This window comes from Microcaecilia unicolor, chromosome 6, assembly GCF_901765095.1.
Source record: "Microcaecilia unicolor chromosome 6, aMicUni1.1, whole genome shotgun sequence".
NCBI classification, from domain to species: domain Eukaryota; kingdom Metazoa; phylum Chordata; class Amphibia; order Gymnophiona; family Siphonopidae; genus Microcaecilia; species Microcaecilia unicolor.
In genome coordinates this window covers 309,973,203-310,246,144 of record NC_044036.1, presented here as the reverse complement: position 1 = coordinate 310,246,144, position 272,942 = coordinate 309,973,203, and the positions used below count along the sequence as shown (strand labels likewise).

At 45.0% G+C, this 272,942-nt stretch overlaps 2 protein-coding genes and 2 long non-coding RNA genes across 4 annotated transcripts; all 4 read right to left on the bottom strand.

The window, feature by feature from the left end:
- Positions 1-15,103: 15,103 nt before the first annotated feature.
- LOC115472171 lies at positions 15,104-24,216 on the bottom strand. Its single transcript, XR_003942473.1, has 3 exons — positions 24,107-24,216; positions 20,256-20,291; positions 15,104-16,892 (listed from the first exon to the last, which is right to left on the bottom strand). It is a non-coding gene; the product is annotated as an uncharacterized LOC115472171 (long non-coding RNA).
- An 18,081-nt stretch (positions 24,217-42,297) lies between these two features.
- Positions 42,298-115,378, bottom strand: LOC115472554. The gene is made up of 5 exons (XM_030206851.1): positions 114,967-115,378; positions 70,745-70,819; positions 57,361-57,687; positions 44,278-44,568; positions 42,298-42,341 (listed from the first exon to the last, which is right to left on the bottom strand). Exons 1-5 carry the CDS (start codon positions 115,376-115,378, stop codon positions 42,298-42,300), a joined length of 1,149 nt encoding a protein of 382 aa, XP_030062711.1.
- A 10,237-nt stretch (positions 115,379-125,615) lies between these two features.
- Positions 125,616-259,524, bottom strand: LOC115472553. The gene is made up of 6 exons (XM_030206850.1): positions 259,458-259,524; positions 249,463-249,789; positions 235,921-236,216; positions 131,989-132,280; positions 129,468-129,581; positions 125,616-125,644 (listed from the first exon to the last, which is right to left on the bottom strand). Exons 1-6 carry the CDS (start codon positions 259,522-259,524, stop codon positions 125,616-125,618), a joined length of 1,125 nt encoding a protein of 374 aa, XP_030062710.1.
- LOC115473299 lies at positions 209,947-230,734 on the bottom strand. The gene is made up of 3 exons (XR_003942636.1): positions 230,599-230,734; positions 216,865-216,900; positions 209,947-210,191 (listed from the first exon to the last, which is right to left on the bottom strand). It is a non-coding gene; the product is annotated as an uncharacterized LOC115473299 (long non-coding RNA).
- Positions 259,525-272,942: the final 13,418 nt, after the last annotated feature.

The window sequence follows — 272,942 nt, the reverse complement described above, 5'->3', positions numbered from 1 at the left end:
GGCAATGACAAACTCGAACTGGATAGGAGAATTGGCAAAGTAGAAAATAGTTTTTCCTTATTGGATTCTCAACTTAAGACTTTGAATGCTACTGGTGCATCCTCTATTAAGGATAGCCTGGTGCTTCATAGACAGAATTTATGGAAAATATATTTTGGTCTAAGAATCGAAGGGCCTGTTTTACAAAACCATGCTAGCGATTCCCACGTGGCAAATGAGAGGAAGTCCATAGGAATTGAATGGGCTTCCTCTCATTTACCGCACAGGAATCGCTAGCACAGCTTTGTAAAACAGGCCCTAAGATTGTTAAACTCTCCTATTACTCATCATTTCTCTGGAGATATTGTTTAGGCAGTAGTTTTCTGAGATACTTTCAAATCTCTCTATTTCTTGAGATTGGTATCTCAAAGTTATGCTACCTCTCCAGGAACTCCTTGAGAACTGATGGAGCAAAAGGAGGCCGGATGTTGTTGAAAGAATGGAGACTATTGTTCTTTCTGCTTTTTTGGAAACTTCTCAAGATTATTTCCCTAATAGGGTGACCCTTCTGGCTGTGGTCTAGCTAGGAATGAATGAGCCAAAGGTGGAAAAATTGAGGTGGGCCCCTTATAACACTATTGTTCCCTAAATAGTGTGTCTGGAGGGGTTTCAGGTTTAGATTACAGGTTTATTAAAGGCTTGCTATCCCACACATGAAAAAAATATCTATGTAACATAGTAACGTGAGTAACATAGTAGATGACGGCAGAGAAAGACCTGTACGGTCCATCCAGTCTGCCCAACAAGATAATCTCATATGTGCTACTTTATGTGTATACCTGACCTTGATTTGTATCTGCCATTTTCAGGGCACAAACCGTAGAAGTCTGCCCAGCACTAGCCCCGCCTCCCACCACCAGTGCTGCCACCACCCACTCTCTGCTAAGTTTCTGAGGATCCATTCCTTCTGAACAGGATTCCTTTATGGTTATTCCATGCATTTTTGAATTCCATTACCATTTTCATCTCTACCACCTCCCGCGGGAGGGCATTCCAAGTATCCACCACTCTCTCCGTGAAAAAAATACTTCTTGACATTTTTCTTGAGTCTGCCCCCCTTCAATCTCATTTCGTGTCCTCTAGTTCTACCACCTTCCCATCTCCAGAAAAGGTTCGTTTACGGATTAATACCTTTCAAATATTTGAACATCTGTATCAAATCACCCCTGTTTCTCCTTTCCTCCAGGGTATACATGTTCAGGTCAGCAAGTCTGTCCTCACACGTCTTGTAATGCAAATCGCATGCCATTTTTGTAGCTTTTCTTTGCACAGCTTCAATTCTTTTTACATCCTTAGCAAGATACGGCCTCCAAAACTGAACACAATACTCCAGGTGGGGCCTCACCAATGACTTATACAGGGGCATCAACACCTCCTTTCTTCTGCTGGTCACACCTCTCTCTATACAGCCTAGCAATCTTCTGGCTACGGCCACTGCCTTGTCACACTGTTTCGTTGCCTTCAGATCCTCAGATACTATCACCCCAAGATCCCTCTCCCTGTCTGTACATATCAGACTCTCACCGCCTAACACATACGTCTCCCTTGGATTTCTACTCCCTAAGTGCATCACTTTGCATTTCTTCGCATTGAATTTTAATTGCCAAACCTTAGACCATTCTTCTAGCTTCTGCAGATCCTTTTTCATGTTTTCCACTCCCTCCGGGGTGTCCACTCTGTTACAAATCTTGGTATCATCTGCAAAAAGGCAAACTTTACCTTCTAACCCTTCGGCAATGTCACTCACAAATATATTGAACAGAATCGGCCCCAGCACCAATCCCTGAGGCACTCCACTACTCACTTTCCCCTCATCCAAGCAAATTCCATTAACCACCACCCTCTGGCATCTGTCCATCAGCCAGTTCCTAATCCAGTTCACCATGTCGGGTCCTATCTTCAGCCTGTCAAGTTTATTGTGACTTACAATATTAAAATATATAAGAAATAGGGAAAACAAAGTTTAAGAGAAAGAAGGAATAGCATGGGAGAGGGCAAAAAATGAACTCCATTATTAGACACAAAGATAGGTAAAAGCCGGTCAGAGAAGAGGGGGTAAGTGTAAACTGGTTGAGAGGCTCAATCTCAGGACAGTGCCTAGGATAGTATGAAGGCATCCTCAAATAGGTTTTAAGATCTGCTTTGAATTTAATCAGGGAGCTCTGTGACCTAAGGAAAAGGGGTAAAACATTCCATAGGGAGGGACTTGTAACAGAAAAGACTGACTCACAGGTAGCTTCATATCTGATATGCTGGAATGATGATAGGTGTTGTTGGCATGTGTGAAGAGTGCATGTAGGAGCATATGGGGTTAGTAACCGCCTTGGGTGAATCTCTCCATAAAGGTGGTTAATAAATCCCAATAAATAAATAATGTGATCTTGCCAGAAAGGGAGGACATCCAGGGTTTTAAACTTTGAAGACCAAGAGAAGAATTTTATAAGTGATCCTTTGTGTAATGGTAACTAATGTGCATTTTTGAGAAGTGGTGTAATGCGATCAAATTTCCAAGAGCCTGTGATTAATTTTATGGAAGTGTTTTGTATCATTTGTAGGTGCCGCAGATCTTTTAGTCTCAAACCTTTGCACAGCGATTTATAGTATTCAAGTTGAGTAATTACCAGGGAATGAACCAATATGTTAAGGGCTGATGGGTGTAGGAGTGAATTAATGGAGCAAATTAAACGCGGTTTACAGAAACAGTGTTGTTGGAAGTGTCAAGAAAAATTCCCAATTGCTTTAAAGAAGAGACTAAGGGGAAGGAGAGTATGCATATTTCATTTAATAAATTAAGAAAATATTTTTTTCTACCTTTGTTGTCCATCTTTCTTGTGTGTCCCTAACCATCCTCTCCAGTGTTTCCCCTCTGTGTCCCTGTCCCTATCCATCCCCCATGTTCAGCATCTCTCCTCTGTGTCCCTATCCCTCCCCTGGTGTCCAATATTGCCTCTCTGTATCCCTATTCCTATGCTTCCTCCACAGCCAGCATCTCTTCTGTGTTCCTGATTCTCTCCTCTCTTTCCTCTTCTTCCTGCACCCCCCACTCTCCGTGGTGTGGCATCTCTCTCTACCTCCCTCCATTGGTTCAGCGTCTGTACCCCTCTCCCCCCCTCTCTCTCTCTTCCCTTCCCCCCTACTCCAGAATATGCCCCCTCTCTTCTCCATCTTCTTTGGTTCGGGTCGCTCTCTCTTACATCTGTTCTTCACCCCCAACAGTCCAACATCTGCTCCCTCTTTTCTCTATCTCCCTAGGTCCGGATCTCTCTCTCTCTCTCTCTCTCTTCCATCTGTTCTCTCCCCCTCCCTATTCCAGGATCTATTCTGCCCCCTCTCTTCCCTGGCCCCTTTGGTCCAGGTCACTCTCTTACTCTTCTATCTGTCCTCCCCCTAAGGTCTATCACTACTCTCCCTCTCTTCCCATTCCTCTATACTCTCTTTCTTTCTCTCCCCTTCTGCTCTCCCAGAATCTCTCTCATCTCCCCTCCCCTTCTCTCTGGCTTTTCCCTGGTGCAGTGGCAGAGGCAGCCACTGTCTCCAGCCGATGGGGCCTTTCCTCTGCCATGTCCTGCCTCTCTGATGCACCTTCCTGTGGGTGGGATGCGCAGAGGAGAATCTCCGCTAGTTATAAACAGCCAGTTTTCAGGGCTGCCTCTGCCATTACCGACCACCCGCTACAGCACTGGGGAAAAGCCAGAGGGGGCAATGGAGGAGGAGGGAAGAAGGAGAGGGAAAGAGGAAGGTAGGGATGCTGAACCGGAGGACAATAGCAGCTTCAGGCGGCCCCTACCATTGGGCGGCCCTGGGCATTTGCTGGGTTTGCTCAGTGGTAGCTTGGTCCCTGCCTTCCGGTTACATTTATTTCTGAAAAAGAAAAAAAAAAGATGTAATGAAGCTTATTTTCAATATAAATTGCGTCTTTGTCGGTAAAGACTTCAGCTTTTCTGAGATGTAGCCCAGTCAACTCAGTTCAAGGGAAAGGCCTTTTTGGCACTGAACACCTTTGATTTCAATGGGAGCTACAATCTTTCTACAATTCTCTTGTAAATGTTTGATTACTTGTTCTGGGAATTGCTTTGTTTTCTTTGAACCCACTCAGAAGGAGGCATTTGTTGCTAAGAAAGGGAAAGCAGACTACTTTTATCACTCTCGTTAGTTGGTAATACTTTGATAACAGTGTAGTTTGGCTAGTTGGGGTGGATTTAAGTAATGAACTGTAGATTAAGGGTTCAAAGAAAGATTAGGATAATTATATCTTTTTCTTCTTTTCCCTTACTGTATTTTTACTATTATTTCTGCTGTTATCTTCTCCTCCCCAGAAATGTGGGTTAGGTTTTTGTTGAATTTCCTTGATCATTAGGTTGTTCTCTTTTTATGGGAATAGCTATGTAAGTCTTGCTTCCTTTTCTTTCTGTATTCATGTAAGAATTTAAAAATAAAGAAAATAAAAATTCACACGTTAGACACAATCATGTTTTGAACAATCACTGGCTCCGCGTCAGGGCAGTACCTTAAAGAGAGTCAATGGTCTAATATTCAGTTGGCAGCGATCACTGTTTTGCTGAACTCTGCTGGCATTAAACCTGGAAATTCAATGCCAGGCCATGTCCAGGCACCGGCATTGAATTTTGGGGTTTGTGGAGCCAGCTAACACATAGCCCATTAAATGTAATATTCAGCACTTAACTGGCTATGAGTTACCGCATAAAGGGATCCTTTTACCAAACTGCGGTAAAAATAGCCCTGCGGTAGCGGCAGAGGTCGTTTTTCCCATCAGCCAGGGCCCCTTTACTACAGTGGATAAAAAGTCCCCCCCCCCCCCCCCTTAAAAAATGGCCTTGCGATAAGATTAGTAAAATCAGCAGATAAAAGAGCCAAACATGTTTATTGAGATTGGCTTATTCAGTATCTGACTAATAAGCAGGAACAGACACGTTGACAGACTCTTAAAAAAATGATGGCCTATTCTTTCTCAGTGGTATCTGGTTAAAATAGCTCTGACAAAATGGTCCCCAACAAAATAGCCCCAACAAAAAAGCTCCCGACATAATAGCCCCTGACATAACAGCCACTGTCAAAACGGCCTGCCCACAATATAGCCCTTGACAAATTAGTCCCCCGACAAAAGGGCTTGATCAGGCTGCCCAGAATATGGCACTGCATTTTTTTCCTAATAATCTTACCTTGCCAAATATAATGACATAGGAGCCGACTCTGTGGGTGCTGTGGGTGCTTGAGCACCCCCAATATTGAGAAAATTCCTTGTATATATCCAGGGAGGGGTTATTTCCATTGGGCTTAGCACCCCCAATAATTTTAAAAAGTTGGCTCCTATGATGACAATATTGTTTTTTTTTAATTAGCATGTTGATGGAAGAATAGTTTCCTTAAACAGCAGATCAGATCATGAATACCAGTTGGTAGCTATAGAATTTTGTTTGTTTATATATGCTTTATGCAATGCAATGCTGGTAGGAGCCTTAAACAGTGAAGATTTCACTTGGAGTTTACCATCTTTTTTGGTGATGTGTTATTTTTTTAGGGGGTTATTTTGTTAAAGGGGCTATTCTGTCAAGTGTTATTTTGTGGGAGCAGCCATTTTGTCAAGGGCTATTTTGTTAGGGGCTGATTTGTCAAAGGCTATTTTGTTACAAGGTTGTTTTGTCGGGACTATTATGTCGGGATGCCTTTCTCGGCATTCAGTACTATTGTTGCATACCAATATGTTCATAACATTGGAGAAATGCTAGAACCTTGCATCATGCTGTCTTTGGAACCTGCTACATATGAGCATAAGAAATGTGATCACTGTTCATGGTGTGAATTAACTATCGAGAGTCTCTCCTGGAAAGTTCCTAATGTGAGATACACTTACGCAAAACAAGACACTACTTCTAATTCATCTTTTGTGGTCCTTGTTATTGTATGTCCCTGTTCTAAATTAAAATGTTACACATACTAGATGCAATTAAGATTTAAATTAACACAGAGGTCATATTACAACTGGAGTGGATGCAGCTCCATTGGTTGTAAGACTGTGAGTGGTCATTCAATAGAGCACATTCATTGGAGAATTATTGACCGTATTCCTTCCTCAGTTTGGAGAGGTTAAAGAGACAATCATGAGCAATAATGGATCTGTAAATTATATACACCAGATCCACAAGGATTTAATGAGGAAATGGAATGACGCCAACTTCTCTGATTGGATCAAGCTTGATGTTTCAACACCTTCAAGTTGTGTGATTGAACTGTTTAGTTAGGGCCGTGCCAACACGATAAGCGAGGTAAGCACGGTAGGAGGGCGCTGTCCTCTGGGGGGCACCCGGCCCCACCATGCTTACCTCGCCCTCCCGCTCCCATGTCCCAACTGCCCGCCCTCTTCTCCCCCCCCAACAAGATCCCTTTTAAATTTATCTTCGTCCGGCAGCGAAAGCGCAGCGTCAGTGAAGGAGGCGGCGCTCCCGACGTCTCTACTAGTCTTCCCTTCGCTCAGTGTTCCGTCTTCTTCTGATGTCAAGGAAATGATGTCAGAAGAAGGCGGGACACTGAGCGAAGGGAAGACTAGTAGAGACGTTGGGAGCGCCATCTCCTTCACTGATGTTGCGCCTTCACTGCCTGATGGAGGTAAATTTAAAAGGGATCTTGGGGGGGGGGGAGAAGAGGGCGGGCAGTTGGGACATGGGAGCGGGAGGGCAGGGGAGAGAGGAGCGTGGATTGGAGGGCAGCGATCATTTTCACGGGGGGAGGGGGTGCGCGCGCCAACTGTTCGTCTGCGGGGGGCGCTGGGGGTGCCAACTGATCTTCTGCAGGGGGGCGCCACAGACCCTTGGCACGGCCCTGTTTAGTTGAGAATTTGTAGGCTTCCTAAGGTCTTTGTGTGTACAGGCTTTTCAACTCACTGTTCAACTTGGTGGCTACAATAAAATCTTTTCTCCTTCTGTTACAGAACACCTAGCACCCACCTGGGGTTAACCCTGTGTCCACCTGGAGGGTCTATCTCCACCACTGCTCTACACTAGCACCCTCCTCCCACTGCTTGCCTCTTGGTGAGCCTCTCACTCTCAAGTTATTGCCCGGTGATTTCTAGGACACTGGGTCCACACTCCCAGGGGTCCTACTGTTCCTAGAAAGCACTCACAGATCCAAAGCACAAACCACCAGGATTGTTAGTCAGTTCAAGACATCAGAGCTAATAAACTAATAGGTTTATTATCACAGAAATAGAACAATGGACAATATAAAACAGGTGGAAAAACAACAAGCAATAACAAGTAACTGAATAAGGATCAATATTAAAACTATATAAACACTTTGTCGCTACCTGGGAGGCATTTGGTGTTTCAGGAAAATAGCTACTCACAGTTCTTGAACAGGGCCTCAGGGCAGAGATTTTACCCTCTGCACTCCTTATCTGAGACTGGGGAAAATCCAGTACCTCCTGCCTAGATTTGAATTCCAGGGCCAATCAGAACCCAGAGCACCAACTTTGAAAGTATCAGACCAATGGCACTACAGGTTGCCTTTCCATAGGGCTCAACTGAAAAGAAACCAGCTTTCTCTGCAACAGCTTTAAAACAGAAAACAAATACCACCTGCTAGCCAAACAAGAGAAATACACTACATGAAAACATTAATGCAATTCACAAGTTTGAAAACCCCCTGTTTCATCACATCTTATAAATCACTATACTGGGGAAATGATTTTTGAAGCCTGAGCTGTGGTTTTTTTTCCCATGTTGGTATCATCATCAGTTAAATAAGAAATTGATTGATGGAACATGAAGCCCATTGGCTCTTGAAACATCTGCTGATTTCAATAGGTTTCTACTAGCATTTGAGAAAGTTCAGACAATTAGCTCATATTTGTGGCCATTATGAATTGAAAAGCAAGATTAGAAGTTAGAATAAAAATAAGAAAGGCAATAAAGAAAATGTAGGGCAGCCAAGAACAGCCCCAGGAGACGCCCCAAGGAGCAGACAAGGAGCAAGACCTGCTCCTTGGTTGCGCTCCTTCGATGCCTTACAGCACTTGCCTGATGCGGTATCACTGAGTTATAGTCTTTTATGTTGTACGACTATATGAATGCATTCTTTCCTATTGTTATTGTAGTTCCTTTTCTTTATATTAATGGATTTTATCCTTTTATGTAAACCGCCTTGGCCTTTTGATAGTAAAGGCAGTATATCAAATTTTAAGTAAATATAAACATATTTGGGGGATGAAGAGTGCTAATGGATTTCCACACTTAATAATTTCAGAGTATTCTGTGTTGATGAACGTTGATACATTTATAATAATTTTTTGCACAGAAGAAGTTTTGCATTATGTGACAATCAATATTGCTTATGAACAATGGGGTCAATACTAAAAATGATTAACTGGGCAGGAGAGGTTCAACCTGCCCATGTGGAGATCTGCAAAAAGGTACTGTAGAAGGTATATAAATCTTTTGAAACTAAAATACATTGCCCCACAGAGGATCAATAAAATTGGTCTCTTTAAAGAGCTGCATAGTATACATCTTATTGCAATAAAGAGGGTAGACAGGGAGAGAGAGCTTTCTCCTTCCAAGTCTTCCTGAAATATGACAATCCAGTGCTTACATTTATACCCTTAAATGCATATTATTCTGTTAATACTTTTAACTTTTTTTTTTCTTCATCAATACTCTGTAATCCCTGTTACTATGTAAGCCACATCGAACCTGCTTTGAATGGGAAAGCGCGGGGTACAAATGTAATAATAAATTTCCAGAGAAATTAAGTGCCACTGAATATCTCCTTTAACTGGCTAAGTTGAAACAGACTATACTCCAGGGAAGGAGTTGGGACAATATTTAGCATTTAACCACATTACGTAACCAGACAAATCAAACTGTATAAAACACAATCCTACCTTTGTCCAGTTTCACTTATCCAGTTAACGACTGAATACTGACCTTAATTGGATAAGCGCTGGCTAGCCATACATGCCCAGATATCCAGGGCTGGTGCCCAGACATGGTCCAACATTGAATATTGGGTCATGAAGCCAGCAGTGGGTAAAAATTTGCTCACGACCAACAGCTGAATATTTTCCCCAATGATTTTTTACTTGCCATATACAGTATTTTTTCATGAAGCCAATCATATCTTGATTATAATCATATAATCTAAAGCCTTTAGCTGACTGAGGTGCTGGTTGTTAAAAGAGAAAGATGTTTAAAAAGTGTCATAAAGCACCATTTGGATAGATTTCTTCTCAAAACGTCCAAATGTTTATCTATGCAATTTGTCTCCAATGCATTCAAATCACAAGGGAGTATGTAAGGGGTGTTTAAAAGGTGGGATTAGGGCGTACCTAACGCTTGGACATTTTTTCAGACACAATGGAACAAAACAAAAATGTCCAGAATGAAAATCTTAACAGTTTAGGCTAGACCTGTATTGAGAAGGAATAAGACACAAAAAGGTTCCATAAATGACCACTGGAGGGAATCAGGGATGATCCCCCAATACTTCCCCAGTGGCCAATGACCCCCTCCCATCCCCCCAAATTGTGAAGAAAAATATTACTTACCAGCCTCAGATGTTAGAGCCAGGTCTATTAGAGCAGCATGCAGGTCTCTGGAGTAGTGTAGTGGTCAATGCAATGTACTGTTAAGAAGAGTACCCAGGCCCTATCTCACCCTACCTATCACACTTGTGGTGGAAACTGAGAGCCATCCCAAACTTACCCAAACCCTACTGTATCCACATATAGGTGCCTCCTTCACCTATAAGGGCTGTTGTAGTGGTGTACAGTTGGGGGCAGTGGGTTTTAGGGGGCTCAGCAGATGAGCTAAGGGAGCAACAGCGAGAGTGTACCTGGGATCATTTATCACAGCAGTGCTCCCTAGGGTGCCCCATGGCTCTCTTGGGATGTCTGAGGGACATGCTGGCCCCGCCTACACCCCAATGGCTTGATTCTGTACATTTTGCATTTCTACGGTTGTTTGCACTTGTACATTTTGTACTTCTACAAACAAAACGTACAAAGCAAAAGGACAGACTTTTTCTTTTTTCAAAGATAGGCTTATTTCTTAGTTAGATTTGGGACGCTGAGCGCAGAATGCCCAAGTTCTGACTTAAGACTCCATATCAAAAATGTCCTTCTGATGGTCCTAATATATATTTCTTTATTTTTATTCCTCAGTTTTGAATTGTGTGTGGCGTTTGTGAGTTTACCGATGGTTTAGATGTGTTACCACCTGTTATTAGGCAATCTATCTATACCCTATTCTATCAGTGAAGACATGTTTCCTTATTTGAACCCCTTCCTTCCAATTTCATGTTATTATTCCTCTTCCTTAAGCTTTATCTTTTCTAAATAATGCCAACTTATTGTACTCTAAAGAAGTCTTCTGGTATGCATCTCTGTTTATCACATTTCCTCATTCCCTGCATTCTTTTAGAGGATATATTTTGAGTTCCTTATTTGAGTTGCAAGCCCTGTTCCATTTTAACAGTCAAGTATGGTATGCAGCCACAAGAGTTTCATTCTGTTTGGGGTTTTCTTCCCTCCCCCCCTCATTTCATGTCATTTTCACATTTTAGAATGCACTAAAATCATTTAACTGCTAGGATGATTGTAACAGAATCCGATTTGCTCAACTGAAGATATATACAGATTGTACTTTTAAAGAACAAATCAATACTTATGCTAACTGGTATGAAGATAGCACTTCCTGCAAATTAAAAGAGATTTCTTGCAAGGGCATAGGACAGTGGTTCCCAAGCCTGGTCCTGAGGCACCCCTACCAGTCAAGTTTTCAGGTTATCCACAATGAATATTCATGAAAGAGATTTGCATGCACTGCTTCCACTGCATGCTAATCTCTAATGAATATTCATTGTGGATATCTTGAAAACCTGACTGGCAGGAGTGCTTTCATGTCCCCTACCTCAACGCAAGCGGCGTCCTCGGGCTGCGCAGGGTCCCGTCGACAAACACACTTGACTGGCACAGCCCTGAGCCATGTGTGTGTGGTTCTTTTCTGGCTGCATGCTCCTTGATTGCTTTGCTCTGCTCTCTCTCTCTGCCTGGCTTCCAGAGACTCCTTAATTGCTTTGCTTCCACGCACCTAAGTCTGCTCTCTCTCTGCCTGGCTTCCCTTGCTTCTCTCCTATTGGTCTTCTGATTCCTCCTCCCCTGCTCTTGTCCTATGGCTGTGCTCCTTCTCCCTGCTGGTCTCTGCTGATGACAGATGCTAGCACTTTATCAGCTGAGCTCTTCCTGGACTCCATGCTTCGACTTCTACTTTGGTAGGTGTTTCTTGCTCAGTAGTTTCCTTCTTCTCTACTTTGTCCCTCGTTGCTGACTTTGCCTGTACCTGGATTACTCTCGTGCCTGCTGCCTGCCTATTGACTTTACCTGTACCTGGATTACTCTCTTGACCTGCTGTCTGCCTATTGACTTTACCTGTGCCTGGATTACTCTCTTGCCTACTGCCTGCCTATTGACTTTACCTGTGCCTGGATTACTCTCTTGCCTGCTATCTGCCTTCTGACTTTGCCTGTACCTGGTTCACTCTCTTGACCTGCTGCCTGCCTATTGACTTTACCTGTGCCTGGATCACTCTCTTGCCTGCCTACTGACTTTGCCTGTACCTGGATTACTCTCTTGACCTGCTGCCTGCCTGGCCGATATGTTCACCACCCCGCTTCCAGGTCCGTCTTGTAAGTCCTGCAGGCCGCCCGCACCTAGGGGCTCAACCTCTGGGGGTCAGCGCAGGTGAAACCCGGGGTTGTCCGGCAGCCAAGCAGAACGTGGTCCGAGTACCAGGCTCAGCAGCGCTCTACTTGGTAAAAGAACTCACAAGTCTGACAGGTGCCTCCAGGACCAGGTTTGGGAATCACTGGCATAGGAGCAATGGAACACCTTTTTAGTTGGTGAGACCACACAGACCAATCTCTGACCCTGTCTCCAAGCTCTCTAATTGCTGATGTTGGGCAAAATAATGGTTGGGCCTTGGCCCCAGTAGCCCACCCTAATCTGCTGCTTATGCAAGAGGGTAAACCGGATGGAACATTGTTACGCCTTAAGAAGGATATCAGTTCTTTCATTGTTGCCTTTAAGGCTTGATGACTTTAACCTCTCAAGAGAAAGAGAAATGCCATTTTGGGTCAGACCAACAGTCCATTGAGCCCAATATCTTGTGGCCAATCCAGTTCATGTAGAAGGACTTGGAAGGCCTCTTCCCTGTTGCCATAGGCGTAGTTTGACTGTTTCATTTGGGGGGGGCAAAAAATGGGCGGAGCATATTAGCATATCGTTTGCATATATACATATGCAAATGAATATGCTAATATGGAGGAAGGAAATCAAATTTACAGGCAAAATATCACAGATGCACATTTCAAAAAGCTGACACATTTCAATTAATAAATTATGAATAAAATAAACTTTTATTTACCTTTGTTGTCTGATCATGTAGTTTTTCTATTCGCTTTGATCCCAGTGTCTTCTGTTTTATGCAGTGTCTTCTTTCCAGTAGGCTTCCCTCTGCTCCCCACCCTCCCAGTCCCATCCATCTCTTGCTCCTTCCCTCTGCTCCCCACCCCTCCCAGTCCCATCCATCTTCTGTTCCTTCCCTCTGCTCACCATCCCTCCGTCCCATCCATCTTCTGCTCCTTCCCTCTGCTGTGCCTGACCTCTCCCAATCCCATCCATCTCCTGGTCCATCCCTCTGCTCCCCACCCCTCGCAGTCCCATCCATCTCTTGCTCCTTCCCTCTGCTCCCCACCCCTCCCAGTCCCAACCATCTCTTGCTCCTTCCCGCTGCTCCCCACCCCTCCCAGTCCCATCCATCTCCTGCTCCTTCCCTCTGCTCACCTCCTTTCCCAGTCCAATCCAATTCCTGGTCCTTCCCTCTGCTCCCCACCCCACCCCTCCCAGTCCCATCCATCTCTTGCTCCTTCCCTCTGCTCCCCACCCCTCCCAGTCCCATCCATCTTCTGTTCCTTCCCTCTGCTCACCATCCCTCCGTCCCATCCATCTCTTGCTCCTTCCCTCTGCTGTGCCTGACCTCTCCAAATCCCATCCATCTCCTGGTCCATCCCTCTGCTCCCCACCCCTCGCAGTCCCATCCATCTTCTGTTCCTTCCCTCTGCTCACCTCCTTTCCCAGTCCAATCCAATTCCTGGTCCTTCCCTCTGCTCCCCACCCACCCCTCCCAGTCCCATCCATCTCTTGCTCCTTCCCTCTGCTTCCCACCCCTCCCAGTCCCATCCATCTCCTGCTCCTTCCCTCTGCTCACCTCCTTTCCCAGTCCAATCCAATTCCTGGTCCTTCCCTCTGCTCCCCACCCACCCCTCCCAGTCCCATCCATCTCTTGCTCCTTCCCTCTGCTCCCCACCCCTCCCAGTCCCATCCATCTCCTGCTCCTTCCCTCTGCTCCCCACCCCTCCCAGTCCCATCTCTTGCTCCTTCCCGCTGCTCCCCCCCCCTCCCAGTCCCATCCATCTCCTGCTCCTTCCCTCTGCTCACCTCCTTTCCCAGTCCAATCCAATTCCTGGTCCTTCCCTCTGCTCCCCACCCACCCCTCCCAGTCCCATCCATCTCTTGCTCCTTCCCTCTGCTTCCCACCCCTCCCAGTCCCATCCATCTCCTGCTCCTTCCCACTGCTTCCCACCCTCCCAGTCCCATCCATCTCCTGCTCCTTCACTCTGCTTCCCACCCTCCCAGTCCCATCCAATTCCTGGTCCTTCCCTCTGCTCCCCACCCACCCCTCCCAGTCCCATCCATCTCTTGCTCCTTCCCTCTGCTTCCCACCCCTCCCAGTCCCATCCATCTCCTGCTCCTTCCCACTGCTTCCCACCCTCCCAGTCCCATCCATCTCCTGCTCCTTCACTCTGCTTCCCACCCTCCCAGTCCCATCCATCTCTTACTCCTTCCCTCTGCTCTCCACCCTTCCAGTCCCATTCATCTTCCCTCTGCTGCCCCCCCCCCCCCGCGAGGTCCAGGATCGTGACTCCGTTTACCCCCTCTCTTCCTCCCTCCCTCCGGTGCAGGCAGCAGTCTTCTTCAACCTTTCTGTGCTTCTGGCAGCGGTAGCGACGTATACACGCTGCCTTCGGTCTGCCCCGGAAGCCTTCTCTTCAAGTTCCTGTTCCCACCTATGCGGGAACAGGAACTTGAAGAGAAGGCTTCGGGGCAGAGCTGAAGGCAGCGTGTACATCGCTACCGCTGCCAGGAACAAGAAAGGCTTAGAGAAGATTGGTGCTGCCTGCGCCGGAGCGTAGGAAGAGAGGGGGTAGATAGACACGCTCGTCTCCGTCTGCTTCGCTGCTTCCCTGCCCTGTCTGCGTCCCGCCTTCCTCTGATGTCATTTCCTTTTGGGCGGGACGCAGACAGAGAGGGCAGGGAAGCAGCGAAGCGGACGGAGACGAGCGCGTGCCTCAGGTGCCTGCTTTTTTTTTTTCATTCTAGCGCCAGTCCACGTCCTCGTCGTTTGGGGGGGCATTGCCCCCCTCGCCCCCCCAGTCTACGCCTATGCCTGTTGCTCATTCAAAGACATTGGAATTTGTGATCCCCATATCTGCCTGCCTAATAAGTGTTAATGGACCTTCTCTGAAAGCGATAATGCTCTTAAAGCCTACTAATAATGCATCGACTGAGGCTCCAAGAAAGTATAGTGATCAACATGGTCCATTCTTTGAGGAGTACAACAACAGGAGAGTAGTGTAATCAACAGGACTCTTTCAAAAAGCCAAGGAGATGGAATGTAGAAAAATATTCTTTTATTGTAAATAAGATGAGACTTGACACCACACCATGTTTTGCCAACAATGCCTGCCTCAGGAGTCTGTATATGTGACCCCACCTTCAAGGATGTAAGTATATCCTACTGTACTCAGGTGTTTACCTCAGACATACTTCATCAAAACAGAGGTGAAGGTTCAAATATTTTCACTAGCCTCGCCTTCTTATTCATAAAATAGGAGGAGAATGAATCTAAAATGAGTAACTCAGTCAAGCAAATGTTTTACCTTCAAAATCGAATAAATTTATTTGAAACTATTAATTTGACATAAAGATCTACTATGTTTGACAATTGCTTTTCGTTCTTTCTTAGGTTACCAAACCATAACCATTCTGAACATAACAGAAACCTATCAGATGAGTACTAATTTTGAGAACAGCAAGAATCTTTCTCTAAACTTATGTTTACCCCCAATAATTTATTTTGAAATTCCTCTAGTTTGTAGGAATTGATCCTTTGTGTTTTTTAAAATTTCTTTTTCAGGTTCTTCATTAAATGAGCAGGTGAGTAGTAACTATATGTATTTGTCTTAGTCCCTCTAGTAAGTCTCTGGCGCATCTGTTCTCTTTGTACTTATATAGATGCATCAAATTAACTTCGCTGTTTCTTCCAGCTTTCTTGTAATTTTTCGGGTCTTCACCTTTCTTTTATCGTTGGGTACCTTATATGTGATGATGACAGGAACCAGGATCCAGGTCCGCAGTACCTATTATCCTAAACTTTAAAAAACCAACAAAAAAACCCTAAACCCTGTCTATCTCACTTCTTCAAGAAATTTTGTTAGAGGATTCTTGAATCACTTCCCTATCTAGCTTTCCCAGTAAAAAAAAAATATATAATTGATTATCCCTATTCTATTCCTTCCACCAATAATTTTCAAACAGGCTTTAAATGTCTCAGCTATAGGTTGTTTTTTTTTTTAACAGACCTACTGAAATAGTTAAACAGATTCAGAGATTTAAAATCTTCCAAATCAGAACAGCACCCAACTTAGTTTTAAAAATCTATGTAATTAAAGTTTTTTTTGTTTTGTTTTTTAGTAATTCATTTTGAGGTTCAGCGGGTTTTTCCTTTTAAATGTTTCTCACAGAACCCCTTTTTAACGTGACAAAATTAAATGGGCATCTCAGATGACACATGTGTCATGAATACTCAGTGTGACAATTTATTAAATGAACAAGCCTCACCAGCTTATCAAACAATGATTTTGATTGATAAAGTAACCTATTTTATAATTAAAACAGCAGCATTATCATACAGCCTTCAGCCACAACTCTGTAAGCCTCAAAAACGCGGTAAGCTTTTAAAATTAATGAATTAATTTAGGTCACATTCTTAACACACAAACAGTTCTTAAAATTCACTTAAACTGTTTTTAAGCGGATTTTCTTCTCACAACTGATCATATAACCACTGCGGGGCTAGCCGGCGTCTCTAGACTCAAATCGGCACATGTGCCTGGAGATCCCGTCGATTTTTGTACATCCGGGGTCTCCTGGTCCGATCTCGGGGCTTCCGCCGGCATAGGAGGAGGATTTCTCGTTTCGGAACTGAGTGATGTCTCAGTTTCCAGCCGGGAGAATGGCAGACCTCTCCCCAAACTCTCCAGCAATGAAGAATTTCCCGATAAAACACCCGGTGCGAAGAAGCGGTCCAGTGTACCAACCATAGGCATTTTGCTATTCAGGAAATGGCATACTTCAATGGAGTAGGCAGGTAGGTATGGAGCAGCTTCTTTTACTTCTTACTCGGTCCCCATCTTGCCTGTCCGAAATTTATTTCTACATATTATACAAGTGGGATACAAAGATGTGAATTCACAGTCACTTTTCACCACCTTCTTTCCTGAAAAGTTTGTTCAAAATTATATACAGGACATCTGTCAAGCATGGGAGCCACTGGGTGGCTGTATATACAAAATTAGTTTGTTTCTGCTTGCACAAATTGGTGTTTTGCAACCGATGTCAAGACTGTCCATCTCAATACCAAATGGAGTTTCACTTCTCATTTTATCTTTGTATCAGCTGGGAAAGTCATAGTTTTCTTTGCTGGATGTTTCCAATTCTTCATCTGCAGGAAACAGAAGACAAAAGCATGAGAGATCACACAAAGACATTTTAAAACCCCTTTAATCTAACCAAAGAAGCAGAGCACTTATCCTGTTAGCAGGAGCTGGTAACTGTATAAGTGCTGACAAGAGGGATATTCAGTGGCATGGAGCTTGGCAGAACGGTGGTTATCTAGTTAGCAGCCAGACAGATAAAGTTAGAACTGCAAAAAGTCTGTCCTAACTTTAGCAGGTTTGCTATGCAATAGAAGTCTGAATATGCTGATAACTGAATAGCACTTCTAGATCAGAGTGGAAACTGGAGAGCAATATTCAAAGAGATCGCTCCTGCCCAGTTAAAAACCCGCTGAGCTGGCTGGCCACTGATATTCGACTCTGACTGGCTAGTGCCCAGATGATCAAAAGCCCCGCTCTGTTCCAAACAATGCTCTAAAAATAGTGCTGGAACAGTGATCAGAGATAATAACATGCAAATTTATGCGCACTATTATTTCTGATCATAGGGTAAAGTGCAGGAGGATTATGCCTGAATCCTCCTGCACTTGTTTGACAGATCTGGGCTGTCAAAAGCCCACACATCAAACACAGGGGCTGGAGGTCTGTGGGACCACCAGACCCCAAACAGCATGGCCCTGGTGGCCTAGTACTCCTACCCCAAGCCAGCAACACAGGGGCAGGAGGTCCCCCTGACCCAAGTTCAGAGGGGGCTGGAAATCTCCAGCTCCCTAACCCCCCATGGCATCCCCCCAAGTAAAGCCCTGGTGGCCCAGTAGGCCACGAATCAAGCCCCCCCAACTTGGTGATCTAGTGGCCCTCTTCCCTGCCCCCTACTTTTGTTGAGGAGGGAGGTAGACTCCCTCTTCTTCCAGGAGCGCTGCTATTTCGAGGTGGCGCTGCTGGAAGAGGAGGGGTTCTACCTCCCTCCTCCAATAAAGGTAGGGGGCACGGAAGAGGGCCACTAGACCACCAGGTCGGGAGGGGGGCTTGATTCGCAGCCCACTATGGCTTTATTTGGGGGGATGCTAGGGGGGGTTGGAGACCCACTGGATCTCCAGCCCCCTTGAACTTGTGTTGGGGGGGGGTGTGGGGACTGGCAGCCCCCGTGTTGCTGTGTGTGTGGGGGAGTTGGGGTTCCTACTCCTGTGGGGGGGGGCTGCACTTGGGGGAATGGGGGGGGGCCTGCTAGCATGCAAATGCATGCTGGACAGGGCTCACCATTCCTTCCCAATGGTCTGTAAATCCTAACACCAGTTCTGAGCTGGCGTAGGATTAGCTCGCTGATCACTGGGGAGGAATATGTTTAGCATGAATTTGCATGTTTCTTGTGCTAAGAGCTCTGTTTTGCATGCATTTGCATGCTAGTTGCATTCAGAGCCCACGAGCGCATTGTTCCAAGTGCTTGAGGGCTCTGATCATGGGGCCATAGCAAACGCAGGCGCTAGTATGGTGCAAATAGCTCTAGCACCTGAGTTTGCTTCTGATCATCGGCGTATAGGTTAGGGGTGGTCCGGGTGCAGAGTTTGGGCTGAGCCACTACTTAGCAGCGATATTCAGTCCATTAACCTGTCAAGGATGTGGGCAAAGTTAAGACAGCAAAAGGGCTGCATAACTTTATCCACCAGATTAACTGGGCACCAGTTTGGCTATCAGCTGGTAGGCAGTTAACTTCCAGGTTGCCTCACTAAATTTGATATTGAATGCCAGAGGCTGGACATGCCTGGGCATTGAATATCCAAAGTTAATTTGGCCCACAAGCTGTTTAGCACGATGGACTAAATATTGACCCCTGAATACTCAGTGTTGGCTGGTATCCGGGTACCAGAACTGAATATCGAGTCTCATTTTAACTGCGAGGACTGGTGCTTTGCTTAACTTTTTCAGGACCCCATGGAAAAGTCTACATGTTTCAGTTCTTTAGATAAGGGAAGGCTGAGAATCTAGTGTTATTTTCCATACAATCAACTAAATAGTACGAAGGTGCAGAAATTCAAAACTCCAAAAAGGCTTATAAGTACAGTTTGGGGAGTTTAGCACCAGTAATGTTCCTTGGTCGGCTGCCACCCGGGGCGGATTGCTGCTGCACACAACCCCCCTCCCCCATGGGTGCAGTGTCCCCCCCCCCCCCCCCCAACACTTGGTGCATTCTTCTTACCTGCTGGGGTGCTGGAAGCAGCTGTGTGGCTGTCGGCTCTGCTGGTTCCCTGCTTCCTCTGCCCCGGAACAGAAAGTTACAGCATAGGGAGCAGGGAACTGGAGGAGTCGACAGCCACGCAGACCACCCATCCCTCGGTACGCTGCTGTTTAGCACTGTAGGTCAGTGAAAAGCTCAGTGTTGAACAGGAGGGTAACTCCAGATTTCCACACAATTTCCAATGACAGGTGGGCTCACGAGAAAAAGAGAGAAGAAGAGAGAGAGAAAGAGAGAGAGAAAAAGTGAGAGAGAGAGAGAAAAAAGAGAGAGAAAAAAAAAGAGGAGAGAGAGAGAGAGAGAGATGTTTGTTGTTGGGCAGGTCAGTGGTGGCCAGAGAAAGAAGATGGTCTATTTCTGGACAGGAGATGGTGTGATTTGGTGGGATGGGGACAATACTCCACCCCCCCCCCCCCCGGTGGCCTTCCAAATTTGCCTGTGGCTGGCAGCTACAGTGCTAAAAACATGCTATCTCCACTGGCCTGTGACCGGTCCTCTTTCATATCCTCTGAAAACAGGAAGTGGTGTAAGAACAGGCAGGACATGGCACAGGGAAGGTCCCAGGCCAGGCAGAGAGAGAATTCTTTTAGTACTGCAGCTGCCAGCCAAAGGCAAGTTTGAAGGGCTGTTAGTGGGGGAAGATGGGGTGGAGGGAGAGATGTCAGACTACGGGGAGAAAGGAAAGGAGAGAGACAGAGATAGAAAGAAGCCAGGCTTCGAGAGTGGGGAGTCAATAGTAAGAGTAATATTTTGATGTGGCCAGGGTCTAGGGGCCCAAACCAATTTTGATTACTATGGATTTCTGTATATTCTGCAAAGGTAATAGTAGTTGCGGGTTGGGATGAATGGAGAACTGAAAAAAAAAGTTATGTGGGTTCCTGCTGATATTTAGGGCCCGCAAAACTGTCTTATGTAGGCCCTGTCTGAATATCGGCCAGATAAGCTGCCTAAGCTCTGGTGGCACTGAGGGACAATTTAACCCTGGATATTATTCAGTATTGGTGTCCGCTTATCTTCCGACACTGGATATCTGGGGCTAAATTAGCCAGCGAAGGTCAGCGTTTAAAAAAACAAATCGCTGACCGTTGCTGGCTGAATATCAGCTGAAATAACTTTAATGAACTGATAGCCACCACTGATTCTTGGTCCCAAAAGTCTTACTGTCAAAATATCTTACCAGGCTCTTATTGAATGGTCTCCAAAAGCGTCTCTCCTAGATAAAACAAGGTTTTGAAAAGTCTGTTAGAAAACAGGAACATAAATTTTATTCTGATGGTGACAAACTCAGCAGAGCCCAAGAAGAAATCTCCTACCCCAGTCAACAAACTCTAATGACCAACACCCCTCCTGATATTCAGCGCTATTTAACCAGTCAAAAATGGTTGCTGACCGGTTAAATAGTTTTAATTAATTGGGATTTATTAACCACTTTTATGAAGAGATTCACCCAAGGCGGTGTGCAGTTATTTGCAGCTAACTGGGAATATTCAGCAGGAGATACCCAGTATGTTTACATATTTACACTCAGCACACACAGGTTTCCCATGAAAAGTTACACGGATACATTTGAATTTTCAAAAGTTTTCAAAAGTATGTGGGGAAGTGCAAATCTCCTTCAATTGTAAAACACAGTAATAGTAAATGATGGCAGATAAAGATCTGCACAGTCCATCCAGTCTGCCCAGTAAGTCAGCCAGAGCTGCATCTGCCACTCTGCACAGGTTATAATCTTTCATGAATCAGTGTTCCCTCTACGCTGTGATTGTGTGCTCACACACACAGCACAGAGAGTGCACATGCCTAGCAATTGTGCACATAACATTTTTGCTGGCTTTCTTTATTGTTAATATAGGCCAGCCTGTGCACCGCAGCGAACTCTCAGTGGCGCCGCAGCAAATCTTGACCTCCCTCCCGCCGCCCACAATCCAGCATCGCTCCCTACTTTCCCTTCCCGCAGGTCCAGAATCTGCCACTTTCTGATTCTTCACCCGCCGCCGCTACGGTGCTTGCAGCTTACATTTTCGGGCTGTCCGCAAAGCAATGCGAGGACTTCCCTCTACCGCGTCCGGCCCTCACAATAGGAAGTTGCATCAGAGATTGCATCAGAGAGGGCCAGATGCGGCAGAGTGGGAAGATTTGGAGTGCCTGCCTGTGTGAATCGCGGATGGCCCGAAAATGTAAGCCGCAAGCATTGCAGCGGCGGCGGGGGAAGGAGAAGCAAGCGGTAGTGATCCTGGACCTGCAGGAAGGAAGGTAGCGAGCGATGTTGGATTTGTGGAAGGCAGAGGTGTCCTGGATTTATAGGAGGAGAGGGGCTGCAGGGAATGGTGTGCTAGACTTTCTGAGAAGTGGGGGCTGCAGGGAAAAGGGAGACCTATGTGGCCAGGGAGGGTGCAGAGACCCAAGTGGCCAGGGGTGTGGGAGGTGTGGAGGAGGGTGCCGCAAAAAATTGCTCAAACACTAAGGATGCTGTGAACCCAAAAAGGTTGGGAACCCCTGACATAGGCTATACCAGACACACTGAGTCGAGGCTGAAAAATGAAACACAAAGGGTCCGATATTCAGACTGCAGGAGTTAGCCTGGCTAACTCCCGCGGTTGGCGATGATGCTGGATATTCAATGCCAGGCCATTTCTAGTGACCGGCATTGAATATCCGGTTTATTTTTGGCTGGTTTGAATGTAACCAGCCAAGATGATATTCAGCGCTAGCCAATTAAGTTCAAACCAGCCAAAGATATACCGGCTATTCACGTGGTCAAATTTGACCGTTGAACTGGTGCTGAAAGTCCGCTGACCATGGATATTCAGCAGGAGATAGCCGGCTATCTCCCTCTAAATATCACCAGATATCTGGCTAAGTATCATTTAACCGGTCCAGTGCCATTCCTGACCAGTTAAGTGGTTTTGAATATCAGGGGGAAAATGTTTTTCATGCGCACATGGGCCGGCAAAAATTAGAGTGAACATTGTTCATGACTAAACACCAACTGGCAATTTGCCATCATGCCAGGATAAAATCTTGGAACAGTATATGTGAAACCCAAAAATATTGCTAACACTATTTAACTTGCAGATTTCAACATTGCCAGTGAAAGCGCCTCTACTTGCTGCATGTAAAAATATGCAAGAGGCCAATCAGAGGAGTCCTTATTTTATCATCCTCACTTTAGTATTCCCTTATCTCTTGTTTGTCCTGTTTGTCTGGCCTAATTAGACTGTAAGCTCTGTCGAGCAGGGACTGTCTCTTCATGTTCAAGTGTACAGCGCTGCGTACGTCTAGTAGCGCTATTGAAATGATAAGTAGTAGTATTAGGAGTAGGAGTAGCCTAGCGATTACAGCAGCTGGGTGGGGAAGCCACAATTCAAACCCTACCTCTCCTACACCAAAAGGCTATAGCAGACCACCTTAAGCATTTTGCTGTATTTTATCTGTTTGTGTGCACTAGGCTGAGTGTTACTGATTTTCTTAGAAATATTTTTGGAGGGAGTGTCTCAAGGTTGGAGAGTAGGAATACAGAAGGAGTGGGAAATAGACCAGGCTAACCAGAAACAAATGAGGAGACGTCAGTTGATGGTAGATAGTTCACCTTACTCAGAATCCACAGATTTATTTTTTAAAAGATCTTTTTAAAGACCATATTTCTCCATCTTCTTGTACCAACATTTGTTGACCATTTGATGTTTTTACGTATTTTATATAAAGACTCCTGAAGCAAGCCAGCAGCCGAAACATGGTACTGTGTCGAGTCTTCATCAATAAACTGTCTACCATCGATTGAAGTCTCCTCGTTTGTTTCTAGTTAAACTGGTCTATTTCCCACTCCTTTTGTATTCCTGTTATTTTGTCATGGGATCTCAGTGTTCCTCCGCCTCGGTGGATCTGCACTGAACGGTTGGAGATTCCTGCATTATCCGGCTAGTGTGTTACAATTCTCGCATGCTGACCAGAAAACGCAGAGTTAATGGGAATACTTAGCGCTTCCTAATTAGGAGGTGGTAAGTGCTCCCCCATTAATTCTTTGCAGGTACCTTGTGCTAATGGGAACACGACCTGCAATTTTAAAAAAAGCTCTACAAAATGCCGCATTCAATCAGTCCTGCGTTAATCTGTGTTAAGCCCAGATTTTACCTCAGCTTAGTAAAAGGACCCCTTAAATAATAAGCCCTCTTGAGTAGGGAAATGCCTACGGTACCTGAAGTGTAAATCACAATGGGCCCGATATTCAGACCGTGGTCGGTGCTGAAGCAGCATATTCAATGCCAGGCTGTTTCTGGTGATTGGCACTGAATATCCAAGGTGTATTTTGGCCAGTTTAAATTTAACCGACCAAGCCGATATTCAACACTGGCTGGTTAAATTTGAACCGGTCAAAGATATACCTGCTATTTTTGTGGCTAAATTTAGCCACCAAGTTTAGCCAGCAATGCACTAAATAATCGGCCGATAGCCAGTTATATCACACAATATAATCAGATATCTGCTAGGCGCTAACCAGTAATATTGAGCGGAAGTGAGCTGGCTATCTTTGCATATTCGGCTTTTATCCATTATTTTCAATTTTGAAAGTTTTGAAAACTTTTCTTTCTAGTAAATTTTATAATATTAGTAAGTAAATTTATTATTTTTTTGTATTCTAGTTCAATGATAAGCCAATTGTTTTCAGGGAGAGAGTTCTTTTGTTACCCGCTTTGACTCCACCCTTCTTATAGGCGGGATACAAATGCCGGAATAGAACAGAATAGAATAGATGTTGACTCCGAAATAAAATGGAACATTATCCCAAACAAATAGAACTATGTTGAAAATGACATGGGACAATTTTTCAGCTGCCCATTCCTAGTTTTAGGTGTCACTGCCATAGCAATTCTGACTCGTCTTCCTACAAGGGTAGTGAGTGCTACTTTTGCACCGTTCCCAGACTTGAATAACCTGTGGAGGTGGGAATTGAACCCTTCTCCTGCCACTGCTAATCACCAATTTGTAGGCCATCAGAGTCCCCTATTTATACAAAATTTACTCTCCTACCTTGTTTGAAATGACGTTTTCTAGGATGAAAATAAATCACTAAAGCTACACAGGCCATCAGAACGAGAGGTATTATTATAATCCCATATGTTTTCCTGGACTCTTCATTACTACCTGTAACGGAGAAAAAAAACCCAGAAAGAATTCAAAATGGTAGTTTGCTGTATTTTCATTTTCCAAATGTATTTTTTTTTATCCCTGCCAACACATTCCTTATCTTTACTAAAAGCAACATAGACAGGGCGTACAAATTGGAACTGACATGACCAGGTCAGGATGTGTCACATTCTACTAGTATTTTAGAACAGGATCTGTTGGTGTAGAGTCGGTTGTAAAATAAATCCAGGAATGGATGTGTATGTGGAGGTTATCTGTGGCGGAAACATCCATTTCACAATACCAACAGGATTAACATGGCAATATAAAGGTTTATATGCCGGCACATAAATGTGTATGTCCGTCATTTAAGAACTATATGCAAAATAAAACAAATCCCAGATGAACTACATTGAGAACAGTCTGCGTCATAAGAACATAAGCATCATCGCCTTGGTCTTTCCCAGTCCAGAAGCTATTCCTCTTGTCATGTATTGTGTTACCACGCCATACTCTGTACTGTTATTTGAATATTTTTACTGCTGTAATTGTCTATTGCTTATGTTTGATTTATCCCTACTGTACACCACCTTGAGTGAATTCCTTTAAAAAGGTGGTAAATAAGTCCTGATAAATAAATGAATAAATGAATAAGCGCTGCCATACTGGGAAAAACCGAAGGTTCATCAAGCCCAGTATCCCGTTTCCAACAGTGGCCAATTCAGTTTAAAAGAACCTGGCAAGATCCCAGAATAGTAAAACTGATTTTATGCTGCTTATGCTAGAAATAAGAAGTGGATTTTCCCAAGTTCATCTTAATAATGGCTTATGGACTTTTTTTTTTAGGAAACTATACAAACCTTTTTTAAATCCTGTTAAGCTAACTGCTTTTATCACATTATCTGACAACAAATTCCAGAGTTTAATTACACGTTGAATGAAGAAATATTTTATTCTGATTTGTTTTACAAATTACTACTTAGTAGCTTCATTGCGTGCTCCCTAGTCCTAGTATTTTTGGAAACAGTAAACAAGTGATTCACATCTACTTGTTCCACTGCACTCATTATTTTATAGTCCTCTATCATATCTCCCCTCAGCTGTCTTTTCTCCAAGCTGAACAGCCCTAGCCACTTCAGCCTTTCCTCATAGGGAAGTCATCCCATCCCCTTTATCATTTTCGTCGCCCTTCTCTACTTTTTTTTTTTAATGCTGCTATGTCTTTTTTGAGATGTGATGACTAGAATTATATTTGAAGTGCGGTCACACCATGGAACGATAGAAAGGCATTCTCATTTTTGTTTTCCATTACTTTTCTAATAATTCCTAACATTTTATTTACTTTCTTAGATGCCACTAAGCAGAGAGTTTCAACGCATGGGTGACGATACTGCTGTGAGTATTGTGTTGCTGAGCATTTTGCATATTTTACTTGGGACTGCAAATCCTTTAGCATTCCAACCTTTGGTATTGTACCGCTGAAACAGCCCATGAGTGGGCGAAACATGGACCACGTCGGGTGATTGTTTTAATAAAGAGAATTTGTTTTTGGAGCAGTTCATCTGGGATCCGTTTTCTTTTGCATCACTTCTGATGCAGATCTTGGTTGTTTGCTATTTAAGAAATATATACAGCTTTGTTCTCCCATGCTATCACATAATATACACCTGATGACATAAGCCGGTATCACTTTCAAGAGGGACAAAAATTACTGGGGGATTAATTCCTCCAGTGACGCGTTGCACAAAACAGATGTCTCCAGGAGCAGTTTTAAATCCCAACATTGATCTCAGCATTCCTCTTCTGAAATGGGGAATGCACCTGTATTTTTTTTGCCCCACCCAAAATATGCCTAGATCCTCTATAACAAAACTCACCCTCAACGTTGTGAGGACACTGACGTCACTGTCAGGTCCTCCAGACACTTCCTTCCGGTTCGAAGCCTTTGTGGTGGTGAAGCCACCGAAAACAGTGTTGGGGCCCCGCCCTCGCGTCAAACGTGATGACGTCGAGGGTGGAGCAATGGCGTCAGTGGCTTCACAACCCACGACAAAGCAGATTGAAGGTGGCGTGCCGAGGTCCGCAACAATGCCGGTCAGTGCCTTCAGAATGCCGAAGGGGTGAGTAGGGAGGGGGGGAGGTTTGGAAGGAAACCGTGCTAGCGCCCGTTTCATTTGCACAAGAAACGGGCATGTTTTACTAGTATAATTATATTTACATAAATTCAATGGGTTGTGCAGTTCAAAAATGTTTCATTTTTTAAAGTCGTTACTTTAAGTTTAGTTTTCTTTGCCCAGTTATATTCCTTTGTGGTGTTTCCAAAGCATCCAAACACAGCCTGGAAAATCTGGGAAATCAGCAAGCTGTTTGATGAGTTTCCCTAACTGTGCAGAACATGAAAATGACAGAGAGCAAAAGAGTTTTACCTTGATGCTTTTCGTTGGTGCTGATACAGGAGCTCATCTCCTCGGTGTTCCCCATCAGCCTGTACTCAACGGTACAGCAGTACTTTTCCATGATGGAGAACGGTTTCAGGTGCAGAACGCTGGTAAGCATGAAGCGGCCATTTTCCATTTTGTTACTTATCATCTCTGCACTCTTTGTCCAGTTTCTCTGATGGCCGTCAAACCAGTGAATCTGTCCTTCAACGCTTCCTCCTTGTGCCTCACAAAAAACCGCACTTTGATTCTGAGTCATGCTGATGTTACTGTATGGGACTGAAAGACATAAGTACATAAGTATTGCCATACTGGGACAGACCAAAGGTCCATCAAGCCCAGCACCCTGTTTCCAACAGTGGCCAATCCAGGTCACAAATACCTGGCAAGATCCCCAAAAAGTACAAAACATATTATGTTGCTTATTCCAGAAATAAGAAGTGGATTCTCCCCAAGTCCATTTTAATAATGGTCTATGGATTTTTCCTTTAGGAAGCCCTCCAAACCTTTTTTTAAACCCCGCTAAGCTAACCACTTTTACCACATTCTCTGGCAATGAATTCCAGAGTTTAATTACACGTTGAGTGAAGAACAATTTTCTCTGATTCATTTAAAATTTACTACTTTGTAGCTTCATCGAATGCCCCCTAGTCCTAGTATTTTTGGAAAGAGTAAACAGACGCTTCACATCTATCCTCTTCACTCCACTCATTATTTTACAGTCCTCTATCATATCTCCCCTCAGCTGTCTTTTCTCCAAGCTGAACAGCCCTAGCCGCTTTAGCTTTTCCTCAAGGAAAGACGTACCATCCCTATCATCATTTTTGCCCCTTTAGCCCCTGCACACACTTTGAGGGGCATAATCGAATGGCGCCGGCCAAATAGATGGTCGGCCATCTATTTGGCCGGTGCCGCAAAGAGCAATCCTGAACCGTATTATCGAAAAAGATGGCTGGCCATCTTTCGTTTCGATAATAAGGTTGGGGCCGGCCAAATGTCAGAGATGGCCAGCAACGGTTTTCACCGATAATGGAAACTAATCCGGCGATCTCAAACCTGGCCGAATCCAAGGCATTTGGTCGTGGGAGGAGCCAGCATTTGTAGTGCATTGGTCCCCCTGACATGCCAGGACACCAACCAGGCACCCTAGGGGGCATTGCAGTGGACTTCATAAAATGCTCCCAGGAACATAGCTCCCTTACCTTTGGCGCTGAGCCCCCCAAATCCCCCCCAAAGCCCACTCCCCACAACTGTACACCACTACCATAGCCCTTAGGGATGAAGGGGGGCACCTACATGTGGGTACAGTGGGTTTTGGAGTTTTTTGGAGGGTTAACATTTACCACCACATGTGTAACAGGTGGGGGGGATGGGCCTGGGTCCACCTGCCTGAAGTGCACTGCACCCACTAAATACTGCTCCAGGGACCTGCATACTGCTGTCAGGGAGCTGGATATGACATTTCAAGCTGGCATAGAGGCTGGCAAAAATATTTTTTTTTGGGTGGGAGGGGTTAGTGACCACTAGGGGAGTAAGGGGAGGTCATCCCCGATTCCCTCCGGTGGTCATTTGGTCAGTTGGGGCACCTTTTTGAAGCTTGGTCCTGAAAAAAAAGGGACCAAGTGAAGCTGGCAAAATGCTCGTCAGGGCCAGCTTTCTTTTTTCCATTATCAGGCGAAGCCGGCCATCTCGTGAGCACGCCCTAGTCCCGCCCCTTCCCCCCTTCGCTACCCTACCGACATGCCCCCTTGAAGTTTGGCTGGCTCCGCGACAGAAAGCAGTTGGCGCCAGCCGAAAATGGCTTTTGATTATACCGATTTGGCCGGGTTCAGGAGATCACCGGCCATCTCCCGATTTGTGTCGACAGATGGCCGGCGATCTCCTTCGAAAATAAGGTGGTTTCATTCCATCAATCTAATTAAGGCATTCCTTTGAAACCTAACTACCCAAAAGTCGTATGAATTCTGGGACTCATCCAGTTTTAGTCCAGACTGAGACTGATTTAAAGCCCCTTTTACCAAACTGCGGCAAAATGGTGCCTGTGCTGATGTTAGTGCGTGTTTTTGACTTGCACTGAGGACCCCTTTTACCAAAGCGGGTAAAAGGCAAGTCTTTTGTTATTTAAAGAAATGGCTGTGCGGCAAGTGAACTCTTTGCCACGTGGCCATTTTGGGGAGAACCCTTACTGGGGTGGCAGTAAGGGCTCCCACGCTAACCCGGTGCTAGATTACCATCGGGTACACACCGACACTACAAAAATAAAGATATTTTTGTAACACCAGATATGACGGCGCACTGCGGGTGGGAAGTACCGCCAGGTTGCTGCGGTAGCCTGGTGGTACTTTCTTTTTAGGAAGCATTAAGCCCGCGTTGGGCTTACTGCTGCTTTGTAAAAGGAGCTCCTAATTTCTTTTTCGAAATGCTAATGTTGTATTATTCAGTTTTAGGTGAGTGAAGAGGGCAGATGGAGTTGGCCTTCAGAATCCAAACAATATGGATTCTGTTCATGTTTTTTTTTTTTTTACATAAAAACAAAAAGCTGTGAACGGAATGGTTAAGTTCTACCCCCAGGTCATAACTTCTGTACTGTACTTGTCACTGTAATAGTACCCCTATACTGTATTTTTTCACATCGGAGTCTGTAACCACCTCTCCAGAACTATGTAAGCCACTTTGAGCCTACTAATAAGTGGGAAAAGGTGGGATTCAAATGTAACAAACAAAATCATTGTATTAAATAAAGAAACACTTTTCAAGTTCTACTTTTGCTTTTAATTTTTCGCCTTTGCTTCTGTAGTAGTATGTGGAGCAGTGGCGGTGGGTTGGGAGTGGCTGGGCGGCGGTGGGGGGGGGGGCGGCATCAGGGAGGCGGACCAAAATGTGCCACCCCCCACCCCCCACTTTGGGTTCTGACCCCCTCCCACCTCGAGGTCTGGCTACGCCCCTGCTTAGTGCAGTTTAGAAAAGGGTCTGAAATTTAGGAGCATAAATCTTTTGAATATCAGGTCTATGGCTTTTATCTGTCATGAATTTCTCTATTTCTATGTTAAATGATAAAAGAGGAATAATTATGAACAAAGACTTATGGCACCACTTCTCTTGGTTATAATAATGTGAGGCTCTCTCATCTCACCTTCCCCACCAAGCCATTCTCACACATCATTTGTTATAAAAGTCTGGTATGAAAATATCCTGATGTAACGAACCAAACAATGTTGTCTCTTTACCAAATGGGCCAGCTCCAAGTTGTGGTGTGAAAACCCACATTTTTGAAGGCTTTTATGGGAGGAATGAAGGATATTATAATTGTTTTTAGTTAGTTGGAGGAATGTATTGATTATCATCATTTTTATTGCTGGTCATGATTTTGTGTTTTATTAATTATGTATGATTTTCTTACTTAAATATAGTAAATAAATAAAAATACATATATTTAATTTGAAGTCTTTCAAAAGTAGAGATGCACTGGCTAATTGCGAAACTTAGACAAACCTAGAAGCAGCAGCTGAGAAAAGTATTTCATTTCCGCTTTTCTTGGAGAGGTGTCTCACCACAAAAACCACCACCACTGCTTAAGGAAAAGCACAATCAGACTATAACAAGCATACTGGATATAATTTACAAAACCCCTTTATGTAGATAAACACAGCCCATTCAGTCAGTGCCTGCCCTACCATAAGTAATGCCACATTGGGAAAAGACCAAGGGTCCATCGAGCCCAGAATCCTGTCCACGACAGCGGCCAATCCAGGCCAAGGGCACCTGGCGAGCTTCCCAAACATACAAACATTCCATACATGTCATTCCTGGAATTGTGGATTTTTCCCAAGTCCATTTAGTAGCGGTTTATGGACTTGTCCTTTAGGAATCCGTCTAACCCCTTTTTAAACTCTGCCAAGCTAACCGCCTTCACCACGTTCTCCGGCAAATGAATTCCAGAGTTTAATTACGCGTTGGGTGAAGAAATATTTTCTCCGATTTGTTTTAAATTTACTACACTGCATGCCCCCTAGTCCTATAATTTTTGGAAAGCGTGAACAGACGCTTCACATCCACCTGTTCCACTCCACTCATTATTTTATATACCTCTATCATGTCTCCCCTCAGCCATCTCTTCTCCAAGCTGAAAAGCCCTAGCCTCCTTAGTCTTTCTTCATAGGGAAGTCGTCCCACCCCCGCTATCATTTTAGTCGCCCTTCGCTGCACCTTTTCCAATTCCACTATATCTTTCTTGAGATGTGGCGACCAGAATTGGACACAATACTCAAGGTGCGGTCGCACCATGGAGCGATATAACGGCATTATAGCATCCTCATGCCTGTTTTCCATACCTTTCCTAATAATACCCAACATTCTATTCGCTTTCCGAGCCGCAGCAGCACACTGAGCAGAAGGTTTCAATGTATTATCGACGACGACGACACCCAGATCCCTTTCTTGGTCCGTAACTCCTAATGTGGAACCTTGCCTGACGTAGCTATAATTCGGGTTCTTTTTTCTCACATGCATCACCTTGCACTTGCTCACATTAAACGTCATCTGCCATTTAGCCGCCCAGTCTCCCAGTCTCGTAGAGTCCTTCTGTAATTTTTCACAATCCTGTCGCGAGTTAACGACTTTGAATAACTTTGTGTCATCAGCAAATTTAATTACCTCGCTAGTTACTCCCATCTCTAAATCATTTATAAATGTATATTAAAAAGCAGCGGTCCTAGCACAGACCCCTGAGGAACCCCACTAACTACCCTTCTCCATTGTGAATACTGCCCATTTATCCCCACTCTCTGTTTCCTATCCTTCAACCAGTTTTTAATCCACAATAGGACATTTCCTCCTATCCCCTGACCCTCCAATTTCCTCTGTAGCCTTTCATGAGGTACCTTGTCAAACGCCTTTTGAAAATCCAGATACACAATATCAACCGGCTCCCCTTTGTCCACATGTTTGTTTACTCCTTCAAAGAATTGAAGTAAATTGGTCAGGCAAGATTTTCCCACACAAAAGCCGTGCTGACTTGGTCAAAGTAATCCATGCCTCGGATGTGCTCTGTAATTTTGTTTTTAATAATAGCCTCTACCATTTTCCCCAGCACCGACGTCAGACTCACCAGTCTATAATTTCCCGGATCTCCCCTGTAACCTTTTTTTAAAATGGGTGTTACATTGCCCCACCCTCCAATCTTCCAGTACCACGCTCGATTTTAAGGATAAATTGCATATCACTAGCAGTAGTTCCGCAAGCTCATTTTTCAGTTCTATCAGTACTCTAGGATGAATACCATCCGGTCCAGGAGATTTGCTACTCTTCAGTTTGCTGAACTGCCCCATTACGTCCTCCAGGTTTACCGTGAAGTCAGTAAGTTTCTCCGACTCGTCCGCTTGAAATATCATTTCCGACACCGGTATCCCACCCAAATCTTCCTCGGTGAAGACCGAAGCAAAGAATTCATTCAATCTCTCCGCTACGTCTTTGTCTTCCTTGATTGCCTCTTTTACCCCTCGGTCATCCAGCGGCCCAACCGATTCTTTTGCCGGCTTCCTGCTTTTAATATACCGAAAAAATATTTTACTATGGTTTTTTGCCTCTAATGCTATCTTTTTTTCGTAAGCCCTCTTGGCCTTCTTTATCTGCGCCTTGCATTTGCTTTGACACTCCTTATGCTGCTTCTTGTTATTTTCAGACGGTTCCTTCTTCCAAATTTTGAAGGCATTTCTTTTAGCCCTAATAGCTTCCTTCACCTCACTTTCAACCAGGCCGGTTGTCTTTTGGAGTTCCGTCTTTCTTTTCTAATTAGTGGAATGTTTGGCCTGGGCCTCCAGGATGGTATTTTTGAACAGTGTCCATGCCTGTTGTACAGTTTTTACCCTCTCAGTTGTCCCCCTAAGTTTTTTTTCCACCGTTCTTCTCATTTTTATCATAGTCTCCTTTTTTAAAGTTAAACGCTAAAGTATTTGACTTCCAAGGTTGATATCAAAACTGATCATATTATGATCACTGTTGTCAACCGGCCTCAGTACCATAATGTCCCTCACCAGATCATGCGCTCCACTAAGGACCAAGTCTAGAATTTTTCCTTCTCTCGTCGGCTCCTGCATCAGCTGTTCCATAAAGCTGTCCTTCATTTCATCACTAGGTGGACCACCTAATCACCTAGGGTGGCACAATGGAGGGGGGGGGGAGCAGTCCTGCACATTGGTCCCAAGAGTGAGCACTCAGCAGGACCTACGTACAGGCCTGTGCTGAAGTACTGCTGTGTCCTGCCTCCCCTTCCCCACCGAGGCACACTTCCTGTCGAAGGGGGGGGGGGGGGGGAGAGACACTGCAGCACATCAGCATGGGTCTGTGCCCTGTAGGACTTCAGCTTGGGGCTCACCTGTAAGGAGGTTGGGGGTTGTGGCTGGTTCTGTAGCAAAGTGGGAAGAAAGGGATGCTGGATCAAGGTGGGTCCAACCTTCCCAACATGACTCCACCTACAACATAGTCCAATCTCCACCACCACCAAGAGTCAATTCCCTCCAGAACATGGTTTGGAAAAGGCTCCCTCTGGACCCACCTCCCACATCCCTACAAAACTCCATCCCTCATGGGCCTACCTTAACATAATTGATGGTCTAGTGGTCGTCCAGACAGGAACAAACCCACTCATTCCTACCTCTGGTAGATCCAGATTAAAAATAGCTGCCATGACCTCTAGTTTTGAGTAGGCCCAGAGGGCCTGCTGAGATGTGGAAAGGGGCCTGTGTGTGTGTGTGTGTGGGGGGGGGGGGGGTGGACTTATTTGAGGGTGGAGTCAGGAGGGAAATCAAGCATGTTAGGGGGTTCAGAGCTCCAAAAGGAGATTACAAAATGTGATACTTGCCAGTGAGCCTTCTCTGGAGTAACTCCCAAACTCAAAAACGTATTCCCTGAAAGACTTTGCTTAACACAAGACTATCTCTACTACAGGAATCAGGTGAAAGCTTGGCTCTTCAATCAGGTCTTTAATGGAAGAACTAACTAACTTGCTAGTCTCGCACACACAAGGAGTGGCATCGGATGGACATACTGTAGCAGCTGAGAATATTTAAGCACCTCTCTGATTTCTTATGCAACTTTCTTTAAATTAGTCCCATTCCCCCGGACTCTATATAGTGTGCTTAGATTTAGGTGCTAAAATCGTCACGGATTCTATAACACCGCGCATAACTAAATCGGCTTAACAAGCTAATGTGTGTTGATAACAGCACTTAAGCAATAACGTGCAGTAACTGGCATCCATTAGAATTTAGACACACAACTCACTAAGCGTATTCTGTAATGATGTGCAAACTTCTTCTGTGCGGAGGCAAAAAGGGGCATGGTTATGGGCATTTTATGGGCGTTCCAAAATTTAGGCACCTAGTTATAGAATATGGCCCATTGCACCTTAATCTACAAGCTGAGATTTATACCTGTTTTTCATTGGCGCAAATGAATGTGCGTAGATATTGGCGCTGAAATATCAACTAAATATATTCTATAATTGGTGCCTAAACCTAGGTGCCGATTATAGAATACGCTTAGTCAGTGCTGAATTTTTAGGAGCCATATACAGTGGGGGAAATAAGTATTTGATCCCTTGCTGATTTTGTAAGTTTGCCCACTGACAAAGACATGAGCAGCCCATAATTGAAGGGTAGGTTATTGGTAACAGTGAGAGATAGCACATCACAAATTAAATCCGGAAAATCACATTGTGGAAAGTATATGAATTTATTTGCATTCTGCAGAGGGAAATAAGTATTTAATCCCTCTGGCAAACAAGACCTAATACTTGGTGGCAAAACCCTTGTTGGCAAGCACAGCGGTCAGACGTCTTCTGTAGTTGATGATGAGGTTTGCACACATGTCAGGAGGAATTTTGGTCCACTCCTCTTTGCAGATCATCTCTAAATCATTAAGAGTTCTGGGCTGTCGCTTGGCAACTCGCAGCTTCAGCTCCCTCCATAAGTTTTCAATGGGATTAAGGTCTGGTGACTGGCTAGGCCACTCCATGACCCTAATGTGCTTCTTCCTGAGCCACTCCTTTGTTGCCTTGGCTGTATGTTTTGGGTCATTGTCGTGCTGGAAGACCCAGCCACGACCCATTTTTAAGGCCCTGGCGGAGGGAAGGAGGTTGTCACTCAGAATTGTACGGTACATGGCCCCATCCATTCTCCCATTGATGCGGTGAAGTAGTCCTGTGCCCTTAGCAGAGAAACACCCCCAAAACATAACATTTCCACCTCCATGCTTGACAGTGGGGACGGTGTTCTTTGGGTCATAGGCAGCATTTCTCTTCCTCCAAACACGGCGAGTTGAGTTCATGCCAAAGAGCTCAATTTTTGTCTCATCTGACCACAGCACCTTCTCCCAATCACTCTCGGCATCATCCAGGTGTACACTGGCAAACTTCAGACGGGCCGTCACATGTGCCTTCCGGAGCAGGGGGACCTTGCGGGCACTGCAGGATTGCAATCCGTTATGTCGTAATGTGTTACCAATGGTTTTCGTGGTGACAGTGGTCCCAGCTGCCTTGAGATCATTGACAAGTTCCCCCCTTGTAGTTGTAGGCTGATTTCTAACCTTCCTCATGATCAAGGATACCCCACGAGGTGAGATTTTGCGTGGAGCCCCAGATCTTTGTCGATTGACAGTCATTTTGTACTTCTTCCATTTTCTTACTATGGCACCAACAGTTGTCTCCTTCTCGCCCAGCGTCTTACTGATGGTTTTGTAGCCCATTCCAGCCTTGTGCAGGTGTATGATCTTGTCCCTGACATCCTTAGACAGCTCCTTGCTCTTGGCCATTTTGTAGAGGTTAGAGTCTGACTGATTCACTGAGTCTGTGGACAGGTGTCTTTCATACAGGTGACCATTGCCGACAGCTGTCTGTCATGCAGGTAACGAGTTGATTTGGAGCATCTACCTGGTCTGTAGGGGCCAGATCTCTTACTGGTTGGTGGGGGATCAAATACTTATTTCCCTCTGCAGAATGCAATAAATTCATATACTTTCCACAATGTGATTTTCCGGATTTAATTTGTGATGTGCTATCTCTCACTGTTACCAATAACCTACCCTTCAATTATGGGCTGCTTACAAAATCAGCAAGGGATCAAATACTTATTTCCCCCACTGTATAGAATCTCCTCCTTTATTTTTAACTTCTCTTACATATCTATATGTTCCATCTTTGCTTATTCCCTATGCTGTCTATTAAAATGTTTTATTACGTATTATGTTGACACTGTAAGTAGTATACTATCCGCCTCATAATCGAAAGTGAAAGACGCCCATATTTCGATCCAAATTGGGAGATGGGCGTCCTTTTCCCGTGGGCGCCCAAATCGGTATAATCGAAACCCGATTTTTGGCGTCCTCAACTGCAATCCGTCATGGAGATGAGCAAAGATCACGGGGGCATGTCGGAGGCATGGCGAAGGTGGGACTGCAGCGTGGTTATCAGCCGAGGAGAGATGGGTGTCTTTAGCTGATAATTGAAACAAGAAGGGCGTTTTTGATGAGAATTTGGTCTGCATTATTTGGACCCTTTTTTTCCAGGCCCAAGTCCCAAAAAGGTGCCCCAACTGACCAGATGACCACCGGAGGGAATCGGGGATGACCTCCCCGGACTCCCCCAGTGGTCACTATCCCCCTCCCACCAAAGAAAACCCACTTAAAAAAACTTTTTTTCCCAGCCTGTATGCCAGCCTCAAATGCCGTACCCACCTCCATGACAGCAGAATGTGTTCTATCCTCTGGTGAGTGTGACACCTTTTCTGTTATGGGCACTGCAGAGTCATCTCAGCAATGCATTGTGGTGGGTGTAGGGTATTGGGCTCCGTGATTCCACTAGCTTGTGTTAAATGCTCACGATGTTGGTAGTTGGTAGGCTCTACTCCCATGGTGATTTTTCCTCTGCTTACAGGGTCAGAGTGTGCCCTGTTTTGTTTCCGGTAGTCCATGAGGTAGTGGCCATTTGTGTAAGACACTTTTAGATCCCTTTCATGTGTTAGCCACGTTACAGCACTTAGTTCTTACCTTGACTGTTGATGAAAGAGGGCATTGTACACCATTCTGCCAGCTCGGACCTACTGCTAATCTCAGTACCAGGGAGACTCGTTGCCAGTGGGGCACAACCTCTGATCTGCAGTTAACTGTGAGTAAACGTGCTTATTCAAATAAAGGACGTTTTCAGCGAGATTAGTCTTCAGGTGTGAACTGCTGTGCCAAGGTTATACAGCAGCAACAAGTCTTGTCCCTAGAGCACTTTTAGTGGGTACTGCAGTGCACTTCAGGCAGGCAGACCCAGGCCCATCCCCCCCACCTGTAATACTTGTGGTGGTAAATGGGAGAAACTCACTGTACCCACATGTAGTTGCCCCCTTCACCCCTAAGAGCTATGGTAGTGTTGTACATTTGTCCCTCCCACGACCAAATGGCTTGGATTAGGACGTTTCTGAGCTGAGCGTTTTTAGTTTCCATTATCGCTAAAAAAAAATAACGCCCATCTCAGAAAGGACCAAATCCATGGCATTTGGTCCATCCAAACCGTATTTTCGAAACGAAAGATGGATGCCCATCTTTTTCGAAAATACGTTTCGTACCGCCCCATCACGGGGACGTTCTCGAAGATGGACGTCCTTAAAGATGGACACCCCATTTGATTATGCCCCTCTATGCCATACTTTGTGTTGTTATTTTAATATTTTTACTGCTGTAATTGTCTGTTGCTTATGTTTGACTTATTCTTGTTGTACACTGCCTTGAGTAAATTCCTTCAAAAAGGCAGTAAATAAATCCTAATAAATACATAATGAATAAATAATAGCATGCATTAATAAGCATTTAAACATCTGTATGAAAAGAAATGTGAAGCAAACAAACAAACAAAAAAAATTTAGACTGGAAAATAAGCCCAATTTTACCACAAAAATGTAAAAGTCCCAAGTCATCATCAGTTTTCCATAGGAACAGAACGACAGAGTAGTCTTTGTACAGAGGAATGGAAGGGAAAGAGTTAACTTTTTCAAATAGAAAATAACTCAAACACTATGCTGTAAAAAAATATTTGCTAGCAAACTACACTCTTAAACCATGCTTCCTCCCTGAGCCTATAGCGCTCGTTTTCCCTGTGAGAACCAAAGTCTGCCTATCTCTGATAAGAACTGATGAGACATACTGAGTGCCCAACAGAGATATGTTGATAATACCTAGACTGTACCACCAAAGATCAACGTGACAGTTGAGACCACCACCAGCTTCTGTGTTTTAAAGATAAGCTGTCCTGGCTTTGAGACCCTGTGAAACTTGTTTCTCATGTCTGGCTTTGATACAGTCATTTGTGATTTTAGGCCTACTCAGGGTCTGAAGCACAAAAATTTAGCGAATCGCAAACAGCGAGCCATGCACAAAGGGGATCGCATGCAAATTCTCCTTTGTGCATCGCTCGCTGTTTATGAATCTGAGTTGTCAAACACATTTTTGACAGCCCTGATGCACCGACCCCACGCTTTTAAATGTTTCCCTGGTGGTCCAGTGGACCCTGACTACCCCCTCACCCCTTAAACATTTTCCCTGGTGGTCTAGTGAATCGGACCCTTTCCTCCCCCCGCATGTGAACACCCCCATTCCCCGCCTGCACCCTTCCTTGTACCTTTAGAAGGCTAAAACCAGTCTAAAGCAAATGTTAATAGCATAGTAAGCTTTGTGCATCTGGCCCTCAGTCGCTCAGACCCCTAGGGTCTGTTTGATAACTCTTACCTGCTTTCTATAGGGAAATATTTGGTGCTTTCATGATCATTAACGCTATCTGAATATTTTCCCAGACAACTTTAACTATGGGGTCTCCTAGACTTCTAATATAATAATTTGCTCCGTTAACGTTCGAAAGTGTCTACCTGGGATCATAACCACCTGCTGACGTCATTAGCCAGCACTAGAAGCCTGCTTGTCTGACGTCAGGAGGTGGTTACGATCCCAGTGAGAGACGCGGGGAGTGCGTGACCGGCAAAAAGAACAGCGGACAGTTGAAGAACAGCGGGAACGGGCAGAAACATCCCTATGTGCACGTCGCCCTCTCTCCCAAATCGTCAACCCCCCTCTGCTACCCTCCCCTCCCCCCTCTTACCGGGGTCCCAGCGGCAGCAGTGAAGGGTGAGCAGCAGGCTCGGTGAGTCGGCTGCCTTCCCTTCTCTTCACTCTCAGCTCTGACTCTGGTCTCGCCCTTGCAGAAACAGGAAATGAGGGCAGGATCAGAGACAGAGCTGAGAGCGAAGAGAAGAAAAGGCAGCTGACTCGCCGAGCCTGCTGCTCGCCCTTCACTGCTGCCGCCAGGACCCCGGTAAGAGGGGGAGAGGTGAGGGTAGCAGGGGGGGTTGGCGATTTTGGAGGGGGGGTGACGTGCATGCAGGGGGATGGGCGGGGCCAGTGTCGGGGAGGGCCGCGGTGGAGGCATCGCAAGGACGTGTCTGTGAGACTGAGAGAGGGGGGTGCCGATTTTGGAGGGGGACGGGGGTCTGGAACTCGGGGGAGGGGGGACTGGAACTTGGAGGACAGACAGAGGGAAGGAGAGAGAGGGAGGGAGAGAGGGAGGGGGGCCTGGAACTCAGAGGAGAGGGGAGGAGGGCCTGGAACTCAGAGGAGAGGAGGGGGGAATGCACCACCTGTAAAAAAAAAAAAAAAAAAAAAAAAAACAGCACCCCCAATCAGGCCCTTACAGAACACCTGGAAACTTATGGACAAAGTGGTGAATTGCAGGGGAGTGGGAGAGGGGAGGGAGGACGGCCTGGAAATCGGAAGGGAAGAAAGGGGGCCGTGGAACTTGGAGGGGACAGAGGGAGAGAGCGAGGGAGGGGGGGGAATAACCTTGGTAGCGCCCGTTTCATTTCATACAGAAACGGGCCATTTTTACTAGTAACCAATAAAGACCTATCACTGAATATACCTCATTAACCCAATAGTGCCCAGTGTTGGGCACTAATGGGTTAAAGACATATTTAGATTTGTAAACTACGTGGGCAAACTTAGCTGAATAGGTTTAACCAGATAGCAGTGATATTCAGTGGTATCCAGCTAAACTAAAACCATGACCCAGAATACTTCAAAAGCGCAGTAAATTTTGCAGTTGCTGTGGCTTAACATGGGATTTTTCCATGCAGTAACTACAAATTTTACGCGGCCCCTCTCCCCATTATTGTTGTAGAGACCGTTTGAAGCAGGACTAATGAAGTTATTTCTATCTGTATCGTTTTACTGTTTGTTTAGTCATTGTCATGTTTGTTGATTTCATTTTATGAATTTGAGTTGCAATCCACCTAGAATTTTCAGATAAGTGCAAAATATAAAATGTTAAAAATAAATAAAATGAGCGTGTGGTACCTGCCAAGAGTTAGGGGGTCTTTAACTAAAGATTAGCTTGAGTTATCTGCAGAAGGTCCCATTTTATTCCTATGGGCCCTGCTGCAGACAACTCGAGCTAAGCTTTAGTAGAAGCAAATTAATTTAATATCAAACTGATAATGGCCATGGGAAGGGCATGGACGGGTCAGGGGCGTGGCTAGCAGTTATGAACACATGATACAGAATACTAGCATTTACACACTTAACTGCTTACAGCCTTTGACATGGCATAAGTAATGATGTCTAAAGTCAGGAGCATATATACGGACTTACATTGGTATTCTACAGCGGCAGGAGTATGCGTAATTGCCGTTATAGAATCCACGCTTAGCATGCTGTGTCCCGATACCTAACTGAAGGTGCCCTTAGTGCTTAGCATTTTAGTACAAGGCTTCCTTAGTCATGAGCAGAAATAGAGATTTGCAAAAACAGAGATTTGCCTGCATAACTCGCACAGTTGCCCACAACATCTGTGCATCGGCCTTTTGTGTCTTTTCATTCTTAAATTTAGTCTCTAACCTTACCTTCAACTCTCAGTTCAATTCTTGATCATTCATGACCCCCAGCTGCTTCAAGAAATACAATGTAGGTGCCTGCGTCGGAAATGTTCACACTGCGGATATTAAGGGCAGCGCTGGACTTCCCAATCTCTAGGGTAATTCTCTTATCAGCACTGACAGTTTTGCTTTTATATGTATCGATGATTTTTTCATTATCATTCAGAAAGTGATTCACAACCACATTCAAAATATCATCAGAAGCATAGCAGATCAGCTGAACCGAGTCACCGACTTTTACATTTACAAGGGATGAGCAGTTAAAATTTGTTGAACCTATGTGAGAAGAAGGAAAAAGCAGAGAAAGGGACAAAATCTTCTTATTAATACCCTACAGATCAGACAGTACCCCAGAACCCCATGTGCGTCACTAACAAGTCTTCTTCATCTTTAACACTCAGAGGCTCCATCACTTACCTCTACCAGAACTTCTCAATACCTATTTGAGGCCCAGCTGCTCACATTCACAATTTTAAACAGAGTTGCCAAGCTACCCAGTTCCTGCTGGGAGATATTTTTTGGCTAATCCTGGTTCTCATTTTAAATCTCAATGCATGGTTGTGCTTGTGGTTTCTTATGGAAACCAATTAGATTAATGCTACAGGTACCAGAATGAAGTTGTCAGAAATCTAGATCTGGCCTACAACAGCCCTCATGGAGCTGAGGGGCCCTTTTACTAAGCCGCGTAGGTGCCTCCGCATGCCCAACATGCGTCAATTTGGAGTTACCGCCCAGCTACCGTGTGGTAATTTCATTTTTGATGTGCATCCGCTATGCATGCCAGAAAATATATTTTATTTTCTGGCGCGGTGAAAATCAGGCGGTAACTCCGACTTGATGCGCTTAGGTGATTACCACATGGTTAACGTGAGAGACCTTGCCAGTAAGTCAATGGCTGGCAGTAAGGTCTCGGACCCAAAATGGACACGCGCAAATTTTTATTCTGCCGCACATCCATTTTCGGCAAAAATTTTAAAAAAGGCCTTTTTTTTTTTACAGGAACGCTGAATAATGGATCTGTGCATGCCTGAACCACGCGCCTACACTAGCGCAGCCCATTTTTCAGCGCACCATAGTAAAAGCACATAAGCACCGCCACGCTGGGAAAAGACCAAAGGTCCATCAAGCCCAGCACTCAGTCTCCGACAGCGGCCAATCCAGGCCCCAAGTACCTGGCAAAAAACCCAAAATTTAATAACGATCAATGGACTTTTCCTTCAGAAATCTGTGCAGACCCCCTTTAAACTCAGCAAGGCCATCACTACCTTCTCCGGCAATGAGTTCCAGAGTCTAACTACTCGCTGAGTAAAGAAAAACTTTCTCCGATTTGTTTTAAACCTACCACATTCTAATTTCATCTTGTGTCCCCTGGTTCTATTATTGTTAGAAAGCGTAAACAAACGCTTCACATCTGTCCGCTCTATCCCGCTCATTGTTTTGTAAACCTCTATCATATCACCTCTCAGCCGCCTTCTCTCCAGGCTAAAGAGTCCTAGCCGTCTTAACCCCTCCTCATAGGGTAGTCGTCCCACCCCTTTTATCATTTTCGTCGCCCTTCTCTGCACATTCTCCCATTCCTTTATATCTTTTTTGAGATGAGGCGACCAGTACTGAACACAATTCTCCAGGTAATTTGACAGTTCTGTTTAAAAAAGAAACAGTTTTCCACTTGCTCAAAAAATTCACAGCTATGGGTGGCTCAAAGGAATTTCATATCTGAAACCACATAGTTTCTGTAATATTCTGCTCAAATACATAGAAATGAGGTCAACAAAAAAAACCAGCTGTAGGCGATACCTTCCTATAAGGCTTCCTTGTGACCTACTTATGAATTTCTTAAAACTTGGTTGTTTTCCTAGTTGTTGGATGAGTTTACAGGTTAAGACATAACTCAGTTCCAATCATATTTCAGAAAAGAATCTGCCGACACAGAGCCTTTTCTATACTGCCTGCAGGAAAGCATAGGTACACACTGGCACATGCAGGGATGAAACCGCATGGAAGTGTAGTGCCCCAGTTTACAAATCTGCACATGCAAACGTCACCAATTAAGTAGAAAAGCTCCGATATAACTAGGTTTCGTTTGGGAGAAGAACAGAAACTAGGAGAATGATTCTCTGAATCCCTCATGTAAAGCCCTGGCTGAAACAAGCACTTCTGTAAAACCCGTATGCGCCTTTGAACTAGTGTATACATTCAATGTGGACATTTTTACCCATATGAGTGTATTCCTGTGTTAGGGGGAATGCATGCATAGATTTTAATCTCATCCAAGCCACGCCCCACACTATGCGCAAACCATGTTCCTCTGTGAATCTGGGTTTTAAAAAAGGGTTCAGACAAGTTCCTGGAGGAAATGTCCATAGTCTGCTATTGAGACAGACATGGGGAAGCCACTGCTTGTCCCTGGGATCAGTCGTATGAATCTTGCTACTATTTGGGATTCTGTCAGGTACTTGTGACCTGGATTGGCCACTGTTGGAAGCAGGATACTGGGTTGGACCATTGGTCTGACCCAATATGGCTATTCTTATGTTCTATTCTTATGGGGCAGATCTCCACCTGCAAATAGTGACTTTCTGTACTTAGGGGTCCTTTTGCCAAACTGCAGGTACAAAGGACTCTGCCGTAGTGGCAGGAGCCATTTTTCCTATGCACCAGGGCCCTTTCCTGCAGTGGGTAAAGAAAAACCCTTTAAAAAATGGCCATGCGGTAAGATTACTCTTACCGCATGGCCATGCAGTGGGGAGCACTTCTCCCACCCATTGAGGTGGCGGTAAGGGCTCCCACGGTAACCAGGCAGTGATTACCACCGGGTTAATGCTGGAAAACAAACGTAGCAGATTGTTGAAAACCAAAATATCTTTTATTAATGAAAATCAATCAGAATGTATATGAAAATTAGCCCGACACAGGCATTACATAAAAAAATATATATATAAGATGATAAAAATACAAAAATTACTGGGGGATTAATTCCTCCAGTGACGCGTTGCACAAAACAGATGTCTCCAGTAGCAGTTTTAAATCCCAACATTGATCTCAGCATTCCTCTTCTGAAATGGGGAATGCACCTGTATTTTTTTTGCCCCACCCAAAATATGCCTAGATCCTCTATAACAAAACTCACCCTCAACGTTGTGAGGACACTGACGTCACTGTCAGGTCCTCCGGGCACTTCCTTCCGGTTCGAAGCCTTTGTGGTGGTGAAGCCACCGAAAACAGTGTTGGGGCCCCGCCCTCGTGTCAAACGTGATGACGTCGAGGGCGGAGCAATGGCGTCAGTGGCTTCACAACCCACGACAAAGCAGATTGAAGGTGGCGTGCCGAGGTCCGCAACAATGCCGGTCAGTGCCTTCAGAATGCCGAAGGGGTGAGTAGGGAGGGGGGGAGGTTTGGAAGGAAACCGTGCTAGCGCCCGTTTCATTTGCGCAAGAAACGGGCATGTTTTACTAGTATAATTATATTTACATAAATTCAATGGGTTGTGCAGTTCAAAAATGTTTCATTTTTTAAAGTCGTTACTTTAAGTTTAGTTTTCTTTGCCCAGTTATATTCCTCTGTGGTGTTTCCAAAGCATCCAAACACAGCCTGGAAAATCTGGGAAATCAGCAAGCTGTTTGATGAGTTTCCCTAACTGTGCAGAACATGAAAATGACAGAGAGCAAAAGAGTTTTACCTTGATGCTTTTCGTTGGTGCTGATACAGGAGCTCATCTCCTCGGTGTTCCCCATCAGCCTGTACTCAACGGTACAGCAGTACTTTTCCATGATGGAGAACGGTTTCAGGTGCAGAACGCTGGTAAGCATGAAGCGGCCATTTTCCATTTTGTTACTTATCATCTCTGCACTCTTTGTCCAGTTTCTCTGATGGCCGTCAAACCAGTGAATCTGTCCTTCAACGCTTCCTCCTTGTGCCTCACAAAAAACCGCACTTTGATTCTGAGTCATGCTGATGTTACTGTATGGGACTGAAAGACATAAGTACATAAGTATTGCCATACTGGGACAGACCAAAGGTCCATCAAGCCCAGCACCCTGTTTCCAACAGTGGCCAATCCAGGTCACAAATACCTGGCAAGATCCCCAAAAAGTACAAAACATATTATGTTGCTTATTCCAGAAATAAGAAGTGGATTCTCCCCAAGTCCATTTTAATAATGGTCTATGGATTTTTCCTTTAGGAAGCCCTCCAAACCTTTTTTTAAACCCCGCTAAGCTAACCACTTTTACCAAATTCTCTGGCAATGAATTCCAGAGTTTAATTACACGTTGAGTGAAGAACAATTTTCTCTGATTCATTTAAAATTTACTACTTTGTAGCTTCATCGAATGCCCCCTAGTCCTAGTATTTTTGGAAAGAGTAAACAGACGCTTCACATCTATCCTCTTCACTCCACTCATTATTTTACAGTCCTCTATCATATCTCCCCTCAGCCGTCTTTTCTCCAAGCTGAACAGCCCTAGCCGCTTTAGCTTTTCCTCAAAGGGAAGACGTACCATCCCTACCGTGTTTCCCCGAAAATAAGACCTACTCCGAAAATAAGGCCTACCGGAGTTTTGCTACAAATTTGTATTATAAGGCCTCCCCCGAAAGTAAGACCTACCTGAAGCAGTGACGCCGAGAGCCGGACAAAGGATGCCGCCGCCGCCGCCGCTGCAGCTGCCGCCGCCACCCCCGAGGTCGCCGCCCCCCCTCCACCCGCCCTCCATCGCTCCCGGAACTACCAGTACCTGAAACGCCTCCTTTCACCTTCCTTCGCAAGTTCGGAGCAAGCAGCAGCAGGGCAGGCCACTCCTTCCTTCCGTGTTCCGGAGAGGTCTGCCCTGCTGCTGCTTGCTCCGAACTTACGAAGGAAGGTGAAAGGAGGCATTTCAGGTTGGGAGCGACGGAGGGCGGGTGGAGGGGGGGCCCGCGACCTCGGTTGGGGAGCGACCTTGGGTGGGGGTGGCGACCCCGATGTTTCCCCGAAAAAAAATAAGACCTCCCCTGAAAATAAGACCTAGCGGGTCTTGGGGAGGGAAAATTAATATAAGACAGTGTCTTATATTCGGGGAAACACGGTATCATCATTTTTGCCCCTTTAGCCCCTGCACACACTTTGAGGGGCATAACCGAATGGCGCCTGCCAAATAGATGGTCGGCCATCTATTTGGCCAGCGCCGCAAAGAGCAGTCCCGAACCGTATTATCGAAAAAGATGGCCGGCCATCTTTCGTTTCGATAATAAGGTTGGGGCCGGCCAAATGTCAGAGATGGCCAGCAACGGTTTTCACCGATAATGGAAACTAATGCCGGCGATCTCAAACCTGGCCGAATCCAAGGCATTTGGTCGTGGGAGGAGCCAGCATTTGTAGTGCATTGGTCCCCCTGACATGCCAGGACACCAACCAGGCACCCTAGGGGGCATTGCAGTGGACTTCATAAAATGCTCCCAGGAACATAGCTCCCTTACCTTTGGCGCTGAGCCCCCCAAATCCCCCCCAAAGCCCACTCCCCACATCTGTACACCACTACCATAGCTCTTAGGGATGAAGGGGGGCACCTACATGTGGGTACAGTGGGTTTTGGGGTGTTTTGGAGGGTAAACATTTACCACCACATGTGTAACAGGTGGGGGGATGGGCCTGGGTCCACCTGCCTGAAGTGCACTGCACCCACTAAATACTGCTCCAGGGACCTGCATACTGCTGTCAGGGAGCTGGATATGACATTTCAAGCTGGCATAGAGGCTGGCAAAAATATTTTTTTTTGGGTGGGAGGGGTTAGTGACCACTGGGGGAGTAAGGGGAGGTCATCCCCGATTCCCTCCGCTGGTCATTTGGTCAGTTGGGGCACCTTTTTGAAGCTTGGTCCTGAAAAAAAATGGAGCAAGTGAAGCCGGCGAAATGCTTGTCAGGGCCAGCTTTCTTTTTTCCATTTTCGGGCGAAGCCGGCCATCTCGTGAGCACGCCCTAGTCTCACCCTGTCCCGCCTTCGCTACCCTACCGACATGCCCCCTTGAAGTTTGGCTGGCTCCAAGACGGAAAGCAGTTGGCGCCGGCCAAAATTGGCTTTTGATTATACCAATTTGGCCGGGTTCAGGAGATCGCCGGCCATCTCCCGATTTGTGTCGGAAGATGGCCGGCGATCTACTTCGAAAATAAGCTGGTTTCATTCCATCAATCTAATTAAGGCATTCCTTTGAAACCTAACTACCCAAAAGTCGTATGAATTCTGGGACTCATCCAGTTTTAGTCCAGACTGAGACTGATTTAAAGCCCCTTTTACCAAGCTGCGGCAAAACGGTGCCTGTGCTGGTGTTAGTGCGTGTTTTTGACTTGCACCGAGGACCCCTTTTACCAAAGCGGGTAAAAGGCAAGTCTTTGGTTATTTAAAGAAATGGCTGTGCGGCAAATGAACTCTTTGCCACGCGGTCATTTTGGGGAGAACCCTTACTGGGGTGGCAGTAAGGGCTCCCATGCTAACCCGGTGCTAGATTACCATCGGGTACACACCGGCGCAACAAAAATAAAGATATTTTTGTAACACCAGATATGACGGCGCACTGGGGGTGGGAAGTACCACCAGGCTGCTGCGGTAGCCTGGCAGTACTTGCTTTGTAGCAAGCGGTAAGCCCGCGTTGGGCTTACTGCTGCTTTGTAAAAGGAGCTCCTAATTTCTTTTTCGAAATGCTAATGTTGTATTATTCAGTTTTAGGTGAGTGAAGAGGGCAGATGGAGTTGCCCTTCAGAATCCAAACAATATGGATTCTGTTCGTGTTTTTTTTTTTTTACATAAAAACAAAAAGCTGTGAACGGAATGGTTAAGTTCTACCCCTAGGTCATAACTTCTGTACTGTACTTGTCACTGTAATAGTACCCTTATACTGTATTTTTTCACATCGGAGTCTGTAACCACCTCTCCGGAACTACGTAAGCCACTTTGAGCCTACTAATAAGTGGGAAAAGGTGGGATACAAATGTAACAAACAAAATCATTGTATTAAATAAAGGGACACTTTTCAAGTTCTACTTTTGCTTTACATTTTTCGCCTTTGCTTCTGTAGTAGTTGGTCACAGGTATGTGCAGCAGTGGCGGTGGGTGGGGAGTGGCGGCGGCATCAGGGAGGCGGACCAAAATGTGCCACCCCCCCCCCCCCCCCCCCCACACACACACACACTTTGGGCTCTGACCCCCTCCCACCTCGAGGTCTGGCTACGCCCCTGCTTAGTGCAGTTTAGAAAAGGGTCTGAAATTTAGGAGCATAAATCTTTTGAATATCAGGTCTATGGCTTTTATCTGTCATGAATTTCTCTATTTCTATGTTAAATGATAAAAGAGGAATAATTATGAACAAAGACTTATGACATCACTTCTCTTGGTTAAAATAATGTGAGGCTCTCTCATCTCACCTTCCCCACCAAGCCATTCTCACACATCATTTGTTATAAAAGTCTGGTATGAAAATATCCTGATGTAACGAACCAAACAATGTTGTCTCTTTACCAAATGGGCCAGCTCCAAGTTGCGGCGTGAAAACCCACATTTTTGAAGGCTTTTATGGGAGGAATGAAGGATATTATAATGATTGTTTGTTAGTTGGAGGAATGTATTGATTATCATCATTTTTATTGCTGGTCATGATTTTGTGTTTTATTAATTATGTATGTTTTTCTTACTTAAATATAGTAAATAAATAAAAATACATATATTTAATTTGAAGTCTTTCAAAAGTAGAGATGCACTGGCTAATTGCGAAGCTTAGACAAACCTAGAAGCAGCAGCTGAGAAAAGTATTTCATTTCCGCTTTTCTTGGAGAGGTGTCTCACCACAAAAACCACCACCACTGCTTAAGGAAAAGCACAATCAGACTATAACAAGCATACTGGGTATAATTTACAAAACCCCTTTACGTAGATAAACACAGCCCATTCAGTCAGCGCCTGCCCTACCATAAGTAATGCCACACTGGGAAAAGACCAAGGGTCCATCGAGCCCAGCATCCTGTCCACGACAGCGGCCAATCCAGGCCAAGGGCACCTGGCAAGCCTCCCAAACGTACTAACATTCCATACATGTCATTCCTGGAATTGTGGATTTTTCCCAAGTCCATTTAGTAGCGGTTTATGGACTTGTCCTTTAGGAATCCGTCTAACCCCTTTTTAAACTCTGCCAAGCTAACCGCCTTCACCACGTTCTCCGGCAACGAATTCCAGAGTTTAATTACGCGTTGGGTGAAGAAATATTTTCTCCGATTTGTTTTAAATTTACTACACTGCATGCCCCCTAGTCCTATAATTTTTGGAAAGCGTGAACAGACGCTTCACATCCACCTGTTCCACTCCACTCATTATTTTATATACCTCTATCATGTCTCCCCTCAGTCATCTCTTCTCCAAGCTGAAAAGCCCTAGCCTCCTTAGTCTTTCTTCATAGGGAAGTCGTCCCACCCCCGCTATCATTTTAGTCGCCCTTCGCTGCACCTTTTCCAATTCCATTATATCTTTCTTGAGATGTGGCGACCAGAATTGGACACAATACTCAAGGTGCGGTCGCACCATGGAGCGATATAACGGCATTATAGCATCCTCATGCCTGTTTTCCATACCTTTCCTAATAATACACAACATTCTATTCGCTTTCTGAGCCGCAGCAGCACACTGAGCAGAAGGTTTCAGTGTATTATCGACGACGACACCCAGATCCCTTTCTTGGTCCGTAACTCCTAATGTGGAACCTTGCATGACGTAGCTATAATTCGGGTTCTTTTTTCTCACATGCATCACCTTGCACTTGCTCACATTAAATGTCATCTGCCATTTAGCCGCCCAGTCTCCCAGTCTCGTAGGGTCCTTCTGTAATTTTTCACAATCCTGTCGCGAGTTAACGACTTTGAATAACTTTGTGTCATCAGCAAATTTAATTACCTCGCTAGTTACTCCCATCTCTAAATCATTTATAAATATATTAAAAAGCAGCGGTCCTAGCACAGACCCCTGAGGAACCCCACTAACTACCCTTCTCCATTGTGAATACTGCCCATTTAACCCCACTCTCTGTTTCCTATCCTTCAACCAGTTTTTAATCCACAATAGGACATTTCCTCCTATCCCCTGACCCTCCAATTTCCTCTGTAGCCTTTCATGAGGTACCTTGTCAAACGCCTTTTGAAAATCCAGATACACAATATCAACCGGCTCCCCTTTGTCCACATGTTTGTTTACTCCTTCAAAGAATTGAAGTAAATTGGTCAGGCAAGATTTCCCCACACAAAAGCCATGCTGACTTGGTCAAAGTAATCCATGTCCTCGGATGTGCTCTGTAATTTTGTTTTTAATAATAGCCTCTACCATTTTCCCCAGCACCGACGTCAGACTCACCGGTCTATAATTTCCCGGATCTCCCCTGGAACCTTTTTTAAAAATGGGTGTTACATTGCCCACCCTCCAATCTTCCAGTACCATGCTCGATTTTAAGGATAAATTGCATATCACTAGCAGTAGTTCCGCAAGCTCATTTTTCAGTTCTATCAGTACTCTAGGATGAATACCATCCGGTCCAGGAGATTTGCTACTCTTCAGTTTGCTGAACTGCCCCATTACGTCCTCCAGGTTTACCGTGAAGTCAGTAAGTTTCTCCGACTCTTCCGCTTGAAATATCATTTCCGACACCGGTATCCCACCCAAATCTTCCTCGGTGAAGACCGAAGCAAAGAATTCATTCAATCTCTCCGCTACGTCTTTGTCTTCCTTGATCGCCTCTTTTACCCCTCGGTCATCCAGCGGCCCAACCGATTCTTTTGCCGGCTTCCTGCTTTTAATATACCGAAAAAATTTTTTACTATGTTTTTTTGCCTCTAATGCTATCTTTTTTTCGTAAGCCCTCTTGGCTTTCTTTATCTGCGCCTTGCATTTGCTTTGACACTCCTTATGCTGCTTCTTGTTATTTTCAGACGGTTCCTTCTTCCAAATTTTGAAGGCATTTCTTTTAGCCCTAATAGCTTCCTTCACCTCACTTTCAACCAGGCCGGTTGTCTTTTGGAGTTCCGTCTTTCTTTTCTAATTAGTGGAATGTTTGGCCTGGGCCTCCAGGATGGTATTTTTGAACAGTGTCCATGCCTGTTGTACAGTTTTTACCCTCTCAGTTGTCCCCCTAAGTTTTTTTTCCACCGTTCTTCTCATTTTTATCATAGTCTCCTTTTTTAAAGTTAAACGCTAAAGTATTTGACTTCCAAGGTTGATATCAAAACTGATCATATTATGATCACTGTTGTCAACCGGCCTCAGTACCATAATGTCCCTCACCAGATCATGCGCTCCACTAAGGACCAAGTCTAGAATTTTTCCTTCTCTCGTCGGCTCCTGCACCAGCTGTTCCATAAAGCTGTCCTTTATTTCATCACTAGGTGGACCACCTAATCACCTAAGGTGGCACAATGGAGGGGGGGGGGGAGCAGTCCTGCACATTGGTCCCAAGAGTGAGCACTCAGCAGGACATACGTACAGGCCTGTGCTGAAGTACTGCTGTGTCCTGCCTCCCCTCCCCACCGAGGCACACTTCCTGTCGAAGGGGGGGGGGGGGAGACACTGCAGCACTTCAGCATGGGTCTGTGCCCTGTAGGACTTCAGCTTGGGGCTCACCTGTAAGGAGGTTGGGGGTTGTGGCTGGTTCTGTAGCAAAGTGGGAAGAAAGGGATGCTGGATCAAGGTGGGTCCAACCTTCCCAACATGACTCCACCTATAACATAGTCCAATCTCCACCACCACCAAGAGTCGATTCCCTCCAGAACATGGTTTGGAAAAGGCTCCCTCTGGGCCCACCTCCCACATCCCTACAAAACTCCATCCCTCATGGGCCTACCTTAACATAATTGATGGTCTAGTGGTCGTCCAGACAGGAACAAATCCACTCATTCCTAACTCTGGTAGATCCAGATTAAAAATAGCTGCCATGACCTCTAGTTTTGAGTAGGCCCAGAGGGCCTGCTGAGATGTGGAAAGGGGCCTGTGTGTGTGTGTGGGGGGGGGGGGGGGGGGGGGGAGGGGGTGGACTTGTTTGAGGGTGGAGTCAGGAGGGAAATCAAGCATGTTAGGGGGTTCAGAGCTCCAAAAGGAGATTACAAAATGTGATACTTGCCAGTGAGCCTTCTCTGGAGTAACTCCCAAACTCAAAAACGTATTCCCTGAAAGACTTTGCTTAACACAAGACTATCTCTACTACAGGAAGCAGGTGAAAGCTTGGCTGTTCAATCAAGTCTTTAATGGAAGAACTAATTAACTTGCTAGTCTCACACACACAAGGAGTGGCAACGGATGGACATACTGTAGCAGGACATCTAGCTGAGAATATTTAAGCACCTCTCTGATTTCATATGCAACTTTCTTTAAATTAGTCCCATTCCCTCGGACTCTATATAGTGTGCTTAGATTTAGGTGCTAAAATCGTCACGGATTCTATAACACCGCGCATAACTAAATTGGCTTAACAAGCTAATGAGTGTTGATAACAGCACTTAACAAGCAATAATGTGCAGTAACTGGCATCCATTAGAATTTAGACACACAACTCACTAAGCGTATTCTGTAACGATGTGCAAACTTCTTCTGTGTGGAGGCAAAAAGGGGCATGGTTATGGGCATTTTATAGGCGTTCCAAAATTTAGGCACCTAGTTATAGAATATGGCCCATCACACCTTAATCTACAAGCTGAGATTTACACCTGTTTTTCGTTGGCGCAAATGAATGTGCGTAGATATTGATGCTGAAATATCAACTAAACATATTCTATAATTGGTGCCTAAACCTAGGTGCCGATTATAGAATACGCTTAGTCAGTGCTGAATTTTTAGGAGCCATATATAGAATCTCCTCCTTTATTTTTAACTTCTCTTACATATCTATATGTTCCATCTTTGCTTATTCCCTATGCTGTCTATTAAAATGTTTTATTACGTATTATGTTGACACTGTAAGTAGTATACTATCCGCCTCATAATCGAAAGTGAAAGACGCCCATATTTCGACCCAAATCGGGAGATGGGCGTCCTTTTCCCGTGGGCGCCCAAATCGGTATAATCGAAACCCGATTTTTGGCGTCCTCAACTGCAGTCCGTCACGAAGATGAACAAAGATCACGGGGGCATGTCGGAGGTGTGGCGAAGGTGGGACTGGGGCGTGGTTATCGGCCGAGGAGAGATGGGCGTCTTTAGCTGATAATCGAAACAAGAAGGGCGGTTTTGATGAGAATTTGGTCTGCATTATTTGGACCCTTTTTTTCCAGGTCCAAGTCCCAAAAACGTGCCCCAACTGACCAGATGACCACCGAAGGGAATCGGCGATGACCTCCCCTGACTCCCCCAGTGGTCACTAACCCCCTCCTACCAAAGAAAACCCACTTAAAAAACTTTTTTTCCCAGCCTGTTTGCCAGCCTCAAATGCCGTACCCTCCTCCATGACAGCAGAATGTGTTCTATCCTCTGGTGAGTGTGACACCTTTTCTGTTATGGGCACTGCAGAATCACATCAGCAAAGCATTGTGGTGGGTGTAGGGTATTGGGCTCCATGATTCCACTAGCTTGTGTTAAATGCTCACGATGTTGGTAGTTGGTAGGCTCTACTTCCATGGTGCTTTTCCCTCTGCTTACAGGGTCAGAGCGTGCCCTGTTTTGTTTCCGGTAGTCCATGAGGTAGTGGCCATTTGTGTAAGACACTTTTAGATCCCTTTCATGTGTTAGCCACGTTACAGCACTTAGTTCTTACCTTGACTGTTGATGAAAGAGGGCATTGTACACCATTCTGCCAGCTCGGACCTACTGCTAATCTCAGTACCAGGGAGACTCGTTGCCAGTGGGGCACAACCTCTGATCTGCAGTTAACTGTGAGTAAACGTGCTTATTCAAATAAAGGACGTTTTCAGCGAGATTAGTCTTCAGGTGTGAACTGCTGTGTCAAGGTTATACAGCAGCAACAAGTCCTGTCCCTGGAGCACTTTTAGTGGGTAATGCAGTGCACTTCAGGCAGGTAGACCCGGGCCCATCCCCCCCACCTGTAATACTTGTGGTGGTAAATGGGAGAAACCCATTGTACCCAAATGTAGTTGCCACCTTCTCCCCTAAGAGCTATGGTAGTGTTGTACATTTGTCCCTCCCACGACGTTTCTGAGATGGGCGTTTTTAGTTTCCATTATCGCTAAAAAAAAATAATGCCCATCTCAGAAAGGACCAAATCCATGGCATTTGGTCCGTCCAAACTGTATTTTCGAAACGAAAGATGGATGCCCATCTTTTTCAATAATACGGTTCGTACCGCCCCATCGCGGGGACATTCTCGAAGATGGACGCCCCTTTCGATTATGCCCCTCTATGCCATACTTTGTGTTGTTATTTGAATATTTTTACTGCTGTAATTGTCTATTGCTTATGTTTGACTTATTCTTGTTGTACACTGCCTTGAGTAAATTCCTTCAAAAAGGCAGTAAATAAATCCTAATAAATAAATAATAGCATGCATTAATAAGCATTTAAACATCTGTATGAAAAGAAATGTGAAGCAAACAAACAAAAAAAATTACAGACTGGAAAATAAGCCCTAACAAATTAGGAGGATAGGCCCAATTTTACCACAAAAATGTTAAAGCCCCAAGTCATCATCAGTTTTCCATAGGAACAGAACGACAGAGTAGTCTTTGTACAGAGGAATGGAAGGGAAAGAGTTAACTTTTTCAAATAGAAAATAACTCAAACACTATGCTTTAAAAAAATATTTGCTAGCAAACTACTCTCTTAAACCATGCTTCCTCCCTGAGCCTATAGCGCTCGTTTTCCCTGTGAGAACCAAAATCTGCCTATCTCTGATAAGAACTGATGAGACATACTGGGTGCCCAACAGAGATGTATTGATAACACCTAGACTGTACCACCAAAGATCAACGTGACAGTTGAGACCACCACCAGCTTCTGTGTTTTAAAGATAAGCTGTCCTGGCTTTGAGACCCTGTGAAACTTGTTTCTCATGTCTGGCTCTGATACAGTCATTTGTGATTTTAGACCTACACGGGGTCTGAAGTACAAAAATTTAGCAAATCGCAAACAGCGAGCCATGCACAAAGGGGATCGCATGCAAATTCCCCTTTGTGCATCGCTCGCTGTTTGCGAATCCGAGTTGTCAAACACATTTTTGACAGCCTTGATGCACCGACCCCACGCTTTTACATTTTTCCCTGGTGGTTCAGTGAACCCTCATCTCCCACGAATCTCTTTTTCATTTTTTAAAATTTCTCTGGTGGTCCAGTGGACCCTGACTACCCCCTCCCCCCTTAAAAATTTTCCCTGGTGGTCTAGTGAATCGGACCCCTTCTCCCCCCGCATGTGAACACCCCCATTCCCCGCTTGCACCCTTCCTTGTACCTTTAGAAGGCTAAAACCAGGCTAAAGCAAATGTTAATAGCATAGTAAGCTTTGTGCATCTGGCCCTCAGTCGCTCAGACCCCTAGGGTCTGTTTGATAACTCTTACCTGCTTTCTATAGGGAAATATTTGGTGCTTCCATGATCATTAACGTTATCTGAATATTTTCCCAGACAACTTTAACTATGGGGCTCATTTTCAAAGCACTTAGACTTACAAAGTTCCATGGGTTACTATGAAACTTTGTAAGTCTAAGTGCTTTGAAAATATGCCTCCACAGGTCTCCTAGACTTCTAATATAATAATTTGCTCCGTTAACGTTCGCAAGTGTCTACCTGGGATCATAACCACCTGCTGACGTCACTGGCCAGCACTAGAACCCTGCTTGCTGACGTCAGGAGGTGGTTACGATCCCAGTGAGAGACGCGGGTAGTGCGTGACCGGCAAAAAGAACAGCGGACAGTTGAAGAACAGCGGGAGGGGGAAGAAACGTCCCTATGTGCACATCGCCCTCCCTCCAAAATTGCCAACCCCCCTCTGCTACCCTCCTCTCCCCTCCTCTTACCAGGGTCCCAGCGGCAGCAGTGAAGGGCGAGCAGCAGGCTCAGCGAGTCGGCTGCCTTCCCTTCTCTTCGCTCTCAGCTCTGACTCTGGTCCCGCCCTTGCGGAAACAGGAAATGAGGGCGGGATCACAGACAGAGCTGAGAGCGAAGAGAAGAGAAGGCAGCTGACTCGCCGAGCCTGCTGCTCGCCCTTCACTGCTGCCACCAGGACCCCAGTAAGAGGGGGGGGAGGTGAGGGTAGCAGAGGGGGGTTGGCGATTTGGAGGCGGGGTGATGTGCACGTAGGGGGATGGGCGGGGCCAGTGTCGGGGAGGACCACGGGTGGAGGCATCGCAAGGACGAGTCTGTGAGACTGAGAGAGGGGGTGCCGATTTTGGAGGGGGGCGGGGGGTCTGGAACTCGGGGGAGGGGGGCCTGGAACTCAGAGGACGGACAGAGGGAAGGAGAGAGAGGGAGGGAGAGAGGGAGAGGGCCTGGAACTCAGAGAAGAGGGGAGGGGGGCCTGGAACTCAGAGGAGAGGAGGGGGGGAATGCACCACCTGTAAAAAAAAAACAACAAAAAACCCCCCCAAAACAGCACCCCCAATCAGGCCCTTACAGAACACCTGGAAACTTATGGACAAAGTGGTGAGTTGCAGGGGAGTGGGAGAGGGGAGTGAGGACGACCTAGAAATCGGAAGGGAAGAAAGGGGGCCGTGGAACTTGGAGGGGACAGAGGGAGAGAGCGAGGGAGGGGGGAATAACCTTGCTAGCGCCCGTTTCATTTCATACAGAAACGGGCCATTTTTACTAGTAACCAATAAAGGCCTATCACTGAATATACCTCATTAACCCATTAGTGCCCAATATTCCCATATTTGTTGGCCACTAATGGGTTAAAGACATAGTTAGATCTATAAACTACATGGGCAAACTTAGCTGAATAGGTTTAACCAGATAGCAGTGATATTCGGTGGTATCCAGCTAAACTAAAACCATGCCCCAGAATACTTCAAAAGTGCAGAAAATTGTGCAGTTGCTGTGGCTTAACATGGGATTTTTTCATGCAGTAACTACAAATTTTACGCGGCCCCTCTCCCCATTATTGTTGTAGAGACCATTTGAAGCAGGACTAGTGTATTTATTTGTATCTGTATCGTTTTACTGTTTGTTTAGTCATTGTCATGTTTGTTGATTTCATTTATGAATTTGAGTTGCAATCCACTCAGAATTTTCAGACAAGTGCAAAATATAAAATGTTAAAAATAAATAAAATGAGCGTGTGGTACCTGCCAATAGTTAGGGGGTCTTTAACTAAAGATTAGCTTGAGTTATCTGCAGAAGGTCCCATTTTATTCCTATGGGCCCTGCTGCAGACAACTCGAGCTAAGCTTTAGTAGAAGCAAATTAATTTAATAGCAAACTGATAATGGCCATGGGAAGGGCATGGACGGGTCAGGGGCGTGGCTAGCAGTTATGAACGCATGATACAGAATATTAGCATTTACGCATTTAACTGCTTACAGCCTTTCACATGGCATAAGTAATGATGTCTAAAGTTAGGAGCATATATACGGACTTACATTGGTATTCTACAGCGGCAGGAGCATGCGTAATTGCCGTTATAGAATCCACGCTTAGCACGCTATGTCCCGAGACCTAACTGAAGGTGCCCTTAGTGCTTAGCATTTTAGTACAAGGCTTCCTTAGTCATGAGCAGAAATAGAGATTTGCAAAAACAGAGATTTGCCTGCATAACTCGCACAGTTGCCCACAACATCTGTGCATCGGCCTTTTGTGTCTTTTCATTCTTAAATTTAGTCTCTAAGCTTACCTTCAACTCTCAGTTCAATTCCTAGTTGTTTAAAACTCCCATCTGCGTGAAGAAATACAATGTAGGTGCCTGCGTCGGAAATGTTCACATTGCGGATATTAAGGGCAGCGCTGGACATGTATGGCGGTGAGGCCTTCCCAATCTCTAGGGTAATTCTCTTATCAGCACTGACAGTTTTGCTTTCATATGTATCGATGATTTTTTCATTACCATTCAGAGGGTCATACACAATCACATTCCAAATATCATCAGAAGCATAGCAGATCAGCTGAACCGAGTCACCGACTTTTACATTTACAAGGGATGGGCAGTTAAAATCTTTTGAACCTATGTGAGAAGAAGGAAAAAGCAGAGAAAGGGACAAAATCTTCTTATTAATAACCTACAGATCAGACAGTACCCCAGAACCCCATGTGCGTCACTAACAAGTCTTCTTCATCTTTAACACTCAGAGGCTCCATCACTTACCTCTACCAGAGCTTCTCAATACCTATTTGTGGCCCAGCTGCTCACATTCACAATTTTAAACAGAGTTGCCAAGCTACCCAGTTCCTGCTGGGAGATATTTTTTGGCTAATCCTGGTTCTCATCTTAAATCTCAATGCATGGTTGTGCTTGTGGTTTCTTATGATAACCAATTAGATTAATGCTACAGGTAGCAGAATGGAGTTGTCAGAAATTTAGATCTGGCCTAAAACAGCCCTCCTGGAGCTGTCCACCGAGCCCAGCATCCTGTCCCCAAAAGCGGCCAATCCAGGTCAAGGACGCCTAGCAGCTTCCCAAACGTACAAACATTCTATACATGTTATTCCTGAAGTTGTGGATTTTTCCAAGTCCATTTAGTAGCGGTCTATGGACTTGTCCTTTAGAAAACTGTCCAACCCCTTTTTAATCTCTGCCAAGCTAACCGCCTTCACCACGTTCTCCAGCAACAAATTCCAGAGTTTAATTGCGCGTTGGGTGAAGAAAATGTTTCTCTTATTTGTTTTAAATGTACTACACTGTAGTTTCATCACATGCCCCATAGTCCTAGTATTTTTGGAAAGCGTAAACAGACGCTTCACATCCACCTGTTCCACTCCACTCATTATTTTACATACCTCTATCATGTCTCCCCTCAGCCATCTCTTCTCCAAGCTGAAAAGCTCTAGCCTCTTTAGTCTTTCTTCATAGAGAAGTCATCCCATCCCCGCTACCATTTTCGTCGCCCTCGCTGCACCTTTTCCAATTCCACTTTATCTTTCTTGAGATGCGGTGACCAGAATTGGACACAATACTCAAGGTGTGATCGCACCATGGATCGATACAACGGCATTATAACATCCTCACACCTGTTTTCTATACCTTTCCTAATAATACCCAACATTCTATTCCATAGGCACCCGGTATAAGAGGCTTGGGGAGGCTAAGTCTCCCCAGCTGAGGTTCGCTCACTTGCAAAATCTTTTACCTGAAGTTGTGATTTTCCTCTCTCCCCTGCCCAAGTGAAGGCAGCACAGTAATGCTCACTGAGGCAGGCATGCTCTGCTGAAGTTGTTTAAAAGAATACAACCAGTGCTATATATGTCTTTGGTATGGGAAGAACTTTTTATTCAGGGTGAGCTTGAAGTGAACAACATTCAAATTAAAGAGAACAGGTTTGGAGAGAAGTGTGCAAGTGAGACTGGGGAGAAATAAAAAATAAATGGTGTAATTGTTAAAATCTTTAAATGGTTCAAAGTTTTTGTTTTTTTTTCTGAGCATGTACACCGAGAGGAGGGCATGACTGCAATGATGTGTGCATAATTATCAGGTAACCTGGGATAGCTACAGCTAAAAGCCATTTCATTGGCTAATGGTTCCAACAGTATGTTCAAAGAGAAAGTTTAGCTAACGTGGAGGGGCATAATCGAACGCAAACGCCTATGTGTAAGAACGTCCATCTCTGAGAACGGGATCGTGAAGGGGCGGGCTGAACCGTATTTTCGAAAAAGATGGACATCTATCTTTCTTTTTCGAAAATATGGTTTCTGCCAGGCAAAAGCCTTGAATTTGGTCATTTTTTGAGCTGGGCGGTTTCGTTTTTTAGTGATAATCAAAACCGAGGCGCCCCAGCTCAAAACCGACCAAATTCAAGGCTTTGGGTCGTGGGAGGGGCCAGGATTCGTAGTGCACTGGTCCCCCTCACATGCCAGGACACCAACCGGGCACCCTAAGGGGCACTTTTAAAAAATAGAAACAAACATTAAAATACCTCCCAGATGCATAGCTCCCTTCCCTTGGGTGCTGAGACCCTCAAATCCCCCCCAAATCCACTCCCCACAACTCTACATCATTACTATAGCACTTATGGGTGAAAGGGGCACCTACATGTGGGTACAGTAGGTTTTGGGGGGGGGATTAGAGGGCTCCCATTTACCACCACAAGTGTAACAGGTAGGGGGGGATGGGCCTGGGTCCACCTGCCTGAAGTCCACTGCACCCACTGACCTGCATACTGCTGTGATGGAGCTGGGGATGACATTTGAGGCTGCCATACAGCCTGGAAAAAAAGTGTTTAAAGTTCGTTTTTTTGGTGGGAGGGGGTTAGTGACCATTAGGGGAGTAAGGGGAGGTCATCCCCGATAACCTCCGGTGGTCATCTGGTCATTTAGGGCACTTTTTGGGGACCTGTTCGTGAAAAAAAAGGGTCCACCAAAAGTGCCCTAAATTCTCGCTAAAAACGCCTTTATTTTTTTGATTATCGGCCGAGGGCGTTCATCTCTGCTCAGCCGATAACCACGCCCCAGTTTCGCCTTCACCACGTCGCCGACAGCCCCCATCAACTTTATTTGTTCGCGCGACGGAGTGCAGTTGAAGATGCCCAAAATCGGCTTTCGATTATACCGATTTGGGCACCCGCGAGAGAAAGACGTCCATCTCCCGATTTAGGTCGGAATATAGGCGTTTTTCTCTTTCGATTATAAGCAGAATAGTGTTGACAGAGCTGGTAAGTGAAAATCGGATTGCTTTTTTTTGTGTTTGTTTTTATATAAAACATTCTCGGATAGGAAGAGTTTGTGATATGTGAAAATACATTTTGTATTAATAAAATTGCTAAACTTTAGAGTCAGAGACGTATCAATGAGGGATACATACAGTGCTTTTTTTGTGCCGGTACAGCGTACTGGCACCTTTTTCCTGAGGTCCGGCTCACTTGCCCGCTCCCTTCCGTTCCTGCTCCTGTGCTCCAAAATCTTTTACCTGAAGTCGCAATTCTCCTCTCTTCTGCCCTCCCCTTCATGTCCAGCAATTCTCTCTCCCCTCCATGTCCAGCATGTCGCCTCCCTCCCCCGCCCTCCCCTCTCCAAGTCGCGACAAATTGGAAGTGAAGGCAGCACAGCAGTGCTCACTGAGGCAGGCAAGCACGCAGGCAGGTTCATCTCCTCTTGCATCGTTTCCCTCTCAGTGCGTCCTCTGCAGTGCCCAGGTTAAAATAATAATAATATTATTATTTAAAAGCTTTATATTTAATGTGGACAGGTTTCTGGGTGGGGGTGAGGGGATGCCATACTAGGGAGTTATGGGTAAGGGGGCTAATGCTAGGCTGCATGCAGGGAGGGCTGGGGCAGATGCCTACCAATCAGATGGATGGTGGGGAAGGGAAGGACTGATGCTGGGCTATGGGAATGGATAGTGGGGGTAGAGTAGAGAAGGGAAGGGCTGGATGGTGGGATAGGGAAGGGAAAGGCCAATGCCAGGCTACAAGGATGGATAGGGGGGTAAGGAAGGGAAGGACTGATGCCAGGCTACAAGACAATTTCTGATTTTTGGTCCTTAATTCTATAATTGATGAGGGTTGGTCTGTGTTTTGCATGTGAACCAGCAGGTGAGAGATTTTGCTGGCATGTAGTTTGTGTGGGGGATCTAGGAGTCTGACTTGTCTGGCCTTTCCAATGAGATGCGTATTGCTGTTGTGTGTATTCACTGCTGCCTTTTTAAAGGTACTGTTATTGGCATTTGTATTCAGAATTGGTTAAGGTTTGAAACATAGACTCAAGAAGCTTCTTTGCAGGATTTTCTGTTACTTCACAAAGTACCTGGAGGTGAAGGGATTTTGTGTTGTTATTATTGAGGTGCTACCCGAATTTAAATACATTTTTCCTATGGAAAGCTATAAGAGGAAACATTCCAGTTATGTCCTCTATATGTGACAAATTCCATAGTAGGTAGAAAATGAATAAGTTTAAATGTTTGATTAATACAGCTTAATAAGGCATATATATTTATTATAATGTAAAGTTGAAGGATATGTACCAAACCGTGGTCATTTTATTTTGTCAGCATCAGAAGGGAGATAGAGTAGAGCTAGAGGAAGTGAAAAAGACTTCAAAGTTTACTTAATCAGGCATTTGTTATAAAGCAAAGTTTGAAGGATCTATGCTATTGCTGTAATTATATTGCAGGATCCTGTTATGTGTATTGAGATGTTTGCCATTATTGCAGACTTATGTCTGGTCATGTTTAAGATATGGGATAATGTAACTGTATTACAAATATCTGTTTTTCTATTAAGTATATATGTGGTTTATATTGATGCAGGGCAGCTGTTGGGCAGACTACTTAGAAATCCATCATTAAGTGCTACACATACCTATATACATAGTGCCCACCCATATTAGCTCCAGGCCCACCCAAAATGTCAGGTCTGGCTACGCCACTGTCTGAGAGTAGACCAGTCGACTGACTCCAGTCCTCTCTCTTCTTTGCAGTGCTGCTGGCTCACCTTCACCTGAGCGCCATGCCCATGCCCAGTTCCGCCCGCCCGGGGCTACTCGGTCTCTCACCAGCGCACTGCGTCCCTCCTCCTCCTCTATTTGCCTCCACACTGCTGATCCGCCTTAAACCGGCTTCGGGCTACCCTACGTCACCGATCGTCATCATGATGTTCTTCTTCACCTCAGGCTTAGCCAGTCAGAGTCAGCCTTCCCTACGAGAGCTCCCGTCCCATCATGATGCAACTTCCTGTTCCGCATAGGTGGGAATGTGCGGGAGGGGCCGTCACTGAGTAAGGAAGGCTCAAGGCTGGATAAGAGTGGCTGTCTGAGGAGTTCCCACTTCCTTCCCAGACCCAGACCATAATAATTTGAGGAAATTTTGGCACGCAACGCACGTTGGATTTCAGGAGAGGTAGGTGCTGACTCTGAAGGGTTTAAGTCAAAATAAAAAATTAATATTTTGTTTCATGCAGATCTCTTTTGTTTAAACATAACTAAATGGGCTATAAGCCCCTAATGCTTTTGGTTTTCCTATATTTTGTTTGTGATGACTTATACTGTGCCAAAATTGAAATTTGAAAGCTCTTATCCAGTGGTGTGCTGGTAAATTTTTAACAACAGGCTCTCTCCATGGTCCACCTCGGCACCCCCCCCCCCCCCCGTCCACCACTGCGCCCCCCCCCGTCCACCTCGGCGCCCCCCATCCACCTCTGCGCCCCCCCCATCCACCTGTGCGCCCCCCAAAATTGCAGAGCTGGCTATAGCCAGTGGGGGGGGGGGGGGGGCAATGCATTACTCTGTCCAGGAAAAAAAAATTAAATGATCCTAGGTTCCAATCTAATTCATGTTTAATGTGGGATAAAATGCCATAAATAAGTAAATAAATATAAACTTTTTAATGTTGAGCACCTGATTCTCAAAGGGAACATATTCCAAACACTATAATGAAAATAAATGATTTTTTCTACCTTTGTTGTCTGGTGACTGTTTTTCTGATCATGCTGGCCCAGTATCCGATTCTGCTGCTATCTGTCCTCTTAACTCCGTTTCCAGGGTTTCCTTTCCATTTATTTCTTTCCTTTCCTCCTTTCTTCTTCATTTCTGGTCCTCAGCTTCTGCCTATTTTCTTCATCCATGTGCAGTTTTTCTCCTCTCTTCCTTTTCCCTTATCTTATCTCCTTCCTCACTCTTCCCTCCCCTCCATCCATGTCCAGCATTTATTCTCTCTCTCCTCCTCTCCCCCTGCCCTCCATCCACCCATGGCCAGCAGTGACCCTCCTCTCCCTTGCCCTGCATGCACCCATGGCCAGCGACCCTTCTCTCCCCTGCCCTCCATCCACCCATGGCCAGCAGTGACCTTCCTCTCCCCTGCCCTGCATGCACCCATGGCCAGCGACCCTTCTCTCCCCTGCCCTCCATCCACCCATGGCCAGCGACCCTTCTCTCCCCTGCCCTCCATCCACCCATGGCCAGCAGTGACCTTCCTCTCCCCTGCCCTGCATGCACCCATGGCCAGCGACCCTTCTCTCCCCTGCCCTCCATCCACCCATGGCCAGCGACCCTTCTCTCCCCTGCCCTCCATCCACCCATGGCCAGCAGTGACCCTCCTCTCCCCTGCCCTGCATGCACCCATGGCCAGCGACCCTTCTCTCCCCTGCCCTCCATCCACCCATGGCCAGCAGTGACCCTCCTCTCCCCTGCCCTGCATGCACCCATGGCCAGCGACCCTTCTCTCCCCTGCCCTGCATGCACCCATGGCCAGCGACCCTCCTCTCCCCTGCCCTGCATGCACCCATGGCCAGCAGCTCCCTTCTTTCCCCTGCCACCCCCTCCCGACTCGTTCTGCAAATTCTCCTGCTTCCTCCCTCCCTCCCGATCCGGTCCCTCACCGACCCTACCTTGGCCATCAAATTCTTCAGGGCAGGCAGTGTTGCCTGCCCGCTGCCATCGCTGACTTTCCTCCGCCGCCTGATCGCGTTTCAAAATGGCCGCCGAGACTTACAGAAGTCTCGCGAGGCCGCCTCTGGAAGTCTCGGTGGCCATTTTTAAAGCACAAACAGGCGGCGGAGGAAAGTTAGCGATAGCTGCAGGCAGGCAACACTGCCTGCCCCGAAGAATTCGATATTCAAGGTAGGATCGATGAGGGACCGGATCCGGAGGGCGGAGGGAGGGAGAGCCGGCTCGCCCTTTCCAACAACCGGCTCGCAAGTCTGGCCAAAATTTAACAACCGGATCTTGCGAGCCGGAGCGAGCCGGCTCCAGCACACCACTGCTCTTATCTCTATCTGGTCATTAATAAAAGAAGCTCATTGTGAACACTATCCACCCTAAAAGGGTGTTTTGTGGCTCTACATGAGAATTGTGATATTATGATCCCTTGTTTCATATTGTTGACGGTCTGCATTTTCCGTATGGGTGGTATATTGGGGTATTGGGTTCTGCCCAGTGTAATATTTATGGTACAGAAAAGTTCTGAGTATGTTTTTGAACAAAGTTGTGCATTGTGTTTTGCAGTTGAGCGATTGTGCTTAGAATATGCTTTGAGCAACCACTTTATTCTTTGACATATGATACATATCTAATATCTAAATTTAATAAAAGGTATTAATTGTGACTTTTATTTTTACTTATTTTTTTTTCTGTGTGTTGTCAGACAATTATGGATGTAAGCTCCGCCCCTGACCACACCCCTAGCCCCACCCCCTTTAGCCTCCCCAAACAGTTCGGCCACTGACCGCCTATATTCTATTCGCTTTCCTAGCCACAGCAGCACACTGAGCAGAAGGATTCAGTGTATTATCAAGTAGCTTGTGACCTACTTATGAATTTCTTAAAACTTGGTTGTTTTCCTAGTTGTTGGATGAGTTTACAGGTTAAGACTTAGCTCAGTTCCAATCATATTTCAGAAAAGAATCTGCCAACACAGAGCCTTTTCTATACTGCCTACAGGAGAGCATAGGTACACGCTGGCACATGCAGGGATGAAAGCACACGGAAGTGTAGTGCCCCAGTTTACAAATCTGCACGTGCAAACGTCACCAATTAAGTAGAAAAGCTCCGATATAACTAGGTTTCGTTTGGGAGGAGAACAGAAACTAGGAGAATGATTCTCTGAATCCCTCATGTAAAGCCCTGGCTGAAACAAGCACTTCTGTAAAACCCGTATGCACCTTTGAACTAGTGTATACATTCAATGTGGACATTTTTACCCATATGAGTGTATTCCTGTGTTAGGGGGAATGCATGCATAGATTTTAATCTCATCCAAGCCACGCCCCACACTATGCGCAAACCATGTTCCTTTGTGAATCTGGGTTTAAAAAAAGTTTGGACAAGTTCCTGGAGGCGACCAATTCAAGCATCAGTACCCACAACCTTTGGGATAGAAATGCTACTCCCTATATCCTCCCTTCCCAAACTACTTCTGATCGTGCCACAAGTTGAATTCTATGGCAACGTTACAGTCTTTAATTCACAATTCTGCAAAACCCCGATATGCAAAAAAAGCAGCACAGCAACAGCAACTTTAGATGTTCATTCCCCATTTCAGAAAAAAAGATGGACATTGGAATTTAGATCTGCCAGCCAGAATGTCCAGGTTTTAGAAAAGTTGTCCTATTCAGCAGCACTCCACTGGAGGGATTAGGGGAGGTTACCTCCATCATCCCCAAAGGTTTGTACCTCTCCCAAAAGTGAAACTCGAAAGGCATATGGAGCTCAGTGACAGCTTTGGGGAGAAATAGATGACTCCGTTTCTAAAATGGCAGGACATAACGATTTACAACAGCATATAAAAGGTCTAAGATGCCATTTCATAAAATAGACCTTTATGTGCATGATGCCACAGTAACATTTATATACATAGTAACATAGTAACATAGTAACATAGTAACATAGTAGAAGACGGCAGAAAAAGACCTGCACGGTCCATCCAGTCTGCCCAACAAGATAGACTCATGTGTGCTACTTTTTGTGTATACCCTACTTTGATTTGTACCTGTCCTCTTCAGGGCACAGACCATATAAGTCTGCCCAGCACTATCCCTGCCTCCCAACCACCAGCCCCGCCTCCCACCACTGGCTCTGGCACAGACCGTATAAATCTGCTCAGTCACTATCCCTGCCTCTCAACCACCGGCTCTGGCACAGACCGTATGTAAGTCTGCTCAGTCACTATCCCTGCCTCTCAACCACCGGCTCTGGCACAGACTGTATAAGTCTGCCCAGCACTATCCCCACCTCCCAACCACCAGCCCTGCCTCCCACCACCGGCTCTGGCACAGACCGTATAAGTCTGCCCAGCACTATCCCTGCTTCCCAACCACTGGCTCTGGCACAGGCCGTATAAGTCTGCCCAGCACTATCCCCGCCTCCCAACCACCAGCCCCGCCTCCCACCACCAGCTCTGGCACAGACCGTATAAGTCTGCCGAGCACTATCCCCGCCTTCCAACCACCAGTCCCACCTCCCACCACCGGCTCTGGCACAGACCGTATAAGTCTGCCCACCACTATCCCCGCTTCCCAACCACCAGTCCCGCCTCTCACCACCGGCTCTGGCACAGACCGTATAAGTCTGCCCACCACTATCCCGCCTCCCAACCACCATCCCCTCCTCCCACCACCGGCTCTGCCACCCAATCTCGGCTAAGCTCCTGAGGATCCATTCCTTCTGAACAGGATATTGTCTTATCTGCAGTCATGTTCTTTGTTTTCAAATAAGATTATACAAAAAAAAAATCAAAAACAGGTTTTGTAATACAGAGGAGGGGTACATCCTAGTTCATTGCAGTAGGAGACTTGAGTAAAGAGGAAAAAAATCATTCTGGAAAGAGAAAAAGAAGTGAAGGATGAAGGTTCTTCACAAAGCACTGGCCACCTTGCAAAGCATCAAACTTTTAAAGGGCATGGATTCTCCCCTTCCTTTTCCACTTTGTTTGCAGGACACACTTTATATTTTGAATAAGGATGTACACAGGGCAAAGATTTGGGGTTTGTTTGAGTGGATTTTTCCATGATTTTGGACCTTCTTTTCAGTTAGTTGTACACATTAAGAAATTAAGCTGCAGTAATTGACTTAATGTTAAAATCAATGTAAAACACACTAACATTTAAAGTATGCTAACCAAACAATGTAGATCACTAGTTTGGAATTCTGAAGGTAAATGTACTGAAGGAAAAAAAAATGGCAGCAAAAAAATGATTTTGCAGAACAATGCACAGGAAAATGAAAAACACCTTAAAATATGAGTGCAACCACCGAAGTTCCCACTAACTCTGAGAAAAAGCTTCAGTGTGTCTGCAGCAAACAAAGACCATCCAACTAATGTGCCATGTTCATTAAGGCAGCATACTTTCTATATTTATATGTATTTAGGCTGAACAGATCTTCCTTCCTTGTGTCCACAATACTTAAAAACTTTTTTTTAAAAAGAGGAAAAGCTAATGTGTTGTGAAACAAAAAACAGGGATACGTTTTTGGCATCAGCCAGCTGTGATTGTTCTGTCAGAATCTGGAATATTGCAGAGCAGGTAAAACCTTCAGATTTAATAGTGCCACCTTTGGGGGCTTGGGTTAATTTCTCACCCGTTCATGTGAAAAATTTGCATCCCTTGATAGGCATCTTGTTATAATTAAACCAGGGCATACTTAGGCATGGATCACATTATTTGCAGTCTCCCTCTCTTTCTCTGTAGAGGGCGTTAGCAGAATTACAGAGTACTAAACATTGTGCAGAAAGGTTGGGGATTAGTTGGGTTAAGAGTTGTTTGTTAAAATTTTGAAGCATAAAAAATAGGACAATAAGCAATATGTTCTGTCTGTCTGTCCTATTTAGATTGTGAGCTCTTTGAGCAGGGACTGTCTTTTCATGTATGGTGTCCAGCGCTGCGTATGCCTTGTAGCGTTATAGAAGTGATAAGTAGTAGTAGTAGTAATGTAGAAGCCTGCCCTTGCAGATCAGCAATGTGGCCGCGCAGGCTTCTGTTTCTGTGAGTCTGACGTCCTGCACGTCAGACTCACAGAAACAGAAGCCTGTGTGGCTGCGTTGCTGATCTGCAAGGGCAGGCTTCTAAATGGAATGTTGCTAGTGGAGGAGTAGCCTAGTGGTTAGTGCAGTGGAACATGGAATGTTGCTACTATTTGAGATTCTGGAATGTTGCTATTACTTGAGATTCTACATGGAATGTTGCTACTATTTGAGATTCTACATGGAATGTTGCTATTACACTAGCAACATTCCATTTTTAGATTGTGAGCTCTTTGAGCAGGGACTGTCTTTTCATGTATGGTGTCCAGCGCTGCATATGCCTTGTAGCGTTATAGAAGTGATAAGTAGTAGTAGTAGTAATGTAGAAGCCTGCCCTTGCAGATCAGCAATGTGGCTGCGCAGGCTTCTGTTTCTGTGAGTCTGACGTCCTGCACGTCAGACTCACAGAAACAGAAGCCTGTGTGGCTGTGTTGCTGATCTGCAAGGGCAGGCTTCTAGATGGAATGTTGCTAGTGGAGGAGTAGCCTAGTGGTTAGTGCAGTGGAACATGGAATGTTGCTACTATTTGAGATTCTGGAATGTTGCTATTACTTGAGATTCTACATGGAATGTTGCTACTATTGGAGATTCTGTTGCTACTATTTGAGATTCTACATGGAATGTTGCTATTACACTAGCAACATTCCATTTATAGATTGTGAGCTCTTTGAGCAGGGACTGTCTTTTCATGTATGGTGTCCAGCGCTGCTTATGCCTTGAAGCGCTTTAGAAGTGATAAGTAGTAGTAGTAAACACAAAAACCACTAGAGCCCCATACATTATGGTACGTTCCAGTAGCATGGAAAACAATAAAATAGTGCCCATGTGCTCTTTTAATCTCACACCCTGCTTACAACGTGCACAAGTAAAATGACAAAAAAGTTCCGAAACCGACTGTGAAACATATATTGCTAAGGTTTTGAGCCCCATCTTTTTTTCTGTTGGTCATAAGCTTACCTCTAGGGCAAAGGACAAAGCTGATGCACTTTTGCTCACATTCTATTTCTAAGTTATGAATAAGACACTTGTTTTACAGTCCAAAGCAAGAGGTGGCATTTCAAGTCAAAGTTTTGGAGCAGGTACTTCGTAAGCCAGACTGGCAGGGGTACTGGGTAGAGAATGACAAGGAAATGGTGACCAGCAGTAACTGCGGGGATGGGCACAGGGACAGATCCCATGGGGACAGGAAGGGGACAAACTTTTTCCCCATGTCACTTTCTACTTTGAAACCTGTTATTGAACTGGACTGTTATTTATGTTTGATTGATGCAAAAATATTTATCTTGTTTTGGAAAAACAAGCAAACATGTTGGCCACAGCTAGCAAAATTATTCCTGAGTCGCCCCGCTCATATTTTAGACATCCATTTTTCTAACATGGATGCTCTTTCTACATATAACTGGCACATGACTGTTTCACTGTTTATTTGAGAACAGGATCTACAGTCGGCAGATCTTGTTCTAAAATTCTAGGGGAACTTCAGACGTCCCGACTTGAATGTCTATATTCTGATTTGCAATAAACACTAAATCAAAATATTAGTTCTTTAAAGAATTGTGACCAAAGACCTCTCTTTTTATTACTTGATATGTCTTTTCATAAAAAGGAGGAAAAATCCTCAAGAAACCAAATAGGCTTTCAAAAGCTCACGGCTTAAAAGCCAAAAATGCTCTTTTGCTTCATCATAGGCAAAAAAAAAAAAAAACCCTCCTAAAACTGACATCTATGTGCTATTATTCTTAGGTAATTATGGCAAATTATTTAACAATGTAAAAAGCTTTACTTAACTTGCAATCAAATCTGTTTCTCTCACAAGGAACCGACGTTGGGGGTCCCGGGGTCCAAATTGATATCACTCTATTTGAGCATAGCTTAGACTCCCTCCCTGGCTACGCTCAAATACAGACACCCTCCCTCCCCCAGGCCTACCTTTGCTCTCTGGTGGTCCAGTGGGTTCAATGGGGACGGGAGTAAAGCCCCCCCCAGCCCCTTGCGGCTGCTGGTACCGCAAGAGGTTGCTGCAGCTATTTGGTCCTGGCAGCAACAAGGGACAGGAGAGAGGGGGCTTTGCTCCTGCCCCCAACAACCCCACTAGACCACTAGGAAGCAAAGGTAGACCCATGGGACCTACCTAGACTGCAGGGAGTGGGGTCTGTCTTGGAGGGGATTAGAGAGAAGGTTGGGGGAAACAGGGAGGCTTTGTCAGGGGGTTTGGAGGGGTATTGAGAAGCTTTTCTTTTTTTAAGTTACAAAAGGTTACACGTGGGTCCCAGCTAAATATTGGCCAAGCCTGTGAAATTAGCCCCCCCTCGATATTCAGTGTCTGTGTCCGGACATGGCTTGGCACTGAATATCAGGGGCTAATCTAGCTGGTGACGATTAGTGTTTAAGAAAACAATGACTGCTGCTGGCTGAATAAAAGCCCATTTGTTTTTAACATGCACCTCATATCAGTACTGTACTGCATGATAAAACTAAAGACAAAATAAAATGAGAAAACAATTTGAAACAAAAGAAAATGGACACTCCCAAAGCAAATCTAATGAAGTGATAAAGTATGCATAGCCCCTCCCCCTCTATATATGGAGGGAACAGGACAGAAAAGAAAAACAGAACTCACGTTGAGAAACTGAGGATGTAATGAACATGAGCAGGAAGCAGTGAACGACACAGCACAGTGAAGCCATGGGATGTACTCAGACCTGTCAACAACAAGACAATAACAGTTCAAGTTAAACTTTTTAAGCAAGAAAGGTTTATCAGGCGGTGGAGAAAAAAGACAGTGGCGGAATTAAAAAAAAGCGTGGGATAAACACAGAGGATCTGTAATTAGAAATTTAATACTTAAAAAAAAAAAAAACGTAAGGGTTGCATATGTATTTGCATGTCAAGTGGCGCTTAGATGGCAGCTCTGGCTGTATCAGCTAAGGCCGATGCTTGGCTGGTTTGTACGGTCTGAGTCCCACATATGGCGATCTGCTTTAGGATGGGCTAGAGAGAACTTCGACAGAAACTCCAGTAGTTGGAACATAAGGACAGAGCCAGACTTCTATGGTCTATGTCCCAGAAACACCAAAGAAAGAACATGATCAAATATATAATATCACGTTCATTGTTGATTTAATCTAGAATTGATAATGAGTGTGACTGTGGACAACTCAAGTCTTTATCTGCCGTCATTTATTATGTTACTATATAACCAATAAATCTAGATTGATATACCACCCTATTTGTCAGACAAGTCAGAGTGGTTTATATAATAACTAGTAAAAAAAGGCCCGTTTCTGACAAATGAAAGGGGCGCTAGCAAGGTTTTCTTCGGAGTGTGTATGTTTGAGACAGTGTGTGTGAGATTGACTGTGTGAGAGTGAGTGAATGTTCGAGAGTGAGCGTGTGTGACAGAGAGAGTGTGACTGGGTGCGAGTATGTCTGTGAGAGAGAGAGTGTATGTATGTGAATCAGAGTGTGTGCCAGGGGCCCCTCCCTCCTCCCTCCCAGTTCCCGGGTCCCCCTTCCCTCCCTCCCTCTCAGTTCCAGGGTCATCCCCCCTCCCAGTCCCATGGTCCCTCCGAGTTCCAGGGTCCCCGCACCCTCCCTCCCTCTGAGTTTCAGAGTCCCCACCCTCCCAGTTCCAGGGCCACCTTCCCTCCCTCCATCCCAGTTCCAGGGTCCCCCTCCCAGTTTCAGGGTCCTGTTCCCTCCCTTCAAGATGCTTGGGAGTGGGGGGGGGGGGGGTTGCTATTCGCTGTCAACCTAACGACACACTGTGTTTCCCGTCCACCAGCTAAGTCCTGGCCTGACCCACAGCCACCAGGAGCTCCGTCATACTCTCACTCGCACACATTGACAGGCAACGGCGGGGCTGACGCAGCCATGGGCACTCACCAGGATAAAGTTTTTAGAGTAGAAAAATATGCACAAAATGCAGAGTTTAAAATTGCTGTTTCTACCAGCTATAATAATTTTTAAAATGTTTTAGTGATATTCAATTGTGATGTCATGATATTGATATGTACAGATGGTTGGGTTTCAAATAAATTAAAAAGCTGTTCAGGAAGAAACAAAAAACAAAAACCTTTTTTCCTCCACCTTTTAAGGCACTGTCTATCCAGTTGAAACAGCTGTAGAGTTGTTTGTGATGGAGCAACAATTTTAAAATGACAATGTGGAGAAGCAGCTCCTAGGTCTGTTAGGTTTTGAGTGTATGGCAATGAAGGCAGCGTGGGTGAGTGGAAACAGAGATTAACCAATGGGCTTCTTTACTTACAGTGGAGTTGATTGGCTCATTTTCACTCTTGTCTATTGATCCTCGTGCAGCATCTGAAAGGTTTGCTTGCTTTGTTTTTCGTGAACAGGGATGACGTCTGCGCTGGAGTGGGACCGCTGCTCTCTGCGTCCCTCCCCCTTCCTGAGTCGCTGCTGGACCCGTCCCGCCTCCGCCCACAGTCACCCTCACGCACCCTCCTCCCCGATGGACACTCGCAACAGCCACTCTCTCGCCGTCCCGCCGCCCTCCCTCTTCGTCCTCTCCGAGATTTGTAACGTGGACTTGGAGAAGAGAGGGAGGGCAGCGGGATGGCGAGTGAGCAGCTGGTGCGAGTGTCCACTGGAGAGGAGGGTGGGTGAGGGTGACTGTGGGTGGAGGGACGGGGTATAGCGGCGACTCGGGAGGGGGGAGGGAGAGAGCAGCGAGTCCAGTGGCGACTATGAAGGAGCGGGGGGAGAGGTTGTGGTCCATTCATGACTCTGTGTCCAGGTGAGGGAGGGAAGGTGGACGGGGGGGTCCAGCCAGGCAGCTGGCGCGGCGTCTCGGGGAGGAGGGCGGGGAGGGGTGCAGCCAGCGGCGAGTTTTTCTTTGCTTTTACCCGCCCTCGACATCATAACATTTTGACGCAAGGGCGGGGCAGAGACAGATGGACAGATGATGTCAGCTGAGGCTTCGGAGAAAATTACGGACACCAGGCAGCCAGTTTTAGAACGTTGGAGGTGAGAATTATTATATAGGATAACAACAGAATAAAGATATTGAATATAAATAATAGAAAGCCCTACGTTTTACCTGGGGTAATAAACCATTGGGAATCAATGTCCTTTTTGTATTTCTGGGATAGCACCTGCTATTTAAACATTACACTATACACACACATAAATGGATGTGAAGTCACTCAACTCATCACCCAAAAATAAATAAGAAACAATGACCCACTAGTGTAACAAAAAATATGTGGAAGTACAGAACGTTACACCGTGAGGAGGAAAAAAGCCTCAAAGAGCTCCAGACCTAATAGTGATCTGAGGGCTAGATGCACTAAAAAATCGTTAGAGCCCTCTCCTCAAGTCACTTCACTGGCTCCCTATCCGTTTCTGCATACAGTTCAAACTCCTCTTAAAAAGAGGAACCTTAAAAAGAGATAATAGAACCTCTGTCCACGTGGGTGTTGTCTACAGACCTCCGACACAATTGGAAGAATTAGATAAAGACCTGATCGCAGATATTCAAAAGTTGCGAAACAAGAGAGAGGTGCTGTTGCTGGGAGATTTCAATCTGCCGGATGTAGATTGGAAGGTTCCATCTGCAGAATCGGAAAGAAGTAAAGATAATCATGGATGCTTTCCAAAGTGCTCTGCTCAGACAAATGGTGACTGAACCCACGAGGGAGGGAGCAACGCTGGATCTGGTGCTCACAAATGGGGATAGCGTGTCAAATGTCCGAATGGGTGTCAACCTTGGCAGCAGTGACCATCAAACGGTTTGGTTTGATATGACAGCTGAAGTGGAGGGCAGCCACTCAAAACTCAAAGTCCTGGACTTCAAGCATGCTGACTTTAGTAAAAAGGGGGAATAACTAAGAAAGGAGCTGATGGGCTGGGAGGACGTACGAGAAGTGGAAGGACAGTGGTCCAGGCTGAAAGAAGCTATAAATAGGGCCACAAACCTTTATGTAAAGAAAGTAAATAAAAGCAAGAGAAAAAGGAAAACGATATGGTTCTCCAAGCAAGTGGCTGAGAAAATAAAGGCTAAAGAGTTGGCGTTCCAGAAATACAGAAAAACTCATGAAGAAGAACATGGGGAGGAATACCAGATGAAACTGAAAGAAGCCAAGAGAGAGATACGTCTGGCGAAAGCGCGTGCGGAAGAACAAATGGCTAGAAAGGTAAGAAGGGGTGACAAAAATTTCTTCAGGTATATTAGTGAAAGGAGAATGACTAAAAAGGGAATTGTGAGACTAAAAGGTACTGCGAACCGCTATGTGGATAATGATGAAGAAAAAGCAAATTTGCTAAATAGATACTTTTGTTCTGTTTTCACAGAAGAAAATCCTGGAGAAGGACTGCAATGGAGTGGATATAGCACCGTTCATGGAAGAGAGTGTGTATGAACAACTTGAAAATCTAAAGGTGGACAAAGCCATGAGACCGGACGGGATCCACCCCAGGATATTGAGGGAGCTCAGAGAGGTTCTGGTGGGTCCTCTTAAAGATTTGTTTAATAAATCCTTGCAGACAGGAGAGGTTCCGAAGGATTGGAGAACGGCGGATGTGGTCCCTCTTCACAAAAGTGGTGATAGGGAAGAAGCTGGAAACTACAGGCCGGTAAGCCTCACTTCGGTTATTGGAAAAGTAATGGAAGTGATGCTGAAGGAAAGGATAGTGAATTTCCTAGAAACCAATAAGTTGCAAGATCCGAGACAACATGGTTTTACCAAAGGGAAATCGTGCCAAATGAATCTCATTGAGGTATTTGATTGGGTGACCGGAGAACTGAATCAGGGACGAGCTATAGACGTAATCTACTTAGATTTCAGCAAAGCTTTTGACACGGTTCCCCACAGGAGGCTCTTAAATAAACTGGACAGGCTAAAGATAGGACCCGAAGTGGTGAACTGGATTAGGAACTGGTTGACGGACAGACGCCAGAGGGTGGTGGTTGAATTTGCTCGGATGAGGGAAAGGTGAGTAGTGGAGTGCCTCAGGGATCGGTGCTGGAGCCGATTCTGTTCAATATATTTGTGAGTGACATTGCCGAAGGGTTAGAAGGTAAAGTTTGCCTATTTGCGGATGATACTAAGATCTGTAACAGAGTGGACACCCGGGAGGGAGTGGAAAACATGAAAGGAAGCTAGAAGAAATGCAAAGTGATGCACTTAGGGAGTAGAAATCCATGGGAGACGTATGTGTTAGGCGGTGAGAGTCTGATATGTACAGACGAGGAGAGGGATCTTGGGGTGATAGTATCTGAGGATCTGAAGGCAACGAAACAGTGTGACAAGGCGGTGGCCGTAACTAGAAGGTTGTTAGGCTGTATAGAGAGAGGTGTGACCAGCAGAAGAAAGGGGGTTTTGATGCCCCTGTATAAATCGTTGGTGAGGCCTCACCTGGAGTATTGTGTTCAGTTTTGGAGGCTGTATCTTGTTAAGGATGTAAAAAGAATTGAAGCGATGCAAAGAAAAGCTACGAGAATGGTATAGGATTTGCGTTACAAGATGTATGAGCAGAGACTTGCTGACCTGAACATGTATACCCTGGAGGAAAGGAGAAACAGGGGTGATATGATACAGACGTTCAAATATTTGAAAGGTATTAATCCGCAAACGAACCTTTTCCGGAGATGGGAAGGCGGTAGAACTAGAGGACATGAAATGAGATTGAATGGGGGCAGACTCAAGAAAAATGTCAGGAAGTATTTTTTCACGGAGAGAGTGGTGGATGCTTGGAATGCCTTCCCGCGGGAGGTGGTGGAGATGAAAATGGTAACGGAATTCAAACATGCGTGGGATAAACATAAAGGATTCCTGTTCAGAAGGAATGGATCCTCAGGAGCTTAGCCGAGATTGGATGGCAGAGCCGGTGGTGGGAGCCGGGGCTGATGGTTGGGAGGCGGGGATAGTGCTGTGCAGACTTATACGGTCTGTGCCCCGAAAAAGACAGATACAAATCAAGGTAAGGTATACACAAAAGTAGCACATATGAGTTATCTTGTTGGGCAGACTGGATGGACCGTGCAGGTCTTTTTCTGCCGTCATCTACTATGTTACTATATGTTATTGACTTACAAGTACATTCACTCTGCAGCTCCTCAGTACCTCTCCACTCTTATCTCTCCCTACACTCCTCCCCGGAATTCCACTCACTGGGTAAATCTCTCTTATCTGCACTCTTCTACTCCACCCCTAACTCCAGACTCCGTTCCTTTTATCTTGCTGCACCATATGCCTGGAATAGACTTCCTGAGCCAATAGTCAAGCTCTATCTCTGGCCGTCTTCAAATCTAAGCTAAAAGCCCACCTTTTTGATGCTGCTTTTAACTCCTAAGCCTTATTTTATCATCCTCACTTTAATATTCCCTTATCTCTTGTTTGTCCTGTTTGTCTGGCCTTATTAGATTGTAAGCTCTGTTGAGCAGGGACTGTCTCTTCATTTTCAAGTGTACAGCACTGTGTACGTCTAGTAGCGCTATAGAAATGATAAGTAGTAGTAGTAGTATCCCTCTGGTCACCTTTAACCCAGACAGGCAGCAGGTGTCCTCTCTGCATTAGACAGATAAGACTCAGGAGGATCATTCTGGTCACAAACACACAGACCTCAAAAACCACTCTGCTACTAAGTCACATCCCAACCAGAACCCTTAAGGCAGAAAATGTTTACCAGGGGACTGTGAGTGTTGATTTATTTAGTAAAATCTGCAAGAGCAGTGAGGGCTACCAGGCTGCCCCTATGGGCTCAAACGTCAAATCTTTTAAGTATCTAGCAACACGACCAAATAACTTCTCTGCAAATCTAAAAAACAAAACAGTATTTGTTGAAAGCATTTTCTTCCTACTACACCCAAATGTCACCTTGAGTTACTTATTAAAAAAATCACAAACAGAAGCAAGAACAAAATCTTACTAAAGCTAGCCACAGTTGTATTGACTTGAGTCCGTCCGACAAAAAGATACCTCCTACAACTCGTTTGCTCATCTAATCTCTCTACGGCACAGCCAGTGTACTTCGGACTGGTAAAAGGGAGAAGGACCTGCAGAAACTGAAGCGTGTGCCTTCCAGAAAAGAACATCGCTGCCCACAGTACTTAGAACTGACATGAACACAACACGTTTTGCAAGTTGGAGTGACAAGAATTCGCAAGAGAAATGGCATGATTTAACATTTCATTTAGCACCTAGACAGTAGAATAGTTCTTTAAAACCACTGCAGAGGCATAGAGGGCATCTCACTTTCCCTGTTAAACCGCGTCCAGAACTTCGACATTCTAAAAGAACCCAAAACCGGGGCAGCAGGTGAATTACAGAGTCACAGGGAGCAGAGGCAGAAGCAGTAACATTGCTTCCGAATCAGAAATTCTCTAACACACTCACCTTAAAGGCATCACATTCGGGAACACACTGAGGGTGATGTCGTGTCTCTAGTAACAGTAGAAATTGCTGCCTGCACTTCGGTCTGGATTTCTTTCTACTTTCACTTTCAATCTTTCCCTTCTAGATGATATATCTTTTTATGTAATAGAAAATGCATGCCTGTAAGGCGTTGTTAAGAATATTTAATAGCAACTCATTACACGGAAGCATTCAAAACATAAAGTAAGGAAGCATGTTTAGCCCTCTCTGGCCAACTGTCCTCAGTCACTTTGGGCTAAATTCAGGCTACAATGCTCCAAAAAAATCAGTGCAAATCACGTTCTATAAAGAGCACCTAAGGATAGGTTCCCTTTATAGAAAAGTGTGTAGTAGTAGCACCGAATCCAGCTCAACTTTGGGCACCAAGTTTTACCCCAGCTGAAACTTGGTGTAAATCTGAGCAGGCAAATTGAGTGGATCTCCCTAATTCTATAATGCTGCACACAAATTTAATGCAGGGATTTCAACCCAGTCCTCTGGACACATCTAGCCAGTCAGGTTTTCATGATATCCACAATGAATATGCATCTCTTCTTACAAAGTAACTACAATATATAAATATTAATTCTTTTTTATTAGTATAAAAAAATTTAACCATTAAATGTTTAAATGTTTCACAATAATGCTACAATGCATTTTACCTACTTTCCCCAACAACTACTTGAAGAAATGCAGAAATATCCCATACAGATAATACTGCTTAGAATACAACAACACAGTTCTTAAATAATTTGTTGTTTACTGTTTTTCCCTCTGTGGTTCCTTGCTGTTGTTAAAGAACAGTCTTCAGAAGGTCAAGTGCTTCTTATAAAAATAGCCATATATTTAAGTTTAATGTTTCTGTTGTTGAAATACCAGTATCCTTGCCCCAGCAAACTAAATGCTTGTCTTAGAGCCACTTTTCTTCTAACATCATTGTGGGATCAAGCCTTGTTTTTGTTGGATTATTTGTAGTAAATAATTAGCAGATTTTAGTACACACAGCTTCAGCTTTAGAAATGTTAATTTCTTTCTTCATCTCTCTCTCATTCACCCCTGAATAATTCACTGCTGAGTCACTTTAAAGTTGAAGTAACAAAACATCTGTTTACTCACAGTTTGTAGTTTGATTATAATCAGACAGGCTTATATATACATATTATTATACATTTGTCTTATCAGCTCCTTCCATGTGCTTAGATGGTAATGGATGCTCACACCACCATAGATCCTCTCAGGTTAGGAGAGAACATGAGCTCCATGTGCTCCATGTGCTGCATCTGACCCCCACAGGAAGTTGCATAGCAGTGTGACCTCTCTAAGTAATTCACATCAGAGGTCACAGAGTAATCACAGAGAAATAATAGGTGACAGGCAATGCATGCAAAATACAATTACATTCCAACAAACCCCTTCTCATGCATAACTGTCATGCAATTATTTATTCATACAAAGTCCAAGCTTTATACGCAGATTCACAAAATGTTCTCTGGGTAACGGTTTGGTCATGATGTCAGCTGTCATCTCACTGGTGTGACAATAGTGTAGACTGATGACCCCTTCTTTCACCAACTCTCGCACGTTGTGGTATTTCGTTGCGATGTGCTTGGTGCGTGACTGAACCTTGTCATTCTGTGACAGTCGGATGCAGCTCTGATTATCTTCCATTATCTGGATTGGTCTCTTTTCAGCTATTCCGTAATCCAGCAAAAGTTTTTCAATCCACATCAGTTCTCTGCACGCTTCCGATACGGCCACGTATTCAGCTTCTGTAGAAGACAAACTCACAATACTTTGTTTATGACTGGCCCATGAAATTTGTACATTTCCATACATAAACACATATCCACTTGTGGATTTATAATCAGAATGATCCCCTGCCCAAAATGAATCACAAATCCCTTCTTATCTAATGTAGATACACTAAGCATATTGCAAACTGCTTGGGGAATATACAAGACATCACTTACAGGAATTTCTTTAACTTCATTAGACACTTTGCATTTTAAGAATCCAATACCTTTTGCTTGGATCTTAGCAGTCCCTGCGTTTGCAGTTTTAAGAATACCTTCCTCTGGACACATTTCCTGAAAGAAATTCTTACAATTGGTTAAATGGCATGTGCTCCCCGAATCCAAAATCCAAGTACTTTCATTTGAATTATTATTTACCATAGTCAAAGATTTTTCTGCCATTAGAAAACCCTTGTGTTTATCTTTGTCCTTCATACATTTCCTGGTTTGAAAATTCTTTAGTTCCATTGGCTTAGGTGAGCTAGAGGGAGTGTTTTGTGTTTCCTTACACCATTTAGATACATGTCCCTCCTTTCCACATGAGTAGCAAATCAGCTTGCCCTTGGGTGGAGTTTTCCCATAGCTCCGCCTTCCTCTGTTCTTTGCCAAGAAATTTGTTTCATTTCTCTCTGACTTGCTTTGAGAACACATCTCCTCAGAATCATTTATTATGCATTCCTGCCTTAGTTTTGATGTTGCCTGTTCAAAAGATTGCCCTTCAATGGCCTCATTTACAGACCTAAAAACATCAAACTTCTTTGATAGTGAGGTAAAAAGAAATGCTCTTTTCAATGCATCACACATGGGAATTCCAGAAAGTTCTAACTTTTGAAATGAAGACATAAGATGCATAATGTGATCATTACATTTACTTTTATCCCTTAATTTGGTTTCATTCAACTCTGCCAGCCAAATTGGTTGCTGCTTTGCATATGTAGTTGCATACATAGTTCTCAGCTTACATAAAATGTCCTTTGGTGTATCTTTTCCCTCCACTAATATGGCTTGTTTCTCTGAGAGAGCTTCCAAAAGCATGCACTTCACATAATAGTTTGCATTGTCCCATTCAGCCATATTTTCAGCTGTTCTGTCTTGGTCTAAGCATATATTCAATCTTTTTGCTCGAAGGAGACATATGAATCTTAGTTCCCATTGCTGATAATTAAACTCAGTTAATTTAGGCACCTTGAGAGAATAGAAAAATGGTGAATTTCTTCCCTCAGCCATTTTCTTAGCCTTCTGTCTGCTGTGTGGGGGGAGAGAGAGACAGACTGAATCTTTCCTTTAAAACTTAAGAGAAAAATGTGGCCTTTTTTTCTGCCTGGTAATATTTCTCTTCTTTTTCAATTCCTGAGCCCTGGGCCCATAACCCTTTTGTTGGATTATTTGTAGTAAATAATTAGCAGATTTTAGTACACACAGCTTCAGCTTTAGAAATGTTAATTTCTTTCTTCATCTCTCTCTCATTCACCCCTGAATAATTCACTGCTGAGTCACTTTAAAGTTGAAGTAACAAAACATCTGTTTACTCACAGTTTGTAGTTTGATTATAATCAGACAGGCTTATATATACATATTATTATACATTTGTCTTATCAGCTCCTTCCATGTGCTTAGATGGTAATGGATGCTCACACCACCATAGATCCTCTCAGGTTAGGAGAGAACATGAGCTCCATGTGCTCCATGTGCTGCATGTGCTGCATCTGACCCCCACAGGAAGTTGCATAGCAGTGTGACCTCTCTAAGTAATTCACATCAGAGGTCACAGAGTAATCACAGAGAAATAATAGGTGACAGGCAATGCATGCAAAATACAATTACATTCCAACAGTTTTGCATATACTAGGGGTCAAAATATAGGAGACAGATTAATAGGAAAACACATTAATGTCCATCAGGTAGTGAGTGGTACTAAATGCAACAGCTGTGCAAACTGCTAGAATGATTTAGAAACCAGGTGGGTTTTTCTTAAAAGCAAATACAGATTGCACTTCTGATATTTATTTATTTAACACATTTATACCCCACATTTTCCCACTAGTTGTATTCTCAATGTGGCTTAAACAAAACCGTAGGGCAGGTTACAATTCAGAAAATGCAATTAGACAATGTAATGGAGGATAATAATCGTATAGGTATCGTAAAAACAACAAAGATAATACGAGGAAAAAAAGATAGTAAGGTCCATGAATTTTGCAATAACAAAGAAGAAGTAAGTTAGGTTGGGTCTGGAGGGTAAGCCTTCTTGAACAGGGTGGTCTTCAGTAGTTTTCTGAAATTTAGATGGTTCTGATATGGTAATTTATGGCACTTTATGCCCCTGTGGACTATGGTACATAGGGCAAACGGTGAAAAAAAATCAAACATAGACTGGCACAACACCTTAGTAATATCTGACTATCAAAGGTTGACACCCCTCTGGTGGAAGTCTGCTCTCGCTCCCCCCGTGCCATCAACCTAGCTCATCCTGGCTTCGCTTCTGGTTAAACATACATTTGCTGGTGGCAGGGGCATAGCTACGTGGGGCCATGGGGGCCTGGGCCCCTGTAGATTTGGTCCTGGACCCCCCTGCCAACGACCCTCTCAACCCCTGCCTCCTGCCGCCAACCCTCCCCCAGTCGCAGTCGCTGTGGGTTACCTTTGCTGGCGGGGGACCCCAACCCCCAGCAGCCGAGGTCCTCTTGCTTCCCATGGATCAAGGCTTCGTTCTGTTTCATTGAGTCTGACGTCCTGCACGTACAACGTGCAGGACATCAGAAACAGAACGAAGCCTTGCGCGGGAAGCAAGAGGACCTTGGCTGCCAGGGATTGGGGTCCCTCGCCAGCAAAGGTAGGCGATGACGGCGGGGGCGGGGGGGTCAAGAGGGTCATCGGCAGGGGGGCAAAGTTGGTGATGGCGGCAGGGGGGGTTGGTAATGGCGGGGGAGGGGTCAGAAATGGCAAGGGGTCAGCGGCGCCAGGTGGGTCTAAAATGTGCCCCTCACTTGGGCTCCGGACCCACCTCCTACCGAAGTCTGGCTACGCCCCTGGCTGCTGGGAGGATACCAGTGCCCCACCAGGCAAAGAAATGCAGTGCCTGAGCCACTCCCTATCTCTTTGTGCTGCTTCTGTAATGCGGAAGTCGGAGGTGTGCCTCCAGCCACCAACTCCAGGACTCTGAGCACGCTCAGTCCTCGTGTGAATGGAGCATGAGCAAGAAGTCCCGACACCTGCATTATAGAAGCAGCTCAAGGAGGCAAGGAGCGGCATGGGCACTTCATTTCATTAGCTGGCGGGGCTTCAGCATCCCCACCAGCCATTTAAGGGGGTGCTGCAGGTTTGGAGGGGGCCTAAGCCCAAAGTGGGGGGACAGACCCCCAAGACACCCCCCCTGTGGCTATGCCACTGCCCCAAACTATGAACAGGGCAAAACAATAGGCATGGATGTATTTGTGGCAGCAGAGGACAGTCTACATAGCCATCTGGAGGACATTGGCTCAAATCCCACTGTAGCCCTTTGTAATTTTCTTTTTTCTTTTTTAAAATTGTAAATCTTCAGGGACAGGAAAATACCTACTGTCACTTCTCACAATCCTTCCAGTGGAAAATCACTCAACTGGAGCACCTTTATGTAACCTGGTGGATGTGGCAAGCGCCAGGTCTTTTAGGACATGGATCTCCCTTCTCTTTCTGAAATTGGAGTTTGTGGTACATATTTTAGCCGCATCCTAATCCCACCCAAAACATGCCCTGAACATGCCCCCTTGCCCTATGGATGTACTGCAAACTTAGACATCTATTTTATGGCTTTATAAAATCGGAGTTTGGATGCCCATGGAATATGGACGTCTAAACACTGATTTTCAGATGTTCAAAACAAGAATAGTGCTTCTAAAATAGCCACCTAGAGAAGAGAATCGATGACCCCAGAGTGAGTTAGAGAACATATTTTATAAGGCAATAGACACATCTGTTGCCATTATAAAATATAAGTAACCAGGGCTGGACTTAAGATTTTGGTGCCCACAGGCAAACATTTTAGGCACCCATGCCAAATATGGATAGTCTTACCAAATGCAGAATAAATTACCCCATATAAGAAACAAAAATGTGAAAGAAAATTTAAAAATGTGAAGAGAAAAAATTGAACTGGAAACACTAAGAACCTGGATTCTGCTTGCAGAACAACATCAGAGAAACAGAAACAGAAATGCATTTAAGTACATAAGAATTGCTTTTCTGGGACAGACTGAAGGACCATTAAGCCCAGTTCCTGTTTCTAACAACAGTGGCCAATCCATGTCACAAGTACCTGGCAGAATGCCACAAGAGTAAATATTATTATTATTATTATTATTATTATTATTACTAGTAAAAAAGGCCTGTTTCGTAAACAAATGAAACGGGCGCTAGCAAGGCTATAGAGCAGTGGCGTAGCCACAGGTGGGCCTGGGTGGGCCAGGGCCCACCCACTTAGGGTTCAGGCCCACCCAACAGTAGCATGCATTTAGTGGTAGCTGGTGGAGATCCCAAGCTCTATCAGCTGAAGACTTCCCTTTGATGGTAGCCAAGGTGGAAAGAAGTGTTTTCTCGCCAGCTGAGATATTTTTGTGGTGGTGGTGGTGGTGGTAGTGGTGAAGAACACTTGGTGCCCACCCACTTCTTGTCTAGGCCCACCCAGAATCTGTTGTCTGGCTACGCCCCTGCTATAGAGAGAGTGAGAGTGTGTATATGTATATGTGTGTGTATGTGTGTGTGTGTGTGTGTGACACAGAGAAAGTGTGTGTGTGTGTGTATGTGTCTCTGTGTGAAAGAGAGTGTGCACAGGTAGGGTGAAAATGAAGAGACAGCATTATAATTGTACATAGCACAGCACAAACATTTGAGGCAGTTCTTGCCTTATCTCCCCTGCAGCCCCCTCCATACCCAACGATTCGTTCCTTGTCTTCCATCCCCTCTGTGTCCCTTGTGTATGTGTGTGTGTGTGTGTGAGAGAGAGAGAGAGAGAGGTGCTAGCAGTCCCTGTGATAGTGGCAGGTCAGTTGCTCCTTATAGCCAGTTAAGAGTAAGAGCGTGTGTGTATGTGCTGTTTTTTTTCCTTCCCTCTTATGCCCTCTGTGTCCGTTGTTTGTGTGGAGAGCAGAGATCTATATGGTCCTTTTAGCATTGCTGTTGCCGTCGCGTAGCAACTGTTGCTGCTGGTTTTCATTGTTCCGCGATGTGTCTTATGTCACGTTCCTTCGCTTAGTAACAGGTTCGCGATGCGATTGGTTGAGTGTCATTGCTCCGTCCTCGACGTCATGACGTTTTACGTGGGGGGCAGGGCCAACACTCGGGTGAATTCCTGGTTTCACTACCATGCATTTAGAATGTTGGGACTTGTGGAGGCTTCAGAATGTTGGAGGTGTGTTTTATATATAGAGATTATTATTATTATTGCATTTGTACCCCACATTATCCCACCTTTTTGCAGACTCAATGTGGCTTACAGAGTGTTGTTATGATGCAGTCATTACATTATCTTAAATACATTCAATAATCAGTTGAAGGTGTATGGTTTAGGTGTAATTAGGTATATTAGGTGTAATTAGGTATATTCAATAGTGCTTAACTCAGGAACAAGCAGTGGATTTCCTCCAAGTCCTCCTTATTTATTGATTTATTGGGATTTATTAACCGCCTTTATGAAGAGATTCACCCAAGGCAGTGTACAGCAGGTACGTTTAACATAAAACTTACAATTTTGATAACAGCATAACAATAGCAAAATGTCCAAGTTGTGATAGGGCTAAGCACAGTGATTCCAGTCAAGGGCAGGCGGGTCCTGAACTACCTTACCCAGAGTTTCCCAGGAGGATTAAAGAGAAGGATAGGCAGGCAATTCCGGTAGGGATTCTGGAGAATAACTGGAAGGGATGCAGCTCGGGAAAAGGGATGCCATTGAAGTCAGTCACCAGCAGGGGGCCACTGAAAGATGAAGCAGTAATCAGTACAAGATACCTTCCTGCTTAGGGGGGGAGGGGAGCTTGAGTCCCTGAAAATGGTGGGCAGTGAAGAGAGAGGGGGAGAGTGGAAGGAGGGAGCAAAGCCCATGGACTGTATAGAGGAAGGGAGAGAGCTCCCTAGTGAATGGCCCTGCTCAGAGGATCTGGCCCATATGGACTGGGAGGCAAACACCTAAAAGGTAACCTTTTCAGCACTGGATGGCAGAGTGTGGGTGGTCACAGAGGTTAATACTGTGAAGAGGGTTGTGCTCTGCTAGTCCTGCAGTGGGCAGGACCATTACAGTGTTTTGGTGAAAGAGTGAGAGACTTTACTTTGAACTTTTGCATTAGTGGTTGATGGAATAAGTGAACTGAACACTTTGGCCTATATTTTTTTCTTTTTCTGGAGGGTGTGGATTACACTTCAGCTGACTGGTGGAACTGTGCTGAGCTGAAATGATGAACTGAGTGGGGTTTTTTCCCCCTTTCTTTACAATTGAACTAAGCTTGCCAGTTGCCCAGGGGGAGCTGGTAACCCAGGAGGTTGGAGTTTTCTTTTTCCTTTTTGTGGATTTTGCTTTAAAACCAAGTTGGATTACAGTGGGGTGTTGAACTGGATCTGGAAGTGAGAGCTGTGATGCTTAACCTGATCTGGAGGGAAGTCCGGGACTGCCAGAAACCATTCCCTGACCTGTGAGCTGAAGGAAGAACTTCACAAAGTATAAGCATAAATACAATAAATGAGGTAAACTTGAAAACAGCACATTGAAACCTAATGATAGGATTATCATGAAACAGGATCAAAAACACACACATTTAACAGAACTGAAATTCAAATAACAGAGATATAATATGATGTCAGCATAATACTAATGAAACATCTAATAAGCACACGTTAGAACATTCTAATGACACAGATATGCTACTACTACTACTACTTATCATTTCTATAGCGCTACTAGACGTACGCAGAGCTGTCCACTTGAACATGAAGAGACAGTCCCTGCTCGACAGAGCTTACAATCTAATTAATGCTTTTCTACAATACAGCTTGTCAAACAATGGAGTAATGTGGTCCAGCAGGACACATCCGAACACACCAGAAAGACGGTGGTAGTCACATTCAGTCTATTTCATAGCACATACTGACCCGACATAGCACCGTGTCTCAGCCAGAGCGCCCGCCCCAGGAGTCCCCACACAAGTTATAAACCCAAGCGTGACAAAAAAAAAGCCGCACAAAGATGCCAAAAAGACTATAAAATCTGAAACACAAACAGTGCAGTGCAGTGCCGTTAATAATGGGTTATGGATTTCTCTTCCAGGAACTTGTCCAAATTCTCATTTAAAGCCTGCTAAGCTAGCAGCTTTCATAACATCCTCTGGCAATCAATTCCAGAGCTTAATTATACTTAGAATGATGAACTACTTCCAGTGTGCAAAATACAAAAATATTAGCGATTCCCAAAGCTAACATGTTGTAATCACTTAACAAATGCTAAATACATTTTTTCTGCATTTAAGGTCAGATTCTATATAAGACGCCTAAAACATCCATGCGGTAAACATTTCTGCTGAAGCGTATTTTATATACCGTGCCTAGATTTAGGTGCGGTAAATAGAACATGCTTAGTGGATATCCCAGTGCCTAAAACTACACACTTCCATTTACACCAATGAAAATGTGTAAATCCCTGTGTGTACATTTACGTGCACTAGGCCACATTCTATAACTACGCATGTAAATTTTGGAACACCCATGAAACACCCATTTCCCCACCCATAACTATGCCCCTTTTGAACTGCACAAGCACAGTTTATTACAGAAAATGTTTAGGGGTCCTTTTACTAAGGTGCGCTGAAAAATGGCCTGTGGTAGTTTAGGCGCGTGTTTTGGGCGCACACGGAATCATTTTTCAGCACACCTGTAAAAACCGCCTTTTTTAAAATTTTTGCTGAAAATGGACGTGCGGCAAAATCAAATTGCTGCGCACCATTTTGGGTCTGAGACGTTACTGCCAGCCATTGACCTAGCAGTAAAAACTCACACGGTAACCAGGCGGTAATGACCTACGTGCGCCAAAAATGAAATTACCACAAGAGCCACATGGTAGTCGGATGGTAACTGCATTTTGGCACATGTTGGGCGCGCGTAGACGCTTATGCGGCTTCGTAAAAGGGCCCCTCAGTGAGCTGTGCACATAAATTCTAATTATTACCAATTAGAGCTCATTATTGCTTGTTAAGTGCTGTTAACAATACTGATTAGCTTGTTAAGCCAATTAAGTTATGCACACTATAATAGAAAATGCCTGGATTTCTGCGCAGATCTCTAGGTGCGCTATATAGAATCCAGGGATTATTGTCTGGACAGTTCAGCCTCTGTAGCCCATGTCTTCAACATTGTGCAAGAGCTAAGCTGTTAATGTATGAGCTATAGTTTGCACCTCCACATTTAAAAAAATATATATTTTTATTGACAAGAGGAGAACACATTTCACATCATGGTAAATACAACTCAGACATGGAAATTGCCAATAAACATAATAATACCATAAAATACTACCACGGCTGAGGGGTGATATGATAGAAGTCTACAAGATAATGAGCGGAGTAGAATGGACAGATGTGAAGCATTTGTTTACACTTTCAAACAACAACAAAACCAAGGGACACAAGATAAAGCTAGAATATGGTAAAATTATGTATAATCATACCTGATAATTTTCTTTCCATTAATCATAGCTGATCAATCCATAGACTGGTGGGTTGTGTCCATCTACCAGCAGGTGGAGATAGAGAGCAAACTTTTGCCTCCCTATATGTGGTCATGTGCTGCCGGAAACTCCTCAGTATGTCGATATCAAAGCTCCATCCGCAGGACTCAGCACTTAAGAGAATTACACCCACGAAGGGACACTCTGCCCAGCTCACCACCGCCGAAACGGGGGAGGGGAATTAACCCAGCTCATCCCCACACAAGTGGGGGAGGGGAATCCGTCCAGCTCATCCCCGCGGAGCGGGGGAGGGACACCACACCCGCCGATGCGGGGGGATCTGGCTTATCCTGCAACCGCAACCGCGGGAGGAGCTGACTGACCCTAACACCGCCGAAGCGGGAGGGGTACAAAACTGCCCTACAGCCGCACGAAGCGGGAGGGAGTGCCGGCAGAATTTTAAGTCTCAATCCAGCCCCGTAAAACGGAGGGGAGAGGAATGCAGCAGCTCACTGTAACACAAACTCGTCTTAACTCTTGAAGAATCCAAGTGAAAAAACTTGAACACGAAGTCTTTCTGAAGTAACTGAAGACTAAACTTGAACCTGAAATGCAACCAGAATAAAAACAATACAGATATCTGGGAGGGGCTATGGATTGATCAGCTATGATTAATGGAAAGAAAATTATCAGGTATGATTATACATAATTTTACCTTCCATATCATCAAGCTGATCAATCCATAGACTGGTGGGATGTACCGAAGCAGTACTCACCCAGGGCGGGACATAGAATCCCTGACCGCAACACTGAAGCTCCAAACCGGGCCTCCGCCCGAGCAGCCACAGTCAAGCGGTAATGCCTGGCAAAGGTATGGGCCGAAGCCCAAGTTGCCTCCTTGCAAATCTCTTCCAAGGAGACGGACCCTAAGCCGCTGCAATGGCTTCCTTGACCCATCTTGCCACTTGTAGGCTTAGCAGCCTGCAGACCCTTACGAGGACCTGTATACAGGACAAACAGATGATCCGATTGCCGGAAATCATTGGTCACTTCCAAGTATCTGATGATGACTCGTCTCACATCCAGACATTTAAGAGCAGAGTACTCCTCTGGGTAGTCCTCCCTACGAAAGGAAGGGAGACCTAGCTGCTGATTCACATGGAAGCGAGAAACAATCTTGGGCAGGAAGGAAGGCACTGTGCGAATAGTCACTCCTGCCTCAGTGAACTGTAGAAAAGGCTCTCGACACGAGAGCGCCTGGAGCTCGGGAACTCTTCTGGCTGAAGTGATAGCCACCAAAAAGACTGCTTCCAACGTCAGGTCTTTCAGAGATGCCCTTGACAAGGGTTCAAACGGCGGCTTCTGCAATGCTCTTAGCACCAGGTTGAGATTCCACGCAGGCACCACTGAGCGCAGAGGAGGGCGCAGGTGATTAACCCCCTTGAGAAAGCGCACCACATCTGGCTGCGAAGCCAGGGAAGCACCCTTCAGGCGGCCCCTGAAGCAAGCCAGAGCCGCTACCTGGACCTTAAGGGAACTGAGCGACAGGCCTTTGTCCAGACCTTCTTGCAGGAACGCCAACACTGAAGAAATTGGAGCAGTGAAAGGAGAAAGAGAGCCTGCTTCACACCACGCTGCAAAGATACGCCAAACCCTGGCGTAAGCAGTAGAAGTAGAGCGTTTCCTCGCTCTCAGCATAGTGGCGATGACCTTGTCTGAGAAGCCCTTCTTCCTCAGACGCTGCCGCTCAATAGCCAGGCCGTAAGACCAAAGGGGGAGGGATCCTCCATCACCACGGGACCCTGATGTAACAGGCCCTGCTCCACTGGCAGCCGCAGAGGATCGTCGACTGAGAGCCTGATCAAGTCCGCATACCAGGGACGCCTGGGCCAATCCGGACCCACCAGGATTATCCTGCCGGGATGCTTTGCCACCCGGTCTAGTACCCTGCCCAACATGGGCCAGGGCGGGAACACATAGAGAAGCTCTTGTGGTGGCCATTGTTGGAGAAGAGCATCTACTCCCAGGGATCGAGGGTCCCGTCCTCTGCTGAAGAAGCGCGGCACTTGGCAATTGGCCGATGACGCCATCAGATCTAGGCTCGGCTGGCCCCAGCGCTTCGTGATGTCCAAGAACGCCTGAGCAGATAGCTGCCACTCTCCGGGCTCCAAGGTATGGCGACTGAGAAAGTCCGCCTTGACATTCATGACTCCGGCAATGTGGGCCGCTGACAGCTGTTCCAGGTTCGCTTCCGCCCACTGGCATAGACTCATAGCTTCCTTGGCTAGAGGGGCGCTCTTGGTACCTCCCTGGCGGTTGACATAGGCCACAGCCGTGGCATTGTCCGACAGGACCCGTACAGGCTTCAACACCAGTACCGGGATGAACTCCAAAAGCGCCAACCGAATGGCTCTGAGTTCCAGGAGGTTGATAGACCACTTTGCCTCTGCAGGAGACCAGAGCCCCTGCGCTGTCCTTCCCAAGCAGTGGGCTCCCCAGCCCGATAACGAGGCGTCCGTCGTGACGACAATCCACTCTGGGGACACCAGAGGCATTCCTGCAGACAACTTGTCTGTCTGCATCCACCAGCTCAGCGCCTTGCGCACTGCTGGATCCAAGGGAAGACGCACCGCATAATCCTCCGACATCGGAGTCCAGCGCTGCAGCAGAGAGTGTTGTAGTGGTCTCATATGAGCCCTGGCCCAGGGCACTACTTCCATCGTGGCCGTCATAGAGCCCAACAGCTGCACATAGTCCCAAGCCCGAAGAGGAGAGGCTACTAGGAACTGGTCCACCTGAGCCTGAAGCTTGACAATCCGATTGTCTGGCAGGAACACTCTGCCCACTTGGGTGTCGAATCGAACTCCCAGATACTCCAGGGACTGAGTCGGGCGCAGCTGGCTCTTCTCCCAGTTGATGATCCATCCCAGGGAGCTCAAAAGAGCAACTACCCGGTCCACAGCTTTGCCGCACTCTGCATAAGAGGGGGCTCGGATCAACCAGTCGTCCAGATAAGGATGGACTTGTACTCCTTCCTTTCGCAGGAAGGCCGCTATGACCACCATTACCTTGGAAAAGGTCCGCGGAGCAGTAGCCAACCCGAACGGGAGGGCTCTGAACTGGAAGTGTCGGCCCAGGATTGCAAAACGCAGAAAGCGTTGATGAGGAGGCCAGATGGGAATATGCAGGTACGCTTCCTTGATGTCCAAGGATGCCAGGTACTCCCCTGCCTTCACTGCCGCTATAACAGAGCGGAGAGTCTCCATGCGAAAGTGCCGCACTTTCAAGGCCCGATTGACCCCTTTGAGGTCGAGGATAGGCCGGACAGAACCTCCTTTCTTTGGTACCACAAAGTAAATGGAGTAACGCCCCTTGCCAAGCTGACTTTCTGGCACCGGAACGACCGCACCCAGGCGGATCAGATTGTCCAAAGTCTGCTGCACTGCCACAGCTTTGACCGGAGACTTGCAGGGAGAGAGTACAAACCCGTCTCTTAAGGGTCGGCAGAACTCTAGCTTGTAGCCGTCTCTGATGACCTCCAGCACCCAAGCGTCTGAAGTTATTGTGGTCCACTCGCCCAGAAACGAGGACAGCCGTCCTCCAATCTGCGCTGGGGCGTGGACCAATACCCCGTCATTGGGTACGAGACCCTGGGGGAGGACCGGAGGGAGCACCTCCGGGACGGCGGTCTCTGCGAAAGGAATGCTGCTTGGGGGAGAAATTCCTCTTAAAGGAAGAGGGGGCAGAAGCACCCGACCTGCCCGGGCGGTACCGACGGGCTTCCTGAAACCGTCCTCTGGAGGTACCGGGACGAGCACTAGCCCGAGGCCTGACCTCCGGTAACTTCTTGCCCTTAGACGTGCCGAGATCAGTCACGATTTTGTCCAGCTCGACCCCAAAGAGCAGCTTGCCTTTAAAAGGCAATCTAGCCAGGCGGGATTTTGAGGCGTGGTCAGCAGACCAATGTTTCAGCCAAAGCCACCGCCGCGCAGAGACAGTCTGAGCCATGCCTTTAGCTGAGGCTCTCAAGACATCATACAGCAAGTCTGCCAAATAGGCTAAGCCCGATTCCAGGGCCGGCCAATCATCCCTCAAGGAATGATCCGAGGGGGAAGCCCGCTGCACCATGGTCAGGCACGCCCTGGCCACATAGGAGCCGCAAACTGAGGCCTGCAAACTTAAAGCAGCCGCCTCAAAGGACGACCTTAAGGCCGCCTCCAATCTCCTGTCTTGGGCGTCCTTTAGGGCCGTGCCACCTTCCACCGGCAATGCCGTTTTCTTAGTCACCGCAGTGATTAAAGAATCCACGGTAGGCCACAGATAGGCCTCACGTTCGCTCACAGCCAAAGGATAGAGGCGGGACATAGCCCTAGCCACTTTAAGGCTCGCTTCTGGGACATCCCATTGAGCCGAAATTAAGGTGTGCATGGCATCATGCACGTGGAAGGTTCTAGGCGGGCGCTTCGTCCCCAGCATAATGGCAGAGCCAACAGGGGCTGAGGGAAAGACGTCCTCCGGAGAGGATATCTTCAAAGTGTCCATGGCCTGTAACAACAGGTTGGGCAAATCCTCCGGGCGAAAAAGCCGCGCTGCAGAGGGGTCATCCGCTCCATCCGAGCGGGGATCCGCCTCCTCCAAGGAATCCGCAAAGGACCGTTGGGAGACCTCAGACACGCTGCCCTCATCTACATCGGAGGAGACAAATTCCTCCAAGGCCTGGGAATCAACCCGAGGGCGTTTACCTCTGGGAACCTCAACCTCTTACCAGAGGAGGGAGCGGGGGCAGCGTTGTGCATGAGGAAGGCCCGATGCAGCAGCAAAACAAACTCGGGGGAGAAACCCCCCAGACTGTGCACTTCCGCAGCCTGGGCAACAGCCCTAGGCGCGCTCTCAACCGGCGCTCGCAACAGCGGGGGAGAGACATGCTGCGCATCCAAAATGGCGTCCGGCGCGAAACTCCGCGAAGGAGCCGCGCGGGAAGAACGGCTCTTAACTTTAGCCGCTTCTGTGCCGTCGCCCAAATTAAGGGCGTTCATGGCATTAATGTCTCCAATCTCAAGGGTGGCCCAAGAAGAAGCCGTCCGAGCCGCGTGGCCGGCCAAGATGGCGGAGGCGAGGAGCGGGGGATGGGCGTTTATGGCGGGAAAAACCGCCACGCCGGAGGAAGGACCGGGACATGCATCGGTCGCGAAACTATCACCCACCAAGGGCGAATCCGGCTTGAAGACCCCCGCATCCCCTCTAGAAGCGCTCGAGCGACCCGGGGAGCGACCCTTTGCGCCCTCGCCCTCCGACGCCATGTGCCACGAGGAGAAGAATCGGGGAACCCCCGCCCGCTATAAAAAGGTAAAATTACCTGCTGTCCGCTCCGAGTCGTAACGACCTGGTGTCTCAGTGAGTAGCTGCAATAGACGCTTAAATAAACGTCGAAATAAACGCCTTTAAGGCCGTTCAAAATTTTTTTTTTTTTTCAACGGAGCCAGCGGGAGGGGGGAGAAAAGGAGGGACCTGGCACCACCAGGTTTGCACTTGCTCAAAAGAGCCCTCAACCCCAGGCACTCAACAAAACCTAAAAATTAGGCTTGGAGGCCTAGCCAGAGCTGCTGCTGTGTGTGACCACCACCTGCTGAGATAGAGAACATACTGAGGAGTTTCCGGCAGCACATGACCACATATAGGGAGGCAAAAGTTTGCTCTCTATCTCCACCTGCTGGTAGATGGACACAACCCACCAGTCTATGGATTGATCAGCTTGATGATATGGAAGGCAGATTTAAAACAAAAAGGAGAAAGTTTTTCTTTACTCAGTGTGTAGTTAGACTTTGGAACTCGTTGCCGGAGAATGTAGTGACAGCAGCTGGCCTTACGGAATTTAAAGGGGGTTTGCACAGATTCCTGAGGGAAAAGTCCATTGAACATTATTAATTTTGGGGGGGGGGGGGGGGGTTGCCGGGTTCTTGAAGCCTGGATTGGCAGATCTCCGAGCTGTGGGGGGTGGTAGTGCAGAGGTTGGGGAAGAGAGGGAGGAAGGAGGAGTGCACCGATGATTGCGGAAGGGGGATAACATCAGTGAGAGTGGGGAAAAGATAGTTTCCACTGTTCTTCATGCCACTTGTACCTTCCCTTTGGCTCCCAAAATGAAAGTAAAAATACGTCTATTCATTAATATTAATCTTTTGACTAGCAGCTTTTATAAAACTGATAAAAATTCCAGTTGCACTAGTTTGTCAAGTTGACAGCTATATGAATGACCAGTTTAATTACCTCAGCAATAGGACAAAGGTGTTTGTTGTCACAGGGCACAAGATTCCAAATATATTCAATCACAATTTGCATAAGGTTAGGCTGTGTACTTGCAACAATGTTTGGTTATAATGCAATACTCAGCAAAACAAATATAATTCAGCCAATAAAGAAAATCCTTTCTTTCTGTGCTGTTCCTGGGTAGAATAGGTTTTTCCAAGTTAGAGGGATTACAGCGGGTCTCAACTGCACCACCTCCTTCCTTGAGCTGCCATGGTGCAGTTGAGACCCGGCGTTCTAGTATTCCCCTTGACAAAGCCGGATAGCGAAACAGGCACCTGTCGGGGTGTTAAGATTCGAAAACACACTGGAAGGGTTCAGATAAGTGACCACCACAAGCCTGCCATAATTAGCATTGTCATGTTAGTGGAAGAAAGATTGAACATGCTACGCTGAGAACAGCAGCATAAAAAGCTTAGAACAGCAGTAAATAACCTTAAAAAATAAAAAACTGAAAAAAAAGTTTAAAAGATAAAAAAAAGTAGTTTTCAACAGAGGTTGATAGCACACGAAGGAAGGAAGGAAGGAAGGTAGGTAGGAAGGAAGGAAGGAAGGGGGTTTTGTCGATGATTAAAAATTGTCACAGAAAGGGCCTCACCTGTTGGTGAGTGGGATGATACAAGAGTGCCTAGTGACTATGTATGAGACTTTCCCGTTAAAAAAAGCACAAGAGCTGTTTACTCCAGACCGTCCTATCTACCACAGAGTTTTGTGTATGAGCAGTTGTAAGTAGAATAGGGTCACACAAGTTTCACAGTTACAATTGAATCAGGCAGGGCAGGCTCACTCACATGGAGGGGGGGGGGGGACTGGGAGGGACTAGGGTGAATTAGAAAACTGCAGATAGAGGTTTTAAACGCAGAACAATGTTCAGACATTACCTATCGTTCTACTTTGTGGACATTTAGAATCCTGATGACTTTTGAAAAATGTCAGACAGTTCATAATCCTAACCTCCTGAGTCCCATCTCAAAGGGTTCTTCCCTCCTGTAAACATGTGGACAAAGTATGTGCAAAGTTGGCCTACGGTAAGCGTAGCCAGCTGAGAACTAGGGGAGCTTAATTCAGATTTCACTGTCACTCATTGCCACCTTCAGCAAGTCACTTAACCTTCCATTGCCTCAAGGTACAAACTTAAGGGCTGATGATCAAATTCCCCGTGCTGTTCTGAGCAGCGCTGAAAAATTAGCACCGGAACAGCGCAAGGAATTAAAGCCCTGATGATCAAAACTAATAGCATGCAAATTTATGCACGCTATTAGTTTTGATCATGGGGGGACATCTATGGGAGGATTGTGCCATTTTGTGTGTAGGGGGAGGCCTGTGAGCATTCCTCCCCAATGCCCAGGCAAACCCTAACGCCAGCTCCAAGCTGGCGTATGGTTTGCCATGGGAGCAGCACCCTTATTTGGCACGCTGCCCACTGAACATTGGAGAGGAATAGGTAATGCCCTGTTTAGCATGCATTTGCATGCTCATTTGTGCTCAGAGCCAGCGAGCTTGTTACACACGCTCACTGGCTTTGATCATCGGGCAGGAACAGCAGCAGGTGCTAGTATGGTGCTATTCGCCTCTAGCACTCACGTTTGCCTTTGATCATCTGCCTATTAGATTGTGAGCCCACTAGCGACAGATTTGTATTAATGTGCATACATAGAAAAGACATGCATATCTATATAATTAACCCAGAACATCTGTGCAAATGTGTAAGCATGAGTGCATAGCTGTGGAGGAGTAGCCTAATGGTTAGTGCAGTGGCCTAAGAATCAGGGAAGCAAAATTGGATTCTGACTGCAACTCCTTGTGACATTGGATGAGTCAGTGGTCCTTTTACTAATCTGCGGTAAAAAGGCAGCCTATACTTAGCATCAGCTCGTGGTTTTGACGTGCGCTGAGGCCCCCTTTTACCATAGCAGGTAAAAGGCTGTCTTTTTTTTTCAGGAAAAGAAATGGCCTTGCGGTAAGTGAACTACTTGCCGGGTGCCCTTTTGGGGGAGGGGGCAGCACTTACTGCCACCCATTGAGGTGATGGTAAGGGCTCCCACGCTAACCCGGCCATAACCAGGCAGTGATTACCACTGAAAATATTTTTGTAGCGCTGGAAATGGCATGCGCTGGGGAGGGGATTGATCGCTGGGTTCCTGTGGTAGCCCAGCGGTAGTTCCGGGTTGTCTTTGGAACCTGCTACATGTGAGCATAAGAAATGTGATCACTGTTCATGGTGTGAATTAACTACCGACAGTCTCTCCTGGAAAGTTCCTAATGTGAGATACACTTACGCAAAACAAGACACTACTTCTAATTCACCTTTTGTGGTCTTTGTTATTGTATGTCCCTGTTCTAAATTATTGTTACAGAACACTTAGCACCCACCTGGGGTTAACCCTGTGGCCATCTGGAGGGTCTGCCCACACCATTGCTCTACACTAGCACCCTCCTTCAACTGACTGGGTCCTGGTTGCCTCTGGGTGAGTCTCTCACTCTCAAGTTATTGCCCGGTGATTTCTAGGACACTGGGTCCACACTCCCAGGGGTCCCACTGTTCCTAGAAAGCACTCACAGACCCAAAACACAAACCACCAGGATTGTTAGTCAGTTCAAGACATCAGAGCTAATAAACTAATAGGTTTATTATCACAGAAATAGAACAATGGACAATATAAAACAGGTGGAAAAACAACAAGCAATAACAGGTAACTGAATAAGGATCAATATTAAAAGTATCTAAACACTTTGTCACTACCTGGGAGGCATCTGGTGTTTCAGGAAAATAGCTGCTCACAGTTCTTGAACAGGGCCTCAGGGCAGAGAGTTTACCCTCCACACTCCTTATCTGAGATTAGGGAAAAGTACATATGAGAATGGAGTGGATAGAGCACCGTTCGCAGAAGAGAGTGTGTATGAACAACTTAAAAATCTAAAGGTGGACAAAGCTTTAGGACCGGACGGGATCCACCCAAGGATATTGAGGGAGCTCAGAGAGGTTCTGGCGGGTCCTCTTAAAGATTTGTTTAATAAATCCTTAGAGACGGGAGAGGTTACGTGGGAGTGGAAAACAGCGGATGTGGTTCCTCTTTACAAAAGTGGTGATAGGGAAGAAGCTGGAAAAGTAATGGAAGCGATGCTGAAGGAAAGGATAGTAAATTTCCTGGAAGACAATAAGTTGCAAGATCCCAGACAACATGGTTTTACCAAAGGGAAATCATGCCAAACAAATCTCATTGAATTCTTTGACCGGGTGACCGGAGAATTGAATCGTGGACATGCTATGGACGTAATCTACTTAGATTTCAGCAAAGCTTTTGACACGGTTCTCCACAGGAGGCTCTTAAATAAACTTGATGTGCTGAAAATAGGACCCGATGTGGTAAACTGGATTAGGAACTGGTTGATGGACAGACGCCAGAGGGTGGTGGTAAATGGAATTCGCTCGGAGGAGGGAAAGGTGAGTAGTGGAGTGTCTCAGGGATTGGTGCTGGGGCCGATTCTGTTCAATATATTTGTGAGTGACATTGCCAAAAGGTTAGAAGGTAAAGTTTGCCTTTTTGCGGATGATACTAAAATTTGTAACAGAGTGGACACCCGGGAGGAGTGGAAAACATGAAAAAGGACCTACGGAAGCTATTATTATTATTTATTGCATTTGTATCCCACATTTTCCCACCTCTTTGCAGGCTCAATGTGGCTTACATTATATCATGAATAGTGGAAATACATAAGAAAATAGACAATTAGTATTGCATAAGTATCTTGGGTTACATGATAATGATAAAGCATGACAGTGGAAAACAAGCAATTATCGTAAGGCAATTCTGGATATATGTGTAGGAGTTCACATTTGTTGGTCTTTGTGGTATATCTTGTCAAAGAGATGGGTCTTTAGTAGTTTGCGGAAGTTAGTTGGTTCGTAGATTGTTTTTAAGTTGTGCGGCAGTGCATTCCAGAATTGTGTGCTCAAGTAGGAAAAGGTTGACGCATGCGTTAGTTTGTATTTTAGACCTTTGCAGTTGGGGAAGTGAAGATTAAGGAATGTGCGGGATGATTTTTTGGCGTTCCTGGGTGGTAGGTCTATCAGGTCTGACATGTAGGCTGGGGCATCTCCGTGAATGATTTTGGCATATTTTCAAAGCACTTAGCCTTCCAAAGTTCCATAGAAACCTATGGAACTTTGGAAGGCTAAGTGCTTTGAAAATATGCCTCTTTGTGAACTAGGGTACATATTTTGAACATGATACGTTCTTTAAGTGGTAGCCAGTGTAGCTTTTCTCGTAGGGGTTTAACACTTTCATATTTTGTTTTACCGAATATAAGTCTAGCTGCTGTGTTCTGGGCCGTCTGAAGTTTCTTGATTATTTGCTCTTTGCAGCCAGCATAGAGTGCGTTGCAATAGTCTAGATGACTGAGTACCATTCAATGCGAAGAAATGCAAAGTGATTTTATTTATTTATTGCACTTGTATCCCACATTTTCCCACCTATTTGCAGGCTCAATGTGGCTTACAAAGACCTGTTATGGCATCGTCATTCCAGGGTGAAAGATACAATTGGTGTTACAAAAAGATTAAGGATGACAAAAAAGAACTAAGCAAACAGTTATAGAGAGAAGACTTTCAGAATAAGGGTGGAGTGTTGAAGTGTTATAGTTAGGCTATGGATTCTCGTGGTAGGCCTTGTTGAAGAGATAGGTTTTCAGAGATTTGCGAAAGTTAGTTATTTCATTAATTATTTTCAAGTCAGTTGGTAGTACATTCCACAGCTGTGTGCTCATGTAGGAGAAGCTGGTCGCATGTGCTAGTCTGTATTTTAATCCTTTACAGCTGGGGAAGTGTAGATTAGGAAATGTGCGGGCAGATCTTTTAGCATTTCTGGGAGGCAGGTCTATGAGGTCTAGCATGTAGGCCGGGGCATCTCTGTGAATGATTTTATGAACAATCGTGCAGATCTTGAACGCGGTGCGTTCTTTAAGTGGGAGCCAGTGTAGTTTCTCTCTAAGGGGTTTTGCACTTTCATACTTTGTTTTTCCAAATATCAGTCTGGCTGCAGTATTCTGGGCTGTTTGAAGTTTCTTGACAATCTGTTACCTGCAGCCAGCGTAGAGTGCGTTGCAATAGTCTAGGTGACTTAATACCATTGACTGTACCAGGTTGCGAAAAATGGATCTTGGGAAGAAAGGTTTTACTCTTTTGAGTTTCCACATGGAATGGAACATCTTCTTAGTTGTATTCTTCACGTGGTTTTCAAGTGTGAGATTTCAATCAATGGTAACTCCAAGAATTTTCAGAGTGTTTGAGACGGGAAGTGAAAAGTTTGGTATGGTTATGGTAGTGAACTTACTTGTATTATGTTGTGAGGTGAGTATAAGACATTGTATTTTTTCTGCGTTAAGTTTTAGCTGAAATGCATCCGCCCAGGAGTGCATGATTTGGAAGCTTTGGTTGACATCGTTGGTGATTTCCTTTAGATCATGTTTGAACGGGATGTAGATCGTGACATCATCTGCATATATGTATGGATTGAGGTTTTGATTGGCTAGTAGCTTGGCTATGGGTATCATCATTAGGTTGAAGAGGGTTGGTGAGAGGGGGGATCCTTGGGGGACTCCATATTCAGGTGTCCATGGTGCTGATATGGCCGCATTAGCTGTTATTTGGTATGATCTTGTGGTCAGGCATCCTCTAAACCAGTTAAGGACGTTATCTCCAACTCCAAAGTACTCTAGGATATGTAGTAATATTCCATGGTTGACCATGTCGAAGGCACTAGACATGTCGAATTGTAGGAGAAGTATGTTGCTGCCAGTTGCAATAGTTTGTTTAAATTTATTCATTAAAGTCACTAGTACTGTTTCAGTGCTGTAGTTTGAACAAAATCCTGACTGAGACTCGTGAAGAATTGAATGTTTATTTAGGTAGTTAGTGAGCTGTTTCATCACTACGCCCTCCGTAATTTTGGTTATCAATGGGATAGATGCTACTGGGCGATAGTTGGTTATGCCATTTGTACTTTTCTTTGCGTCTTTGCACTTAGGGTGTAGAAATCCACGGGAGACGTATGTGTTAAGCGGGGAGAGTCTGATATGTATGGACGGGGAGAGGGATCTTGGGGTGATAGTAACTGAGGATCTGAAGGCGACGAAACAGTGTGACAAGGCAGTGGCCGTAGCTAGAAGGTTGCTATGATGTATAGAGAGAGGTGTGACCAGCAGAAGAAAAGAGGTTTTGATGCCCCTGTATAAGTCGTTGGTGAGGCCCCACCTGGAGTATTGTGTTTAGTTTTGGAGGCCGTACCTTGCTAAGGATGTAAAAAGAATTGAAGCGGTGCAAAGAAAAGCTATGAAAATGATATGGGATTTGCGTTACAAGACATGTGAGGAGAGACTTGCACACCTGAACATGTATATCCTGGAGGAGAGGAGAAACAGGGGTGATATGATACAGACGTTCAAATATTTGAAAGGTATAAATCCGCAAATGAACCTTTTCCGGAGATGGGAAGGCGGTGAAAAGGAGAGGACATGAAATGAGATTGAAGGGGGGCAGACTCAAGAAAAATGTCAGGAAGTATTTTTTCATGGAGAGAGTGGTGGATACTTGGAATGCCCTCCCGCGGGAGGTGGTAGAGATGAAAATGGTAACGGAATTCAAAAATGCGTGGGATAAACATAAAGGAATCCTGTTCGGAAGGAATGGATCCTCAGAAGCTTAGCCGAGATTGGGTGGCAGAGCCGGTGGGGGGAGGCAGGGCTGGTGATTCGGAGGTGGGCCTTGTTTCTGGGCAGACTTCTACGGTCTGTGCCCTGAAAATGGCAGAAACAAATCAAGGTCAGGTATACACAAAAGTAGCACATATGAGTTTAAATTGTTGGGCAGACTAGATGGACGGTGCAGGTCTTTTTCTGCCGTCATCTACTATGTTACTATGTAGGGAAAATCCAGTACCTCCTGCCTGGATTTGAACTCCAGGGCCAATCAGAACCCAGAGCACCAACTTTGAAAGTATCAGACCAATGGCACTACAGGTTGCCTTTCCATAGGGCTCAACTGAAAAGAAACCAGCTTTCTCTGCAACAGCTTTAAAACAGAAAACAAATACCACCTGCTAGCCAAACAAGAGAAATACACTACATGAAAACATTAATGCAATTCACAAGTTTGAAAAACCCCTGTTTCATCACATCTTATAAATCACTACACTGGGGAAATGATTTTTGAAGCCTGAGCTGTTGTTTTTTTCCAATGTTGGTATCATCATCAGTTAAATAAGAAATACAGTGGGGGAAATAAGTATTTGATCCCTTGCTGATTTTGTAAGTTTGCCCACTGACAAAGACATGAGCAGCCCATAATTGAAGGGTAGGTTATTGGTAACAGTGAGAGATAGCACATCACAAATTAAATCCGGAAAATCACATTGTGGAAAGTATATGAATTTATTTGCATTCTGCAGAGGGAAATAAGTATTTGATCCCTCTGGCAAACAAGACCTAATACTTGGTGGCAAAACCCTTGTTGGCAAGCACAGCGGTCAGACGTCTTCTGTAGTTGATGATGAGGTTTGCACACATGTCAGGAGGAATTTTGGTCCACTCCTCTTTGCAGATCATCTCTAAATCATTAAGAGTTCTGGGCTGTCGCTTGGCAACTCGCAGCTTCAGCTCCCTCCATAAGTTTTCAATGGGATTAAGGTCTGGTGACTGGCTAGGCCACTCCATGACCCTAATGTGCTTCTTCCTGAGCCACTCCTTTGTTGCCTTGGCTGTATGTTTTGGGTCATTGTCGTGCTGGAAGACCCAGCCACGACCCATTTTTAAGGCCCTGGCGGAGGGAAGGAGGTTGTCACTCAGAATTGTACGGTACATGGCCCCATCCATTCTCCCATTGATGCGGTGAAGTAGTCCTGTGCCCTTAGCAGAGAAACACCCCCAAAACATAACATTTCCACCTCCATGCTTGACAGTGGGGACGGTGTTCTTTGGGTCATAGGCAGCATTTCTCTTCCTCCAAACACGGCGAGTTGAGTTCATGCCAAAGAGCTCAATTTTTGTCTCATCTGACCACAGCACCTTCTCCCAATCACTCTCGGCATCATCCAGGTGTTCACTGGCAAACTTCAGACGGGCCGTCACATGTGCCTTCCGGAGCAGGGGGACCTTGCGGGCACTGCAGGATTGCAATCCGTTATGTCGTAATGTGTTACCAATGGTTTTCGTGGTGACAGTGGTCCCAGCTGCCTTGAGATCATTGACAAGTTCCCCCCTTGTAGTTGTAGGCTGATTTCTAACCTTCCTCATGATCAAGGATACCCCACGAGGTGAGATTTTGCGTGGAGCCCCAGATCTTTGTCGATTGACAGTCATTTTGTACTTCTTCCATTTTCTTACTATGGCACCAACAGTTGTCTCCTTCTCGCCCAGCGTCTTACTGATGGTTTTGTAGCCCATTCCAGCCTTGTGCAGGTGTATGATCTTGTCCCTGACATCCTTAGACAGCTCCTTGCTCTTGGCCATTTTGTAGAGGTTAGAGTCTGACTGATTCACTGAGTCTGTGGACAGGTGTCTTTCATACAGTTGACCATTGCCGACAGCTGTCTGTCATGCAGGTAACGAGTTGATTTGGAGCATCTACCTGGTCTGTAGGGGCCAGATCTCTTACTGGTTGGTGGGGGATCAAATACTTATTTCCCTCTGCAGAATGCAAATAAATTCATATACTTTCCACAATGTGATTTTCCGGATTTAATTTGTGATGTGCTATCTCTCACTGTTACCAATAACCTACCCTTCAATTATGGGCTGCTCATGTCTTTGTCAGTGGGCAAACTTACAAAATCAGCAAGGGATCAAATACTTATTTCCCCCACTGTAGATTGATGGAACATGAAGCCCATTGGCTTTTGAAACATCTGCTGATTTCAATAGGCTTCTAGTAGCATTTGAGAAAGTTCCAACAATTAGCTCATATTTGGGGCCATTATGAATTGAAAAGCAAGATTAGAAGTTAGAATAAAAATAAGAAAGGCAATAATGTAGGGCAGCCAAGAACAGTCCCAGGAGACGCCCCAAGGAGCAGACAAGGAGCAAGACCTGCTCCTTGGTTGCGCTCCTTGGGTGCCTTACAGCACTTGCCTGATGCGGTATCACTGAGTTATAGCCTTTTATGTTGTACGACTATATGAATGCATTCTTTCCTATTGTTATTGTAGTTCCTTTTCTTTATATTAATGGATTTTATCCTTTTATGTAAACCACCTTGGCCTTTTGATAGTAAAGGCGGTATATCAAATTTTAAGTAAATATAAACATACTAGTAAAAAAGCCCCGTTTCTGATGCAAATGAAACGGGGGCTAGCAAGGTTTTCTTCTGTGTGCATGTGGGAGTGTGTGTGTCCCTGCCCTCTGCCCTCTGCCCTCTCTCCCTTCCCCTGTGCTGTCTGTTCTCTCTGTCCCTTCCCCCCTCGGAGTCGAGTCCTTCAGTGTTATGTTTCCTGCTGCGCTGTGTTTATGTTACAGAGATAGTGAGGGCTTCTGCCCTCTCTCCCCTCCCCCCTCTGAGTCCTTCACTGTTACAGAGAGGGCGATTTGATTTCGTGCTTTGCTGTGTTTTCCTTCACTGTTTGTGTTACAGAGAGAGCGAGGGCGGGGCAGACACTCATGGGGAAACCGGATATCTCTCCCCCTTCACACTTCCGGCTGGGGGCTTCATTTAGAACGTTGGTGGTGCCTTTTATATAGAGAGAGATTTGGGGGATGAAGAGCGCTAATGAATTTCCACACTTAATAATTTCAGAGTATTCTGTGTTGATGAACATTGATACATTTATAATAATTTTTTGCACAGAAGAAGTTTTGCATTATGTGACAATCAATATTGCTTATGAACAATGGGGTCAATACTAAAAATGATTAACTGGGCAGGAGATGTTCAAACTGCCCATGTGGAGATATCCAGGGAAATTAAGTGCTACTGAATATCTCCTTTAACTGGCTATGCTGAAACAGACTATACTCCAGGGAAGGAGTTGGGGCAATATTTAGCATTTAACCACATTAGGTAACCAGACAAATCAAACTGTATAAAACACAATCCTACCTTTGTCCAGTTTCACTTATCCAGTTAAGGACTGAATACTGACCTTAATTGGATAAGTGCTGGCTAGCCATACATGCCCAGATATCCAGTGCTGGTGCCCACATATGGCCCAACGTTGAATATCTGGGCATGAAGCCAGCAATGGGTAAAAAATTGCTCACGGCCAATAGCTGAATATTTTCCCCAATGATTTTTTACTTGTCATTTATTTTTTCATGAAGTCCAATCATATCTTGATTATAATCATATAATCTAAAGCCTTTAGCTGACTGAGGGGCTCATTGTTAAAAGAGAAAGATGTTTTAAAAGTGTCATGAAGCACCATTTGGATGGATTTCTTCTCAAAACATCCAAACATTTATCTATGCAATTTGTCTCCAATGCATTGAAATCACAAAGGGGAGTGTCAGTACCTAATACTTGGATGTTTTTTCCAGACATAATGGAAGAAAACAAAAATGAAAATCTTAACAGTTTGGGCTAGACCTGTTTTGAGAAGGAAGAAGACACAAAAAGGTTCCATAAATGGCCAAATGACCCAGATGACCCCCAAATACTTCCCCAGTGGCCAATGAACCCCTCCCATCCCCCAAAATTGTGAAGAAAAATATTGCTTACCAGCCTCAGATGTTAGAGCCAGGTCTATTAGAGCAGCATGCAGGTCTCTGGAGTAGTGTAGTGGTCAATGCAATGTACTGTTAAGAAGAGTACCCAGGCCCTATCTCACCCTACCTATCACACTTGTGGTGGAAACTGAGAGCCATCCCAAACTTACCCAAACCCTACTGTATCACATATAGGTGCCTCCTTCACCTATAAGGGCTGTTGTAGTGGTGTACAGTTGGGGGCAGTGGGTTTTAGGGGGCTCAGCAGATGAGCTAAGGGAGCAACAGCGAGAGTGTACCTGGGATCATTTATCACAGCAGTGCTCCCTAGGGTGCCCCATGGCTCTCCTGGGATGTCTGAGGGACATGCTGGCCCCACCTACACCCCAATGGCTTGATTCTGTACATTTTGCACTTCTACGGTTGTTTGCACTTGTACATTTTGCACTTCTACAAACAAACACGTACAAAGCAAAAGGACAGACTTTTTCTTTTTTCAAAGATGGGCTTATTTCTTAGTTAGATTTGGGATGCTGAGAGGCTTATTTTCAAAGCACTTAGTGTAATGGACCCCCTGAATTTCAGCGAAGATGGGTGTGCTCAGAATATCTGTTGTTAGTAGTCATGACCGACATCTAAACTCACCCCGCTGAAACTTGAGGGACTTACAGGTCACTAACCTCGCCTTTCACTCCCGTGAAATGAAAGGGGAAAAAAAACTAAAATTGGATTTATCCTGGTTAGGGAAATAACCAAACTTACTGATGAAATTAATAAAGTTTGAATTTATTTGTCTATAAGAATATATATTAAAACAAAGGTTATCAAATAACATTGACAATTAAACTTTCGTCCTTTGGAATAATTCCCTTCACTTTTTAAACGTTTCCACAAATAAATATCCTTTTAACATTTTGTCATTCTTTCTGTTTCAGAACTCTCTTCCAATATCAACACAATGAAAGAAATTCAGATAAGTACATATGTTCAATTATCCCTTACTTTTTAAAATAACCCTTTAAATAACCACAGGAGTCCAAATGCTTAATGTTTTTCACCCAATGACTTCAAAATAACCAGTTTTTCCCCCTCTATTCTCTTTCTCTCATTTCTATGTGTGTGTGGCTATTATTATAAAGAATTTGATTCTTTGTGTTTTTCTCTTACAGGTTCGTCCAGAGTTTTCACTCCCGGGAGACTTTTCAGGTAAGTTTGTATTTTTTTTTCTTGCACTATTTAACCCAGTTCACTTAGCTGTCAGGTATTGCCGCAGTTCACAGAAGTCTTTCTTGCGTCGGGGCCCTTGTCGTCTTCTGATCACCAGCCGGTCCCATCTGGTCGAAGGTTCCACCTAAACCTCACACTTAAGCAACTCAAAGTGGGCAAAACCCTGTCTTTCCTACTTTCTGGAACATCCTTTTCACTGGTGGGGCATATTAACAAATACTGTGGCCAGTTACAATCTAACAAAATAAAATTAACTATAACAATCCCTACCACTTCCAAGCCTAGCTAATTTGTTTTTTTTATTTCCCTATACTGTGCAAGAGTGACTGACAGCCACTATGTATCACACTCAACATTCCATGCATATCCCCTTTACATCTCAAACAGACACCTAAATCATCCAAACCCTTCCTATTTTAATTCCTTGTTTCCACCTATCCCATTCACCCTGCTATCAATTAGCTTTCATTCAATCACTACAGCTCTTGTCTCATTACAATTCATCCAAAAATTTCTCAAAATTGTTCAAATAAGAGAAAATTAATTTCAAACTGTACCCCAATCACACCTTCACTCCCACTTTCACCACAACACTATTATTACCACCCAAACTCTCTCCAACACTTTTCTTTTCATCAAATTTCCCCTCTGACTTTCCCACTCACAGCAGCACCGCCTCACACTTTCACTGTCAGACGCTCTCCTCTACAAACAAACACCCTTGTCTTACAGCTGCTTTAGTACCTTCAATCACCAAAATTCCTTTAAAATCTTTCTTTCCCCTCTCTTTCATCAAAATCACCCTTTACCTGCTCACACACAGCACACCAGCTACTCTCACCTTGGCAATCAAAAACACTCTGCCACATCCCAGCACTTCCTCTCTCTCTGGCTGTCCAACTCACTCTCTTCACCATTCACTCCACATTTACACAAAATTCCCAAATCTCACTTTCTCAATCTCACTTTTACTATCACTCTCACCTCAATACTTTCACTGCCAGCCAAACTCACTTCCTAAAACTTTTAATTTCCTTCAATTCCACACTGCCTGTCCCACATCAAACAGCACATCCACTCTCTTCAGTTGCCAGAACCTCTCTGCAACTGCCAGCCAGCCCCGTCTCCCAGGTAACCCCTCCTTAGCTTCCCATTCCAAAACCCTTCTCAAAATTCTAAGCTACATTGCTGACTGGCGGAATGTTCACCAGCACATTTATCACATTTCCTCTTTCCCTGCATTCTTTTAGAGGATATATTTTGAGTTCCTTATTTGAGTTGCAAGCCCTGTTCCATTTTAACAGTCAAGTATGGTATGCAGCCACAAGAGTTTCATTCTGTTTGGGTTTTTCTTCCCCCCCCCCCCCCCCCCCCCTCATTTCATGTCATTTTCACATTTTAGAATGCACTAAAATCATTTAACTGCTAGGATGATTGTAACAGAATCCGATTTGCTCAACTAAAGTCCTTTGATTTCCTTGTGAATGTGATATAAACAGATTGTACTTTTAAAGAACAAATCAATACTTCTGCTAACTGGTATGAAGATAGCACTTCCTGCAAATTAAAAGAGATTTCTTGCAAGGGCATAGGACAGTGGTTCCCAAGCCTGGTCCTGAGGCACCCCTGCCAGTCAAGTTTTCAGGATATCCACAATGAATATTCATGAAAGAGATTTGCATGCACTGCTTTCACTGCATGCTAATCTCTAATGAATATTCATTGTGGATATCTTGAAAACCTGACTGGCAGGGGTGCTTTCATGTCCCCTACCTCAACGCAAGCGGTGTCCTTGGGCTGCGCAGGGCCCCGTCGACACACACACTTGACTGGCACAGCCCTGAGCCATGTGTGTGTGGTTCTTTTCTGGCTGCATGCTCCTTTATTGCTTTGCTTCCATGCACCTGGCTCTGCTCTCTCTCTGCCTGGTTTCCAGACTCCTTGATTGCTTTGCTTCCACGCACCTGAGTCTGCTCTCTCTCTGCCTGGCTTCCCTTGCTTCTCTCCTATTGGTCTTCTGATTCCTCCTTCCCCTGCTCTTGTCCTATGGCTGTGCTCCTTCTCCCTGCTGGTCCCTGCTGATGTCAGACGCCAGCACTTTATCAGCTGAGCTCTTCCTGAACTCCATGCTTCAGCTTCTACTTTGGTAGGTGTTACTTGCTCAGTAGTTTGCTTCTTCTCTACTTTGTCCCTCGTTGCTGACTTTACCTGTACCTGGATTACTCTCTTGACCTGCTGCCTGCCTATTGACTTTACCTGTGCCTGGATTACTCTTTTACCTGCTGCCTGCCTACTGACTTTACCTGTGCCTGGATTACTCTCTTGCCTGCTGCCTGCCTACTGACTTTGCCTGTACCTGGATTACTCTTTTGACCTGCTGCCCGCCTGGCCGATACGTTCACCACCCCGCTTCCAGCTCCGTCTCGTAAGTCCTGCAGGCCACCCGCACCTAGGGGCTCAACCTCTGGGGGTCAGCACAGGTGAAACCCGAGGTTGTCCAGCAGCCAAGCAGAACGTGGTCTGAGTACTGGGCTCAGCAGCACTCTACTTGGTACAATAACTCACAAGTCTGACAGGTGCCTCCAGGACCAGGTTTGGGAATCACTGGCATAGGAGCAATGGAACAACTTTTTAGTTGATGAGACCACACAGACCAATCTCTGACCCTGTCTCCAAGCTCTCTAATTGCTGATGTTGGGCAAAATAATGGTTGGGCCTTGGCCCCAGTAGCCCACCCCATTCTGCTGCTTATGCAAGAGGGTAAACCGGATGGAACATTGATACGCCTTAAGAAGGATATCAGTTCCTTCATTGTTGCCTTTAAGGCATGATGACTTTAACCTCTCAAGAGAAAGAGAAATGCCATTTTGGGTCAGACCAACAGTCCATTGAGCCCAATATCTTGTGGCCAATCCAGTTCATGTGGAAGGACTTGGAAGACCTCTTCCCTGTTGCTCTTTCAAAGACATTGGAATTTGTGATCCCCATATCTGCCTGCCTAATAAGTGTTAATGGACTTTCTCTGAAAGCGATAATGCTCTCATCTACAGAAAAGTAGTTATGCTCAAGTAATCTACATTTATCTAGATCCTTTTGCTGTTATAATGTAAGAACCAATTAATGTACAGGAGGTGAGCCTTTTTCAAATGAAGGAAAACTCTGGAATGAGAGGGCATAGGATGGAGTTAAGAGGAAATAGGCTTAGGAGCAATCTTTCACGCAAAGGGTGGTGGATGCATGGAATGGCCTCCCGGTGGAGGTCGTGGAGACGAGGACTGTGTTGGATTTTAAGAAAGCGTGGGACAGGCACATGGGATCTCTTAGAAAAAGGAGGAGTTAGGGGTTACTGAGGATGGGTAGACTGGCTGGGCCATTTGGCCCTTATCTGCCATCATGTTTCTATGTTTCTAACTAGTGAGGGTACGCATTCATCCACCAGTAGACAGCACTGTACAGGATCCCTCGGTATAAATACAAAGACTCATTTACAGACTATATTATTTATTTAAAATATATAAAACTCACCCATACACAGTTTTAGGTAAAGTACAAAACAACAATTGGTATATAAAACAATTACAGAATTAACTAATCATAAAAACAATTATAATATATTACATGAATTCCACGTCATAGGCAATAATACAACATATACATCTTGTGCCCCCCCCCCCCCCACCAAGGTCAAACATCCCAAATCATATACATTATATACAGTAAAACTAATTACAAAAAAAATATTGTCCAAAAACAGCTTCTTCACCTGTTTTCTAAAATTCTAGCAATCGTACTTCAGTGATTAATTTAATCCATTCCAATGGCCCAGCCAAAGAAAAGCTCTCTACAAGCAATTGCAAGATCTCGATGCCCTCAGAGCATAAAGCCTACTAATAATGCATCGACTGAGGCTCCAAGAAAGTATAGTGATCAACATGGTCCATTCTTTGAGGAGTACAACAACAGGGGAGTAGTGTAATCAACAGGACTCTTTCAAAAAGCCAAGGAGATGGAATGTAGAAAAATATTCTTTTATTGTAAATAAGATGAGACTTGACACCACACCGTGTTTTGCCAACAATGCCTGCCTCAGGAGTCTGTATATGTGACCCCACCTTCAAGGATGTAAGAATATCCTACTGTACCCAGGTGTTTACCTCAGACATACTTCATCAAAATGGAGGTGAAGGTTCAAATATTTTCACTAGCCTCGCCTTCCTATTCCTAAAGTAGGAGGGGATGAATCTAAAATGAGTAACTCAGTCAAGCAAATGTTTTACCTTCAAAATCGAATAAATTTATTTGAAACTATTAATTTGACATAAAAGATCTACTATGTTTGACAATTATTTTTCGTTCTTTCTTAGGTTACCAAACCACAACCGTTCTGAACATAACAGAAACCTATCAGATGAACTAATTTTGAGAACAGCAAGAATCTTTCTCTAAACTTATGTTTACCCCCAATAATTTATTTTGAAATTCCTCTAGTTTGTAGGAATTGATCCTTTGTGTTTTTTAAAATTTCTTTTTCAGGTTCTTCATTAAATGAGCAGGTGAGTAGTAACTATATGTATTTGTCTTAGTCCCTCTAGTAAGTCTCTGGTGCATCTGTTCTCTTTGTACTTATATAGATGCATCAAATTAACTTCGCTGTTTCTTCCAGCTTTCTTGTAATTTTTCGGGTCTTCACCTTTCTTTTATCGTTGGGTACCTTATATGTGATGATGACAGGAACCAGGATCCAGGTCCGGAGTACCTTTTATCCTAAACTTTAAAAAAAAAACAACAACAAAACCCTAAACCCTAACTCACTTCTTCAAGAAATTTTAGAGGATTCTTGAATCACTTCCCTATCTAGCTTTCCCAGTAAAAAAAAAATATAATTGATTATCCCTATTCTATTCCTCCCACTAATAATTTTCAAACAGGCTTTAAATGTCTCAGCTATAGGTTTTTTTTTTTAACAGACCTACTGAAATAAACAGATTCAGAGATTTAAAATCTGCCAAATCAGAACAGCTCCCAACTTAGTTTTAAAAATCAATGTAATTAAAGTTTTTTTTTTTTTTTTTTTAGTAATTCATTTTGAGGTTATGCGGAATTTTCCTCTTAAATGTTTCTCACAGAACTCCTTTTTATCATGACAAAATTAAATGGGCATCTCAGATGACACATGTGTCATGAATACTCAGTGTGACAATTTATTAAATGAACAAGCCTCACCAGCTTATCAAACTATTAATGATTTTGTTTGATAAATTAACCTATTTTATAATTAAAACAGCAGCATTATCATACAGCCTTCAGCCACAACTCTGTAAGCCTTAAAAATGCGGGAGGCTTTTAAAATTAATCAATTAATTTAAGTCACATTCTTAACACACAAACAGTTCTTAAAATTCACTTAAACTGTTTTTAAACGGATTTTCTTCTCACAACTGATCAGACACCCTCAACACAGGTCTGTTCAGCATCAAACCTACCTCCCAACTGCCTAAACACACAGTTTAGAATTTTTTTCAACACCCCCAGAGCTTGAGCTTTAGCCACGCACCCCTTGCATAACATAACCTTATAACACAAAGAAACATTTTTGAGTCAAAATAAACATTTTGTAAGTATACACATTTAAACAGCTTTAAAAATTAATATAAATGTTTGTACCTTTAAATCCCTAAAGCCCTGAAAATCTCTCTCTTTACAGAAGCCTGCTGCCCAGCTCTGCCACGAGCCGGCATCCGGCTCAAGCCTTCCCCTCTGCACCCAGCTCTCCTCTTCGATGCGTCCTGGGTGCGTGCAGACCTCTAGTTCCCAGCCCCGACATGAATTTCAAAAATAAAAACATTGGGAGAGTGCACCAGAGCACTTCTCCCAATCTCTTCAGTCCCACGCTGATCCTCCTCTGTCCTCGGGTCTGGCTTTATTCCTAAAAAAAAACCTCGGTTCCCTTAAGTACAGGGAATCCCTGGCCCCTGCATCAAAACGTGCGCCTGACATCATCGCGCCAACATCAGATGCAGACGAAGATCCAATCAGGCTCTCTGGGATTTCCCATCCGCCCCCACACTACAGCTCTCTCCTCCAGGGCCGAATACGGAACGCTGACCACTTCAGGCGTCGGCCTCTTCCAGCCCGCTCCGGGGTTTACGCTTCCCCTCTCTTACATCGGCCTCCCAAATGCCGCCTCTTTCCTTCCCCACAGCGGACCGCCCAAAATTGCCGACCCTGCCAAAAGAATCGCGCAGCCAACGCCGCATTACCACCCATACGACAGCCTGCCGACTTCCCGGAGCGCCCCAGGTAAATTATATTTAACCCCTTTACAGGGTTACATTTATAATGGTAGCTTGAAGGTGAAATCTAAAGATTATGCGAGGAAGAATATACCAAATCAAGTCTTTAAAAATACTAATGATTGGTGGACATAAATGATGCGGTGCATAAACCTCTGAATCGAAGGATGGTTAGTAGATGCCTTGGTAGTTGATCCTTGTTCCATTCTTTGAGGAACCAGATTCTTATTTACCAAAGTAAATACAACTTATCTGTTCAGCAAAAGTCTCCTATTTACTGTTGAAATTTATTTATTTATTTTATTTATTGAGTTTTCATTTTACTTCAAGTGTAATTCTTGAAACAGAAAAGATGATTATAAGTCATTAGTAATTAAACAGGAAAACAATTATTACATAATTATCCAAATACATAATCTATTATTCAGCTTTAGTCCACAATTTGGAGGCATTACACAATGCTAAGAAAAATATAAGACAATCCAGCTCATTTTCAAAAGTGATCGCCGGCCATCTTCCGACATAAATCGGGAGATGGCCGGCGATCTCGCAAAAGCGGCGAATTCTGTATAATCAAAAGCCGCTATTTTGACATCATCGCTGCCTTCCTGTCGCAGAGCTGCCAAACAGTCAAGGGGGCCTGTCGGTGGCGTAGTGAAGGCGGGACATGGGTGTGGCTATCAGATGGCCGGCTTTAGCATATAATGGAAAAAACAAAAGCAGCTTTAAAAAGCATTTTGCCAGATTTACGTGGTCCTTTTATTTTCATGACCACGACTCAAAAAGGTGCCCCAACTGACCAGATGACCACCGGAGGGAATCGGGGATGACCTCCCCGTACTCCCCCAGTGGTCACCAACCCCTTCCCACCCATAAAAAACAACTGTATAACATTTTTTTACCAGCCTCTATGCCAGCCTCAAATGTCATACCCAGGTCCCTGGAGCAGTTTTTAATGGGTGCAGTGAACTTCACACAGGTAGACCCAGGTCCACCCCCCCCCCCTCCCCCAACCTGTTACACTTGTGGTGCTAAGTGTTGAGCCCTCCAAGCCCCTCCCCCCCACAAACCCACTGTACCCACATATAGGTGCCCCCCTTCACCCATAAGGGCTATTGTAGTGGTGTAGAGTTGTGGGGAGTGGGGTTTGGGGGTATTTGGGGGGCTCAGCACCCAAGGGAAGGGAACTAAGCACCTGGGAGCAATTTGGCTATGTTGTTAAACTTTGTAGAAGTGCCCCCAAGGGTGCCCGGTTGCTGTCCAGGCATGTCAGGTGGACCAGTGCACTACAAATGCTAGCTCCTCCCATGACCAGGTGCCTTGGATGTAGCTGGGGTTCAGATGGCCGCTTTTGGTTTCCATTATCACAGAAAACCAAAAGCAGCCATCTCTAAACCCGACTATATCCAAGGTATTTGGCCGGGCTAAACCGTATTATTGAAAAAGAGATGGCTGGCCATCTTTTTCGATAATACGGTTCCGGACAGTTCTTGCGCCGGTGCCACAATAGATCGCCGGCGACGTTCGATTATGCCCCTCACTATCTACTTAATAGAAAAAGGCGACTGAGAAGAAAGCCCATTGATGCTAATACATTATTACGGAGTTGATGAAATCACAGTCCTTGGTTATGGCAGAGGTAATTGAGCTAGCTTAGCTTCCAGAAAAAAGTTTAGCTGTTTTGAATCGAAAAATACATATTTGATAGAATTTAACTTTAAGACACATTTACAGGGAAATTTTAACCAAAATAAAGCGCCCAATTGAAGAGCTTTCGGGTGCAGCTTGAGAAACTCTTGTCTTTTCTTTTGTGTAGTCTTAGAGACATCTGGATACATTCTTATTTTACAATCCAGGAAATTTTGTTCTCTATGAAGGAAATATTGTTTCAGTATCCAGACTCTGTCAGGTTGTAATGTAAAAGTTACTTTAAGAGTTGCAGTTGTCAATCTCACTTTATCATCTTCAAGGGTTTGTGTTAGGTTCATTTTTAAAGTTTCAACTGGCTCATCTACTCGTTCTCCATGTTCTAATGGTTTCTTTACAAAAGGCTGTATATAATATATTTTTGATATTGGAGGATACAATTGTTCACGAATTTTCAAAACCTCCGTTAAATATTTTTTAAAAGTGAGAAGAGGTGAAATTGAAGGTTGCTTTGGAAAATTTGTTAACCTTAGGGTATTTGAACGTTGATAGTTTTCCAAGATTTCAATTCTATTTTGTAGTTAAAGGCTTTCTTTAATCATATTAACTTGGATTTGTTCAAAATGTTGTATTAAATTAGAGTTTTTTTTCAATATCTTTACCCATAGTTATTACTTTATTGTCCAATATTGGTATTTTTTCAGACATAGAATGAAACTGTTGATTTAAAGACATAAACTTTTGTGAAAATGAGGCTTCCAGGCCCAACAATGCTTCCCATATATTGTCTAAAGTTATTATCTCAGGTTTTTTGGGCAAAAAAGACTTACTTTGTAAACCTGTCTCGGAGGTAGAAGCCATTGTTAGCTGTCTCTCCAGTGTCACAAGATTTTCTCCAGGGACCTTTTCTCCTCCTTCACCCGCCATAACCACTGCGGGGCTAGCCGGCATCTCTAGACTTGAATCGGCACACGTGCCTGGAGATCCCGTTGATTTTTGTACATCTGGGGTCTCCTGGTCCGATGTCGGGGCTTCTGATTGCATAGGAGGAGGATTTCTAGTTTCGGGATTGAGTGATGTCTCAGCTTCCAGCCGGGAGAATGGCAGACCTCTCCCCAAACTCTCCGGCAATGAAGAATTTCCCGATAAAACACCCAGTGCGAAGAAGCGGTCCAGTTTACCAACCATAGGCAGAACAGGTGTCATGGGGCTGGCACGTTGTCTGCCTCTCCTTTTAGGCATTTTGCTATTCAGGAAATGGCGTATTTCAATGGAGTAGGCAGGTAGGTATGGAGCAGCTTCTTTTACTTCTTACTCGGTCGCCATCTTGCCTGCCCGAAATTTATTTCTACATATTAAACAAGTGGGATACAAAGATGTGAATTCACAGTCAATTCTTTCACTTTTCACCATCTTCTTTCCTGAAAAGTTTGTTCAAAATTAGATACAGGACATCTGTCAAGCATGGGAGCCACTTGGTGGCTGTATATACAAAATTAGTTTGTTTCTGCTTGCACAAATTGTTTTGCAACCGATGTCCATCTCAATACCAAATGGAGTTTCATTTCTCATTTTATCTTTGTATCAGCTAGGAAAGTCATAGTTTTCTTTGCTGGATGTTTCCAATTCTTCATCTGCTAGAAACAGAAGACAAAAGCATGAGAGAGATCACACAAAGACATTTTAAAAGCCCTTTAATCTAACCAAGCAAGCAAAAGAAGCAGAGCACTTATCCAGTTAGCAGGAGCTGGTAACTGTATAAGTGCTGACAAGAGGGATATTCAGTGGCATGGAGCTTGGCAGAACGGTGGTTATCCAGTTAACAGCCATATTCAGACTGACAGATAAAGTTAGAACTGCAAAATGTCTGTCCTAACTTTATCAGGTTTGCTATGCAATAGAGGTCTGAATATGCTGCTAACTGAATAGCATTTCTAGATCAGAGTGGAAACTGGAGGGCAATATTCAAAGGGATCTCTCCTGCCCAGTTAAACCCCGCTGAGCTGGCTGGCCACTGATATTCGACTCTGACTGGCTAGTGCCCAAATGATCAAAAGCCTCGTGCTGTTCTAAACAGTGCTCTAAAAATAGCGCTGGAACAGTGCGGGGCTTTACCGCCCCTATGATCAGAGATAATAACATGCAAATTTATGTGTGCTATTATCTCTGATCATAGGGTAAAGTGCAGGAGGATTATGCCTGAATCCTCCTGCACTTGCTTGACAGATCTGGGCTGTCAAAAGCCCACACATCAAACACAGGGGCTGGAGGTCCATGGGACCATCAGACCCCAAACAGCATGGCCCTGGTGGCCTAGTACCCCCACCCGGAGCCAGAAACATGGAGGCTGGAGGTCCCCCTGACCCCCTGACACAAGTTCAGTGGGGGTTGGAAATCTGGTGGGTCTCCAGCTCCCTAACCCCCCATGGCATCCCCCCAAGTAAAGCCCTGGTGGCCCAGTAGGCTGCGAATCAAGCCCCCCCCCAACTTAGTGATCTAGTGGCCCTCTTCCCTGCCCCCATACCTTTGTTGGAGGAGGGAGGTGGCGTTGCTGGAAGAGGAGGGGGTCTACCTTCCTCCTCCAACAAAGGTAGGGGGCAGGGAAGAGGGCCACTAGACCACCAGGTTGGGGGGGGGGGCTTGATTCGCAGCCCACTATGGCTTTACTTGGGGTGATGCTAGGGGGGGGTTGGAGACCTACAGGATCTCCAGCCCCCTTGAACTTGTGTTCGGGGGGGAGTTGTGGGGGGAGTTGTGTTGCTTTGTGTGTGTGGGGGGGGGGGGGGGTTGGGGTTCCTGCTCCTGTGGGGGGGGGGGGGGGCTGCTAGCATGCATGCTGGACAGGGCTCACCATTCGTTCCCAATGGTCTGTAAACCCTAACACCAGCTCCAAGCTGGCGTAGGATTGGCTCGCTGATCACTGGGGAGGAATATGTTTAGAATGAATTTGCATGTTTCTTGTGCTAAGAGCTCTGTTTTGCATGCATTTGCATGCTAGTTGCGTTCAGAGCGCATTTGTTCCACGTGCTTGCGGGCTCTGATCATGGGACCATAGCAAACGCAGGCGCTAGTATGGCGCAAATAGCTCTAGCACCTGAGTTTGCTTCTGATCATCGGCGTATAGGTTAGGGGTGGTCCGGGTGCAGAGTTTGGGCCGAGCCACTACTTAGCCAGTTAGCAGCGATATTCAGTCCATTAACCTGTCAAGGATGTGGACAAAGTTAAAACAGCAAAAGGGCTGCATAACTTTATCCACCAGATTAACTGGGCACCAGTTTGGCTATCAGCTGGTAGGCAGTTAACTTCCAGGTTGCCTCACTAAATTTGATATTGAATGCCAGAGGCTGGACATGCCTGGGCATTGACTATCCACAGTTAACTTGGCCCACAAGCTGTTTAACACAATGGACTAAATATTGACCCCTGAATACTCAGTGTTGGCTGGTATCTGGGTACCAGAACTGAATATCGAGTTTCATTTTAACTGCAACGACTGGTGCTTTGCTTAACTTTTTCAGGACTCCATGGAAAAGTCTACATGTTTCAGTTCTTTAGATAAGGGAAGGCTGAGAATCTAGCATTAATTTCCATACAATCAACTAAATAGTACGAAGGTGCAGAAATTCAAAACTCCAAAAAGGTTTATAAGTACAGTTTGGGGAGTTTAGCACCAGTAATGTTCCTTGGTCGGCTGCCACCCGGGGCGGATTGCTGCTGCACACAACCCCCCTCCCCCATGGGTGCAGTGTCCCCCCCACAACACTTGGTGCATTCTTCTTACCTGCTGGGGTGCTGGAAGCAGCTGTGTGGCTGTGGGCTCTGCTGGTTCCCTGCTTCCTCTGCCCCAGAACAGAAAGTTACAGCATAGGGAGCAGGGAACTGGCAGAGTCGACAGCCACGTAGCTGCTCCCTGCACCCCTCCTGCAGCATGCACCCGGGGCGGACCACCCCTCCCTCGGTACGCCGCTGTTTAGCACTGTAGGTCAGTGAAAAGCTCAGTGTTGAACAGGAGGATAACACCAGATTGCCACACAATTTCCAATGACAGGTGGGCTCACGAGAAAAAGAGAGAAGAAGAGAGAGAGAGAAAGATAGAAAAAAAGAGAGAGAGAAAGAGGAGAGAGAGAGAGAGAGAGAGAGATGTTTGTTGTTGGGCAGGTCAGTGGTGGCCAGAGAAAGAAGATGGTCTATTTCTGGACTGGAGATGGTCTGATTTTGTGGGATGGGGACAATACTCCACCCCCCCCCCCCCCCCCCAATGGCCTTCCAAATTTGCCTCAGGCTGGCAGCTACAGTGCTAAAAACACGCTATCTCCACTGGCCTGTGACCGTTCCTCTTTCATATCCTCTGAAAACAGGAAGTGGTGTAAGAACAGGCAGGACATGGCACAGGGAAGGTCCCAGGCCAGGCAGAAAGGAAAGGAGAGAGACAGAGATAGAAAGAAGCCAGGCTTCGAGAGTGGGGAGTCACTAGTAAGAGTAATATTTTGATGTGGCCAGGGTCTAGGGGCCCACCCCATTCTGATTACTATGGATTTCTGTATATTCTGCAAAGGTAATAGTAGTTGGGGGGTGGGAAGGACGGAGAACTGAAAAAAAAAAAGTTATGTGGGTTCCTGCTCATATTTAGGGCCCGCAAAACTGTCTTATGTAGGCCCTGTCTGAATATCGGCCAGATAAGCTGCCTAAGCTCTGGTGGCACTGAGGGACAATTTAACCCTGGATATTATTCAGTATTGGTGTCCGCTTATCTTCCGACACTGGATATCTGGGGCTAAATTAGCCAGCGAAGGTCAGCGTTTAAAAAACAAATCGCTGACCGTTGCTGGCTGAATATCAGCTGGAATAACTTTATGTTTCAACGGTTTTTATTGATGACAAGTCAAAAAGTACAAATCCACCTTAACATGGCGGCATCAATGCAATTTTACAGAACTCAACGAAGTAACATTTCAATAATACAGTATTGCGTACAGTCATCAAATTTTTATATAGCTTTTATCCCCTCCCCCCTTTTACTGTGCTCTATGTTTAACTTTTAATATTTCAACAATTGTTATTGATGAGATTACATGGTAGACAGTTCTGTATCCATCAGTATAAATCTAATAACAAATAATCCCGTCATCTATTAATGAACTTAAAACTTCTATCATCTAGGCCCCCTCCAAACTTCCCCCCCTTCCTTCCCTTCTTAAGTGTTCATGAACGTGGTCCTGTACAATTACAAGACAATTGCATAGCCAATAAACTTTTATATTAATCTCCAATAATTATGTCTCTTGTTTTACTCTGTGTATTATTGATTTGTTTATGTATAAACGGGTTTTATTGATGGACATACTCCAGTTCAAGCATGAAATGTTTACATTTTATATCCTTTCCAATATTTCTATATTAACATCATAACTTACAACATGCCTATCCCATCCCTTTTTTAAAACATTTACTGCCTCCCCCCCCCCCCCCCCCCCCCCCCTTCCCAGAAAATGAGAAGCAACAACCTCTGAATTTGAGCTTTATGATTCCTACTAACATTCTCATCAAACCTTGCCTAGTCTTTAATTGCTTACACGTGGGCTTCTGGTTTCATTATATCGCCCCCAGCCTGTTAAGTACAGCACTTCTGGCTTTGTGGGATATATTTTGTAAATAATGATTCCAAACATTAAGAAATTTCTTTCTTCTCCTCAAGTTGTCATATGCTTCCCTTGCCTCCCACAGCATTAGCTCATGTAGCTTATTCCTCCATAACCATACAGATGGTGGTTCTACCTGCATCCAATGTCTCAATATACATTTTTTGCCCACTGCAAATGCTTTACATAAAAATACCTCTAAATTTTTATCCGATACCCCATATGCGTTAGTTTTATTCAAAAGTACTCCTCTCCAAGAGGGGTGTAACCTTTGTCCCAATAGTTGTTCTAGGTACTCCTGTATCGCTCTCCAGAATATTTTTATTTTAGCACACCACCAAAATGCATGCAAGAATGTATTCTTCTCTCTGTGGCACTTAAGGCATTGAGATTCAGAGCTCCATCCCGCCCTTACAGCCTGAGATTGTGTTATATAGCCTCGGTGAATAACCCTGAATTGACTCTCTTGTAGTTCTGCCCCCCCCACCTGTCCAGGTATGCTTCCAATTAGTTTTGCAAAATTTATTCCCTTCAGCTCATATCCCAAGTCTTTGCTCCATTTGTCTTTGAGCTTCTCATATGTTCTGGTGGGTCCAAGTGGAACCAAGGCTTTATGCAGGCTCGATATTGATACCTGTCCGTGTGCGTCCCCTTCCAGGAATTCCCGCACCTTCTGACCCAGTTTTGTGCCCAGGGCTACCTGATCTAAACTGTGCCAGTAATGATGCAATTGTCTATATGTATAATAATCCCTCTGGGCCAGTACCTGCCTCTGCTGCAGGTCCTGAAAACTATGCAGATTCCCCTCTTCATTCATTAAGTGTTCTAATAGAGTGATTCCCATTTCCGACCATCTAGCCATTACCCCTTTCTCCAATCCGGGGGGGAAGTCCCTATTTCCCTGTATTGGAAGTTGGTCACTAACATTAGGGTCTTGTCCCCAGTTATGCATAATAGACTGCCAAGCGCGTCGCAATGGTTGCAACAATATACTGCTTCTGCATGTAGTTGGCAAACTCTTTGTTTTTGCCTGCAGAAGAAAATTCAAGTGCCATGGGTCAAAGAATGCACGCTCCCAGTTAGTTGGCGTGTGTTGATGTGTGTTAAATATCCAATCCCTGATGTGTCTTAAAAGACATGCCTGATTGTAACGTCTAATACAGGGGAAGCCCAATCCACCCTGAGCCCATCCATCGTATAAGTATTCAAATCGTAGTTTAGACTTCTTTCCCCCCCACACAAATTGCCGACACATCCTATTTAATTTCCTTAAATCTTTACTCAATATATGTATTGGCAACACCTGTAAGATATAGAGCCATCTCGGGAATATGACCATTTTGAAGAGATTTATTCTGCCCATTAATGATAAAGGCAGGTAATTCCATCTCTCCAAAACCCTTTTGGTATCTTGTAGCAGCTTTTCAATATTTATCCTGTACAGAATGGTAGTATCCATAGTTAATTGCACCCCTAAATATCGAAAGGATTCCCCTGCCCTCCTCAATGGCAGCTGTCTGTGCCACTCTCCCATTTGATCCTCTTTCCTACTTAATACTTCTGATTTCTCCAGGTTTAGCTTAAAGCCAGAGAAATCCCCATACTCTGCCATACATTCTAATAGCGCCTTCAGTGATGTCTCTGGAGAAATTACATGAGCCAGCAGATCGTCAGCGAAGGCAGCTATTTTAAAAATTTCTGTGCCAACCTTGACTCCTTGCACATCAGGGTTGCGTTGGATATCTCTAAGCAGTGGATCTAGCGTTAACACAAACAGTAAAGGTGACAGGGGGCATCCCTGCCTGGTCCCCCTATGGACAGAGAATGATGGGGACAATATTCCATTAACCCATACCTGGGCCTGTGGGAGATAATATAATGCTTTGATTGCGTCCTGGAATAATCCTCTTATGCCATATGCATCTAGTATGCCAAATAAAAAATCCCAGACCACCCTATCGAACGCCTTTTCGGCATCAAAACTTACTAATATTGAGGGCGTGTCCTTTGTAAATACCTCCTCTAATGTTACCAATATCTTTCTTACATTTTTAGTAATAGTTCTGCCCTGTACAAACCCTACCTGTGATTCTTCTATAACATCTGGTAATATTCGGGACAAGCGATTTGCCAAGACTTTTGCAAACAATTTTGCTTCAAAATTTAGTAGCGAAATAGGTCTATATGATTCAGGCTTTTGTACATCTTTTCCTGGTTTTGGGAGTACTATAATCTGTGCTGTTCGCAATGACGTGGGCATTCGTTGCTCTTGCACTATCATGTTAAACATTGCGGTAAGGGGTTCTACTATTTCCTCCTTCATCAATTTATATAATTCTCCCCTATATCCATCAGGGCCTGGGGCCTTCCCTAGTGGCGCTTGCTGTATTGCCCATGATACCTCCTCTATTGACATGGGAGCATTTAGCATGGCCAGACTTTGTGTGTCCATCTGCGGGAGTTCCTGTCCCGCCAGGTATATCTCACTATCCATCGGGGGCGGGTCAGGTAAGGCATAAAGCCTCTGATAATATTTTTGCATGATACGATTTATACAATCATCTTTGTTTTCTAACACCCCTTCTGAAGAGTATAACGCGTTTATCTTATAATTTCCTTGTCTTGGGTTTGCCATCCTGGCCATCATCCTACCACTTTTATTTGCATATTTGTATAATTGGTACCTATAATACATATAATTTTTTTGTGTTTTATCGTGTATTCTTTCATTCAGTGTTTGCTGCATTTCTAAAAGCTTAACTTTCAGTCGAATATCATGATGGCGTCCATACTCGCGTCTCAAGCGGGTGATTTCTTTTTCTAACCTTTGCAATTCCTTTTCCCATGTCTTTTTCTGGTGGCTAGTATACGCAATAATCTCACCCCTTAACACTGCCTTTGCTGTGTCCCAGTATAATATGGGGGCCGCCCTATGCTCCTGATTAGTGTCTTGATACTGTCTGTATTTAGCTAGTATAAATTCCCGAAATTTTCTGTCTTTATATAACCTTATAGGGAACTTCCATTGGTATGTGCTAGCCTTACTCTCTGTGGGTTCCCATAAAACCATTACCATTGCATGGTCTGATATTTTTATGGGTCCTATTTCTGCCTTGCGAATTTTTGTAAATAGGGAACGGGAGATAAAAATGTAGTCGATCCTTGACATGGTGTCGTGCGCCCGGGACAGGTGGGTGTAATCTCGTTCCAATGGGTGCAAGGTTCTCCACACATCCACCAGGTCAAGGACCCCACTCAGTAGCCCAATTCCTCTAGATTCTGCTCCCGCTCTCCTCTTTTTATCCCCATGTGACCTGTCCAAGTTGGGGTCTCCTACTTCATTGAAATCTCCCCCTAACAGCAGGGGGACTCCTTCTAGGCCTGTTAGGTGATGTAGAAGTTTTTTATAAAATGTTTTATTATAAGTGTTTGGGGCATAGACATTGCACAATACCATGGGTTGACGTTCTATTGTCAGATGTGCCAACACATATCTGCCTTCTTTATCTGCTATGATCTTATGTGTAATGACATGGATCCCTTTCTTGATCAGTATTATTACCCCTGCTTTTTTCCCCTGTGCTGGTGAGTCATAATATGATCCTACCCACCATCGACATAATTTCTCGTGTTCTTTGGCTGTTAAGTGTGTTTCCTGAAGCATTGCTACTGACACCTGTTGCTTATGGAGTGCTTGGAGGATCTTCTGCCTTTTAATCGGTGATGAGATACCTCCCACGTTCCATGTCACCACCTTAAGGACCATCACATATCCTCAAGCATTTTTTAAGTACCTGGCAATTATCTCTCTGTATGTAGGAGGGGTCTCCCAGCCTATACCCCTCCCACTTCTGATATTGTAAGAATTCTCTAGATTCCCCTCCTTTTGAAGCTCTTTGTGAATTCCTTATGTTGCCCTTCCCCCTTTCTGCCCTAAGATACCTATTCTTCCCTCTACCCTCCCTCCCTCCCTCCCCCCTTCCCCTCCCCCATCCTCCCGTCTTCCCCCCTTCCCCAAGTCTGAACAGCACCAAATGTGCTGTCTGCCTCCGTGCTACCGATCAGGGACCCCACCCCTTCTTTTTGCTTATGTTACGTATTACCTCCCTCCCCCTTAAATTTCACAGCCCCCCTTAGATAACATCAAATAACAGTATCAAAACTAACTTTAGTAATCACAGCAGTTATAGTTACAGATCTTCTATCTCTCGCTGCTCCTTGTCGTTCAGCAATGTCACTCCCATTGAGGAATCTCGGGTTTTCCACTCATGTGTCCTTTGATGCTTCCGAACTGTCTCTCTCCAGGCGGTCCACCAGTACTTGAGCGGCTTCTACCGTGTCACAGATTCTCACTGTCCCATTGTGTTGAATCCTGAGTTTAGCCGGATATAGTAAGCTGAATTTTATCCGCATTTTGTGTAGTTGCCCGCAAATGGGTGAAAATTGCTTACGTTGGAAGGACACTTTAGTGGAATAGTCTTGAAAGCATAATATCTTTTGTCCTTCCACTTCCAACGTTCCTCCTTTCCGAAGAGCTGCTAGAATCTCCATCTTATGTTGATAATTAAGAAGTCTCAGTATGACCACGCGCGGGCGTGCATTTGCCTCCTTCCTCGGCCCCAGACGATGCGCCCGTTCTATCTTCAATTGTCCCCCTGTGCTCTGAGTTGGCAATAGCTTAACGAGCCTGGGTTCCAAAAAGTCTCTCAGATCTGCATCTGGTATTGACTCTGGTATGCCTATCAGTCTGAGATTATTTCTACGCGAACGGTTTTCCAAATCATCCACTTTCTCTTCTAAAATTAACACCGTTTTTTGAAGGTGTTCAATAGATTTGGAGGCTTCCTGTGAGGCATCTTCTACGTCACCTATCCGCTGCTGGACCTCCTGGAGTTCATTAGTAAATGTAGTAAACCTTTGGTCCATGCCATCAAGCTTATCAATTATTTGTTGTAATTTGTGGCTCATGGTTTCCTCTACCGCCATCCTCACCTCTGCTACTATTTCTGAGGCCCACACCGAGCTCACTGGCGGCGATGGAGGCGGATTTTTCTCCGACATTTTTGGTCCTCCACTCTTAGTTTTGTCCTTCTCCAGCTCTTTTTTTGTACTTCTAGTCGCCATACAAACAATTTTTGGGGATAACCACAGTTTGATCTGTCTGTGGAGTTTGTTGATATCACTTCTTTAACCGACTACTTTGGGGAGCCTCGTGACTCACTGCTGTGTTAGTCCAAATTTTTAGCCCAGACCCAGACTTCCGATTTTGCTGGCTATTGCGCTGGTGTGGAGAGCTATTTACGATTCTCTTTATTTAGTTCTTTACATTCTCTGAGCTTTTTACATTCTGCTTCGTAATCGCCATTCGGGGCTGTGTTTGCTGTTTCCTCCGTGTCTCGCGGCACGCCCCCCCTCTCCCCCTTCGTTTCGCCGTTAATTTCGCCGAGTTCTTTTACTCACTTTTATGCCTGGTTAAAAGATTTCTCAGCTTGCGGTTTTCAGCGCTCTTTTCTCGGCGCTATACTACCACGTGGGCGGACGTCCGTCGTCGATCTGTTCCTCGCCCTTTCTGTCCTTTTCTTCCCCCGTATCGGGGTTTACGGGTCTCCATCGTGCCACTGCATTTTCCGGAGGAGAGGGGAAGCAAACCCGCCGACTCTGGGAGTTATTTTATCTCGTTTTGGTGGGGTCCCCGATCGCAGCTAGCTGGAGCTCTCTCTTGCGGCGGCCATCTTGGCCGGCAGCTCCACCGGAAGTAGCTGGAATAACTTTAATGAACTGATAGCCACCACTGATTCTTGGTCCCAAAACTCTTACTGTCAAAATATCTTACCAGGCTCTTATTGAATGGTCTCCAAAAGCACCTTTCCTAGATAAAACAAGGTTTTGAAAAGTCTGTTAGAAAACAGGAACAAATTTTATTCTGATGGTGACAAACTCAGCAGAGCCTAAGAAGAAATCTCTTACCCCAGTCAACAAACTCTAATGACCAACACCCCTCCTGATATTCAGCGCTATTTAACCAGTCAAAAATGGTTGCTGACCGGTTAAATAGTTTTAATTAATTGGGATTTATTAACCACTTTTATGAAGAGATTCACCCAAGGCGGTGTGCAGTTATTTGCAGCTAACTGGGAATATTCAGCAGGAGATACCCAGTATGTTTACATATTTACACTCAGCACACACAGGTTTCCCATGAAAAGTTACACGGATACATTTGAATTTTCAAAAGGTTTCAAAAGTATGTGGGGAAGTGCAAATCTCCTTCAATTGTAAAACACAGTAATAGTAAATGATGGCAGATAAAGATCTGCACAGTCCATCCAGTCTGCCCAGTCAGCCAGAGCTGCATCTGCCACTCTGCACAGGTTATAATCTTTCATGAATCAGTGTTCCCTCTACGCTGTGATTGTGTGCTCACACACACAGCACAGAGAGTGCACATGCCTAGCAATTGTGCACATAACATTTTTGCTGGCTTTCTTTATTGTTAATATAGGCCAGCATTCCCCAACCTGTGCACCACAGCGAACTCTCAGTGGCGCCGCAGCAAATCTTGACCTCCCTCCCACCGCCCACAATCCAGCATCGCTCCCTACTTTCCCTTCCCGCAGGTCCGGAATCTGCCACTTTCTGATTCTTCACCCGCCGCCGCTGCGGTGCTTGCAGCTTACATTTTCGGGCTGTCCACGATTCACACAGGCAATGCGAGGACTTCCCTCTACCGCGTCCGGCCCTCACAATAGGAAGTTGCATCAGAGATTGCATCAGAGAGGGCCAGACGCGGCAGAGTGGGAAGATTTGGAGTGCCTGCCTGTGTGAATCGCGGATGGCCCGAAAATGTAAGCTGCAAGCATTGCAGCGGCGGCAGGGGAAGGAGAAGCAAGCGGTAGTGATCCTGGACCTGCAGGAAGGAAGGTAGCGAGTGATGTTGGATTTGTGGAAGGCAGAGGTGTCCTGGATTTATAGGAGGAGAGGGGCTGCAGGGAATGGTGTGCTAGACTTTCTGAGAAGTGGGGGCTGCAGGGAAAAGGGAGACCTATGTGGCCAGGGAGGGTGCAGAGACCCAAGTGGCCAGGGGTGTGGGAGGAGTGGAGGAGGGTGCCGCAAAAAATTGCTCAAACACTAAGAATGCTGTGAACCCAAAAAGGTTGGGAACCCCTGACATAGGCTATACCAGAGACACTGAGTCGAGGCTGAAAAATGAAACACAAAGGGTCCGATATTCAGACTGCAGGAGTTAGCCTGGCTAACTCCCGCGGTTGGCGATGATGCCGGATATTCAATGCCAGGCCATTTCTAGTGACCGGCATTGAATATCCGGTTTATTTTTGGCTGGTTTGAATGTAACCAGCCAAGATGATATTCAGCGCTAGCCAATTAAGTTCAAACCAGCCAAAGATATACCGGCTATTCACGTGGTCAAATTTGACCGTTGAACTGGTGCTGAAAGTCCGCTGACCATGGATATTCAGCAGGAGATAGTCGGCTATCTCCCTCTAAATATCACCAGGTAACTGGCTAAGTATCATTTAACCGGTCCAGTGCCATTCCTGACCAGTTAAGTGGTTTTGAATATCAGGGGGAAAATGTTTTTCATGCGCACATGGGCCGGCAAAAATTAGAGTGAACATTGTTCATGACTAAACACCAACTGGCAATTTGCCATCATGCCAGGATAAAATCTTGGAACAATATATGTGAAACCCAAAAATATTGCTAACACTATTTAACTTGCAGATTTCAACATTGCCAGTGAAAGCGCCTCTACTTGCTGCATGTAAAAATATGCACATAAAGGCCAATCAGAGGAGTCCTTATTTTATCATCCTCACTTTAGTATTCCCTTATCTCTTGTTTGTCCTGTTTGTCTGTCCTAATTAGATTGTAAGCTCTGTCGAGCAGGGACTGTCTCTTCATGTTCAAGTGTACAGCACTGCGTACGTCTAGTAGCGCTATAGAAATGATAAGTAGTAGTATTAGGAGTAGGAGTAGCCTAGCGATTACAGCAGCTGGGTGGGGAAGCCACAATTCAAACCCTACCTCTCCTACACCAAAAGGCTATATCAGACCACCTTAAGCATTTTGCTGTATTTTATCTGTTTGTGTGCACTAGGCTGAGTGTTACTGATTTTCTTAGAAATATTTTTTGGAGGGAGTGTTTCAAGGTTGGAGAGTAGGAATACAGAAGGAGTGGGAAATAGACCAGGCTAACCAGAAACAAACGAGGAGACTTCAGTTGATGGTACACAGCTCACCTTACTCAGAATCCACGGATTTATTTTTTAAAAGATCTTTTTAAAGACCATATTTCTCCATCTTCTTGTACCAACATTTGTTGACCATTTGATGTTTTTACGTATTTTATATAAAGACTCCTGAAGCAAGTCAGCAGCCGAAACACGGTACTGCGTCGAGTCTTCATCAATAAACTGTCTACCATCGATTGAAGTCTCCTCGTTTGTTTCTAGTTAGACTGGTCTATTTCCCCACTCCTTTTGTATTCCTGTTATTTTGTCGTGGGATCTCAGTGTTCCTCCGCCTCGGTGGACCTCCACTGAATGGTTGGAGATTCCTGCATTATCCGACTAGTGTGTTACAATTCTCGCATGCTGACCAGAAAACGCAGAGTTAATGGGAATACTTAGCGCTTCCTAATTAGGAGGTGGTAAGTGCTCCCCCATTAATTCTTTGCAGGTACCTTGTGCTAATGGGAACACGACCTGCAATTTTAAAAAAAGCTCTACGAAATGCCGCATTCAATCAGTCCTGCGTTAACCTGTGTTAAGCCCAGATTTTACCTCAGCTTAGTAAAAGGACCCCTTAAATAATAAGCCCTCTTGAGTAGGAAAATGCCTACAGTACCTGAAGTGTAAATCACAATGGGCCCGATATTCAGACCGTGGTCGGTGCTGAACCAGAATATTCAATGCCAGGCTGTTTACGGTGATTGGCACTGAATACCCAAGGTGTATTTTGGCCAGTTTAAATTTAACCGACCAAGCCGATATTCAACACTGGCTGGTTAAATTTGAACCGGTCAAAGATATACCTGCTATTTTTGTGGCTAAATTTAGCCACCAAGTTTAGCCAGCAATGCACTAAATAATCGGCCGATAGCCAGTTATATCACACAATATAATCGGCTATCCGCTAGGCGCTAACCAGTAATATTCAGCGGAAGCGAGCTGACTATTTTTGCATATTCAGCTTTTATCCATTATTTTCAATTTTGAAAGTTTTGAAAACTTTTCTTTCTAGTAAATTTTATATTAGTTAGTAAATTTATTATTTTTTGTATTCTAGTTCGGTGATAAGCCAACTGTTTTCAGGGAGATAGTTTTTTTGTTACCCGCTTTGATTCCACCCTTGTTATAGGCGGGATACAAATGCCGGAATAGAACAGAATAGCTGTTGACTCCGAAATAAAATGGAACATTATCCAAAACAAATAGATCTATGTTGAAAATGACATGGGACAATTTTTCAGCTGCCCATTCCTAGTTTTAGGTGTCATTGCCACAGCAATTCTGACTCGTCTTCCTCCAAGGGTTGTGAGTGCTACTTTTGCACCATTCCCAGACTTGAATAACCTGTGGAGGTGGGAATTGAACCCTTCTTCTGCCACTGCTAATCACCAATTTGTAGGCCATCAGAGTCCCCTATTTATACAAAATGTACTCTCCTACCTTGTTTGAAATGACGTTTTCCAGGATGAAAATAAATCACTAAAGCTACAAAGGCCATCAGAACGCAAGGTATCATAATAATCCAATATACTTTCCTGGATTCTTCATTACTACCTGTAATGGAGAAAAACCCCCCAGAAAGAATTCAAAATGGTAGTTTGCTGTATTTTCATTTTCCAAATGTATTTTTTTTTTTATCCCTGCCAACACATTCCTTATCTTTACTAAAAGCAACAAAGGCAGGGCGTACAAATTGGAACTGACATGACCAGGTCAGGATGTGTCACATTCTACTAGTATATTAGAACAGGATCTGTTGGTGTAGAGTCGGTTGTAAAATAAATCCAGGAATGGATGTGTATGTGGAGGTTATCTGTGGCGGAAACATCCATTTCACAATACCAACAGGATTAACATGGCAATATAAAGGTTTATATGCCGGCACATAAATGTGTATGTCCGTCATTTATGAACTATATGCAAAATAAAACAGATCCCAGATGAACTACATTGAGAACAGTCTGCGTCATAAGAACATCAGCATCATCGCCTTGGTCTTTCCCAGTCCAGAAGCTATTCCTCTTGTCATGTATTGTGTTACCACGCCATACTCTGTACTGTTATTTGAATATTTTTACTGCTGTAATTGTCTATTGCTTATGTTTGATTTATCCCTACTTTACACCACCTTGAGTGAATTCCTTTAAAAAGGTGGTAAATACGTCCTGATAAATAAATGAATAAGCGCTGCCATACTGGGAAAAACCGAAGGTTCATCAAGCCCAGTATCCCGTTTCCAACAGTGGCCAATTCAGTTTAAAAGAACCTGGCAAGATCCCAGAATAGTAAAACTGATTTTATGCTGCTTATGCTAGAAATAAGAAGTGGATTTTCCCAAGTTCATCTTAATAATGGCTTATGGACTTTTGTTTTTTTTAGGAAACTATACAAACCTTTTTTAAATCCTGTTAAGCTAACTGCTTTTATCACATTATCTGACAACAAATTCCAGAGTTTAATTACACGTTGAATGAAGAAATATTTTATTCTGATTTGTTTTACAAATTACTACTTAGTAGCTTCATTGCGTGCTCCCTAGTCCTAGTATTTTTGGAAACAGTAAACAAGTGATTCACATCTACTTGTTCCACTGCACTCATTATTTTATAGTCCTCTATCATATCTCCCCTCAGCTGTCTTTTCTCCAAGCTGAACAGCCCTAGCCACTTCAGCCTTTCCTCATAGGGAAGTCATCCCATCCCCTTTATCATTTTCGTCGCCCTTCTCTACTTTTTTTTTTTTAATGCTGCTATGTCTTTTTTGAGATGTGATGACTAGAATTATATTTGAAGTGCGGTCACACCATGGAACGATAGAAAGGCATTCTCATTTTTGTTTTCCATTACTTTTCTAATAATTCCTAACATTTTATTTACTTTCTTAGATGCCACTAAGCAGAGAGTTTCAACGCATGGGTGACGATATTGCTGTGAGTATTGTGTTGCTGAGCATTTTGCATATTTTACTTGGGACTGCAAATCCTTTAGCATTCCAACCTTTGGTATTGTACCGCTGAAACAGCCCATGAGTGGGCGAAACATGGACCACATCGGGTGATTGTTTTAATAAAGAGAATTTGTTTTTGGAGCAGGTCATCTGGGATCCGTTTTCTTTTGCATCACTTCTGATGCAGATCTTGGTTGTTTGCTATTTAAGAAATATATACAGCTTTGTTCTCCCATGCTATCACATAATATACACCTGATGACATAAGCCGGTATCACTTTCAAGAGGGACAAAAATTACTGGGGGACTAATTCCTCCAGTGACGCGTTGCACAAAACAGATGTCTCCAGGAGCAGTTTTAAATCCCAACATTGATCTCAGCATTCCTCTTCTGAAATGGGGAATGCACCTGTATTTTTTTTTGCCCCACCCAAAATATGCCTAGATCCTCTATAACAAAACTCACCCTCAACGTTGTGAGGACACTGACGTCACTGTCAGGTCCTCCAGGCACTTCCTTCCGGTTCGAAGCCTTTGTGGTGGTGAAGCCACCGAAAACAGTGTTGGGGCCCCGCCCTCGCGTCAAACGTGATGACGTCGAGGGCGGAGCAATGGCGTCAGTGGCTTCACAACCCACGACAAAGCAGATTGAAGGTGGCGTGCCGAGGTCCGCAACAATGCCGGTCAGTGCCTTCAGAATGCCGAAGGGGTGAGTAGGGAGGGGGGGAGGTTTGGAAGGAAACCGTGCTAGCGCCCATTTCATTTGCGCAAGAAACGGGCATGTTTTACTAGTATAATTATATTTACATAAATTCAATGGGTTGTGCAGTTCAAAAATGTTTCATTTTTTAAAGTCGTTACTTTAAGTTTAGTTTTCTTTGCCCAGTTATATTCCTCTGTGGTGTTTCCAAAGCATCCAAACACAGCCTGGAAAATCTGGGAAACCAGCAAGCTGTTTGATGAGTATCCCTAACTTTGCAGAAAATGAAAATGACAGAGAGCAAAAGAGTTTTACCTTGATGCTTTTCGTTGGTGCTGATACAGGAGCTCATCTCCTCGGTGTTCCCCATCAGCCTGTACACAACGGTACAGCAGTACTTTTCCATGATGGAGAACGGTTTCAGGTGCAGAACGCTGGTAAGCATGAAGCGGCCATTTTCCATTTTGTTACTTATCATCTCTGCACTCTTTGTCCAGTTTCTCTGATGGCCGTCAAACCAGTGAATCTGTCCTTCAACGCTTCCTCCTTGTGCCTCACAAAAAACCGCACTTTGATTCTGAGTCATGCTGATGTTACTGTATGGGACTGAAAGACATAAGTACATAAGTATTGCCATACTGGGACAGACCAAAGGTCCATCAAGCCCAGCACCCTGTTTCCAACAGTGGCCAATCCAGGTCACAAATACCTGGCAAGATCCCCAAAAAGTACAAAACATATTATGTTGCTTATTCCAGAAATAAGAAGTGGATTCTCCCCAAGTCCATTTTAATAATGGTCTATGGATTTTTCCTTTAGGAAGCCCTCCAAACCTTTTTTTTTTTTAATTTATTTATTTATAAGTTTCAAATAATTACAAGATATACTTGTTTAAGATAACTCGGAATTGAAAAATCATTCAAAAGAAATCACAATAATATTTCACATATCCTTAGAAACAATATTTTCCTATCTTAGACCACAAATAAGGGGGAGTTAAAGAACTTGAGGAGACAAAATCAAATTATTTCCCTTATTTAGGTAATAGGACCTAGACCGCCCCACGGGTTCTCAATACTTCATTGTTCCCCTTAGTCCAAGAGGTCACTTGACAATCTTCTTTGTTTCAACAAAACTTTTCAATTGTTCAGGTTCAAAAAAAATGTACTTATTATCCAAATATTTAATTTGACATTTACATGGATATGCTAGCAAAAAGCTAGCCCCCAGAGCTTTAACTTCATCTCTCAATAAGAGGAACTCCCGTCTTTTTTCCTGGGTAATTTTAGTGACATCTGGGTAAATCCACAAGCGAGATCCCAAAAAAGTTTTTTGAGCATTTTTGAAATACAGTTTCATAATTGAATTTAGGTCTTGTTCGAAGACCAAAGACACAAGTAAAGTTGAGCGAGTATAAACTGCAGGTAATGAATTTTCCAGGAAAGCCGTTAAGTTTTGTAATCCTTCAGCTTGGATTCCATGTTCTTCTGATTTTCTCCCTTGTTCCTCCATTTTTTTTTTTGGTATTGGAAGATAATATATTTTATTTATAGGAGGAATCATCTCAGAGGAACAACCGAGAACCTCAGTAAGATATTTTTTGAATAGTTCCAGACCACTCAGTTCAACCATTTTGGGGAAATTTAAAACTCTCAGGTTAAGTCTCCTATTATAGTTCTCCAATTGATTTATTTTGCTATGAATAAAGGTTTTATCTTTTACCAGAGAGAGTGTTGTATTTTTTATTGTAGAAATCTCTTGTTGAAATACTTCATTCTGTATAGCAGTATCTTGCTTAATTTTTTCAAATGAGGTTTGCAAAGAGTCTACTTTAATCACTAAAGAAGCTGTATCAGCAGCTGCCTTTAGAACTGTTTGATTTAAAGTTTTTAACATTGCCCATATGGCCTCAAGGGTTACCTCCGTGTGAGCTACATGCTCTTGTTGTTGAAGATCCCTCCCGTTCACTGCCTCAGCAGCGCCAGCCGCCGAATAGTCCACAACGTCAACTTCGGACGTTGTTGGAGAATCCACCGCTTCTCGGTAGTGCGCGGGACACGGAGGAGGGGAAATATCCGGTGAGGATAGAGTGATGGCATCCTGTTCCAGGGAAGGCGTCGCTCCTCCAAACCTTTTTTTAAACCCCGCTAAGCTAACCGCTTTTACCACATTCTCTGGCAATGAATTCCAGAGTTTAATTACACGTTGAGTGAAGAACAATTTTCTCTGATTCATTTAAAATTTACTACTTTGTAGCTTCATCGAATGCCCCCTAGTCCTAGTATTTTTGGAAAGAGTAAACAGACGCTTCACATCTATCCTCTTCACTCCACTCATTATTTTACAGTCCTCTATCATATCTCCCCTCAACCGTCTTTTCTCCAAGCTGAACAGCCCTAGCCGCTTTAGCTTTTCCTCAAAGGGAAGACGTACCATCCCTATCATCATTTTTGCCCCTTTAGCCCCTGCACACACTTTGAGGGGCATAATCAAATGGCGCCGGCCAAATAGATGGTCGGCCATCTATTTGGCCGGTGCCGCAAAGAGCAGTCCCGAACCGTATTATCGAAAAAGATGGCCGGCCATCTTTCGTTTCGATAATAAGGTTGGGGCCGGCCAAATGTCAAAGATGGCCAGCAACGGTTTTCACCGATAATGGAAACTAATGCCGGCGATCTCAAACCTGGCCGAATCCAAGGCATTTGGTCGTGGGAGGAGCCAGCATTTTTAGTGCATTGGTCCCCCTGACATGCCAGGACACCAACCAGGCACCCTAGGGGGCACTGCAGTGGACTTCATAAAATGCTCCCAGGAACATAGCTCCCTTACCTTGGGTGCTGAGCCCCCCAAATCCCCCCCAAAGCCCACTCCCCACAACTGTACACCACTACCATAGCCCTTAGGGATGAAGGGGGGCACCTACATGTGGGTACAGTGGGTTTTGGGGTGTTTTGTAGGGTTAACATTTACCACCACAAGTGTAACAGGTGGGGGGGATGGGCCTGGGTCCACCTGCCTGAAGTAAGTGCACTTCACCCACTAAATACTGCTCCAGGGACCTGCATACTGCTGTCAGGGAGCTGGATATGACATTTCAAGCTGGCATAGAGGCTGGCAAAAATATATTTTTTTGGGTGGGAGGGGTTAGTGATCACTGGGGGAGTAAGGGGAGGTCATCCCCAATTCCCTCCGCTGGTCATTTGGTCAGTTGGGGCACCTTTTTGAAGCTTGGTCCTGAAAAAAAAGGGAGCAAGTGAAGCCGGCGAAATGCTCGTCAGGGCCAGCTTTCTTTTTTCCATTATTGGGCGAAGCCGGCCATCTCGTGAGCACGCCCTAGTCTCACCCTGTCCCGCCTTCGCTACCCTACCGACATGCCCCCTTGAAGTTTGGCTGGCTCCAAGACGGAAAGCAGTTGGCGCCGGCCAAAATCGGCTTTTGATTATACCGATTTGGCCGGGTTCAGGAGATCGCTGGCCATCTCCCGATTTGTGTCGGAAGATGGCCGGCGATCTCCTTCGAAAATAAGGTGGTTTCATTCCATCAATCTAATTAAGGCATTCCTTTGAAACCTAACTACCCAAAAGTCGTATGAATTCTGGGACTCATCCAGTTTTAGTCCAGACTGAGACTGATTTAAAGCCCCTTTTACCAAACTGCGGCAAAACGGTGCCTGTGCTGGTGTTAGTGCGTGTTTTTGACTTGCACCGAGGACCCCTTTTACCAAAGCGGGTAAAAGGCAAGTCTTTGGTTATTTAAAGAAATGGCTTTGCGGCAAATGAACTCTTTGCCACGTGGTCATTTTGGGGAGAACCCTTACTGGGTTGGCAGTAAGGGCTCCCATGCTAACCCGGTGCTAGATTACCATCGGGTACACACCGGCGCAACAAAAATAAAGATATTTTTGTAACACCAGATATGATGGCGCACTGGGGGTGGGAAGTACCGCCAGGCTGCTGCGGTAGCCTGGCAGTACTTGCTTTGTAGCAAGCGGTAAGCCCGCGTTGGGCTTAACGCTGCTTTCTAAAAGGAGCTCCTAATTTCTTTTTCGAAATGCTAATGTTGTATTATTCAGTTTTAGGTGAGTGAAGAGGGCAGATGGAGTTGCCCTTCAGAATCCAAACAATATGGATTCTGTTCATGGGTTTTTTTTACATAAAAACAAAAAGCTGTGAACGGAATGGTTAAGTTCTACCCCCAGGTCATAATTTCTGTACTGTACTTGTCACTGTAATAGTACCCTTATACTATATTTTTTCACATCGGAGTCTGTAACCACCTCTCCGGAACTATGTAAGCCACTTTGAGCCTACTAATAAGTGGGAAAAGGTGGGATACAAATGTAACAAACAAAATCATTGTATTAAATAAAGGGACACTTTTCAAGTTCTACTTTTGCTTTACATTTTTCGCCTTTGCTTCTGTAGTAGTTGGTCACAGGTATGTGCAGCAGTGGCGGTGGGTTGGGAGTGGCGGCGGCATCAGGGAGGCGGACCAAAATGTGCCACCCCCCACCCCCCCACTTTGGGCTCTGACCCCCTTCCACCTCGAGGTCTGGCTACGCCCCTGCTTAGAGCAGTTTAGAAAGGGTCTGAAATTTAGGAGCATAAATCTTTTGAATATCAGGTCTATGGCTTTTATCTGTCATGAATTTCTCTGTTTCTATGTTAAATAATAAAAGAGGAATAATTATGAACTAAGACTTATGGCACCACTTCTCTTGGTTATAATAATGTGAGGCTCTCTCATCTCACCTTCCCCACCAAGCCATTCTCACACATCATTTGTTATAAATGTCTGGTATGAAAATATCCTGATGTAACGAACCAAACAATGTTGTCTCTTTACCAAATGGGCCAGCTCCAAGTTGCGGTGTGAAAACCCACATTTTTGAAGGCTTTTATGGGAGGAATGAAGGATATTATAATTGTTTTTAGTTAGTTGGAGGAATGTATTGATTATCATCATTTTTATTGCTGGTCATGATTTTGTGTTTTATTAATTATGTATGTTTTTCTTACTTAAATATAGTAAATAAATAAAAAATATATAGTTAATTTGAAGTCTTTCAAAAGTAGAGATGCACTGGCTAATTGCGAAACTTAGACAAACCTAGAAGCAGCAGCTGAGAAAAGTATTTCATTTCCGCTTTTCTTGGAGAGGTGTCTCACCACAAAAACCACCACCACTGCTTAAGGAAAAGCACAATCAGACTATAACAAGCATACTGGGTATAATTTACAAAACCCCTTTACGTAGATAAACACAGCCCATTCAGTCAGCGCCTGCCCTACCATAAGTAATGCCACACTGGGAAAAGACCAAAGGTCCATCGAGCCCAGCATCCTGTCCACGACAGCGGCCAATCCAGGCCAAGGGCACCTGGCAAGCTTCCCAAACGTACAAACATTCCATACATGTCATTCCTGGAATTGTGGATTTTTCCCAAGTAAATTTAGTAGCGGTTTATGGACTTGTCCTTTAGGAATCCGTCTAACCCCTTTTAAAACTCTGCCAAGCTAACCGCCTTCACCACGTTCTCCGGCAACGAATTCCAGAGTTTAATTACGCGTTGGGTGAAGAAATATTTTCTCCGATTTGTTTTAAATTTACTACACTGCATGCCCCCTAGTCCTATAATTTTTGGATAGCGTGAACAGACGCTTCACATCCACCTGTTCCACTCCACTCATTATTTTATATACCTCTATCATGTCTCCCCTCAGCCATCTCTTCTCCAAGTTGAAAAGCCCTAGCCTCCTTAGTCTTTCTTCATAGGGAAGTCGTCCCACCCCCGCTATCATTTTAGTCGCCCTTCGCTGCACCTTTTCCAATTCCATTATATCTTTCTTGAGATGTGGCGACCAGAATTGGACACAATACTCAAGGTGCGGTCGCACCATGGAGCGATATAACGGCATTATAGTATCCTCATGCCTGTTTTCCATACCTTTCCTAATAATACCCAACATTCTATTAGCTTTCCGAGCCGCAGCAGCACACTGAGCAGAAGGTTTCAGTGTATTATCGACGACGACACCCAGATCCCTTTCTTGGTCCGTAACTCCTAATGTGGAACCTTGCATGACGTAGCTATAATTCGGGTTCTTTTTTCTCACATGCATCACCTTGCACTTGCTCACATTAAACGTCATCTGCCATTTAGCCGCCCAGTCTCCCAGTCTCGTAGGGTCCTTCTGTAATTTTTCACAATCCTGTCGCGAGTTAACGACTTTGAATAACTTTGTGTCATCAGCAAATTTAATTACCTCGCTAGTTACTCCCATCTCTAAATCATTTATAAATATATTAAAAAGCAACGGTCCTAGCACAGACACCTGAGGAACCCCACTAACTACCCTTCTCCATTGTGAATACTGCCCATTTAACCCCACTCTCTGTTTCCTATCCTTCAACCAGTTTTTAATCCACAATAGGACATTTCCTCCTATCCCCTGACCCTCCAATTTCCTCTGTAGCCTTTCATGAGGTACCTTGTCAAACGCCTTTTGAAAATCCAGATACACAATATCAACCGGCTCCCCTTTGTCCACATGTTTGTTTACTCCTTCAAAGAATTGAAGTAAATTGGTCAGGCAAGATTTCCCCACACAAAAGCCGTGCTGACTTGGTCAAAGTAATCCATGTCCTCGGATGTGCTCTGTAATTTTGTTTTTAATAATAGCCTCTACCATTTTCCCCAGCACCGACGTCAGACTCACCGGTCTATAATTTCCCGGATCTCCCCTGTAACCTTTTTTAAAAATGGGTGTTACATTGCCCACCCTCCAATCTTCCAGTACCACGCTCGATTTTAAGGATAAATTGCATATCACTAGCAGTAGTTCCGCAAGCTCATTTTTCAGTTCTATCAGTACTCTAGGATGAATACCATCCGGTCCAGGAGATTTGCTACTCTTCAGTTTGCTGAACTGCCCCATTACGTCCTCCAGGTTTACCGTGAAGTCAGTAAGTTTCTCCGACTCTTCCGCTTGAAATATCATTTCCGACACCAGTATCCCACCCAAATCTTCCTCGGTGAAGACCGAAGCAAAGAATTCATTCAATCTCTCCGCTACGTCTTTGTCTTCCTTGATCGCCTCTTTTACCCCTCGGTCATCCAGCGGCCCAACCGATTCTTTTGCCGGCTTCCTGCTTTTAATATACCGAAAAAAAAATTTTACTATGTTTTTTTGCCTCTAATGCTATCTTTTTTTCGTAAGCCCTCTTGGCCTTCTTTATCTGCGCCTTGCATTTGCTTTGACACTCCTTATGCTGCTTCTTGTTATTTTCAGACGGTTCCTTCTTCCAAATTTTGAAGGCATTTCTTTTAGCCCTAATAGCTTCCTTCACCTCACTTTCAACCAGGCCGGTTGTCTTTTGGAGTTCCGTCTTTCTTTTCTAATTAGTGGAATGTTTGGCCTGGGCCTCCAGGATGGTATTTTTGAACAGTGTCCATGCCTGTTGTACAGTTTTTACCCTCTCAGTTGTCCCCCTAAGTTTTTTTTTCCACCGTTCTTCTCATTTTTATCATAGTCTCCTTTTTTAAAGTTAAACGCTAACGTATTTGACTTCCAAGGTTGATATCAAAACTGATCATATTATGATCACTGTTGTCAACCGGCCTCAGTACCATAATGTCCCTCACCAGATCATGCGCTCCACTAAGGACCAAGTCTAGAATTTTTCCTTCTCTCATCGGCTCCTGCACCAGCTGTTCCATAAAGCTGTCCTTCATTTCATCACTAGGTGGACCACCTAATCACCTAAGGTGGCACAATGGAGGGGGGGGGGGGAGCAGTCCTGCACATTGGTCCCAAGAGTGAGCACTCAGCAGGACATACGTACAGGCCTGTGCTGAAGTACTGCTGTGTCCTGCCTCCCCCTCCCCACCGAGGCACACTTCCTGTCGAAGGGGGGGGGGGGAGACACTGCAGCACTTCAGCATGGGTCTGTGCCCTGTAGGACTTCAGCTTGGGGCTCACCTGTAAGGAGGTTGGGGGTTGTGGCTGGTTCTGTAGCAAAGTGGGAAGAAAGGGATGCTGGATCAAGGTGGGTCCAACCTTCCCAACATGACTCCACCTATAACATAGTCCAATCTCCACCACCACCAAGAGTCGATTCCCTCCAGAACATGGTTTGGAAAAGGCTCCCTCTGGGCCCACCTCCCACATCCCTACAAAACTCCATCCCTCATGGGCCTACCTTAACATAATTGATGGTCTAGTGGTCGTCCAGACAGGAACAAACCCACTCATTCCTACCTCTGGTAGATCCAGATTAAAAATAGCTGCCATGACCTCTAGTTTTGAGTAGGCCCAGAGGGCCTGCTGAGATGTGGAAAGGGGCCTGTGTGTGTGTGGGGGGGGGGGGGGGGGGGGGGAGGGGGGGGACTTATTTGAGGGTGGAGTCAGGAGGGAAATCAAGCATGTTAGGGGGTTCAGAGCTCCAAAAGGAGATTACAAAATGTGATACTTGCCAGTGAGCCTTCTCTGGAGTAACTCCCAAACTCAAAAACGTATTCCCTGAAAGACTTTGCTTAACACAAGACTATCTCTACTACAGGAATCAGGTGAAAGCTTGGCTGTTCAATCAGGTCTTTAATGGAAGAACTAATTAACTTGCTAGTCTCACACACACAAGGAGTGGCAACGGATGGACATACTGTAGCAGGACATCTAGCTGAGAATATTTAAGCACCTCTCTGATTTCATATGCAACTTTCTTTAAATTAGTCCCATTCCCCCGGACTCTATATAGTGTGCTTAGATTTAGGTGCTAAAATCGTCACGGATTCTATAACACCGCACATAACTAAATCGGCTTAACAAGCTAATGTGTGTTGATAATAGCACTTAACAAGCAATAACGTGCAGTAACTGGCATCCATTAGAATTTAGACACACAACTCACTAAGCGTATTCTGTAATGATGTGCAAACTTCTTCTGTGCGGAGGCAAAAAGGGGCATGGTTATGGGCATTTTATGGGCGTTCCAAAATTTAGGCACCTAGTTATAGAATATGGCCCATTGCACCTTAATCTACAAGCTGAGATTTATACCTGTTTTTCATTGGCGCAAATGAATGTGCGTAGATATTGGCGCTGAAATATCAACTAAATATATTCTATAATTGGTGCCTAAACCTAGGTGCCGATTATAGAATACGCTTAGTCAGTGCTGAATTTTTAGGAGCCATATATAGAATCTCCTCCTTTATTTTTAACTCCTCTTACATATCTATATGTTCCATCTTTGCTTATTCCCTATGCTGTCTATTAAAATGTTTTATTACGTATTATGTACATTTGTCCCTCCCACGACCAAATGGCTTGGATTAGGACGTTTCTGAGCTGGGCGTTTTTAGTTTCCATTATCGCTAAAAAAAAAATAACGCCCATCTCAGAAAGGACCAAATCCATGGCATTTGGTCCATCCAAACCGTATTTTCGAAACGAAAGATGGATGCCCATCTTTTTCGAAAATACGTTTCGTACCGCCCCATCGCGGGGACGTTCTCGAAGATGGACGTCCTTAAAGATGGACACCCCATTTGATTATGCCCCTCTATGCCATACTTTGTGTTGTTATTTTAATATTTTTACTGCTGTAATTGTCTGTTGCTTATGTTTGACTTATTCTTGTTGTACACTGCCTTGAGTAAATTCCTTCAAAAAGGCAGTAAATAAATCCTAATAAATACATAATGAATAAATAATAGCATGCATTAATAAGCATTTAAACATCTGTATGAAAAGAAATGTGAAGCAAACAAACAAACAAAAAAAATTTAGACTGGAAAATAAGCCCAATTTTACCACAAAAATGTAAAAGTCCCAAGTCATCTTCAGTTTTCCATAGGATCAGAACAGCAGAGTAGTCTTTGTACAGAGGAATGGAAGGGAAAGAGTTAACTTTTTCAAATAGAAAATAACTCAAACACTATGCTTTAAAAAAATATTTGCTAGCAAACTACACTCTTAAACCATGCTTCCTCCCTGAGCATATAGCGCTCGTTTTCCCTGTGAGAACCAAAGTCTGCCTATCTCTGATAAGAACTGATGAGACATACTGGGTGCCCAACAGAGATGTAATGATAACATCTAGACTGTACCACCAAAGATCAACGTGGCAGTTGAGACCACCACCAGCTTCTGTGTTTTAAAGATAAGCTGTCCTGGCTTTGAGACCCTGTGAAACTTGTTTCTCATGTCTGGCTTTGATACAGTCATTTGTGATTTTAGGCCTACTCAGGGTCTGAAGCACAAAAATTTAGCGAATCGCAAACAGCGAGCCATGCACAAAGGGGATCGCATACAAATTCTCCTTTGTGCATCGCTCGCTGTTTGTGAATCTGAGTTGTCAAACACATTTTTGACAGCCCTGATGCACCGACCCCACGCTTTTAAATTTTTCCCTGGTGGTCCAGTGGACCCTGACTACCCCCTCACCCCTTAAACATTTTCCCTGGTGGTCTAGTGAATCGGACCCCTTCCTCCCCCCGCATGTGAACACCCCCATTCCCCGCTTGCACCCTTCCTTGTACCTTTAGAAGGCTAAAACCAGTCTAAAGCAAATGTTAATAGCATAGTAAGCTTTGTGCATCTGGCCCTCAGTCGCTCAGACCCCTAGGGTCTGTTTGATAACTCTTACCTGCTTTCTATAGGGAAATATTTGGTGCTTTCATGATCATTAACGTTATCTGAATATTTTCCCAGACAACTTTAACTATGGGGTCTCCTAGACTTCTAATATAATAATTTGCTCCGTTAACGTTCGAAAGTGTCTACCTGGGATCATAACCACCTGCTGACGTCATTAGCCAGCACTAGAACCCTGCTTGCCTGACATCAGGAGGTGGTTACGATCCCAGTGAGAGACGCGGGGAGTGCGTGACTGGCAAAAAGAACAGCGGACAGTTGAAGAACAGCGGGAACGGGCAGAAACATCCCTATGTGCACGTCGCCCTCCCTCCCAAATCGTCAACCCCCCTCTGCTACCCTCCCCTCCCCCCTCTTACCGGGGTCCCAGCGGCAGCAGTGAAGGGTGAGCAGCAGGCTCGGTGAGTCGGCTGCCTTCCCTTCTCTTCGCTCTCAGCTCTGACTCTGGTCTCGCCCTTGCAGAAACAGGAAATGAGGGCAGGATCAGAGACAGAGCTGAGAGCGAAGAGAAGAAAAGGCAGCTGACTCGCCGAGCCTGCTGCTCGCCCTTCACTGCTGCCGCCAGGACCCCGGTAAGAGGGGGAGAGGTGAGGGTAGCGGGGGGGGGGGGGGGTTGGCGATTTTGGAGGGGGGGTGACGTGCACGTAGGGGGATGGGCGGGGCCAGTGTCGGGGAGGGCCGCGGTGGAGGCATCGCAAGGATGTGTCTGTAAGACTGAGAGAGGGGGGGTGCCGATTTTGGAGGGGGGCGGGGGTCTGGAACTCGGGGGAGGGGGGACTGGAACTTGGAGGACGGATAGAGGGAAGGAGAGAGAGGGAGGGAGAGAGGGAGGGGGGCCTGGAACTCAGAGGAGAGGGGAGGGGGGCCTGGAACTCAGAGGAGAGGAGGGGGGAATGCACCACCTGTAAAAAAAAACAAACAAACAAAAAACCAAAACAGCACCCCCAATCAGGCCCTTACAGAACACCTGGAAACTTATGGACAAAGTGGTGAATTGCAGGGGAGTGGGAGAGGGGAGGGAGGACGGCCTGGAAATCGGAAGGGAAGAAAGGGGGCCGTGGAACTTGGAGGGGACAGAGGGAGAGAGCGAGGGAGGGGGGGGGGAATAACCTTGGTAGCGCCCGTTTCATTTCATACAGAAACAGGCCATTTTTACTAGTAACCAATAAAGACCTATCACTGAATATACCTCATTAACCCAATAGTGCCCAGTGTTGGGCACTAATGGGTTAAAGACATATTTAGATTTGTAAACTACGTGGGCAAACTTAGCTGAATAGGTTTAACCAGATAGCAGTGATATTCAGTGGTATCCAGCTAAACTAAAACCATGCCCCAGAATACTTCAAAAGCGCAGTAAATTTTGCAGTTGCTGTGGCTTAACATGGGATTTTTCCACGCAGTAACTACAAATTTTACGCGGCCCCTCTCCCCATTATTGTTGTAGATACCGTTTGAAGCAGGACTAGTGTATTTATTTGTATCTGTATCGTTTTACTGTTTGTTTAGTCATTGTCATGTTTGTTGATTTCATTTATGAATTTGAGTTGCAATCCACCTAGAATTTTCAGATAAGTGCAAAATATAAAATGTTAAAAATAAATAAAATGAGCGTGTGGTACCTGCCAAGAGTTAGGGGGTCTTTAACTAAAGATTAGCTTGAGTTATCAGCAGAAGGTCCCATTTTATTCCTATGGGCCCTGCTGCAGACAACTCGAGCTAAGCTTTAGTAGAAGCAAATTAATTTAATAGCAAACTGATAATGGCCATGGGAAGGGCATGGACGGGTCAGGGGCGTGGCTAGCAGTTATGAACGCATGATACAGAATACTAGCATTTACGCACTTAACTGCTTACAGCCTTTGACATGGCATAAGTAATGATGTCTAAAGTTAGGAGCATATATACGGACTTACATTGGTATTCTACAGCGGCAGGAGTATGCGTAATTGCCGTTATAGAATCCACGCTTAGCATGCTGTGTCCCGATACCTAACTGAAGGTGCCCTTAGTGCTTAGCATTTTAGTACAAGGCTTCCTTAGTCATGAGCAGAAATAGAGATTTGCAAAAACAGAGATTTGCCTGCATAACTCGCACAGTTGCCCACAACATCTGCGCATCAGCCTTTTGTGTCTTTTCATTCTTAATTTAGTCTCTAAGCTTACCTTCAACTCTCAGTTCAATTCTTAATTCTTCATGACCCCCATCTGCGTGAAGAAATACAATGTAGGTGCCTGCGTCGGAAATGTTCACACTGCTGATATGAAGAGCGGCGCTGAACTTGTATGGCGGTGAGGCCTTCCCAATCTCTAGGGTAATTCTCTTATCAGCACTGACAGTTTTGCTTTCATATATATCGATGATTTTTTCATTAACATTCAGAGGGTCATACACAATCACATTCCAAATAGCACTGGAAGCAAAGCAGATCAGCTGAACCGAGTCACCGACTTTTACATTTACAGGGGATGTGCAGTTAAAATTTGTTGAACCTATGTGAGAAGAAGGAAAAAGCAGAGAAAGGGACAAAATCTTCTTATTAATACCCTATAGATCAGACAGTACCCCAGAACCCCATGTGCGTCACTAACAAGTCTTCTTCATCTTTAACACTCAGAGGCTCCATCACTTACCTCTACCAGAGCTTCTCAATACCTATTTGAGGCCCAGCTGCTCACATTCACAATTTTAAACAGAGTTGCCAAGCTACCCAGTTCCTGCTGGGAGATATTTTTGGGCTAATCCTGGTTCTCATCTTAAATCTCAATGCATGGTTGTGCTTGTGGTTTCTTATGGAATCCAATTAGATTAATGCTACACGTACCAGAATGAAGTTGTCAGAAATCTAGATCTGGCCTACAACAGCCCTCATGGAGCTGAGGGGCCCTTTTACTAAGCCGCGTAGGTGCCTCCGCGTGCCCAACATGCGTCAATTTGGAGTTACCGCCCAGCTACCGTGTGGTAATTTCATTTTTGATGTGCATCCGCTATGCATGCCAGAAAATATATTTTATTTTCTGGCGCGGTGAAAATCAGGCGGTAACTCCGACTTGATGCGCTTAGGTGATTACCACATGGTTAACGCGAGAGACCTTGCCAGTAAGTCAATGGCTGGCAGTAAGGTCTCGGACCCAAAATGGACACGCGCAGTGGCGTAGCTAGGGTAGTTGACACCCGGGGCCGGTCATTTTTTTAACACCCCCCCCCCCCCCAAATCCAGTACTAGGCATACCGAGAATACAAAACACTCAGAGCAATTCTACCATACCATACCATAAACAGTAATTTGTACGAGTCACACAAGGAAAAGGAAAGCATCTTAAACACCTATTGTAAAACGAAAACAGACAGATTAGTACAGATCATCAAACCTGCACAGTCAATGCCAACCGAAAGCCATGTCTTTTTCACAAACAGAGATACATCCTAATCCACTATAGAATAAGTAATCATAAACTTTCTATTTAGACAAAAATTAAACTGAACCCCCAAGATGCCAGACTCTGCATACAATGCAACACCACAGAAACAGAAACTGTCCCCTAGTACTGTGCAAAATATAAAGACAGCAGATGTAAATTTGAAAAAACTAACAAATACCAATCACCACTTTACAAATTAACAAATAGAAATAAAGCAAATACAGAAAATAAAATAATACCATTTTATTGGACTAATACATTTGGCTTCCAGAGGCCAAAATCTCCTTCCTCAGGTCAATACAGTATAGTGCTGTTACAGTATCCTATCCTGACCTCAGGAAGGGGGTTTTCTTCTCTGATAGTTAAGTCGAAATGTATTAAAATTAGTCCAATAAAAAGATTACCTTATTTAAATGTTCTATTTATAAACATTTAACACAGCTACAATACTATATCCTAAAGCAAAAAAATAAAAATATATATTTTATTTACAGTTTGTTGTCTCTGGTTTCCTCATCTTCTTTTCACTGTCTTCCTTCCATCCAGCATCTGTCTTCGCTCTCTGCCATCCAGTGTTTGCCCTCTCTAATGTCCCTTCCATCCACTGTCTGCCCTCTCTCTCTCTGCCCCTTCCATTCACTGTCTGCCCTCTCTCTCTCTGCCTCTTCCATCCACTGTCTGCCCTCTATTTCTGCCCCTTCCATCCACCATCTGCCCCAGTCTGCCATCTCCCTCCCATCCACATCTGCCCTCTATCTCTGCCCCTTCCATCCACCATTTGCCCCAGTCTGCCCTCTTTCTCTCTCCCCCTTCCACCCACCATCTGCCCTTTCTCTCTGCCCCTTCAATCCGTCTGCCCTCCCTCTCCCATCCATCCAGGGTCTGCCCTCCCTCACACTCCCCACTTCCATCCAGTGTCTGTCCCCTCTCTCTCTGCCCGCTCTTTTCAGCCCCCTTCATCCACCACATGCCTTGCATCCCCCTTTTTCAGCCCCAGACCCATTCTCCCACCTGCACCAGGCATGGATCCATTTTCCCTCCTGCCCCCTTGTCAGACCCCAGTTACAGCTTCAGACCCTTTCTCCCCTCTGAGCACTCCCCTCCCCAGTCCCCTTCTCCCCTCTAAGCTCCGCCACCCTCCCCAATCCCCTTCTCCCCTGAGCACCCCTCTAAGCTCCCCCACCCTCCCGAATCCCCTTCTCCCCTCTGAGCACCCAGGGACCCATCTAAGCTCCCCCACCCTCCCCAATCCCCTGCTCCCTAAGCACCCCTCTAGGCTCACCCACCCTCCCCAATCCCTTCTCCCCTGAGCACCCCTCTAGGCTCACTCCCCCGCCCCAATCCCCTTCTCCCTTCTGAGCTTCCCCCTCCCCCAAGCCGGTCCCGTCCTGTGCCCCCTCCGTTGAGAGCCGAAAGCTCTCATCTCCTGCTGCTACCCTGCTTTTTTTTTTTAATCCATTGCAGCGACACAGGCAGCGCTTCCCGTCTGCCCTGTGAAGGAGAAAATCGCGTCGTTGGCGTCGGGCCTTCCCTCGTTGTGTCCCGCCCTCGAGGAAATAGGAAGTTACCTCAGAAGAGGGCGGGACACAACGAGGGAAGGCCCGACGCCAGCGACACGATTTTCTCCTTCATAGGGAGACGGGAAGCGCTGCCTGCGTCGCTGCAATGGATTAAAAAAAAAAAGCAGGGTAGCGGCCGGAGTCAGGAGACGAGAGCTGTCGACTCTCGATGGAGCACCCCCCACCCGCCGACACCTGGGGCGGACCGCCCCCACCGCCCCGCCCTTGCTACGCCACTGGACACGCGCCAATTTTTATTCTGCCGCACATCCATTTTCGGCAAAAATTTTTAAAAGGCCTTTTTTTTTTACAGGAACGCTGAAAAATGGATCTGTGCATGCCTGAACCATGCGCCTACACTAGCGCAGCCCATTTTTCAGCGCACCATAGTAGAAGCACATAAGCACATAAGCACCGCCACGCTGGGAAAAGACCAAAGGTCCATCAAGCCCAGCACTCTGTCTCCGACAGCAGCCAATCCAGGCCCCAAGAACCTGGCAAAAAACCCAAAATTTAATAACGATCAATGGACTTTTTCTTCAGGAATCTATCCAGACCCCCTTTAAACTCAGCAAGGCCAGCTGCCGTCACTACCTTCTCCGGCAATGAGTTCCAGAGTCTAACTACGCGCTGAGTAAAGAAAAACTTTCTCCGATTTGTTTTAAACCTACCACATTCTAATTTCATCTTGTGTCCCCTGGTTCTATTATTGTTAGAAAGTGTAAACAAACGCTTCACATCTGTCCGCTCTATCCCGCTCATTATTTTGTAAACCTCTATCATATCACCTCTCAGCCGCCTTCTCTCCAGGCTAAAAAGTCCTAGCCGTCTTAACCTCTCCTCATAGGGTAGTCGTCCCACCCCTTTTATCATTTTCATCGCCCTTCTCTGCACCTTCTCCAATTCCTTTATATCTTTTTTGAGATGAGGCGACCAGTACTGAACACAATACTCCAGGTAATTTGACAGTTCTGTTTAAAAAAGAAAGTTTTCCACTTGCTCAAAAAATTCACAGCTATGGGTGGCTCAAAGGAATTTCATATCTGAAACCACATAGTTTCTGTAATATTCTGCTCAAATACATAGAAATGAGGTCAATAAACCAGCTGTAGGCGATACCTTCCTATAAGGCTTGCTTGTGACCTACTTATGAATTTCTTAAAACTTGGTTGTTTTCCTAGTTGTTGGATGAGTTTACAGGTTAAGACATAACTCAGTTCCAATCATATTTCAGAAAAGAATGTGCCGACACAGAGCCTTTTCTATACTGCCTGCAGGAGAGCATAGGTACACGCTGGCACATGCAGGGATGAAACCGCACGGAAGTGTAGTGCCCCAGTTTACAAATCTGCACATGCAAACGTCACCAATTAAGTAGAAAAGCTCCGATATTACTAGGTTTCGTTTGGGAGGAGAACAGAAACTAGGAGAATGATTCTCTGAATCCCTCATGTAAAGCCCTGGCTGAAACAAGCACTTCTGTAAAACCCGTATGCGCCTTTGAACTAGTGTATACATTCAATGTGGACATTTTTACCCATATGAGTGTATTCCTGTGTTAGGGGGAATGCATGCATAGATTTTAATCTCATCCAAGCCACGCCCCACACTATGCGCAAACCATGTTCCTTTGTGAATCTGGGTTAAAAAAAAGGGTTCAGACAAGTTCCTGGAGGAAATGTCCATAGTCTGCTATTGAGACAGACATGGGGAAGCCACTGCTTGTCCCTGGGATCAGTCGTATGAATCTTGCTACTATTTGGGATTCTGTCAGGTACTTGTGACCTGGATTGGCCACTGTTGGAAGCAGGATACTGGGTTGGACCATTGGTCTGACCCAGTATAGCTATTCTTATGTTCTATTCTTATGGGGCAGATCTCCACCTGCAAATAGTGACTTTCTGTACTTAGGGGTCCTTTTGCCAAGCTGCAGGTACAAAGGGCTCTGCCGTAGTGGCAGGAGCCATTTTTCCTATGCACCAGGGCCCTTTCCTGCAGTGGGTAAAGAAAAACCCTTTAAAAAATGGCCATGCGGTAAGATTACTCTTACCACATGGCCATGCAGTGGGGAGCACTTCTCCCACCCATTGAGGTGGCGGTAAGGGCTCCCACGGTAACCAGGCAGTGATTACCACCGGGTTAATGCTGGAAAACAAACATAGCAGATTGTTGAAAAACAAAATATCTTTTATTAATGAAAATCAATCAGAATGTATATGAAAATTAGCCCGACACAGGCCGTGTTTCGCCCAACAGGGCTGCTTCAGGGACTACAAAATAAATGACATACATAATTACATTAAAAATATATATATAAGATGATAACTATATAACACAATAAAATTTCGAAATCCCACAGAACTAAAAAGTATAGTAAAAAGTATATAAATACGTAAATTTGGCTACAAATGCCATATATACTAAGTATAAGTAAACAGAAAAGTTTATTTGATTTATTTATTTATTTATATGTCGTAAACTTTTCTGTTTACTTATACTTAGTATATATGGCATTTGTAGCCAAATTTACGTATGTATATACTTTTTACTATACTTTTTAGTTCTGTGGGATTTCAAAATTTTATTGTGTTATATAGTTTTCCATTATTAATGTTTTATGTTTCTGTTAGCGAACTCGGCACCCACCCAGCGGCGTGCACCTGGGGGGGGGGGGGGGTGAAGGTTTCATTTAGCGGGGGGGGGGGGGGGGGGGGGCTCATCGGCGATCCGCCCCGGGTGCCATCCAGGCCAGGAACGCCACTGATTCTAAACATCTGGAAGTGAAATTCCTCTCTATCAGCAGAGTTTGACCCACAAGTTCCATTTTCTGAGTTCTTTCAGTTAGTGATTTCACTTCCAAGGCTTGTTTAGTAATTGCCTGTGTTTGAATAAGAGCAGCCTCAGAAAGAGTTTTAATTACATTAGTATTTTTAAATATCAACGATTGTAAAGAAGACTGCAGAGTAAAAGTCAAATCCCAGAGTGACTCTAATGTCACTACGGCTGGTTTTTCCAATCTCTCCAAAGAAAAAACGGGCAGTTTGTTCTAATGTATTCACTATCTGTGAAGATAGGACCAATTCAAATATCACCGTTTGTTCCTCCATTCTGCTGGTGTTTATTCTCCCACTAAGTAGGGGCAAATTCCCTCCTTGCTTGCTCTGGTCTCGTCATGGAGATTGACCCGCAAGACTTGTCTCCATACTTCCCGGTCTGGGCTGAGGAGGAGCCGCACGTTCGACGGGGCTCAGGGAGACCCCGTCTGCGCTGTTAGCAAATGCAGTTGCACCTGCATTGATAGCAGGAGTAGAAGCCAGCCTGGGACCCGGCGTGACTCCAAACTGTTCAAGAGCCACCTGGTGAAGTTGGTGAGTCCCACCAGTGGTTGAGGGATTCTCCCTGACTTTGCCTCTCCTTTTCCCCATTTTGGTGGTAGGAGAGGAACCCGCTTGAGTGGCGTTTTTTTTTCACAGCTCTGAACTCGTCCGGTGCTGTATTCAAACCACCACCATCTTAGATCTCAGCCGCCGGCGTTCCTCCTGTCCCTTGTTGCTGCCAGTACCAAATAGCTGTAGCGACCTCTTGCAGAACCAGCAGCGGCAAGGGGCAGGAGAGGGGGGGGCTTTGCTCCCGTCTCCATTGACCCCACTGGACCACCAGAGAGCAAAGGTAGGCTTGGGGGAGGGAGGGTGTCTGTATTTGAGCGTAGCTGGGGAGGGAGTCTAAGCTATGCTCAAATAGAGTGATATCAATTTGGACCCCGGGACCCCCAACGTCAGTTGCTTGTGAGAGAAACAGATTTGATTGCAAGTTAAGTAAAGCTTTTTACATTGTTAAATAATTTGCCATAATTACCTAAGAATAATAGCACATACATGTCAGTTTTAGGAGGGTTTTTTTTTGCCTATGATGAAGCAAAAAAGCATTGTTGACTTTTAAGCCTATTTGGTTTCTTGAGGGTTTTTCTTCCTTTTTATGAAGAAAGACTAAGGAGGCTAGGGCTTTTCAGTTTGGAGAAGAGACGGCTGAGGGGAGACTTGATAGAGGTATATAAAATAATGAGTGGAGTGGAACAGGTGGATGTGAAGCGTCTGTTCACGTTTTCCAAAAATACTAGGACTAGGGGGCATGCGATGAAACTTCAGTGTAGTAAATTTAAAACAAATCGGAGAAAATATTTCTTCACCCAACGCATAATTAAACTCTGGAATTCGTTGCCAGAGAACGTGGTGAAGGCGGTTAGCTTAGCAGAGTTTAAAAAGGGGTTAGACGGTTTCCTAAATGACAAGTCCATACACCACTACTAAATGGACTTGGGAAAAATCCACAATTCCAGGAATAACATGTATAGAATGTTTGTACATTTGGGAAGCTTGCCAGGTGCCCTTGGCCTGGATTGGCCGCTGTCGTGGACAGGATGCTGGGCTCGATGGACCCTTGGTCTTTTTCCAGTGTGGCATTACTTATATACTTATGTATTTTTATGAAAAGACATATAAAGTAATAAAAAGAGAGGTTTTTGGTCACAATTCTTTAAAGAACTAATATTTTGATTTAGTGTTTATTGCAAATCAGAATATAGACATTCAAGTCGGGACATCTGAAGTTCCCCTAGTATTTTAGAACAAGATCTGCCGACTGTAGATCCTGTTCTCAAATAAACAGTGAAACAGACAGTCATGTGCCAGTTATATGTAGAAAGAGCATCCATGTTAGAAAAATGGATGTCTAAAATATGAGCGAGGAGACACAGGAATATAAATGTTTCTGTGGCATCATGCACATTAAGGTCTATTTTATGAAATGGCATCTTAGACCTTTTTTATGCTGAAACGTAAATCGTTATGTCCTGCCATTTTAGAAACGGAGACATCTATTTCTCCCCAAAGCTGTCACTGAGCTCCATATGCCTTTCGAGTTTCGCTTTCGGGAGAGGTACAAACCACTGGGGGTGACTGAGGTGACTTCTCCTGTTCCGGGGCAGAGGGAGATGCAGCGAACGAGCAAGTTAGCGAACTCGGTGCAGGCGCGTGTCGCGGCACCCCCAAGCGGCATGCACCCGCCCCCACCATCCCCCTTGGTACGCCACTGTTTAGAATATTTGGAGAACCAATCCAGGAGACTTAATTTGAGGCTAACTAACTTTCCTAGATCACCTTTAATTACACCTATACAAATGGTTAAAAAATACTTGATAGAGATTTTAGGTATGTCAGAAGATTCATTGCCACCCATAACTCGGGTGTATTATCTACAAAGTAACATTAATAAATTACCAGGAAAGACTGATCCCCAAGGAGGAGAAGCAATAAATCTTACATCCTTTTTGGAATCCTCTGTTAGAGGTTATAACTCAAAGAACTATGTTGGCCTCCTTTGCCCTGGAAATGGATAGACATGCAGTTTTGAAACTTTCTTTTCATCATTTAGATTCTATCTTTTTGGGGTCTAAAGTAAGAATTTATCCTTATTTGTCTAGGGAAACATAGAAAAGGTGAAAGGCTTTTTTAGCTTTACGTGCGAGGACTCTGGCGATAGGTGCAAATTTTGTAGTTAAATTTCCTTGTGTATGTCGTATATTATTCCAAACTAAACAATTTTAGTTTTTTGACCCTAAGCAATTAGAATAATTTTTATTAAGTGAAGAAGAGGTTAATGTGACTGTTTAATTCCAGATAATGCACTGAAAGATAGCTTAGGATAAGCAACCTGGATGAACTGCTATATTACTGGAAAGTTATTTCCAGATAATTTTTTTTTTATTTCCTTCTTGGATCAAATATCCTAAATATTGTGGTCGTTAGGATTTATTTTCTAGTTAATATATTTTATATAGTTTAGGAATATATTTTCCAATTCTGTATATTGTCACTTATATAGGTGTATAATAAGATTGTATAAAAGTCATAAATAAAATAATTAAAAAAAAAACAAGGGACAGGAGAGAGGGGGCTTTGCTCCTGCCCCCAACGACCCCACTGGACCACCAGAAAGCAAAGGTAGACCCATAGGACCTACCTAGACTGCAGGGAGTGGGGTCTGTCTTGGGGGGGATTAGAGAGAAGGTTGGGGGACGCAGGGAGGCTTTGTCAGGGGGTTTGGAGGGGTATTGAGAAACCTTTTTTTAAGTTACAAAAGATTACGTGGGTCCCAGCTAAATATTGACCAAGCCTGTGAAATTAGCCCCCGATATTCAGTGCCGGTGCCCGGACATGGCTTGGCACTGAATATCAGGGGCTAATCTAGCTGGTGACGATTAGTGTTTAAGAAAACAATGACTGTCGCTGGCTGAATATCAGCCGATTTGTTTTTAACATGCACCTCATATCAGTACTGTACTGCATGATAAAACTAAAGACAAAATAAAATGAGAAAACAATTTGAAACAAAAGAAAATGGACACTCCCAAAGCAAATCTAATGAAGTGATAAAGTATGCATAGCCCCTCCCCCTCTATATATGGAGGGAACAGGACAAAAAAGAAAAACAGAACTCACTCTCAGGAGAAACTGAGGACGTAATGAACATGAGCAGGAAGCAGTGAACGACACAGTGTAGTGAAGCCATGGGATGTACTCAGACCTGTCAACAACAAGACAATAACAGTTCAAGTTAAAATTTTTAAGCAAGAAAGGTTTATCAGGTGGTGGAGAAAAAAGACAGTGGCGGAATTCAAAAAAAGTGTGGGATAAACACAGAGGATCTGTAATTAGAAAATTAATACTATAAAAAACATAAAACTTAAAGGGTTGCATATGTATTTGCATGTCAAGTGGCGCTTAGATGGCAGCTCTGGCTGTATCAGCTAAGGCCGATGCTTGGCTGGTTTGTACGGTCTGAGTCCCACATATGGCGATCTGCTTTAGGATGGGCTAGAGAGAACTTCGACAGAAACTCCAGTAGTTGGAACATAAAGACAGAGCCAGGCGGACTTCTATGCTCTATGTCCCAGAAACACCAAAGAAAGAACATGGTCAAATATATAATATCACGTTCATTGTTGATTTAATCTAGAATTGATAATGAGTGTGACTGTGGACCACTCAGGTCTTTATCTGCCGTCACTTACTATGTTACTATATAACCAATAAATCTAGATTGATATACCACCCTATTTGTCAGACAAGTCAGAGTGGTTTATATAATAATAACAACAGAATAAAGATATTGAATATAAATAATAGAAAGCCCTACGTTTTACCTGGGGTAATAAACCATTGGGAATCTATGTCCTTTTTGTATTTCTGGGATACAGAGATACACCTTATGCCTGGAATAGACTTCCTGGACCTATACGTCTAGCTCCATCTCTACCTGTTTTCAAATCTATGCTGAAAACCCACCTTTTCACTGCTGCTTTTAGCTCCTAGCCACAATTGCCCTCCCCTTGTCCCTTCCTCCCTTCTCACCCATTACTTCCCTCACCCGTAACTGTCTTGTCTGTCTGTATTATTTAGATTGTAAGCTCTTTTGAGCAGGGACTGTCTCTTTGTGTCAGGTGTTCAGCGCTGCGTGCGTTTGGTAGTGCTATACAAATCCTAATAATAATAATAATAATAATAACACCTGCTATTTAAACATTACACTATACACACACAAAAATGGATGCGGAGTCACTCAACCACCAAAAAATAAATAAGAAACAATGACCCACTAGTGTAACAAAAAATATGTGGAAGAACAGCACATTACACCGTGAGGAAGGAAAAAGCCTCAAAGAGCTGCAGACCTAATAGTGATCTGAGTGATCAATTCCTCATCATCGGCTGAAAATACCCTTCCTCAATATTTGTCCAAAACTGGAACTGCATTTCCTATTTCAAAAGGTTGCAAAGCTCAACAATACATTCACTTAAAGTGTCAGGTACTGTCACCAAATATTGTCCTTAAAAAGGAAAACAAATAAGGGCTTACCGCATGGAAATCCGGAACTACCGGGACGTGGGGGTAGCTCCACCCCCAGCATGCACCATTTGTGGCGCTAATGAAAACAGGTCCCTATTTTTTACCACATTGGTTACCTGGTGGTAATTGGGCAGCATGTGGAGCGGAAGCCTTTACTGCCACCTCAGTGGGTGGTGGTAAGTATCCCCCCCTGCATGGCAACGCGGTAAGTGCAATCTTACCATATGGCTATTTCTTTTTTCAGCCTTTTTGAAATTTAAAGAAGTCTTTATTAAACGGTTAGAGACAAGATACATACCAAAAAGATATCAGTTACAACAAACAATAAACAGCAATAAAATTACAATAATTCACAAGTCCCTAAAATACTTATCACAACACAAACTAGTAGCTTCTATAATTTATACAGATTTAATGAAACAAAAACTCAACCCTTGCTAAAAAACAAAACAAAACAAAAAACATCACATTACATCTTAAGATTCTGTATACTGTAATTAAAAAGAACAATTTGAAGTAAAAGGTTCCCAAATCACCTCCCACTTAGATAAGGTTTTACCACGAATAGCTCTCAATCTTTCCATTTCACAAATATACCACAACTTATTTAACCACTTAATCAAAGAAGGAACCTGAGAAGACTTCCAATAGGCAGCTAATGTAACTCTAGCAGCAGACATACCATGTCGAACCAGCAGTGACTGAGATGTGGTAAGGCCTGGGGATTTACCAAGCAATAAAAAATATTCAGGAGACCTCTTAATGGGTTTAGAAAGCCAACCCTGGAGTGGAGGTGTGGCCTAATGGTTAGGGTGGTGGACTTTGGTCCTGGGGAACTGAGTTCGATTCCCTCTTCAGGCACAGGCAGCTCCTTGTGACTCTGGGCAAGTCACTTAACCCTCCATTGCCCAATGTAAGTTTGGCTCTCGTCGGGCGCACGTGGGAACCTACGCAGCTTGGTAAATGGGGCCCTAAGTGACTTGCCCAAGATCTTAAGGAGCAGGACTGGGATTTGAACCCTTGCTTCCCTGGTTGCTGCTCTAACACCAGGCCACTCCTGCACTGGAAAAGCTTTGCCTTGCTGTGAAGATTTTGTAATTAATTGGCAGGGAATGGCTATTGCTCTCCAAAAAGAAAAAAAAAAACTAGGTCATTATATCAAAGCACTTTCACTTTCTAAATTAATAGCCTATAATTATGAAACAGATCTATTTATTCTTGTAACACAATTATTTAGAAGAAATACAGTCTTTGGGTTTCAGAGGAGCTTGCAGCAAACTATTATTTTGAAAGTGTTTGATTTTCAATACATAGTAAGTGACAACAGATAAAGACCCAAACGGTCCATCCACTCTGTCCAACAGTCACCCTCATTATCAATTCATCATTAAACCAACAATGAATGTGATATAAAATACCTGATCATGGTCTTTCTGGGACATAGACTGTAGAAGTCCGCCTGGCACTGTCCTTATGTTCCAGTCTATCCAAATCTGTCATCATTTGCGGGACACAGACAGTAAAAGTCTGCCCGGCATTGGAAGCTTTTTCATATGACAGATTTATGTGGTGATACAGGGCTTTATTTATGAAAACAGGATAATGAGCATAACCTTTTACCAAGGTGCGCTAAATGCTAAGAAGCCCATTTTCTACCTATGGGCCTCTTAGAATTTAGCGCAAACTAATTTATTATACACTAAATCCATTAGTGCACCTTAGTAAAAAGGACCTCTTAGTGAACAGGCTTCTTTATGTACCTGTGTATATTTTGTATTTATATTAGTGTATGGCATGTCTAAGCACATTTCTCTGAATATACTCTGAAAGTATACATAGAAACATGAAGAGGGGCATAATCGAAAGGGATGCCCAAGTTTTGCTGATGGCGTCCTCGTAAAATGTGCCGATGGAGGGGCGGGGAAACCCGTATTATCGAAACAAGACGGACACCCATCTTTCATTTCGATAATACGGTCGGGGATGCCCAATTCTTGAAATTTAGGTCGAACTTAGAGATGGTCATCCTTAGAGATGGTCGTCCCTGATTTTCGGCGATAATGGAAACCAAGGACGCCCATCTCAGAAATGACCAAATCCAAGCCATTTGGTCATGGGAGGAGTCAGCATTCGTAGTGCACTGGTCCCCCTCACATGCCAGGACACCAACTGGGCACCCTAGGGGGCACTGCAGTGGACTTCAAAAATTGCTCCCAGGTACATAGCTCCCTTACCTTGCGTACTGAGCCCACCAACCCCACTCCCCACAACTGTACACCACTACCATAGCCCTTATGGGTGAAGGGGGGCGCCTACATGTGGGTACAGTGGGTTTCTGGTGGGTTTTGAAGGGCTCACATTTACCACCACAAACATAACAGGTGGGGGGGAATGGGCCTGGGTCCGCCTGCCTAAAGTGCACTGCACCCAGTAAAACCGCTTCAGGGACCTACATACTGCTGTAATGGAGCTGAGTATGACATTTGAGGCTGGCACAGAGGCTGGGAAAAATATTTTGAAAGATTATTTTTGAGTGGGAGGGGGTTAGTGACCACTGGGGGAGTAAGGGGAGGTCATCCCTAATTCTCTACGGTGGTCATCTGGTCAGTTTGGACACCTTTTTGTGGCTTGGTCGTAAGAAAAACAGGACAAGGTAAAGTCATCCAAATGCTCGTCAGGGATGCCCTTTTTTCCCATTATGGGTCGAGGACGCCCATGTGTTAGGCATGCCCAAGTCCCGCCTTTGCTTTGTCTCCAACACGCCCCCATGAACTTTGGTCATCCCCGCGACAGAAAGCAGTTGAAGACGCCCAAAATCGGCTTTCGATTATGCCAATTTGGGCAACACTGAGAAGGACGCCCATCTTCCAATTTGTGTCGAAAGATGGGCGTCCTTCTTTTTCGAAAATAAGCCTGCAAGGGTGATGAAAAAATGGCCTGTGCTGTTGTAGACGTGTGTATTGGACGTGTGCACGTCCATTTTTCAGTGTGCCTGCAAAAATGGCCCTTTTTTTTGGCCGAAAATGGATGTATGGCAAAATGAAAATTTGCGCGCATCCATTTTTGGGCCTGAGACCCATTCACTTAGCAGTAAGGTCTCACATGTTAACCGGGCAGTGATCGTCAGCATGTGTACAATGCCGACTACTGCCTGGTTAGCGCCACGTGCCAGCATGCCTACTGGATGTATGTACAAAATGAAATTACCGCCTGTGTCATGCGGTAGCCAGGTGGTAGTTTTGAATTGGCGCGCATAGGCGTGCATAGGCGCACATAGGCACCTATGCGGCTAAGTACAAGGGCCCCACATACACTGATGTATGTGTGTGTATGTCTAATTGTGCACATGCATGTGTGTGTGTTTGCATGTGTGTGTGCGTGTGCATGTCTGTGTGTTTATATTTGATATCCCACCTTACAGTCATAAGATAAATATACATGGGTGTGTATTTCTGTATATACATATTTGAGTGTGTAGGTGTAATTGTGTTTATATCTGTGCATATTTATTTATTTATTCATTGGGATTTATTGTTGATTGCAGTTCTAGTCCTAAACTTGTAGACTGAAGCATTTTCTTTTCTTTGTCTTTCTTTATGAGGCTGAGAATTCGTTGAGTAATGCAGCTCTTTCAAAACATATATCAAGGTGGTTCACAAACAAATTATTGTAGGTATTTTTAAGATAAACAATAATTTCTGGGTTTTTGGAATGTAAAATATATATTTGAGTTCTGCATGCATGAATGGACATGATAAGTTGCAGTGCCTCTTGCTTTTGTTCAGTTTTAAAAAATAAATCAGTTAGCAGATACTGAAAACCCCTTCTCCTTGGCATCCTGTGACATATTATGGCCCCTTTTCACTAAGGCGCGCTCATGTTTTTACCGTGTGCTAAAATTGTAGGTGTGCTAAACGTTAGACATGCCCATGGTCTAACGTTTAGTCCGCTTACAATTTTAGCGTGTGCTAAAAACGTGAGCGCCTTAGTAAAAGGTTTCCTATATTAACTTGAGGCACCTGTATTTCACCTGATGGGAACCATAAACAGATAAACAGAACTGAACAGGATCTCATGAGCTCATCTATTCCATCCCCTCCCCCTCCAACTTCCAAGTAGGATGATTGCAAATACAACCTTCAGGATCAATATACCATCAATTGAGTAGAACCTATCTAAATATGCTCATGGTTTCAATTTCTACGATATAATTTTCTTGCACGATTGCAGGAACCAAGTCTGATTTCTAAAGCCTTATTTCACAAAAATATGATTCTTTGAAAAATAGGGAGAAAACGACCTCATAACCACCCAAACTCATACATCTTGCTGATTCAAATTCTAGCACTCAATAAGTGTGGTTGGTCCATCTCTAATCATGGGTCCCAAAACTGCCTCAGAAAATAAACGTTTAGCGGATCTAAAACAATTTTCAATTTTATTATACTATATACTCATCCACTAAATCGAGCAAAGAAAGTCTGCAACTTAGCTTAATTTGCAATGCACAGCTGATTTTCCATACGGCTGAGGTCCCGACGGGGACCCGTCTCGCGCAGCAGCTTCCTCTGGAGACTCAGACAAAAAATGTCCAAAGCCGTGCGTTCGTGTTCTGGCTTACAGCAAAATGATATTGTACAAATTGATATCATGAGCATATTTAGTTAGGATTACTACAAAAAACATCAATCTACTCTTGAAAATCATTTAACTATCTTCTCACCGAGCATTTTGTACACATAGAAAATTCTTCTCAGTACATAACATCAACCTTCACTCCTGCGCCCCTTCTCACCTGCAAATTAAAACCCAAGTGGTTCTGCTAATCGAAATCATACCACAGAAAGACAGCTATCCACCATACTTTTTTTTTACATAACTCCCAAAAAGCCTTACTCCTTTCTGCTTTGTTCAATTCAAGTTGTCCCTCAATTATTTCTACCACTAAGTCACCCCTTTCCCCCCCCCCCACCCAGTCATAGGCTCCCCAATAACTCAAAACCTCCTATGTATTTTTGTCTGTGAGTCTTGTTTGTTTTAACTAGATTATCAGCTGCAACGAGCAGGGACCGTCTCTTAGGCATTTCTGTGCAGCACGAAAAGTTAGGCATTGAAAAAAAATCTTTTTTAATGTATATATTTTCATAGATATATCAAAATGATTGGATATATTGCCCTCAAGAGAGAGCGAACACAACTTAAAATTCAGCAGTAAAGCAATCTCAATAAAGCGACTACTACAAACTCAAATAGGAAGCAAATTAAAAGAAATATTCACACAAGTCACGTCTGCCCTTTGTGTCCGGTTGTAATGTTGGTCGTAACGAAAATACAGACACTACAGATAAAGGGAAATGGGACTTGATACACCGCCTTTCTCTGTTTTTTTGCAACTACATTCAAAGCAGTTTACATATATTCAGGTACTTATTTTGTACCTGGGGCAATGGAGGGTTAAGTGACTTGCTCAGAGTCACGAGGAGCTGCAGTGGGAATCGAACTCAGTTCCCCAGGATCAAAGTACGCTGCCCCAGGATCAAAGTTATCTTTGGCGAATTTGTTCATAGATCCAGTGCAGTGCAACAGAAGAAAGCCCCCCAAAAGGTGATAACTAAATGACTAACTACAATTAAGCAGGTAATGCATTACCTTTATGTTACAAAATCTAAACCATAGGGGTGTACATTCAGTTCATGCTGCTGTCTAGAAATTTAAAGTGACGTGTGCGTATATATCTATAAATCGTGTACAGTTTCATTACGCACATTTATACGTTTTTGCACACATGCAACCAACATCTACTAACTCAAGTAGATCAAACCAACCGAAAGAAATGCCCGAAAGTTAGGAAAAATCTGTTTTTAAAAGCAAGCAGATTTGTTTGACCATGCACACGCATCCCAGGACCAACGCAGACTGGTGCATGACAAGCCTCGGAGAGATCAGCGTTTCTCAACCACTTTGGCTACATCTCTCTCTCTCCCCCCCCCCCCCCCCTTTTTTTTTCTTCCATGGAATAAATACTTATTTTAAATTGCTAACTTTATACGTATATTCCAGAAAAAGAAACGTAATAACCACACATTCCAGAAATGCCAAACTGGAGCAACTACTTTTAGGTACATTAGGGGGGGGGGGGGAGGGAGGAGTCTGTCTGTCTGTATTATTTTTAGATTGTAAGCTCTATTGAGCAGGGACTGTCTCTCTATGTTAGGTGTTCGTTCAGCGCTGCGTGCGTCTGGTAGCGCTATACAAATGTTTAATAATAATAATAATAATAATTTCCTTGAGATCCACATCCCATCATTAAACTAGCAAGCTTCGGTGGCTACAAGAAGCGATGTTACACCTGTCAGACATTGATGTGACAAAGCGACGAACGAAACAAAAGTTCCGCGGAGTCAGCTGTTGAAAAATTCGTACCGTACCTTTAAGCGTCTTCCCCTGCAAGAAAAGACGTTCCCACGCTGTAAAATGTCCCTGGCAAAATCGTAACAGTGCACCCCGCTTCAGACATCGCTTTCAGAATCGTCGTCGACAGCACCTGCACAGCCCAGTGAAAGCCAGTACGATTTGGTTGTTTTGATTAATTCAGCTCCACTTCTGCTTTCACTTTTGACACGGTTACACGCGATCACTGACTGAGGAGGAGCGAAAACACTGGAAGGAGCATTCCCCCCTCCCCCCTTCAGGAAACAGACACAGTGCCTCGGCTCTTGATCAATCAGTACAGTCACAGTTTCATAAACTTAACTAACAAATCTTGTTGTCCACCAGTTTCTTGTGCATGTCACAGGGGCGTAGCCAGACACCCAATTTTGGGTGGGCCTGGGCCCAGGATGGGTGGGCAGAAGAACCCCATCCCACAGGTGATTTGGTCTCTCCTTCTCTCCCTGCATGCCACATGGTCTCTCAAACATCCCCCCTCCCCCGCATACCTTTTAAATATTTTCACCAGCAGCGAGCAGCAACTAATACACACTGCTCATGTTGGCCCCACACCCTTCCCTCTCATGCAACTTCCTGTTTCCACCTAGGCAGAAATACATCAGAGGGAAGGCTGTGGGTCCGGTGTGAGCAGTATGTATGTCACTGCAGGTGAAGATCTGCTGCTTACAAGGTATGCAGGAGGTACACTTGTTGGGAGTTTTCGGCTGGTGGGGCATCATAGGTATGCTGCTACTGGGTGGGCCTGAACCCAAAGTGGGTGGGCCTGGGCCCATCCAAGCCCACCCTTGGCTACGCCACTGGCATGTCACCTCACCCAGCTTCTGGTACTGGAGAGCTGGGACTGGGACACCCCTACCAACGTTTTCATTTCCAAACGTCTCCCCGGACCACCTGCCTGAAGTTCTTCTAAATGAAATGTATGTGTCACTTCTCTCCTGCCTCCCATATCGCTGGTCTAGGTGTTAGGGCAGGCAGGCTTTCCAAACTTGTGCTGGGAATCCACCACAATGAATATGCACGAGAAAGACCTGCATGCACTAACTCCATTCTATGCAACATTTGTCTCCAGGATGCTCAGTGTGGATCTGCTGGAAACCACACTGTCAGTCTTGGGGAGAAAGGCTGTATCAGGAAATATTGTCTCCACTATTTGGACCCTTTTACTAAGGACTGTGCTCTTCAGAGAACAAATTGGGACTGTTAGAGTAGAGTAGAATAAACAACAGTTTTGCTATGTTACTTTCTGCCCTACCCCATTTTCTTCTCTAAGCTATTAATGTTTTATCAGGCTGTGAAGAAACTGTGTGTAAAATGTATTGGATATTTTCCTGCCTTAATTATGTCCTGAAGTGTATTTCTCCTATCTGGCCAGCAGATGGCATTTCTTTGCTGTAAAGCCCTTTTACTAAGCCGCTTAAGCATCTACGTGCACCCAATGCGTGCCAAAATGGAGTTGCTGCCCGACTTCCATGTGGCTCTTGTGATAATTTCATTTTCAGCACACATCCGATACTTGCGTCTGAAAAATATTTTTTATTTTCAGGTATGCATAACGGATGTGTGCCAAGTGGCATTTGGCGCGCGTAGGTCATTACCATCCGGTTACCGTGTGAGTCTTTACCACTAGGCCAATGGCTGGTGGTAAGGTTTCAGACCCAAAATGGACACGTGACAATTTTCATTTTGCCGCCTTTTTTACAGGCGCGCTAAAAAATGGATCAGCATGTGCTCAAAACCCGTGCCTACACTACCGCAAGCCATTTTTCAGAGCGCCTTTGTAAAAGGACCCCTGAATGTTCTTTTCTTTAGTTTAACACAAACAGGAAGCAAGCGGCGGTATATTTTTGAAATCTTTTGTTGACTGGGCTTTTCTTGCAGAGTGTACTGGTTTTGCCTCCAGTCTTAGCCAGGGAGAAAAGAGAGACAGATCTCTTTGCTGAGGCTTGGTGAATTATATTTATTTATTTATTTGTAGCATTTGTATCCCACATTTTCCCACCAATTTGCAGGCTCAGTGTGGCTTACATTTGCCGTAATGGCGGTTGCCATTTCCGGATAACAGAATTACAAATGGTGTTACGTTAAGTTGCATACATACATAGTGACATAGATGAAATATAACATACATGGAACAATTCGTGGTATGTATATATACCATGTGCAAACATACATGGTAGGAAGAATATATTATGATAGTGCGTGAGGTTCCTGAGTGATAATTGGATTATGACATATATTAGGTCATCGACTATGGAGAGTCCATATTCGACATAAAGCTTGAAGTGATAATACTTGTTCATTAGGAGCAACGAAGTTAGTCCGTCAAGTGATGAGATTTTGGTTGTGTCTTGGTCGTGTATAGTCTTATTATTTAGTACTTAAGATGGTTGTTTATGGTATGCCTTCTTGAACAGATCTGATCTTCCCAGGTACTTTTTAGAAAGTAAACAAATGTTTAGTTAGTGTTATAATTTATCCATATTTCAGTTACCTGTTATTGTTTGTTGATTGCACATTTTTCATTCATTGTTCAATATATTTTTAAGACAAAAATCAATTGTTTATTACCTCTGCCTGTGCTTTCTGGGAACAGTGGGACCAATGGGAGTGTGGCCCCAGTAACCTAGAAATCACTGGGGATAATTTGAGAGCAGGAGATTCGCCTAGAGGTGGTTGTGACCCAGTTGGTGGGAGGAGGGTGCAAGGAGAAGTTCCTTATGAAGGAGCTAAACCAGCTGAAGGAGTAGGGAAGGATGTAGGCCAAACCAAACAAACTGGTCTCCAGAGGCTGATTGTAGTAGAATATATCTATACTGCATAAAAAAAAATATATGCAGATTGCACATATATAATGGAGATGAGAGAACATAAGAGCTTGAAAAGAGTATGATACAAGACTAGAACTTCAAATTACAGTGATAACTGTATGTGCTCGCAGTGACCCATGAAACAGAAGCTGTAAAAGTATACGCATGGAGTTGTGTCATGAAACACCTAGCCACCTGCCTGGGGTTACCCCGCAGCCACTTAGAGGGTCTATCACCAGCACATATCACTTGGGTGGCTCTAGCGTTTAGGATGTGCTAAAACTTAGCGCACACTAAAAATGTTAGTGTGCCTTTGTAAAAGGCCCCCTAGATGTTCACATTGTTCGCGCACTAACTGGTCAATGCAGTGTTAATGGGGGATCATTTAGGGGTCCTTTTACAAAGGCACGCTAGATTTCTTTTAGCACATGCTAAAATTAAGCATGCACTAAACATTAGAGATACCCATAGGAATATATGGGCTTCTCTAGCATTTAGCGTGCACTAAAACTTAGCATGCACTAAAAATGCTAGTGTGCCGTTGTAAAAGACCTCCTTAATGCCTCCTAAAGAAGAGTAAGTGCACAACCTGCATAAAAAATAGAAAAATCCCTATTTTATTGCTGCAGTGAAAATGGGCTTAGTGTGCGGGAAAGTCCCGTGTTAGGACGCACTAAACCAAGGACTACTTAGTAACTCTCAGTGGCATTCCATGGTCGGCTGCCACCCGGGGCGGATTGCAGCTGCGCACCCCCCCCCCCCCTGGATGCAGCAGCATCCGTCCCCCTGGGTGCAGTGTCCCCCCCTCCCCCCCCAGTGCATCACCTCCAAGCCCCCCACCTGGGTGCATTCTTCTTACCTGCTGGGGTGCTGGGAGCAGCCGCGCGGCTGTCGGCTCCACTGGTCTCTGCTCCCTCTGCCCCGGAACAGGAAGTAACAGCAGAGGGAGCAGGGAACCAGCGGAGCCGACAGCTGCACGACTGCTCCCTGAACCCCTCCTGCAGCGTGCACCCGTGGCGGACCGCTCCGCCCTCGGTACACCACTGGTAACTCTAGGCCTTAATGTTTTGTACTTCTCCCAAGTCTTACCCACAAGATTAAATCTTACAGCTTTCCCCAACCCTGCCCATAACTTTTCCAGCTATTTTTTAGGAGAGTGCTCCAAGATTTGTCATGAACTTTTCTCCTCCTTTCACTTTTATTTTTGACACAGGGAATTTAATCTCTGAAACTAGATACTTTATCAGTTACAAAAACAGCATTACAAGGAAATCACCTGACCTGTTGTACTATAATCACTTATGCCAGGTACGGTGATTTGTGGATCCCGATCAGTGAACTGTTTCCTGAAGAAAAACTGCTACTAATTCAAATAATCCACAAATCTGTATCAAAGTTCAAATAGATTGGCCGGTTCCTGGGATCTTTAGGAACCAAAGTCAATGTGCATTCCCATGAATCAGTAAATCTGCATCCTATCAGTTGGATTTTCCTTGGGTTTGCTGGGAAGATTATTGAAAAACTACCCAAGTGAATGTAGAAATTTCACTCAAACTAGAACCAGAATGGAATTTCTCTGGTCCATTTTTCACATTTCTGATGATGGTAATTCGAGCTTGATTATATGAAGAAGCTGCAATTTTTAAACAACAATGTTGCCAGGATTTTAGGTGGGCTAAATACATAGCTCATATTTGTTGAAACACCTACACTAGGGCCTGGTGGAGTTCTGGCAGGAATAGCAGAACCAGTGGCGTAGCAAGGGGGGGGGAGGGTCCGCCCCGGGTGTCAGCTCAAGGGGGGTGCTCCCTGCCAGCTCCCCCCCGGGTGCAGCACGATGACACCCCCCCCTCGACACATCAACACCCCCAGACCCAGTGCCTACCCTCAGTTCCGTCCAACCAGCTCCCGCACCCTACCTTTAAAGAAATCTCAGAAGCCGTGGGGAGGTGAGGCGCAGCGCCTTGCGCCTGCATGTAAAAGAAGTATGGATCATCTCATCGGGCCTTGCCTCACTCTGTCTGTCCCGCCCTCTGCTGACGCAACTTCCTATTTCCGCAAGGGCGGGACAGACAGAGTGAGGGAAGGCCCGATGAGACGATCCACACTTCTTTTACATGCAGGTGCGAGGCGCTGCGTCTTGCCTCGCCATGGCTTCTGAGATTTCTTTAAAGGTAGGGTGCGGGAGCTGGTTGGACAGAGTTGAGGAGGGTAGGCACTGAGTCAGGGGAGGGGGTGTCATCGTGCTGCACCGGGGGGGGGGGGGGTGCAATGGCGAACCGCCCCAGGTGGCAGCCTCCCTTGCTACGCCACTGAGCAGAACACCTTTTTGGTTGGGGTGGGGGTGGGGGGGAGAGGAGTAAAAAAATCCTCTGCTCTGCCCACCAAGCTTTCTAGTAGCTAATGATATGTGGAGCAGAAGTTTGATTGGGTCGTGAGCCCAATGCCCCATTCCGTTTTTGCCTCCCGAGTTCTGCTGCTAGTTTAAAATACTTCTAATATATGGCACTCAAAACTGCAAGTGCAAATTTGGGCATGCACCCAATTGGTGTGCACAATTTAACTGAGTAACGAGCCAATTATTGGCACTAATTGTCAACAAGATTGTCAACAAGATTTATGCGCACATCTGTAAAGATACGCGCCTAAATCTTTTAGGGCCCCTTTTACAAAGGCGCACTAGCATTTTTAGCATGTGCTACAAATTAGTGTGCGCTAACCATGTAGATGCCTATAGGAATATTATGGGCGTCTACATGGTTAGCACGTGCTAATATTTAGCGCACATTGAAAACACTAGCGCATCTTTGTAAAAGACTCCCTTAGCGCACAACTTAAAAGGGAGAGTAGCCATGGAAGGAGAATGGGCGGGTCAAGGGTGTTCACTAAAAATGCAAGCAGTAGTATAGAGTTCAGGGGATCTGCACCTAATTTATGTGTGAGGATTTACACTAGGTTTCAGTTGGTGTAAATCCTCATGCCAAAACTTGGACGCAGATCCCAGTACTATGTGCTATACTATCAATGGTGCCCAAATTGGAGTGCCATTTATAGAATGGCACTCAGCACTCATTTTTTTTGGGCACTCACATTATTGACTCTAGTCCATTATGCATGTACATGTTTAGAATAATGACCCACTTCCTGCTTCTTCCCCCACCTCTGCTGCAGTGCTTGCAAATTACATTTTCAGGCTGACCAGGATTCACACAGGCACTGCAAGGCCCAGCCTTCGTGTTCCTGGCAGTAATCGGCAGTTGGCACGCTGGACGGTTACCGCATGGATAACGCGTAAACCTTTACCGCTAAGTCAATGGGTGGTGTTAAGTGATCAGACGTGCACTGGTTTTCATTTTGCCGCATGTCCATTTCCTGCCCCCCCCCCCTCAAAAAAAACATTTTTCCAGACGCGCTGGAGAAACGGTCCAATACATGCACCCACACTACCGCAGTCCACTTTTTGACATGCCTTTGTAAAAGGGTCCCTTAGTGAAAGCCCCATCTACATGCAGTCTATGTTTCCCCCTCTGAACACCCTCCTTGCAAATAAGCACTATGGAAGTTAAGCAGGTATTTCCAGAATAGTGCTTAGGCAGAATATTTGCAATTTACTCACATTTATGTGTACCCATACTCATGTATAGGTCATTATTCTAAACATGTACATGCATAATGGACTAGAGTCAATAACATGGGCGCCCCAAAAAAATGAGCGCTGAGTGCCATTCTATAAATGGCACTCCAATTTGGGCACCATTGATAGTATAGCACATAGTACCGGGATCCGCGCCCAAGTTTTGGCATGAGGATTTACACCAACTGAAACCTAGTGTAAATAATTAAGTGCAGATCCCCTGAATTCGGCTTACTATGAAATGAGGTTGTGAAATCAGACTCCTGATGAAGGTTTTTTAGACGAAACACGAATTTGTGTAATGTTGCTTCCTCAGTATAATAAAGCATTACACCTATACACGATCATCATTTGGACTCCTTTTTTTTTGTCACCTTTCCTGTTGTTTTGTTTTGTTTGGACTTTGCAAAGTTTTTTTTTTTCTTTGTTATTCTTGGGCACTTTCATTTATACCTGCTTTTGAATGCACAATTTTTCTAAGTTAAAATATGTGTGCTTGGATATTCAAAAGTACACATTTCAAACAGCTGTGTACCCACCTATTGGGCATAACATCATAGGCATTCCTGTGCACACAGCTCTGCTTTACCTATGGAAATTCCTTTCAAAATTATCCTCCCTTTGTGGATGTCTTTGCATTTAGGATAAAATGTTCGGTTCTTAGAATGGTACTCAGGGCCGGCGTTAGGGGGTGGCTCACAGGGCAATTGCCCTGAGCTTCCATACCATAGGGGCCCCCAAACCTGCCTCATGCTAAAAGAGAATAGGCTGAAGGCCAGCTTTGGGCCCACTCCCTGGGCTCCTGAATGCTTAACACCAGCCCTGATAGTACTGAGAGTTGCTTTGTGCTTTTCTTACAGTATAAATCAATCCATGTGCATATTTAAACAAATGGTGTGTGTCGCCACTTGGCTAAAGCCAGTCCTTTTGCAGAGAAAAAGAAACACAGTTGACCAAACGCTAGTTATTAGAATCAAATACAATTGACTAGCTTTTCTTGTAACTCACTGACCAGTTTCAGTTTCATGCATTTTTATTGTGTTTACAATGGCAGCCTTCCACGGGTGAAAGATGTGTTTGTGAAAATGCCCACGTGTGCTTCTCTCCTAACTGCTAGGATTAAGTACAAAGAACTTATGGTGAAATAGAAAATACTAAGAAAATGCCGTCTCGGTGTTTTGCCGTGCCTAATCTCATTCGCTGCCACTGGTCCAGGGCATAAGGTAAACATTCTGAGCAAACTATTATGGTTGATGTGTTAATCCACTTGGAACCGAGCCTTAAGCAAAACAACGATTAGGCACAACTAGGGAGCCACCTAGGGCAGCATCTTCTGGGGGCAGCTGCAGTCCAACCAAAACAACACTTTTGACTTCTATCACTATAATAAAGTAAATGAAGAGTCCAGTAATGATGCAAAGATACATGGTATTATTAAAAGTAAAACGAGGAAAAGACCTCAAAACACTCGAACGCCTACTACAATTTCGGCCTCTTTCACTGGGGTTATGGTATTCATCACAGGTCTAAAAACCTCATAGCACTCTTTTTTTTTTAGGTTTTATTGCATTATTTTATTTATTATTTACTTGTCCTTGTTAAAATAATTTTCTTCATTCTTATTTTAATTTCGGCACAAAAATCACTCTCCTTTGACAATGCAAAAGCAACTATGCACTTGGCCTCTAAAAATAGTAGAAAAAGTCGAGTGCTTAACTGACACCCGATGGCGGCCAGACCTGTTTTTTAGACCTGTGATGAATACTACTACTACTACTTAGCATTTCTATAGCGCTGCCAGGGTTACCCAGCGCTGTACAAGTTTACCATAACCCCCAGTGAAAGATGCCGAAATTGTAGTAGGCGTTCAAGTGTTTTGAGGTCTTTTCCTCATTTTACTTTTAATAATACCATGTATCTTTGTATCATTCCTGGATTCTTCATTTACTTTATTACTAGCAGTTGAGCCCGTAAAAACGGGCTGGTATTGGGGTTTTCCTTCCTTCCTTCGCCCTCCCTCCCCGCGAGGTCGCCACCGCTACCGTCCCCCCCCCCCCCCCCCCGGAGTCGCCGCCATCCCTCCACCCGGCCCGGGCCCTCTCTCTCTCCGCTACTAAACTTATACATCCATTCGCCGGAACGCAGCACGCACATCAGCTGAGCTGCCGTCGGCCCTTCCTTCTCTGCATGTGTCCCGCCCTCCTGTGATGTAACATCAGCGAGGGCGGGACACAGGCAGGGAAGGAAGGCCGATGGCAGCTCAGCTGATGTGCATGCTGCGTTCCGGCGAATGGATGTGTAAGTTTAGTAGCGGAGAGAGGGCCCGGGCTGGGTGTGTGTGTGTGTGTGTGTGGGGGGGGGGGTAACAGTAGCGGTGACCTCGGGTGGGCGGGTGCGGTAACCTCGGTGGCGCAGTTTCCCTCTCTGTCCCGCCCTCGTCATCACGTATTGACGCAGGGGCGGGACAGAGAGGGAAATCTCTACTGCGCATTTGCGAGTCGGTCACTTGCCGTTTATATGTTTGATTATATCTATCAGAATTTTAGAGCCTCAGTTGTTTTTGTCAATTTTTGTACTGAATTCTATTCCTGCCACCTCCACCAGGAGGACATTCCAGGCATCCATCACCCTCTCAGTGAGAAAAGTACTTCCATTGGTTACTCCTGAGTCCTGCCACCCTGCCACCTAAATTTATGTACTCTGGTTCTATTGCTTCCCGTTCCCTGGAAAATATTTGTTGTATGTCAATACCATTCAAGTATTTAAATGTCTGTATCATATCTGCCCTATCCCTCTTTTCCTTTAGGGTAAACATATTCAGGTCATCAAGTTTCTTCTCGTGCATCTTTTGCAGCCAACCCCATATCATTTTTGCCACCATCCTCTAAACCACTTCTAACTGTTTTTATGTCCTTATGAAGATACAACTTCCAAAACTGAACACAGTGCTCCAAGTGGGTCCTCACCAGTGACTCGTACTGTTGCATTCACACCTCTTGTCTTCTCCTGGTTATGCCTCTATCTAGCCTAGCATCCTTCGGGCTATGGCCACTGCCTTGTCACATTGCACCCTGGACTTAAAAATAAACCCAGACAAAACTAACATTATATGGCTAGGAAATGAATCACTCAGTCCACCCACTCTGCAGCCCACACTAGAGGAATCCATTATAACTCTTTAAAAAAGAGGTAAAATTAGACTCAGACCTAACAATGGCAACACAAATAAACAATGTGGTATGCAAATATTTTTGCTAACTAAGGGGGTCTTTTACAAAGCAGGCCCAACATGGCCGCCAGCGGTAGTTTCAGGTTGAGCTCACATCATTTCCGGCACTCTGGAAATTTTTAATTTTTTTCTAGCTTGGCGGTAACCCGACAATAGTCGGGCATCGTGCTGCCCGGTTACTGCCGGGTTACCATGGGAGCCCTTACCGTCACCTCAGTGGGTGGCAGTAAGTGCTTCCCACCGCATGGTCACGCAGTGAGGGCTATCTTACACGTGGCCATTTTTGGGAGGCTTTTTACCTGCTACGGTAAAAATGGCCCTGGCACAGGGGAAAATTGCCCCTGTCGCTACCACAGGGCCCATTTTCCCACAGCTTAGTAAAAGGACCCCTAAAACTCCTTCATCATACCAAATATCTGCTGGATGCAAAACACTTTCAGATCATTGTGCAAGCGCTGGTTTTAACATATTTAGGCCTCTCAGAGAAACAAATGCGGAGGCTTCAGGTGGTAGAAAACACAGCAGCCAAGCTAATAGGAGGAGGAAAATGGCAGGAACATGCCACCCTATTGCTACTGAAACTACATTGGCTCCCCTGCAAGGCAAGGGTTGAACTTAGAAAGAAACATAGAAACATAAATACATGACGGCAGATAAAGACCATATGGTCCATCCAGTCTGCCCATCCTCTGAAACTCCTAGCTCTTCCTTTTCTTAAGCGATCCCACAGGCTTATCCCAGGCCTTTTTAAATTCTGACACAGTCCTCAACTCCACACCCTCCACCGGGAGGCCATTCCACGCCTCCACCACCCTTTCTGTGAAATAATATTTTCTTAGATTACTCCTAAGCCTATTCCCTCTTAACGTCATCATATGCCCCCTCATTCCAGAGCTTTCCTTCAGTTGAGAAAGGTTCACTTCCTGTACATAAATGCCCTTGACATATTTAAATGTCTCTATCATGTCTCTTATCTCCCTCCTCTCTTCCAGCATATATATGTTGAGGTTCATAAGCCTGTGCCTATATTTTTTGTGTTCAAGGCTGCTTATTAATCTTGTAGCCGCCCTCTGGACTGACTCCATCCTGTTTATATCTTTTCGTAGGTGCGGTCTCCAGAACTGCACACAGTACTCTAAATGGGGCCTCACCACTCCTCACCCTGGTTTTCAAATGCCTGTATGGAACAGCCCCTGAATACCTACAATCATTTATGAAAAATCTATCAATGAAGTAGACCGCTGAAATCACTAGCTGACATTAGACTCATACCTCCCAATAAATTATGATGCTGCTAGGTAAGGGGCAGAACTATGGAATTCACTACCACTAAAGGTCAGATTAACAGTGGACTACCTATGACGTCTAAAAACATGGCTTTTTCATAAATACTGCGGACTGCAAATGAATTCCCAACCAGATGACTTGATAACATCTGCAAACATAGAACAGGGAACCAAGAGGAGGAGTCTATAGAGCTGACAGAAAGATGAATAATAGTAAGGGTCCCTGGATGAACACCATATTAGTACCAAATCCTCAGTGTTGATAGTAATATAGTAAGTGACGGCAGATGAAGTCCTGAATGGTCCATCCAGTCTGCCCAACAGTCACACTTCTCAATTCAAGATTTAAATTAACAATGAACATGATATTATGTACTTGATCATGGTTTTTCTGGGACATTTATTTATTTTTGTTATATTTGTACCCCACACTTTCCCACTCATAGCAGGTTCAATGCAGCTTACATATTATATACAGGTACTTATTTGTACCTGGGGCAATGGAGGGTTAAGTGACTTGCCCAAAGTCACAAGGAGCTGCCTGTGCCTGCAGTGGGAATTGAACCCAGTTCCCCAGGACCAAAATCCACCACACTAACCACTAGGCCACTCCTCCACTGGTAGAGTAATCTTTGGGATTTAGAGTTTCTAAATAGTTAAACAGCTAGAGATGTTTCTTCTAACTAGAGCGATTATATGACTCCACATCCAGGGTATAAGCCGAGTCAGTTCTGGTCTTACCCCATGGGATCCAGAGAGATGTAGCTATTTTTAAATTTTTAATTTGAGAGCTCAACCGGGCGAACAGACCTGTATCAGTATGAATGCCATGACCTAAAACCAAGACTGTTACCCTGCCTATAATCTACAGATAGTCAACTTTACAAGAAAATCTTCATGTAAAAACTAATTTGATAGCATATTTGATACTGCAATGGATTAGGCTGCTTCTCAGCTCAATGATTTGCTGCGATAATCCATCAGATTCCGACTCCTGTCATCTCTGGGAAAAGTACTTCAGCATCAAACCAGTATTTTGAGTACTACCAATCAGGACGGTATGGCGTTGAAACATCCATAACTGAGAGGCTGTACTGGAACATACAGTGGAACCCAGATATAACATGCCCTGCAATAACACGATCACATCATTTTTTTTTTTTTACTCTACATACAGCTCTTTTTGTAACACATCAATTGCATTGACATTGACCACAGAAGTCCACCTGGCTCTGTCCTTTCAAAGCCCACTTCTGCCTATCCAAATCCGTCTTGTCATTTGCAGGACAATGACCGTAAAAGTCTGCCCAGCACTGTCCTCATGTTCCAAACCACTGGATTATCCATCAAAGTTCTCTTCGGCCCATCCTAATCTGGGTTGCCATATGCAGGACTCAGACCGAACAAGCCAGCCCAATACTGGCCTTAGTTGATGCATCCAGACTCCAGAGTCGCCATCTAAGCACCACTTGTCATGCAAACACATATGCAACTCTTTAAGTTTTGTCTTTTATATCATTCATTTTCTAATTAGATATCCTCTGTGTTCATCCCATGCCTTTTTGAATTCCGGCACAATTTGTTTTTATCACCACCTCCCTCAGGAGGTCATTCTACCACCCTCTCAGTGCTTACAATAAGAACGTAAGATCAAAAGCATTGCCATACTGGGATAGACTGAAGGTCCATCAAGCCCATAATCCTGTTTCCAACAGTGGTCAATCCAGGTCACAAATACCTGGCAAGATCCAAGAACAGATTTTGTGTTGCTTATCCTAGAAATAAGCAGTGGATTTTCCCAAGTCCATCTTAATAATGACTTATTGACTTTTAGGAACTTAGCCAAATCTTTTTTTAAATCCTGCTGAGCTAACTGCTTTTACCACATTCTCTGGCAACAAATTCAATTTTAATTACACATTGAGTGAAGAATACTTCCCAAACAAACCCCATAGTTAATGTTTGGATATTTTCATTGTTAATGTATTACTCAAACTGCTTCACTTTAAGCTATCATTTCAATGTAAACTATGTTTTATTGTATAATGTTGCTTTACAGACTGATTTGTACTCTCTCTTGAACTTGATGGTTAAGAGGACTATAAACGCCTACATTAAATTAAATTGTTCTGCTGCCTTGAATCCTCAGGCAATATCTCACCAAGGTCTCCCTCATGAACCATGCTTATCAGCCTTTTACCTCCTATTTCATACATCTTTGGATGTCTACAAATCCTGAAGCTTATTATTTAGACTGTGAGTGTTTGTGCTTATCACTTTCCAGCCATATTTTATTGGTGCTCTTATCGTCTGTATAGTTTTTTTTGCCTAGCATCTCCTTCCACTTTATTGCTGATGAATGAGTTGCTAAGGTGGTTTTTCACATGATTAACTTTATCTTCCCCACTGCTGTCATGCTAGTGCTTTCTTGGGGTGGGTGACTGAATGCCCCTGTTTCCATTTGTCACCTCCACCCTCTAGTCTAAATGCTGAGAAACATATTTTCTGAATTTCTCACCAAGCATCCTCCCAGGGTGCCAAGAGGGGAGGTGGGGGGGGGGGGGGAAAATTCCCCTGGCCCAGGCCTTCAAGAGGGGCCCGGTGCTGGGGTCTCTCTCTCTCTCTACTGTTTCTGACGGGACCCAGGTGATCGCGTCCCTATAGGAGCAGGAGAGAGGGGAGGACCCCTAGGAGCAGACACAGGAGGCTGGGTGGGGAGGGGGAGGAGGGACCTAAAAGCAGTAGAGATCATCCTCCAGTGCTGCTCTTCTTCACTGTCTTCCCCTCAGGTCATGCATGCGTGAACTAACAGAAAAAGCAGGCCACAGGCGAAGGCCACGTGGCAGAGTGAAGATGTGCAGCGCTGGAGGAAGACTCTTCTGCAAGTTGCGGAGGGTGGCAGCAGCAGCAACCTGGAGGGGCAGCAGCGATCAGGAGGGTGGCAGCGGTGACAATCCTGGGAGGGGGGTCCAGGTGGTGGCCCTGCCCCGTACCCGGCTCAGTCTCTCGGCGGCCCTGCATCCTCCTTCCTGCCACAGAAAGAGGTAGCCTATCTTTACAGCGTAACCTTTTGTTTTTCTATGTAACACCCCTTCTTCCTCTGTATTGAAAACCTTCTTGTTGATACCAGGGATTGAGCCACTTACTGAACTTTTCTGTATTACGTGGTCTTTCTTCTCCCTTTTCATAAGCAGGTAGGACTTCAAAAAAAGCTACAGTCTGTACTAAAGTCTTTAGTCCTTCCCCTAGCTTCTGGAAAATTCTCTGTGCAACATGTGTGCTGTTAATGGCCAGGTCATTTGTCCAGAGATGGACTACAAATTAGATTGTAAGCTCTGTTGAGCAGGGACTGTCTCTTCATGTTCAAGTGTACAACTCTGCGTATGTCTAGTAGCGCTATAGAAATTATAAGTAGTAGTAGTAGTATTATAAGAATAAGGGTCATGAAATGCTGCTTCTCTGTGGTACAACAAAAATGGTTTACATATTATATGCAGGTACTTTCTCTGTCCCTAGGGGGCTCACAATCTAAGTTTTGTACCTGGGGCAATGGAGGATTAAGCGATTTGCACAGTGGGAACTGAACCTGGTTCTCAGCCTACTGTGCAAATCATAAGGCTTACATATCTTCTTCCACAGTATCAGTGTTAGAATCTTTGTTTTTATCTCTGATCACATTAAGTACCTGATTGTTACAGGGCTGCCGAGAGGGGGTGGGGTGGGGGGTGAGGTGACCCAGCCCCGGGGCTCGTCTCTCTCCTCCTCCTCCTGTGTGTTGGGACCTGGATGATTGTGTTAACGTGATAACCCAGGTCTTGGCACTCAGGAGAGTGACAGACTGATGGAGGAGCAGATTTAGGAAAGTAAAGAGGCATGGGCGGCGGCAGCCCGAGTGGAGGGGACAGCAGTGGGGGCGACAACCCTGCCCCGGGACCAGTTCTGTCTCTCGGTAGCCCTGGATTGTTATTCCTGCTGAGGATCTGGCAGGGGCTGAGTGACCATTCAGGCAACCGGGCAGTGCCTGAGGTCCCAGAGGGGTCCAGTACTTCCCTCTCAAGTGCCCAACATTCCTCTCTCCCCTCCATCCCCAGTTCTTGTCTCCGAACATCCCCCTCCCCCCCCCACACACACACTCAGGTAATGGCTTAAAGCATGCTTTCCTCCACATTGGCCATCTGCCAATGATATATGTACAAAATATAGGGTGTAGAAGTGCTCAATCGCAAGATCAATTACTCAAAACTTCCACAAACTGAAAATGCACTCAATTTGAATAATGTTATCAAAGGAAAAATGGCCTCACAGAACTGATCTAATAGAGCTAAAACGGACTTCAATTTGGTCCTCTGTTCATCATTGGCCATAAAAACCTTAGATCTAAAGACGGGTAGCTAATTGTCGAAATCACTCTTATTGCAATGGTGTTAACATTCTCATTGCATCCATCTAGATTTTAAACGACACAGGCTACACTCAATATTATTAATACAAAGTGAAAGAAAACTTATCTTTCAATCATCTTTAGATCTAAGGTTTTTGTGGCCAATGATGAACAGAGGACCAACTGAAGTCCATTTTAGCTCTATTAGATCATCTGCCAATGATGCCAGAACTTCTCTCTGCCACGGCCCGTCCCCTTCTGATGTAACTTCCTTCTTCTATAAGGGCGTGCCACGGCAAGGGACAGTTCCAATGTCAGCGGAAGATGGCCAATGTAGCTGCCGGTGCCTCTGCAAAGAGGAAAGGAGACATTGAGGTATCCAGAGGCTGAGCTGTACTTGCAGCAGCTGGACTACGCTATAAACGGTCAGTGGCATTGGCAGCTTAAAAAAGTATTCCAAGAGCTGCTATGATTAGATTTTAACCCCAAACCAATCTGCTAAGGGAGGGTCTGCAGAGGAGTAGAGCGTGAGTGTAAACGGTAGGGGAGAAGGAAATGAAAAAAGATAGCAGGACCAGCAGATTCAAGCACACACATCATGCCCCTCTCCCCATGTTCCACCTACACAGTCCCAGAGCTTTGCCCCTCTCATTCCTGAATCCCGATTCCTAGACCATATGCATCTTTCTTTCAAACAGGGCAGTCTGGAAGGCGGCAGGACTTGGACCTGGCCCATTTCTATCCTATTGGCGCTGGGGGGCAATGATCCTTATTGCCCAGGGGCCCAGATCACTGTCAGTCCGCCCCTGGGATCCGGGAAGGCATTTCACTTTGTTGGGTTGTCCCAAGTTAATGCCTCATAATGGAGCCCCCTAGCAGCAAGAATTTTCTGTTAATTTTCTGTTTTGTTAGTGCTTTGGGGATGACTTTTTGCAGTGAGTTACTTTCTTTGTCTCTGGATCCACCTCAGTTTTCTGAGCATCATAATGCTCCGGTACAGCAGAATAATTACCATATGTAGGGACAAGGATATGGAGGGTGTGTGCCTCTGTGTCAAAGGTCATAATCTACTTCAGCTACTGCTACCACAGAAGAACAAAACCCAAGCAATTGTCAAAGCTCACCAAACACAGGTGATGTTGTCTTCACTTGGATTCCAGGGCTCTGTTCTTTCCTGGTTCTCCTCCTACCTCTCGCTTCGCACATTTAGTGCGCACTCTGGTGGATCCTCTTCACTTCTATCCTACTACCAATCGGTGTAGCTCAGGGTTCTGTTCTCAGCAGTGGCGTTCCTAGGGGGGCGGACACGGCCAAAGACCGTAACCTGTTCCGGGGCAGAGGGAGCTGCAGCGAACGAGAGAAGTTAGCGAACTCTCGCAGCAGGCGCGCGCCGTGGCACCCCCCAGCGGCGTGCACCCGGGGCACACCACCCCCACCGCCCCCCCCCCTTGGTACGCCACTGGTTCTCGGTCCTCTCCTATTCTCCATCTACACTTCTTCCCTTGGCTTTCTAATATCGTCCCATGGCTTTCATTACCATCTCTAAGCTGATGATTCCCAGATCTACCTCTCTACCCCCGAAATCTCAACTAACATCCAGACCAAAGTTTCAGCCTGCCTTTCTGATATCGCTGCCTGGATGTCTCAACCTCATCTGAAACTTAACATGGCCGAGCTTCTCATCTTTCCCCCTAAACCCACCCTTCCCCATTTCTCTATTTCTGTGGATGACACTCTCATTCTCCCTGTCTCATCAACTCGTAACCTTGGGGTCATCTTCGACTCCTCTCTCTCCTTCTCTGCTCACATTCAGCAGATTACCAAAACCTGTCGTTTCTTTCTCTATAACTTCAGCAAAATCCGTCCCTTCCTCTCTCAGCACTCTACCAGAAACCTCATCCACACTCTTATCACCTCTCGCCTAGATTATTGCAGCCTGCTTCTCACCGGCCTCCCACTTTGCCATCTCTCTCCTCTTCAATCAGTCCAAAACTCTGCTGTGCGACTCATTTTCTGCCAGAGTTATGCTCACATTATCAAGTCACTTCACTGGCTCCCTCTCCGTTTTCGTATTCAATTCAAACTTCTCTTACTGACCTACAAGTGCATTCACCCTACCGCTCCCCAGTACCTCTCCGCTCTTGTCTCTCCCTACGCCCCCCCCTCGGGTACTCCATTCTGTGGATAAATCTCTCCTGTCTGTCCCCTTCTCCTTTACTGCTAATTCCAGACTCCGTTCCTTTTATCTTGCTGCACCTCACGCCTGGAATAGACTTCCCGAGCCTGTACGTCTAGCCCCGTCTTTGGCCGTTTTCAAATCCAGGCTGAAAGCCCACCTCTTTGACACTGCTTTTGACTCCTAACCACTACTCACTTGCCCTGTACCATTTTATCCCTTACCTCTTAGTTGTTCTGTCTGTTTGTCTGTCCTATTTAGATTGTGAGCTCTTTGAGCAGGGACTGTCTTTTCGTGTGTGATGTACAGCGCTGCGTATGCCTTGTAGCGCTATAGAAGTGGTAAGTAGTAGTACTACAACCCATCTATTCTTGGGTTGATTTATTATCTGTGGCTGTGGTGGTGGTAAATTGGTTGGAAGCTGTGTAGTCTTGGAAGCTCTCTTAATTGCAGCTGATTCCTGTTTTGGTTTGTTGCATTCCTCTTTCACTTCAGTGACTTGAAGACAGATGGGCAAGCAAGCCCCCCCAGATGATTTCCTCTTAGGGCTAATAAAACACAGCTGTTACACTGAATGAGTCATCTTGATGACTTAGAATGAGTTGCTATGATAAGGGCTACTAATCAGAAAGATTATTTGATTGTGACTGTAATTGATAATGATATTTGGCAGCAGTTTAACAGAAATTTTGTGGTTACTGGCAGGCCATATGATGATTTGTTTATCATTGTTTTTGGCAGATTACCAAAATGACTACCACGCTTCAGATCTTCTGGCCTTTAGTTTATTGTTGAGTTACCAAACATGTTTGGTTTGGACTATGTATTATCTCTACCAAATGGTCAGAGCAGCAGGCTCAGAACCAGAAAAGACAGGGTTAAAATTCCACTGCCACTTGGACAAGTCACTTAACTTTCCATTGCCTCAGGTACAAAGTTAGAGATAGGAAAATGCCTACTGTACTGAAATGTAATTCATCTAGAGTTATTGCCGAGAAAGGCATGAGCTAAATCTGAATCCAAGAATACCCTACAAAAGTCACTCAGGACCAATTAATCACTTCTATCATACCACCATAGCACTAACTTCTAGAAGTCACACAACAGAGGCCTACCTAGGAAAATGTAAACATTGCAGTGGATACTGGCTCAGTACACTTACTGAGAAAACTAAACGTGCCAGAGTATAGATCAGTCCTAAACAGATATTCAGTGCTTGCAGAATACCTCATCTCTTTCACACACAGACCTTCATCAAGTACAGAAAAAATAACTATAAAATGAAAATGGAAATATGTAGACAAAAATTATTCTGAACCTTCAGGAAGCCAGACTCTGCATACAGTGCAACACTATAAAAAAAAAGAAAAGAGGATGAATGAGCTCCTGTACTTTGTAAAAAACAAAGATGGCAGATATAATTTCAAAAACGGACATATTTCACTCACTAAATTAATAATGTAAATAATGAGCACGGGTGTGCATCTTGAAACAAAGCGAAAAGGCACTGTGAAACTGGACAGAGTAAAAAGGCAAAAGCTGATTAGCATGTTAGCCGGAGACTCATGATCTGATAAGACATTCTTGCGTCCAAGCAGCCATGAAAAGGAGGCCAGTGTAAATAAACAGGAGATTGTGGATTTATTTATTTATTTGTTTGTTACATTTGTATCCCACATTTTCCCACCTATTTGCAGGCTCAATGTGGCTTACATTGTACAGTAGAGGCGTTCGTCATCTCCGATATAGAAACAAATACGATGAGTTGTTTTAGTCGAATAAGGTTCATGTGATATATATGGACACATTGGGGGGTCGTAGGGAGGAAGAGTTGTGCAGAGTCTATTTCGAGCTTTGGTTTTGTTGTGTTGCAGGGTTTAGGCACTTAGTTTGGGTCTATAGGGAATGCCTTTTTAAACAGGTTGGTTTTTAGTGATTTCCGGAAGTTCAGGTGGTCATACATTGTTTTCACGGCTTTTGGTAGTGAGTTCCACAGTTATGTGCTTATGTAGGAGAAGCTGGATGCATAGGTTGATTTGTATTTGAGTCCTTTGCAGGAAGGTAGTGGAGATTTAGGTAAGTTTGTGTTGATCTGATTGTGTTTCTTATTGGTAGGTCTATGAAGTCTGTCATGTATCCCGGGGCTTCGTTGTAGATAATTTTATGGACCAGGGTGCAAATTTTGAAAGCAATACGTTCTTTGATTGGTAGCCAGTGTAGTTTTTCTCTGAGGGGTTTGGCGCTTTCGAATCATGCTTTTCCAAATGTAAGCCTGGCTGCTGTATTTTGGGTGGTCTGGAGTTTCTTTATGAGTTTTTCTTTGCATCTCGCATAAATTCCGTTGTAGTAGTTTGCATGGCTTAGTACCATTGATTGTATTGTAATTTAGGGGTAAAATAAATTTTTTACCTGGGGGGCATCTTTGGGGACTCAAGGAGGGCCGCAGAGGCTGTGGTGATATGGGCTGCCCGGGATGAGGTCGCGGGTCAGTGGGAGGGGCACTGCAGGAGACAGGGTCCCGGAGAGGCGCTGCTGGAGGCCATCGCTGTTTTCTGAGGGCCGAGGACAGTTGGGCACGTCCTCGGCCATAGCAAGGTGGACTGGGCATTGCCGGTGTCCTGTGGCCCCGTTTTGGGCCGGTTGTGGCCGGCGATAGTGGTCCGGGGAAGCCCGGGTATCCTGGGGGTCTTCGGGCCTGTTTGGGGCTGGTGGCAGCTGGCAGTGGTGGCCCGGGACACTCCGAGCATTCAGAGGGGGAGAGGCACTGTGTCTTCGTGTCCGACCGTGATCGCGGGGGGATGCAGGATGCAGAGAGAAGTCAGGCTCCCGGCAGGGAAATGGCTGACTTGTGGCCTAGCCTGCCAGGGGGGGAGGGGAGGACACAGCGTGCACATGCGTGCCATGCGCAGCGTCCGTCCATGGAGCTCTGATAGGCCTCACTGAGGCCTGGGGCTTGATTTTTAAGTGGGCCCAGACGGAGTTCCAGGGATTTCTGGCTTTTTGAGGTTTTCTTGTTTTTGCTCCGTTTTTTGGAAGAATTCGTCAGGACCGGATCTGTTGGGGGTCATCATGTCAAGGGACCTACAGGAACAAGGTAAGGGGTCAAGTGACTCAAAACTTTATTTAGTTTTTTTTTTTTATTGTGAGTTTTGGGATTTTTGGTTCTGGGAAAGAAAGGGTTAATTGGTTTTTAATTTTTTTTTGTAGTTTTGGGTTCGGGGAATTTTATTAATATTTTCTGGGGGGTTTAAATTTGTGAAATACGGTTTGAAATTGGGGTTTCAGTGAGGGGGCTAAAAAGGGTCTATTTTGGGGTTTAAAATTTTAAATTCGATGGTGGAGGAGCAGAAAGAGTTAAATTAATTTTTGAAATAGGAATTAATTTAATTCGGGATGTTTAAATGGTGTTTTTTTTAGAAAATGGTGATGCGGACATTAAAAATAATTAGTTTTGAAAAATAAAAACATGATTCAGGGGGGAGTGAGGGGCTTAATTGTGATAGAGATTTTGGTACAGTTTGGGGTAAGTTAGGATTTAATTTTAAAAGAAATTTCATTTTTTACATTGATTCCTATGGGGGAAAAGTAAAAAGAAAATGGAGACTTGGCTAAGTCAGTTAGAATTCCAAGGACCAGAGGGAAAAAAAAAAGGAATTCTAAGAGATAATTTTATTGGCTGGGAGATCACTGGTGCTCAAGCTGAGATTCCCTTGGCTTGGCAACCCTGATACTGACAGTTGCCAGAAGGAGCTGAAGCTGAGGGAGTGAGAGGCTGTAGGATGCTTTGTGCCAGGACTGATTGACTGTTCAGTTAGGAATTAAATCACTAATTGAAGTTGCGAAGTGTTTGAAATGAAAGAGTGAACTCTGAGTGTGGGTGCTTGAAGGGAAAGTGTTATTTCTTTATTTGTTTTGAAAGATAGCTACATTTTGTTAGTTGTGTGGCTGGAGGCTGAATAGTAACAAGATGAATTGATGTGTGAGATACAGTGACACTTTAGGATTGCAGAGCTAAGGTCCTGACATTGCTGAAATTAAGTATGAGTGCTTAATAGGATGTGAGAGGGTAAGGGGTTAAAGGATAGAATGTTCTGTGAAAGAGAATGTTGAGTGAGGCGCTGCAGAAGAAATAGTGTGAGTGAGTTCCTGAGCCGCTCCTTTTAGAACAGGGAAACCAAGTGAGCATAGGTTTGGAAGGAAAGGGTACTTTATTTACATTTTGTTTTAGTTAGTACATGGCCACAGTCTTTGATTCCCTAAATTTGATGTCACATAGAAGAGGGTATTCTATAAGGATAGGGAGATAGGGTATTGCCTCCCATTTTATTTTATTAAGTAAGGTGTAGGAGGAAGAGGAACCCTGGAGACCGGACTTCTGGAAAATTTCCTGGGCCCTCACGCAAGCAAGCCAAGCTTCACTTCTCGCTGCCAGAGAGACTGAATAATTCTGGCACAGCTAAGTGATATTTGAACAACCATTAACAAGAGGAAAAATACTTACCGGATGATTAGATCGAGTCCTTAATTCCTGAGGAGGGCCGATGAAGGTCCTGTAGAAACAAAAATTGGTTCACAAAGCATCAAATTCTTTATACATATATGAAAAACAACTAAAGAATTTAAAGTAAAACAAATGTTACAATTTTGAGAGGGTAAATTAATAGAGATAACAAGGAGATACGTATCTGATAGAGGTTGATTAATGAAGAGTTGGAGTAATCCTGTGGGAACATAAAGGAAAACAAATGAAATTTGGGGAAAAGGCTGGGTTGAGGGTAAGAAACATTGTTACTTAAATTCAGTAGAGTTATAAATGTCTGAGAATTACAATTTGTTCTAAAGAAAAAAAGTAATTGAAGAAGGAAATATTACAATTAAATGTTTACCTTTCATGAATTATAAACTGTTTGGTTGTTTCTTATCAAGAATAGGGGAATAATCCTAAAATTTAGCTTTCTTTCCTCTCTCCCCCTTCGAGGGCGTGAGACCTGGTTAGTTTTTTTTGTGTCATTTCTCCACTCCTGGTTAATATGTTCTCGGAAGCCGGCCACGACCACTATCATCAGCAGAACCAGAACATATTGCTAAGTTAACTTGACTCAGGAGTGGGGGAGTGATTACAGTATCAAGCTGCGGAATGTTTCCCTCAGGAAGAATGGTTTCACACGTTTGAGTTTCCACATTGAGTGGAACATTTTCTTAGTTGTAGAGTTAACTTGGCTCTCAAGTGTGAGGTTGCGGTCGATAGTAACACCGTGGATTTTCAGGCTGTCTGAGATGGGGAGGGTGCATAGGGGTGTTTATATTGTGGGTTTGTTCGTGTTGTATTGGGATGAGAGGATGAGGCAATGTGTTTTATCTGTATTGATTTTTAGTTGAAATGCATTTGCCTATGAGTTCATGATGTTTAGGTTGAGCTTGATTTCATTGGTGATTTCCGTCAGGTCATGTTTGTAAGGTATGTATATTGTGACATCATCTGCATAGATGAATGGGTTGAGGCCTTGGTTGGATAAGGCCTTGGCTAGTGGTGTCATCATTAGGTTGAAGAGGATCGGTGATAGTGGTGATCCTTGAGGTACTCCACATTTGGCTTTCCAAGGTGATGATATGTTTGAATTTGATTTCACTTGGTACGTTCTAGTGCAGTGATGGGCAACCTTTTGAGCTTGGTGTGTCAAAATTCGCCAAAAAACCGAGCATAACTCGGGTGGTGTGTCACTTCGAGAAAAAAACCATAATTTCGCGATATTTATAGTTTAAATAACAAAAATGTATAATTGTAATATATAACTGTATTTAATAAACCAAAACCTATTTATTTAACTTACCTGCTTAGTGACTTCTTTGTTCATCTGTCAGTCGGTTTCTTTTGTTGGTCTTGATATTATTTAACTTGTGTGGGGTGCCGTGAACTAAGATAAGTGAGGGGGAGGGGGAATTCTTTAACTAATCTGCCTATTAGTGACTTTTTTGTTGCTGAATTTCATTGGCTAAATCTTCAATTGAAGGTTGGTATTTTGTACACTTCAAGCCCAAGCAAGCACTACTAACTTCATCTTTCAATCTGTTTCTTTTGTTGGTTTTGATATTATTTAACGCTGAGAATAAGGTTTCACAAAACTACATAGAGGGAAAAATTGTGAGTAAAGCCATTGCTATATTTTTCAGGGTGCTAAAAGTGTCTGGTAATCGGATCCAGGCACTCCAAATTTCCTGGTAACTCAGATATTCTCTTAATAATTGCATCTTTATTCTGCATATCATGAAATAGAACTGGTGCACATCTTAGGAGAGTTTCTTTAATAAATTCTCCCTCACTGAGTGCTTTTCCATGCTGAGCTATGGAGTGAGCAATGCTCAAACTTGCAGATGTTAAATTTGTAGAACCTTTTACAAATTTAAGGATGGACTTAGATTGGCTCTTATAAAAGTGTAGCTGCCTGGAAATGTATTCCTTCCTTTCATCCTCACTTTTTTTCAAGAGCTGGGAATGATTAGTTTCAAAATGTCTATTTATGTTCCACGTTCTGCTTACTACCGTTTCAGTACATAGAACGCAAAATGATCTGCCATTTTTTTCTATAATGCCATACATCTCGGTCCATGTCTCTTGAAAGGGTCGGCTACTGCTACTACCACTTCCTTTACTTAACCTTGGTTTTTTATTTTTTGAGTTCTCCATCAGGGGGGCAGTGACAGAAGATAGAATTATAGATAGCCTGTTAGCCCTGCAGGCAATTAGGGGTTAACTAGCCTAACTGACCACCTTATGTAAATTAAGATGGCTGCCGCTATTTCTAATGGCGGGAAACGGCACCCATAGCACATGCCCTCGCCTCTCCCAGCCTCCCCCTCACCTATCTCAGCAATGATGGTCAATTAGAAATCCACGACACCCCAGAACAGTAGATTGGATGATGGTTGCTGTGGTTATGTGGTAATGGCGATCACAGGGCCCCCAGAGATGCATCCCCCACGGCATTCCGCTGCTCTCTGCTCCGCCGGCCGGAAGTGAGGTCAAAGATCCCCTAACGGCCGTGCAGGAGCCGGGGCAGAGGGAGCAGCAGGGAGGGAACAAGCGGAGGACTCGGAGGGAGCCAATAGGAGCGCACACGGCACCCCCCCAGCGGGTAAACATGCACCGGGGGGTGATTTCGCCGGGGGGGGGGGGGGGAGGTCGCGCTGCACCTGGGGGGGGGACGCATCGGCGATCCGCCCCGGGGAATGCCGCTGCTTCTCTGTATGCGGCCACATGCGGCCGCGTGTCACCGAAAATGGCTAAGCGTGTCAGTACTGACACGCGTGTCATAGGTTCGCCATCATGGTTCTAGTGGTTAGGAAACCCTTGATCCAGTTAAGTATGTTTCCACCAATACCGAAGTAATCTAGGAGTCTTAGTAGTATGTTATGGTTTACCATGTCGAATGCACTAGATGTGTCGAATTGAAGGAGGAGTATGCTTCTACCTATTGCTATTTCCTGCTTGAATTTAGCCAGGAGTGTAATGAATACTGTTTCAGTGCTATGGAGGGGGCGAAATCCTGATTGTGATTCATGTAGGATTTAGAATTTGTTTATATAATCACTGAGTTGTTTGGTTACCATGCTTTCCATCAGTTTGACTGCTAGTGGGATAGATGCTACTGGGCGGTAATTGGTGAGTTTGCTTGTCTTTTTCTTGGTGTCTTTAGGAATTGGGGTGAGTAAGATGTTGCCATTATCCTTAGGGAAGAGACCTTGTTGGAGTAAGTAGTTTAGGTGGGATGTGAAGTCTGCTATGAAGCAGTCGGGGGCGGATTTTATTAGGTGTCTAGGACATGTATCCAATTTGCAGTGAGTGGCAGAGAACTTATGAATCGCCTGGGTAACTGTTTCGGTGGTGAGGAGAGCGAAGTTTGACCAGGTTTGGTCCACTGGGTGTTCTCCAGGGGTTGGGTCCAGACTATTGATGAAGTTTTCGATATCAGTGTTGTCGAGAGGAAGTGTGTTACGTAGATTTATAATTTTTTCATTGAGATATTTAGCAAGTTTGCCTGCAGAGGGGATGTCTGTGTTGGCTGTGGTGACCAAGATGGTATCTAGTAGTTTGTTTACTAGTTGATATATTTTCTTCGTGCCTTTGTAGTCTGGTCCTATTTTGGATCTGTAATATGACCTTTTGGCCTGTTTTATTGCATATTTGTATTTTCTTTGTAATTGTTTCCAAGCGTTGAGCGTGTGTTCGTCCTTTATTTTTTTCCATGCTCTTTCGAGTTTCCTGGATTGTGTTTTTAGTTTTTTCAGTTTGTCTTTGAACCATGGTATTGAGATATGTCTTCGTGATGTTCTTGTTTCTAAGGGTGCTATTGCGTCTAGTACGCTTCTGCATCTTTTGTCCCAGTTAGTGAGGTAGTGTATGGAGTCCGTTTGTGTTGTCCATTCGCTATTGTATATTTGTTGCCAGAATGTTTCGAGTCTATTTGGCCTCTCGTGCTGTAGGTTGCGTGTTCTTGTGTATGGTGTAAGCTCTTCTTCTGCCAATTTAGGGATAGGTTTCGTTTGTAGTGATCGGTCCATGGTGTTTCCGTCCATTTAATATCAGTTATTGTTAAGTTTTGGTCTGTGGTCAGTTTATGTGAGATGAGGTCAAGTGTATGCCCTTTGACGTGGGTTGCTTGCATGTGTGGCCATTTGAGATCCCCATAGTTGGAGAAATTCCTTGCATTCTCATGCATTGGCTGAGTTTGAGTCTTCTAGGTGGAGGTTGATGTCTCCTAATATTAGCAACTTAAGGGAAAATAGATGGTGAGAACAGAGAACAGAATGATCTCTGAGGAAGAAAAGTGCTAAAGTAATGTGAAGCATTGTCTGGCATAGGGGTATATAAACAGCTGATCCAGATCATTACTTTGGAGAGACGGGTTCAGATAATACCTTTGTATAGCAGAGCTGTTCTCCCATGAGAAATTATTAATTGTATCTGTATTTGAAAAAGAAATAAAGAAGCTGTATTTGTCATATACGTAGCCTTGTCTTCTATCACTCTTGATTATGGGTGGTTGGTACATACTAAATTATGTTAGTGATAGAAAGACTACATTTTATTCAATAAAGAAATATGAAAAATAAAAATAAAATAATACCCTTCTTTTTTTTTTATACACTTTTTGACTAGCTTTCAGAGGCCGAAACCTCCTTCCTCTGGTCCTGCCCCTCTGACATAAGAAGTTTACAACAGAGGGGGCAGAGCAGGCAGAGCTAGCAGCAGTGCATGCAGGGAAAGGTTGCACACAGTTTCCTGTTGTTTTTACTGATGCCACTGCCACCACAATCCTGGGAAGGCAGTGGATCTGATGGCACATGGCAGTAGCCGCAGGAAAAAGTCTTTTCTAAAGTGTGTGCAATATTTTAAAAGAGTGATTGCACGTTGCGAATAGGACTTTTTTCATAAAGTGTGTGCACTACTAATGATTTTGCTCCTGAAAGAAAATTGTTTTTAAACCCTGAAGAAAGTTAAAATTCACATAAAAAATTTTGGGCTGGATTTTTATATCACTAGACAGCATTCGATAATGTTGATAAATGTTCTTTTCATTTATAATCCTACCTATTGATATGCATCTAAGCGGGTTATATACAACATCCACATTATTGTTATATGATTTCTGCACTGGAGATGTGAAAACAATATTTTCTGGATGTTTTGCACCTGCATACTGAATTTCTCCCTATGTTAAAGGCTCATTATATTCTCTTATCTCTTAAAAATGTTTTCGGAGAGTCTTTAGAGGCTCCTTTGGCTGCAAATTTAACTATCGTTTTAGAAACCTCTGTACAAGGGACCTGCTTTGAGAGGCACAGTTTTTGTGACTTTTTGAGCAGCAGTTGGATCTGATACTTTAACAGACTGACCCCTTTTCACTGTCAGATGATTAATGTATTTCTTGATGTTTCCCCAAGGACCCAGTGAAACGGAAGAGAATTTCTTGTTAGGACCTAGACTTGAGGGCAATGTTCATCCTGAAATTTCCCAGTAGAAACCCAGTTAGATTTCTAAATCCTACACAACTGTAAGAGTTGATTCAGTCATCATATGAAGATTTGGTCAAAGAGCAGTCCCAGAGGGAAGATCATATTTATCCTTTAGTTGGTGGATTTATTATTTATTTATGTATAGTGTAAGGCTGTTAACACTTTCCTTTTTTATTCTTCTGTTATTTCTTTCTTCCATTTTTCCTTTTTTTTTTTTTTTTTTGGGGGGGGGGGGTGGTATTATGTATGTGATAATTTAATTTCTTTTTCTTTTTTGGGATTTGTGATTCGTGATTCCTTCATAGGTAATGCTAATTGTATTCCTGAATGATTTAATTTTGAAAATAAAAAAACATTCATATTTATAGCATAAGGTAATTAATTAAATAAATAAATATAAAAATTCAAAAGATTATCAACTAATACATTTATTATTTATAATATCACCATGAGAAGTCTCTGCCCCAAAGAGCTTACACGGTAACATAATAACAATCTTAGTAGGTACTTGAAACAGAAGATGGAATTGCAGCTCCAGAAAACATGGCAAAGGCTTAAATGTGAACAAAACACATTTTAAGTGAATAATTTCCTCTGCTGTACTGTTGTTCTGTGTGTTAGGTTTTGGTTTTTGTTCACTTGAAAGCTGGTGGCATCCTGCCATTTCTGTGCCCTCAAAGTACACTAAGGGGGCTATTCTATAAAGACCACTCAAAATTGGGTGCCAAAATGCAGGGCACTGAGCAAAAATTCTATAACAGCCTCTGAATGCCCAGATTCCATTATAGAATCTGGCATTTGCTCGCCAACATTTAGGTACCATCACTTATGCCAGGTAAAAGGCAGGTGTAAATGTAAGCTTGTAAGTGCTGCATTTTGGTGTATAATTTACAGTATTTAACAAGTTAGGTGCCTAAGGGGTCCTTTTACAAAAACACATAGGTGCCTACGCGCATCCAATGTGCGTCAAATTGGCACTACCACCCAGCTACCATGGGCCTTGGGCAGTAATTCCATTTTTGGCATGGGTCCAAAACACGTAGTAAGTGGCCAGTGGAAGCAGAGATTAGGACTAAAAGGTCAATATTCACAATGGAGAAGGGTAGTTAGCGGGGTCCCTCAGGGATCAGTGCTGGGACCTCTGCTTTTTAACATATTCATAAATGACCTAGAGATGGGGGTAACTAGTGAGGTAATCAAATTTGCTGATGACACAAAGTTATTCAAAGTAGTCAAATCGTGGGAAGATTGTGAAAAACTACAAGAGGACCTTACGAGACTGGGAGACTGGGCGTCTAAATGGCAGATGACGTTTAATGTGAACAAGTGCAAAGTGATGCATGTGGGAAATAAGAACCCAAACTATAACTACATCATGCAAGGTTCAGCGTTGGGAATCATGGACCAAGAAAGGGATCTAGGTGTTGTCGTTGATACGATGAAAACTTCTGCTCGATGTGCTGCTGCGGCTAGGAAAGCAAATAGAATGTTGGGTATCATTGGGAAAGGGATGGAAAACAAAAATAAGGATATTATTCTGCCGTTGTATCGCTCCATGGTGCGACCGCACCTTGAGTATTGTGTTCAATTCTGGTCGCCACACCTCAAAAAAGACATAGTGGAATTGGAAAAGGTGCAGAGAAGGGCGACAAAGATGATACAGGGGATGGGACGGCTTCCCTATCAGGATAGCCTGAAGAGGCTGGGGCTCTTCAGCTTGGAGAAAAGGTGGCTGAGGGGAGATATGATAGAGGTCTATGAGTGGAATGGAACGGGTCAATGTGGAGCATCTGTTTATGCTTTCCAAAAATACTAGGACAAGGGGGCATGCGATGAAGCTGTAGTGTGGTAAATTTAAAAAGAATCAGAGGAAAGTTTTCTTCACTCAACGCGTAGTTAAACTCTGGAATTCACTGCCGGAAAAGGTGGTTAAGGAGGTTTTATTTATTTATTTATTTGCTGCATTTGTACCCCACATTTTCCCACCTATTTGCAGGCTCAATGTGGCTTACATTCTATTGCAAAAGGTATAATTATGAACAGAGTAAGAGGTTTGTTCTAATTTAACATATTACTATGTAAGAAATAAGGAAGATAGGTCTGTAGAATGATTTACATAACACATAATAAAAAGCAGTAAAATATAATGACCAATATTAATAATATGACTAATATAATCAATTCAGAGAGATCAGTAAGTGGTTGGTTTAGATATAGAATAATCAAGTCATTAAGGAGGATTCTTATTGTAAGTTTCTTCGAACAAGTGCGTTTTCAATAATTTCCTGAAGGCTGTCAAGTCACGTGTTATTTTTATAGTATTCGGTAGTTTATTCCATGCTTTTGTGCAGAAGTATGTGAAGGTAGATGCGTGTAATGATTTGTATTTGAGTCCTCTACAATTAGGGTAGTGGAGGTTTAGGAAGGTACGTGATGAACTTTTGATGTTTCGTGCCGGTAAGTCAATTAGGTCTGACATGTATGATGGAGCTTCTCCATGGATGATTTTATGGGTTAAGGTGCAAATCTTGAAAGTAATACAATCTTTTAGTGGAAGTCAATGTAATTTTTCTCTGAGGGGTTTAGCACTCTCATATTTCGCCTTTCCGAATATGAGTCTAGCTGCGGTATTTTGTACAGTCTGAAGTTTCTAATGGTTTTTTCTTTGCATCCTGCGAAAATGAAGTTAGAATAATCCAGGTGGCTCAGTACTAATGATTGCACTAGCGTACGGAATACTTCCCTTGGGAAAAAAGGCTTCACTCTTTTTAGCTTCCACATTGCAAAAAACATTTTCTTTGTCACATTCTTCGCATTCTTCGGTTAACTTAGCGGACTTCAAAAAAGGGTTGGACGGCTTCCTGGAGGAAAAAGCCATAGAATGTTATTGAATGGACGAGGGAATACAGTATTTCTAGGATTGGCGGGACAAATTGCTTGTTCTTTTGGCCGCTGTCAGTGACAGGGTGCTGGGCTCAATGGACCCTTGGTCTGTCCCAGCATGGCAATGCTTATGAGACCTTACTGCTAAGTCAATGGGCCCATCTGCCCTATGCATTACTCTAGAAAATGTGAGCCTAAATTTCATAACATGCAGCTCCAAAAGAGCATGGGTGGATCAGGGGGCATTTCCAGAAGTTACTTCTACTACTACTACTTATCATTTCTGTAGACTACTAGATGTACGCAGGCGTGACATTATAGAATATTATCAATTGGGCGCCAAATTGTCATAAATTGGGCACCCTTGCAATAGGATTTATGTGGGATGCACCACTCGGAGTATAAGGGTGAGGTTGCAAGACACTGTTGCAAGACACTGCAGCCATCTTAAAACTAAAACAATTTCTGCTCCCATGGTCTCTCACTGTATAGCTGAGAACTATAGATTTGAGGACTTTCGATGGAATACTGGATCTTTGAATTAAAAGTAGTTGAGCCCATTGGGTTGAATGATTGCATAGAATGGAATAGTAAATTTGTTACGTCCCTCACCTGCAGTGAAGCCCGTGCGGCCGGTTCACCTCCGAGCGCTATCCCGGTAACGGTGGCCGGCCATTCGGGCTGTCGGCGGCAGTCTTGCTCTGTCCAGTCATGATGGCCAGCCATGCCTTTGCTTGGTCCGTTCGTGATGGCCGGCCATGCCAAGCCGATCATGGTCATGATAGGCCGGCCATGCTGATGTTGGGAGGCCATATTGTAATGGCCGTGGTGGCCAGCCACGCGGACTGTTGGTGTTCCGGAAGTGGGGCTTGCTTCTGGCGCGGTTCACTCGCCAGCCCTGATAGTGTGAGATTGGCCGCCTTTTCGCCACTGCTCCACCTTTTTCCAGCGGCCACCAATCTGGATCATTCTCTCCAGCTGCTCAGAGTTACTGCTGATGGAGGAACTATTTAAGAACTGCAGTCGCTTTCAGTCTTCGCTTCGGCTTCTATTGCTATAGAGGTTTGGTGCTTGATATCGTGTGCTTTGCTGCCTACTTGCTTACTTGCTTTCCGGATAGACCCTTGGACTGAACTTGACTACCTGCTGTGTTGCTGCCTGCCAAGACCCTTGGACTGAACTTGACTTCCCGCTGTGTTACTGCCTGCCTAGACCCTTGGACTGAACTCGACTACCCGCTGTGTTGCTGCCTGCCTAGACCCCTGGACTGTTCTCGACTACCCGCCAGCCAGGTCAGTGGCTGTTCAACCCTGTCCATATCCTGAAGTCCTGGTGGCCACCCGCAACTGGGGGCTCAACTCCCGGGGAACGGTGGATGCTTCCCAGGTGAAGCTAGGGGTTGTCCAGCTGCCTGACAGAGTACGGCGCTGCCCTTCTTCTACCGTGCTCAGTTGTGGTACAAGGGCTCACTACCCGGGTCTTAACAATACTGTAGTTTGTTCGGAACTATAAAGTTTTTTGTGCAATGTCATTTCCAGTTTCCTTTTAGTTTTAAACAGCGTCTTCCAGATCTAACCCAGGAGTGGTGCTGCTTCTCATTCAAGTCAACAGAGTAAAGGACCATGGGCTGGGAGAGATTCTAATGCCTCTTGTCCTCTAACCCCTGCAGTTTTAAAAGATAATTTTATGAACCTTTATGCTGTGTAAAATGCTGTTTTAGATTTAAACAATCCTCTTATAAAATTAGGTCACACCTATAAGTACGCACAGTGCTCGATGGGGACTAGAGTTAACGTCCTAGAACACCTATTGCTTGCGCACGGGTTACATATACGATAAACAAAGAATGAAGCACAACTGGGCCTTCAAGACTGAGACAAACAGGAGTCTTTTTATTCTGGAAGACCCGACATGGGCCGTGTTTTGGCATAACGACGCCTGCCTCAGGGTTCCAACTATACACAGTAAGCTGTTGAAAATACTAACAGTCGCCTAAGTGGGAGACATTACTACTGTAAGGAACCTGTTTTCACACCGCCTTGGACCCCTGAAGCAGGTGTCGTTACGCTGAAACACAGCCCATGTTGGGTCTTCCAGAATAGAAGGACTCCTGTTTGTCCTAGTCTTGAATGCCCAGTAGTGCTTCTTTCTTTGGTTGCTTGTGTTTTGTGTACTGTTTTGCCCTCTCTTTTGTTACCTTACATATATGGTAGGCATGCACAGGGGGTGGAGTTTGGGCAGAGTGTAGAAGGATTCACAATGAATGCAAGTATGCACTAGCATTTATGTCCATGCCTTGAATTCAGGCTCTATTGTGCTTGTTGTATGAGCTATGCTAGTATTTTATGAAGTCGCATAGGTGCTGTGTCTTCATTTAAAAAGTGCCAAAATAGGTGTCTTCCTGCTTAACCATACCTGGTGCTGAATTACCTTTAGTGACTCAAATGGAAGCTCTTGATTTTGGTGCTACTGCTTAATAAAAATAAATTTTTGCTTTTTGAACATTATTTTTCAGGAAAAAAAGTGCTTTGTGTTGAGTAATACATTTGGACACGCTTTAGGAAAAAGCTTCGCACATTGATTTATTTTTGGCATACAGATGAAAGCTTGGCTCTTCAACCAGGCCTATAATGAAAGAAGTAACTAACTTGTTAGCAGTGGTGTGCTGGTAAATGTTTAACAACAGGCTCTCTCCCTGGTCCACCTCTGCACTCCCAGTCCACCTCTACGCCCCCCCCCCCCCAATTGCAGAGCTGGCTATAGCCGGGGAGAGAGCATGGGGGTGGGGGCAATGCATTACTCCAGGAAAAAAAATTAAATGATCCCAGGTTCCAATCTAATTCATGTTTAATGTGGGATAAAATGCCATAAATAAGTAAATAAATGTAAACTTTTAATGCTGAGCACCTGATTCTCAAAGTGGACATATTCCAAACACTATAATGAAAATAAAATGATTTTTTTTCTACATTTGTTGTCTGGTGACTTTGTTTTTCTGATCATGCTGGCCCAGTATCCGATTCTGTTGCTATCTGTCCTCTTAACTCCGTTTCCAGGGCTTCCTTTCCATTTATTTCTTTACTTTCCTCCTTTCTTCTTCATTTCTTGCCCTACATCTGTAAGTAAAAGCTGGGTCCTCCACAGACTTGACGGTCCAGTGGATCCAGCTTCTGCCTATTTTCTTCATCCATGTGCAGTTTTTCTTCTCTCTTTCTTTTCCCTCATCTCATCTCCTTCCTCACTCTTCCCTCCCCTCCATCCATGTCCAGCATTTCTTCTCTCTCCCTTCCCTCTCCTCCATCCATGTCCAGCAACCCTCCTTTCCCCCTGCCCTCCCCTCCATCCACCCATGTCCAGCAACCCTCCTTTCCCCCTGCCCTCTCCTCCATCCACCCATGTCCAGCAACCCTCCTTTCCCCCTGCCATCCCCTCCATCCACCCATGTCCAGCAACCCTCCTTTCCCCCTGCCCTCCCCTCCATCCACCCATGTCCAGCAACTCTCCTCTCCCCTGCCCTCCCCTCCATCCACCCATGTCCAGCAACTCTCCTCTCCCCTGCCCTCCCTCCAGCCACCCATACCCAGCGATTCTCTTCTCTTCCCTGCCCCCCTCCAGCCACCCATACCCAGCGATTCTCTTCTCTCCCCTGTCCCCCCTCCAGCCACCCATACCCAGCGATTCTCTTCTCTCCCCTGCCCCCCTTCCAGCCACCCATACCCAGCGATTCTCTTCTCTCCCCTGCCCCCCTTCCAGCCACCCATACCCAGCAATTCTCTTCTCTCCCCTGCCCCTCCTCCAGCCACCCAAACCCAGCAATTCTCTTCTCTCCTCTGCCCCCCCTCCAGCCACCCATACCCAGTGATTCTCCTTGCTCTCCTGATTACCTCCATCGAAGTGGCCACGTTATTGAAAGCCCTGCCCATCTCTAGCCTTCCCTTCGAGTTCGTTCCCTCAGAGTCCCGCCCTTGTGGAAAGAGGAAATGACGTCAGAAGGCGGGACTCTGAAGGCGGGACTCTGAGGGAACAAACTCATGAAGGGAAGGATAGAGACGGGCAGGGCTTTCAATGACATAGCCGAACGGAGGTAATAAAAAAGATTTAAAACCCCAGGGCGGCGCAGGCAAATGAGGGCAGTGGTGGGAAGTGAGGTAAATGGGGTAAGCATGGCTTGTGGTGCCCTCCTGCCATGCTTACCTCATTTATCAGCGCCAGCTCGCCCTGCAGAACAACTGGCTCGCAAAATGTTAAAAAATTTAACTACCGACTCTTGCGAGCCGGTGCGAGCCAGCTCCAGCACACCACTGCTTGTTAGTCTCACTCAGATACGCAAGGAGTGACACGGGCTGCACATACTGCAGCAGGACATGTTTATCACCTCCTACCCTAGCTGAGATAATATTTAACCATCTCTCTGACCTCATGTGCGCCTTTCTTTACATTAGTCACCTTATTTTCTATATGCTCCTTCTTTGCTTATTCCCTGCGCTGTCTTTTAAAATGTTCTATTATGTATTGTGCTGACATTGTAAGTAGTATACTATGTCATACTTTGTATTGTTATTTGAATATTTTTACTGCTGTAATTGTCTATTGCTTATGTGATTTATTCTTACTGTACACCGCCGTAAGTGAATTTCTTCAAAAAGGCAGTAAATAAATCCTAATAAATAAATAAAAAAAATAATGAATAAAGATTTCTCAGGAAGGTTTTTTTAAGCCAATGATTGGAATACGGAAAGCACTGGTATTGTGGTGCTCTGATTAGTGTTCTGAGGCTTTTTTCCTTCCTTTTTAAATTTTTCAATTAAGTTTCCACTGATTTATCTTTAGCTTTTGACGTTTTGGAGTGGGTGTTTTTTGTTTTGATATATAGAAACCTGTACTCTACTCTTTGTAGTTTGGTCAATTGGAATGTGGCCTAACTGCTAGGGTTGCATTGCCTTGCCTCTCATATGTTGACTTGCTGATTCATCCATGGGGGGCGGGGGGGAGGGTTATAGACTATCAGATAGAGAAGCTACACTGGCTCCCACTCAAGGAACGCATCACTTTTAAAGTATGCACACTAGTCCACAAAATTATTCATGGTGAAGCCCCAGCCTACATGTCTGACTTAATAGACCTACCACCTAGAAACGCTAAAAGATCGTCCCGAACTGTCCTGAACCTCCACTTCCCAAATTGCAAAGGCATAAAATACAAAGTGATGCACGCATCAACCTTTTCTTATATGATCACGCAATTTTGGAACAATCTTCCACGTAACCTGAAGACGACCAACGAGCTGACCGACTTCCGCAAACTATTGAAGACTCATCTCTTCGAAAATATCTATCGAAAGGATCAAAACACATGAAATCTACGCACACTGTTAGTAATACATCAACACATTCTCATCTGTACTCTCATTTTAACATACTTAAACCTTAATCTACAGGTAAAATGCTATACCCGAAAGTTTTTCGCGCTATTGTTCTATAGTCCTATCAGTATCCGTTGTTCTTCCTTTGTTCCAATGTTTTGTTCCATTGTACTGTTCTCTTAACGATACGTAGACTCTGTCTTAAACTCAATGCATAACAATGTAACCACAATCGAGTTGTAACAAATTGTACTTCCATTAATACAATGTATTGTAAGCCACTCTGAGCCCGCAAATAGGTGGGAAATGTGGGATACAAATGCAATAAAATAAATAAAAATAAATAAATAAATAGTCTGATAAGACAATCCATCCCTGTCTTCAATCCTAGTACCATTTGAAAAGGTAAATAACTTGGATGATTAATCTTTAAACCACACTTAGAGTTAATATTAACCACTCTTAGGCCTAATCTTAACCAGCTGGGCTATAATCAGGGAACTCTGCCAAGGAAGCAGAAATGAGCAAAACAAAAACATCGTAAATTCACATTCTGCTCTTGGAGGCAATTTCTCCAAAAAGATTACTTGTGTGCATTCTAATGAAAATATTGTACTCTAAAAATTAAGAGAGAAAATACTAATTGAGCCTTATTTATTTAATTACAAACAAGATTTAACTGGCTGTGGAAAGTCATATAGACTTTTACAATTTAAAACCTCAAAAGGGCTAACTCTCATCGGCTTCTGTGGTAAACTGCAAAAACAGCAGTAGGAAACAACTCAATGAGGAGAAAAAAACACTGCTGAAAAAGGAGCTACTTACAACTTACAAACTGCTAACCAACTTATAGGCCGTGGCGTTCCTTCTTCCCTTGGTTCATTAATCTCATCCCATGGCTTTTCCTACCATCTCTATGCTGATGACTCCCAAATCTACCTTTCTACCCCTGAACATAGGCGTAGACTGGGGGGGGGGCGAGGGGGGGCAATGCCCCCCAAACGACGCGAGGCGCCGCCGCGCCATTAGTTAAAAAAAAAACACATGCAGGCACGCGCTCCTCTCCATCCGCTTGGCTTCCCTGCCCTCTCTATCTGCGTCCCGCCTTCCTCTGACGTCATTTCCTTTCGGGCGGGACGCAGACAGAGAGGGCAGGGAAGCCAAGCGGACGGAGAGGAGCGTGTCCGTCTACCCCTCTCTCTTCCTCCCTCCCTCCGGCGCAGGCAGCAGTCTTTTCCAGCATTCCTGGCAGCGGTAGCGTTGTACACGCTGCCTTTGGCTCTGCCCCGAAGCCTTCTCTTCAAGTTCCTGTTCCCGCATAGGTGGGAACAGGAACTTGAAGAGAAGGCTTCCGGGGCAGACCGAAGGCAGCATGTACATCGCTACCGCTGCCAGGAACGCTGAAAAAGCTGAAGACTGTTGCCTGCACCGGAGGGAGGGAGGGAGGTAGAGAGGGGGTAAACGGAGTCACCATCTTGGACCTCGGGGGGGGGGGGAGCAGAGGGAAGATGGATGGGACTGGGAGGGGTGGGAAGCAGAGGGAAGGAGCAGGAGATGAATGGGACTGGGAGGGGTGGGAAGCAGAGGAAAGGAGCAGGAGATGAATGGGACTGGGAGGGGTGGGAAGCAGAGGGAAGGAGCAGGAGATGAATGGGACTGGGAGGGGTGGGAAGCAGAGGGAAGGAGCAGGAGATGAATGGGACTGGGAGGGGTGGGAAGCAGAGGGAAGGAGCAAGAGATGGATGGGACTGCGAGGGGTGGGGAGCAGAGGGATGGACCAGGAGATGGATGGGATTGGGAGAGGTCAGGCACAGCAGAGGGAAGGAGCAGAAGATGGATGGGACGGAGGGATGGTGAGCAGAGGGAAGGAACAGAAGATGGATGGAACTGGGAGGGGTGGGAAGCAGAGGGAAGGAGCAAGAGATGGATGGGACTGGGAGGGTGGGGAACAGAGGGAAGCCTACTGGAAAGAAGACACTGCATAAAACAGTAGACACTGGGATCAAAGTGAATAGAAAAACTAAATGATCAGACAACAAAGGTAAATAAAAGTATTTTATTCATAATTTATTAATTGAAATGTGTCAGCTTTTTGAAATGAGCATCTGTGATATTTTGCCTGTAAATTTCATTTCCTTCCTCCATATTAGCATATTCATTTGCATATGTATATATGCAAATGATATGCTAATATGCCCCGCCCATTCTTTGCCCCCCCAAATGAAACAGTCAAACTACGCCTATGCCCTGATATCTCACCTTGCATCCAAACCAAAGTTTCAGCGTGCTTGTCTGACATTGCTGTCTGGATGTCTCAACGCCACCTGAAATTAAATATGACCAAAACTGAGCTTCTCATTTTCCCCCCCCCAAACCCACCTCCCCGCTCCCCCCGTTTTCTATTTCTGTTGATGGCTCTCTCATTCTCCCTGTCTCCTCAGCTCGAAGCCTTGGGGTCATCTTTGACTCTTCTCTCTCCTTCTCTGCTCATATCCAGCAGATTGCCAAGACCTGTCGTTTCTTTCTTTACAACATCCGTAAAATCCGCCCCTTTCTTTCCGAGCACTCTACCAAAACCCTCATCCACACCCTTGTCACCTCTCGTTTAGACTACTGCAATCTGCTTCTTGCTGGCCTCCCACTTAGTCACCTCTCCCCTCTCCAGTCGGTTCAAAACTCTGCTGCCCGTCTCGTCTTCCGCCACGGTCGCTTTACTCATACTACCCCTCTCCTCAAGACCCTTCACTGGCTCCCTATCCGTTTTCGCATCCTGTTCAAACTTCTTCTACTAACCTATAAATGTACTCACTCTGCTCCTCCCCAGTATCTCTCCACACTCGTCCTTCCCTACACCCCTTCCCGTGCACTCCGCTCCATGGATAAATCCTACTTATCTGTTCCCTTCTCCACTACTGCCAACTCCAGACTTCGCGCCTTCTGTGTCGCTGCACCCTACGCCTGGAATAAACTTCCTGAGCCCCTACATCTTGCCCCATCCTTGGCCACCTTTAAATCTAGACTGAAAGCCCACCTCTTTAACATTGCTTTTGACTCGTAACCACTTGTAACCACTCGCCTCCACCTACCCTCCTCTCTTCCTTCCCGTTCACATTAATTGATTTGATTTGCTTACTTTATTTATTTTTTGTCTTTGAGCAGGGACTGTCTTTCTTCTATGTTTGTGCAGCGCTGCGTACGCCTTGTAGCGCTATAGAAATGCTAAATAGTAGTAGTAGTAGTAGTAATGCCTGACACCCGGGGCGGATCGCCGATGCGCCCCCCCTCCCGGATGCAGCGCGACCCCCCCCCAGCGAAAGGACACCTTCCCCCAGTGAAGGGACCCCCCCGGGTGCATTTTTACCTGCTGGGGGGTGGTGCCATGCGCCTGTCAGCTTTGCTCGTTCCCTGCTCCCTCTGCCCCGGAACAGGAAGTAACCGGTTCCAGGGCAGAGGGAGCAAAGAACGAGCGGAGCCAACAGGTGCGCGGCACCCCCCCAGTGGCGTGTACCCGGGGCGGACCGCCCTCACCGCCCGCCTTGGTACGCCACTGCTTATAGGGGTCCTTTTACTAAGGTGCACTGAAAAATGGCTTGCGGTAGTGTAGGTGCGGGTTTTGGGCGTGCGCTGATCCATTTTTTTAGCACACCTATAAAAAAGGCCTTTATTTTTTGCTGAAAATGGAAGTGTGGCAAAATCAAAACTGCCGCTTGTCCATTTTGGATCTGAGACCTTACCGCTAGCCATTGACTTAGCGGTAAAGAATCTGGGCGGTAATGACCTACGCACATCAAATTGCATTTGGCACGTGTCCAAAAATAAAAAATATTTTTCAGATGTACGTATTGGATGTGCACCAAAAATGAAATTACCGCAAGAGCCATGCAGTACTCAGGTGGCAACTCCATTTTGGCACATGTTAGGCATGTGTAGACGCTTATGCGGCTTAGTAAAAGGGCCCCTTAGAGGGGCATAATGGAACAGAAACGCCTATCTCCATGGGCGTTTATCTCCGAGAACGGGTCCGTGAAGGGGCGGGGCGGATCGTATTTTTTTAAAAGAAAAAGACGCCCATGTTTTATTCGTCAAGGTGTGAGCTGGGCGTTTTTGCTTTTCAGCGATAATGGAAAATGAAATCGCCCAGCTCAAAAACGAATAAATCCAAGGCATTTGTTCGTGGGAGGGGCCAGGATTCATAGTGCACTGGTCCCCCTCACATGGCAGGACACCAACCGGGCACCCTAGGGGGCACTTTTACAAAAACCAAATAAAAGGTAAAAGAGCTCCCAGGTGCATAGCACCCTTCCCTTGGGTGTTGAGCCCCCCCAAATCCCCCTCAAAACCCACTGCCCACAAGTCTACATCATTACTATAGCCCTAAGAGGTGAAGGGGGGCACCTACATGTGGGTACAGTGGGTTTGGGGGGGTTGGACGACTAGTAGCATTAAGCAGCACAATTGTAACAGGTAGGGGGGGGGATGGGCCTGGGTCCACCTGCCTGACGTCCACTGCACCCCCTAACAACTGCTCCAGGGACCTGCATACTGCTGCTTGGGAGGAGGGTATGACATTTGAGGGTGAAAGTAAAAAGTTGTAAAAACATCATTTGTTGTGGTGGGAGGGGGTTAGTGACCACTGGGGGAGTCAGGGGAGGTCATCCCCGACTCCCTCTGGGGGTCATCTGGTCATTTAGGGCACTTTTGGGGGCCTTATTCGTCAAAAACAGGGTCCAGGAAAAGTGTCCTAAATTCTAGCTCAAAACTGTTCCATTATCGGCGAAGGGCGCCCATCTCTGTTCGCCCGATAACCACGCCCCAGTTCCGCCTTCGACACGCCTTCGATACGCCCCCGTCAACTTTGTCCGCATCCGCGACGGAGTGCAGTTGAAAGCGTCCAACGTTCGGCTTTCGATTATACCGCTTTATTTGTTTTTGTGAGAAGAACGCCCATCTCCCGATTTAGGTCGGAACTTGGGCGTTATTCTCGTTCGATTATAAGCAGGTTAGTGTCTTACTACTACTACTTATCATTTCTATAGTGCTACAAGACGTACGCAGTGCTGTACACTTGAACATAAAGAGACAGACCCTGCTCAACAGAGCTTACAATGTAATTAGGACAGACAAACAGGACAAATAATAGATAAGGGAATCACTAAGGTGGGAATGATAAAATACAGGTACTGAACAAGTGAGTAAAAGAAAGGGGAAAGGGAAATGGGACTTGGTATACCGCCTTTGTGTGGTTTTCACAACTACATTCAAAGCGGTTTACATACTATAAACAGGTACTTATTTGTACCTGAGGCAATGGAGGGTTAAGTGACTTGTCCAGAGTCACAAGGAGCTGCAGTGGGAATCGAACCCAGTTCCCCAGGATCAAAGTCCACTGTACTAACCACTAGGGTTATGAGTTAAAAGCAGCATGAAAAAGGTGGGCTTTTAGCCTAGATTTGAAGACGGCCAGAGATGGAGCTTAGTTTTCTACGTTGACAAAAATCAGTTCCACAGGATAGAAGTTAACATCTCAAGGAAAATTCTTCACTTATCTTTTACAGTGATGTCAATCCAAACGCAAATATTCACATCCAAAATGTTTTTTTTTTATTATTTTTATTAACATTTTCAATTACACAATTAACAATTCTAAACATCAAAGCAAGAATATGAGTATATTATATAAAAATCAAAGCTGAGATTTACAAGCAACGCTATACACTACTAAGTAGCAAGTGAAAGAGCATGATCTAACATTTTCCATTTTCTAAGACTGACAGGTGGTCTTAAAGAGGAATAAGAAATAAACTGTTCATATTTCTTGTACATTAAAATCCAATTCCACCAAAGATATACATTAACCTGAGAATTATCCTTCCAATGTGAGATTATTAGTTTTAATGCAATTGATATTAAAAGGTCAAACAGTAGTTTATCCTCTCTTGAAAGAAAAAATGGAATACAAATAGACTTCCGAATAACAAACTTTGGTGAAAAAAACAAAAATTTCAGTTAACAATAACAGAAAAATAACTGAATACCTAGTTATATAACTAGCATAAAACAACGGAGAAAGTGACAGCACAAGCCGAATTCACAGCAATAGAGAGACCAACAGCTTCCCTAGGAGATAAAAAGTTATAGTAATACATCAAGAACACATTAAAATGAGAACATCAAAATAATCATAAGGCAGACGCTGACTTCTTTATAGTGACATCCAACAGTGAAAGACCTTGCTGGTCCAGATAGACCTGCAGAGCATCTGGGTCATCAATAAAAAAGGTATCATCTTATTTTCTTTTCCATGTTTTATTTTGTTTGATTTCTATTGATAACCTTAAGAGTGGACTAACACGGCTACCACACTCCTCCCTGTGTAAGAAAGGACGGTGTTCTATGTATCCTTTCAAACTCTAACGGCGGATTGAAAGATGTATGGAGAACTTTTGGAATCCATGATGACAAAAATTTGAAGAGATCTTGGCCTTCACATTTTTCAGGCAAATCTAGGATCTTAATATTATTTCTCCTAGATCTGTTATTCAAATCTTCTAAGTCTCTGTCCAGACGCTGTAGTTTTCATGTCAGCTTAGGAATCTCTGACAGTTGATTTGCATTCACAGCTAACTGATTTTCTGCCTGCTCAATGCAAAGGGAATGAGAAAGTTGCTGCTGCTTAATTGTAAGAATCTCTTCTTTTAACTCAGACAACATCACCATTATCTTTAATTAAGTCTTTGACCTGAAGCAATTCAGCCAGCAGGGTTTTACTTTGAAGAGAAACCTCCTCCCCAGTGTCATTCTTATTTTTACATGGGGAAGTTAGTTTCTGTTTGGACCACTTCATCCCTTGAGCTGAGTACTGAATCCAGGGGCGTAGCCAGACACCCAATTTTGGGTGGGCCTGGGCCCAAGATGGGTGGGCAGAACTCTGCCTTGTCCCACAATTGATTTGCTGTTTCCCTGTCTCACCTGCATGCCATATGGTCTCTCAAACATCCCCCCCTCCCCTGCATACCTTTTAAACATTAGATTTTCACCGGCAGCAAGCAGCAACTAATGCACACTGCTCATGTTGGCCTCACAACCTTCCCTCTGATGCAACTTCTTGTTTCCGGGAATACATCAGAGGGAAGGCTGCGGGGCCGGTGCGAGCAGTATGTTATCAGTCGCTGCTTACTGCAGGTGAAGATCTGCTATTTACAAGGTATGCAGGAGGGACAGTTGTTGTGGGTTTTCAGCTGGTGGGGCTTGGGGATCCCTGCCAGCCACATCATAGGTATGCTGCTACTGGGTGGGTCTGAGCCCAAAGTGGAGGGGCCAGGGCCCATCCGGGTCCAGCCTTGGCTACGCCACTGGAATCACCATGTCATTTTTATGAGGTCTAGGCAAGGCCATATCGCAATTTGTTCCTCAATTGTTTGTGATCCGATGCTATGTCAAAGGAAATAGATATGACGAGAAGCAGAGCTCTGTCTCTAAACTGCCATCTTGATTCACGCTCACATGCACCGTCCACATCCAAAATGTTTTAGGTAAAGGCTGCCAAGAGCTCAAATCCATAACTCGTTGAGGAGTTGTTTCCCACTGCTGTTTTGGCTACACAGACAAGTAGAAGGGATTAAACTCTTTACATTTTATTTTAAGATTTGACAGCATCCTTTAATCAGGTAAGATCAACCAAACTGCAAGAAACAAACAAACCAAAAAGTGAACTGAAATAAAAATAGTGGTCATCAAAAGTTCAACATCAAGAGACAAAATATTGCACACAGTTTTAGAAAGAACAATGACTTTGATCTGAGACCCATAAATATCAGCAAAGCTCTCCTCTCTCATTTTAGCCTTTTCATAACACTTTCTAGCCCAATATATTAGTGTTTTTGCAACACATGGGAGTATTATATCAGAGATTCTCAAGCTCTGGGTCTGAACTAATTCAAAGTAAGGGCCCCTAGGTGATGATTTCAAAAAGGGTCCCCAGAGCCCTCAGAAGATCCAGGAGAGCTGTAATTGGTGGGTCCTTCATCCTTGGCACCCTCCTCCCCTCAGCTCTGCATATGCAGAATGTACACCCTGGTCTGAACCTACCAGTGGAACCTAGAACACATTAAAAAAAAAACTTGATAGGGCTCATTTCAGCAGAAAAGCAGAGATTTAGAATGGCTGCTTTTTATGAGACTCAGGTATCAGTTCTGGTCTTTTGGCATCACCTTAATGGACTGTATTAACAGCACTGCTAATTCAAAATGAAGAAAAATACCTATATAAGCCTGGATTTAGTTACAGGTAGCATAGGCAACCGCCTCTGGTGATAACTTCAGATAGGTGGCTGGTGCTGGAGTATTATTGCTGCTGCCATGCCTCACTCTGGCCTGGTCGCAGAGCAGCAGAAAAAGCACAATTTAAACACTCAGCACAGGGGCCGCAAACCCTTGTGCACTGGACAGGCTCTATGAATCGTGCTTCACGCTCTCCTCTCACACAAGTGGGAAGAGGGTGTGGAGCACTGTCTATAGGTCCTGTGCTGAGAGTATGGGTTTGCAGGCCATGTGCTGAATGCTTGAATGCATTTGCTGCTGAACAGGAGAAGATTGGAGGGTGGGAATAGAGCTCCTCACCCCACCCCAGCATCGACAGAGAGCAGGACTAGAGGGGGGGGGGGGGAAGAGTGGAGTAGATGCCAACTGAAATTGAATCCATGGCCGAAATTCAGTGCTCCGTTTTGGGTGGAACCAAAACCATTGTGCCCAGCCAGACTGCCCAACCCTCCTGGAGGAAGACACCTCCCTCTCCCCCACTGCAGAAGAGGAGATCCCCCTCCCCTGTAGTTCATCCCCAGGCCTACCGGAACAAGTCTTGGTGGTCTAGTAGTCTTTTGGGGGCAGAAACAAAGACCATTCGTTCCTGCCCAGTCCTGCTGCTCACTGGAAATGGCCACCGAGATTTCTCGTGGAAGCCTTGCAAGATTGCAGCAGGAGGTTCCAGCAGCCATTTTGAGATTGGCACCAGCATAAGCAGGAGTGACTTGAGATTGCACTTGCGTATGCTGATACCAACCTCAAAGGGCTGCCGGGACCTCCCGCGGCAGTTTCTGTGGCATTTCCATTGAGCAGCTGCACCAGGGTCAATAGGGAAGGCCCGGGGAAGGCCTAGGGGAAGGTCAGGTGGCCCTGGGGAGCTCAGGTCTCTGCCAGGGGTGGAGGGCATGGCGTCCTGGAGGGACTCCTTCTGATGGTTGGGAGTATAGGCAGCCCAAGGGAGCGGAGAGTGATTGTGGCTGGGGGGTGGGGGGGGGGGGGGGAAGAGTTTCGGTTTCTGATTAAAATGTACTGGCATTTTCAGCAGAAACCTGAACATGGATTTTGGTGCCAAATCCAAAACCAAAATTCGGTTGGCCTCTAGAGTGGAACACCTTTCTCCCTTGCCATTACTGGAAAACAGGAGGGGGGGTGGGTGTGAGGAGCAAAGCATCTTCCCTCCCTACCCCCAAAAACTGGGACAGAAAAAATGAATGTGGTAAAACAAGCATTGTAAAAATCTATACAGCTGTACAAAATTTACATTATTGTGTGAATCTCAGCTATTTGTACCTGAGTCTCCTGCATCACATTATCAGTCTAATGACTCGGAACAAATCCTTCAGTTGAGTCTTTTGAAAATATTGAAGCTTTCACAATTGCTTTACAAAATATTACAAATTATATACACAGTTTTGAATCACTTAATATAAGGTGACTTTTATCCTATGAACTTTGGCTGTTTCTGAAATAGGTTTATTGGATACAACATTCATTTATTTAGGCGTCAATAGAGTAAAACTGCACTATAAATATTTAGCGTGAGTCTATTCAAAATTTAAGAGTCAATCTTTGAAATGATTTAACTTAGCAGGACTGGCTCCTGCCTGGTTAAATTGCACTGGCCTACCCAACCTCTAACATTTAGTGGCACTTAACCAAATAGTGCCACAGAATCGTAGCACTGACCACCATGGGATTATCCAGCTAGTGCTGGCACAGTCTAGGGGTGGAGTTGGGGCGGACCTGGAAGTATCCAAGCACTATAGATACTCAATGCCAGTGTCCAGATGGCTAACCAGACATGTTGGATTGCCCATAATTCAGTCAAACTATGCTTTGTTAGCTATCCAGATACAGCACTGAATATCTGGATGCCACCAAACACCCAAATATTCAGGGGCCCTTTTACTAAACTGTGTAGGCGCCTACGCATGCCCAATGAGCGTCAATTTGGAGTTACCACATGGGTACCACATGGCCTGTGCGATAATTTCATTTTTTACGTGCGTCCGCTACACGTGCCAGAAAATATATTTTATTTTCTGCCGCAAGGTGAAAATTGGGCGGTAAATCCGACTTGACGCACGTAGTTGATTACTGCACGGTTAACGTGAGAGAACTTACTGCTGGTGGTAAGGTCTCAGACCCAAAATGGATGCACACCAATTTAAATTTAGCCGCATGTCCATTTTCGGCAAAAATTTTAAAAAGGCATTTTTTTACAGGTGCACTGAAAAATGGATCTGCACGTGCCCAAAACACGCACCTACACTAGTGTAGCCCCCTTTTCTGCGCACCTTAGTAAAAGGACCCCTCAGTACTGGCACCAAATATTGATTTATTTATTTAGTTAGTTATTAGGATTTATTTACCACCTTTTCCATGAAATCCACTCAAGGCGGTGTACAACAAGAGCAATCTGAACATAGGCAATAGACCCCCCCCCCCCCCCCCCCAATATTCAAAATCATTTAACCGGCAAGGAAGAGCGCCTGGCTGGTTAAATGGTACTTAATCCAGTGATATTCAGTGGGGCATAGCCAGTTAATCCCAGGTGAATAATCCCAATTAGAGCCTAGGGGATAACCGGCTATATCATAGTAACATAGTAAATGACGGCAGATAAAGACCTGAACGGTCCATCCAGTCTGCCCAACAAGATAAACTCATTTTACATGGTATACGATACTTTATATGTATAGCCGAGTTTGATTTGTCCTTGCCTTTCTCAGGGCACAGACCGTTGTACTAAGTTCTGAAGCTAACATCGAAGCCCCTTAAAATTTACACTCCAGCCCATCCCTATCTATTCAGTCACGATCAGGGCGTACACCGTAGAAGTCTGCCCAGCTCCTGTTTTCTTTTGTCGCCACCCAATCTCCGCTAAGATTCCATGCAACCATTCCTTCTAAACAGGATTCCTTTGTGTTTATCCCAGCAATGTTTATTTATTTATTTATTAGGATTTATTTACTGCCTTTTTGAAGGAATTCACTCAAGGCGGTGTACTTCTATTGTAAGCGGCCACATCTTTGGCTGGTTTAAAGTTAACTGGCTATCTTCAACTTAGCCAGTTAACTGAATATCCGGGCTGACCGGCTGAATATTGATGAGTTAATGCCCACTGTAAAGCATTACTCAATCATAGAAGCCAATTATTGGGGGTGCTAAGCCCAATGGAAATGACTCCTTCCTGGACAAATACAAGGAATTCTCTCAATATTTGGGGCGCTCAAGCACTCACAGCACCCACAGAACCAGCTCCTATGCAATGTACAGTAATTTCTGCCATGTGCATGTTACGTTTTGACCATGGTAACAGTACCATAATGAGTAAGTATATATTACCTCCTGTTTATTCTAATTTACAATTTCAGGCCCCCTTTTACTAAGGCGCACTCACATTTTCAGCGCACGCTAAAATTGTAGGCACGCTACAATGTAGGAATGTATTGGCGTCTTTAACGTTTAGCATGCCTACAAACATAAGCGTGCCTAGGTAAAAGGGGGCCTCAGTGATTTAGTGGAGGAAAAGACTTCAGAATCTGAGACATAGAAGTGATTTAATCAGCAAGAAAAATTAATAAAGTCATGGTAATAGTATGCAAGGTAATAAAATCTAATGTGGTGGGAGGCGGGACTGGTGGTTGGGAGGCGGGGATAGTGCTGGGCAGACTTATATGGTCTGTGCCCTGAAAAGGACAGGTACAAATCAAGGTAAGGTATACACAAAAAGTAGCACATATGAGTTTATCTTGTTGGGCAGACTGGATGGACTGTGCAGGTCTTTTTCTGCTGTCATCTACTATGTCACTATCATATATATTAGCTACCTCCTAAAACTTGCAGAATAGATTTCCCCCTGCTTAATCCTCCAACACAACAGTGCTGGTCCCACCTTGGTTTATTTATTATTTATTTAGATTTTGCTCACACCTTTTTCAGCAGTAGCTCAAGGTGAGTTACATTCTGGTACTCTGGATAATTCTCTGTCCCAGGAGGGCTCACAATCTAAGTTTGTACCTGAGGCAATGGAGGGTTAAGTGACTTACCCAAGGTCACAATGAGCAGCAGTGGGATTTGAACTGGCCACCTCTGGATTGCAAGACTGGTGCTCTAACCACTAGGCCACTCCTCCACTCCCCCTCCCCCCCCGCGCCCAAACCAAAGTTATGGTCAGGAACTGCTTTAAGGGCAGTCCTCTCCCATTCTTTCCCTCCCCCCTCCACCATGAGCACCCTGGATGGCTAGAACAATAGCACCCCCACTAATCTCCCAACCATTATGGCTACCCATTGGGCTTCAGCCCTCAAGTTTCCATTTTTAAAAAAAGAGACAATTGTCACAGCTATGTTCTTAAGTGATGCAATGTGCTTGGATCTGTATTTTCTGATGACAAATGTCTCTTCTTATTGGGTGCTAGGCTTCAGATTCACGGAGTCCTTGACGTTCTGCAAAAAGATAGAATCAAATCTTTGATGAAGATCAGTGCTCAGTAACCAGAAGTTATCTATTACTCTGTTTAATCAGCAGATATTGCATTCACTTTGTGATCTTAACATCCTAAAACATTTTTGCTCTTATTATAAAGCCTCAGGTTTTGAAAGAGCTGAATGAATGCCCCTCCTCTTTATCAACAAAAATGTGATTTCGTATAGTTATTAATCCATGATTCAGACACAAAATATCTTCATTAATGAATACATCCTAACAAAACATTAAAAACTGTCCTGCAATCTAAAATTCACACTGCACATAGGGTACACATCTCTGAACCCGATACTTAAAATGATTTAACCGCGCAGGAGAGACGTCTGCCTGGTTAAGTCACACTGGATGATCTCCGGATCTTGGGGCCCATAACTGGCTGGGGAGACCGTTATAGCAGTATCTGGTTAGTGCCAGGGCAGTCTGAGGATGGGGACTGGGTAAAGCCGGGATTTAACTGGTTAGTGGCAATTTTCAGTTCTAAGTTTTCTGGGCAACGGTCTGAATATCGGCTGGCACCTGGGTAACTTCCAGTTGAAAGGCAAGACCCAAATACTCAACGCCAGTACCCAGATTAGGCCCTGCATTGAATATCTGGATCAAGCTCTGTCTGACCGCTGACCACTATGCCCTAAATATTGGGCCCTCTTTTTTTTAATTTTTAGCAGGGTACCGGAACAATGTTACCATATCCCCAAAAAAGGAATCCACAGGATCCAATATAATAATGAAAATGATTCAGATTATAAATCTTCACTAGAAAAGAAAAACCCTTTGGGTGAGAAGCAATAAACAATTTCGCAGAACATGCCAAACATCAATTGCCACAGTTCATGGATATAATCGTAGAGTCATTGTATATCAACCCTCTCCCACGCAACATGTTCATTTTACATGGGGGGCTACAGCGTGATGAAAGAGAATACAAATTGGAAATGATCTAGAAGCAAATTAATGCACGAAACTGCATTGAAACCCAGGAAGTTTTATCTCTAAAGGGCAACTTTCAGCCAATCTGATTTTAGAATCTTTAAGATTTACTACAGGATTTTAGTTTCATGTGGAAACGGTGTGGTTAGCCACAAATGTGGTTAACATGATATGTGCCTGCTGTGAATGTCATTATTTTCTCACCTAATAAGTTTGTAATTCAAGCTCCACTCAAGAGTCTCTGTGTCTGATAGATCAGGTTCCAAAGCCACATTTTGGTGTTTGCTCTTACATTTGCATTCTCTGCCTCTACTGGACTCAAATATACCTCATGCTTATTTAGTGGGGTATCATGTAAAACAGACCTAGTCCTAACACTTGAGAGTTCACCCTTTGGCTCATTGTTGTTTGGCTGAAGCTGTGCTTTCTATTGAGCCAATCAGAAACTTTAAAGTAAGACATCAGTTTTAGTTCGTCTTCAGTCACGTATCGCCAGGGGCGTAGCTAGGTAGGGCCATGGGAGCCTGGGCCCCTACAGATTTAGTACGGGCCCCTGGTTTTGCTAGAGGGGGGCCCTAACCCCCGCCAGCCGAAGCCTTCTTCAGCGCCGGTGTCTGGCGCGCCGCGTTCGCTGATCTGTGCTTTCTTGAGTCCTGACGTCCTGCACATTCCTTTAAGTGAAACTGAGGATGCAGGACATCAGGACTCAAGAAAGCACAGATCAGCAGCGAACGCGGCGCGCTGGAGACCGGCGCTGAAGAAAATTTCAGATGGCGGGGGTTGGGGACCCTCGCCAGCAAAAGTACCTTGCAGCGGTGGCGGTGGGGGTCGGAAGGGGCGGGGGAGGGGCGGCTAAAATGTGCCCCCCACACTCTAGGCTCTGGACCCCCCTCCCGCTGAGGTCTGGCTACGCCTCTGCGTATCGCAGTAGGAATTGGTTCTCCACGGCCATTGGAGTCTCTCAATTCTTTGGCCCCACTAGTCAAAGGCACTTATCCAGACACAAGGCCAACATTAAGGAGGTGCAAACAGGATACTTCCCCCGGGCTTCCATGCTATAGGTGACTCCAAACCAGCCAAAGTTTTGAAGGATATACAGCCTGTTGGTGGGCTTTGGGGCCCCCTTCCAAATTTCTGCCCCAATCCTGTCCTGATCACAGCAAGAAGCTGTCTGCATAATGGTTCTTGGCACTATCCCCTAGATCAGTGATGGCGAACCTTTCAGAGACCGAGTGCCCAAACAGCAACCCAAAATCTAATTATTTATTGCAAAGTCCCATTCCCCCTCCCCCTCATCCCCCTCCCTCTCCCTCTTGTCCCCAAACCCTCTCCCCCTCGTCCCCCCTCCACCTCCCCCCGAGTTCCAGGGTCCCCCTCCCTCCCAGTTCAACAGGATCCCCCCTTCCTCTGAGTTCCACAGGGTCCCCTTTCCCTCCCAGTTCCAGGGCCAGGATTCCCCCTCCCCTCTCCCTCCCAGTTCCAGGGCCAGGATCCCTCCTCCCCTCTCCCTCCCAGTTCCAGGGCCAGGGTCCCCCCTCCCCTCTCCCTCCCTCCCACCCAGTTCCAGACAAAAGCTTTTCCTGAGCAGCCCGCCCTCCCGGCATCCGAGTACCAGGGCCCCCCCTTCAAAATGTAAAAGTCATACCTGGTCGGAGTTAAGGCAGCGTTGGTGGCAGCAGCAGCAGTGAAAAGTGTGCTGACTCGGCGCGCCTTCAGCCTTCCCTTCTGTCTCTCAAGCTCTGTGGTCCCGCCCTTGTGGAAACAGGAAATGAGGGACAGAAGGGAAGGCTGAAGGCGCGCCGAGTCAGCACGCTTTTCACTACTACTGCTGCTGCTGCCGATGCCACCTTAACCCCTACCAGGTATGACTTTTAAATTTCGGAGGTGGGCCCTGGTGCTCGGAGGGCGGGGCAGGGGGGGCTGGAACTGGCTGAGGCGACGGCACGCGTGCCAACAGAGAGGGCTCTGCGTGCCTTCTCTGACACACGTGCCATAGATTCACCATCACTGCCCTAGATTCTATATATGGTGCCCAAAGTAGGGTACTGATCCAAGATGTGCGCCCAGCTAAATTGACTAATGAACCAATTAGTGGCAATAATTGGATGCTAATTTGCACCAGTTTAGATTTGTGCTCATGTGTTGCTACACCCTATTCTATAAAATGTGTGCCCAAATCATAAAGCGTGCAACCCAAAAGGGGGCTTGGCCATGGAAGACGCATGGGCGAATCGGGGCCATTCCTAAACTTTGCATGCAGTTATAGAATACTGGGGTTGTCCAGTCCACCCAAATTGGATGCCGGGAATTACATGGTTTCAGCAGCCATAAGTCCTGGCACCCAAACTTGGATGCCGAAACTGGTACTCAATGCTATTCTATAATGGATGCTCATCTTTGAGTGCCAATTTTTTTCAGCGCTAATTTTTGAGCTCCATTTACTGAATGTAGCCCTATATGGACAGTTTCACTGAATATCATTCAAGACCACTGCAGCAGTATCCAGATCCAGGGGCAGCCCGACCATTAGGCCACCTGAGTTGGGGGCCTCAGGCAGCACTCTTCAGGAGTGGCATCTCGGGGGGGGGGGCAGCTTTGCGGCGTTTTACCTCATCACGGTGACATTCTAAACTCGGCAGTAATTCCCATACGCTACCCTGCCGCTGCCAGCACCCGCCTCTTCTCTTTACTGCAGCCACCTGAAGTAACTTCCTGTTTCGCTCAGGCAACCACAGTAAAGGGAAGAGGCGGGTGCCGGTGGCAGGGCCGTGCCCACCCGGTAAGCGAGGTAAGCATGGCAGGAGGGTGCCAACCGTGCCATGCTTACCCTCGCCATTTACCTCCGGACCCCGACAGCAGCCCTGCCTTCAGTGGCATACCAAGGGCGGAGCGGTCGGGGCAGTCCGCCCCGGGTGTCACTGGGGGGGGGGGGGGGTGCTATGCTCCGCTCCCGCTGCTCGTCTCTTGCCACCACCCTGCTGTTAAAGAAAAATCGGTGAAGCAGCGTCGCAGGCAGCGCCTCGCTTCTGCCCTGCAGCTGCTTGTAAAAGAAACAAATTTCCTTCTCCTCGTCGTCTTCGTCGGGCCTTGCTTCTCTCACTATGTCCCGCCCTTCTTTGAGGTAACTTCCTCTTTCCGCGAGGGCGGGATATAGTGAGAGAAGCAAGGCCTGACGAAGACGAGGAGGAGAAGGAAATTTGTTTCTTTTACAAACAGCTGCAGGGCAGAAGCGAGGGGCAGGAGAAGAGGGCTGCTTCTGGTCGCCATCTGGTCAGGAACATCCAGCTGGAGCAGCCCTTCGAGTGTAAAGCTGGCCAAAAGAAATGCACTTGCCACAGACCAGGGAAAAAAGAGACCTGGTTGTTTTCCCGGTTTTCAACGGGTTGGAGCTGTGGATTTAACGCAGACTGGACGGACCTGAGTGACAAACTGTGTCCCTGCTGTTGTGAACAACAAAAAGAAGTCAAGCTGAGACCCACAAGGTGAGTTAAAACTGCAGCAGCATGCACGCGCTGACAAGGGCCTGCTTTGCCAGCCCAGCAAGTTTATGCAGCACGGGTAGGAAGGGGCTCTGCTCTACGATTCAGATTTCTGATTTATTAACGCTTTTTTAAATGGTTGCTGTAAAGACTCAAGATCCTTCCTGGCCTGGGGTAGAGTCTTTTGTTTGCGGGGAGTTTTTAGTATTATTTGCTTCCATCCACACAAAAAAAATGCAACCCCTCCCCCCCCCCTTGCAGGAGCCCACAGAGCTCATAACCATGGACTATTGAAATGTTTGTGGTTTTTGTATCTGCAGGTGTTAAGAGATGGTGCTGTATTTGTATAGAGAGATCACCAAGGATTTTTTTTCAACTCTTTATGTAGACCATGAGTGGGAAAGTGCGGGGTACAAATGTAACTAAAATAAATAAATAGCAGCAGAATCAGGTACTGGGCCAGCTTGATCAGAAAAACAGTCACCAGACAACAAAGGTAGAAAAAAAATCATTTTATTTTCATTATAGTGTTTGGAATATGTCCCCTTTGATAATCAGGTGCTCAATGTTAAAAGTTTATATTTATTTACTTATTTATGGCATTTTATGCTGCAGGGGGGCGCCAGAGACCCTAGGCACGGCCCTGGCCGGTGGCTAGGTAGCGTATGGGAATTGCTGCCGCTGCCGGGTTTGGAATGTCACCATGATGAGGTAAACACCTGGTGGTGTGGGGGTGGGCGGCATCTCAGCCTGGGGTGAGCGGCTTATGAGCTCTGCCTGAGGCAGCATCTTGCCTTGAGCTGGCCTGTCCAGATCGTGCCAGGTTTGAGCATGAGCATGCTACTGATCTACACGGAGAGTAACAGTATTGATCCTGTATAGACAGATATCCAGATCCATTTAGGACAGCAAAAAGGCTTTCCCCTAAATTTATCTGGATAGCTTTCTGGAAAACAGACTCAATGTTGTCACTATCCATCTATCAATATTAGACGGACAAAATTAGCAGTGCTGGGACCGTCAATCAATACCAAAAAGACAATCCCAGCAGCATTAAAATAACAAGCTGCATGAACACTTTGTAATCCACTGTTAACTAGTTATAATTCTTTCTTTTCACAGTAAATAGTACAAGGAAATTACCAGTCATTACATATTGCTGTCACGGACCTTCAGAAAAAAAATCGCATAATTCCAGCACATGTTGTGCCATATTTGCCCACAGTCATCATTGGTCCATAATTTTTAATATTTTTTTAAATTTTCCAATTTAAAAATAAAGTTTTCCTCTTATACCCATCGACCACTCGTTCTGTGAAGAAGTCTATCCCCTTTCATCTTCATACCATTAGCTCTCATTCTAGACATTCCTTTCTATTAAAATAGGCCCAGCTCCTGTGCATTTATGGGTACCCGGTCAAAATAGCCCCCTACAAAAAAGCTCCAAACAAAAAAAGTTCCCGACATAATAGCCCTTGACATAACAGCCACTATTAAAACGGCCTGCCCACAATATAGCCCTTGACAAATTAACCCCCTGACAAAAGGGCCTGATCAGGTTGCCCAGAATATGGCACTGCATTTTTTTCCTAGGGGGCTATTTTGTCAGGGCTATTACGTCGGGGTGCCACATGTATGCCGTGTAGGTATTTAAATGTTTCAATCATAGCTCCCTCTATTAGAGAGGGTGACCTTGTGAATTTCTTGAATGCTATGGCCAGAGGGCTTGTGCTAGAGCTCAGCCATTTTCTGTAGTAGTTTCTCTGTTATGGAACAATAGGGGTACTTTGTTAATTTTATATGAATTTATTTTCATTGGAAATAACATTTCCTATTTTTTTTTTTATTAATAAAACTAAAGAAAAATGAACAGAAAGCTGTGTTTAATTTCAATTTGTTTCACTTTGATCTCTCTCCCACTGTGATTCCTCCTGTCACTGTCCCCATCCTCTTCCCCATTTTCTTTCCCCATGAGCTATTCTTCACAGGAACTCCAGTTGCTCCTACCCTACTGGTTTAGTGATATATCAGGGCACCAGCGATTGTGGGTTAAGCTGTACGACTCTGGTATCTGTGTGAGGTAAACCAAAACCCAGCACCATTATGCATCACCAAACTGCTGGGGTTGGCAGGTGGATTTCTTCTGTAAATCGCCTAGATTACCTTCTTGCCAGATATATGGGTTAGGTTTATATAAATAAATAAATGAATATTTTTGGTATCTTACCTATCATATATACAGGAGGGCTTTCAGAGATTTGACCTGAAAATAATGTTGAGAAAAATGAATTAAAACAGGAAAAGGCCAACCAGTCATGTTACTAACTGGCATTGTAGAGCTGAAAATAGGTCACATTTGGCCCTTATTTTATAAGCATCCTCACAGCCTTTACAGGTGCAGATTGGCATATATGTGTAAAAGCCATTTTAGAAAGGGGCTATTTACATGTGGTGATGGTCAAATTGCCAGGAAGCCTATCAGGGGCAGGGACAGGGAGTAGATTTGGTGGGTCTAACATACTGATGTAGATTCACCATTTTACAAGGGGAATCCATGACAATACTCGTGCCCCCTGGCAAGTATCTGCCTCCTTTAAGGGGCATATGGCAATGCTAAGGTCTGCCCTCCCCTCCCCCCCCCCCGATCACTTCTCAGGCATTGATCCCCCTGATGACCCCTGCTGGCCTCATCCAGTTCTCCCACTCACGAGTAGTCTAATGGTTAGGGTAGTGGACTGAGAATTGGAAGGACCAGTTTTGATTCCCACCGCAGCTCCTTGTGACCCTGGACAAGTCACTTAATCCTCCATTGCTCCAGGTACAAAATTTAGAGTGTGAGCCCACTAGGGATAAAGAAAATACCTGTATAGAATATGTAACCCACTTTAATTGAACTATGGAAAGGTGATATAACAATGATAAAACATAAACATCCGATTCCCCCCCAGAAAGAAGAACCCCCGACTGATCCCCTTATCAATGATGAACCCCAATGAGGCCCCCTCCCCTGGTAGATCCTCCCACCCCCATCCCTCAATCACCACACACAGGTTCTCTGGTTTCTAGCGGTAGGAGGAACAAGGGCAACCTGATCCCTAGTGGGACTACCGCAAGATTATTGCTGGAGTTCAGGGCAGCCATTTTTGATGCCAGGGCCATAAAAGTGGGAATTCCCTCCTGCTCCCTCTAGACACCAGTTTGTAAAATCTTTTACATATATGAGGTGTTTGTACATATGTTTAGGCTCCTATCCCCTGGTCAAGATTAGAAAAGGCAAATTCAGTGTGGAAAATGTTGTTTTATCCATGGAGATACCTTTTAAAGATTATGATCCCCTGAAGGCAACGTTCACAAGGTGAACCTGTGTGTACAGCCTGCACGTTACTTATATATATATATATATATATATATATATATATATATATATATATATATACACACACACACACACACACACACACACACATACACACATTATGTTTTGTGAAATTTGTTAAGTGCCAAAATAACTCTGACGCTTGCTCTCAAGTGGACCCATCTAGCCACCACTACAAATCCTGGAAGCTCCTTTGATATTTCAGTGAGTGTCAGCTGGTAATTACTCAAATTAGCCTGCACTGAGGCCCAGATGATCAAAAGCCCTGCGCTGTTCCAAACAGCGCCCTAAAAATAGCACCGGGACAGCGCAGGGCTTTTCTGCATCGATGATCAAAGCAAAAATACATAGTAAAAACTTTTTTAGATACATTAAAAGCAGGAAACCGGCCAAAGAGTCGGTTGGGCCGCTGGACGAAAATGGTGTTAAAGGGGCGATCAAGGAGGACAAAGCCGTAGCGGAGAAATTAAATGAATTCTTTGCTTCGGTCTTCACCGAGGAGGATTTGGGGGGGACACCGGTGCCGGAAAGAATATTTGAAGCGGGGGAGTCGGAGAAACTAAACAAATTCTCTGTAACCTTGGAGGATGTAATGGGTCAGTTCAGCAAGCTGAAGAGTAGTAAATCACCGGGACCTGATGGTATTCATCCCAGAGTATTAATAGAACTAAAAATGAACTTGCGGAGCTACTGTTAGAAATATGCAATCTGTCCCTAAAATCGAGTGTAATACCGGAAGACTGGAGGGTAGCCAATGTTACTCCGATTTTTAAGAAAGGTTCCAGAGGAGATCCGGGAAATTATAGACCGGTGAGTCTGACGTCGGTGCCGGGCAAGATGGTGGAGGCTATTATTAAGAATAAAATTGCAGAGCATATACAAAAACATGGACTGATGAGACAAAGTCAGCACGGATTTAGTGAAGGGAAGTCTTGCCTCACCAATCTAATGCATTTTTTTGAGGGGGTAAGCAAACATGTGGACAATGGGGAGCCGGTTGATATTGTATATCTGGATTTTCAGAAGGCGTTTGACAAAGTGCCGCACGAAAGACTCCTGAAGAAATTGCAGAGTCATGGAATCGGAGGTAGGGTATTATTATGGATTAAGAACTGGTTGAAAGATAGGAAGCAGAGAGTAGGATTGCGTGGCCAGTATTCTCAGTGGAGGAGGGTAGTTAGTGGGGTCCCGCAGGGGTCTGTGCTGGGTCCGTTGCTTTTTAATGTATTTATAAATGACCTAGAGATGGGAATAACTAGTGAGGTAATTAAATTCGCCGATGACACAAAATTATTCAGGGTCGTCAAGTCGCAGGAGGAATGTGAACGATTACAGGAGGACCTTGCGAGACTGGGAGAATGGGCGTGCAAGTGGCAGATGAAGTTCAATGTTGACAAGTGCAAAGTGATGCATGTGGGTAAGAGGAACCCGAATTATAGCTACGTCTTGCAAGGTTCCGCGTTAGGAGTTACGGATCAAGAAAGGGATCTGGGTGTCGTCGTCGATGATACGCTGAAACCTTCTGCTCAGTGTGCTGCTGCGGCTAGGAAAGCGAATAGAATGTTGGGTGTTATTAAGAAGGGTATGGAGTCCAGGTGTGCGGATGTTATAATGCCGTTGTATCGCTCCATGGTGCGACCGCACCTGGAGTATTGTGTTCAGTACTGGTCTCCGTATCTCAAAAAAGATATAGTAGAATTGGAAAAGGTACAGCGAAGGGCGACGAAAATGATAGTGGGGATGGGACGACTTTCCTATGAAGAGAGGCTGAGAAGGCTAGGGCTTTTCAGCTTGGAGAAGAGACGGCTGAGGGGAGATATGATAGAAGTGTATAAAATAATGAGTGGAATGGATCGGGTGGATGTGAAGCGACTGTTCACGCTATCCAAAAATACTAGGACTAGAGGGCATGAGTTGAAGCTACAGTGTGGTAAATTTAAAACGAATCGGAGAAAATTTTTCTTCACCCAACGTGTAATTAGACTCTGGAATTCATTGCCGGAGAACGTGGTACGGGCGGTTAGCTTGACGGAGTTTAAAAAGGGGTTAGATAGATTCCTAAAGGACAAGTCCATAGACCGCTATTAAATGGACTGGAAAAATTCCTCATTTTTAGGTATAACTTGTCTGGAATGTTTTTACGTTTGGGGAGCGTGCCAGGTGCCCTTGACCTGGATTGGCCACTGTCGGTGACAGGATGCTGGGCTAGATGGACCTTTGGTCTTTCCCAGTATGGCACTACTTATGTACTTATGTACTTATGTACTTATAATGCATGCAAATCTAAGCAGCGCTATTATCTTTGATTATCATGTTTAAAGTGCGGGAGAATTGTGCCGAGCATGCGCTCAGCACAATCCTCCCGCACTTGTTTGACAGGTCTGGTCTGTCAAACGCCCAAACCTGTCAAACAGCATGCCTGCCAAACAACGAGAGCGCCGCCGCCACAAAACCGTCTCCCACCCTACCGCCCAGCGACCGGGGGGGGGGGGGGGGGGACTGGAGGTCCGGTGGGTCTCCAGCATCCCCACCCCCCCGAACCCAATCCTTAAGTGGCCGCCTCCCGAAAAATGATGTCCTACCCTCCCACCCACGGACGGGGGGTTTCGGGGGCTGGAGGATCGATGGGTCTCCAGCCCCCGAAACCCCCCAGAAATCGTTGATTGGCTCCAAATCCTCCCTCCCCGGCGTTGTCCTTAGATTCCCTGGTGGTCCGTGGTTTGCTGCGGTGTCGTCCCAGCCCCCCTCCCGGCCCCCCTACCTTTTGTTGGAGGAGGGACGCAGCCTGCCTGCCTCCCTCCTCTTCCAGTCAGTCGACGCCCAAAATGGCGGCGCCCAGCCCCGCCAGTTGCATCCTGGGATGCGCTGGGCGGGGCTACAGACCATGTAAGGGAATCGCTCCCTTACATGGTCTGTAGCCCCGCCCAGTGCATTCCAGGATGCAGTGGGCGGTGCTGGGCACCACCATTTTGGCTGTCGACTGACTGGGAGGCAGGCAGGCTGCGTCCCTCCTCCAACAAAAGGTAGGGGGGCCGGGACGACACCGCAGCAAACCACGGACCACCAGGGAATCTAAGGACAACGCCGGGGAGGGAGGATTTGGGGCCAATCAACGATTTCTGGGGGTTTTCCGGGGCCGGGAGGGGGGCCGGGACGACACCGCAGCAAACCACGGACCACCAGGGAATCTAAGGACAACGCCGGGGAGGGAGGATTTGGGGCCAATCAACGATTTCTGGGGGTTTTCCGGGGCCGGGAGGGGGGCCGGGATGACACCACAGCACACCACGGACCACCAGGAAATCTAAGGACAACGCCGGGGTGGGAGGATTTGGGGCCAATCAACGATTTCTGGGGGGTTTCGGGGTCTGGAGACCCACCGGATCTCCAGCCCTCCGTGAACATGGGGGGGGGGGATCGTCGGGGGGACCGGAGGTCCACCGGACCTCCAGCCCCCCGTTCGCGTTTGCCTTGGGGGGAAGGGGGGCCTGCCAGCATGCAACTGCATGCTGGACAGGGCTCACCATTCCTCCCCAATGATCCGCAAAATCTAACGCCAGCTCGGAGCTGGCGTTGATTTTGCTGCGGCCAGCAACCCAATCTTTGGTGCGCTGGTCGCTGATCATTGGGGATGAATGCGTTAAGCGGCAATTAGCATGCATTTGCAAGCTAATTGCGCTAGAAGCCCTGTTTAGCATGCATTTGCATGCTACTTGCGCTGAGAGCCCTCGAGTGCGCTGTTTCAGGCGCTCGAGGGCTCTGATCATGGGTCGGCTGCAAACTCTGGCGCTAGTATGGCGTTAACAGCCTCTAGCGCCAGAGCTTGCTTTTGATCATGAGGAACTGAATGCACTAGAGAGGAAATTGATTAGTGCAGGGGAAAGGGATGGGATTTGATATACTGCCTTTCTGTGGTTACAATCAAATCGGTTTACATATTATATGCAAGGACTGATTTTGTACCTGGGGCAATGGAGGGTTAAGTGACTGGCCCAGAGCCACAAAGATTATAACAAAGCATTCCACCCATTAGATAATTTTGCACAACATTAACTTCTTCAGTGCAAAGTCCTTTCGCCTCTGCTTTCAAGAGAAGAGGTAGAGAGGTGTGGAGGGGATTTTTGATATGACGTCCAAATCTGATTTTAGATGTATTGCGAAAAATATGTCCAGAAATTCAGAGCCATACATGGTCATTTTCGAACCAGAAAAAATGTGTATATTTTTGGTTCAAAAATCGCCGTATTTAGATTTTTTTTTGTGCTCAATATGTCTTTCATTTAGGGCTATTCTCAAACAAAAAAAAACATCCAAGTGAAACACGCAAAAAAAAAAAAAAAAAGCCATTGGGATGTTTGGGGCCAGCAGTCTTACTAGACTAGACACCAGGGGTGTAGCCAGACCTTATGGTGGGAGGGGTCCAGAGCCCGAGGTTGAGGGCACATTTTGAGTGCCGCCCCGCCGCCGCCGTGACCCCCACCACCACGCCTCACTTCGCTTCGCCTCACCTCCCCACCACCGCCTCCTCACACCCCCCTCTCCTTGCAAATACTTTTGTTGGTGGGGGTCCCCCCAGCCGAAGCCTTCTTCAGTGTCGTTTCCGGTGCAAACGCGTTCCTGCCCTGTTCTTCTTGCTCCTCCTGTCCTGTGCACGCTGACGCTCCTTCTCAGTTTCACGTAAAGGAGCGTCAGCGTGCACAGGACAGGAGGAGCAAGAAGAGCAGGGCAGGGACGTGGCTGCACCGGAGATGGTGCTGAAGAAGGCTCAGCTGGTGGAGGTTGGGGACGCCCGCCAGCCAAACCAGGGGCCTGGACATAATTTGCGGGGGCTCAGGCCCCTGTGGCCCCCTGTAGCTACGCCCCTGCTAGACACAGACATCCCAGTAGAACAGTGGGGGTAGCCTAAGGGGCACTGCAGTGAACTTCACATAAAAGGTCCCAGGTACATATCGCATCCCCCTTATATTATTTATTGGATTTTTATTTATTTGGATTCTCACACCTTTTCAGTAGTAGCTCAAGGTGAGTTACGGTCAGGTACACTGGATATTTCTCTGTCCCAGGAGGGCTCACAATCTAAGTTTGTACCTGAGGCAATGAAGGGTTAACTGAATTGTCCAGGATCACAAGGAGCAGCAGTGGGATTTGAACCGGCCACCTCTGGATGTCAAGACAGGTGCTCTAACCATTAGGCTCCTCCTCCAGGAATAGAACAAAAATATACTGTACCCAGCTGTACACCACTACAATAGCCCTTATGCCTGCCTGCAGGAGTCACCTATATGTGGTTTCAGTAGATAGTTTGTGTTTTTTTTTTGGGGTGCTTTCACTTTCCAGCATTGGTGTACTAGTTAGGGTGAGATATGGGCCTGGGTCCCCTTCTCTACAGTCCACTGCAATGACCACTAGGCTACTCCAGAGACCTGCTTGCTGCTCTAAGAGGAATGCCCATTATAGGGGAAGCTGTCATAGACCCTGGTATGTACTGTCACTTTCACCTTTTAGGGGGTGGGAGAGGGTCAGTGACCACTGGGGGATTGATGGGGATAATTGTCTAAAGAACTGATAACATTTAGTCATGGCTTACACACAAATATCTAGAATACTAGCATATATGCGTGAATGTTCACACATGTGTTCATATGTGGCAGAATTCTGTCTAACCTCTGTAACCGCACATATAGAGAGGTTTCTGGAAGCCAATGGATTATAGGACCCAAGGTAGCATGGTTTCACTAGAGGCAGGTCTTGTCAGATAAATCTTATTAATTAATTTATTTGACTGAGTGACCAGAGAATTAGATTCAGTGGCGTAGCCAGGCCTCGATGTGTGTGTGTGTGTGTGTGTGAGGGGGGGGGGGGGTCCAGAGCCCAAAGTGTGTGTGTGTGTGGGGGGGGGCACATTCTGGCCTGCCTCCCTGCTGCTTCTCCTCCGCCCCACATACTTTGGCAAGTGTCGTACATGTTCAGTATCACTAAAAGGAGCGTGCAGAACGTGAGGGGGAAGAAACAGCAGGCCAGGCAATGCGGCGGCGCTGGAGACTAGCACTGGACAAGACTTCAGCTGGTGGGGGTTGGGGACCCCCACCAGCAAAACCAGGGGCCCAGAGGAAATTTGAGGGGGCCCAGGCCCCTGTGGCCCCACGTAGCTACACCACTGGCACTCATAAGCACAGGGAAAACCTATTACAGTACAAGGAAAAGAAAGCCACTGACAGAATCCCCCTAGTAGTGACATACAACCCAGAGCCAGAAAAATTGAGAAGAATCATAAATGATTTACAGCCACTACTCCAGGAGGATGAACTACTGAAAGACATATTCTCATGCCCACCGGTGCTGGCCTTCCGACAGCCACCCAACTTTAAACACAAGCTAATTAGAAGTAAGCTCCCAACACAGACTCAAAAAGAAAAGAATGGCACACATCCTTGCAATATAGCCAGCTGCAAACTATGCCAAAACATTTCACAGGATCCCACGATCATTCACAAAGGAAAAATATTCAACATAAAGGAATCCTTCACATGCTCATCTTCCAAGGTGGTATATATTATTCAATGTAAACAGTGTGACGAAGGGTGCTATATTGGAGAAACAAGCCAGATGCTAAAGAAGAGATTTAATTTACATAGACATCATGTGAAAAATGCCAGTGCCAATCAGGATGTTACCTCTGTGGGACGGCACTTTACAAAACCAGAACACTGTACTAATGATTTTATGGTGAGAATACTTAAGGGAAACTTTAAAACAATACAGGAACGCAAGACCTTTGAAGTCAAAATGATTAAATATTTTGACACCCACCAGACAGGACTTATTTATTTATTTATTTATTTATTGCATTTGTATCCCACATTTTCCCACCTTTTTGCGGGCTCAGTGTGGCTTACAATACATTATGAATGATGGAAATACATTTTGTTACAATTCGGTTATGGATTACATTGTGACGAGTTATACGAGACAAAATCAAAGTAACGTTAAGGAATATATCGATGGAAAAGAACGTTGAGACATTGGAAGGAAACAACGAGGAGCTAAGGGGCAATATATCATGACAAAAAACAAATGGTATACATTTTTGTGAGTAGAGGTATATGTGTGGTGAGGTTTCAGGATAGGAAATTCATAGTGGATGTGTTGATGTATGACTGAACATTGAGTGTGGATCTATGTGTTTTGGTTCTTTCCGTAAGTTTTCTCAAAGAGATGTGTTTTCAATAATTTGCGGAAGTTGGTTTGTTCGCAGATCGTTTTCAGGCCACGTGGCAGCGCGTTCCAGTCCTGCGTGCTCATGTAAGAAAAGGTTGACGCGTGCAGCGCTTTGTATTTCAGGCCCTTGCAGTTAGGGAAGTGGAGGTTGAGAAAAGTCCTGGATGATTTTTTAGCGTTTCTGGGCGGTAAGTCGATTAACTCAGACATGTAGGCTGGGGCTTCTCCGTGAATAATTTTGTGGACTAGTGTGCATACTTTAAACGCAATGCGTTCCTTGAGTGGGAGCCAGTGTAGCTTTTCTCGTAATGGTTTAGCACTTTCATATTTTGGTTTTCCGAATATGAGTCTGGCTGCTGTGTTCTGGGCTGTTTGAAGTTTCCTCAGTATTTGCTCTTTGCAGCCTGCGTACAGTGAGTTGCAGTAATCCAGATGGCTGAGTACGAGGGATTGTACTAGGCTGCGGAAGACGGATCTTGGGAAGAATGGTCTTATTCTTTTCAGTTTCCACATGCAGTAGAACATTTTTTTTGTTGTGTTGTTTGCATGGGTTTCGAGTGTTAGGTGGCGGTCGATGGTAACTCCAAGGATTTTTAGTGTTTCTGAGATTGGAAGGTTTAGTTTTGGTGTATTTATAGTGGTGAATTCCTTCGTGTTGTATTGGGAAGTAAGTATCAGGCACTGTGTTTTTTCGGCATTTAATTTCAGACGGAATGCGTCTGCCCAGGTGTTCATGATGTGTAGACTTTGGTTGATTTCATTAGAGATTTCTTTGATGTCTTGTTTGAAAGGGATGTATATTGTTACATCATCAGCGTATATATATGGGTTAAGGTTATGGTTTGATAGGAGTTTTGCTAAGGGGATCATCATTAGGTTGAAGATGGTTGGTGAGAGAGGTGATCCTTGTGGTACTCCACATTCAGGCGTCCATGCGGCAGACGTGGCTGACTTTGATGTGACTTGGTATGAACGCATGGTTAGGAACCCTTTGAACCAGTTTAGGACGTTTCCTCCAATGCCAAAATAATCAAGTGTGTGTAGTAGGATTCCGTGGTCAACCATGTCAAAGGCACTTGACATGTCAAATTGTAGGAGGAGTATGTTGTTGCCGGTTGCAATCATTTGTTTAAATTTGGTCATGAGGGTAATTAATACTGTTTCTGTACTATGATTAGATCGGAATCCTGATTGGGCATCATGTAGTATTGAGTGTTTATTTAGATAGTTGGTGAGTTGTTTAGTTACAATTCCTTCGGTTATTTTGGTTGTTAGTGGTATGGATGCTACTGGTCTGTAGTTATTTATTTCTCTTGCGCTTTTCTTTGTGTCTTTGGGTATTGGGGTGAGTAAAATTTTTCCTTTTTCTTTTGGGAAAAGTCCATTTTGTAGCATGAAGTTTATGTGGTTCGTTAGGTCTGATATGAATTGTTGAGGAGCTGATTTCATGAGGTTGTTTGGGCATATGTCTAGTTTGCAATTGGATTTAGCATATCTTTTAAGTGTATCGGAGATGAGGTCTTCTGATAATAATTCGAATTCGGTCCAGGTTCTGTCTGCTGGGTATATGCCGTCTTCTGGGTCTAGACAGTCTAGGAGTGAGGCGTATTTGATTTGGCTGGAAGGTATTTTAAGTCGTAACTGTATAATTTTCTCCTTGAAGTATTTCGCAAGGCTGTCAACGTCTGGTATATCTTTGCTGTTGTTTGTAACTGGTGTGGTGTCTAACAGTTTGTTCACAAGGTGGAAGAGTTTATGTGTGTCTTTGTAGTTTGGTCCTATTATTGTCTTGTAGTGTAGTCTCTTAGTCTGTTTTATGGTATATTTGTATTTCCTCCGAAGTAGTTTCCAGGCATTTAGTGTTTGTTCATCTCTTTTTTTATTCCATGCACGTTCTAATTTTCTGACTTGTGTTTTAAGCTTTTTCAGCTCTTCGGTGAACCATGGGTTTGATTTTTTTCTGTGTGATGTTCTGGTTTGGATCGGGGCGATTTTGTCTAATGTTGTTGTACATAGATCGTCCCATTCTTGTAGGAATTGGATGGTGTCAGCAGTGGTTGACCATTCGTTCTGGTAGATCTCTTGCCAAAATGTTGTGGGGTCTATTTTTCCTCTCGTGGTGTATGTAGTTCGCTGGTGGTTATTGATTATGTTCATGTGTGTTTTTTGCCAATAGAGGGAGACATTTGCTTTATGGTGATCTGACCATAATGTAGGTGTCCATCTTGTGTTGGTGAGTGTGATAACTGAGTCCAGGTCCAATTTGTGTGTTATGATGTCCAATGTATGTCCTTTTTTGTGTGTTGGTTGCGTGTTGGGTACATGTAGATCCCAGAGTTGTAGGAATTCTTTGAATTCTCGTGTGCCTGTTGAGGTGTCATCTTCAAGGTGTAGGTTAATGTCTCCTATTAAAAGGATATTTGTGGCAGATAAACACGTGTTCGAGATGAAGTCCATGAGTTGTGTTTGGGAGTCTTTCCATTTTCCTGGTGGTCTGTAGAATAAGATTGTATCGAGGTGTCCAACTAGGTTTGAGTGATTAATTCTTGACGATGTGATTTCAAGTTGTGGTGAGGAAGATTCACCCGTGGTTGTGATGGTGAATTCGGGCTTGTAAATTATGGCTATTCCGCCCCCTCTTTTTCCACTTCTTGTCCAGTGTGTGATTTTGTAGTTTGGTGGGCATGCTTCTAAGATGGCGGGGTCTGTGGGGCTATGGAACCAGGTTTCTGTAATAAATAGAAGGTCTAACTTATCTGTGGTAATCCAGTCGCGTATGTCTACTGAGTTACTTACTGCTGATCGTGCATTGATGTATCCTAGTTGGATTGATCGATGTAGGTCTGTGGGGGGGTTTGATGTGTTTATTTTTATTAATTGTCTGTTTCTTCGGTTGTTAAATTTGTTATTGTTGTTGTTATCCTCTCTTTGTTGGTGGTATTCATGTTCGAAGGTTTTTCCTTTAGGTTGGTTGTTGTATCTCTGGTTTGGTGAGTTGTTGGTAGGTGGTGCGTAGGGTTGGTTTGTTGTGGGTAAGTTATTATGGATGTTCTTTAAGGTGGGCATTGTGTGTATGTGAGTGCTGTGTGATTTGTATGTACTGGGGTTATTGTTACCTGGGTTGTGTGTTGTGTTGGCGTATAAGAGTATGGTGAGACAATGAATGGTTAGGAGTATTTTACTGATATTCATATCTGTGTTTAGGCACTGTGGCAAATATTCAGCTGGTTAGCAGTCAAGTAATGAAAGCATAGTATAGACTTTTAAATCCTAGTTGAAAGCAGTGCATAGAATTAAAGCCTTCTATTTAAAACAAGCAATGCAAAGTATAGACTTTTAAATCGAGATAAAAGCAATTAAAGCCTTCTATTTTAGGCAGCAATGCAGAGTTTAGACTTTTGGATCTAGCTGGAATCAGTTAAAGCCTTCTATGTAAAGCAAGCGAAGCAGTGAATGGACTCCCAAATCGGGCTGAGAGCAATTAGGCTCTCTATTTTAAGCAAACAAAGCAGAGCATACATTTTTTTCAAATTGACCTGGGAGCAGTTAGATTAAATTAAATTAAATTAAGTCTTCCTGTTAAAGTAAGCAGTGCAGAGTATAAACTCCCAGATCTAGCTGAAAGTAATTAGGCCTTTTGTACAAGCATGCAGTGCAAGCAGAGCATTAGTTATTAAATCGAGTTAAAGCAATATATGCAGCCATAGCAAGGCAAGGTTGAGCAAGCAGGCAGTTATTTAAGCTACTGTTGCGGGTCATGGTTCTGTTGCGCCCTATCCCATCCACGCGGTCGCCACCGGGTCCGATCCGACCTCACTGCCTTTCTTTACCTGTTCGGCGAGAGATGTGGAGTTCACCGTAGGAACGAGCAGGTTTTCTGCTGCAGTCTATGCAAGCCCCCGATGTCGGCCATGAGGTGGTCTCCGGTAAGTTCATGAGGGTGGGTGCCAGTCAGCAGTGGCAGATGGCAACCGTTGAGTGTGCCTCAGTGCTTGACCAGCATCTGTGCCTGGTCCGTTGTGTCGGGGATGATCTCTTTGGAGGGCGGGTGTCAGTTTGCGGCGGCGGGGGTTGGCCACGAGGCAGGCTGTCGGTTGTTGCGGCAATCAGCGGTGGAAGATCAGCGCCGCATTTCCTTCGTTGCCGCCGCTCGGAGCGATTCCAGAGGCGGGCGGTTACGATAGGCGAGCCGGCATCTTGGCTGCGCTCAGGCGGACTTACGCTTGGCTGGCGCGGCGATCTCAGTCGGAGTGCTGGCGATTTAGGCTACCTTTCGGGTCGGCCTCTGCTTGGGTGGTCCTCGTTGGGCGATGTCCCTTTCTGCTCTGGTTCACTCCTGGGCCGTTCCAGCCGGGGAGCGTGTTGGCGGTATGCAAGTCCTGGGATGCAGCTAGGTGCCCGATGTGTATCTGGCATTGGGAGATGGTAGGACGTTTACGGCGCTAGAGTGCTGGGCATCTGGTTTTTAGCGTGCCCTGCAGAGTTCCTTGTAGAGCGTCCTCTCAGTCGGCCAGGCTATAGGCTCGCTTCTGCCAGGCCTCCGGTCGATGAGGCCGGTCGTTTTCGGCACAGCTAGGCCTCAGTCCGGATGGGGTCGTGGCCTCGAGACGGGTGGGTAATCGTGATCGGTCTCGGGTCACTCACTCGCGTTGGACTCAGTGAGGCCGTCGCTGTCCTGTGGTCCTCCAATCCGGTCTGGTGTGGCTTTGATTCAGCTCCGGTCCGGTTAGGTATGCCCTAGGATGATTCGGGTGGATTTAGTTCCCTAGGGGTTTCGGGAGCTCGTTACAGAGCTCCTTACCTGGCGGCCATCTTATGCTCAAGTATAACAAAGATCTGGGTTTTCTAGCCCATTACAAACTATAAAATTCTACTGCTTTGCCACCCTCTTATCACCATGCATTTCTCCTGTTTCTCATTCACTCTGCTCCCATGTTTCTCACCTTACCCACCCCACCCTCTTCCTGTGAGACTGTCATTGGAATGCTTTGATGTTTCACTTATATATACTGTTATTTACCAACATTTGCTTATTTCTGATCTGAAGAAGAAGGGTTACCTTTGAAAGCTAATCAACAAATGCATTGTTAGTCCAATGAAAGGTATCATCTTATTTTCTTTTCTATGTTTTATTTTCTTTCTATTTTTAAAAAAATTTTCATTTCAGAGCCAATGTTGTAAACAATGCACACTATTGGAGAGGAGTAAACATGATATTTCAATAGTGGACACTATTAACAACAGATGAAATGTAGTGACATGAAAGGACTACACATCCCTACAGTCTCGTATTTTAAAACCTGAGATGCGTTGACTCTGCATGTAGAAATGATACCTCTTGAAGGCTTTATGTAAGGAGTCACCTACCTTGAGCTCCGAGCCGTGAATTTCTATATCGCCGAATTAGATATAATATCACGCCAATGGCCAGCACACCAACAAGTAATAGGTGATATGGAATCATTCGATGCTCTGAATTCGTAACAAGTCGTGCTTGTGTTGGTAGTGCTAGTCAAAAAAGAAAAGGCCAAGGTTACTGAAATTGTTTGCTAGTCTGTTATATGAGGTGCTTGTTATCCCCTTCTCTTCAGCACCTGCATACATGTTTTTTTTAGTGTGCACATGCACACTGAACTTTTTGTGATGCACTAAGTTTATGTATGCGTGTACATTCAAGTTCCTCCCAAGCCGCACCTCAGGAATGTTTCTTCTTACTGCAGGTAAACTTATGCATATAGGGGGAAATTCTGTAAGGAACCACCTAGGTTTAGGTGGCAGGAACATAAATGGTGGTATTTCAGTCATTTATGTGCATTAAGTTGCCACCTACATGCACAAATGACCTCTTATAGAACAGGGGCATAGCTAGGTGGGGCCACGGGGGCGCAGATTTAGCCCTGACACCCCTGACACCCCTGTTTACCCCCCCCCCCCCCCCCGCCGCCGTCAAGTGCCTTTGCTGGCAGGGGTCCCCAACCCACGCCAGCCGAAGTCCTCTTCAGCACCGGTCTCCGGCACGTTGCTGATCTGGATTCTGTTTCTGTGAGTCTTGACGTCCTGCATGTAGGAACGTGCAGGATGTCAGGGCTCACAGAAACAGAATCCAGATCAGCGAACGCGCTGGACTTGGAGACCGGTGCTGAAGGGGACTTTGGCTGGTGGGGGTTGGGGACCCCCGCCAGGAAAGGTACCTGGCGGTGGCAGGGGAGGTGTGCCGATACCGGGGGTGGGGGGGGCTAAAATATGCCCCCTCACCTCGGGCTCTGGACCCCCCCTCCTGCCGAAGTCTGGCTACGCCCCTATTATAGAACATGGACTATCAGCAAATTATGTGCCATGATTTGATGGTGGGTACTTTGTTGGTAGGCATGCATGTGGGCAGAGTTTGGCCGGCATGTGGGCAGAGTTTGGCCGGCACATGGGCAGAGTGCACAAGCAGGTGTGCAAATTATTCAATACTATAATTACGTGAGTTCCAGCTCACAACTAGGCACGGGCTGGTGTAAGTGCAATTTGGCCACTTGCACTAGAATTCTATAAAATAATGTCGGCACTTACTTTACTTTATAGAATAGGCTTGACATAGGTGCCATAACTAGTCTCTTTAGGTGGCACCTGTTACAGAATTGCCCTCACAGTACCACTGTGTACATAAGTTTATCTGCACAGTTCCACTGGTAAAACACTGGTTTACCTGCAGAAATAGATGACACAGACCTATTACAAATTCTGTCTACAATGTGGGTGATAACTGGCTACTCTGGCATACAGGGCAGAGGCAAAAATAGGAAGAGGTGAGTGGAGCACAGGGGACAGGGTTTTTCCAGTTATCAGACAGAGCTAAAACATCAGCTATACAGAATTGAGGGGCACATAACAAATGAGAGGAGCAGGGATAATACGATTAGACATAGAAATTCAGAGGAAGGGAGAAAGGAAATTTAAAACTGGGCTCAAAGGGATCACATGGGCAAAAGTGTTATAATACTTATCCAGGTGTCTATGGTAGAGCAGTGAGCTAAGGAGACCAACAACTTAATGTTGCACAGTCTTCCAGACAGACAGAATTCATGCCCAGTATGCAACCTCAGTAAATGCTTATCCCCTGGGACCAAACAGAACCCCTAGAACTCCTTTTCCTATTGCTGCATGAGAATGGCTTCACCTTCTCCTGCTTCCAGTTCTCTAATGTTTAACTGATGTCCTTGTTTGCCTTGGGCCTAGACCAGAGATGCTACGGCACTCACTCATTCTTCATAGGTGCTGCAATGAAAGCAGCATCTGTAGGCCCATCCCCAAAACAAATGATACATGAACAACTTCCAAGAAACGAGCCCAAACAAGGAATTGGGCTGGTTTCTTGGAATTTGTTCGCTTGCAGCCTTGTGTGTTGGAATTGGTGTTTTTGTGGAAGGCGTGGATCCCCTTGACTTGCCATTCCCAAAACAAATGATGCCAATATGCGTAGGGTAATCCCACTGCTATAAATTGTATGTCAAGCTTGAAACTCATTAGAGATGCTTTCTGTTCACCATGCTAATGTGTTCTTTATTTCCTTCACGTGTACCAAGGCTAAAGCTCTACATCTGATACTTGGTCAGTTTTTCATTGGCGAGACCTTTAGGTGAACACCCAGGTATGGTTAATAATGGCACATGCACATCTGTCATGGGATAGAACCAATAGAGGAATACATGGGATTAGCCAACAGCGTTAATCCTAGTGCGCACTCTTTGCAAGTAGTGTACCCTCTTACTACTACTACTACTTATCATTTCTATAGCGCTACAAGGCATACGCAGTGCTGTACACCACAGACAAAAACGACAGTCCCTGCTCAGAGCTTACAATCTAGATAAGACAGGTAACAGACAGAACAATTAAGGGTAAGGGACTAAAGAGGTGAGGATAAAAGGACAGGCAAGTAAGTTAGGAGTCAAAAGCAGTGGTAAAGAGGTGGGTTTTGAGTTTGGACTTGAAGACGGCCAAAGACGGGGCTAGACGTACAGGCTCAGGAAGTCTATTCCAGGCATGAGGTGCAGCAATATAAAAGGAACGGAGTCTTAAATTAGCAGTAGAGGAGAAGGGGACAGACAAGAGAGATTTATCTACAGAACAGAGTACTCGAGGGGGGGGCGTAGGGATAGACAATGACAATGCCCTGCATGGAACGACCTTTAGAAAATACTAGCTTAGCATGCATTTTCCCCCAGAATCTGTAAATGGCGAGTAAAGTTGCATGCACAAATCTGCATGTGTAGCTGATTTGGGCACACAACTTACTTGTTTAATAAGCTAATCAGCAATGATAATTGGTTGCCAACAAGCAATTATCAGGACTAATTGGCACTACTTAGAATTGGTAAGCATGTTCTATAAAGTAGTGCACATAAATTCTACTGCACGGATCTCAAAGGGAGTGTGGCAATGGAAAGAGCATGGGCAGGTCATGGGCATTCCTAAAATTTACGTGCAGTGTTATAGAATATGCCCAAATCATGCCTATTAGGTGTGGGAATTTACTCCAGGTTTTAGTTGGCATAAATGACTGCAACTAAATTTAGTCATAGGACAGGCACTACGCGTATTCTATAAACAGTGCTTAACTTTAGGCAAGGTTTATAGAGTAATGCTAAGCATGTTTTTCGGAACCATATATAGAATTTCCCAGTTTATGCCCAACAAAAGTTGGTGTAAAAGCTGGCGTCCAACCGATGGTAGTTAGGCGCACAAATACAGGTATTCTATAATATCACGCCTAAATTCTGGGAACGCCCCTGACCTGCCCATGCCGCTCGCATTGCCACATCCCTTTTGGAATTGTGTGCTATGAATTTAGGTGTGAAGGATAGATCCATGCGTAACTCCTAATTATCGCCAATTAAATGTTTTTTAACACAATTCTTAGCACGCAATTGGCTAATTAGTTTACACGTGGACCTGGGATCTAGGCCCAAATTTGCGTGCCTCACTTTGGGAGACCTATATAGAATCCAGAGGGATACAGGTAACAAAACGAAGCTGCCCATCTCTAGTATTTTACTAGACTACATATTTAAGTTTACAGTTCTTCCCTTCAGCATTCCTCTAATGCCCTCAAAGCAAGAATTTAGCTGACAGTTATGCATGACACTTGCTGTGGATATTTTTAGAAATATATACATGGTAAAATACAGCATGACCTTTTGAAAGCTGTGCATGCTATTGGCATATATGTATAAGCAGTGCCTCTTTTAAAATTGCTGCTTATTGGTGTAGGCTGATTTGCATGTGTAAACACATTTCCTACTTCTCACAGATGACAGCAGTACTTTTAACTAATGGTCATTAGCTATACGGAAAACACTGTCGCCTATTAGCTTAATCCATTAGTGCCCAATGTTCCCATATGTGGGAACAAATATGGGAACATTGGGCTTGGTGATGTGCCACGGTGGGGGGGGGGGGGGGAGGGTGGTGGGCGAAGGGGGGGACAAGGGGCTTTCTTTGGGTGCTGCGCCAGCTGGGGGAGGAAGGGGGGGTCTCACTGGACATGGGTGGCTGGAAGGAAGCAGGGGGAGGGGAGGGTCGCTGCACATGGGTGGCTGCAGGGGGGGCAGGGAACAGGGAGATAGGTATGGGGCTCCACACACCACATGGGTACCTGCAAGGGGGACAGGGGATACAGGACAGACACTGCAGGGTGGGCAGGGGGACAGAAGGGTTGGTGGTCATCAGGGGGGACAGGTGGGTCGATGGACATGGCTGGCCCCAGGAGAGGAACGGAAAAAGGAGAGGAGTGTCCTCAGACATGGGTGGCTGCACAAGAGAGGAGGGTCGCTGGACATGGGTAGCTGCAAGGGGGCAGGGGGACAGAAGGGTCGCTGGACATGGCTGGCTGCAGGGGGGACAGGGGAGAGAGGAGGGACGCTGCACATGTGTGCCTGCAGGGGGACAGGAGGGATGCTGAGGGGGGGGGGGGGCCTGAGACCACATGGGTGGCTGCAGGAGGAGCAGGGGAGACAGGAAGGACGCAGCAGGGGGAGAGGAGGGTTGATGGGCATGGGTGGCTGCAGGGGGATGCTGGACATGGGTGGCTGCAGGGGGAACACGGGGAGAGGAGGGTCGCTGCACATGCCTGGCTGCAAGGGGGCAGGGGAGAGGGAGGGGGTGAGGGGGTTCCTCACACCACACACGCAGTCACTCATTCTCTGTCTGCCACATACACTCTCACTCACACACTCACTGTCTTTGTCCGTCTCTCTCACACAGTGTCACACAGAAACACAAACACTGACTCTCACACACTCTCTCTCTCGCACAAACACATACATTCTGTCTCTCTCTCTCTCTCTCTCTCTCTCTCTCTCTCTCTCTCACATTCTCTCTCTGACACACATGCTCCATCTCTCACACACGCTCTTTCTGAAACATACACTCCAAGGAAAACCTTGCTAGCGCCCGTTTCATTTCTAACAGAAACGGGCCTTTTTTACTAGTATTTACATAAATTCAATGGGTTGTGCAGTTCAAAAATGTTTCATTTTTTAAAGTCATTACTTTAAGTTTAGTTTTCTTTGCCCAGTTATATTCCTCTGTGGTGTTTCCAAAGCATCCAAACACAGCCTGGAAAATCTGGGAAACCAGCAAGCTGTTTGATGAGTTTCCCCTAACTTTGCAGAAAATGAAAATGACAGAGAGCAAAAGAGTTTTACCTTGAGGCTTTTCGTTGGTGCTGATACAGGAGCTCATCTCCTCGGTGTTCCCCATCAGCCTGTACACAATGGTACAGCAGTACTTTTCCATGATGGAGAACGGTTTCAGGTGCAGAACGCTGGTAAGCATGAAGCGGCCATTTTCCATTTTGTTACTTATCATCTCTGCCCTCTTTGTCCAGTTTCTCTGATGGCCGTCAAACCAGTGAATCTGTCCTTCAACGCTTCCTCCTTGTGCCTCACAAAAAACCGCATTTTGATTCTGAGTCATGCTGATGTTACTGTATGGGACTGAAAGACATGAGTACATAAGTATTGCCATACTGGGACAGACCAAAGGTCCATCAAGCCCAGCACCCTGTTTCAAACAGTGGCCAATCCAGGTCACAAATACCTGGCAAGATCCCCAAAAAGTATAAAACATATAATGCTGCTTATTCCAGAAATAAGAAGTGGATTCTCCCCAAGTCCATTTTAATAATGGTCTATGGATTTTTCCTTTAGGAAGCCCTCCAAACCTTTTTTTAAACCCCGCTAAGCTAACTGCTTTTACCACATTCTCTGGCAATGAATTCCAGAGTTTAATTACACGTTGAGTGAAGAACAATTTTCTCTGATTCATTTAAAATTTACTACTTTGTAGCTTCATCGAATGCCCCCTAGTCCTAGTATTTTTGGAAAGAGTAAACAGACGCTTCACATCTATCCTCTTCACTCCACTCATTATTTTACAGTCCTCTATCATATCTCCCCTCAGCCGTCTTTTCTCCAAGCTGAACAGCCCTAGTCACTTTAGCTTTTCCTCATAGGGAAGTTGTCCCATCCCTATCATCATTTTTGCCCCTTTAGCCCCTGCACACACTTTGAGGGGCATAATCGAATGGCGCCGGCCAAAAAGATGGCCAGCCATCTATTTGGCCAGCGCCGCAAAGAGCAGTCCCGAACCATATTATCGAAAAAGATGGCCAGCCATCTTTCGTTTCGATAATAAGGTTGGGGCCGGCCAAATGTCAGAGATGGCCAGCAACGGTTTTCTCCGATAATGGAAACTAATGCCGCGATCTCAAACCTGGCCGAATCCAAGGCATTTGGTCGTGGGAGGAGCCAGCATTTGTAGTGCATTGGTCCCCCTGACATGCCAAGACACCAACCAGGCACCCTAGGGGGCATTGCAGTGGACTTCATAAAATGCTCCCAGGAACATAGCTTCCTTACCTTTGGTGCTGAGCCCCCCAAATCCCCCCCAAAGCCCACTCCCCACAACTGTACACCACTACCATAGCCCTTAGGGATGAAGGGGGGCACCTACATGTGGGTACAGTGGGTTTTGGGGTGTTTTGGAGGGTTAACATTTACCACCACATGTGTAACAGGTGGGGGGGGGATGGGCCTGGGTCCACCTGCCTGAAGTGCACTGCACCCACTAAATACTGCTCCAGGGACCTGCATACTGCTGTCAGGGAGCTGGATATGACATTTCAAGCTGGCATAGAGGCTGGCAAAAATATTTTTTTTTGGGTGGGAGGGGTTAGTGACCACTAGGGGAGTAAGGGGAGGTCATCCCCGATTCCCTCCGGTGGTCATTTGGTCAGTTGGGGCACCTTTTTGAAGCTTGGTCCTGAAAAAAAAGGGACCAAGTGAAGCCGGCAAAATGCTCGTCAGGGCCAGCTTTCTTTTTTCCATTATCGGGCGAAGCCGGCCATCTCGTGAGCATGCCCTAGTCCCGCCCCTTACCCCCTTCGCTACCCTACCGACATGCCCCCTTGAAGTTTGACTGGCTCCGCGACAGAAAGCAGTTGGCGCCAGCCAAAAATGGCTTTTGATTATACCGATTTGGCCGGGTTCAGGAGATCGCTGGCCATCTCCCGATTTGTGTCGGAAGATGGCCGGCGATCTCCTTCGAAAATAAGGTGGTTTCATTCCATCAATCTAATTAAGGCATTCCTTTGAAACCTAACTACCCAAAAGTCGTATGAATTCTGGGACTCATCCAGTTTTAGTCCAGACTGAGACTGATTTAAAGCCCCTTTTACCAAACTGCGGCAAAACGGTGCCTGTGCTGATGTTAGTGCGTGTTTTTGACTTGCACCGAGGACCCCTTTTACCAAAGCGGGTAAAAGGCAAGTCTTTTCTTATTTAAAGAAATGGCTGTGCGGCAAGTGAACTCTTTGCCACGTGGCCATTTTGGGGAGAACCCTTACTGGGGTGGCAGTAAGGGCTCCCACGCTAACCCGGTGCTAGATTACCATCGGGTACACACTGACACTACAAAAATAAAGATATTTTTGTAACATCAGATATGACGGCGCACTGGGGGTGGGAAGTACCGCCAGGCTGCTGCGGTAGCCTGGCAGTACTTGCTTTGTAGCAAGCGGTAAGCCCGCGTTGGGCTTACTGCTGCTTTGTAAAAGGAGCTCCTAATTTCTTTTTCGAAATGCTAATGTTGTATTATTCAGTTTTAGGTGAGTGAAGAGGGCAGATGGAGTTGCCCTTCAGAATCCAAACAGTATGGATTCTGTTCATGGGTTTTTTTTACATAAAAACAAAAAGCTGTGAACGGAATGGTTAAGTTCTACCCCTAGGTCATAATTTCTGTACTGTACTTGTCACTGTAATAGTACCCTTATACTGTATTTTTTCACACCGGAGTCTGTAACCACCTCTCCGGAACTATGTAAGCCACTTTGAGCCTACTAATAAGTGGGAAAAGGTGGGATACAAATGTAACAAACAAAATCATTGTATTAAATAAAGGGACACTTTTCAAGTTCTACTTTTGCTTTGCATTTTTCGCCTTTGCTTCTGTAGTAGTTGGTCACAGGTATGTGCAGCAGTGGCGGTGGGTTGGGAGTGGCGGCGGCATCAGGGAGGCGGACCAAAATGTGCCACCCCCCACCCCAGGCTCTGACCCCCTCCCACCTCGAGGTCTGGCTACGCCCCTGCTTAGTGCAGTTTAGAAAAGGGTCTGAAATTTAGGAGCATAAATCTTTTGAATATCAGGTCTATGGCTTTTATCTGTCATGAATTTCTCTATTTCTATGTTAAATGATAAAAGAGGAATAATTATGAACAAAGACTTATGGCACCAGTTCTCTTGGTTATAATAATGTGAGGCTTTCTCATCTCACCTTCCCCACCAAGCCATTCTCACACATTTGTTACAGTCTGGTATGAAAATATCCTGATGTAACAAACCAAACAACGTTGTCTCTTTACCAAATGGGCCAGCTCCAAGTTGCGGTGTGAAAACCCACATTTTTGAAGGCTTTTATGGGTGGAATGAAGGATATTATAATTGTTTTTAGTTAGTTGGAGAAATGTATTGATTATCATCATTTTTATTGCTGGTCATGATTTTGTGTTTTATTAGTTATGTATGTTTTTCTTACTTATAGTAAATAAATAAAAATATATATATTTAATTTGAAGTCTTTCAAAAGTAGAGATGCACTGGCTAATTGCGAAACTTAGGCAAACCTAGAAGCAGCAGCTGAGAAAACTATTTCATTTCCGCTTTTCTTGGAGAGGTGTCTCACCACAAAAACCACCACCACTGCTTAAGGAAAAGCACAATCAGACTATAACAAGCATACTGGGTATAATTTACAAAACCCCTTTATGTAGATAAACACAGCCCATTCAGTCAGCGCCTGCCCTACCATAAGTAATGCCACATTGGGAAAAGACCAAGGGTCCATCGAGCCCAGCATCCTGTCCACGACAGTGGCCAATCCAGGCCAAGGGCACCTGGCAAGCCTCCCAAACATACAAACATTCCATACATGTCATTCCTGGAATTGTGGATTTTTCCCAAGTCCATTTAGTAGCGGTTTATGGACTTGTCCTTTAGGAATCCGTCTAACCCCTTTTTAATCTCTACTAAGCTAACCGCCTTCACCACGTTCTCCAGCAACGAATTCCAGAGTTTAATTATGCGTTACGGTGAAGAAAAAGTTTCTCCGATTTGTTTTAAATTTACTACACTGTAGTTTCACCGCATGCCCCCTAGTCCTAGTATTTTTGGAAAGCGTGAACAGACGCTTCACATCCACCTGTTCCACTCCAATCATTATTTTATATACCTCTATCATGTCTCCCCTCAGCCGTCTCTTCTCCAAGCTGAAAAGCCCTAGCCTTCTTAGTCTTTCTTCATAGGGAAGTCATCCCATCCCCGCTATCATTTTAGTTGCCCTTCGCTGCACCTTTTCCAATTCCACTATATCTTTCTTCAGATGCGGCGACCAGAATTGGACACAATACTCAAGGTGCGGTCGCACCATGGAGCGATATAATGGCATTATAACATCCTCATGCCTGTTTTCCATACCTTTCCTAATAATACCCAACATTCTATTCGCTTTCCGAGCCGCAGCAGCACACTGAGCAGAAGGTTTCAGTGTATTCTCGACAACGACACCCAGATCCCTTTCTTGGTCCGTAACTCCTAACGTGGAACCTTGCATGACGTAGCTATAATTCGGGTTCTTTTTTCCCACATGCATCACCTTGCACTTGTTCACATTAAACGTCATCTGCCATTTAGCTGCTCAGTCTCCCAGTCTCCTAAAGTCCTTCTGTAATTTTTCACAATCCTGTCGCGAGTTAACGACTTTGAATAACTTTGTGTCATCAGCAAATTTAATTACCTTGCTAGTTACTCCCATCTCTAAATCATTTATAAATATATTAAAAAGCAGCGGTCCTAGCAAAGACCCCTGAGGAGCCCCACTAACTACCCTTCTCCATTGTGAATACTGCCCATTTAACCCCACTCTCTGTTTCTTATCCTTCAACCAGTTTTTAATCCACAATAGGACTTTTCCTCCTATCCCATGACCCTCCAATTTTCTCTGCAGCCTTTCATGAGGTACCTTGTCAAACGCCTTTTGAAAATCCAGATACACAATATCAACCGGTTCCCCTTTGTCCACATGTTTGTTTACTCCTTCAAAGAATTGAAGTAAATTGGTCAGGCAAGATTTCCCCACACAAAAGCCGTGCTGGCTTGGTCTCAGTAATCCATGTCCTCGGATGTGCTCTGTAATTTTGTTTTTAATAATAGCCTCTACCATTTTTCCCGGCACTGACGTCAGACTCACCGGTCTATAATTTCCCGGATCTCCCCTGGAACCTTTTAAAAAAATCGGCGTTACATTGGCCACCCTCCAATCTTCCAGTACCACGCTTGATTTTAAGGATAAATTGCATATCACTAGCAAAATGAGCTCCGCAAGCTCATTTTTCAGTTCTATCAGTACTCTAGGATGAATGCCATCCGGTCCAGGAGATTTGCTACTCTTCAGTTTGCTGAACTGCCCCATTACGTCCTCCAGGTTTACCGTGAAGTCAGTAAGTTTCTCCGACTCGACCGCTTGAAATATCATTTCCGACACCGGTATCCCACCCAAATCTTCCTCGGTGAAGACCGAAGCAAAGAATTCATTCAATCTCTCCGCTATGTCTTTGTCTTCCTTGATCGCCCCTTTTACCCCTTGGTCATCCAGCAGCCCAACCGATTCTTTTGCCGGCTTCCTGCTTTTAATATACCGAAAAAAGTTTTACTATGTTTTTTTGCCTCTAATGCTATCTTTTTTTCGTAAGCCCTCTTGGCCTTCTTTATCTGCGCCTTGCATTTGCTTTCACACTCCTTATGCTGCTTCTTGTTATTTTCAGACGGTTCCTTCTTCCATATTTTGAAGGCATTTCTTTTAGCGCTAATAGCTTCCTTCACCTCACTTTTCAACCATGCCGGCTGTCTTTTGGAGTTCTGTCTTTCTTTTCTAATTAATGGAATGTTTGGCCTGGGCCTCCAGGATGGTATTTTTGAACAGTGTCCATGCCTGTTGTACAGTTTTTACCCTCTCAGTTGTCCCCCTAAGTTTTTTTTCCACCGTTCTTTTCATTTTTATCATAGTCTCCTTTTTTAAAGTTAAACGCTAACGTATTTGACTTCCTGTGTATAGTTACTCCAAGGTTGATATCAAAACTGATCATATTATGATCACTGTTATCAAGCGGCCCCAGTACCATAACGTCCCTCACCAGATCATGCGCTCCACTAAGGACCAAGTCTAGAATTTTTCCTTCTCTCGTCGGCTCCTGCACCAGCTGTTCCATAAAGCTGTCCCTCATTTCATCACTAGGTGGACCAGCCAATCACCTAAGGTGGCACAATGGAGGGGGGGGGGAGCAGCCCTGCACATTGGTCCCAAGAGTGAGCACTCAGCAGGCCCTAGGTACTGGCCTGTGCTGAAGTACTGCTGTGTCCTGCCTCCCCCTCCCCACGAGGCACACTTCCTGTCGAAGGGGGGAGGGGAGACACTGCAGCACTTCAGCATGGGTCTGTGCCCTATAGGACTTCAGCTTGGGGCTGACCTGTAAGGAGGTTGGGGGCTGCGGCTGGTTCTGAAGCAAAGTGGGAAGAAAGGGATGCTGGATCAAGGTGGGTCCAACCTTCCCAATATGACTCCACCTACAACCTTCCCAACATGACTCCACCTACAACATAGTCCAATCTCCACCACCACCAAGAGTCGATTCCCTCCAGAACATGATTTGGAAAAGGCTCCCTCTGGACCCACCTCCCACATCCCTACAAAACCCTATCCCTCATGGGCCTACCTTAACATAATTGATGGTCTAGTGGTCATTCAGACAGGAACAACCCCACTCATTCCTACCTCTGGTAGATCCAGATTAAAAATAGCTGCCATGACCTCTAGTTTTGAGTAGGCCCAGAGGGCCTGCTGAGATGTGGAAAGGGGCCTCTATGTGTGTGTGTGTGTGTGTGTGGGGGGGGGGGGGGTTGGACTTATTTGAGGGTGGAGTCAGGAGGGAAATCAAGTATGTTAGGGGGTTCAGAGCTCCAAAAGGAGATTACAAAATGTGATACTTGCCAGTGAGCCTTCTCTGGAGTAACTCCCAAACTCAAAAACGTATTCCCTGAAAGACTTTGCTTAACACAAGACTATCCAGCTTATAATCGAAAGACAAAAACGCCTATATTGTGACCTAAATCGGGAGATAGGCGTTTATCTCCCAAAAACGAATAACGCGGTATAATCGAAAGCCGAACTTGGACGTTTTCAACTGCACTCCATCGCGGAAGCGTACAAAGTTGATGGGGGCGTGTCGAAGGCGTGGTGAAGGCGGAACTGGGGCGTGGTTATCGGCCAATCAGAGATGGGCGCCTTTCGCCGATAATGGGAAAAAAATATGCGTTTTTAGCGAGAATTTAGGGCACTTTTCCTGGACCCTGTTTTTCCACGAATAAGGCCCCAAAAAGTGTCCTAAATGACCAGATAACCACTGGAGGGAATCGGGGATGACCTCCCCTGACTCCCCCAGTGATCACAAACCCCCTCCCACCACAAAATATGCCGTTTCACAACTTTTTATTTTCACCCTCAAATGTCATACCCACCTCCCTGGCAGCAGTATGCAGGTCACTGGAGCAGTTATTAGGGGGTGAAGTGGACTTCAGGCAGGTGGACCCAGGCCCATCCCTCCCCTACCTGTTACAATTGTGCTGCTTAATGCTTATTATTCGTCCAACCCCACAAACCCACTGTACCCACATGTAGGTGCCCCCCTTCACCCCTTAGGGCTATAGTAATGGTGTAGACTTGTGGGCAGTGGGTTTTGAGGGGGATTTGGGGAGCTCAACACACAAGGGAAGGGTGCTATGCACCTGGGAGCTCTTTTACCTTTTATTTTGTTTTTGTAAAAGTGTCCCCTAGGGTGCCCGGTTGGTGTCCTGGCATGTGAGGGGGACCAGTGCACTACGAATCCTGCCCCCCCCCCCCCCCCCCATTTTTGAGCTGGGCGCTTTCATTTTCCATTATCACTGAAAAACAAAAACGCCCAGCTCACAAATTGTCGAATAAAACATGGACGTCAATTTTTTTCGAAAATACGGTTCGGTCCGCCCCTTCACGGACCCGTTCTCGGAGATAAACGCCCATGGAGATAGACGTTTTCGTTCAATTATGCCCCTCTATCTCTACTACAGGAATCAGGTGAAAGGTTGACTCTTCAATCAGGTCTTTAATGGAAGAACTAACTAACTTGCTAGTCTCGCACACACAAGGAGTGTCATCGGATGGACATACTGTAGCAGGACATCTAGCTGAGAATATTTAAGCACCTCTCTGATTTCTTATGCAACTTTCTTTAAATTAGTCCCATTCCCCCGGACTCTATATAGTGTGCTTAGATTTAGGTGCTAAAATCATCACGGATTCTATAACACCGCGCATAACTAAATTGGCTTAACAAGCTAATGAGTTTTGATAACAGCACTTAACAAGCAATAATGTGCAGTAACTGGCATCCATTAGACTTTAGACACACAACTCGCTAAGCGTATTCTGTAACGATGTGCAAACTTCTTCTATGCGGAGGCAAAAAGGGGCATGGTTATGGGCATTTTATAGACGTTCCAAAATTTAGGCACCTAGTTATAGAATATGGCCCATTGCACCTTAATCTACAAGCTGAGATTTATACCTGTTTTTCATTGGCGCAAATGAATGTGCGTAGATATTGGCACTGAAATATCAACTAAATATATTCTATAATTGGTGCCTAAACCTAGGTGCCGATTATAGAATACGCTTAGTCAGTGCTGAATTTTTAGTAGCCATATATAGAATCTCCTCCTTTATTTTTAACTCCTCTTACATATCTATATGTTCCATCTTTGCTTATTCCCTATGCTGTCTATTAAAATGTTTTATTACGTATTATGTTGACACTGTAAGTAGTATACTATCCGCCTCATAATCGAAAGTGAAAGACGCCCATATTTCGACCCAAATCGGGAGATGGGCGTCCTTTTCCCGTGGGCGCCCAAATCGGTATAATCGAAACCCGATTTTTGGCGTCCTCAACTGCAGTCCGTCACGGAGATGAACAAAGATCACGGGGGCATGTCGGAGGCGTGGCGAAGGTGGGACTGGGGCGTGGTTATCGGCCGAGGAGAGATGGGCGTCTTTAGCTGATAATCGAAACAAGAAGGGCGTTTTTGATGAGAATTTGGTCCGCATTATTTGGACCCTTTTTTTCCAGGTCCAAGTCCCAAAAAAGTGCCCCAACTGACCAGATGACCACCGAAGGGAATCGGGGATGACCTCCCCTGACTCCCCCAGTGGTCACTAACCCCCTCCCACCGAAGAAAACCCACTTAATAAACTTTTTTTCCCAGCCTGTATGCCAGCCTCAAATGCCGTACCCTCCTCCATGACAGCAGAATGTGTTCTATCCTCTGGTGAGTGTGACACCTTTTCTGTTATGGGCACTGCAGAATCACATCAGCAATGCATTGTGGTGGGTGTAGGGTATTGGGCTCCGTGATTCCACTAGCTTGTGTTAAATGCTCACGATGTTGGTAGTTGGTAGGCTCTACTCCCATGGTGCTTTTCCCTCTGCTTACAGGGTCAGAGTGTGCCCTGTTTTGTTTCCGGTAGTCCATGAGGTAGTGGCCATTTGTGTAAGACACTTTTAGATCCCTTTCATGTGTTAGCCACGTTACAGCACTTAGTTCTTACCTTGACTGTTGATGAAAGAGGGCATTGAACACCATTCTGCCAGCTCGGACCTACTGCTAATCTCAGTACCAGGGAGACTCATTGCCAGTGGGGCACAACCTCTGATCTGCAGTTAACTGTGAGTAAACGTGCTTATTCAAATAAAGGATATTTTCAGCGAGATTAGTCTTCAGGTGTGAACTGCTGTGTCAAGGTTATACAGCAGCAACAAGTCCTGTCCCTGGAGCACTTTTAGTGGGTACTGCAGTGCACTTCAGGCAGGTAGACCCGGGCCTATCCCCCCCACCTGTAATACTTGTGGTGGTAAATGGGAGAAACCCACTGTACCCAAATGTAGTTGCCCCCTTCTCCCCTAAGAGCTATGGTAGTGTTGTACATTTGTCCCTATGGCTTGGATTAGGATGTTTCTGAGATGGGCGTTTTTAGTTTCCATTATCACTAAAAAAAAAAATAACGCCCATCTCAGAAAGGACCAAATCCAAGGCATTTGGTCCGTCCAAACCGTATTTTCGAAACGAAAGATGGATGCCCATCTTTTTCAATAATACGGTTCGTACCGCCCCATCGCGGGAACATTCTCGAAGATGGACGCCCCTTTCGATTATGCCCCTCTATGCCATACTTTGTGTTGTTATTTGAATATTTTTACTGCTGTAATTGTCTATTGCTTATGTTTGACTTATTCTTGTTGTACACTGCCTTCAGTAAATTCCTTCAAAAAGGCAGTAAATAAATCCTAATAAATACATAATAAATAAATAATAGCATGCATTAATAAGCATTTAAACATCTGTATGAAAAGAAATGTGAAGCAAACAAACAAACATAAAAAATTTAGACTGGAAAATAAGCCCAATTTTACCACAAAAATGTAAAAGTCCCAAGTCATCATCAGTTTTCCATAGGATCAGAACGGCAGAGTAGTCTTTGTACAGAGGAATGGAAGGGAAAGAGTTAACTTTTTCAAATAGAAAATAACTCAAACACTATGCTTTAAAAAAATATTTGCTAGCAAACTACACTTTTAAACCATGCTTCCTCCCTGAGCCTATGTTTTCCCTGTGAGAACCAAAGTCTGCCTATCTCTGATAAGAACTGATGAGACATACTGGGTGCCCAACAGAGATATGTTGATAACACCTAGACTGTACCACCAAAGATCAACATGGCAGTTGAGACCACCACCAGCTTCTGTGTTTTAAAGATAAGCTGTCCTGGCTTTGAGACCCTGTGAAACTTGTTTCTCATGTCTGGCTTTGATACAGTCATTTGTGATTTTAGGCCTACTCAGGGTCCGAAGCACAAACATTTAGCGAATCGCAAACAGCGAGCCATGCACAAAGGGGATCGCATGCAAATTCCCCTTTGTGCATCGCTCGCTGTTTGCGAATCCGAGTTGTCAAATGCATTTTTGACAGCCCTGATGCACCGACTCCACGCTTTAAAATTTTTCCCTGGTGGTCCAGTGAACCCTCATCTCCCACAAATCTCTTTTTCAGTTTTTAAAATTTCTCTGGTGGTCCAGTGGACCCTGACTACCCCCTCCCCCCTTAAAAATTTTCCCTGGTGGTCTAGTGAATCGGACCCCTTCCTCCCCTCCCCCCGTATGTGAACACCCCCATTCCCTGCTTGCACCCTTTCTTGTACCTTTAGAAGGCTAAAATCAGTCTAATGCAAATGTTAATAGCATAGTAAGCTTTGTGCATCTGGCCCTCAGTCGCTCAGACCCCTAGGGTCTGTTTGATAACTCTTACCTGCTTTCTATAGGGAAATATTTGGTGCTTCCATGATCATTAACGTTATCTGAATATTTTTCCAGACAACTTTAACTATGGGGCTCATTTTCAAAGCACTTAGACTTACAAAGTTCCATGGGTTACTATGAAACTTTGTAAGTCTAAGTGCTTTGAAAATATGCCTCTGCAGGGCTCCTAGACTTTGAATATAATAATTTGCTCCATTAACGTTCGAAAGTGTCTACCTGGGATCATAACCACCTGCTGACGTCATTGGCCAGCACTAGAACCCTGCTTGCCTGACGTCAGGAGGTGGTTATGATCCCAGTGAGAGACGCGGGGAGTGCGTGACCGGCAAAAAGAACAGCGGACAGTTGAAGAACAGCAGGAGCGGGCAGAAACATCCCTACGTGCACGTCGCCCTCCCTCCAAAATCGCCAACCCCCTTCTGCTACCCTCCCCTCCCCCCCTCTTACCAGGGTCCCAGCGGCAGCAGTGAAGGGCGAGCAGCAGGCTCGGCGAGTCGGCTGCCTTCCCTTCTCTTCGCTCTCAGCTCTGACTCTGGTCCCGCCCTTGTGGAAACAGGAAATGAGGGCGGGATCACAGACAGAGCTGAGAGCGAAGAAAAGAGAAGGCAGCTGACTCACCCAGCCTGCTGCTCGCCCTTCACTGCTGCCGCCAGGACCCAGGTAAGAGGGGGGGAGGTGAGGGTAGCAGAGGGGGGGGGTTGGCGATTTTGGAGGGGGGTGACGTGCACGTAGGGGGATGGGCGGGGCCAGTGTCGGGGAGGGCCGCGGGTGGAGGCATCGCAAGGACGTGTCTGTGAGACTGAGAGAGGGGGGTGCCGATTTTGGAGGGGGGCGGGGGGTCTGGAACTTGGGGGAGGGGGGACTGGAACTCAGAGGATGGACAGAGGGAAGGAGAGAGAGGGAGGGAGAGAGGGAGGGTGGCCTGGAACTCAGAGGAGAGGGGAGGGGGTGAATGCACCACCTGTAAAAAAAACAAAACAAAACAGCACCCCCAATCAGGCCCTTACAGAACACCTGGAAACTTATGGACAAAGTGGTGAGTTGCAGGGGAGTGGGAGAGGGGAGGGAGGACGGCCTGGAAATCGGAAAAGGGAAGAAAGGGGGCCGTGGAACTTGGAGGGGACAGAGGGAGAGAGCGAGGGAGGGGGGAATAACCTTGCTAGCGCCCGTTTCATTTCATACAGAAACGGGCCAGTTTTACTAGTAACCAATAAAGGCCTATCGCTGAATATACCTCATTAACCCATTAGTGCCCAATGTTCCCATATTTGTTGGCCACTAATGGGTTAAAGACATAGTTAGATCTATAAACTACATGGGCAAACTTAGCTGAATAGGTTTAACCAGATAGCAGTGATATTCGGTGGTATCCAGTTAAACTAAAACCATGCCCCAGAGTACTTCAAAAGCGCAGTAAATTTTGCAGTTGCTGTGGCTTAACATGGGATTTTTCCATGCAGCAACTACAAATTTTACGCGGCCCCTCTCCCCATTATTGTTGTAGAGACCATTTGAAGCAGGACTAGTGCATTTATTTGTATCTGTATCGTTTTACTGTTTGTTTAGTCATTGTCATGTTTGTTGATTTCATTTATGAATTTGAGTTGCAATCCACTCAGAATTTTCAGATAAGTGCAAAATATAAAATGTTAAAAATAAATAAAATGAGCGTGTGGTACCTGCCAAGAGTTAGGGGGTCTTTAACTAAAGATTAGCTTGAGTTATCTGCAGAAGGTCCCATTTTATTCCTATGGGCCCTGCTGCAGACAACTCGAGCTAAGCTTTAGTAGAAGCAAATTAATTTAATAGCAAACTGATAATGGCCATGGGAAGGGCATGGACGGGTCAGGGGCGTGGCTAGCAGTTATGAACGCATGATACAGAATACTAGCATTTACGCACTTAACTGCTTACAGCCTTTGACATGGCATAAGTAATGATGTCTAAAGTTAGGGGCATATATACGGACTTACATTGGTATTCTACAGCGGCAGCAGCATGCGTAATTGCCGTTATAGAATCCTCGCTTAGCATGCTGTGTCCCGAGACCTAACTGAAGGTGCCCTTAGTGCTTAGCATTTTAGTACAAGGCTTCCTTAGTCATGAGCAGAAATAGAGATTTGCAAAAACAGAGATTTGCCTGCATAACTCGCACAGTTGCCCACAACATCTGTGCATCGGCCTTTTGTGTCTTTTCATTCTTAAATTTAGTCTCTAAGCTTACCTTCAACTCTCAGTTCAATTCCTAGTTGTTTAAAACCCCCATTTGCGTGAAGAAATACAATGTAGGTGCCTGCGTCGGAAATGTTCACACTGCGGATATTAAGGGCAGCGCTGGACTTGTATGGCGGTGAGGCCTTCTCAATCTCTAGGGTAATTCTCTTATCAGCACTGACAGTTTTGCTTTCATGTGTATAGATGATTTTTTCATTACCATTCAGAGGGTCATACACAATCACATTCCAAATATAATCAGAAGCATAGCAGATCAGCTGAACCGAGTCACCGACTTTTACATTTACAAGGGATGGGCAGTTAAAATCTTTTGAACCTATGTGAGAAGGAGGAAAAAGCAGAGAAAGGGACAAAATCTTCTTATTAATAACCTACAGATCAGACAGTACCCCAGAACCCCATGTGCGTCACTAACAAGTCTTCTTCATCTTTAACACTCAGAGGCTCCATCACTTACCTCTACCAGAGCTTCTCAATACCTGTGGCCCAGCTGCTCACATTCACAATTTTAAACAGAGTTGCCAAGCTACCCAGTTCCTGCTGGGAGATATTTTTTGGCTAATCCTGGTTCTCATCTTAATGCTCAATGCATGGTTGTGCTTGTGGTTTCTTATGGTAACCAATTAGATTAATGCTACTGGTAGCAGAATGGAGTTGTCAGAAATTTAGATCTGGCCTAAAACAGCCCTCCTGGAGCTGAGGGGCCCTTTTACTAAGCTGCGTAGGTGCCTCCGTGTGCCCAACATGCGTCAATTTGGAGTTACCGCCCAGCTACCGCGTAGTAATTTCATTTTTAATGCGCATCCGCTATGCGTGCCAGAAAATATATTTTATTTTCTGGAGCGCAGTGAAAATCAGGCGGTAACTCTGACCTGATGCTCTTAGGTGTTTACCACATGGTTAACACGAGAGACCTTGCCAGTAAGTCAATGGCTGGCAGTAAGGTCTCAGACCCAAAATGGACAAGCGCCAATTTTTATTCTGCCGCACGTCCATTTTTGGCAAAAATTTTAAAAAGGCCTTTTTTTTTTACAGGCACGCTGAAAAATGGATCTGTGCATGCCCAAACCATGCGCCTACACTAGCGCAGCCCATTTTTCAGCGCACCATAGTAAAAGGACCCCTGAGTAATCTGGCAGTTCTGTTTTAAAAAAAAAAAACAGTTTTCCACTTGCTCAAAAAATTAACAGCTATGGGTGGCTCAAAGGAATTTCATATCTGAAACCACATCGTTTCTGTAATATTCTGCTCAAATACATAGAAATGAGGTCAATAAATCAGCTGTAGGTGATAAGGCTTACATAAGTACATAAGTAATGCCATACTGGGAAAAGACCAAGGGTCCACCGAGCCCAGCATCTTGTCCCCGACAGCGGCCAATCCAGGTCAAGGGCACCTAGCAGCTTCCCAAACGTACAAACATTCTATACATGTTATTCCCGAAGTTGTGGATTTTTCCAAGTCCATTTAGTAGCGGTCTATGGACTTGTCCTTTAGAAAACTGTCCAAACCCTTTTTAATCTCTGCCAAGCTAACCGCCTTCACCACGTTCTCCAGCAACAAATTCCAGAGTTTAATTATGCGTTGGGTGAAGAAAAGTTTTCTCTTATTTGTTTTAAATGTACTACACTGTAGTTTCATTACATGCCCCCTAGTCCTAGTATTTTTGGAAAGCGTAAACAGACGCTTCACATCCACCTGTTCCACTCCACTCATTATTTTATATACCTCTATCATGTCTCCCCTCAGCCATCTCTTCTCCAAGCTGAAAAGCTCTAGCCTCTTTAGTCTTTCTTCATAGGGAAGTCATCCCATCCCCGCTACCATTTTCGTCGCCCTCGCTGCACCTTTTCCAATTCCACTTTATCTTTCTTGAGATGTGGTGACCAGAATTGGACACAATACTCAAGGTGTGATCGCACCATGGTACGATACAACGGCATTATAACATCCTCACACCTGTTTTCTATACCTTTCCTAATAATACCCAACATTCTATTCCATAGGCACCCGGTATAAGAGGCTTGGGGAGGCTAAGTCTCCCCAGCTGAGGTCCGCTCACTTGCAAAATCTTTTACCTGAAGTTGTGATTTTCCTCTCTCCCCTGCCCAAGTGAAGGCAGCACAGTAATGCTCACTGAGGCAGGCATGCTCTGGTGAAGTTGTTTAAAAGAATACAACCAGTGCTATATATGTCTTTGGTATGGGAAGAACTTTTTATTCAGGGTGAGCTTGAAGTGAACAACATTCAAATTAAAGAGAACAGGTTTGGAGGGAAGTGTGCAAGTGAGACTGGGGAGAAATAAAAAATAAATGGTGTAATTGTTAAAATCTTTAAATGGTTCAAAGTTTTTGGTTTTTTTTCTGAGCATGTACACCGAGAGGAGGGCATGACTGCAATAATGTGTGCATAATTATCAGGTAACCTGGGATATCTACAGCTAAAAGCCATTTCATTGGCTGATGGTTCCAACAGTATGTTCAAAGAGAAAGTTTCGCTAACGTGGAGGGGCATAATCGAACGCAAACGCCTATGTGTAAGAACGTCCATCTCTGAGAACGGGTCCGTGAAGGGGCCGGCTGAACCGTATTTTCGAAAAAGATGGACATCTATCTTTCTTTTTCGAAAATATGGTTTCTGTCAGGCAAAAGCCTTGAATTTGGTCGTTTTTTGAGCTGGGCGGCTTCGTTTTTTAGTGATAATCAAAACCGAGGTGCCCCAGCTCAAAACCGACCAAATTCAAGGCTTTGGGTCGTGGGAGGGGCCAGGATTCGTAGTGCACTGGTCCCCCTCACATGCCAGGACACCAACCGGGCACCCTAAGGGGCACTTTTAAAAAATAGAAACAAACATTAAAATACCTCCCAGATGCATAGCTCCCTTCCCTTGGGTGCTGAGACCCCCAAATCTCCCCCAAACCCACTCCCCACAACTCTACATCATTACTATAGCACTTATGGGTGAAAGGGGCACCTACATGTGGGTACAGTAGGTTTTGGGGGGGGATTACAGGGCTCCCATTTACCACCACAAGTGTAACAGGTAGGGGGGGATGGGCCTGGGTCCACCTGCCTGAAGTCCACTGCACCCACTGACCAGCATACTGCTGTGATGGAGCTGGGGATGACATTTGAGGCTGGCATACAGCCTGGAAAAAAAGTGTTTAAAGTTTGTTTTTTTGGTGGGAGGGGGTTAGTGACCATTAGGGGAGTAAGGGGAGGTCATCCCCGATAACCTCCGGTGGTCATCTGATCATTTAGGGCACTTTTTGGGGACCTGTTCGTGAAAAAAAAGGGTCCATCAAAAGTGCCCTAAATTCTCGCTAAAAACGCCTTTATTTTTTTGATTATCGGCCGAGGGTGTTCATCTCTGCTCAACCGATAACCACGCCCCAGTTTCGCCTTCACCACGCCACCGACAGCCCCCATCAACTTTATTCGTTCGCGCGACGGAGTGCAGTTGAAGATGCCCAAAATCGGCTTTCGATTATACCGATTTGGGCACCCGCGAGAGAAAGACGTCCATCTCCCAATTTAGGTCGGAATATAGGCGTTTTTCTCTTTCGATTATAAGCAGGATAGTGTTGACAGAGCTGGTAAGTGAAAATCTGATTGCTTTTTTTTGTGTTTGTTTTTATATAAAACATTCTCGGATAGGAAGAGTTTGTGATATGTGAAAATACATTTTGTATTAATGAAATTGCTAAACTTTAGAGTCAGAGACTTATCAATGAGGGATACATACAGTGCTTTTTTTGTGCCGGTACAGCGTACTGGCACCTTTTTCCTGAGGTCCGGCTCACTTGCCCGCTCCCTTCCGTTCCTGCTCCTGCGCTCCAAAATCTTTTACCTGAAGTCACAATTCTCCTCTCTTCTGCCCTCCCCTTCATGTCCAGCAATTCTCTCTCCCCTCCATGTCCAGCATGTCGCCTCCCTCCCCCGCCCTCCCCTCTCCAAGTCGCGACAAATTGGAAGTGAAGGCAGCGCAGCAGTGCTCACTGAGGCAGGCAAGCACGCAGGCAGGTTCATCTCCTCTTGCGTCGTTTCCCTCTCAGTGCGTCCTCTGCAGTGCCCAGGTTAAAATAATAATAATATTATTATTATTTAAAAGCTTTATATTTAATGTGGACAGGTTTCTGGGTGGGGGTGAGGGGATGCCATACTAGGGAGTTATGGGTAAGGGGGCTAATGCTAGGCTGCGTGCAGGGAGGGCTGGGGCAGATGCCTACCAATCAGATGGATGGTGGGGAAGGGAAGGATTGATGCTGGGCTTTGGGAATGGATAGTGGGGGTAGAGTAGAGAAGGGAAGGGCTGGATGGTGGGATAGGGAAGGGAAAGGCCAATGCCAGGCTACAAGGATGGATAGGGGGGTAAGGAAGGGAAGGACTGATGCCAGGCTACAAGACAATTTCTGATTTTTGGTCCTTAATTCTATAATTGATGAGGGTTGGTCTGTGTTTTGCATGTGAACCAGCAGGTGAGAGATTTTGCTGGCATGTAGTTTGTGTGGGGGATCTAGGAGTCTGACTTGTCTGGCCTTTCCAATGAGATGCGTATTGCTGTTGTGTGTATTCACTGCTGCCTTGTTAAAGGTACTGTTATTGGCATTTGTATTCAGAATTGGTTAAGGTTTGAAACATAGACTCAAGAAGCTTCTTTGCAGGATTTTCTGTTACTTCACAAAGTACCTGGAGGTGAAGGGATTTTGTGTTGTTATTATTGAGATGCTACCCGAATTAAATACATTTTTCCTATGGAAAGCTATAAGACGAAACATTCTAGTTATGTCCTCTATATGTGACAAATTCCATAGTAGGTAGAAAATGAATAAGTTTAAATGTTTGATTAATACAGCTTAATAAGGCATATATATTTATTATAATGTAAAGTTGAAGGATATGTACCAAACCGTGGTCATTTTATTTTGTCAGCATCAGAAGGGAGATAGAGTAGAGCTAGAGGAAGTGAAAAAGACTTCAAAGTTCACTTAATCAGGCATTTGTTATAAAGCAAAGTTTGAAGGATCAATGCTATTGCTGTAATTATATTGCAGGATCCTGTCATGTGTATTGAGATGTTTGCCATTATTGCAGACTTATGTCTGGTCATGTTTAAGATATGGGATAATGTAACTGTATTACAAATATCTGTTTTTCTATTAAGTATATATGTGGTTTATATTGATGCAGGGCAGCTGTTGGGCAGACTACTTAGAAATCCATCATTAAGTGCTACACATACCTATATACATAGTGCCCACCCATATTAGCTCCAGGCCCACCCAAAATGTCAGGTCTGGCTATGCCACTGTCTGAGAGTAGACCAGTCGACTGATTCCAGTCCTCTCTCTTCTTTGCAGTGCTGCTGGCTCACCATCACCTGAGTGCCATGCCCATGCCCAGTTCCGCCCGCCCGGGGCTACTCGGTCTCTCACCAGCGCACTGCGTCCCTCCTCCTCCTCTATTTGCCTCCACACCGCTGATCCGCCTTAAACCGGCTTCGGGCTACCCTACGTCACCGATCGTCATCATGATGTTCTTCTTCACCTCAGGCTTAGCCAGTCAGAGTCAGCCTTCCCTATGAGAGCTCCCGTCCCGTCATGATGCAACTTCCTGTTCCGCATAGGTGGGAATGCGCGGGAGGGGCCGTCACTGAGTAAGGAAGGCTCAAGGCTGGATAAGAGTGGCTGTCTGAGGAGTTCCCACTTCCTTCCCAGACCCAGACCATAATAATTTGAGGAAATTGTGGCACGCAACGCACGTTGGATTTCAGGAGAGGTAGGTGCTGACTCTGAAGGGTTTAAGTCAAAATAAAAAATTAATATTTTGTTTCATGCAGATCTCTTTTGTTTAAACATAACTAAATGGGCTATAAGCCCCTAATGCTTTTGGTTTTCCTATATTTTGTTTGTGATGACTTATACTGTGCCAAAATTGAAATTTGAAAGCTCTTATCTCTATCTGGTCATTAATAAAAGAAGCTCATTGTGAACACTATCCACCCTAAAAGGGTGTTTTGTGGCTCTACATGAGAATTGTGATATTATGATCCCTTGTTTCATATTGTTGACGGTCTGCATTTTCCATATGGGTGGTATATTGGGGTATTAGGTTCTGCCCAGTGTAATATTTATGGTACAGAAAAGTTCTGAGTATGTTTTTGCACAAAGTTGTGCATTGTGTTTTGCAGTTGAGCGATTGTGCTTAGAATATGCTTTGAGCAACCACTTTATTCTTTGACATATGATACATATCTAATATCTAAATTTAATAAAAGGTATTAATTGTGACTTTTATTTTTACTTATTTTTTTTTCTGTGTGTTGTCAGACAATTATGGATGTAAGCTCCGCCCCTGACCACACCCCTAACCCCACCCCCTTTAGCCTTCCCAAACAGTTCGACCACTGACCGCCTATGTTCTATTCGCTTTCCTAGCCACAGCAGCACACTGAGCAGAAGGATTCAGTGTATTATCAAGTAGCTTGTGACCTACTTATGAATTTCTTAAAACTTGGTTGTTTTCCTAGTTGTTGGATGAGTTTACAGGTTAAGACTTAGCTCAGTTCCAATCATATTTCAGAAAAGAATCTGCCAACACAGAGCCTTTTCTATACTGCCTACAGGAGAGCATAGGTACACGCTGGCACATGCAGGGATGAAAGCACACGGAAGTGTAGTGCCCCAGTTTACAAATCTGCACGTGCAAACGTCACCAATTAAGTAGAAAAGCTCCGATATAACTAGGTTTCGTTTGGGAGGAGAACAGAAACTAGGAGAATGATTCTCTGAATCCCTCATGTAAAGCCCTGGCTGAAACAAGCACTTCTGTAAAACCCATATGCGCCTTTGAACTAGTGTATACATTCAATGTGACATTTTTACCCATATGAGTGTATTCCTGTGTTAGGGGGAATGCATGCATAGATTTTAATCTCATCCAAGCTACGCCCCACACTATGCGCAAACCATGTTCCTTTGTGTATCTGGGTTTAAAAAAAGTTTGGACAAGTTCCTGGAGGCGACCAATTCAAGCATCAGTACCCACAACCTTTGGGAGAGAAATGCTACTCCCTATACCCTCCCTTCCCAAACTACTTCTGATCGTGCCACAAGCTACTGAATTCTATGGCAACGTTACAGGCTTTAATTCACAATTCTGCAAAACCCCGATATGCAAAAAAAGCAGCACAGCAACAGCAACTTTAGATGTTCATTCCCCATTTCAGAAAAAAAGATGGACATTGGAATACAGGGATACGTTTTTGGCATCAGCCAGCTGTGATTGTTCTGTCAGAATCTGGAATATTGCAGAGCAGGTAAATACTTCAGATTTAATTGTGCCACCTTTGGGGGCTTGGGTTAATTGGGTAAATTTGCATCCCTTGATAGGCATCTTGTTATAATTAAACCAGGGCATACTTAGGCATGGATCACATTATTTGCAGTCTCCCTCTCTTTCTCTGTAGAGGGCGTTAGCAGAATTACAGAGTACTAAACATTGTGCAGAAAGGTTGGGGATTAGTTGGGTTAAGAGTTGTTTGTTAAAATTTTGAAGCATAAAAAATAGGACAATAAGCAATATGTTCTGTCTGTCTGTCCTATTTAGATTGTGAGCTCTTTGAGCAGGGACTGTCTTTTCATGTATGGTGTCCAGCGCTGCGTATGCCTTGTAGCATTATAGAAGTGATAAGTAGTAGTAGTAGTAATGTAGAAGCCTGCCCTTGCAGATCAGCAATGTGGCCGCGCAGGCTTCTGTTTCTGTGAGTCTGACGTCCTGCACGTCAGACTCACAGAAACAGAAGCCTGTGTGGCTGCGTTGCTGATCTGCAAGGGCAGGCTTTTAAATGGAATGTTGCTAGTGGAGGAGTAGCCTAGTGGTTAGTGCAGTGGAACATGGAATGTTGCTACTATTTGAGATTCTGGAATGTTGCTATTACTTGAGATTCTACATGGAATGTTGCTACTATTTGAGATTCTACATGGAATGTTGCTATTACACTAGCAACATTCCATTTTTAGATTGTGAGCTCTTTGAGCAGGGACTGTCTTTTCATGTATGGTGTACAGCGCTGCGTATGCCTTGTAGCGCTTTAGAAGTGATAAGTAGTAGTAGTAAACACAAAAACCACTAGAGCCCCATACATTATGGTACGTTCCAGTAGCATGGAAAACAATAAAATAGTGCCCATGTGCTCTTTTAATCTCACACCCTGCTTACATCGTGCACAAGTAAAATGACAAAAAAGTTCCGAAACCGACTGTGAAACATATATTGCTAAGGTTTTGAGCCCCACCTTTTTTTCTGTTGGTCATAAGCTTACCTCTAGGGCAAAGGACAAAGCTGATGCACTTTTGCTCACATTCTATTTCTAAGTTATGAATAAGACACTTGTTTTACAGTCCAAAGCAAGAGGTGGCATTTCAAGTCAAAGTTTTGGAGCAGGTACTTCTTAAGCCAGACTGGCAGGGGTACTGGGTAGAGAATGACAAGGAAATGGTGACCAGCAGTAACTGCGGGGATGGGCACAGGGACAGATCCCATGGGGACAGGAAGGGGACAAACTTTTTCCCCATGTCACTTTCTACTTTGAAACCTGTTATTGAACTGGACTGTTATTTATGTTTGATTGATGCAAAAATATTTATCTTGTTTTGGAAAAACAAGCAAACATGTTGGCCACAGCTAGCAAAATTATTCCTGAGTCGCCCCGCTCATATTTTAGACATCCATTTTTCTAACATGGATGCTCTTTCTACATATAACTGGCACATGACTGTTTCACTGTTTATTTGAGAACAGGATCTACAGTCGGCAGATCTTGTTCTAAAATTCTAGGGGAACTTCAGACGTCCCGACTTGAATGTCTATATTCTGATTTGCAATAAACACTAAATCAAAATATTAGTTCTTTAAAGAATTGTGACCAAAAACCTCTCTTTTTATTACTTGATATGTCTTTTCATAAAAAGGAGGAAAAATCCTCAAGAAACCAAATAGGCTTTCAAAAGCTCACGGCTTAAAAGCCAAAAATGCTCTTTTGCTTCATCATAGGCAAAAAAAAAAAAAACCCTCCTAAAACTGACATCTATGTGCTATTATTCTTAGGTAATTATGGCAAATTATTTAACAATGTAAAAAGCTTTACTTAACTTGCAATCAAATCTGTTTCTCTCACAAGGAACCGACGTTGGGGGTCCCGGGGTCCAAATTGATATCACTCTATTTGAGCATAGCTTAGACTCCCTCCCTGGCTACGCTCAAATACAGACACCCTCCCTCCCCCAGGCCTACCTTTGCTCTCTGGTGGTCCAGTGGGTTCAATGGGGACGGGAGTAAAGCCCCCCCCAGCCCCTTGCGGCTGCTGGTACCGCAAGAGGTTGCTGCAGCTATTTGGTCCTGGCAGCAACAAGGGACAGGAGAGAGGGGGCTTTGCTCCTGCCCCCAACAACCCCACTAGACCACTAGGAAGCAAAGGTAGACCCATGGGACCTACCTAGACTGCAGGGAGTGGGGTCTGTCTTGGAGGGGATTAGAGAGAAGGTTGGGGGAAACAGGGAGGCTTTGTCAGGGGGTTTGGAGGGGTATTGAGAAGCTTTTCTTTTTTTAAGTTACAAAAGGTTACACGTGGGTCCCAGCTAAATATTGGCCAAGCCTGTGAAATTAGCCCCCCCTCGATATTCAGTGTCTGTGTCCGGACATGGCTTGGCACTGAATATCAGGGGCTAATCTAGCTGGTGACGATTAGTGTTTAAGAAAACAATGACTGCTGCTGGCTGAATAAAAGCCCATTTGTTTTTAACATGCACCTCATATCAGTACTGTACTGCATGATAAAACTAAAGACAAAATAAAATGAGAAAACAATTTGAAACAAAAGAAAATGGACACTCCCAAAGCAAATCTAATGAAGTGATAAAGTATGCATAGCCCCTCCCCCTCTATATATGGAGGGAACAGGACAGAAAAGAAAAACAGAACTCACGTTGAGAAACTGAGGATGTAATGAACATGAGCAGGAAGCAGTGAACGACACAGCACAGTGAAGCCATGGGATGTACTCAGACCTGTCAACAACAAGACAATAACAGTTCAAGTTAAACTTTTTAAGCAAGAAAGGTTTATCAGGCGGTGGAGAAAAAAGACAGTGGCGGAATTAAAAAAAAGCGTGGGATAAACACAGAGGATCTGTAATTAGAAATTTAATACTTAAAAAAAAAAAAACGTAAGGGTTGCATATGTATTTGCATGTCAAGTGGCGCTTAGATGGCAGCTCTGGCTGTATCAGCTAAGGCCGATGCTTGGCTGGTTTGTACGGTCTGAGTCCCACATATGGCGATCTGCTTTAGGATGGGCTAGAGAGAACTTCGACAGAAACTCCAGTAGTTGGAACATAAGGACAGAGCCAGACTTCTATGGTCTATGTCCCAGAAACACCAAAGAAAGAACATGATCAAATATATAATATCACGTTCATTGTTGATTTAATCTAGAATTGATAATGAGTGTGACTGTGGACAACTCAGGTCTTTATCTGCCGTCATTTATTATGTTACTATATAACCAATAAATCTAGATTGATATACCACCCTATTTGTCAGACAAGTCAGAGTGGTTTATATAATAACTAGTAAAAAAAGGCCCGTTTCTGACAAATGAAAGGGGCGCTAGCAAGGTTTTCTTCGGAGTGTGTATGTTTGAGACAGTGTGTGTGAGATTGACTGTGTGAGAGTGAGTGAATGTTCGAGAGTGAGCGTGTGTGACAGAGAGAGTGTGACTGGGTGCGAGTATGTCTGTGAGAGAGAGAGTGTATGTATGTGAATCAGAGTGTGTGCCAGGGGCCCCTCCCTCCTCCCTCCCAGTTCCCGGGTCCCCCTTCCCTCCCTCCCTCTCAGTTCCAGGGTCATCCCCCCTCCCAGTCCCATGGTCCCTCCGAGTTCCAGGGTCCCCGCACCCTCCCTCCCTCTGAGTTTCAGAGTCCCCACCCTCCCAGTTCCAGGGCCACCTTCCCTCCCTCCATCCCAGTTCCAGGGTCCCCCTCCCAGTTTCAGGGTCCTGTTCCCTCCCTTCAAGATGCTTGGGAGTGGGGGGGGGGGTTGCTATTCGCTGTCAACCTAACGACACACTGTGTTTCCCGTCCACCAGCTAAGTCCTGGCCTGACCCACAGCCACCAGGAGCTCCATCATACTCTCACTCGCACACATTGACAGGCAACGGCGGGGCTGACGCAGCCATGGGCACTCACCAGGATAAAGTTTTTAGAGTAGAAAAATATGCACAAAATGCAGAGTTTAAAATTGCTGTTTCTACCAGCTATAATAATTTTTAAAATGTTTTAGTGATATTCAATTGTGATGTCATGATATTGATATGTACAGATGGTTGGGTTTCAAATAAATTAAAAAGCTGTTCAGGAAGAAACAAAAAACAAAAACCTTTTTTCCTCCACCTTTTAAGGCACTGTCTATCCAGTTGAAACAGCTGTAGAGTTGTTTGTGATGGAGCAACAATTTTAAAATGACAATGTGGAGAAGCAGCTCCTAGGTCTGTTAGGTTTTGAGTGTATGGCAATGAAGGCAGCGTGGGTGAGTGGAAACAGAGATTAACCAATGGGCTTCTTTACTTACAGTGGAGTTGATTGGCTCATTTTCACTCTTGTCTATTGATCCTCGTGCAGCATCTGAAAGGTTTGCTTGCTTTGTTTTTCGTGAACAGGGATGACGTCTGCGCTGGAGTGGGACCGCTGCTCTCTGCGTCCCTCCCCCTTCCTGAGTCGCTGCTGGACCCGTCCCGCCTCCGCCCACAGTCACCCTCACGCACCCTCCTCCCCGATGGACACTCGCAACAGCCACTCTCTCGCCGTCCCGCCGCCCTCCCTCTTCGTCCTCTCCGAGATTTGTAACGTGGACTTGGAGAAGAGAGGGAGGGCAGTGGGATGGCGAGTGAGCAGCTGGTGCGAGTGTCCACTGGAGAGGAGGGTGGGTGAGGGTGACTGTGGGTGGAGGGACGGGGTATAGCGGCGACTCGGGAGGGGGGAGGGAGAGAGCAGCGAGTCCAGTGGCGACTATGAAGGAGCGGGGGGAGAGGTTGTGGTCCATTCATGACTCTGTGTCCAGGTGAGGGAGGGAAGGTGGACGGGGGGGTCCAGCCAGGCAGCTGGCGCGGCGTCTCGGGGAGGAGGGCGGGGAGGGGTGCAGCCAGCGGCGAGTTTTTCTTTGCTTTTACCCACCCTCGACATCATAACATTTTGACGCAAGGGCGGGGCAGAGACAGATGAACAGATGATGTCAGCTGAGGCTTCGGAGAAAGTTACGGACACCAGGCAGCCAGTTTTAGAACGTTGGAGGTGAGAATTATTATATAGGATAACAACAGAATAAAGATATTGAATATAAATAATAGAAAGCCCTACGTTTTACCTGGGGTAATAAACCATTGGGAATCAATGTCCTTTTTGTATTTCTGGGATAGCACCTGCTATTTAAACATTACACTATACACACACATAAATGGATGTGAAGTCACTCAACTCATCACCCAAAAATAAATAAGAAACAATGACCCACTAGTGTAACAAAAAATATGTGGAAGTACAGAACGTTACACCGTGAGGAGGAAAAAAGCCTCAAAGAGCTCCAGACCTAATAGTGATCTGAGGGCTAGATGCACTAAAAAATCGTTAGAGCCCTCTCCTCAAGTCACTTCACTGGCTCCCTATCCGTTTCTGCATACAGTTCAAACTCCTCTTAAAAAGAGGAACCTTAAAAAGAGATAATAGAACCTCTGTCCACGTGGGTGTTGTCTACAGACCTCCGACACAATTGGAAGAATTAGATAAAGACCTGATCGCAGATATTCAAAAGTTGCGAAACAAGAGAGAGGTGCTGTTGCTGGGAGATTTCAATCTGCCGGATGTAGATTGGAAGGTTCCATCTGCAGAATCGGAAAGAAGTAAAGATAATCATGGATGCTTTCCAAAGTGCTCTGCTCAGACAAATGGTGACTGAACCCACGAGGGAGGGAGCAACGCTGGATCTGGTGCTCACAAATGGGGATAGCGTGTCAAATGTCCGAATGGGTGTCAACCTTGGCAGCAGTGACCATCAAACGGTTTGGTTTGATATGACAGCTGAAGTGGAGGGCAGCCACTCAAAACTCAAAGTCCTGGACTTCAAGCATGCTGACTTTAGTAAAAAGGGGGAATAACTAAGAAAGGAGCTGATGGGCTGGGAGGACGTACGAGAAGTGGAAGGACAGTGGTCCAGGCTGAAAGAAGCTATAAATAGGGCCACAAACCTTTATGTAAAGAAAGTAAATAAAAGCAAGAGAAAAAGGAAAACGATATGGTTCTCCAAGCAAGTGGCTGAGAAAATAAAGGCTAAAGAGTTGGCGTTCCAGAAATACAGAAAAACTCATGAAGAAGAACATGGGGAGGAATAGCAGATGAAACTGAAAGAAGCCAAGAGAGAGATACGTCTGGCGAAAGCGCGTGCGGAAGAACAAATGGCTAGAAAGGTAAGAAGGGGTGACAAAAATTTCTTCAGGTATATTAGTGAAAGGAGAATGACTAAAAAGGGAATTGTGAGACTAAAAGGTACTGCGAACCGCTATGTGGATAATGATGAAGAAAAAGCAAATTTGCTAAATAGATACTTTTGTTCTGTTTTCACAGAAGAAAATCCTGGAGAAGGACTGCAATGGAGTGGATATAGCACCGTTCATGGAAGAGAGTGTGTATGAACAACTTGAAAATCTAAAGGTGGACAAAGCCATGAGACCGGACGGGATCCACCCCAGGATATTGAGGGAGCTCAGAGAGGTTCTGGTGGGTCCTCTTAAAGATTTGTTTAATAAATCCTTGCAGACAGGAGAGGTTCCGAAGGATTGGAGAACGGCGGATGTGGTCCCTCTTCACAAAAGTGGTGATAGGGAAGAAGCTGGAAACTACAGGCCGGTAAGCCTCACTTCGGTTATTGGAAAAGTAATGGAAGTGATGCTGAAGGAAAGGATAGTGAATTTCCTAGAAACCAATAAGTTGCAAGATCCGAGACAACATGGTTTTACCAAAGGGAAATCGTGCCAAATGAATCTCATTGAGGTATTTGATTGGGTGACCGGAGAACTGAATCAGGGACGAGCTATAGACGTAATCTACTTAGATTTCAGCAAAGCTTTTGACACGGTTCCCCACAGGAGGCTCTTAAATAAACTGGACAGGCTAAAGATAGGACCCGAAGTGGTGAACTGGATTAGGAACTGGTTGACGGACAGACGCCAGAGGGTGGTGGTTGAATTTGCTCGGATGAGGGAAAGGTGAGTAGTGGAGTGCCTCAGGGATCGGTGCTGGAGCCGATTCTGTTCAATATATTTGTGAGTGACATTGCCGAAGGGTTAGAAGGTAAAGTTTGCCTATTTGCGGATGATACTAAGATCTGTAACAGAGTGGACACCCGGGAGGGAGTGGAAAACATGAAAGGAAGCTAGAAGAAATGCAAAGTGATGCACTTAGGGAGTAGAAATCCATGGGAGACGTATGTGTTAGGCGGTGAGAGTCTGATATGTACAGACGAGGAGAGGGATCTTGGGGTGATAGTATCTGAGGATCTGAAGGCAACGAAACAGTGTGACAAGGCGGTGGCCGTAACTAGAAGGTTGTTAGGCTGTATAGAGAGAGGTGTGACCAGCAGAAGAAAGGGGGTTTTGATGCCCCTGTATAAATCGTTGGTGAGGCCTCACCTGGAGTATTGTGTTCAGTTTTGGAGGCTGTATCTTGTTAAGGATGTAAAAAGAATTGAAGCGATGCAAAGAAAAGCTACGAGAATGGTATAGGATTTGCGTTACAAGATGTATGAGCAGAGACTTGCTGACCTGAACATGTATACCCTGGAGGAAAGGAGAAACAGGGGTGATATGATACAGACGTTCAAATATTTGAAAGGTATTAATCCGCAAACGAACCTTTTCCGGAGATGGGAAGGCGGTAGAACTAGAGGACATGAAATGAGATTGAATGGGGGCAGACTCAAGAAAAATGTCAGGAAGTATTTTTTCACGGAGAGAGTGGTGGATGCTTGGAATGCCTTCCCGCGGGAGGTGGTGGAGATGAAAATGGTAACGGAATTCAAACATGCGTGGGATAAACATAAAGGATTCCTGTTCAGAAGGAATGGATCCTCAGGAGCTTAGCCGAGATTGGATGGCAGAGCCGGTGGTGGGAGGCGGGGCTGATGGTTGGGAGGCGGGGATAGTGCTGTGCAGACTTATACGGTCTGTGCCCCGAAAAAGACAGATACAAATCAAGGTAAGGTATACACAAAAGTAGCACATATGAGTTATCTTGTTGGGCAGACTGGATGGACCGTGCAGGTCTTTTTCTGCCGTCATCTACTATGTTACTATATGTTATTGACTTACAAGTACATTCACTCTGCAGCTCCTCAGTACCTCTCCACTCTTATCTCTCCCTACACTCCTCCCCGGAATTCCACTCACTGGGTAAATCTCTCTTATCTGCACTCTTCTACTCCACCCCTAACTCCAGACTCCGTTCCTTTTATCTTGCTGCACCATATGCCTGGAATAGACTTCCTGAGCCAATAGTCAAGCTCTATCTCTGGCCGTCTTCAAATCTAAGCTAAAAGCCCACCTTTTTGATGCTGCTTTTAACTCCTAAGCCTTATTTTATCATCCTCACTTTAATATTCCCTTATCTCTTGTTTGTCCTGTTTGTCTGGCCTTATTAGATTGTAAGCTCTGTTGAGCAGGGACTGTCTCTTCATTTTCAAGTGTACAGCACTGTGTACGTCTAGTAGCGCTATAGAAATGATAAGTAGTAGTAGTAGTATCCCTCTGGTCACCTTTAACCCAGACAGGCAGCAGGTGTCCTCTCTGCATTAGACAGATAAGACTCAGGAGGATCATTCTGGTCACAAACACACAGACCTCAAAAACCACTCTGCTACTAAGTCACATCCCAACCAGAACCCTTAAGGCAGAAAATGTTTACCAGGGGACTGTGAGTGTTGATTTATTTAGTAAAATCTGCAAGAGCAGTGAGGGCTACCAGGCTGCCCCTATGGGCTCAAACGTCAAATCTTTTAAGTATCTAGCAACACGACCAAATAACTTCTCTGCAAATCTAAAAAACAAAACAGTATTTGTTGAAAGCATTTTCTTCCTACTACACCCAAATGTCACCTTGAGTTACTTATTAAAAAAATCACAAACAGAAGCAAGAACAAAATCTTACTAAAGCTAGCCACAGTTGTATTGACTTGAGTCCGTCCGACAAAAAGATACCTCCTACAACTCTACGGGACAGCCAGTGTACTTCGGACTGGTAAAAGGGAGAAGGACCTGCAGAAACTGAAGCGTGTGCCTTCCAGAAAAGAACATCGCTGCCCACAGTACTTAGAACTGACATGAACACAACACGTTTTGCAAGTTGGAGTGACAAGAATTCGCAAGAGAAATGGCATGATTTAACATTTCATTTAGCACCTAGACAGTAGAATAGTTCTTTAAAACCACTGCAGAGGCACAGAGGGCATCTCACTTTCCCTGTTAAACCGCGTCCAGAACTTCGACATTCTAAAAGAACCCAAAACCGGGGCAGCAGGTGAATTACAGAGTCACAGGGAGCAGAGGCAGAAGCAGTAACATTGCTTCCGAATCAGAAATTCTCTAACACACTCACCTTAAAGGCATCACATTCGGGAACACACTGAGGGTGATGTCGTGTCTCTAGTAACAGTAGAAATTGCTGCCTGCACTTCGGTCTGGATTTCTTTCTACTTTCACTTTCAATCTTTCCCTTCTAGATGATATATCTTTTTATGTAATAGAAAATGCATGCCTGTAAGGCGTTGTTAAGAATATTTAATAGCAACTCATTACACGGAAGCATTCAAAACATAAAGTAAGGAAGCATGTTTAGCCCTCTCTGGCCAACTGTCCTCAGTCACTTTGGGCTAAATTCAGGCTACAATGCTCCAAAAAAATCAGTGCAAATCACGTTCTATAAAGAGCACCTAAGGATAGGTTCCCTTTATAGAAAAGTGTGTAGTAGTAGCACCGAATCCAGCTCAACTTTGGGCACCAAGTTTTACCCCAGCTGAAACTTGGTGTAAATCTGAGCAGGCAAATTGAGTGGATCTCCCTAATTCTATAATGCTGCACACAAATTTAATGCAGGGATTTCAACCCAGTCCTCCGGACACATCTAGCCAGTCAGGTTTTCATGATATCCACAATGAATATGCATCTCTTCTTACATAATAACTACAATATGTAAATATGAGTTCTTTTTTATTAGTATCAAAAACTTTTAAACCATTAAATGTTTACATTTTTCACAATAATGCTACAATACATTTTACCTACTTTCCCCAACAACTACTTGAAGAAATGCAGAAATATCCCATACAGATAATACTGTTTAGAATACAACAACACAGTTCTTAAATAATTTTGTTGTTTACTGTTTTTCCCTCTGTGGTTCCTTGCTGTTGTTAAAGAACAGTTTTCAGAAGGTCAAGTGCTTCTTATAAAAATAGCCATATATTTAAGTTTAATGTTTCTGTTGTTGAAATACCAGTATCCTTGCCCCAGCAAACTAAATGCTTGTCTTAGAGCCACTTTTCTTCTAACATCATTGTGGGATCAAGCCTTGTTTTGCATATACTAGGGGTCAAAATATAGGAGAGAGATTAATAGGAAAACACATTAATGTCCATCAGGTAGTGAGTGGTACTAAATGCAACAGCTGTGCAAACTGCTAGAATGATTTAGAAACCAGGTGGGTTTTTCTTAAAAGCAAATACAGATTGCACTTCTGATATTTATTTATTTAACACATTTATACCCCACATTTTCCCACTAGTTGTATTCTCAATGTGGCTTAAACAAAACCGTAGGGCAGGTTACAATTCAGAAAATGCAATTAGACAATGTAATGGAGGATAATAATCGTATAGGTATCGTAAAAACAACAAAGATAATACGAGGAAAAAAAGATAGTAAGGTCCATGAATTTTGCAATAACAAAGAAGAAGTAAGTTAGGTTGGGTCTGGAGGGTAAGCCTTCTTGAACAGGGTGGTCTTCAGTAGTTTTCTGAAATTTAGATGGTTCTGATATGGTAATTTATGGCACTTTATGCCCCTGTGGACTATGGTACATAGGGCAAACGGTGAAAAAAAATCAAACATAGACTGGCACAACACCTTAGTAATATCTGACTATCAAAGGTTGACACCCCTCTGGTGGAAGTCTGCTCTCGCTCCCCCCGTGCCATCAACCTAGCTCATCCTGGCTTCGCTTCTGGTTAAACATACATTTGCTGGTGGCAGGGGCATAGCTACGTGGGGCCATGGGGGCCTGGGCCCCTGTAGATTTGGTCCTGGACCCCCCTGCCAACGACCCTCTCAACCCCTGCCTCCTGCCGCCAACCCTCCCCCGCAGTCGCTGTGGGTTACCTTTGCTGGCGGGGGACCCCAACCCCCAGCAGCCGAGGTCCTCTTGCTTCCCATGGATCAAGGCTTCGTTCTGTTTCATTGAGTCTGACGTCCTGCACGTACAACGTGCAGGACATCAGAAACAGAACGAAGCCTTGCGCGGGAAGCAAGAGGACCTTGGCTGCCAGGGATTGGGGTCCCTCGCCAGCAAAGGTAGGCGATGACGGCGGGGGCGGGGGGGTCAAGAGGGTCATCGGCAGGGGGGCAAAGTTGGTGATGGCGGCAGGGGGGGTTGGTAATGGCGGGGGAGGGGTCAGAAATGGCAAGGGGTCAGCGGCGCCAGGTGGGTCTAAAATGTGCCCCTCACTTGGGCTCCGGACCCACCTCCTACCGAAGTCTGGCTACGCCCCTGGCTGCTGGGAGGATACCAGTGCCCCACCAGGCAAAGAAATGCAGTGCCTGAGCCACTCCCTATCTCTTTGTGCTGCTTCTGTAATGCGGAAGTCGGAGGTGTGCCTCCAGCCACCAACTCCAGGACTCTGAGCACGCTCAGTCCTCGTGTGAATGGAGCATGAGCAAGAAGTCCCGACACCTGCATTATAGAAGCAGCTCAAGGAGGCAAGGAGCGGCATGGTCACTTCATTTCATTAGCTGGCGGGGCTTCAGCATCCCCACCAGCCATTTAAGGGGGTGCTGCAGGTTTGGAGGGGGCCTAAGCCCAAAGTGGGGGGACAGACCCCCAAGACACCCCCCCTGTGGCTATGCCACTGCCCCAAACTATGAACAGGGCAAAACAATAGGCATGGATGTATTTGTGGCAGCAGAGGACAGTCTACATAGCCATCTGGAGGACATTGGCTCAAATCCCACTGTAGCCCTTTGTAATTTTCTTTTTTCTTTTTTAAAATTGTAAATCTTCAGGGACAGGAAAATACCTACTGTCACTTCTCACAATCCTTCCAGTGGAAAATCACTCAACTGGAGCACCTTTATGTAACCTGGTGGATGTGGCAAGCGCCAGGTCTTTTAGGACATGGATCTCCCTTCTCTTTCTGAAATTGGAGTTTGTGGTACATATTTTAGCCGCATCCTAATCCCACCCAAAACATGCCCTGAACATGCCCCCTTGCCCTATGGATGTACTGCAAACTTAGACATCTATTTTATGGCTTTATAAAATCGGAGTTTGGATGCCCATGGAATATGGACGTCTAAACACTGATTTTCAGATGTTCAAAACAAGAATAGTGCTTCTAAAATAGCCACCTAGAGAAGAGAATCGATGACCCCAGAGTGAGTTAGAGAACATATTTTATAAGGCAATAGACACATCTGTTGCCATTATAAAATATAAGTAACCAGGGCTGGACTTAAGATTTTGGTGCCCACAGGCAAACATTTTAGGCACCCATGCCAAATATGGATAGTCTTACCAAATGCAGAATAAATTACCCCATATAAGAAACAAAAATGTGAAAGAAAATTTAAAAATGTGAAGAGAAAAAATTGAACTGGAAACACTAAGAACCTGGATTCTGCTTGCAGAACAACATCAGAGAAACAGAAACAGAAATGCATTTAAGTACATAAGAATTGCTTTTCTGGGACAGACTGAAGGACCATCAAGCCCAGTTCCTGTTTCTAACAACAGTGGCCAATCCATGTCACAAGTACCTGGCAGAATGCCACAAGAGTAAATATTATTATTATTATTATTATTATTACTAGTAAAAAAGGCCTGTTTCGTAAACAAATGAAACGGGCGCTAGCAAGGCTATAGAGCAGTGGCGTAGCCACAGGTGGGCCTGGGTGGGCCAGGGCCCACCCACTTAGGGTTCAGGCCCACCCAACAGTAGCATGCATTTAGTGGTAGCTGGTGGAGATCCCAAGCTCTATCAGCTGAAGACTTCCCTTTGATGGTAGCCAAGGTGGAAAGAAGTGTTTTCTCGCCAGCTGAGATATTTTTGTGGTGGTGGTGGTGGTGGTGGTAGTGGTGAAGAACACTTGGTGCCCACCCACTTCTTGTCTAGGCCCACCCAGAATCTGTTGTCTGGCTACGCCCTGCTATAGAGAGAGTGAGAGTGTGTATATGTATATGTGTGTCATATTGTCTTTATTGAAACTTGCAACAAGACAAACCAAGCATACAAACAAGCGATAAAACAAGCAATAAAACCCGCTAACTAATACATAAATAAAACCTTACTGGCCAATACCCCCGCCCCTCAACAAACCCTCCCACTCAGGGAGGCTGAAACGAAAAACCCCTCCAATGCCTTGCCCACTGTAGTCCAGAACAATGCTCCTTCTCCCTCACTGCCAGCTGCTGGACAAAATGTACCACATCCCCTGCCACCTCCTGTACAGACAGCCACTTCCGATATAATGAAGCTTGGCAGCGTGCCTGCCACAGGAAGTAACAAAGGGCTGCAGCGATGATATACAGTGTCTCCCTACACCACCCCTTTCCTTTTGGAAACCCTCCATAGGCCCATTCTGCATAAGATAGCTGGTGGAAGAAAGGAATCCCTAATTGGCGGGCTACTGCCTGACAGACTTGTTGATTGAACGGGCACTTGAGGAGGAAGTGGTCCATTGTTTCATCCTCCGTCACGCACTCCCCCCTCGGGCACTTACGATCATTGCTGTTTCTATTTTTCATGTTAGCTCGAACATAAAGCCGGCTGTGGAAAGTCAGCCAGGCCATGTCCGCAATCTTCCGGGGGAGGCGTGATGAATTGAGGAAAGCCAGACCTTCCTCCTGTAGTGGACCTGGGCAGTCCCTCAAGGCTAGACGTGTTGAAAAGTGTGTCTGAATAATGCGGTGTTGTAGCTGCCTCCTGTCCTCCTTCTGGATTTCCTGTACTGTGATACCCCATCTCTTCACCAATCTCAACAGAGGTGAGATGTACTGTGGCAAGTATCCCGCCTTCCCTCGCAGGGGCATTGCCTGACCTCCCCTCACCCAATCCCTCAAGTACCGCTGAAGCCAGGAGGCCATGCAGTCTGCCCAAGCCGGCCTCCCTTCCCGCAAGACCCCTCCCAGATTTTGTTGGAAAAAGAAACAACTAAAATGTACCACAGGGTTGACCATTCCCAACCCCCCCTCCCTTTTGGGCAAATAGGTCACCTCCCTCCGGATAATATTCATCCTGTTCCCCCATAGCTGTTGGAAAAACAAGCTGTATACTCTGGCATGTAACGATATAGGCAGTAAACAGACCTTGGATATGAACAGGAGAAGGGGTATCAGATAGGTCTTAATGACATGCAGTTTTTCCACAAACCGCAACTTATATGATTTCCACTGGGCCACCCTTTCCTCGACTCTCCCCAGCCCCTTCTCCCAGTTGATCGTATCATAGTCCTGTCTGCCTACCCAGAGACCCAGGATCCGTACTTCATCCCTTGCTACTGGGTACTGACTGGGAAGTTTGAAAGCTGGTCTGCCCTGTCCTACCCAAATTGCGGAGCTCTTATCCTGGTTTATCTGGGCCCCCGCAGCCTGTGTGTATTCTGCCATCCAGGTCTGAACTCGCTCGGCTTCCTCCTTGCTACTGATTACTACTGTGACATCATCTGCGTAGGCGACACATCGCCATGTGTGTGAACCCAAAGAGATGCCCTCTAGTTGACCGCTAAACCCTCCACTCAACCTTCTGAGGAAAGGATCTAAGGAAAGGACGTACAGCAAGGGGCTGAGGGGACACCCCTGCCGTACCCCTGACCTCACTGCAAAGCTCTTGCCCACCCAACCATTTATTAGAGTGCTACTCCTTGCATTGCGATACAAAGTCTGGATCCACCCTATAAACTGGTCGGGTATCCCATAGCACCGAAGCACTAGCCATAGGTACTCCTGGGACACCCTGTCAAAAGCCTTAGACTGATCAAGGGTCAGCAAATACTTTCCCTTTGTCCCACCTTGACTCCTTTCCACTATTTCACGGATGGTACAAACTGCTTCCACTGCCCCTTTCCCCTTCACCGAGCAAAACTGTGCTGAGGACAAGAGACCACCCACTGCCCCAGCCAGGCGGTTGTAAATAATCCTGGCCATTATTTTCCTATCTACATTCAGAAGACTTATGGGTCTCCAGTTCTCGATAAGTTCCAGATTTCCCTTCTTTGCGAGGAGAACCAAAATAGAACACTGCTGTGAAGGGGCCAAACGCCCGTTCTGCAAACAATTATTAAAAATTGCAGCTAACACTGGAATCAGGACCACACGGAATTTTTTGTAGAACTCTGGGGTCAGCCCATCGGGACCCGGAGTTGTACGTGCTGATAGCGTATCAATAGCATCATCTACCTCTCCTGTGGTAATGGGCCTAAGCAGTTGTTCCATCTCCCCCTCCGAAACCTTTTCCAAGCCTGGGGCACTCTGCACGTATGATAGCATGAAGTTAGAAACCAAGCTCTCTTTCCCCCACAATTGGGTGTAAAACCGAATGACCCTGGCCTCGATTGAACGTTGGTTCGTCAATCGCTGCCCTGCTTCATCTCTCATAGCATAAATGACCTTGTGTCCTACTGCTACCTTGCAATTCTGGAAAGGATCCGGGGAATACCGATGCCCATATTCCCTTTCCAGAAGCAAAGCAGCGTATCGATCATATTGCAACAGCCTCAACTGGGCCTGCAAAGCTTCTATCTCTCCCTTCTCTAGATGGTTGGAGACCGCGTGGTCCAATTGCTTACGAAGACGACAGCACTGTGCCTGTAACCCCAGACTCTGCTTCCTGGCTAGGGACCGGAAAAGGGCCTTGACTCGCCCCTTTACCATGTCCCACCAGGCTCCCTTATCATCCATCACCTCCCATAGTGTTTCTTGGTCTGCTAAAAAACCCTCAAATATTTGTCTGTTTTCCTCTACTTCTAATAACTTTGCACTCAGTTTCCAAAATCCTGGGCCTTTCTGCGCCCCTTCGCATATTGTTAAGACTGTGGAAACTAAGGCATGATCTGAATATTCCGTCCATCTATTCGGCTGCCCCTGAAACTTAGCCAACCCGC

Coding starts and splice junctions, on each gene's coding strand:
- LOC115472554 (XM_030206851.1), bottom strand. CDS start 115,378: ATGCCTAAAAGGAGAGGCAGACAACGTGCCAGCCCCATGACACCTGTT. Junction 57,688..70,744: donor TACATCCTCAGTTTCTCAAC/GTGAGTTCTGTT, acceptor CTTCTCACATAG/GTTCAAAAGATTTTAACTGC. Junction 44,569..57,360: donor AATTGAACTGAGAGTTGAAG/GTAAGCTTAGAG, acceptor TATGTCTTTCAG/TCCCATACAGTAACATCAGC.
- LOC115472553 (XM_030206850.1), bottom strand. CDS start 259,524: ATGGCTTCACTGTGCTGTGTCGTTCACTGCTTCCTGCTCATGTTCATT. Junction 236,217..249,462: donor AATTGAACTGAGAGTTGAAG/GTAAGCTTAGAG, acceptor CATGTCTTTCAG/TCCCATACAGTAACATCAGC. Junction 129,582..131,988: donor CACCAACGAAAAGCATCAAG/GTAAAACTCTTT, acceptor TCTCCATTACAG/GTAGTAATGAAGAATCCAGG.